This window comes from Bos javanicus, chromosome 8 (assembly GCF_032452875.1).
Source record: "Bos javanicus breed banteng chromosome 8, ARS-OSU_banteng_1.0, whole genome shotgun sequence".
NCBI lineage: Eukaryota > Metazoa > Chordata > Mammalia > Artiodactyla > Bovidae > Bos > Bos javanicus.
Window position 1 is genome coordinate 101642343 of NC_083875.1, and position 247059 is coordinate 101889401.

The window sequence follows — 247059 nt, forward strand, 5'->3', positions numbered from 1 at the left end:
GTATTCCCATCACTTTCAGAATTTTCCACAGTTGATTGTGATCCACACAGTTAAAGGCTTTGGCATAGTCAATAAAGCAGAAATAGATGTTTTTCTGGAACTCTCTTGCTTTTTCCATGATCCAGTGGATGTTGGCAATTTGATCTCTGGTTCCTCTGCCTTTTCTAAAACCAGCTTGAACATCAGGAAGTTCATGGTTTACGTATTGCTGAAGGCTTGGAGAATTTTGAGCATTACTTTACTAGCGTGTGAGATGAGTGCAATTGTGTGGTAGTTTGAGCATTCTTTGGCATTGCCTTTCTTTGGGATTGGAATGAAAACTGACCTTTTCCAGTCCTGTGGCCACTGCTGAGTTTTCCAAATTTGCTGACATATTGAGTGCAGCACTTTCACAGCATCATCTTTCAGGATTTGGAATAGCTCAACTGGAACTCCATCACCTCCACTAGCTTTGTTCGTAGTGGTCCTCTCCAAGGCCCACTTGACTTCACATTCCAGGATGTCTGGCTCTAGGTCAGTGATAACAACCATCATGATTATCTGAGTCATGAAGATCTTTTTTGTACAGTTCTTCTGTGTATTCTTGCCATCTCTTCTTAATATATTCTGCTTCTGTTAGGTCCATACCATTTCTGTCCTTTATCGAGCTCATCTTTGCATGAAATGTTCCTTTGGTATCTCTGATTTTCTTGAAGAGATCCCTAGTCTTTCCCATTCTGTTGTTTTCCTCTATTTTTTTGCACTGATCACTGAAGAAGGCTTTCTTATCTCTTCTTGCTATTCTTTGGAACTCTGCATTCAGATGTTTATATCTTTCCTTTTCTCCTTTGCTTTTCTCTTCTCTTCTTCTCACAGCTATTTGTAAGGCCTCCCCAGACAGCCATTTTGCTTTTTTGCATTTCTTTTCTATGGGAATGGTCTTGACCCCTGTCTCCTGTGCAATGTCACGAACCTCATTCCATAGTTCATCAGGCACTCTATCTATCAGATCTAGGCCCTTAAATCTATTTCTCACTTCCACTGTATAATCATAAGGGATTTGATTTAGGTCATACCTGAATGGTCTAGTGGTTTTCCCCACTTTCTTCAATTTAAGTCTGAATTTGGCAATAAGGAGTTCATGGTCTGAGCCACAGTCAGCTCCTGGTCTTGTTTTTGCTGACTGTATAGAGCTTCTCCATCTTTGGCTGCAAAGAATATAATCAATCTGATTTCAGTGTTGACTATCTGGTGATGTCCATGTGTAGAGTCTTCTCTTGTGTTCTGGAAGAGGGTGTTTGTTATGACCAGTGCATTTTCTTGGCAAAACTCTATTAGTCTTTGCCCTGCTTCATTCCGTATTCCAAAGCCAAATTTGCCTGTAACTCCAGGTGTTTCTTGACTTCCTACTTTTGCATTCCAGTCCCCTATAATGAAAAGGACATCTTTTTTGGGTGTTAGTTCTAAAAGGTCTTGTAAGTCTTCATAGAACTGTTCAACTTCAGCTTCTTCAGCATTACTGGTTGGGGTATAGACTTGGATTACTGTGATATTGAATGGTTTGCCTTGGAAACGAACAGAGATCATTCTGTTGTTTTTGAGATTGCATCCAAGCACTGCATTTCGGACTCTTTTGTTGACCATGATGGCCATTCCATTTCTTCTGAGGGATTCCTGCCCGCAGTAGTAGATATAATGGTCATCTGAGTTAAATTCACCCATTCCAGTCCATTTCAGTTAGCTGATTCCTAGAATGTTGACATTCACTCTTGCCATCTCTTGTTTGACCACTTCCAATTTGCCTTGATTCATGGACCTGACATTCCAGGTTCCTATGCAATATTGCTCTTTATAGCATCGGACCTTGCTTCTATCACCAGTCATATCCACAGCTGGGTATTGTTTTTGCTTTGGCTCCATCCCTTCATTCTTTCTGGAGTTATTTCTCCACTGATCTCCAGTAGCATATTGGGCACCTACTGACCTGGGGAGTTTCTCTTTCAGTATCCTATCATTTTTCCATGAACAGTATGAACAGTATGAAAAGACAGTGTAAGGAAGACTCAGAATCAAAAAATTACATATATATATATATATACACAAATTGTTTGTAATAAAAATGTTTAAAGAAAGTAGAAGCTTTGAAAGCACTGGCTTATTAAATTTAAAATGCAACATGTATTTAAATGAAAAGAAAGTCATAATATAAGGAATAGTCCTAAGTTTAGCCTCAGGATGTTCTTAGTGGAAAAATGTATTTTGTCACATGATTGTGATAGCCATGAATGCTGCAAATTTGCAAAAGGCAAGGATAGAATCACATCAAGGAGTAAGTAATTACAGGAAAATTTCAATGTTCATTCATTTTGGCACTAAGAATAGCTGGGCTAAAAAAAAAAGTTTGCAGGGTGATGGCCCTGGGTTTTTGTTTTTGTTTGCCTTCAGTACAGAGTTCAAAGCATTCTTTACTAAACTGAGAAATGTGGTATGCACTTGATGATCTGTTAAGGAGGATGACTCATGAAATGAGAAGCTAGGGCAGACTTGAAATGCCTCTGAATCTTGCCTCCGCACCTTCCAAAACTGGGGTGATTTCTTCTTTCCTTCCTTTTTTGACGTCTTTCCTCCTTTTCTCTCTCTTTGCTTCCCCCTTTCTCCCTTCCTTCTTTTCATCCTTCCTTATACTTACTCCGGGACACAAGTTTTCCTATATGAGTAGGTTCATACATCAAAAGTTCTCTTGAAAGGCGGTCTATAGTAATCCATATAATAATAACAGGCTATAATCTGCATCTTCTAGTTATCTGAATGGAAATTTGAAATGAGTTTGGTGTTGTCCTGTTGCTCTCACACTTTCCTCTTGAATCGCTTTATCCATTTGCCTGTGTCTTCTTTTGGAGAGTCTCCTAATCCTTGGCAGTCATGACTGCCTTAAAGGAACCTTCCTACCCTGTTGGTGGGAATGTAAATTGGTGCAGCCAGTGTAGAGAGCAGTATGGAGATCCCTTAAAATAACTAAAAATACAGCTACTATATGATTCAGCAATCCCACTCCTGGGCATTTATCCAGAGAATACCATAATTCCAAAGATATAAGCTCCCCAATGTTCATTTCAGCAAGACATAAATGCAACCTAAATGTCCATTGACAAATGAATGGATAAAGAAGATGTGGTACATATATACAATGGAATACCACTCAGACATTTTTTTAAAAGAGTGAAATAAGGCCATTTGCAGCAACATGGATGGACCTAGAGATTATCATACTAAGTGAAGTCAGACAGAGAAAGACAAATATCATATTATATCAATTTATCACTTCAGTTCAGTTGCTCGGTCATGTTCGACTGTTTGCGACTCCATGGACTGTAGCATGCCAGGCTTCTCTGTCTATCACCAACTCCCTGAGCTTGCTCAAACTCATGTCCATCGAGTCAGTGATGTCATCCAACCATCTCACCCTCTGTCGTCCCCTTCTCCTCCTGCCTTCAAACTTTCCCATCATCAGGGTCTTTTCTAATAAGCCATTTCTTCACATCAGGTGGCCAAAGTATTGGCGTTTCAGCTTCAGCATCAGTCCTTCCAATGAACACTCAGGACTGATTTCCTTAGGATGCACTGGTTGGATCTCCTTGCAGTCCAAGGGACTCTCAAGAGTCTTCTCTGGCGCTCACCTTTCTTTACAATCCAACTCTCACATCCATACAGGACTACTGGAAAGACCACAACTTTGACTAGACGGACTTTGCTGGCCAAGTAATGTCTCTGCTTTTTAATATGCTGTCTAGGTTGGTCCTAACTTTTCTTCCAAGGAGCAAGCGTCTTTTAATTTCATGGCTGCAGTCACCATCTGCAGTGATTTTGGAGCCCCCCAAAATAAAGTCTCTCACTGTTTCCATTGCTTTCCCCATCTATTTACTATGAAGTGATGGGATCGGATGCCATGATCTTAGTTTTCTGAATGTTGAGTTTGAAGCCAACTTTTTCACTCTCTTCTTTCATGTTCATCTGGAGGCTCTTTGGTTCATCTTCACTTTCTGCCATAAGAGTGGTGTCATCTGTGTATCTGAGGTTATCGATATTTCTCCCAGCAATCTTGATTCCAGCTTGTGCTTCATCCAGCCCAACACTTCGCAAGATGTACTCTTCAGAGAAGTTAAATAAGCAGGGTGACAATATACAGCCTTGATGTACTCCTTTCCTAATTTGGAGCCAGTCTATTGTTCCATGTCCAGTTCCAACTGTTGCTTCTTGACTTGCATACAGATTTCTCAGGAGACAGGTCAGGTGGTCTGGTATTCCCATTTTCTTTCAGATTGTGCAAAGTTTGTTGTGATCCACACCATCAAAGGCTTTGACATAGTCCATAAAGCAGAAATAGATGTTTTTCTGGAACTCTATTGCTTTTTTGATGATCCAGTGGATGTTGGCAATTTGATCTCTGGTTCCTCTGCCTTTTCTACAACCAGCTTGAACATCTGGAAGTTCTCAGGTCATGTACTGTTGAAGCCTGGCTTGGAGAATTTTGAGAATTACTTTACTAGCATGTGAGATGAGTGCAATTGTGTAGTAGTTTGAGCATTTTTTGGCATTATCTTTCTTTGGGATTGGAATGAAAACTGACCTTTTCCAGTCCTGTGGCCACTGCTGAGTTTTCCAAATTTGCTGGCATATTGAGTGTAGCACTTTCACAACATTATCTTTTATGATTACTTGACTTCACATTCCAGGACGTCTGTAGATGAGTGATCACAGCATTGTGATTATCTGGGTCATGAAGATCTGTTTTGTACAGTTCTTCTGTGTATTCTTGCCACCTTGTCTTAATATATTCTGCTTCTCTTAGGTCCATACCATTTCTGTCCTTTATCGAGCCCATATTTGCATGAAAAGTTACCTTGGTATCTCTAATTTTCTTGAAGAGATCTCTAGTCCTTCCCATTCTAATTTTCCTCTATTTCTTTGCAGTGATCACTGAGGAAGGCTTTCTTATCTCTCCTTGCTATTCTTTGGAACTCTGCATTCAAATGGGTATATCTTTCCTTTTCTCCTTTGCCTTTCACTTCTCTTCTTTTCTCAGCTATTTGTAAGGCCTCGTCAGACAGCCATTTGCCTTTTTGCATTTCTTTTTCTTGGGGATTGTGTTGATTCCTGCCTCTTGTACAATGTCACAAACCTCCATCCATAGTTCTTCAGGCACTCTGTCTATCAGATCTAATCCCTTGAATCTATTTGTCACTTCCACTGTATAATCATAAAGGATTTGATTTAGATCATACCTGAATGGTCTTTTGGTTTTTGCTTCTTTCTTCAATTTAAGTCTGAATTTGACAATAAGGAGTTCATGATATGATCCACAGTCAGCTCCTGGTTTTGTTTTTGCTGACTGTATAGAGCTTCTTCATCTTTGGCTGTAAAGAGTATAATCAATCTGATTTCGGTATTGATCATCTGGTGATGTCCATGTGTAGAATCTTCTCTTGTGTTGCTGGAAGAGGGTGTTTGCTATGAGCAGTGTGTTCTCTTGGCAAAACTCTGTTAGTCTTTGCCCTGCTTCATTTTGTAATTCAAGGCCAAAATTTCCTGTTACTCTGGGTATCTTTTCCTACTTTTGCATTCCCTATATTTATATAGGGAATATATATATTTCATTATAGTTCCCTATAATGAAAAAGACATGTTTTTTGGGTGTTAGTTCTAGAAGGTCTTGTAGGTCTTCATAAGACCGTTCAACCTCAGCTTCTTTAGCATTACTGGTTGGGCATAGATTTGGATTATGGTGCTATTGAATGGTTTGCCTTGGAAACGAACAGAGATCATTCTGTCATTTTTGAGATGGCACCCAAGTACTGCATTTCAGACTCTTGTTGACTATGATGCTTGGCCAGCTTCTATACTGCCACCCTGGCACTCCAGTGCTGGCTTCTTGCCCTCCTGCCTCAAGTGTCCCTGACGAGCACCTGTTTTCCTTCAGTTCAGTTCAGTTCAGTTCAGTCGCTCAGTCATGTCCGACTCTTTGTGACCCCATGAATCGCAGCATGCCAAGCCTCCCTGTCCATCACCAACTCCCGGAGTTCACTCTGTTTTCCTTACAAGAGCCAAAAGGTCACCTCCTCTGTGTCTTTCTCAAACTCTCCCAGGCACTTGTCACTGAGGCGCCCCACCCCACTGCAGCCCTACAATATCCAGCCCTTGGTAGGGTCTTTTCTCCCCCGGCCTCAGGGAGCAGAGTTGTCCAAGGGAGAGACTGTGCAGCAAGGTTGTTCCAGAAAGCGTTCCAGGGCTCTGGTTTCAGGCCTATGCCCACCACACCCACCACTTCATCAAGACACATCTCTGAATGAGCTACTTAACCTCTTCCTGGATAATTCACTCATCTGCAAAATGTGGATAGTACTTTATGAAAATTAAATCTTTTTAAGACTGAAATATAAGACATACTCGTCATCAGTCATGTCTGACTCTTTGCAACCCAAAGGGATTTACCTGGCAGGAATACTGGAATGGGTTGCCATTTTTTCCTCCAGTGGATCTTCCCTGGCCCCCATGTCCTGCATTGCAGGTGGATTATTTACTGCTGAGCCACTGGGGAAGCTTTAAACATAAGATATAACACCATATAACTCCTAAAAGCATAGGCAAAACCTGCTCTGACTTAAGTACCAATGTTTTCTTAGGTCAAGGGACACAGGCTTGGGACTGCCTTTCTCCCAAAGCAATATAACTAAAAACAAATCAGACTTGTAAGCTTTTGCACAGCAAAGGAAAACATAAAAACAAACAAAAAAATGAAAAGACAATCTATGGAATGGGAGAAAATATTTGCAAATGATGTGACAGACAAGGGCTTGATTTCCAAAAGAGTCAAGCAGCTCATACAACTCAACAACAATAATAAAAATAACCCAATTGAAAAATGGAAAGAAGACCTCAATAGACATTTCTCCAAAGACACACACATGGTCAGTGGGTACATGAAAAGATGCTCAACATCACTAATTATTAGAGAAATGCAAATCAAAACTAAAATGAGGTAACATCTCATACCACTCAGAATGGTCATCATTAAAAAGTCTACAAATAACAAATGTGGGAGAGGGTGTGGAGAAAAAAGAACACTCCTGCACAGTTGGTGAGAATATAAGTTGGTACAGCTATTATGGAAAACAGTGTGGAAGTTTCTCAGAAAATTAAAAATAGAATTACCATATGATCCAGCATGTACAGTCCTGGGAAGATATCCTGCCAGGAGCCACCACGGGAGATCCCACCCATGACAAGGTCATGTGGAAGAGCCATGATGAGCAAGGTGGATCAGGGCTCAAGGGACCCCCTGAATCTGCTTGAGCATCCACCCCAAAACCAAAATCTGTCTGTCTTACTATTTTGTGCCTTTCACCAACTCTTCTGACATTAACGGGGGCTGTCCCTGACCACCTTTCTCTGGAAAAAATCAACTTAGGGCTTTAGTTAATAAGTCTCCTGAGCATGAAAGGAATATTTCTATTTTAACCCCTCTGATGGCTTTCTAGCTTGCTTGACAGGTTTATCCATACTCTTGCAATTAACACACATGATTGTTCACAACTCCCCAACCCTGAAAGGCACGGGAAGCCAAAACATTCTAAAAGTCCTAATGAGCATAGGGTCCTTTAAGGGATGAAAAATTATTAGAATAGATAGTACTGGTAAAGGGCTTCATTATTGGGCCAATGCTTGCTGCCAAGTGCCCACATCCCTTATCCACTGTGCACCTTGGAGTGCATTGGTTAACACAGTTGGAATGTAAGAAAAACAAGTAGCAGCCTTGGAATTAACCACATCAGACCTTTGAGCTGATTGGTTCTTTCTTTGTTGTGACCCACTGCACCTTTGCTCCATGAGAATGTAACTCTGTTTAGCACTTTCTGAGGCTTAGAGAAATAAAGAAGAAACACTTTAAGGGAAAATAAGTTTTCTGGCTGATCAGCCTTTATCAAAAAAGGGTCATAAAATGTCCACAGGCCTCCAAGGCCAGAAGATAATGTACACAACATTGTTTATGGGAAAGGTATGCAGAAAAAATCCTGGTTTTGATAAAGACAAAACAGATGTAATGTTTGGGCTGACTCTGTATGACTTTGCATCTTTCATTTCCCTCTATGTACAAGTCAAGGTATAAAAGTTCCTTTTGAAAATAAAGTTATGGGCCTCACTCACTGAAGCTTGGTCTCCCCGTGTCATTCTTTTTTCCTTTTCTCTCCTTTTCTCTCTCTGTTCTTCTTTCAGGATGGCTCCTTGGAACACAGGAGCTTTATTGGCTTTCTGTGCAAACCAAGGAAGATCAAGCCTCTCTCTCTCTCTCTTTTTCCTTTCCTTATCGCCTATGCCGTCATCCTGAGGGTACCCCTGGATCCTGCTGGGGCTGGACCCCAGCAATATCCAGACAAGACTATAGTTCAAAAAGATGCATGTACTCCTGTGTTCATAGCAGCACTGTTCACAATAGCTAGAACATGGAAACAACCTAAATGTCCATCAACAAATGAATGAATAAAGAAGATGTGGTACTTATATGCAATGGAATACTACTCAGCCATAGAAAAGAAGAAAATAATGCCATTTGCAGCAGTATGGGTGCAATTAGAGATTATCACACTAAGTGAAGTAAGTCAGAAAAAAAAAGACAAATACCATATGATATCACTTATATGTGTAATCTAAAAAAAACAAATGAACCTGAAAAAAGATACAGACTCCTAGACATAGAGAATAAACTTATGGTTGCCAAGGGGGAGTAGAGGAGGGAGAAGGATGGACTGGGAGTTTGGAGTTGTTATATGCAAATCATTACATTTAGAATGGATTAACAAGGTCCTAATGTATATCACAGATAACTATATTCAGTATCCTATGATAAACCATAATGGAAAAGAATACAAAAAAGAATGTATATATGTGTATAATTGAGTCTCTTTGTGGTACAGCAGAGATTAGCTCAAAACTATAAATCAACTATAACTTCAAGTAAAAGAAGAAAATTGTCTTTTTGAAGAATAAAATGAGTTAACACCAAATACTTAGGCAAGTACAGGTGCATGGTAAGCTCAATAAGTGCTGGATCTTGAAAAATCTTTTCACCTCCTGCTGGCCTGGAGTCAGTCCCAGGCACCCCATACTGTCTCATTCAATTGCACTCCCCCAGCTCTGAACCCAATCCTGGTCAGTCATACAAACAGGGAAATAATGCAGAGATGTTTAAAGAAGTCTGCCCCTTTCCTGCATTGCCCTCTCTGAAAGGTAACAAATGTTACTTGTCCACTGTTTACCCTTTCCCTCCCTTCTCCACAGTCTTTCAGAAAATTTCCCCTCCATTTTTACAAACATGGGATCATTCTAAAGAGGGCACCATGCATGTTTTTTTCTTTTTAATTCCCAGATGAAATATCTTAGGCCTGGTTTATCTAACCCTGGGTTGTCTGGGTTATCCCAGACATCTGGGATGCAGTTTGTTTTTCTCCTTGCTTGACTTTCAGTTAACAAGGCACTGAGTGAGCAATTTAGAACTCCAAGAGACAGACTTCTAAGTTTTCTATATAAGACAGCATTAAGTAATAATCAGATGTTAGCTACAGAGTATTGCCATTTTTGCAGTAAAGACTGTTGACTTCAAAAGCTTTCCACAGGGACTTCCCTGGTGGTCCCGTGGTTAAGACTCAAAGCAGGGAGCACAGGTGTGATTCCTGGTTGGGAAACTCAAATCCCACATGCCTCTCTTTGAGGCCCCAAAATTAAAGTAAAATAAGACAAAATTCAAAAATCTTTCCTTGAAAGAGTTGAAAGAAATCTGAGTGTCTCTGAGAGTGTGTATATTGGATTGCTAGGGCTGCCATAATGAAATACCATAGACTGTGTGGCCTAAACATTTATTTTCTTGTGGTTATGGAGGCTGGAAGGCTAAGATCAAAGTGTTGGCAGGTTTGGTTTCTCCTGAGCCCTTGCTTCTTGGCTTGCAGATGGTGGCCTTCTTATTGTGCCTTCTCATGGCCTTTTCTCAGTGCACCCACATCCCAAGTATCTCTCTTCTTTAAGGACAGCAATCATATTGGATTAGGACCCCACCTAACAGTCTCAGTTGGATTTCATCATCTCTTTGAAGGCCCTGTCTCCAAACATGTGAACTAGAGCCCACTTATAGGATCTTGCTTACTCTTATTACCTCATTAAAGCTCTGTCTCCAGAAGTGATTAGTCAGGGCCTGGGGTTGGGGCTTCAACATATGAATTTTGGGAGAACACAATTCAGCTCAAAACAGAGTGTAAGGATAAAGTGTGGTGGACACACACAAGGAGGTATTAAGCAGCCATCAGAAACACTGGGTTAGATGGAAATAATGCAACCTGAATGGAACAATGCAACCATAATGCAACGATGCATGCATGCTAAGTTGCTTTAGTCATGTCCAATTCTTTTCTGCCCTATGGACTGTAGCCTGCCAGACTCCTCGATCCATGGGATTCTCTAGGCAAGAAAACTGGAGTGGGTGGCCATGCCCTCCTCCAGGGGATCTTCCCGACCCAGGGATCTAAGCCATGTCTCTTATGTCTTCTGCATTGGCAGATGAGTTCTTTACCACTAGCACCAACCGGAAAGCCCCAAAACACAATGCTGTATGAGAAACGTGAGGAACAGAAAGACAAGTGTGACCCAATATCATTCCTATAAATTAAAAGCAGGTACCCTTAGTGCACATTATGCAAGAACATTTACCAAAAAAAAAAAAAAAATACAAACTACTCATTAAATACAGCACAGTAGTTGCCTATGGTATCAGGAGGACAAGAGTAGGGGATGGGGACTTTTTTTTAAGGCACAGAAATTAATGAGAGACAGAGGAGAGAGAATTTGGCAGACTAGCGGTAACATTATACTGTAAACTCTGATGAGTATGAAGAACTCAAAACCCTCTGGCTCTCAGGTCCAAAATGAAATACCAACAGTGAAGAAACCAGGACACCCCTCCTCCATCTTCTTAGCATGGTGTAGAGAGAGACATTGTTTCAGTCCAGCTCCATGGACATAAGACAGCCTACTTTTCTCTTTTACCATCTGAGACATTTGGTCCAAATGGTGACATCCAATTGCAAAATATTGTAACATTTCCTTTTCCATCTAGGGCACAGAGATCTTTTGGTTTCCTCAGTTCTCTAACAGAAATATTGCAAGGTAATATTGAAAAGTAGCAGAAACTTTGTGAAGTGTAACAGGTATGTATACTTAATGGTAAAGAGCCAGAAATAAAGACTCTGAAAAACATCTGATGCCTGGTATATCCCGCGGCAGACCATGTTGGATGCCTGTCCTATATCCAATATGCTAACCCCAACACCCTGATTTATCCCTCCTCCTCACCTTTCCCCTTTAGAAACCATAAGTTTGTTTTCTAAGTCCATGAGTCTATTTCTCTTTTGTAAATAAGTTCATTTGTATCATTTTTTTTGATACCACATATCTTAGAGGTTGCCATTATCTTCATTACCTCCACCATAGTTTGGTCTCAGGTCAAACAACAGGGAGGGAACACAGCCCTGCCCATCAAAAGAAAATTGGATTAAAAATTTACTGAGCATGGCCCTGCCCAACAGAACAAAACCCAGTTTCCCCCAGTCAGTCTCTCCCATCAAGAAGCTTCCATAAGCTTCTTATCCTTATCCAACAGAGGGCAGACAGAATGAAAACCACAGTCATAGAAAACTAATCAAACTGATCACATGGACCACAGACTTGTCTAACTCAATGAAACTATGTGCCTTGCCATGTAGGGCCACCCAAGATGGGTGGGTCATGGGGGAGAGTTCTGACGAAACGTGGTCCACTAGAGAAGGGAATGGCAAACCACTACAAAATTCTTGTCTTGAGAATCCCATGAACAGTTCAGTTCAGTTCAATCACTTGATTGTGTCCGACACTTTGTGACCCCATGGACTGCAGCACGCCAGGCCTCCCTCTCCATCACCAACTCCTGGAGCTTGCTCAAACTCATGTCCATCGAGTCAGTGATGCCATCCAACCATCTCATCCTCTGTTGTCCCCTTCTCTTCCCGCCTTCAAACTTTCCCAGCATCAGGGTCTTTTCTAATGAGTCAGTTCTTTGCATCAGGTGGCCAGAATATTGGAGTTTCAGCTTCAGCATCAGTTCTTCCAATGAATATTCAGGACTGATCCTCTTTAGGATGCACAGGTTGGATCTCCTTGCAGTCCAAGGAACTCTCAAGGGTCTTCTCAAACACCACGGTTCAAAAGCATCAATTCTTCAGTGCTCAGTTTTCCTTATAGTCCAACTCTCACATCCATACTTGACTTCTGGAAAAAGCATAACTTTGACTAGACGGACCTTTGTTGGCAAAGTAATGTCTTTGCTTTTTAATATGCTGTATAGGTTTCTCATAGCTTTTCTCCCAAGGAGCAAGTGTCTTTTAATTTCATGGCTGAAGTCACCATCTGCAGTGATTTTGGAGTCCCCCAAATAAAGTTATCTCACTGTTTCAGTTGGTTCCACATCTATTTGCCATGAAGTCATGGGACCAGATGTCATGATCTTAGTTTTCTGAACAGTATGAAAAGGCAAAAAAGTAGGACACTGAAGGATGAACTTCCCAGATCAGTAGGTGCCCAAAATGCTACTGGAGAAGAGTGGAAAAATAACTCCAGAAAGATTGAAGAGACGGAGCCAAAGTAAAAACAATACCCAGTTGTGGATGTGACTGGTGATGGAGGTTAAGTCCAATGCTGTGACAATATTGCATGTGTACCTGGAATGTTAGGTCCATGAATCAGAGTAAAATGGAAGTGGTCAAACAGGAGATGGCAAGAGTGAGCATCAACATTTTTGGAATCAGTGAACTAAAATGGATTGGAATGGGTGAATTTAACTCAGATGACCATTATATCTACTGCTGTGGGCAAGAATCCCTTAGAAGAAATGGAGTAGCCCTCATAGTCAACAAAAGAGTTAAGTATTTACTTACATGATATCAAATAGAAGGTATGGATAAATTCTGGCCACACTGAGTCAAACAGGACCCTAGGCATTGTGATTCTGTCAGACTTAATCAATGAGATTTGTCAAGTCATGGTGATTAGGTCAATGTTGTTATCACACACAGAGAGTTAGAAAGTGAGGTAAAAGGTCAAGGGAAAAGATTTTCCCTTTCTTTACAAAGATAAAACTTTAACCCAGGCTTACATTTCAGAGAGCTCTGATCTAGCTAGCTGAGGGTACAGTTCACTTAAAACAATAAATCACACAAATACTAAGAGAATGCCTCGTGTCAAAAAATTCAGACAATATGAACGTGCACATTGTAAGAAGAAAAAGCCCTTGTTATCTGTTTGGGGAGATTCCTTCCATTGTTTTTCTTTGGCCATGCACTTTCAAAGTAGGCACTCATTTCCTTGTCCTTCTCTACCACTTCCATTGCATTGGCCTGGTAAGATAATGCTTGGGAAACAATTATAAAACTGGGTAGGATTATTGTTCTCATAATTGAAAGAACCCCTGAAAACACAAAGGAAACAGTATTTGGGAAGAGAACATTTATGCCTCTCCCCACGGTCTAGGAGATGTGCTGGTGGAGGACTGACTATGAGCCTCACCCTAGACCAGCTCTTGAAACCTAGTATTTCTAGTCCTCAAAAAAGTCCATGGCAGCCCGTGTTCTTATTATCTTCCTCACAACCTAAGGAAACTGCAATTCCAAGCAGTAAAATAACTTAGACTCCTCATGTAAGTAGTCAGTCACAGGGTTGAGATTTGAATCTGAGTTAACAAGCTCCCAGGCCCTATACTTTTCAGCATTCTATTTTACCTTTCAATACAGGTGAGATGGATTCCTCTTATAGGTAAAAGCAAATTTAGGAAAATTCATACTCATGAGATATCTGAAAACTACTACTAGTGATGTTATTTTAGACAGGAAAAGATGTTACTGAATTCAGGTTCGCTGGCATGCCACTTATAAACCAATGGGCTTTCCTAGTGTCTCAGTTGGTAAAGAATCTGCCTGCAATGCAGGAGACCTGGGCTCAGTCCCCAGGTCGGGAAGATCCCCTGGAGAAGGAAATGGCAACCCACTCCAGTACTCTTGCCTGGAGAATTCCATGGACAGAGGAGCTGGGCAGGCCACAGTCCACTGGATCAAAAAGAGTTGGACATGACTTTGTGACTAATTTTAGCTTTAGTAACCAATACTCAAGACGCAGGTGTTAGCAGAAAGGAAAGGAAAGTTGCTTTCATCAGAAGAGTGGGCAATCTGGGGGAAAGGTGGGCTCATGTCTCAAAAGCAACTCTGATGGGTCTGTCTACTCGTGAAAGTTTTTAAAGGGAAAGGGGAAGTAATCCCAGTTATCACTGAGATAGGGAATTAGGCACTTAGCCATCTCCCTCTGCATCCAGGTTGTTGATTCCTTGTGATCTTTCTTTAGATGGATATTGTTCACACAGTTTATACACGAAATTTCTAAAATATTCTATTTATTTATTTATTTTTGGCTGTGCTAGGTATTCATTGCTGAGCAGACTTTTCTCTAGTTGTGGCAAGCGGGGGCTACTGCGTAGATGCAATGCATGGGCTTTTCATTGTGGTGGCTTCTCTTGTGAGGAGCAATGGCTCTGTGCTCATGGGCTTCAGCAGTTGCAGGTCCTGGGCTCTAGAGCACAGGCTCAGTAGCTATGGCACACAGGCTTAGCTGCTCTGCTGCATGTGAGATCTTCCTGGATCAGGGATGTCTCCTGCATTAGCAGGTGGATTCTTTACCACTGAGCCACCAGGGAAGCCCTACAATTATTTTTTTAATATTTATTTTTATTTATTCACTTATTAGGTCATGCCAGGTCTTAGCTGCAACACACTGGATCTTTGGTCTTCATGTGGCTTGAGGAATATTTAGCTGTGCCATGCAAACTATCAGTTGTGGCATGTGGGATCTACTTTTGCAAACAGGAATTGAACCCAGGCCCCTGCACTGAGAGTGCAGAGTCTTAGTAACTGAACCACCAAGGGAGTTCCCAGGTCCAATTATTCTGAGGACACAGAGATATAGACTATTGTGAGCAATAGTGTTAGTTCCGTTCTTGCAAGGTCAGTTCTTGGAATTGCAGTAGCCATAGATTCAGAACTGCTCAAGCTGGAGCAGCTTATATCATGGCTGTAGTCTGGTCATCATGCAGTTAGCTTTTTCCCTCTGGTAGGCAGTTACAGTGTCTATAAAATGACTCAGGGATGTGCATCTAGCCCTGAAGAATTGTGTGATTCTATTGTCCCAATCATTAACTGTCGGAGCCTGCTTATTTGGGACTCAGGGAAGGCTGAGAGATTGCAGTTTTTCTACAAACAAGAGGCAGGGAACATGGAGATCCTTTTTACCTGGGGGATGGGTCCCCACAGGTTTCTTCGGGGTTCCAAAAATACTATCACCCATTGAATAAGTTACCAAGCGTTCATAAATGAAGAGCTAAGGAAAAGATCTTCCTTACAGAGACTTCGCTAGTGGTCCACTGGCTAAGACTCTGTGCTCCCAGTGCAGGGGGCACAAGGTTCAACCCCTGCTTAGGGAACTAGATCCCACATGCCGCAACTAAGAGTTTGCAAGTTATGGCTAAAAAAGATTCAGCATGCTTCAACAAACATTGAAAATCCCATGGGCCACAATAAAGACCCAACACAGCCAAATAATAAATACATAGATATTAAAAGAGAAGATTTTCCTTAGAGTAGAATACAAACTAATAAATGTGAGTGAAATGATGAAATTAGAATGTCACTACTTTGTAATCAGTGTATTAATAATTCTTTCAGGCAAAAATCATGGACGCTAGAAAAGCAGGTGAAACTTGAGGTGGAATAGAGTAAGTCTAAAATAACTTCACAAATTACTTGTTAAAGGAGAAAAGGTAGGTTTACAGTGGAATAACCACACAGACAACTGGTCAACATCAAACTGGGTTTTGAGACAAACAGATATTATCTTATGCTTTCTGATACTGTACATTGAGAACAGAACATCAATTCTGTGATTGTTGCTGTTCAGTTGCTAAGTCGAGTCTGACTCTTTGTGATCTCCTGGACTGCAACACGCCAGGCTTGTCTGTCCTTCACTGTCTCACAGAATCTGCTCAGAATTATGTCCATTCACGGAGAAGGCAATGGCAACCCACTCCAGCATTCTTGCCTAGAAAATCCCATAGATGGAGGAGTGTGGTAGGCTGCAGTCCATGGGGTCGCTAAGAGTCGGACACGACTGAACGACTTCACTTTCACTCTTCACTTTCATGCATTTGAGAAGGAAATGGCAACCCACTCCAGTGTTCTTACCTTGAGAATCCCAGGGATGGGGGAGCCTGGTGGGCTGCCGTCCATGGGGTCGCACAGAGTCGGACACGACTGAAGCAACTTTGCAGTAGCAGCAGCATGTCCCTTCAGTTGGTGATGCTATCTAACCATCTCATCCTCTGTTGCCCTCTTCTCCTTTTGCCTTCAATCTTTCCCAGCATCAGGTCTTTTCCAATGAGAAGGCTCTTTGCATCAGGTGGCCAAAGTATTGGAAATTCAGCTTCTGTATCAGTCTTTCCAATTCTGTGGTCTCCTGATTGAAATGCATAACATGGATTTCATTATGAGGAAATAAATACCAGACAAATACCAATTGTAGGACCCTCTACAAAATAACTAACTGGTAATCTTCAAAAGTGTTTAAGTTCATAGAAGTCAAGGGCAGGTTGAAGAACTGATTTTTAGATTAGAGGAGACTAAAGAGACATGAAACTAAAAGCAGTTCAGGAACCTGGGCTGGATTGGGGCAAAAGGATAGTTATGAAGGGCATGATTGAAACCACTGTGAAATCAAAGTGCCCATAGATTAGATCAGGCATCGGCAAACTATGCGTGCTCCTCAGGTCAAATCCAGCCCACTAATTTTGTATGGCTTGCAAACTAAGAATGGTTTTCACAAGAAAAAGAAAAATTTGTGGTGGAGAATGTAATATAAAATTTACCATTCTGAACATTTTTAAGTGTATTTTTTTTTTCTCAGTTTCTTGGTTTGAGACCCCATGGACTGTAGCCCTTCAGGCTCCTCTGTCCATGGAATTTTCCAGGCAAGAATACTAGAATGAGTCTCCATTTCCTACTCCAGGAGATCCTCCCAACCCACGGATTGAACCTGCATCTCTTAAACCTCCTGCATTCTTTACCACTGTGCCACCTGGGAAGTGATTTTAAGTATATGGTTCACATTGTTATGTAATAGATCTCTAGAACTTTTTCATCTTGGAAAACTGAACCTCTGTGCCCACTGAACAACTCCCTATTCCCCTCTCCCCCCAGACACTGGCAACCACAATTCTGTTTTTTATTTCTATGCGTTTGACAGTTTTAGATGGCTTATATAAGTGACATCATACAATATTTGTCCTTTTCTGAGTAGCTTATTTCACTTCATGTTCTCAAGGTTTATCCATGTTGTAGCATGTAATAGGATTTCTTTTTTTAGGTTGTATAATATTTCATTGTATGTATTTATCACTTTTTCTTAGATTGTGATTAATTTTATTTTTTAAGAAATTTACATTGGAGTATAGTTGATTTACAGTGTTGCATTAGTTTCAGATGATCAAGCTATACATGATCAAGCTATACATATTTATATATCTGTTCTTTTCCAGATTCTTTTCCCATATAGCTTATTAGAGAGTACTGAGTAGAGTTCCCTGTGCTATACATAGGTCCTTGTTGATTATCTATTTTATATATAGTAGTGTATATATGCGGAGAAGGCAGTGGCACCTCACTCCAGTACTCTTGCCTGAAAATCCCATGGGCGGAGGAGCCTGGTAGGCTGCAGTCCATGGGGTCGCTAAGAGTTGGACACGACTGAGCGACTTCACTTTCACTCTTCACTTTCATGCATTTGAGAAGGAAATGGCAACCCACTCCAGTGTTCTTGCCTTGAGAATCCCAGGGACTCGGGAGCCTGGTGGGCTGCCGTCTACGGGATCGCACAGAGTCAGACACGACTGAAGCGACTTAGCAGCAGCAGCAGCAGTGTATATATGGGAGCTTCCCAGGTGGCTCAGTGGTAAAGAATCCACCTGCCACTGCAAGAGATGCAGGAAACTTGGGTTCGACCCTTGAGTCAGGAAGATCCCCTGGAGGAGGAAATGGCAACCCATTCCAGTATTCTTGCCTGAAAAATCCCATGGACAGAGTAGCTGGTCTGTGAGTCCATGGGGTCGCAAAAAGATGGACATGACTGAGTGACTGAGCACACACAAAGTGTATATATGTTAATCCCAACCTCCTAATTTATCCCCCACAACAGTTTTCCCCTTTGGTAACATAAATTTGTTTTCCAAGTCTGTTTTGTAAATGAGTTCATTTGTATCATTTTATTAGATACCACATGTAAGTGATATCATGTTCGTGTGTCTCTGTCTGACATTCACATAGTTGGTAATCTCTAGGTCCATCCATGCAAATGGCATTATTTCATTCTTCCTTATGGTTGAGTAGTATTCCACTGTATATATGTACCGCAGCTTTATCCAGTCATCTGTCAATGGACATTTAGGTTGTTTTCTAAATCTCTTGGCTATTGCAAATAGTGCTGCAAAGAACACTGGGATGCCTGTATCTTTTCGCATTATGGTATTCTCTGGATATACGCCCAGGAGTGCGATTGCTGGATCATACGGTAGCACTATTTTCAGTTTTTTAAGGAACCTCCATACTGTTCTCTATAGTGGTTGCACCAATTTACATTCCCACCAACAGTGTAGGAGGGCTCTTTTAAGGCATTTTTCACTGTCAAGGATTAGAAGACTCCCCAAAAGAAAACACAGACAAATGAGTAAACAGATTCAAGAGGGAAATGTGACAGCAACAGGACAACAGCAAACTTGTTTCAAATTTTCATTCGGATAACTAGAAAATACAGATTGTAGCCTGTTACTATTATATAGATTATTATAGATCACCTTTCAGTGAGAACCTTTGATGTATACACTTGACTCATAGGAAAACTTGTGTCCCAGAGTAAGTATAAGGAAGGAAGAAAGGAATGAAGGGAGAAAGGGGGAAGAGAGTGATGGAAAGAACGAGAAACAGAGGAAAGGAGTCAAAAAGAGGAAAGAAAAGAGAAATTACCCCAAATTTTGGAAGGCAAGGAGGCAAGATTCAGAGGCATTTCAAAACTGCCTTAACTTCTTGTGTCATAGAAGGAAATCTGTCCCAAAGCCCTTTTAGTTTGTTTTAAAGCAAAAACTTTGGGTGAAGGCAAATTATTATTTTTATTTATTTATTTCTTGACTGCAGAGCATGGCATGTGGGCTCTTTGGTCCATGGATCAGACCCACACCCCCTGCACTGGAAGACAGACTCTTAACCACTGGACCACCAGGGGAATCCCAAAGGCAAATTCTTCTCAGAATGCTCATGCTGTTGAGATTGAAGCGACCAGTGATACAGAGTTCATACATTATACAGTAACACTTTGTTAACATAAATTGCTACAGTATTTTTGTGTCTAGGTATTTGCTGAATGAAAAAAAAAAACACATAATTTAAATTGGGAGCCTCTCTGCAGTTCTAGTCAAGTTCAGGCAGAAGCTCTTTGAATCAGCCTCTGACGTGGCAAGACATTAAAGAATCAATTAAGAATTCATTGTTATTTGGTTAACCTTAACCAAAGACTTTTTTAAAAATCACCCTTGACTTCTTCATTTGTTTATTTTAAATTGTAAGTATATGAAAAAAAATGTTTATTTTTCTCATTGAAAACTATGGATGTGAAGGCTGGTTTGGCCTCTTACCTGCTTGCACCACTAGGTAAATCACATCTTTTCTCCAGATCATACAAATCTGTTCCTGTACCTGACAGAGTCGTGACACAATGTACACAGAGACAGTCTCCAACCTCAAAGCGAAAGTGTATGTGAAAGTGTTAGTTGCTCAGTCGTGTCTGACTCTTTGCAACCCCAGGAACTGTGGCTCACCAGGCTCCTCTGTCTGTGGGATTCTCCAGGCAAGAACACTGGAGTGGGTAGCCATTTCCTTCTCCAGGGGAATCTTCCCCACCCTAGTCTCCTGCACTGCAGGCAGATTCTTTATTGTCTGAGCCACAGGGAAGCCTTCCAACCTCAAAGGGCTGTACAAGTAATTGTTTATAACATAGGCCCAAAGCGATCTGTGATAAAAACAGTCAAAACATGCCCGCTTTCTGGGAGAGGCAGGAACGGCTGATCCTGTTCACATTTCTTCCATTTTCCCCTCCAGATCCACTCTCCAGCCGGTTCCTCACGAGTTCAGCTCCTTTCTCAAGCTTCTGCTTGGTTTGGGTGGGCCTGCTGCTTATTCTCCCTGTATTACTTAGGGGTGGCCGTGTCCTTCTAACAAAAACCCACAGCTCTTTCAGACAGCTGCTAGGCAACACCACCCCCCTTCCCCCTGCTCCCCTGACCCCTTTGGGCCCAAGAGGTCTTCCCAGGCCCCAGTTGGTTCCCCTTTTCCCTGCATGTTGCCCTTTGGGTGGGTAAGTTGTCTGACTCCTGCTTAGGAGGCTGTGAGCATGCATAGTCACTCAGCTGTGCTCAGTCCCTCAGTTGTATCTGACTCTTTGTGAGCTCAGGACTGTAAACTGCCAGGCTCCTCTGTCCATGGGATTTCCCAGGCAAGAATACTGGAGTAGGTTGCCATTTCCTTCTCCAGGAGATCTTCCCGATCCAGGAATTGAACTTGTGTCTCCTGCATCTCCTACATTTGCAGGCAGATTCTTTACCACTGAGCCACCTGGGAAGCCCAAGGTGGATAGAAAAAAAAAACACCTTTTTTTAAAGGTATTTTAGACAAATGGTTTAAATTAACAAAATCAGGAAAAGGAACCATTCCAAAGATATATGGATGCAAATGACATCTTGCCATGTCACCATTGTGGAGAAATATGTACACCGCATTTCTCAACCCACTTTGCACTCTGAACTGTGAACAAGGAAACAGACAGAAACCCAAGGTCCTCACCCCACATACTTCTTTTATTTACCCTGAACACTCTTACTGCCAAAATGAATGAATGCTGAATTTTTCCTGTAAGTTACCTACTCTTTGACATAACTCCATCCTTAGCATTTTTCAATGTTGAATTTTTTGCAAATTTGCAACATTCATGACTATCACAATCATAGTGACAAAATATATTTTTCCATTAAGAACATACCGAGTTGTAAACCTGGGAATGTTGGCAATCTTGTAATTTTCTTTTCATTTAAATGCCCAGTGTGTTTTTTAATGAGCCAGTCCTTTCAAAGTTTGTACTTTTTAAAAACAGTTTTATTGCAAACAATCTATGCTTTTTTCCTTTTTGATTCCAAATCATCCTTACACAGTAAGAACTCAAAATCCCATGTTTTAAATAAAAAGAGATAAAATTCTTGACTTTATTACGTAGGCATAAATATAGAGAAAAATTAAAATTTGGCTGAATAATTAAGGAATTAAAGAGATGATGCTTATCTTTTAAATTAGTCATTCTTAAGGTTTGACGTCTATCAGAATCACCTGTGAAGCTTGTTAAAAATAAACACCAAGCCCCTTCCAAACCTGAAGGGTCAGAGTCTGCAGTGATCTAAATCATTACAGACTCTCCACCATTCTATATCATTATAGGATCTAATGTTCTCATCTAATCCCCATCTGAAATGGGGATAACCTTATAGAATTGTGAGGATTAATTGGGATAAGGTATATAAAGCACTTAGAGCTGTTCTTAATGCACGGTAAGTTCTATAGGAGTATAGCTATTCTTATTTTTGTTCTGAGACAATTCGTGTTTCCGCTCGTCTTGCGAGCAGGGGCACTGACCACTTTTGTTCTGGCCCATTTTCTCCAGGATGTTTTTGTAGCAAATGGCCTTGGAAGATATAGGTTTAAATATATCTTCTGATCTGGTTTAAATATATCTGCTCTGGTCTCCCTCCAGAGCAGGGGGCAGGTTGCTTTTCTATCTAGTGGAATGATGTCTCCTTTTGGTATAAATGTCTTTTATAAAAGATTTGGGATCCCTAAGTTCAGAGCTTCTCAGCTGAGATGCAGATCCTCTGCAAGCATGGCATTCACACGGGCCCATCTGTCTTGTCTCTGTGAACTTGGGGTTGCAAAAGGAAATCAACATGGACGTGAACTGCATGCTGCTTGCTGTGCCATGAGTAATAAAGTTCTTCATCTCTGACCCAAGAATTTTGTGTTTTCTACCACCATCTGTGTGGCAGGCTAACCAGCTTGCAAAGGGAGGTAAAAATCTCAGGCCCCTCACAGTTCTGGATAATTCTACAGTACAGAACATGCAATTGTGTTTAAAGAAGTGCAATATGGCAAGCAAAAGTAATTTAATTAAAGTAATTTAAAAATAATTTCATGGAATTCCTTGGTGGTCCAATGGCTGGGACTCCATGCTTTCACTGCTGAAAAGAAGTAATTTTATTTTTCATTCCCATTTCTAGATGAATATTTGAAAGGATTCAATTCATAATTTTCTTATTAAACAACCACAGTACCATCCAATCTCTCCCACATGCAACTACAGTCCCCATCTTATCTTCTGGCTTGAAGGGTACTGTTAATGACTCTTGGAATCTAAATCCACCCGGCCATTATTCAAAACCACTTATCAGTGACCAAAGGGTATAGCCGCACAAGGTTTGAAGAGAATTTGCATTTCTGAACTTCCTCTGGGATATCAGTTGACTCCTTGTTCACTGTTCCAGCATGCAATGCACAGTTTGCAGCACCTTCCTCCAAAGCATCTCATTTCATAGCAAGTAAAGTTTTGTTCTGTTATTTCCTCAACCCACTCAATACCACTGACATCTTGATGGCTGACTCGTTCCTAAGAGAATATAGGCCACCCAGGAGAACATCTAGGAAAGTCTCCAGAGAAGCAAACACTACAAGAATTATGACTGGTACCAGCTCCAGAGGGCTTCCCTGGTGGTGCCAGTGGTAAAGAACCTGCTTGCCAATGCAGGAGACATAGAGACATGGGTTCCATCCCTGGGTTGGGAAAAGTCCCTGAAGAAGGGCACGGCAATCTACTCGAGTATTGTTGCCTGGAGAATCCCTTGGACAGAGGAACGTGGCCGGCTACAGTCCATAGCGTCGCAAAGAGTCAGACATGACTAAAGTGACTTAGCTCGCACGCACTAGCTCCAGAGGGAAATCCAAGTGGTGTACACTGCCAGTTCTCTACCACAGTTTACACAAAGTGGCCATGTCCAAAGCTGGAGGACAGTCACTTGGGTTATTTCAAAGGATGCAAATCCTCAGGCTGATGCCCTTTGAACCCATGGTATCTACTCTGTCTCTGACTATTCTTTGGCATGCCAAATTCAATGAAGGCATGTTAGATAAGAAGAGAATGTTATTCGGGAGAAGATGGACTCACCATAAATCCCAGGACAGAGAGGAATGGTCGTGGGGATGGGACACTGTGAAGAGTCCTGGAGCATTGCTGTTCCAAGTGTGGTCCCCGGATCAGCAGCATCGGCATCAGCTGCAAGCTTGTTAAAGATTCAAAATCTCAAGTCTCACTTGAGACCTACTGATTCAGAAAAAAGATTTTAAACAAGATCCATGGGTGATTCAAATGAACACTGTACAGTTTGAGAGGTATAGTGTTAAATCTTTCAATGTGGGGAAACCAGGGAAATCTAGTTCTGCTTTGTTAATGGTGATCCGGGTGGGAGGCTGTATGTGAGTGGGCACAAGGTCATCTAAATGGCCTCTGATACTCTCCTCATTCCACATCACTGTGGACTTGACTCAAGCATCCCAGGAAATGTCTCCCAGCTCCTGCCTAGCTTTTTTTTTTTTTTTTAAACATTTATGTATTTATTTTGGGGTGCACTGGGTCTTCACTGCTGCACATGGAATTTTCTTTAGTTGAGGTGAGTGAGGGCTGCTCTCTAGTTGCAGTGTGCAGGCTTCTCACTGCATGGCTTCTCTAGTGAGGAGCATGGCTCTAGGGCACATGGGCTCAGAAATTGTAGCTCATGGGCTTAGTTGCTCTGAAGCATGTGGAATCTTCCTGGATCAGGCATCAAACCTGTGTCCCCTGCGTTAGCAGGCAGATTCTTAACTACTGGACCACCAGGGAAGCCCGTTGCCCAGCATTCTGCAGTCATGAAATCCGGGGTCTCTGCTTGCCATCTCCTTATCTTCACCTGATGCTTATTACTGCACACAATTCCACCTTTGCATCTCCTTACCTCCACATGGCCACGGGACAACCTCATTCTGCCTGTGTCCCACAAGCTCCAGGCTGGCCCTCCCTAATTCTGCATACGTGGGTGTGGGGTTTAATAGCAAGTTCCTGTTTCTCTTGTTGGATGCCATCTGACAGAGGATCAAGTGGTTGAATGGCATCACCAACTCGACGGACATAACTTTGAACAAGCTCCAGGATGTTGGTGATGGACATGGAAGCCTGGCTGCTGCAGTCCATGGGGTTGCAAAAAGTTGGATGTGACTGAGTGACTGAACTGAACTTAACTGAACCAACCTGTTTCTCTGCTCAATTACTGCATGCTCAGCTAGAAGCTTTGGCCAGGAAAAAATTATTCAGTAAGAAAGTGATCTATATTCTATGATCTTTCTGAAAGACTTGGGAGAAGAAACATCTCTTCATTGGATCCTCATAGCAGAGGTTGAACGTTCTACCTGGACACATTTGGGAGTGCCTGTTTTGGGCGAGGCTGAAATGCAATGTTGGTATTTTTTACTAATGCTCTCAACCACACTTGTCAGGGTTGTTGAAAACTCTCTTACCAAGAAAGGAATAAGCAATAGGGAGTTGGCAGAGCACAAAGCTTTTAATATCCTTATTAAAGATTCTTTATGGGATTTTTATTTATGTGCTTTTTTTGGGGGGGGGGGTCATGCTGCATGGCTTGACGGATCTTATTTCCCCAGCCAGGGGCTAAACGGACCCCCAGCAATGCAAGTGCAGGATCCTAACCACCGGACTGAGAAGGAACTCCTTTATGTGCTCATCTTTCCCTGGTTTTGACATTTGGGCCTTTTATTACTATAATCACAGTGGACATTAATTTTTAGTCCACTTCAGTTAAGATTCCAACATGCCCCATAATAATTATTTCCTGGCAAATTCCTTCAGCTTCTTTGTTCATGAATTACCTTGGCATAAATTCCTGAATAAAAGCAACTACTGACTTTTGCATTTCTTCCCATGAACAGCTGAACATTGTGATGAACCACACAACTAGACTAGCTGGTTTTACTTTCATTATCACAGACAATGTGTATGCACACTCAACCCTGCCCAGAAACTCCAGGATTCTCCATTAAGCTTGATTTCTCACACATTGTGGCTACAACTTTATATTTTCATTTCTATTCTCACACCTCAGCCTTCAAGAGATACTCTTACCTTATGCTTCATTGAGAAAATAGAAGCCATTAGACTGGAGACCTTGTCTTTTCAAGGTCAAAGCTACCAACTTCTCTGCATCTACACCCACTTTTTCTTTTCTTCCTGCTGCTGCTGCTGCTGCTAAGTTGCTTCAGTCATGTCCGACTCTGTGTGACCCCATAGACGGCAGCCCACCAGGCACCCCTGTCCCTGGGATTCTCCAGGCAAGAACACTGGAGGGGGTTGCCATTTCCTTCTCCAATGCCTGAAAGTGAAAAGTGAAAGTGAAGTCACTCAGTCGTGTCCGACTCTTAGGGACACCATGGACTGTAGCCCACCAGGCTCCTCCGTCCATGGGATTTTCCAGGCACCAGTACTGGAGTGGGGTGCCTTTGCCTTCTCTGTTTCTTCCTGCAATGATAGAGAAAGTGTCTCTCCTCATACAAAAGGTTAATGTAATACTTGGATCTCAAATCTTCTAATGTTCTTAGACTTATTTGGATTGTTTCTTTTCTCCTGCATAGCCAACCACTTCTGAATCAACTTGAAGCTTTTCACTGCAAACAAAGAGACAGAAACTACCTGTAGACTAAAAGCTCCTCTGCCTGAGGTCTGGAGCCAGACACCTGAGTGGAGCTTATGCTAATCTCATGTCCTTAAGCTTCCCATGTAAAACCTTACTATGAAGAATCCTTATGAAATGGCTGTCTGCCTAACTCAGAGATTATTTAAATTCAAAGTAAATTTGTTAGCCTGCACATTGGAGATATTTTTTTGCAAATCTTTCTCCTCCCTTTAAAAATGAAGCCAAACACCAGTGTTCAGATTGTATGTTTGGCTCAAAATCCTCTTAACCGCCATCCCATTTCATGTATGCCAGGGGAATGGGCATTGGGACCACGTTTAGTTTCTCCTTTTGTCTGGCTTACCAATAAGAGAGTTTTATCTTCTCTTTGTAGATGTTTGGTTTTAAAAGTGATTCATTCAGGGACTTCCCTAGTGGCCCAGCGGCTAAGACTTTGCACTCCCAATGAAGGGGGCCTGGGTTCGATCCCTGATCAGGGAACTACATCCCACATGCCTCAACTAAGTGTTCACATGCTGGAACTAGAGATCCCGTTGCCACAACTGAGACCCGGCACAGACAAAAAAATACATAAAAATAAATGTATATTTTTAAAAACTATGTCATTCATAAACCCTGAGGCTAAGAAGAATTGGAACCATTATAAATTGCAGAGTTTAGCCATTAGACACCTATACCAGACTGTGCAGGGGTGGGTAGCATTCTTTATGGATGATTTTGCAACTGATGTAACCTCTGATGGATCCACTGGAACCAACTGGAATGATGTGGAATCAGGATGGGTTCTCTCTAGACTCTCCGCTCAACCAGATTCTATCTTTGGCTCTCTAGTGGTCAGCAAGTAAGCAGCTGGCTTCTGTCTCCCTGATGACCTAGTGGGTCAAAGATATAAACCCACTAGGAGTGGACTGTGTGAGTTGTGTGATTTTTTCATTTGCTCCAAATAACAATGCTGGAGGAGTGGGAGAATTGTAAATGAGTTTCTCCATAGAAGTGACTGAGTGGGCTGAACAGCAAAGGGCAAGTGAGTACAAAAAAAGAAAAGCAAATATTTTCAGAATCTCCTCCCCACTCCATTCTTCAAGTGGATACCTGATAGAAGAGAAAGAAACAGATATTAACTCTTTTTAAAAAGGAAGCATATATCAAGGGAGCAGAAGAGAGGTTATACTCATACCAATCTGACAAAATTTATAAACAGGATTGGCAACAAAACTCATGATGCTCCTACAACATAAACCAACTCATTCACACTAGTAGACCTCTGTGCTAGAGACAAAACCAAAAGAAAGTTGAAGAGCAATGCTTGCTTTTAGTTAGCCACCCTCACTCTAGTTTAAAGTTTTAAAAATTAATCTTGTAGTATCAATTCCATGCCTTATAAATACAGTGAACTTTAAAACACTGCAATATCCCAAAGTCATGTGTAGAATGCTTGTTTTTCACCTATTGATTTGTGAGTAGGTTGTGACTCTTGCTCACTCAATACAGTCAACTTTTAGGCCAAGCAGGTCAATGGAAGTATGAAAAAAGTATACTCAGTTTGAATGGAAAGACCTTTCAAAAGTCTTATACCCAGAAATTATAATAAGAGGTCTTCTCTCATTTCAGGTAAGTGGAGATTATAGCTACATGTGCACAGGTCTGTGAGTTTTGGTCAGCCAATCCGTAGTCACCCAGCACAGGTGTACAAGTGTCGGGTTCTCTAGGTGTATGAATTATGACAGTGAAGATCCATTAGGCTAAAATTTATGATTAGAGCAGTTTTTATCTTTATTGTTTGCCATTGAATATGTAGCCAAAGCCATTTCACTCCAAATTATTCTACCCAGATTATTTGCCTTGTAGGTTAATCAATTTAGTCATCATTCAGGAAGTACCCACTGAATGCTAATTACGTACAAGTCATTACGGAAATATAAAGAATTACAAGTCATGGCCTTAATACTTATTTACAGACATTTTTAGAGCAGCTTAGTTCACAACAAAATTGAGGGGAAGGTATGGAGATTTTCCATATGCTTTTTCCCCCACATACGCATAGTCTCCCCCATTATCAACTTCCCCCTATCAGAGTGGGACATTTGCTACAAATGATGAATCTACATTGACCCATCACAATACCCAAAGTGCTTAGTTAACATTAGGGCTCATTCACTCCTCTAAAGCATTCTATTTGTTTGGATCAACATGTAATGACATGTATCCATCATTATTATATCATACACAGTATTTTCATTGCCCTAAAAATCCTCTGTGCTTTGCCTAATCATCCTTCTCTCCCCCAACCCCTCTCAATCACTGATTATTTTTACTGTCTCCATAGTTTGCCTTTTCCAGAATGTCATATAATTGGAATCATATAGTATGCAGCCTTTTCAAACTGGTTTATTTCACTTAGTAATATGCATTTAAGCTTCCTCTATGTCTTGATAGCTCATTTCTTTTTAACCTTGAATTATATTCCATTGCCTGGATGTACCTCAATTATCTATTCACTGCAGGACAAACTTGGTGCTTCTAAGTTTGGGTAAGTATGAATAAAGCTCCATAAATGACCATATGCAGCTTTTTGTGTAGACACATTTGAACCCTTTGGGTAAATACCAGGGAGTTCAACTGCTGGACTGTATGATAAGAATATGTTTAGTTTTTTAAGAAATGCCAAACTACCTTCCTAAGTGACTGTACCTTTTTTGCATTTCCACCAGCAATGAATGAGAACTCCCACTGCTGAATTTGAGCACGGATGGATACATATCCATATGTATGGCTGGGTCCCTTTACTGTTCACCTGAAACTGTCACAACATTGTTACTTGGCTATACCCCAAGCTTAAAAAATAAAAAAAATAATTCTCACTAGAAAAAAAAAAAAAACAAACAAACCATTGTTTCATATCCTCCTCAGTATTCAGTGTTGTCAGTGTTCCGGATTTTAGCCTTCCCAATAGATGTGTAGTGATATCTCATTTTTGTTGCTTTTTGTTTGGTTGGTTGTTTTCGTTGCGGCATGTGGGATCTAGTTCCCTGACCAAGGATGAACCTGGGCCCCACGCGTTGGGAGCATGGAGTCTTAGCCACTGGACCACCAGGGAAGTCTCCTCGTTGTCATTTCAATCTGCATTTCCCTGATTACATATGATTTCATATACTTACTTGCCATCTGGGTATGTTCTTTGGTAACGCTGGTCAAGGACAGGGAGGCCTGGGGTGCCGCGGTTCATGGGGTCGCAAAGAGGCAGACACAACTGGGCGACTGAACTGAACTGAACTGAATGAGTCTCTTAAGATTTTTGGCCCATCTTTTAATCAGGCCTTTCCTTCCCTCATTGCTGAGTTTTAAGAGTTCTCCGTATATTCCAACAGTTCCTTATCAAGTGCATCTTTGGCAAATATTTTCTCCCCATCTGTGGCTTGTATTCTCATCCTCTGGACACTGTCTTTCACAAAGCAGAAGTTTTTAAATTTTAATGAAGTCCAGCTTCTCAATTATTTCTTTCATGAATTGTGCTTTTGATGTTGTGTTGTTAAATTCGCCAACATACTCAATTGAGTCAGCTTTTTGATCTGTGATTTTAGTTTAAAAACGTACATGCATTGCTGCATTTTTTTAATTTCATTTGGAAAAGAAAGATTTTGAGACTTCTTGCATGTGCATGAATTAATCGTGCATGTACTTACACATTTGCAAATGTTGCTATAAATAAAGACTTTTCTTTTGGAGGGCTTCCCTGGTGGCTCAGCTGGTAAAGAATCTTCCTGCAATGCAGGAGACCTGGGTTTGATCCCTGGGTTGGGAAGGTCCCCTGGAGAAGGGAACGGCTACCCACTCCAGTATTCTGGCCTGGAGAATTCCATGGACTATATAGTCCATGGGTTTTCACAAAGAGTCAGGCATGACTGAACAACTTTCACTTTCTCTTTTGGAACAAGTATGTGTGTTTGGTCTGTGGCAAGTTAACATCAAATGGAATAAAGTTAAATTTATGGAAGTTTCAAGTCCATATTGATACTAGAAAATTAATTATATTCCATATGACTTCCCAATACTGTTTGTTGAAACTTAGAAATGCTGTAGAGATCAATCTCATTTACTAGAATCCAAAGATCATCTGTGATTGAGTTGCTACTCATGAACTCTGTTTTAGGCTATATGTCTATTAACTCATGGAGGTCATTTAACTGAAGATTTTCTGTGAAGAAATCACTGTTTACTATGTTTATTGTTTCTTCTTTTATAGAACTCATAAAGAGATACAAGATTTTAAACCCTGGGCACACATAAATAATAAAATAGAATGGACTGGAATGGGTGAATTTAACTCAGATGACCATTATGTCTACTACTGTGGGCAAGAACTCCTTAGAAGAAATGGAGTAGCCATCATAGTCAACGAAAGAGTCTGAAATGCAGTACTTGGATGCAATCTCAAAAAAGACAGAATGATCTCTGTTCATTTCCAAGGCAAACCATTCATTATCACTCTAATCCAAGTCTATGCCTCGAGCAGTAATGCTGAAGAAGCTGAAGTTGAACAGTTCTATGAAGACTTACAAGACCTTCTGGAACTAACACCCCAAAAAGATGTCCTTTTCATTATAGGGGACTAGAATGCAAAAGCAGGAAGTCAAGAGATACCTGGAGTAACAGGCAAATTTGGCCTTGGAATATAAAATTAAGCAGGGCAAAGGCTAACAGAGTTTTGCCAAGAGAACACACAGGTCATAGCAAACAACCTCTTCCAACAACACAAGAGATGACTCTACACATGGACATCACCAGATGGTCAATATCAAAATCCGATTGATTATATTCTTTGCAGCCAAAGATGGAGAAGCTCTATACAGTCAGCAAAAACAAGACTGGGAGCTGACTGTGGCTCAGATCATGAACACCTTATTGCCAAATTCAGACTTAAATTGAAGAAAGTAGGGAAAACCACTAGGCCATTCAGGTATGACCTAAATCAAATCCCTTACGATTATACAGTGGAAGTGACAAATAGATTCAAGGGATTAGATCTTATAGAGTGCCTGAAGAATTATGGATGGAGGTTCATGACATTGTACAGGGGGCAGGGATCCATTTGATCCACAAGAAAAAGAAATGAAAAAGACAAAGTGGTTGTCTGAGGAGGCCTTACAAATAGCTGAGAAAACAAGAGAAGTGAAAGGCAAAGGAGAAAAGGAAAGATATACCTATTTGAATGCAGAGTTCCAAAGAATAGCAAGGAGAGATAAGAAAGCCTGCCTCAGTGATGAATGCAAAGAAAGAGGAAAACAATAGAATGGGAAAGACTAGAGATCTCTTCAAGAAAATTAGAGATACCAAGGGAACATTTCATGCAAAGATGGGCTCAATAAAGGACAGAAATGACATGGACCTAACAGAAGCAGAAGATATTAAGAAGAGGTGGCAAGAACACACAGAACTATATAAAAAAGATCTTCATGACCCAGATAACCATGATAGTGTGATCATTCACCTAGAGCCAGACATCCTGGAATACAAAGTCAAGTGGACCTTAGGAAGTATCACTATGAACAAAGCTAGTTTAGGGGATGGAATTCCAGCTGAGCTATTTCAAATCCTAAAAGATGATGCTGTGAAAGTGCTGCACTCAATATGCCAGCAAATTTGGAAAACTCAGCAGTCACCACAGGACAGGAAAAGGTCAGTCTTCATTCCAATCGCAAAGAAAGGCAATGCCAAAGAAAGTTCAAACTACTGCACAATTGCACTCATCTCATGTGTAGCAAAGTAATGCTCAAAATCCTCCAACCCAGGCTTCAGCAATATGTGAACCATGAACTTCCAGATGTTCAAGCTGGTTTTAGAAAAGGCAGAGGAACCAGGGATCAAATTGCCAACATCCATTGGATCGTTGAAAAAGCAAGGGAGTTCCAGAAAAACATCTACTTCTGCTTTATTGACTCCTCCAAAGCCTTTGACTGTGTGGATCACAACAAACTGTACAATTCTGAAAGAGATGGGAATACTAGACCACCTTACCTGCCTCCTGAAAAATCTGTATTCAGATCAAGAAGCAACAGTTAAAACTGGATGTGGAACAACAGACTGGTTCCAATCAGGAAAGGAGTATGTCAAGGCTGGATATTGTCACTCTGCTTATTTTATATGCAGAGTACATCAAATGAAATGCTGGGCTGGATGAAGCAGAAGCTGGAATCAAGATTGCTGGGAGAAATATCAATAACCTCAGATACGCAGATGACACCAGCTTTATGGCAGAAAGTGAAGAAGAACTAAAGAGCCTCTTGATGAAATTGAAAGAGGAGAGTGAAATTGTTGGCTTAAAACTCAATATTCCGAAAACTAAAATCACGGCATCTGGTCCTGTCACTTCACGGCGAATAGGTAGGGAAAGAATGGAAACAGTGACAGACTTATTTTTTTGACTCCAAAATCACTGGAGATGTTTGCTCCTTGGAATAAAACCTACGACCAACCTAGACAGCATATTAAAAAACAGAGACATTACTTTGCCAATAAAGGTCCTTTTAGTCAAGGCTATGATTTTTCCAGTAGTCATGTATGGATGTGAGATTTGGACTACAAAGAAAGCTGAGCACCGAAGAATTGATGTTTTTGAACTGTAGTGCTGGAGAAGACTCTTGAGAGTCCCTTGGACTGCAAGGAAATCCAACCAGTCCATCTAAAGGAAGTGAGTCCTGAATATTCATTGGAAGGACTGATGCTGAAGCTGAAACTCCGATACTTTGGCCACCTGATGCAAAGAATTGACTCTTTTGAAGAGACTCTGATGGTGGGAAAGATTGAAGGCGGGAGGAAAAGAGGATGACAGAGGATGAGATGGTTGAATGGCATCACCAACTCGATTGACATGGGTTTGAGCAGGCTCCAGGAGTTGGTGATGGACAGGGAGGCCTGGCGTGCTGCAGTCCATGGGGTCACAAAGAGTCAGACAGGACTGAGTGAGTGAACTGAACCGAATTGATAGGCTACATCTCAAATCTCCATGTTCAGTTATTTAATTTTGAACTTTGGACTAAAATAAATAGAGTCAAGGCCAGAGATTAGATAAAAAGGATGTTTTGGCTTCGGGGGTAATTGCTTAAGTTATTTAATATTTGTTGACACAATCCACCCAGAAGATTGTTCTGATTTATTGAACATGTTTTCACCTAAGCAGTTTAGCCACAGGAGGTAATAGATCTTAAACCTCATTCCTTGCCTGGGCTCTATTATAGTATGAAGTGAACCAATGAGTGATAAGTCTCCCTGCTTCTTCTGTTACAGTCTTGGGAAAGAAAGGAAGGAAGGAAGGAGTTCTGCTCTGTGGACAGGAGCTGTGGGGAAAAGTTACCAATGGGATACCCCCTGAGGCTGCAGTCAGTGGTCCGTCCATTCCTAGTGGATCAAGATGCAGGGCTTTTCACAATCACTGGTGGATTCAATTAGCTGTTATTGTTTTCTTGTACTGCCCTTATCTGGTTTTGGAATCTATATTATACTAATCTCATAGAATGAGTAGGCAAATTTTGAAAATCTTCTTCTTTTTTTTTTTTTTGTAATCACTTGTTCTTTTCAGGAGAGACAATGTGATGACTTTCAGTTTCCTTAATATTTATACAAGCACCACTTTTGGCATTTTATATATTTCTAGGAACTTTTGCATCCCATCTAACTTTTCAATGTACTATCTATTTGGTGGCCTTTAATATTTTATTCCAGATTCTATTTTATGGAGCTTTCTACAATGAGAGACAAGAGCATCGTCTACCTCTCTGAGTAGGGTGATTCTGTCCAGGATGTAGCATCCTTATGACTGGTCTTACCTGACCCTGACCTAGCCCTTCTGTTGTCCTCCCAGGCTGCCATCTAATTCTTCTTACCTTGCCTCAGACTTCCAACCCCAGCTTAGGCACCCTCCTTGAGGGCGCTGGCCATGGTTAATAACCAAAAGGAATAAAAAAGAACTCAAAGAGGTACACAGCAAAATAACTAGTAGATGCATGCCTAATAGGACAGGACTTCCTTCTGGGGTGATGAGAGGTCTAAGAACTAGATTATGGTGATGATTGTACAACACTGTGGAGCCACTTCATGCCATTGAAGCATGCACTTTAAAATGGCATTCCGGAAACTAATATAATTTTGCACGTCAATTATTCATCAATATTAAGTACATACATACATATATACATTGGGCTTCCCTGATAGTTCAGATGGTAAAGAATCCACTTGAAATGTAGGAGACCAGAGTTCAATCTCTTGGGTTGGGTAGATCCTCTGGAGAAGGAACTGGCTACCCACTCCATTATTCTTGCCTGGAGAATTGCATGGACAGAGGAGCCTAGTGGGCTACAGTCCATGGGGTCGCAAAGAGTCAGACACAACTGAGCGACTAACACTTCACTTCAAAATATACATAATAAAATTTACTGTCTGAATCAGTGTATGTATATAAGTAGTGGGGAAACAGTGGAAACAGCATCAGACTTTATTTTTTTGGGCTCCAAAATCACTGCAGATGGTGACTGCAGCCATGAAATTAAAAGACACTTACTCCTTGGAAGGAAAGTTATGACCAACCTAGATAGCATATTGAAAAGCAGAGACATTACTTTGCCAACAAAGGTCCGTCTAGTCAAGGCTATGGTTTTTCCCATGGTCATGTATGGATGTGACAGTTGGACTGTGAAGAAGGCTGAGCACCGAAGAATTGACGCTTTTGAACTGTGGTGTTGAAGAAGACTCTTGAGAGTCCCTTGGACTGCAAAAAGATCCAACCAGTCCATTCTGAAGGAGATCAGCCCTGGGATTTCTTTGGAAAGAATGATGCTAAAGCTGAAACTCCAGTACTTTGGCCACCTCATGCGAAGAGTTGACTCATTGGAAAAGACTCTGATGCTGGGAGGGATTGGGGGCAGGAGGAGAAGGGGACGACAGAGGATGAGATGGCTGGATGGCATCACTGACTCGATGGACGTGAGTCTGAGTGAACTCCGGGAGTTGGTGATGGACAGGGAGGCCTGGCATGCTGAAATTCATGGGGTCACAAAGAGTCGTACACGACTGAGCGACTGAAATGAATGAATGAATCAATGAGTGTGTGTGTTAGTTGCTCAGTCATGTCCGACTCTTTGTGACCCTATGGACTGTAACCTGCCAGGCTCTCTGTTTATGGGATTCTCCAGGCAAGAATACTGGAGTGGGGAGCTAGTCCCTTCTCCAGGGGATCTTTCTGACCCAGGGATCGAACCCAAGTCTCCCACACTGCAGGCAGATTCTTTACCACAATAAAAAAAAATTAATCTCAGACTTGGGGCAAGAGCCTCCTTTGAGTGTCTAAGGTCCTTATTTATTTACTTTCCCCTCAGGTGCAAGGGTAGTAGCTACCTTTTGCATTTACTATTTCTTTAAATTTTTTTCTTGTATATAAATGTAATATAAAATCTACCACTTTACCCGTTTTGAAGAGTGCACACACTTCTAGAGGTTATGAGCTGAAACTAAATTGTTGGCAGGGTTGGTTCCTTCTGGGCTTCCCAGGTGGCTCAGTGGTAAAGGCTCTGCCTGCCAATGCAGTAAATGCAAGAGACGTGACTTCAGCCCCTGGGTGGGGAAGATCCCCTGGCAACTAACTCCAGCATTCTTGCCTGGAAAATTCCATGGACAGGGAAGACAGTCCATAGGATCACAAAGAGTTGGATACGACTGAACGACTGAGTGACCGACTTGGTTCCTTCTGGGGCTTCTGAGGGAGGGTCTCTTCCATGGCTTTCTCCCAGCTCTTGCTGGTTGCTGGTGATCCTCAAGGTTCCCTGCCTTGAGGCAGCGTAACTCCAGTTTCTGCTTCTGCCTTCACATGATTGTCTTCCCTGTGTGTGCGCCTCTGTTTTCTCCTCTTATAAGATCACTTCTTTTTCAATGACTTCATTTTCATTGATTACATCTGCAAAGACCCTATTTCCAGTTAAAGTCATATTCCCTGGTATCAGAGGTTGGGACATGAACATGTCTTTTGGGGGAGGACACAATTCAATGTGCGACAGGAGCCGTCACTAAGGTGGTGACAAAGAGAATTGGGCCACACAGTTTGCACATAGATCTGTTTACTTTCAGAAAAAAGAAAGCCTTCTTTTCCTTTCCCAGTCTTGCAGTGTGCTTCAAGCACCCTCTGTTGGCAGAGTTTAATATCCAGCCAGCTGGGAACAGGGCAATGCAGTTTGCAGAGTACTGTATTTTAGGGCAGAGGCAACACATTCGTAACAGCCACCAGCTAAAGTTCTGCTTGCTTTGAAGGAAGCCTTCCCTATGTTAGTTTTATCTTGACCATAGAGTTCAAAATCAGCTATGGGACTATAAACTGGGAATGGAAGAGTCCAAATAGAGGAGATGCTTAGGCTAGATCTGGTAGGATACAGGGGGTGGGAAGGTCCTGAAGTGGGAGAGGGATGATATTTTAGGCAGAAGGACCAGTATGAACAGAAGCAGAGTGTGTGATGGAATAGATTGTTACAGAATCCTGAAGGCCGTGCTAAGGTATTTGAATGCTAATCTGAGGATGAAGTTGGGAAATAGCAATATGAACAAATTTGTAATTAGAAAATATCCCTTATCTCCAGGCAGCAGGGGAAGTCCTTCCATTTGGAAGGAGACCCTGAGCAGGTAGCAACGAGCTTCTACAGGAGGAATGCGCATAAAGTAGACGGGGAAACCTGCATAGCTGAAGAGTCTGATGGGAGACAAAGTTCAGTAAGAATCATCACATGTTTCAAGTATGGAAACATGATTTGATGTGCATGTGGCTGGCATCTCAAACACAGTATGTCTCAAATGAATCCACCATCTTACACTGCAAGTTTACATTCCTTCTGTGTTCCTAATTTCAGGAATGGCACCTGGTTTCCTAAACCTGAGTGTTATCAGGACTCATTCCCCTTCTTCAGTCTTCCAGAATTAAAAAAAAAAAAAAAACCTGCCCATTTTTCCTTCATAAATGGATCTCCACTTTTCTCCATTCTTTGTCCATCCTTGGTGCTACCACTTTGAAATATCCCTGTAGCATCACTTGCTTGGACTGATAACTATCTCATTACAGTCTACCTAACATCTCCCAGCTCATTTTCTCAGGCAGAATAATTGTTCTGAAATGCAAATTTGAAGGTACCACTTTGTTATGTAAAAATTCTACACTGGCTCTACATTGCTCTTAGGATAAAGAACAACTTCTTTATCCTGAAATAAAATGACCCCTCATAATCTGTCTTTTTCCAGTTTCATCCCCTCCACTCCTCATTCCCTACACCTCTAATCCAGCCATATTGACTTTTATTTCTTGAAAAGCTTCATGTTTTTTTCTTGACTCTCTTTTTTCTGCTTGGTACTTAACATCCCAACTCCCTTATCCCAAAACTTCTCCCTTTCTCCCACCCCTCAAATTATCCTCTATTTGTCCTTTATTTATTTATCTTGAATGAGTACTGAATTTTATTTAAAAATTTCCTGCATCTATTAAGATGATTATATGTGTGTCTTTTCCCCCTCTTTTAGTATGGTAAATTCCACTGATTGAGTGCTGTATTGCTTAATTAAACGTTAATTAAGGATATAAAGAGTAATAGAATAGCTCAGTAAAATTCTTGAAATAAGGATAGCTCAGTAGGAAAATTCACTGAGACTGAATAAAATTCCAAATTAATGTTCCTCCCGTTCTCCCGAAGGAAAGGAGACACTAATAGAAGCCCAGGCAAAATTAGTATTCCCTGCCTCAGAGGAAAAATTCAGCTAGAAGGTGAAAGAAAGAACGACATGGGGACACCAAATTCCGGTCTTTATTTTTCAAAGTAGTTTTTATACCTTAAGTTATGCACAGAGGATAATAGGGGTAGAGTCTTGCAGCAAACCAGGCTTTCTTCCTGCAAACTTATCATATGCTTAGGTGATTTGCATCATCTTCTGGCCCAGAGGCCTGTTAACATTTTAAGACCTTTTCTTCAGAAAACTTATTTTTCTCTAAAGGTGATTGGTCACATTAGATAAAGTTGCATTCCTGCAGAGCAAAGGTGTGGTGGGCTTCAAGGGTCCCAGGTTACAAACATTAAAGCTACTATTTACACCAATTATATTAACCAATACACTGCCAGGGACACAGCAGGTAAGGGATATGGAAACTTAGCAGCAAACATTGGCCCAACAAGTGAAAATCCCTTCACCAATACAATTTCTAATCAATCTTTTAACTACTCAAAAGAATCTGTGTTTAGACAGTTTAGGACATCTCCTGCCTCTCACAGTTGGGAGGCTCCGAACAATCACACGAGGCCGGAAAAACCTATTCAGGCAGGCTAGAGGATTTCCTTAAACACTGTCACACCCAGGAATTATTAACTGGAGCTGTAAGCTAACTTTTTCAGAGAGGTAGTGACAGCCCCCGTAAAGTCAGATGAAAGCACAAAGCAGAAAGTAGGCAGACTCTGAGACTCCTGAAGCTCGATCCCGCCTTTGCGTATGCCGAGCCTCCTTCCTCATGACCTTTGTCATGGGCGGAGTTCCTCACGCTGGCTACCGGCAGTGATAGAATTCCAGTTGAGCTATTCCAGATCCTGAAAAGTGCTGCACTCAATATGCAATATGCACTCAATATGCAATATGCCGGCTCCCGGCAATTGAGTTTTCAAATTTTAAGCCAGATTTGTATTTCTGAAAATAACTCCATTCAGTCGTGATATACTAGCTTTTTCATATGTTGCCAACTTTTACTTGGGAAAATATCATGGAGTAACTTTGTGGTACACAACGTATGAAGGCTGTGAATATCTTTCTCTCTCTCTCTTTTTTTTTTTTGGACTGAGTGGCATGTGGCATCTTACTTCCCTGACTACGGATTGAATCTGCACCCCCAGCAGTGGAAGTGAGGAGTCTTAACCACTGGACCGCCAGGGAAAGTTCCTATTTGTCCTTTAGAGTCAGTTTTGATGTTAATTCCTTCTGGAATAATTGACTCTAACTGACATAGGTATATCTATGGCTGATTCACGTTGATGTTTGGCAGAAACCAACACAATACTGTAAAGCAATTATCCTTCAATTAAAAAGAAATAAATTTAATTTTTTAAAAATAGAGTCAGTTTAGATGTTAATTCCTCCTGGAATAATTAACCTGAACTAGCCCTTGTCTTGATTCTAATAATTTTAAGGCAGGGAGTTTTCGTATGTGTTTCCATTACTCCTCTCTCTCTTTCGTATGTGTATGTATATATATATATATATAGTACATATATGGAGAAGGCAATGGCACCCCACTCCAGTACTCTTGCCTGGAAAATCCCATGGATGAAGGAGCTTGGAAGGCTGCAGTCCATGGGGTCACTGAGGGTCAGACACGACTGAGAGACTTCACTTTCACTTTTCACTTTCATGCATTGGAGAAGGAAATGGCAACCCACTCCAGTGTTCTTGCCTGGAGAATCCCAGGGACAGGGGAGCCTGGTGGGCTGCCATCTATGGAGTCGCACAGAGTCGGACACGACTGAAGCGACTTAGCAGCAGCAGTACATATATATGAATATAATATACATATATACATATATAGTATATGTTCTATGTTAGAGGATATATCTATCTTTACCTTGTTTCATTTTCTTAAAAGAATCTATTGTATCTTAAAGTGTATTTATTTGCTTGTTTATTGTCTGTTATCCTCCACCAGAATATATGCTTCATAAGATCAAGAACCTTGTCTTCTTTTCTCACCACTATGTCCCCAGAGCTTACAACAGTACCTAGTTCATAGTAAAGACTCAAGGGATATTTACTGAATGAATGATACAAACAACTTTGTTGAGATAAAGTTCTTCATGTTGCTATACAGTCTCATGTAATATTTGGGACATAATTATGCTAAAAATGTTTATCTGAAATTCAAATTTAACTGAACAACCTGTACTTTTTCTTGCACCTGTAACTCCAGAACACATTAGAGAATACGTGGATACATTTCCGGGGCTTCCCAGGTGGTGCTAGTGGTAAAAAGAACTCGCTTGCTAATGCAAGAGACTTAAATGAGGCGGGTTCGATCCCTGGGTTGGGAAGATCCCCTGGAGGAGGGCCTGGAGAATCCCATGGACAGAGGAATCTGGAGAGCTAAAGTCCATGGGGTCCCAGAGTCGGACATGACTGAAGCGATTTAGCACCCACACGCGGATACATTTTTGATTGTCAGGATTAGGGTGGTGGTACTGGGCTGGAAGAAGAACAAGCTGGAATCAAGATTGCTGGGAGAAATATTAATAACCTCAGATATGCAGATGACACCACCCTTATGGCAGAAAGTGAAGAGGAACTAAAAAGCCTCTTGATGAAAGTGAAAGAGGAGAGTGAAAAAGTTGGCTTAAAGCTCAACATTCAGAAAACGAAGATCATGGCATCTGGTCCCATCACTTCATGGGAAATAGATGGGGAAACAGTGGAAACAGTGTCAGACTTTATTTTTTCGGGCTTCAAAATCACTGCAGATGGTGACTGCAGCCATGAAATTAAAAGACACTTACTCCTTGGAAGGAAAGTTATGACCAACCTAGATAGTATATTGAAAAACAGAGATATTACTTTGCCAACAAAGGTCTGTCTAGTCAAGGCTATGGTTTGTGAAGAAGGCTGAGTGCCGAAGAATTGATGCTTTTGAACTATGGTGTTGAAGAAGACTCTGGAGAGTCCCTTGGACTGCAAGGAGATCCAACCAGTCCATTCTGAAGGAGATCAGCCCTAGGATTTCTTTGGAAGGAATGATGCTAAAGCTGAAACTCCAGTACTTTGGCCACCTCATGCGAAGAGTTGACTCATTGGAAAAGACCCTGATGCTGGGAGGAATTGGGGGCAGGAGGAGAAGGGGACGACAGAGGATGAGATGGCTGGATGGCATCACCGACTCGATGGACATGAGTTTGAGTGAAGTCTGGGAGTTGGTGATGGACAGGGAGGCCTGGCGTGCTGCGATTCATGGGGTCGCAAAGAGTCGGACACGACTGAGCGACTGAACTGAACTGCTGTCATCTAGTGTGTAGAGACCAGAGACGCTGCTAAACATCTTACAACGGGTAGGACAGCCCCTAAAAGGCAAAGAATTATCCAGTTCAAATGTCAATAGTGTGGAGGCTAAGAAACCTAGAACAAGATGGCCATGCACTTTAAGTCAGATAACGTCTAGAATCTCTAAAAGTTTAGTTTATTTTTGGAAAGGCAGAATGGGGTTATCGAGATTCGGCTTTAAAACCCTGGGCACACATCTTGACGCTGAAAACCAGACCGCATGAGAGCTAGATTACCAACCGCAGCCGGTGAGGTCGTGATGCCTTAAAGACTGCGTGGAAAGGGGACAGTAGAGCGCTATGCACACACTGGTTAAGTGCACCTCAGAGACAGAGACATCCTTTAGGTCTGTCAGACTGAGAACAAACCCAGTTCTCTGGGACTAGGAACAAGTTTTCAAAGCTACCGGAAGCGGCCGGGCTGCTGAAGCATCCTGTTCCCCTAGCAACGGTCGTGAAGGAAGTGGTCGCGGCCGCCGCGCCCGGTGCGCCTGCGCCGAGGCGCCGCGTGCTGACGTGGAGCTGAGCCCGGGCCGCCGAGCGGGGCGCAACGAGTGCCGGGGTGCGGCTGGGCTCTCGGAGCCGTGGCCCAGCCGGGATGGCGATCCCGTTCGCTCCGAGCCGGGGAGCTGGGGCTGCTAACCGGCGCTGGTTAGTGCTGCTGCCGCCCCTGCTGCTCGCGCTGCTGCTCTCGCGGCCCGCGGCGGCCCTGGTGGAGGGACTCTACTGCGGCACGCGGGACTGCTACGAGGTGCTGGGCGTGAGCCGCATGGCCAGCAAGGCGGAGATCGCGCGGGCCTACCGCCAGCTGGCCCGGCGCTACCACCCCGACCGCTACCGGCCCGAGCCTGGCGAGGAGGGCCCGGGACTGACGCCGCAGAGCGCCGAGGAGGCCTTCCTGCTGGTGGCCACCGCCTACGAGACTCTCAAGGTAAGCCTGGGGGCTGCGAGGACCTGCCAGGGAAGCGCGCGGCGCGACCCCGTTGTCACCTGGCCGGTGGAGCGAGGCTCCCTGTGATTCCGGCGCCAAGCTTGACCAGCTCTACCATCATTAGGATGCTCGGGCTTTCCCAAGTGAGGGAGCCCACATGGCCCATTGATGGGAACCCCCTCAGTCTTGGGGAGTAGCTAGCCCCCTACTTTTTGTGGCTGTCTTCGGTATGCAAAGGTTTGGGCTTATGATTTGGTGAAGGCATTTTAATAAGATGCAGCTCACACTTGGAAAGCAGGGTGATTGTTATTACCGAGGTCTGTGATAGAACACTGGAAAGATCTCCAATGACAGTGCGACTGCCCCAATTTGACATGACAGAAACTTGGTTTCGGGGGATGGTATTAATTGTGACATTCAGCTTGGACATAAGCTTCTAGAAAAACACTAAGAACACCAGATGTTTGACTTTTGGCTCTGACACCCCCATGTGACCTTGGATAGTGACGTAGTATGTCAGAGTACCTGTTTCTTCATATGCAGGATTATGGCCATGAAACCTACTCAGTAGGTTGTTATGAGGATTAAGTGATCAATGAGAAACCTCCTATATAGGAGCTGCAAATTTGTGCTTAATGACTTGAGTTTCAAGACTCTGAGAATTTCTAGTAGGAAATATTTTGTGAATATATGTATAGTTATTTAACGAAGGATTTATTGAGTCCTACGGAAATCGGGAGGGCTTCCCTCCTAGCTCAGTCAGTCAAGAATCTGCCTGCAATGCAGGAGACCCAGGTTCAGTCCCTGGGTTGGGGAAGATCCCCTGGAGAAGGAAATGACAACCCACTCCAGTATCCTTGCCTGGAAAATCCCATGGACAGAGGAGCCTGGTGGGCTGCAGTCCATGGGGTTGCAGAGTCGGGCACAACTGAGCGACTAACGTACTTATGGGGATGGGGAGATTTAGTCTGATCCTGTTTTCTACTGCAGCTAAAAGCAAACTATAAGAAATCACAAAGTACGAATAATATTTGGTGTGTTACTGTTTCAGGGGTCTCTTCATGCTAATACAACAGCAGTTGCAGTTATAGTGTATTTTTTTCTATTTTTTTCTTTCTTTTTGAGGCACAGTTTTTCATGTTGTATGGTCTGCTTTTAACGACTACTTTGAGTGGGGATAGTATAACTCAACCGTGGATTATTTTTCCAGATAAGATTTCTAGGGCTGAAAATACTGGGTCGAGGAGTTAATGGCTTGCTTTCCAGAGCAGTTCAGATAATATAGAGCCATAAAATCCACCAAATTCGTACCAGCATTGGTGACATTGCAGTTTTCATTGTCAATTACCTGAGGAATGCGGGGTGTGGTGGAGGGGTGGTTTGAGAAAGTGCTGTGGCCACAGGCAACCAAGAGGGCTTGGTTGTCTGTTATTTAGGATGAAGAGTGACTAAGGAAAGACTGCCGAAAGATGGGGAAGTTTTTCATAAAAGGCAGCCTGGCACCTGAAGCTCCAGTCTGTTTTCTGCAGTGAGGAAAGAGAGCGGTCCAACAAGCAGCCAGAGCACCTGCCACTGTGCCTCCAAAGCCCCCTTAGCAGAGAAGCGAGCACTGGGCAGTGAAGAAAGTCCAGAAGAGAGGCAGCAGAAACACTGGCAACTCTCGCCTTCTGCTGGGGTTGGAGATGGGTAGATTTGGTGTGAAAAGGGTGAGCGTAATATTAACAACTTTGAAAACAAACGCCAAGAGAGAGAGACAGTACAGAAAATCTGGCTGGGGGGTGGGAGTGGGGGAACTTGCAGGACTCTTAACTGTTCTTGCTGTTTTCTTGAAGAGACAAATGCAGAGGCTGATCTGGTGGCTCTGTCACGGCTGCCTCTCAGTGTTTCTGCAAGTTTAGGACTGATTCGTCAGCTAATAAAGAGCTCAAGGAAATAATTTGTCCACTCAAGAACAAGGAATTTTGAGGCAGTTAAAAAGGAGTAATGTCTGGAGAAAGGCGCTGTTCCTCTTGATTGGGACAGGTTTGTGGTAGCTGCAGATGCCTCCAAACAGGGAACTAGAATTGGAATTGCGGTGACGGAGGGAGTGAGTGAGTGTTCTGCAGTTTCCCCAACCCTACTCATTATTATTCAGGAGAACGGAAATTACTGTGAGAGAAAAGGGGTGTCTGGACTTAGTTCGGACCCTTGCTGAGCTCTGTGAAACCTTCCATGTTAATTTTATAGAGATAGATATGGATTCCACTTGCAATTGGAACACCTCCAGAAACTTTTTTTTTTTTAAAAAAACTTGATTGCAGATGCCCTCTCCTGTAATAAGGAAGAGGACTTTGTCTTGCTGTGTGTGCAGGCAGGTATTAAAAACAAATAGGGTGGTCTGATTTTATTGCTTTCATAACAGAGAATTGTGAGAAAGTTGTCAGAAGATATAATTTCTGGAGAAGGCAGTGATCTGACAACTGGGGTCATCCCCTCCAGGCAGCAGTGTGTGTACGACGTGCATATTCAGTCGTGTCCGACTCTTTGTGACCCCTGGACTGTAGCCCACCAGGCTCCTCTGTCCATGGGATTTTCCAGGCAAGAATACTGGAGTGGGTTGCCATTTCCTAGTCAAGCGGATCTTCCGGACCCAGGGATTGAATCTGCTTCTCCTGCATTGGCAGGCAGATTCTTGACCACTGCACTGCCTGGGAAGCCCAAGGCAAGAGATGTAACCACTGTTACGTCTGTTATATCTGATATCTGTTATGTATCAACCACTGTTACATGTGTTATATGTTGCACTTGGATTATATTCACAGCCTGGAAGGAGGGCTGCTGCTGCTGCTAAGTTGCTTCAGTCGTGTCCGACTCTGTGCAACCCCATAGATGGCAGCCCACCAGGCTCCCCCATCCCTGGGATTCTCCAGGCAAGAGCACTGGAATGGGTTGCCATTTCCTTCTCCAATGCATGAAAGTGAAAAGTGAAAGTGAAGTTGCTAGTGAGGCCTAAGAGGTCCATCTGGCTTTTACTTCGAGCAGGTCAGACAAAATAGTGGGAGAAGTTGATGAGTTCAGAGGCTCTGGAATAAAGATAACCACAGACACCTGCCTGGAATTCCATATATCACCTCATGGGGGCAGCACTGCTGACTTGGGACCACTTTTCCTTTCTATTTGCTCTTTCTGATACACATTATTTCTCCATAAACCCTGTGAGTGGAAAAGGAGGGAGGGTCTTGGTAGGGCCTTGGGAAGACTGTGTTCTCCTTCACAGCCATGTTAAGTTATTGCCGGCATATGGCGGGAAAAGTTGATTCTGTATTTCCTTTGTAGGATGCTCAGGTGGATTCCATCTCTGGAATAGTGTATGTGACAGAAATTGTTTCTTTTGTGAAATCTGAAATAACTCAGTTTTAAATTCACTGGAGCCAGGAGCCTTTTTTTTTTCTCTCCCCCATAATTTTTTGATAACCTCCCTAATTTCCTATTCTTGGTGTGTTCAAGCCTCTTAATTTTTTTTAACATAAATTAGAAGCTATATTATATCCTCATTGTAACCTTAGAGTGGTGTTCCATCAAAACTTGTAACAACCAAGCATCTCTGACTCACCAAAATGAGAATTATATTTGTGTAAGGTATGGTGGGTTTATGACTCTGAAGTTAGTCTTGGTTGAATAAACACCTCTTTGAGAGAATTTTTTTAGATGGAGATTGTTTAAAAATATGATACTAATGTGATTTAAATGTAGTTGGTCAGACAAGGAGATATTATCACCGTTGGTCATTGTTTTTATAGCAACAGAGATTCTTCCTGTGAATAGAGAGAATGGAAAAAAAAAAAAACAGAAAAAGGATGGTAATAATGGAGGGCAAAGGGAACTTGCCAGTTGCTTTTACCAAGTCATGCTGAGTTCATGTTCTCAAATAACTTAAACTTCCAGATCTCAGCAGGGCTTGAAACCATTATGGTTTCACACGCTGCTTTATATTTGTTTCATAACATGAGTTAGGATGATGAAATAACTATTTATTTAGTGTATTTGACTACTGGGGATTCAGGGGGACTCATGGACTTTGGAAGTTAAGTAAACAGACTCTCACTGGGTCAACGTTGGCTCTTTTTCTGTGGGTATAGCACTTATCACACTGCCCTGTACATACTGAGTAGCCCATCCCCCCTCTCCACTAAACCTTATTTTTGCATATGTATCTATGGCAACTAGCACAGTGTCTGGCACATAGATAATGAAAGTTTGTTAAATACATACTCCTATCTGGAGACAGATTCAGATAGGATGACAATTGAAAGTGGATTTCTGGTGTTTTGACATGGGTATATGAAGCCTACTTTGACATTTTACCCCAAATTAACTGTAGTTTGAAAGAGTGGTACAGATAAAATAAATTGGATAGATATGAATGAAAAATTCCTACGTGAGAGAAAAATCACATTTCTCTTTTTAAGGAGAAATTATTTTCTCAGGGTTTTAAAGTGAGGACATTAATTCTGAATATACATAAGAATTGGATGAACTAGATAAAATGAGAAGGCTGGCATAGAAGTAAGCAGGTGAGGAAATGGGTGGTAAGGAAGGATGCACTTATAAAACCTGTAACTGGTAGACAGTGGTAGTTTGATAGCATTTTGCAAGATCACCAGAGAAGAACACATAAAAGGTCTTGGAGGTATTACTGGCGTGCAGTTTATCTGATACTTTGAAGGGATGTGTAGAGAGTACCTTCTGCTTCAGCCTTGTCTTGGCAGGGAAGTCACAGGAACACTTCAGTTTCTCTTTATCGGTCTGGTTGATATGGCAGGACTTTCACAGTTAAGAATGATTTGGCAAAAGGGGGATTCTGAACTTCCTGCCTTGTTATGTTACTGTTTATTGTTCTCCTTTTGTATATTCTCTTAATCAACCCTGTCTCCTAACTGGTACTGACGTAAGTTCCAAAGGAGGAGACCGTAGCAATGAAAAAGGCACAGTTCCTGCCTTTAAGCTTTTAGTGTAATAAGGAGACACATACCTATTGTTCAGTTATTATTTATTTAAGTTATATAATTAAATTGTGTAGATTATATTGCAACACTGAGAGGGCACAATTATTTCTTCTTGGAGGACTGGAGAAGAATGTACTCTTTGATCTGGATCTAGAACAGTCACCACGGTTGACTGTGAAGGGACATTTCTGGTAGAGAAAATTCTCGGTCAATGAAAACATGGAGTTGTGGGTGTGCAGGGCTTGTTCCAACAGTGAGATGTACAATCACTTTTATGCTTTTCCCAAGGACTCTGTTTTGGAGGAAGAAAATTAGCTGCATTTATTGGTATTACTATCCTATTGGTGTCATTATTTTTTCTTTTTCAGCATCGAACTGCATTTTAATCAGTCATTCATAATAAATGTGTATCCATAAAAATAATAGAAATGATGTGAACTTGTATTACAGTTGTGATGCTGATAAACAGCCAAGTTAAGTAAGCTTGATAGCAGATAGTTTTCATTCATATTGGTCACAACTCCATGTAACACTTATAAATTTGGGGGGCCTTTTCTGGGTTTAGTGGGAAAGATGACATGTTGAACAGCTCTGCCACTGGCCCAGAAGGGTGTGGTACCTTTTGTGCCACATTTGCTATTTCTACTGTAAACCCATAAGTGTTGTTTACTTTTCACTCATCCCTTAATGTCACCTGTTCAGTTCAGTTCAGTTCAGTCGCTCAGTCATGTCCGCTTTTTGCGACCCCATGAATTGCAGCACGCCAGGCCTCTCTGTCCATCACCAACTCCCAGAGTTCACTCAGACTCACGTCCATCGAGTCAGTGATGCCATCCAGCCATCTCATCCTCTGTCGTCCCCTTCTCCTGCCCCCAATCCCTCCCAGCTATTACTCCCTACTTATGGCCAAGGTTGATTAAACACCAGATGTGTTTAATTCTAGTGCTGTGACTCTCTGACACATGATGTCATCAACAACCCATCAGAGCTTTTGAATAACACAAAAACTACTGAGTTGATGTAATTCTAGGCAGAAACTAAGCACTTGACATGTTAATTTTGCTTGTGTAGGTTTATCATAGGTAAACGGAATATTTTGAGATATTCACAGCACGAAGACCCATAGTGTACTTTTAGAGATTGTAGGGGATCTACTGTTCCTAGGCTAGAAGCCTCTCAGGTGCGTAGTAGGGAGAATGTTTCAGGAGACTGGAAGTAGTTTGGGATGTCCCCTTTAAACTATGTTCAGGTGTGTTGAGCTTTATGTATTGGTGAGTTACTGGATGTTTGAAAGTGGATAAGTAACACAAGTCTGATGTTTGTTTCAGAAAGAAAGTTCTGGGAACAAGATTGAGGATGGATTGGGGAAGGCAGGAAGCTTTTCTTGACTGAACTCATTTTACTTCCACCTTAGTCTTCTGGAATCTCACCATTCCTCTTTCATAACTTGGGAATCTCTTAACTGGTTCATCTCTCATTCCTTAATTTTGAAACTATGGTCACATTTTTCTTCCTTCTTCACCATTGGCTGTCCTTACTTCCTTATACCCCATCATTTAAACTGTCACAGACTGACGTGTGCGGCAGCACACATCCTGGAACTGTTCTTCCCAAGGTGAACAGTGATGGCTAAGCCTCAGATCAGAGGGCTGCTCTCCCTTTTGGAACTGTTTGTGGCATCGGATGGCCATCAAGTAGTTCTTTAAGCTGCTCTCCTTTGACTGCCTTGATGTAATTCTCTCCCTTTGCTCTGAGCTTTCTAGCCATTTCTTTCAGTCTGTATGGTCTTCTTTTTCCTCTGCCTTCACCTTAAACATTGCATTTCCTTAGAGTCTTATCCTTTGGGTACTCTTTCCTTTTTGTTTTCTAAGCTCTTCCTGATGAAACTCAACAGCATCCTTGACAGTCCTGAAATTTGTGCATTCTCTGGGTTCATATTTTTAAATTGTCTCTCATTTGTAGCACAGGTACCCAAAATTAAACATGAAACCAATTCTGTTATCTTTGTTAAAAGCATAAACTTTAAAAGAGGATGACTCTCATACAAAATGAACATGTGTCAAAGATTTTATTTAGCTCATTAATTAATGCAGGAACCAATAAGATATTAAAGTGAAAGTCTCTCAGTCGTATGCAGCTCTTTTCGACCCCATGGAATAGTCCGTGGAATTCTCCAAGCTGGAATACTGGGGTGGGTAGCCGTTCCCTTCTCCAGGGGATCTTCCCAACCCAGGGATGGAACCCAGGTCTCCTGCATTGCAGGTGGTTTCTTTACCAGATGAGCCGCCAGGGAAGCCCAAGAGAAAAAATGTCACACCTTTTACAGTCAAGACAAGGAGTGCTGAAATGCCTGTAATACTGGTCAGTATGACAAGGCAGTCATCATTTCCCTTAATTCTACTGGACGCAGTTTGTCTTTGTGTGAATAAGAATTATTTGCATTACTCCCCAGTTTTCCGCAAGTTACTTTTTTTCCTAAAAGTGAAAGTAGGCTTTTCAAAGATAAATAAAAGCATGCCCCTCCTACAGGAATAGGTAATCCCTGGAGGCTCCAGGCATTGGAAAGCTGTCCAGTAATTTTTTTCCTCCCCATTTCAAAATCTTCCACAGTTTCCCCCTGCACCTTATCCACACGTGATGCCCTCTTCCTTTATTCTTAAAATAACATGGTTCACAGAGTGACTATAATTAGAAACATCACTGTTCTCAACGTCATTGATTCCTGTACCCCTTTAATCACTAGAAGTCTTATTTTTTTCTACTTCTTAGTCTCTGAAATCTGTTTCTCCTTCATTCCATTCTTTATAATACTGTCAGAGTTATCTTCCAAAAATACACACTTTCTACTCCTACTTGAAAACCATTTTATGTTTGAATAGCGCAGACAGTTCACACTCTAACACTTGAGCATGGCGTGTACGATGGCGTGTACGAGCCCCTACTCCTTTCTTCCCTAAACCTCCGCAGTGCCTCAGCGTCACCGAATCTGTTCTATTCACTATGCTTCTGAACCTTAGCACTTGCTGCTCCCTTTGCCTGGAACAAATTTTGCTGCATCTTATTTACTTTTCAAGATTGAGCACTCATTTCATGCCTTATGTGAATCCTGTTACCAGTGGTCTCAGGCAGAGAAGTCGGTGCTTAGTCCACAGCTTTTCTTGCTTGCTAGGTTCTTCCTGTACATGGGGGAGCTCTTGAGGCCAGGACTTTTGTTTGTCTTTTTATCCCCCTTTGTGTTCAGCACATGGCTTAAATGCCTTGCATAACTATTTGCTGAGCTGAAAATAACTAAGGTTTTTTAAAGCTCAGGTACCCAAATAGATGGTTAATAAACTGAAACACAGGAACAGATCTGGATTGTGACCATGCTGAACTTGAGATATTTCTGTTATATTTAGGAAATGTTCAGGAGATACCTCAAAAGAAGAGGAGCAGGAAAACCAGATCAGAGTGTCACTCTTAGGCGGTGTAGAGGTGATACTGCAAATGGTGGGTGTTGCTGTGAGCGCGTGCAGACTGAGAAAGGAGAGGTTTAAGAGGGTAGTTGCCTGAGTGGCTGCTGGGCAGGGAACAGGAAGAGAAATGGAACTCGGAGCAGTTAACTTTCTTCCTCTTTAGTAGTCTAAAGAGGTAGTGTAATAATAGTCTGGAAGGAAAATCAGGTGTTATTTTTTTTTTTAAAGGATCATTTGTGTGTGAATTTCTTTCAAAAATAGGATGAATATATATATTTTAAGAACAAACTATTACTGTATTTTCATATATTATTGATTCTTGGCCTTTACCATCCTAAATGGCTTCTATTATTTATATAATCGAAAATTTTTAATATGAAACTGGTTGCAATATCAAATTATTGCAGTTTACATCTGTTGAGATCAAACAATTCATTATTTCTTTCAAGGACAAGAACATAATATATTTTGCCTCTGGGGAGGGGGAATGATCATTTTCACAAGAGAAGGAAGGATTCAGTATTTTCTTTGCTTGTGGGTTTCCTCTTATTCACTTTTGATCTAGATATTGGTGGTTATGTTCCAGTCCTCCTGCATATGCCCAAGAGGATTGGGAGTGGAGTGAACACCAGCAGAAGCACCATTTTTTCCTGTAGAGATTAGAGACAAGGAGCTTATTGCCCTGCTTGTCAAGGCTCAGGACAGAGAGGAGGAAGAAACAAGTATAAAGGTTTTGGCTTTGGAAAGAAGCTGGAATCTCCTGACCCTGGGACCTTAAGATCCACAAAATTGCTGAAAGAAAAAGTACTACCTTATTGAAAGGTAAGACATTACACTGTTTTAAGGTTTAAGCTCTTATAGCCACATTAGCATATCTTTATAAGCTATGAAATCAAGCAGTCATTTCTGCCAAGCCCAGGATTTTGTGGTAAGCCATCCCACCTTCATGGTGAGGTGGAAACCTGGGTGGCTGGGGAGATGTCTGCAGTGAGGAGAGCCTTTACAAAATTTCATTCAGTTTTGAAATGTTATTTATTGAATGCCAGGCACTGTGCTAGGCCTTGGATATACAGAGATTAATGGATGACCCTACCTGCCTTCTAGAAGTTCTCATTCAAGGCAAAGATAAAAACTCTGATGATTACAATGTGATAAGTGCTATAATAAATGGGTAATAAGTGTAGTAAGAGTGGTCTGAATCTGTCTACTATTGTTTATGTCCTAAGGGTTAATAGAAGCTCATGAGGTTGGATAAAAGGAAAGAGAAAGAGCATTTGAGTTAAAGTGAATTATCTCTTCAGACATAGATATAAAAGAGCATGTTATACTTAAGAAGAACACACCAAATTCCAGAAGTTGCTATCTAATGTTTGCTGTGGGCAAAAGGAGAGAGAGTGATGAGATGTTGCTAAGTAGGTAAATGCAGGCCAGTTGTGGAGGCCCTGTTGCATGCCGAGGAAAACTGAACTCCCCTTACTAGCCACTGGGAAGCGCTGGAGATGACAGACAGACAGACAAACTGTGAGGCTACTTAGGTCCCAAGATGGGCAGGAGGAAAAATAGATATATGATATTAAAATAAGAATGTACATGAAACTCTTTAACTGGGTCCCAGTCTGTCTTTTCTTTTCTCCTAATATTCCTGGTGTCCTGTGTTCTTATTAGGTTGATTCTAAACTCAGTAGGTTCCTGAAGAGTAGGACTTGATGACTTAGATTGTTGAGACTCCCTAACCCCTCAATTTGTGCCAAACTTGAAGCAACCTTGTAAAGTGTATTATGCATGGCTCAGCTTAAAATCCATTTTCTTCATTCTGGACAGAAAGCTATAAACCCAGTAAAGAAAGAAGATTGTGACTGAAGAAATGCTATAACAAGGGAAACGCAGGCCTTCTTGTCTCTAATCATGACCAAAACAGGGTCATGAAGTTATGGGCCCCAGGGAAAAGAAAACCATTCTAAGAGAAGTCAGGCTTGACCCTGAAACCGTTTAGGGATGAGGCAGTTTGAGGACTCATTATAGAGGGACCTCAATAGACCCTACAGGCTCTGGTGACAGTAAAGAGCCCAGACATAAGGTATAAATTTTGAAGTTGCTGGTGCTGGAGCATTAGCTGACCATCCTGTTAATGAAGCTCTGGGCTGGATGGAGTCACAGATCTAGGGGCCAGGGAGAAGATGGTGACTCGGGGTAAGACATGGGTGAGATGCTTGAAGAAGGATATCTGCATTCCATGGATTATGACCTTTACTAAGATAAGAGAACAAAGAAGAGAGCATAGCCACCAGACGCGTGGTATCCACAGAGCGCATTTCAGGGGCACTCAGATCTCGCTGGATGCTGCAGCCAGGAGTGCAGACAGTCAGACCCGGCTGAGGGCTCTGCGGGGATAAGGATGCTGGAGGACTGGAGGAGCCTCACCCTGGGGGCAGTTAGTTTCAAAACTTGTCATCTAGTTGGAGCAAGGAGAAGAATCGTGTTTGAACAAATACATTTCAAAAAGCATCTGCCAAGGCTGGGAGGCTGAGTTTAAAAGGCAATAATTTCAGGCCAGAAACAGCATATCTATAAAATTAGTCCAAAAAGCAAAAAAAAGGAGGGAGGATGGAAAAATTCTCAAAAAGTGTCCTGAAGTACTCAAAATGAGGTACATCAGATAGGCTTTAGTCTTCAGAGCTATCTGTATGACCTGTAACGTTTTACCCTCTTTAGGTTAGAAGCTCTAGAATATGATGATGGCTTATAGAGGAGAAATGGACTGACAGCTGAGGCGTGTGGCGTGCGGCTTGCAGGCTCTCAGTTCCCTGACAAGGGACTGAACCTGGGCCGTCGCAGTGAAAGCCTGGCATAGGATCACTAGGCCACCAGGGAACTCCTGAGAAAATCTTTTCTGATGAAAGAGAATGTACAAGAAGTGAATTTGAAAATACCAGCCTGAGCTCAGCTTCCCTTATATAACAGATGATTCTCATATCGGCTCTCCATATAGTGCCATGGAATATACTTTAAATATATTTACATCTAATTATACTAGATACTACTTCATCTAGCTTCAAATTCTAGTCAGAGGTAAAAAAATATTTTGAATGTAATGAATGTAAGAACCGTTACTGAGAATGTGCTCATTCAAATTCAGAATTCTTTTTTTTTTTCCAAATTCAGAATTCTTCATAGGAAATATATAGTGATTTTAATGGGTACAGGAAAGATTTTGTCATTAGCAAACTTTTTATTTTAAATCTAAGAAACTGCATATTGGAGGACTCAGGAGGAGGCCCTGAACAGATCCAAGCGCCTCTGTGGTTACAAAACACTAAACGTAGATTTTGAAATGGTTTTGCTAATAATCTGCAGCTTTATGAATGTTGAATAATTAATCATAGAAAGAAATCCTCTAGGTTTAAAAAAGAGTTTTGTTTTCATAATGGTTTCTGTTGTACTCACTTACAGATAAAAGAATTTGCTGTGGTTTTAGTGTTTAACATTTTTTCTGGAAACAAGACAAGCTGAAAAACAGGTTTTTGTGGGATTAAAAAAAAAGCAAATCATAATTTAATAGCTTTTTAACCTATGTAACTCAGTAAAAGATTGGCATTTGTACCCGTTACAAATTGATTAAAATTACAGAAGGTTTTAAAAAATGTTTTATTTGTAAACATTTGAGCAGCATTTCAGAAGGCTATAATTTTTTCATCATGTTTACACAGTTAAGAAAGAGCTATATACTACTTTTTTATGAACTGGGCTGTGAAAACGTGTTATAATAGTAAAGGAGTACATATTTTTAACATGTTTTTGTATGATATATGTCATTTGATATTCAAAACAGCCCTGTAAAATTAGTACGGGAGCTATTAATATCTCTGTTTTATAAGTGGAGAAGAGTGAGGCTCAGAGAGGCTAAAATTTTTGCCTAAAGTCACAGAGGTAGATTTTGACCATTCTACTCCATCAATGTTTCAGTGTTTCCTTGAGGTGAACATAATTTAGTTTTGAGGGCATAGACTGGTTTTGTCTATTTTGTTGTTATCTTCATCTTTGCTTTCAGAAGAAAACCTCCTATACAAGGCTGGGAAATGATTGTGAATATATACAACAGAAATAAACATTCTTTTTTCTGTCAACAGTTACTGAGTGTAGGTGTCAGCATGCTCTTAAAGTTTAAGAACAAATCTATATCCTTGTTAGCACCACAGCACTGGCTAAATAAGCATAGTTCATTGCTATTGAAGTGTTTTTATTTTTTCCAGGAGGCCTAATAGTACTCAAGAATTTGAGGAAAAATTTAAATTCTGCTTTATACCTAACATTAAAGTTCTGGAAACAAATTTGTGTGTGCCTTTGAAGAATTACGGGAAATTTTTTTGACAATTTGTTCTTTTACTCAGATTGACTATATAATTATAAAATTCTAGGTTTGACGTCAACAGATTATTAACTAAGGCCATTTTATGAGCTGTCATATGAAACTGGGCATCTTGTTATTTTTATTTTATAGGATGAAGAAACTCGAAAAGATTATGACTACATGCTGGATCACCCAGAGGAGTACTACAGCCATTACTACCACTACTACAGCAGGCGCCTGGCCCCTAAGGTGGATGTGAGGGTTGTGATTCTGGTCAGCGTGTGCGCTATTTCAGTGTTTCAGGTGGGTATTGTGGGTATGTTCATCTACGTGCATGTGAAGGAGTGCACGTTGCCTAGTGCTAGTCATTAAAACTGAACTAGAAGTATGTTTTTGTGCAGTTTTACTTCCAGTTCAGATTAATTTTTTATGTTAGAAAAATATTTAATCAGTTGATAGTATTGGAATCTTTGACGGCAGGAATCGTGCATGTCATTATATAACGACTAAAACTAATTACCAAACAACAAACCCAGATCTCTTCCTCATTGCCCGCTCTATATTTCCCATATAACAGCCAGAGTGAATGTCAACTAGATCCCTGTGGTTTACTGGTGGCCCTTGAGCAGCACGGGTTTGAATTATGCTGGGTCCCCTTATACTCGGCTTCTCTGCACCAGTTGCGGTCCTCGTTACAGAAGCACACAGTGGAGGCTGTTGACTTGGAGGACAGGGAGGAACCGTGTATGCGTACAGTCGGCACCTGTGGAGGGCCAACTATGAGTCACACGCAGAATTTCAGAGGATGGGCCCCTCGTGTTGTTCAAGGACCAAACTACTTTCATAGGACTTTTCAATGATTTCCCTTTAAACTTGGGAAAAATCCAAATTCCTTAATATGGTCTAACAAGTCCTGGCATCTGCCTACCAAATGCCAGGAGTGTAGTGCTTGCCACCATTGCAACAAACAAAACCCTCACACATCTCCACATGACAGCTTAAGGGCACTACTGCTCCAGTTTCAAACCCCCTGAAACAGAGTGAAAGTGCTACAGTAACTTTATGTTGTTTTACTATATCACAGAAATACCAGTTCAGCCTGAAATGAGTTTTCCCTACTGTAATTCCTAAACTAACCGTACCTATCCTATCCTCCTCTAGAGGGGAAGAAAACAAAAAAAAGTGACTGGAATGAAGCAATTTGCTAGTTTCAAAATTACTTCTCCAGTTTAATTCCCAGAAATGAAATTCAATTTCTATGACAAGAGAATTCCTATTGAAAACTAAGATTGTATATTTTAAATGTTTCAGCTTTTTTAGTATTGCCTTTTCAACAGGAAGAGGAAGGGCAATTTTACTTTTCTGTTTTAGATAACATAATACTCTAGTCATTTTTTTTTTTTTGCGATTAATAGATTGCTTCTATAATATTTTAGGATACTGGTATAATTGCTGTATTTATTCAGTAAAATAGCTGAAAGGTGTGGTGAGGTACTGTATGAGGAGTAGGACTCTTTCTGATAATAAAACCCTTTGTGGTTGAATATATTTAAGAAATAATTGAATGTTTTCCTGCCCAAATAAGTAAAGATTCAAACATACTTGAATCTTTCAGTTCATAATATGGTGAACATTACTGTGGTATGTGCAGATGGTTTAGGAAATAGATAAATATCGTTGCCTGAGTCTATACCCTGTGATTGTTTGAAAGAAACTCCTTACCACCTAGTTTTGCCATTTGACTCCTCCAGTAAGTAGATTGCAACTTTAAAGAGAGAAGAGAGATTTCTTAACTGTGATCTAAGGAGGCATCGGATGGTAAAGATGTGGGATCAGCAGGTACGGTGTGATTCCCCTGAGCCATCCTCTGATCCTGGGTGTCTCCTGTGGAGAATCACCGGCTTTTTGGCTCAGCTGATGACTTATCTGACTTGTCAGTCCTGAAGATTCCTATGTCCACACAGCTATTATTCAACTGTATCTTTAACCTACAGAGTAAGATCTTTGATGTCTCTATTTTTAATCAGAATGGATTTTTTGCAGGCAGGGTTGTGTTCACCAAGATGAATTTTGGTAATAAAAGTGACCCGTTTTTCTTTGTTCAATATTCTAGTTTTTCAGCTGGTGGAATAGCTATGACAAGACGATCAGCTACCTGGCCACGGTGCCCAAGTACCGTATCCAGGCCATGGAGATTGCCAAGCAGCAGGGGTTACTGAGAAAAGCCAAAGAGAAGGGTAGAAACAAAAAGTCCAAAGAGGAAGTTCGTGACGAGGAGGAGAACATCATAAAGAACATTATAAAAAGTAAAATAGATATAAAAGGAGGCTATCAGAAGCCCCAGATACGTGACCTTCTCCTGTTTCAGATTCTCTTAGCTCCTTTTCACCTGTGCTCGTATATAGTGTGGTATTGCCGATGGATCTATAATTTTAACATCAAAGGCAAAGAATACGGGGAAGAAGAAAGACTGTATATCATACGTAAATCTATGAAGATGTCAAAGTCTCAGTTTGATAGTCTAGAAGATCATCAGAAAGAAACTTTTCTTAAACGGGAGCTTTGGATAAAAGAGAATTATGAGGTGAGTAATGACTCTGCTGTGATTTTTACTGTTATCTTCCTTACCAACTTAAAACTAAAAGATCACAGAAGTGTGCTCTAATTTCTGAAATCGAAGAGTTCAATGTGGATAAAGATCTTTTGTTGACAATATAACTAGTAATTATAACAATATAACTAGACAATAAAACTAGCGAGTTTTTAACCTGTAAATTTGTCCTTTTAAAAGATGAACTTCAAATACTTTAATTTACTAATGCTAAACATTTAAAGAATGGTCTAATTTGTTATGTTAAATTGCACTGGGATAGAATGTATGTTTGCAAGGATGTCACCATTTTCTGTTAATTGCACTAAGTAAACTTTGACCGTAACATCATATGGAAACCTGAACTAATTTTATGGCTGACCCAACCAATGTATGAAAAGCTTTCACTTTTAAGTAGTTTAAGCAGCCCACTATACAATAAACTGTCTGTCACGGGTGCTATTCTGGGCTGAATTATGGTATTATGTGAAATTATCTTAGGCATTACTTCCTGAAATTTGGAAGGAATGTCATTTCTTTCTAAAATTTGATATGGCTGTGAGATTGGTTATGAAAACTTGTCCATTTAACTTCAACTGACATCCACTAAAGATTATAGAAATGAAAGATATTCTTTGTTTTTAACCTCTGTGGTTTATTTAACCTTCTTTGGGAACTTTAAAAATATTTTGAAAAACCAATAATTATCTTTGAAGATAAAAGAAGTTGTAAGTTCAGTTTGGAGACAGAAGTATTTATAAGGTCATTTTGTTCCTTGGTTAGGATCAACATATACTTAAAGTCAACTGTTAAATTTACTGAGTACCATGTTAAGAAAATTTATGTTGATTCTTTAATATTGGATGTTAGTTGTAGAGAAGAAATGTTTAAACCCTTTAAACTCACATATAATTTCAAGGAAGAAAAGAATGTATTTCCAGGTTATAGAAATCAGTGGGAAAAAACACTAGTTCTTACATGAGTTGTTTTTTTATTTTTTAATTTAACACTGAATGTTAAAGTGCTTAACTGCTTAGTATTTTTTGGTGCATGGTCTTCAGAAGACAAACCAATACATTCATTGGAAACTTTTACCTAAAATTATATTTGAAACATATAAACATGCTGTTGTTGTTCTGTTGTTGTGTCCAACTCTTTGCACCCCGTGGACTGCAGCACACCAGGCCTCCCTGTCCCCCTGCATCTCCCGGAGTTTGCCCAAGTTCACGTCCATTGAGTCAGTGATGCTATCCTGCCTTCTCATCCCCTGCCGCCCTCTTCTCCTTTTGCCCTCAGTTGTTCCCAGCATCAGGGAAACATGCCGTAAAGCTAATGAAAACGTTTCTCTTTGGATTGTCGGGTCAGTTCGTGTTATTTATACTTATAGGTCTACAAACAAGAGCAAGAAGAGGAACTAAAGAAAAGACTGGCAAATGACCCTAGATGGAAAAGATACAGGAGATGGATGAAGAATGAAGGGCCTGGACGGTTGACATTTGTGGATGACTGAAGACCGCTGGAATGCTGCTGTGCCAAACCTTAACTGTGATACTATTTTCATACCTGAATTATTTTAGCAGTGTATCGACTGCACCTCAGCAGCAACTAAAATTCCTCAAGAATTAAACAGAATAATGTAGACATTTAAACTTTCCCTTCAAACTTTATACATAAAACATTTATGATTGTTCAATTTTTATAATCGATTTGTGGATTTTGTTAAAAGACTTGACATGAAGATTTATTAGTTGCCATTTAAAAGTTTTATATCTTTAGTTAAAAATTTGACATGAAAATTTATTAGATACCATTTAAAAATACTACGTGTTAAGTGTTTATTCTTCAAAAGTGTTTCCTTATTCTTTGTTATAGTGCTACATTTTTTCTGCTTTTGTGACCTCTGATAGTTTCACAGAACGTAATTATAACAGCATTTAATAACGTTATTGAGCGTGTCTTTCTAGACACAAACTTCTTCAGCAAAACGAATTCAACTATCATGTCATCTTCATGACAGTCATTATAGGATTGAAATAAGTTCAAAATATCTCTCTGGGAGAGTCTTCTGCTGGGCTGTCTCTATACTATCTCCCCCAGTCATAATATTGTTAATAAGATCAGAAACTCTCCAGGAGAGTGAATGTACCTTCCTGTCCTTGTGGGATGGTCTTGATTACAGTCATTATAAGACTATAACTGTGTTCGCAAACATTTCTCCAGAAGAGGACCTTGTAAGAAGGTCTTTTTGTACCACAGCATTGCTTTCTTAATCCTCCCTTCAATTAAAAAAAAAAGAAAACAGACAGAGTGGAAGTAGTGTAATGAGAAATTCATATATTATGAAGTCCTTGATGAAAAATCCATTTTATGTGAGCGTCTTTACATGAATTTAAACCAGAAAGAAGAGGTGCATGGGTGTGTGCTGTTCTATCAGACAATGAGATGTAAATGTTTTATACGTGTGGAAGTGAAAGTAATTCACACGTATTTGAATCGAGTGTGATACTGGAGCAGAGTATCAAAACACATTCATGGTAGTTGGTCAGTACTCCTGTTAAAAGATACACCCCAGCCCATCATAGTAATAAAATGGTTGCAATATATCCCAAGTTTGTTGATATCCCATTTTAAGTCAAAGATTAACATATTGCTTTTGTATTATTTTAAAAGATGTAGCATAAAAGTATAGCATAGTAGATAGGCAGAATCAGTTTCTCCTCAAAGGAAACTAGTCCTTTCAAGAGCTCAGCCCAAATATCTGACACATACAAAGATGCAGGAGGGAAAAATTCACCATACTTGTTAATATAGCAAAAGATCTGAGGTGGATTATTTATTTCTGTGAGTGAGGGCCTGTTACCTCATTAGAAAATTAGGGGAGCAGCCTGGCTAGATTATCACTAAGGTCCTTTTGCAGCTCTAAAATTATATAATATTTATATTTTTGTAGACTTCAGATGAAAGTGTTTTATGCATCCACTCTTTTTTGGGAGGGTGGAGAAGTCACAGCCCTAAATTATAGGAAGCTGTGTTTCAAACCCCAAATGCCCAACTCTTAACCATAGATAAATGCCTTTTAAAGGTGCTGCAGTTGTCTGTAGAGTCAGTCATCCCTCTCAGTGAATGTGTTATCGTACATTTGACACACAACAGTATTATCTAAGAATGAGAGTGTGTACCGTGTGTTACGAAGACAGAAAGAAACGTAGGTACTTGCCCTTCTGTTAAAATTTCAAATAACTTAATGATTAATTGTATTTTTTTTTTAAACCTAGTGGTAAGGAAAAATAAAAGGACTGAATGTGTTAGCATTCATAAAGGTTGACTGATGAAAACAGTGTATCTTTGGATATTATTTTGCATATATATGTTAGATTGCTGTATTTCTTTTGGTCTTTATATAGGACTCTCATTTCTGGAATTGTTCCTGGCAACCTGCTTACCTGGTAAAAGTTTGGTCTGTCTTTTGGAATCATGGCCATTGCATGGGTAAGAGGAATGGACTCTCCTTCACAGGACTGTGATTCTTCTCTCCCCTTTCCTCAGCAAAATGGCTCTATGCTTCAAAATCCTGGAGGAAAGGAAGGGCAATTAGTTGTATCACAAATGTCATTCAAGTATCCTGGGTATCTTTACTGTCTCCTTACACTGCCCATCCCCACCAAAAACCCAACAGCTTCTCCATTTTAGAAACATCTGGAGAAGAATCTTGAGTAGGGGATCCCAGAATCCCACTATAGTTAGAAAACCTTTCTTGAGCTTCATTTTAGAGCTATCACCATTTCCTTTTTACTTGGAATTCAGGAGTTTACAGAGCATAGTTGTTTATTGGTTTCTGTTCATCACTTCATGTAATTGAGGTCTGTGCTAAAACTACCCTTAGCGTTACATTCACATCAAATATCCTCATAGCAGATTCCAAAACTGATCCTTCCTACATTGGTCTAATTTCTTTATGAATTCTCCAAGTTCTACAAATTGTAGGTTGCAGTTTCATAACACATCTATCAAGTAGGGGCCATGCCTAGAATTTTAAACACTACAAGTGGTATATGGAAATTTAAAATATTACATGAAAAAATAGTTCAGTTTACAGAATTGACAACTATTTTAGTACTATTGAATGTATGTTTAGAAAATTGTAGTTTATTTCCTTTGAGATTATTTTTTGGACTGAAAGGGCAGTAAACTTTTAACACCCATGCCTTGGAAATATTTTCCTTGAGTGGAAGTCAACTGCTAAGCTTACGTTCTGCTAATGTTATAAACCAGTGAGTTAGCCCCAAACTGAAAGTTCTGTGGAAATTAAAGGCAAATGGCTTTTATTAGACAAGTATGAATAGGTCTAGCTACTTAAAGACTTTATATCGGACGTGGTCTCTGGAGTTATAATTGTGCCCTTGAGGCAGATAAATGTTGATACCTATACAAAATTGTTGTGTATGGATGAATTATAATTTTATTTACAAAATGTGATATTCTTCACATTTAAATATGTACTAAGGCCAAATCTGAACCCTAATAACTAAATAAAATTTGCTAAAGAAATTAACTTTTCTGGTTTCCTCATCTGTGAAATGAGGGGATCTTTTTGGAGAATCAGGACTTAATCTATAAGCCTGAAAATTTATATAGGTTTAGGGTCTTAAGTAGATTAGATGGCTTGCAATTGAGAAATGTTACACATTATTTAGGTAAAAAGCCTACATAATTCGTCATAAACTTAATCAGCTTCTTAAAAGATCAGAGTATCCTTGACAGTTTATATAATGGGTCACATGACTTTAGTTCAGAGACATACGGGATTTCTTACAGACTCCTCCCCAACTTCATTAGGGGATGAAGAAACTTCCTCCCATTTCACTGTGTCTTCTTTTGTGACCTCAAGACGAATGAGCAGAATTCAGTCGCATGGTTCAGGCTTTGCCGCCAGATCAAAGTTTTGCTTCTCGGCCTTTTGGCTAAGATCGTTTAGGATGGGGACTTCCGAGGTGGCACAGTGGTGAAGAGTCCACCTGCCAATGCAGGGGATGCAAGAGATGCAGGTTCGATCCCTGGGTCGGGAAGATCCCCTGGAGTAGGAAGTGGCAGCCTGCTCCTGTATTCTTGCCTGGAAAATTCCGTGGATGGAGGATCCTGGTGGGCCACAGTCCATGGAGCTGCAAAGAGTCGGAATCGACCGAGCACAGACCAAAGTTTAGTTCCTGGCCCTACAAATGATTAACAGCTTGACTTTGGATGAGTTAACCTCTGAACCACATTTTTCTCATCTCCGATAGTGATACTAACTTCATAGGATGATTATGAGAATTAAACAAGATGGGGTAAAATGCCTGGCCTATATTAAATGTTCAATAAGTGAGTTCCTCTGCCTTTCAGAGAGAACAAGACAGTCATTTTTGTTAAAAATCCATGGTAATACTGTTGAGTGATTACAAACCTGTTGTTTCTTTGCTATTTTAATAGGTATTTGAATTCCTTACTTTGTGTAGAGTACTGTGCTAGAGTGAAAAGTCACACTCCTTAGCGTTGGGATTTGTGTCTTAAATCAGCTGCCTGCCCCTTGTTGCCCTGGGGTACAAGGTGAAACAGCTGAGATTACAGCTCAGAAAAGAATGAACTTTGAGAGCAAATAATCTGCTCACTAGTTCAAGGCAAACATTTATGGAAAGGATATTTCCAGCAAAATACAGAGGCATGCCTGGAATGGTTGCTCAAAAAGACATCAAGTAGCCCTAAGTTACACTGCCTCCCAAAGTCTTAAGCAGCCTGTAAAAATCTCTGCCGAGAAGCTGAATCTATAAACCTGTTGGTGAATCGTTCACTCCTGATTCATTATTCTAAGTTCTAAAAATAATGCAGTGGGTATAAGGAAGTAACATGGATTTTTATGGTACATTATATTGTGTCACATTAAATATAGTTGTTAATGTTTTCCTGTTTTTAGAAAACTGAAGGTAGCAAAAGAAAACACATCATTTTATCATTTATTAGAGAAGAGTGATTTAAAGCCTCTTTTCTGGAAAAAATAACCCACTGTTAAAAGGTGACAAAATACATATTAGGAGTATTAGGAGATCGTAACAGGGAAACAAATGAAATATTTGTCTTTAGAAGGACACTGACATTTCTAAAAGTACTGAGGTTCTTAGAAACAGTGGAAATTTTTATCTTAACCAAGGGGAAAAAAATGTGTAACAGTCTCTAACACACTGGTGACCTTTTTACTGAAGTCTTATCTCCCCAGCTTCAGTTCGTTTTATGTCTTCATCCCAGATTAATATTCCTAAAATATCTTACCATGTGGCTACCCCACTGCCACAGACTTCTGTTTCTTTTGAGGTCTCCCGTGACTTGTAGTCTTAACAGCTTTGTATCCTCTATTACTCACTAGAGCCTTCTTCATTCGTTAACTGATTCCCTGGCCTCCCGTTCTCCATCTTGGAATGCGTTCCCCTTTTGGCTTTCCGTCCGTCACACACACATATCCAAAGTCTAGGTCTCACCATCTAAGGTGAGCTTTTCCTAGTCCTTCCAGTCTCTATCTTTGAATTCTTTGCCACATCTTTTTAAACACAACTTTTCTGTCAACAATTTAGTCCTGTTTCCAACATGTACTTTCATTTTTTGACTAGAATGTATGTTAAGTTCCTTGTGAGAGAACTTGCCCCTAGAGGGCTTTAAAATTTGTCAGGAGACAGGAAAAGTTCTTTTTAACACCCCGAAGACTGAACACATAGCTCATAAGATGAATAGAAAAAAATGTTCAGCCTCAACAGTTAAGACATCTAAAAGACTTAAGGCACCATTTTCCATCTATTAGGTCAGTAGACAAAAAGAACCACAATACAGATTTGTGGGTACAAAGAAATAGCCTTCTGGTGGGAATAACTATTGCTATCACCTTCTGGAGGATAAAGTGGAGAAAACTTTTAAAAACTATTTATCTTTGATCCTGTAATTCCACTTTTAGGAATGCATCCTGAGGAAATAAAAGACATGCACAAAGCTGTTTGTTTAAGGCGGCCACCACAGTGTTAAAGAATAGGGCAGTAGCTGAGTAAATTCTGATCCAGTTGCATAATGGAATACCACACAGTCATTAAAAATAATAAATGAAGAGTGTATCTTTTTATGACTGCCCCTGGATCGTTTCTAGTATCAGCATTCTGGTTTTCCTTTGGGAAACTGATCTTCCCCTTTCAGTCTACAGTCTGAGTGGACTGAGAAACCAGCAGTTTGGGTTCCCCAGAGAAACAGACTCAGATGGAGATTTTCATGCAGAAAGTTTGTTGTTTAGTCACTAAGTCGTGTCTAACTCTTGGGACCGCATAGACTGTAGCCCGCCAGGCTCCTCTGTCCATGGGATTTTCCCCACAAGAATACAGGAGTGCATTGCCATTTCCTTCTCCAGGGGATCTTCTCGACCCAGGGATCAAACCTGCATCTCCTACATTGACAGATTCTTTACCACTGAGCCACCTGGGAAACTTTGTTGTTGCTGCTGCTGCTAAGTTGCTTCAGTCGTGTCCGACTCTGTGCGACCCCACAGATGGCAGCCCACCAGGCTACCCTGTCCCTGGGATTCTCCAGGCAAGAACACTAGAGTGGGTTGCCATTTCCTTCTCCAATGCATGAAGGTGAAAAGTGAAAGTGAAGTCACTCAGTCGTCTCCAACTCTTAGCGACCCCATGGACTGCAGCCCACCAGGCTCCTCCGTCCATGGGATTTTCCAGGCAAGAGTACTGGAGTGGGGTGCTATTGCCTTCTCCAGGGAAACTTTGCTGGGGATTGTCAAAATCAACAGCTGTGGCGGGGCAAGGGGAGTGGGGGGCGGTCCAGGGACTGGAAATTAAGCAGAGAGAAGAGCTGAACTGTGAAGCAGCTGTCATTAAGGCCTCGGATGACCCCAACCAGGAGCCTGGACTCATCCTTCAGGTGAAAGAAAGTGAAAGTGTCAGCTGCTCAGTCGTGTCCAATTCTCTGTGATTCCATGGACTGTAGCCGGCCAGGATCCTCTGTTCATGGAATTCCCCATGCAAGAATACTGGAGTGGGTTGCCATTTCCTTTTCCAGGGGATCTTTCCGACCTAGGGATAGAACCTGGGTCTTCCATATTGCAGGCAGACTCTTTACCATCTGAGCCACGAGGGAAGCTGCAGCCTCGACTGCTAACTCCAGCTGAGGGGGCTGGAGTTCAGATCTTTTACATCCCACATCAGTCATTGGATGAGAGCTAACAAGGGGAGCAGTGACTCTGGTTAAGGGCAGTTTCCAGAGTGACTCAGCTGAGAGGCGTCAGCTGCTACTACTCCCAGCAGATGGGGGAACCAGTGCCTTAGTCTTAAATGGGAAGTTGGGTGGTACCCCACAGCACCCATTAGAGGTGGGGCTGACCCCACCCCACATCCTGCTCTTGGCCAGGTGCAGCTAATCTGAGCATTCCAATACCACACAACCCTTGCCTTCAAATAGTGACTGGTTCTGGGGTGGACCCATGACTCAAAAAGGTCAGTGAGATCCATTATGGGGATTTTTGCTGGAGCAATTAGAAAAGATGCTTTATTGCCCTTGGGTTTCCTAGGCTGGGACAATGAAAGCATGGAACTTTCTTCACAGCACTACAGGGAGTCTATTTACCATTGAAGAAAACAAGGCCAACAGTCAGAAAAAGAGTGAAGAGATGGGAGAATGAGAGCCTTACAGCTATTGTTTGGGCAATTCAACCCATTTAAAGTGCCTGAGCTTTTCAGTTACTCAAACTAGCATACTATCTTTTTGGATTCCTGTTTAAGTGGCTTCTGACAAATACAATGGCACACAAGAATAATAAGGAAATATTCATAATGCTAAGTGAAAAAAATCAACAAAACATTTTACATGTAAGTAATGATGCTGGTTTTGTAAAACTAATTACTATAAAACAGGAAAATGCAGTACAACAGAAACAATGGTTACAGTTAAAGGAGGAGATGGGAATGAGGCCAGCTGAACTGTGTGTTCCGCAAAGAAGTCAGGGTCTTGGATTTTATACTACTTACCCTACTGACCCTACCAAGTCAACTGGTTGGATTCCCGTCAAAAACAGCTAAAGGGTATTGTAGAAACCTGTTTCGAGGACTTCCCTGGGGATCCAGTGATTAAGACTCCACGCTTCCAATGTAGGGGGTGCAGGTTCAATTCCTAGTGGGGAGACTAGGATCCCACATATGAAGTGGCCTTGGCCAAAAAATAAAAATCGAATCTTGTTTCCGTTCCATCGAATCCCATCCACCGACCCTCATCTCCCGAGGATGACACCTTCTGAGGCTTAGAAGCCTTCACACCGGGGCCCTTGTTTCTCCCACTCACTGCACACCTCGATACAGCCACGCACAGTCCCGGTTCCGACTCTCCAGGAACGCGTCCTCGCCTTCTTCATCCCCCACGCCCCACGCCCACTCCTGCTCCTCCTAGAAGGAAGCCCTAGGCATCGACGTGGAAGTGGGAGCCCCTGTGTGGGCCCCGCTGCGCGGCTCTGGGAAACAGGTGGGGACGCAGGTACCCCCTCGGCTTAGAAGGAGGGTTAGGTGTCAGTCAACTCGGGACCCCGAGGTGTCGCGTACCCGTGGTTCTGTCATCTCTGAGAGCGGCCGCGTGGCGAGGCCGGGCGCCGGGGGCGGGCGGCAGGGCGGGCACAGCAGCTTCCCCGCCCCGGGGCGGTGCCGCGCCTCCCGGCCTCGCGTCTCCCTGCCGGCCGCCCGCCGGTTCTCTCGTAGCCCAGGCCGCCGCCATGTCTTCCGGGGCCAGCGTGAGCGCCTTGCAGCGCCTGGTGGAGCAGCTCAAGCTGGAGGCCGGCGTGGAGAGGATCAAGGTGAGGCTGGCGCCTGGCCTCGGGCGCGGAGACCGCCCGCTCCCGCCCCGTCCCGCCCCGTGCCGCCGTCCGCGGGCCTGAGAGGAGCAGGCCGCTCCCGGGCGGAGGGTTGCGGAGCCGACCCCGGCGCTGGCCGGGGAGCCTGACGCGGTGGGCGGCCCTCAGGACGGCGCCCGGCCTGGCTCGCGCGGCCCGGCCTCTGTGGGTGGGAGTCCGCGCAAGGCCGGGGCCGGACTCCAGCGCCCGGGAGAGGCGGCGGCGCGGGGACCCGAGAGGGAGGCCTGGTCTGGGGGCTCCGGGGAGAAGCTCCTGTCTCCGCGAGCGCTGTCCGGGACCGAGCGCCCCGGGGCGGTCAAGTTTCAGTGATGCGGACAATGACTCGGGGTGCGGGGCAGAGGCGAGGACCCCAGGAATGGAGGCGACTCTCTGGTGGCCTCCCCTCCCCGAACTCGGCGGGTGCGGGAGAAGGGGGTCCTGAGCTGCGGAGGCGACTGAATGGACGGGCCTCGGTGATGGGTTGATAGGATGCGAGGGGAGGAGGGCATTGCCCGGCTTTCCGGCCTGGTAACGGGATGGATGGCGTGGCCATTCGCTACGGTAGGGGCGAGAGATGGTGCGTTCAGTTTCGGCTACGTGGACTTTGAAGAGATGCCCGGGAGGTGTTTGACTGCTTTGGCCGAAGCTCAGAGAACAAAGCTGAAAGACCGCAGGGGAGTGAAAACTGAAGTTACCGGAGCGTGGAAGCCAGGGACCCGCTGAAAGAGATGGCTGTGAGAAGAGAAGCGAGAGAAAGCCGGGATACTGGAGCGCCGAAGGAGAGGTTATCAAAAACTGGGGCCTTTGTTTAGTGTTTAGTCACTTGATAAAAAGCCTCTGGTGTGTAATTGTGTTTACCAACTAGCATATAGCATTATTTGTAGAATGTGTGTGTGAATGAATGAACACTACTGTGATACTTGTGGACCGGATAGTGCCTTTACTCTGGACCACGCCCTATTCTGTGCACTGAAAATACGGTGATTCCTTGGGGGAAGGTAAATAATAAACATATTAACCAATAAATAAAATAATTTCAGAAAGTGATGTGAAGATTATATACAAGGTAAAGAGAGAGTTGTGGAATACAAAGGAGGCTTCAGTGACATAGTTGTAGAAGCCAAATATAAATTAAAATAGGATAGGCAGACACTTTTTGAAAAAAAAAAAATCTGGTTTTAAAGAAGAAACTTTTTTTTTTTTAATTTAGGAAATGAAAAGCTGTATTTTGAGGTTGAGAGGAAGGAACACTGTATTTCTAGGTCAAGGGGGAGAAACAAAGGGAGGAGAACTGGAGGTAGAGACAGGGAGTCTGAGGGTGCCTGGGATTGGAGGGGGCACCTTCTGAGATAAGAAAGGAAGAAAGATATGTGTAAACATATATATTTCCAGATAGAGACCTAAGAACTTGTATGATGACAAATGTCTTTGTGGAATAGGAGGCCGAGTTTTCTTTTAGGGCAGAAAAAAGGGGAACTAATGGAGTCACAAGAGCTGAGGATGGGGGAGAGAGCGCTGTGGGGATTGCCAAAGAACCCCCAGCAGACACATTCGGAGACACCTTGCGATTCCGAAGACCTAGCTACTGTGAGACTGATTGTCTTATTTTCCTTCTTCTTTTTCTTCTTTTGTCTCTAGCAGCATTTTGGCCACCCAGGCATCTGTGGTGAATGGTGGTTGATCCAAGTAGTGAGTTAGCAGGGGAGATTTGCCAGAAAGATAGAAATGGGAGTAGGGAGCAAGGAGTCCGAGGGTCTGGCTAGAAGGAGGCTGAACCGAGAAGGAACAGAGCCAGCCTCCCTGTGATGGGCCAGATGAAAAAGGAAGAGATGTTCCCCTTGAGGTCAAAGAGCAGGTGTAGTGAGAAGGCAGGAAGCAGCAGGAGAGATTGTGATCAGAAGGTAGGATGTTGGAGTGTGCAATTTCAGACGCGGAGCAGTGTTGGCTATAACTGTTGGTGTTGAGGAGGTTGTTTGAGGAGAAGAGCTCAGGAAATGGAAATTAGGATTGCTGGAAATGTTGAGGATGATGTTGGGGCCTGAGATGGAAAGAAAAACCATAAGCCGGATGTCTGCCTATCCTGGGAAGTAGCAGGGGGAGGTATTCTTATCTGCATTTTAAAAATAGTTACAGGTGATGAAACTAAGGCCAGGAGAAGTCAAGTGACTTGCTCAAAGTCACGCAGCTTCTTTGTGGGGTGTCCTCATGGGAGTATGGTTTAGGGTGCTTGGCAGGATTTTTCTCAGGCAGCACCTTAGGGAGTCACAGCCATCCAGGGTCTCTGGTCTGCCTCATTTCAGGGCTCAGTGACAGACGGATGTTCTCAGCACATCCAGAGATGTCTTCTCTTTTGCAGACTTGCTAACTGGTAAATAAAGCAGAATACTGGTTTCAAAGCATTTGATGGAAGGCACCCCTTTCCATTGATTGGAATGCTCACTATCGTTACAAGGACCCTTACTTGCTTTGGAGAAGTCTCTCAGAAGTTGATTGGTCAGCCTGGGCTCCAACCAAGGAAAGGAATATGATTTCAGTGGGGTTTAGCCCACTTCCATTGAGAGGATACAACTTCTAAGGGTTGGGCTTACACTCTCCCAGGCCAGAGTCTCTGCCCCTTGAAAGTGCAAGAGAAATATTGACCACTTAATTCTTCTCCTATTTTTCTCTGCATATCTTCCACCTTAACTTTTTGACCATATTATTTAGGCTAGCGTCTAGTTAGTCCCACTTTCCTGGGGGTCCTAGGAGATAGTCTCTTTCTACCCATCATGTGTGGAGTTCCCCTGTTCCCTCTGAAGGAGACATAATTAGCATGAGCATAATTGGTTCCAGATTTCTTTTGAATTAATAACTTATGAGAGTCCCTTGGACAGCAAGGAAATCAAACCAGTCAGTCCTAAAGGAAATCTACCCTGAATATTCATTGGAAGGATTGATACTGAAATTCCATTATTTTGGCCACCTGATACAAAGCGCTGACTCATTGGAAAGTGCTTTATGTGCATTAACTCATTTAATTATTACATCAACTCACTGAGGTAGGCACTATTACAAATACATTTCCCAGATGAGAAGTAATGTGCCCAGAGGCTGCACTCTTGACCAGTAAGCTATTCTGCTTCAAAAGCATGATGGAGGAACCTCATCACTTGCTTTGAGCAGACTGGATAAGGCTCCACCAAGCCTTGTAAATATTAAAACAGTCTGTTCACATGGCAAATCTGGATATATCAATGCATGGTTTATAAGTGAAAATTTGTAAAGGGCACATTAGTATAAGCTACTTCTTTACACTTTGTCTCAAAACCAGGATTCTATATGGGTGAAAAATATGTTTTCTCTTTCCTTGGTCGAATAAGCCACTAAAACAAAAAGGCCCTAAATCAGAGTTCGTAGAAGTTGTAACTTTCCCTTTTTGGAGTTCAGTTATTAGAACTTGCAGCAAAAAGAGACTCTTGGAGGTTGTAGAAAGTGTGACCTTTATCAGGTTGTATGATCATTTTTCAGAGTTTCAAGTGACTGCTGGATGGATCTGGCTGTGAGCAGCATGTCAGGAGCTCATGTCCCTTTGTTCCAGGTCTCTCAGGCGGCCGCGGAGCTTCAGCAATACTGCATGCAGAATGCCTGCAAGGATGCCTTGCTGGTGGGCGTTCCAGCTGGAAGCAATCCCTTTCGGGAGCCCAGGTCCTGTGCTTTACTCTGAAGACTGGTGAGTAATGATACCCCAGGCCATCTTGGGGCCATGGGATTATCCTGGGGCTTCTTACATTTCTACTGTTCTTGAGGAAATTAAAATAAATCTCAGCAAAATGCACAACTTTACCTGAAGGGTGACTCTAATCTGCTGGCTTGTGAAATACATCTAATTAGGAGAGCCTCAATCCCCTTGTACTAACTCACCAGATGATAATATCCTTATGTACTTGAGCTTTTGAGCTGACTTGGCCAACAGTAATTTCTTGTCCTTAATACCATCTTCTCTGTCCTTACACCATCCTGGAGTTGTGATGTTGCTTGGTGCTGTCAACTGACTGGTTACTCTTGGGACTAAGCACTCTGCAGAGGAGACTCGTTCCTGCCACCAGCTGTGATTTCTTTCCTAGAGGCTTTCAGAATGTATTTCTGTGTATTAATGGAGGAACAAATGTAGTAACTGGGGAAAGTGTAAGTAGGATTAAAAGAGCCTTAAAAATGTATTCTTGAAATGAAAACACCTCTTTAAAGGGTAGCCTACATTTCCTGGGTTCTAATGTGTTATATGGGGTCTTAATTCATATTTTCACTTTTTTTTTTTTAAGAGGTCAGGGCATAAATTATTAGTCTTTTGGGGCCAGTATATTTCAAGTTACATATTCTCAGGAGTGTTTATGGGTTCTCCAGGTGGCGCAGTGGTAAAGAATCCGTCTGTCAATGCAGGAGATGCAGTTTCGATCCCTGATCTGGGAAGACCCCCTGGAGTAGGAAATGGCAATCGCTCCAGTATTCTTGCCTGGAAAATTCCATGAACAGACAGAGGAGCCTGGCAGGCTACAGTCCATGGACTCGCAAAGAGTCAGATACAACTGAGTGAGCACACACACATACACAAGGGGTGTTTATACAGGAAGTAATCCTCTTAGGTCTTTTTTCATATACTTGAAAAGGAAATTATTCACGTTAACAAGAAGGAAGTAATAATACTATTAGGTGCTATTGTATCTTTTAATGGAAAATGTCTACATTTATGATATTAAAATAATAGTCTTATGTTGGCATAGCATTTGTCTTTTTACAAAGCACTTTCATGGGTGTTACTCATTCAATGGTGTGGTTTGGATTTTCTGATATTAACCTATTACTTTCTACTTTGAGAACCCTAAACTGACCTATGAAATAATGACTAGTTAATTTTATGTATAAATCTTACTAAGTGAAAACCTACCAAATTTTCTTTACAGTAGAGAAGAAGTTGGCTGAAGAATGCTTTCAAGCACAAACTGATGAATGCCTGCCTCCAAATTTCAAGAAAACACTTCTCTAACCACGTGACTTCTAGATATTTCACAGGACCGTTCCTGTGACCTGGTCCTTTAGCCAACATTCTACAGAAATTGATGTTTCTACTCAATAAGGAAACTGGGTGAAGGTGGAGATTTTAAATAATAATGGCCTGATTCTTTGTTGAAGTGCTTTATACTTAAACAAAAACCTTACCGCCAAATATACCAAAATACACTTCTTTCATTAAGTGAATTACTAGCGTTTCTATGCCTGGAATGTTATGTATGTTTTATTTACTAGATGTTTACATTTTGGGAAGGAAAACAGTGTTCTTTGTTAAAAAATTGAATATTTGTAATTTGCTGTTCCCAACTAAGATCTTTATACCATAACAAAATTTGTTCTTTTCTCATGAATTTATAATTTCTAAATGAAGACAGGCAAGTATAAAATTGGGGGAAGAATGGGCTTTGTTAATCAAATGATGTCTTGATTTTTCTAAATGAGGAGATTGTTTTATTTTCAAGACTAAGCATGGGATCTGTTTCTTAGCAACCTTGTTTGAAAAGATGAATGTTGTTTTCTGTATGAGACTGCCCCATCCTGTGTATGAAGCAGATTTGATCTTCATCTTAAGTTCCTCTACTTAATAGGGGTGGTTTTACTTAAAAAAAAAAATACTAAATTATTTCATATTTAAATGTGATCTACAGAGCATTGCAAATGATTTTTTAAAAGTAATGTGGAAATATGACAACCTAAATGAATTTTTAATGTCACAGGTGTATTATTTTGATGATGTGCCTTTGATTTAATTTGGGACACTTAAAAGAATACTTTATTTGTGTTTGTTTTAATCTTTGAAGAACTTGGAAATAAAATTTCTGCTTAATTTCTACTAATGACAGCAACATTTTATGTCTGATTTTGTTTTAAGGCTTCATAGATTTTGTTTGCTTGGGTGATTGAGTGCTGAAAGTGGGAAGTGAAATTTTTGTTTACAAGTCCTTGTAGAATTTTGTGAAAAATAGGTATAATATGCAGACATATCTCAATTACTGGCAACATTTGCTCTTTGAGATAGCTATCTATTCTTGTTGTTCACTCGCTAAGTCGTGTCCAACTCTGGAACCCCGTGGACTGCAGCATGGCCTGGCTTCCCTGTCCTTCACTGTCTCCTAAGTTTGCTCAGATTCATGTCCATTGAGTCAGTGATGCCATCCAACCCTCTCATCCTCTGTCACCCCCTTCTCCTCCTGCCTTCAGTCTTTCCCAGCATCAGGGTCTTTTCCAATGAGTCGGCTCTTTGAATCAGGTAGCTAAAGTATTGGAGCTTCAGCTTCAGCATCAGTCCTTCCAGTGAATATTCAACATTGATTTCCTTTAGGATTGACTGGTTTAATCTCCTTGCTGTCCAAGGGACTTTCAAGAGTCTTCTCTAGCACCACAATTCAAAGGCATCAATTTTTCAGCACTTAGCCTTCTTTATGGTCCAGCTCTCACATCCATACTGGAAAAACCATAGCTTTGACTATATGGACCTTTGTCAGCAAAGTGATGTCTTTGCTTTTTAATACACTGTCTAGCTATGGATAAATCCATAGATAAATGGGGATATCTTTGAACATAAGTAGTGTTACAGTAGAGAATGTAGAAGTCATTACTTGGAACTTCTTTAACTTCCAGCCACTAAACTTCTAAATCTAAGTGATCTAAATCCTTTCCATGGGATCAAAATTCAGATGTCCCTTTTCTAACCCATTTATTCATTCTGTGGATCTGTTTCATCTTCTCTGAAGTGTCATATTATCAATTGTCCTTTCTGTCCTTTATCTTCAGCTTCTCTCTTGGATTCTTTTTATTAGCACTTAAACATTTTCTATTCTCCATCTTAACAACAAGAAGCATTTAGAAAAGTCTCCATTAAAAGACACATTTTCAGTTATAAAAGACTAGTAAGCCTTAGAGATCTACTGTTCAGCATAGTGCCTATGGTTAAGAGAGCTGTACTGTTTACTTTAAAATTTGCTAAGAGTAAATTTTATGTTAATTGTTCTTATCACAAAAATAATAAGGCAGGAAGAAACTTTTGGAAGTAATGGGTAAGTTTATGGCATAGATTGTGTTGTGGTTTCATAGGTATATACTTATCTCCAAACTCATTAAGTTGTATACATTAATTATGTACAGCTTTTGATGTGTCAGGAAAAAAAAAACACCTCTTGATTTCACTTTCCCTTTGGCAAAAACTTGGTAAGATAGTACAAGAAAAATATAGACATCTCACATATGAATATAGTTGCGTCTTAAATATAAGCAAATCAGGTTCAGTAGTTTATCAAGAGAGAAGATACAAGCTGACAAAGCTAGTTCAACATAAGCAAAGCATTGTTATTCTTTATATGAAGGGTTTAAAGAAGAAAATTTATGCCAGCAAGTCATTTGATAAAATTCAGTAGTTGTTCTGAATAAAAACAAAGTGAATTCGTGAAATGAGAAAGAAATTAAAGATGATAAAGGCAGTTTATTAAAACCAACAGTAAATTTAATATTACACGGTGAAATGTGGGAACATTCAGTATATTAGAAACAATCAAGATACTTTTTTTTATCACCACTATTCAGCATTACTTTGGAAGTTTTAGCTAATGCAGTAAGATGAAAAAAATGAAATGGTGTAAACATTTAAGAAGTAATATCTGTATTTATGGGTTATATAATTTTACACTTTGAAAACTCAAGAGTGTAGTAAAAAGAATACTTGAATTTGTAATACAATTTAGGAGGGTGGCTAAATGTAAAGTAGATATAAAAAAATAAAAAGTATTTTCTACACAGACAATAGTTCAAAATGGAAATGGACACATCTTTGTAAACCAACTATAATTTTAAAAGTAGAAATGGAAACTGTATCCCATTTCTACTTTAATGACAAAGCTATAAAAAATACTCAGAATACATTTAACAAAAGTGCAAGAATCAAAGAAAAATTTTACCAATGTTTATAGAACAGAATCTAAAATTTCAGGATTATAGGATGATGTCATTAAAATGCAATCTTACTAAAATTTATGTAGATTATTGGAATTCCTTTTTTATTTTTTAAGAGAAGTTAGTTAAAATAACTGAAAATTTATATGGAAAATCAAGAGTCCAAGAATAGCTTTTAAAACTCTGTGTGTGTGAGTGTGTATAAAACATGGGAGGGTAAAACTTGCCTTACCAGGTACTAACTTACTTTGAAACTGCTGAATCAAAATGATATGTTTTAAAAAAACAAATTCAAAATAAACAATATTATTGTGGTCCTAGGAATAGCCAAATAGATGATTGAATTGATCATAATAGTACAGAAGTAGGCCTGATTTTTTTTTTTTTTTTTTTTTCCTATTCAAGGGAAACAAATGGTGTTGGCATTACTGGCTATCCATTTAGAAGGAAATAAAATTGGGCCTGTATTATACTCTGTAAAAAAATTCCACATAGGTTAAAGAAAGGTGATACACAGGCATCAGAAGGAAAGTTAGAATAGTTGTGTAACTTCAGGGTAAAAGAGGGATTCCTAAAAAAAGCAGGAAACCCAGAAATCAAAAAAGAAAAGAGGTGTATACTTGATCAAATTAAATGTAATAAATAAATAAGCAATTTAAATAGATAAATATGAAATTTAAAATTCTTGTACAGTAAAAACAATAAAGCAAATAAAAAAGCAAAAGCAGAAGACATGTTTTCTTCAGCTTTCATTTTGGATTGCTACAGTTTGCACTCCCCATCCCCGCAAACCCAGGCTACTCCCACTTATTACAATTGTTGGATTGTTTGCTTTAGGGCAGGCTTATTATTTGGGGAGAAAAACCAGACTCTTACTGTGAGAGGCAAAGAGTGGGACACCCTGGTGTTTGTGCCCAGTTGTATGCTGAGTCTCAGTGACAAGGGAAGGAGTATCACCTCCCCCTACAATTGCAAGGGGCAGCTGATATTCTGATGAGTCTGACAAAGTTTGGGCTGGGCCTAGGAACTTGAGGGTAAAGCCACTCAAAGGTCCTCAGAGGAGAGCATCACAACTACCAGTCATAGATCTAAGTTTGGGCAAGTAACTCCCCTTCAAACATAAAAAAAACGTAACGGGGAAATGCTCTGAGAGAAAGAATGGAAGTTTCCATGGCAAGAAACTGGGAAGTTGGGACTATTCTAAGTATCTTCTTGTGATGTGGTGTTTGGGAGAGGATCTTGGAGGCTGGACTGACACTTGTAAGCCCCTAATAAAGGCCTTTCCAGATCCTTCAGGCTTCTATGGACCAACCCAACTGCTTCAGTCGGTGCTGAAGCAGAGCTCATTTACTCATATTCTCTGTTCCTAGGGTACCAACACAGACCTGCCTCTCAATAATACCTCTGATAATGGGCTTCCCAGGTGGCGCAGTGGTGAAGAATCCACCTGCCGATGCTGGAGACTTGGGTTAGATCCCTGGGTCAGGAAGATTCCCTGAAGAAGGAAATGGCTACCTGCTCCAGTATTCTTGCCACTGTTGGGCAACAGCACAAGAGGCTGCTCCAGGCCCAGGTAAAATGAATGTGTCCTTAAACACCAAGCATCACTGAGAAATGCAGGCAGAAGGGCTCAGGTGCTTTCACTGCGTTTGGTGAGGAGGCAGAGGGGTGTGTGTTGATAGCTTGGCCTAAGCTTGCCTCAGTCTAGGGCGTTGAAGAAACTCGTCTCCTCTGCAAGCTGATTAAAGATGGGATCAAGGAGATCTGCAAGCTGGGAAGACAGCCTTCCCTTGGTTTAGGAGCAAACCTGCTGAAACTTTAAGAAAGTACAATAGAAATTCTAATAAAATTTCCAGAAATAATTTCTCTTTGAAGTCTCCACCCTCCACATACTCAAGCAAAACCAAACATCCTATATATAAATAAAAGAGAGTTGATGTAAAGTCGAGCCTGTTTCCAAAGGGAGGACGTGTATCAAACACTGAAGAGAAACCAAGTGAGGTGATGTCTGAATGTCCATTGGATCTCAGAAGGTAGAAATCAGTTTTAGTAGTAACAGGATGACCATTTCAGAAACCAGGAAAGAGACAGGAAGAATATGCCTATGGTCTTCAACCATTTTTGCCAAAATAATGTTCAAAATCCATGTACCTCCATTTTGCTGGTGGTGGTGGCTTAGTTGCTAAGTCATGTCCAACTCTTGGTGACCCCATAGACTGTAGCCTGCCAGGCTCCTCTATCCATAGGATTTCCCAGGCAAGAAAACGGGAGCAGGTTGTCGTTTCCTCTGTTTCCAGAGGATCTACCCGACCCAGGGATCGAACCTACATTGCTTGTATAGCTGGTGGATTCTTTACCACTGAGCCACCAGAGATTCCCATACCTCCATTTTAGAGACATATAAAAGTTTCATTATAACTCTGAGTAGCTGCAAAGAATAAAATTTTATTAGAAATATTGACATTTTAAAATTAAAACATCTTTTAAATGTATTCAATGGAATACAATTACTATAGGAATTAGAAACCTACAATCATCTATTTAAAAATATACCAACTATAAGACTGATCTATACATCAGTGTCTCTTTTGCTGTCTTGTACACAGGGTTATTGTTACCGTCTTTCTAAATTCCATATATATGCGTTAGTATACTATATTGGTGTTTTTCTTTCTGGCTTATTTCTTTGTATAATAGGTTCCAGTTTCATCCACCTCATTAGAACTGATTCAAATGTATTCTTTTTAATGGCTGAGTAATACTCCATTGTGTATATGTACCATAGCTTTCTTATCCATTCATCTGCTGATGGGCATCTAGGTTGCTTCCATGTCCTGGCTATTATAAACAGTGCTGCGATGATATGGAATTTAGAAAGATGGTAACAATAACCCTGTGTACGAGACAGCAAAAGAGACACTGATATATAGATCAGTCTTATGGACTCTGTGGGAGAGGGAGAGGGTGGGGAGATTTGGGAGAATGGCATTGAAACATGTATAATATCATGTATGAAACGAGTCACCAGTCCAGGTTCAATGCACGATACTGGATGCTTGGGGCTGGTGCACTGGAACGACCCAGAGGGAGGGTATGGGGAGGGAGGAGGGAGGAGGGTTCGGGATGGGGAACACAGGTATACCTGTGGCGGATTCATTTCGATATTTGGCAAAACTAATACAATATTGTAAAGTTTAAAAATAAAATAAAATTTAAAAAAAAAAAAGGAAAAAAAAAATACCAACTATCCTCTCCAACCGTACAGGAAAGCATTCTTTCTCCCATATACTGACAGTTGATATTATGAATTCTCAAAAATTTTGCTGATCTGATAGGTGAAAAAATAGTAACTTATTGTTTTAATAGGTATTTGCCTGATAAATAATGAAGCTACATACGGTTTTAAATAAGTTCGCAGCTATTTTTGTTTCTTCCGTGAGAAATATCTATTCAAATTTTGCCCAGTTTTCTATTACGTTGTATTTTGCCTATCAATTTGTAGGAATTCGTTGTATATTAGGAATGTAAGCCCTTTTGCTATCATGTGGGTAGCAAATGTTTTCTCTTAGTGATTTGTTTGAATATTTCGTTTGTGAAGACAACATTTTGATTGGAAGTTCTCTAACTTCAGTTTTGCCCTAGGTTTTAAGTTGGTGGTGGAGGGTGGACTGTGGTGATCTTCACTTCTGAACTCAGAGGGTCAGACTGAGATGGAAGCTCCTTTCAAAGACTTGCTTGAGGCAGCGGGCCTTTGAGGAGACAGCAAAATAACCCTTAGATTATACACTCAGTAAGGTTTTCTGCCTCTCTTTAAAAAAAGGGCTCAATATATTTAGGTGAACTGGGGAGATATTTGGATCTTATAACAATATTTTGCTGATTAGAATACTTACAAAGATAAACTATAAAGTAGAATGTATATTATGAAATTTAATATAGGAACATCAAGAACATCTAAGAACAATAGCATTTTCTTTGATACGTGATCAAATCTAAATAATTTTATTACTAGTTTATCATTAAAAAAACAGTGAAATGTGGCATGCAGCACTACTCTTTCTTTCAGAAAAACCTCAGACGAGTCTGCCCGTCAAGCCTACCAGGGACTTTTTCATACACAAGACGTTGTTTTTTGAATTGCGCGGGTTGTAAGCAGGTGAAATCTGTTAAAAGGAAGAAAAAAGAAAGCTGTTTTATTTCTGATAATAGTAAGTGTAGCTATTTTTTTTTCTCAAATGCTCAGGTGGATCTTGTCTCTTTATCATGTATTTACAGTGTTGAAACGTCCAAACTGAGATAAAAGAGTAACTATTAAAAATTAAATTTTTAGCACAAATGTGCCTATTCTTACAGGCCTGATACTAATTAGTGTAACACACATGTATGTGTATGTTCTTGCCTTGCACAAACAATTAAATCTCCCTGGATTTAAGACTCTTGCTTTTAAGTTTTCCTTAAGTCCATTTCTTAGTGCATATCTGTAATGTTGCAGAATTTATCCTGAGCTCTGATCATGGATGGACTCACCTTTCATGACTGTGTTAGATATGACACAGTTTGAAATATTCTAGATTTGTATACTTACAGAGGTTGATTGATTAAAGTAATAAAAAGAGAGGCTAAAATATTTAGAATGGTAGTAATTATTCCCAGCAATATAGTCTCATAATTGCAAGTTCTGGATACATTTTGAGGAAATTTAAAAGGCAATGCAGTAGATAATTTTTATCACAGAGACCACAAATATACATTCAAGACAAATGGAAAATTATCTTGATGTTATACCAATAGTTCTGGACAAATTTATGTCAGGACTTGACAGAGTACAAATAAAGAACACAATAAATTAATTTCATTTGAATGTAGATACGAAAAGCAAATAATAAATAGTAACCATATTCAATAGCATATATAAAAAAATCATTTCTTAAAAGCCACTTAGGTTCATCACATAAATGATTATAAGTATACCTGTAAATGTTGACTGATATTAATGTCAAGAGAGAAAACATTTTGACTTTCCCCAATAGGAACCAAAAAGAGTTTGAAATAAAATTCAGCATTTATTTCTTGCAAAAGTTCTTACAAAACTAGGGAAAGAATGCTGCTGCTGCTGCTGCTAAGTCACTTCAGTCGTGTCCGACTCTGTGCGACCCCATAGACAGCCCACCAGGCTTCTCCGTCCATGGGATTCTCCAGGCAAGAACACTGGAGTGGGTTGCCATTTCCTTCTCCAATGCATGAAAGTGGAAAGTGAAAGTGAAGTCGCTCAGTCGTGTCCGACTCTTAGCGACCCCATGGACTGCAGCCTACCAGGCTCCTCCATCCATGGGATTTTCCAGGCAAGAGTACTGGAGTGGGGTGCCATTGCCTTCTCCCAGGGAAAGAATATTTCCCCTTAAAATCAGGAAAAAACAAATTATGACTATTTATGGGACCAAATCTAAATTTTGGGAATCCTAGAACTTACATGGTTTGGGGATTCTGTTTTAATAAAACAAAGAATTTAAGATTCTTTGGCACCCTTTGGCCTCACAAAATTGTCTGTGTAAAAGAGGAGTTTTGAAACTTCCAGCTTCTCCTTTCTTTTTATTTTATTTTTTCCCATCATAGTAAGGCCATCTTTGTATAGCCATCAGAGCTTAATATTTTGTTTTAAATGCTCAGACCAATGCAATAAGAAATACACAAAAGGTATAATAACCGAAAATGGGAAAATAAAGTCCTTTTAAAAACTGATATGATTAAATGTTCAAAAACATCCTTTGTAAAATAGAGAGCCAATAATAGTATCTATTTAATAGGACTAACAATCAAATAATCCACATAAAGGGAATATAATAAGTTTTTAATAAATATTAGCTCATTAAATATCCCAGCTTGACAAAGAGGCTACTTTTCTAATTGGCTAATTTCTTTACTTACTTTTTGTTACTTTTAGCCTTCTGCTTGACTTAGATTTGTTCTGTGTTTTTATTTTAACTAATTTATTTTTTATTGAGGGGTAATTGCTTTACAGAATTTTGCTGTTTTCTGTCAGACATCAGTATGAATCAGCCATAACTTCTTCAGTTAAATGCTTAGTTCATCTAAAGTTACAAGATTTTGACATAAATTTTTTGCATTTATTTTCTTAAAAGTCTATAATTAGAATTTTGATTTATTTGATGTCAAAGTTATTGAAGATTCTTAAGTGTAGTAATTAGAACAAAATTTTGTTTTAATTTGGAGATAATTCTATCTTTTAAAATTACTTTAGAGAGTAGTTTTATCAACTATTGAATCATGTTACCTGTTAATGAGTTGTTGTCTCCTGAGTTAGATGAAGACTCAGAGTGCCTTTTCTGTCCTAAACATTTTCCAGCTCTTTGGTAGAAATAAAGACTGTTGAATTCTTTTTGATTTACATTAGAATCAGAAGCACAGGATAAATCCAAACTGGGGACAGATGGTAATTCTTTCCAGAAAGTCTTTTTAGTCCCAGCATTTGAACTTTCACAGATGAAGCCTTCTAACTCATCTGACTGATATTTTCGCTGATTAATGAATAAATTATCTTTCTGAGAGTACCATTTGTCACATGTACTCTGCTCTGCACCACTCTGTAAGTTGAATGAATGATTCTGTTGTTCCCATACATTTCTCTTAAAGTTCCAATGAAGAGGAGGTTGAGAACCCTCAAGTAAAAAGACAGGAGCTGACAATTCTTTTTTTATAGGTCCTTTTTTTTCATGTGTTCCCTTTTTCTGATAATTTATAAAGTGAGGGGTGACTCTCTTCTGAGTGTTGATTGGTGATATTATAGTTTCATAATTCATTTCTGTTAGACCCAAAGAAAAGACATCTGACTCTGAATCATTCTGGTTCAGAAAGGAATTACCAGACACATTCCTTGCTTCCATATTAGTCAGAACAGAATTATTCTGTACCATGTTAGGGTTACAACTAGACTCTTTCCAATGGCTTGTCTGATTGTAAGAACTCACAGATGGTAAAATGCCTGGCATTTCTTTTAATTCCATAAGGGAAGAGGTATAATTTGAAGTGCTGTTGGTGTCTTCATGTACTGTCTCTCCTAAGTCTGAATACTGATAATTGATATGTTCTTGAATGACAGAATCTGAAGAGCCAGAAGCTGAACTCTGAGAAGTAAAGTTTCTAGTCTGATCCCTGTTTTCCTGAGGTGATGAAATTTGAGGTGATTCTGTTATGGAAGGACTAATCTTGAATAAGGAAGTGATGCCACAAAAATGCTAAAAAATTTATAAAGTTAATTAATATAATAAATATGCAACATAAAAATCCATCAAGTAAATATAAATAATGATGCTTAACTATATGGAAATAAGGAAAACTATAAATAAGTAGTCCATTCAAAGATATTATATTGATCTATGAGAAGAGAACATAATTTGGCTCCCATTAAAAGAAAAACTTATTGTAATTTGCATCTATTTCCTAATCACTTAAAATAGAATTTTTAGTTACACAAGTTATCCATGAATACCATTTCCTTCATAAAAATTAAAGAGACTTACGGATAAGTCTAAAGTTCTCTTTAACTACTATCATGAAGGCATCAGAACTGTTTGGAAGAGATGATGTAAACACGTAAGAATAGAGTGTGTAATTGAATATCTGTGGGCATAATAACACTTCAAAATGATCTGCAATGTGATAAATGATTTGTGCAGAATTATAACTTTAAAATGTATAATGTGTTTGACAACTAGTGAGAATTCTATATGAAATTTAGCTGAAGTAAATTATTTCTTCACCCTTTGAAGTCCAAAACAAACTTGGATACCTTCATTTTGAAAACCATTATGATGAAAATACATACTCAAATGCAAAGGAAATAGACTCATAGAAGAATATGGATTTCAAATAACTAACCTTTAACACTTTTTCTGGAACTTCAGGTAGGAGTTCCTGAAGTTGACAAAGAGTTGCTAACAATATCCAGTTCAGTGAAGGTCCTTTATTTAACATGAGCTGAGCCACCAATGGAGTAACACTTGGAAAATCAAGTAAGTACATTTCTTCCTAGAAAAACGTTTAAGGAATAATCAGAAGTGGTCTTTTTACTCTGCTCACTCTAGCAGATTAAAATTGATGTCATTGCACCTACCACTCAATTTGAGATGCTTGGTGGAAAAAGTATGGCCATGAGGGAAATAAATTTGTCTGTCAGTAAAGAGTCTAACACCCAGAATTGGGAAGGATCTTAAAGTTCATTGAGTCTAACCACTCATCCAATGTGATTCATTATAGTTCATATCCTTCAAATGACAATTGTTATCTAATGATAGCTCTTCTAATGAGAAACCTTTTAGGAGACTTCATTATATAGCTCAAGATTTTTTCAGCTCTCTCTTTGTAGACCGTGTGCCATCATAGTTTGGTTAAAATAAACCATGTGCATGATGTCTAACAGATGTTACCATTTCGAAAAGGCCTATTATGAAGAGTATAGGAAGAACTTCTATCTAAGTCTAGAAGTATATGTTTTCAGAAAGATCTCATAAATGTCTAAAAATGTAGCCGCCACATTTATTACTAAATTCCTTTTTTTTTTCTGGGTTACATTGACTTTTTACACCTTCTTTGATTTTATCAAATGACAGACATGTTAGTAGATTGGACATGGCTTGGTAGGAAGGAAATTGCATATACATACACACAAAAATGTTCTGATCATGCCCATACTTGCTGATAGTACTATATTCTGTTTATGCAAATAAAAGTCCTATGATTTAATATATATGAATATTTTATTTGTTTTATAATTTTATTTTTTGAGTAGGTAAAATAGTCACACAGTTCAAAATGCAAAAGGACTAAAAGGTATATGGTAAAAAGTCCCATTCCCACTTCACAACCTCAGTTTTCTCTAGAGATAATCAATGATATCACTTTGTGGTATCTTTCCAGAGATATTTTATTCATTTGTAAATGAATACATATAAATATTAATTTCCCCCTTTCTTACACAAATGGTAGTGTACTGGCTGCTCTGCACTGCAACTTTTACATTTCATTTACTATATTTTGAAAGTCATTCCATGTTAGCATATAATGATCTCCATCCTCTTTCCATGATTTTAGGATTTGAATATATTTAAAAATAAGGTAACAGAAATACTAGGTTGGTATGAGAACCTGGAAATATTTATGCTTAAGCAAAAGGAATTTATAAAAATTAACTACCTAATCTTATAACTATTTCATAACTCTACTTTCACTTTGAATTATATAATTGAATTACTGATGAATCATGGAATGATAGAATTGTGCAATTCTCATATCTACTATTCTTGAAGTTTAAATGTAGAAATTAGAAAAATTATTATATTCTTAAAATATTAGACATTGAAGCCATTAGGTCATCCTAAAACAAGTTCATTTTGAAAGTTCATGAAAGAAGATCCCATTAAAATAGCTCTATGAAGTTGAAAAATACTCATAGTTCTGGAAAATTGTCTAAATAAATGTTGCGCTTTATGGCATTATGGCATATTGTTACATATGCTAATTCAAGCATGATAGAACAAGAAAATGGCTACCAGAAAGAGAATTCAAGTACATATATTTATATTTGCTCTGCAAATCTTTAATTTCTATGTTAGGAAATAAACCTTAGACGGTGCAACTTTAAGCCAGGACTTATCCAACCATTCATGAGGATCTCTTTTCGAGGTCATTAAATTGTGGTCAGCAATTTGTCGAATCATCAGTGCAGTCTCTTCCACTCCTGGGGCAATTATAAGCTAAAATATATTTTTTATGTTAGATTACAGGGAATACTAGGAAGCAAAATATATCATTCAAAAATTGTTTACAATTTGAAGAAATAAAACCCCAGTAGATTCTAATCTTTGAACACTGTTTTGGACTATAAACAAAGCTGAGCACCGAAGAATTGATGCTTTTGAACTGTGGTATTGGAGAAGACTCTTGAGAGTCCCTTGGACTGCAAGGAGATCCAACCAGTCCATCCTTAAGGAGATCAGTCCTGAGTGTTCATTGGAAGGACTGATGTTGAAGCTGAAACTCTAATACTTTGGCCACCTGATGCGAAGAGCTGACTCATTGGAAAAGACCCTGATGCTGGGAAAGATTGAGGGCAGGAGGAGAAGGGGACGACAGAGGATGAGATGGTTGGATGGCATCACCGACTCAATGGACATGAGTTTGAGTAAACTCCGGGAGTTGGTGATGGACAGGGAAGCCTGGCATGCTGCAGTCCATGGGGGTCTCAGAGTCAGACATGACTGAGCAACTAAACTCAACTGAACTTAGATACAATTTGCTAATTTATCTATGTAAAATTCAGGATGTTTCATTTGTGAGGATAAACAATTTACTTTTCTTCTTTAAATATTATATCCTTATAGTTTCTAATTTTTAGAATTAAACTGTTTTTCTTAATTTCCATTTGGCATTTATTAGTATAGTTTTAGAGCAATATTGCATAGGAACCTGGAATGTCAGGTCCATGAATCAAGGCAAATTGGAAGTGGTCAAACAAGAGATGGCAAGAGTGAATGTCAACATTCTAGGAATTAGCGAACTGAAATGGACTGGAATGGGTGAATTTAACTCAGATGACCATTATATCTACTACTGTAGGAAGGAATCCCTCAGAAGAAATGGAGTGGCCATCATAGTCAACAAAAGAGTCCGAAATGCAGTACTTGGATGCAATCTCAAAAACGACAGGATGATCTCTGTTCGTTTCCAAGGCAAACCATTCAATATCACAGTAATCCAAGTCTGTGCCCCAACCAGTAACGCTGAAGAAGCTGAAGTTGAACGGTTCTATGAAGACTTACAAGACCTTTTAGAACTAACACCCAAAAAAGATGTCCTTTTCATTATAGGGGACTGGAATGCAAAAGTAGGAAGTCAAGAAACACCTGAAGTAACAGGCAAATTTGGCCTTGGAATACGGAATGAAGCAGGGCAAAGACTAATAGAGTTTTGCCAAGAAAATGCACTGGTCATAACAAACACCCTCTTCCAACAACACAAGAGAAGACTCTACACATGGACATCACCAGATGGTCAACACCGAAATCAGATTGATTATATTCTTTGCAGCCAAAGATGGAGAAGCTCTATACAGTCAGCAAAAACAAGACCAGGAGCTGACTGTGGCTCAGACCATGAACTCCTTATTGCAAATTCAGACTTAAATTGAAGAAAGTAGGGTAAACCACTAGACCATTCAGGTATGACCTAAATCAAATCCCTTATGATTATACAGTGGAAGTAAGAAATAGATTTAAGGGCCTAGATCTGATAGATAGAGTGTCTGATGAACTATGGAATGAGGTTCGTGACATTGCACAGGAGACAGGGGTCAAGACCATCCCCATGGAAAAGAAATGCAAAAAAGCAAAATGGCTGTCTGGGGAGGCCTTACAAATAGATGTGAAAAGAAGAGAAGCGAAAAGCAAAGGAGAAAAGGAAAAATATAAGCATCTGAATGCAGAGTTCCAAAGAATAGCAAGAAGAGATAAGAAAGCCTTCCTCAGCGATCAGTGCAAAGAAATAGAGGAAAACAACAGAATGGGAAAGACTAGGGATCTCTTCAAGAAAATCAGAGATACCAAAGGAACATTTCATGCAAAGATGGGCTCGATAAAGGACAGAAATGGTATGGACCTAACAGAAGCAGAAGATATTAAGAAGAGATGGCAAGAATACACAGAAGAACTGTACAAAAAAGATCTTCACAACCCAGATAATCACAATGGTGTGATCACTGACCTAGAGCCAGACATCCTGGAATGTGAAGTCAAGTGGGCCTTAGAAAGCATCACTACAAACAAAGCTAGTGGAGGTGATGGAATTCCAGTTGAGCTATTCCAAATCCTGAAGATGATGCTGTGAAAGTGCTGCACTCAATATGCCAGCAAATTTGGAAAACTCAGCAGTGGCCACAGGACTGGAAAAGGTCAGTTTTCATTCCAATCCCAAAGAAAGGCAATGCCAAAGAATGCTCAAACTACCGCACAATTGCACTCATCTCACATGCTAGTAAAGTAATGCTCACAACTCTCTAAGCCAGGCTTCAGCAATATGTGAACCGTGAACTTCCTGATGTTCAAGCTGGTTTTAGAAAAGGCAGAGGAACCAGAGATCAAATTGCCAACATCCGCTGGATCATGGAAAAAGCAAGAGAGTTCCAGAAAAGCATCTATTTCTGCTTTATTGACTAGGCCAAAGCCTTTGACTGTGTGGATCACAGTAAACTGTGGAAAATTCTTCAAGAGTTGGGAATACCAGACCACCTGATCTGCCTCTTGAGAAATTTGTATGCAGGTCAGGAAGCAACAGTTAGAACTGGACATGGAACAACAGACTGGTTCCAAATAGGAAAAGGAGTACGTCAAGGCTGTATATTGTCACCCTGTTTATTTAACATCTATGCAGAGTACATCATGAGAAACGCTGGACTGGAAGAAGCACAAGCTGGAATCAAGATTGCCGGGAGAAATATCGATAACCTCAGATATGCAGATGACACCACCCTCATGGTAGAAAGTGAAGAGGAACTCAAAAGCCTCTTGATGAAGGTGAAAGAGGAGAATGAAAAAGTTGGCTTAAAGCTCAACATTCAGAAAACAAAGATCATGGCATCTGGTCCCATCACTTCATGGGAAATAGATGGGGAAACAGTGGAAACAGTGTCAGACTTTATTTTTCTGGGCTCCAAAATCACTGCAGATGGTGACTGCAGCCATGAAATTAAAAGACACTTACTCCTTGGAAGGAAAGTTATGACCAACCTAGATAGCATATTCAAAAGCAGAGACATTACTTTGCCAACAAAGGTTCGTCTAGTCAAGGCTATGGTTTTTCCTGTGGTCATGTATGGATGTGAGAGTTGGACTGTGAAGAAGGCTGAGCGCTGAAGAATTGGTGCTTTTGAACTGTAGTGTTGGGGAAGACTCTTGAGAGTCCCTTGGACTGCAAGGAGATCCAACCAGTCCATTCTGAAGGAGATCAGCCCTGGGATTTCTTTGGAAGGAATGATGCTAAAGCTGAAATTCCAGTACTTTGGCCACCGCATGCGAAGAGTTGACTCATTGGAAAAGACTCTGATGCTGGGAGGGATTGGGGGCAGGAGGAGAAGGGGCCGACAGAGGATGAGATGGCTGGATGGCATCACTGACTTGATGGACGTGAGTCTGAGTGAACTCTGGGAGTTGGTGATGGACAGGGAGGCCTGGCGTACTGCGATTCATGGGGTCGCAAAGAGTCGGACACGACTGAGGGACTGATCTGATCTGATCTGATCTGAGTATAGTCTTTTTGGAGAAGGCAATGGCACCCCACTCCAGTACTCTTGCCTGGAAAATCCCATGGACGGAGGAGCCTGGAAGGCTGCATCCATGGGGTCACTAAGAATCAGACACGACTGAGCGACTTCACTTTCACTTTTCACTTTCATGCATTGGAGAAGGAAATGGCAACCCACTCCAGTGTTCTTGCCTGGAGAATTCCAGGGACGAGGGAGCCTGGTGGGCTGCCGTCTATGGGGTCCCACAGAGTTGGACGTGACTGAAGCAACTTAGCAGCAGTATAGTCTTTTAAACATATTTGGTGTTTTATTTCATCTGTGTTAGAAGAAAAGAAATTTGGATGTCACTAGTAATATTTAATATTTTCTTTTTTGTAGGTTAAACCTAATAGTTCTCAAGTAAAAATAAGAATGAAAGATATAGTGCAATATTTTTTAAAAACAAAGTTGAAAAATAAGGATGTTTATAGATTAATTTGATGCTGTATTAAAAAAGAAAAACATATTTTGGTTTAATATGTTTTTTGGAATTGTTCATCCAATCATGGCTTACTTGATGGTAAGATACCCCTGCCAATATGTATGTGTTAAAACTGCATGCTCAGTCACTCAGTCATGTCTGACTCTGTGACACCGTGAACTGTAGCCCTCCAGGCTCCTCCGTCTATGGGACTGCCCAGGCAAAAATGCTGGAGTGGGTTGCCATTTCCTCCTCCAGGGGATCTTCTGACCCAGAGATCGAACCTGCATCTCCTGCATTGGCAGGTGGATTCTTCACCACTGAGCCACCTGAGAAGTGTTAAACTTAACTCTAAAAGGAGTTTTTAATACCCCCTACTTCCTATCTGTCACTTATGTTTTCCTCCATGCCCTTCTCTCTTCTGAAATGCCAGCCTTTTCCTTCCGCTTTCATTTCTATTTTTATCTTCTTCATCTTTTGAATTTTGTTTACAGAAAGATAATTAATTCATGGGTTAGCAGTCTAAAGTGGATGGAGAATACTGCCCTAAACAATCATATCTTAATAATATAAATATTCTCTCCAGTGGTAGAAACTTAAGAAACAAAGACTGTACAAACTTCACAAAAATAATTATGACATTTTCTTTTCTTTCAAAAGAATAACAAATACAAAGCAATGGACATGAGTTCGAGCAAATTTCTGGAAATCGTGAAGGACAGGGAAGCCTGGAATGCTGTAGTCCCTGGGTTCACAAAGAGTTAGATATGACTTAGTGACTGAACAATAACATATGCATACTAAAGAAGGACTTTCTTTATATTAAATATACAGAATACACAGAAATACACGGTTTGATTCCAGATTTATTTTATTAAAAGTTTTGGATGTTTTGAGAAGATCTGAGACATTTAAATATAAATTTTATTTTAAAGGGCATAATTTTATAATGGTAATGACTATTATCTATACTCTAGGGTGGGGATTCTGGAGCTCCTAGCTAGACTTTGGGAGATTCAAGAACCCCTGCCTAACATTGTTTTCAAAAATTTGCATATGTGTATCTATACATTTTTCTACAAAGAGAGTTCGTAAGAAATTGATAGAACTTTTTTTGAATTTTAGAGTAAAATATGGGATGAAATACTAACAGTAAAATATTAGCAGTATTTTCTTTTAATTTAAGAAAATATATTTAAATTTTGCAATACTCTTTTTATGGCTAGGCTTTCCAAATGCTTGGCAATAAAAAAGTAATCCAACCTGATGGATTTTTTTCGGCCCTAAAGGCCAAAAATGCAAAAGGCCAAGAAATGCAAAAAAGGAAAATGGCTGTCTGAGGAGGCCTTACAAATAACTTGAAAACAAGAGAAGTGAAAAGCAAAGAAGAGCAAAGATATACCCATTTGAATTCAGGGTTCCAAAGAATAGCAAGGAGAGATAAGAAAGCCTTCCTCAGAGATCAGTGCAAAGAAATAGAGGAAAACAATAGAATGGGAAAGACTAGAGATCTCTTCAAGAAAATTAGAGATACCAAGGGAACATTTCATGCAAAGATGGGCTTGATAAAGGACAGAAATGGTATGGACCTAACAGAAGCAGAAGATATTAAGAAGAGGTGGCAAGAATACATAGAACTATACCAAAAAAATCTTCATGACCCAGATAATCACATTGGTGTGATCACTGACCTAGAGCCAAACATCCTGGAATGCAAAGTCAAGTGGGCCTTAGAAAGCATCACTGCAAACAAAGCTAGTAGAGGAGATGGAATTCCAGTTGAGCTATTTCAAATCCTGAAAGATGATGCTATGAAAGTGCTGCACTCAATATGTCAGCAAATTTGGAAAATTCAGCAGTGTCCACAGGACTGGGAAAGGTCAGTTTTCATTCCAATCCCTAAGAAAGACAATGCCAAAGAATGCTCAAACTACCATACAATTGCACTCATCTTACAGGCTAGTAAAGTAATTCTCAAAATTCTCCAAGCCAGACTTCAACAATACATGAACTGTGAACTTCCAGATGTTCAAGCTGGATTTAGAAAAGGCAGAGGAACCAGAGATCAAATTGCCAACATCCACTGGATCATGGAAAAAGGAAGAGAGTTCCAGAAAAACATCTATTTCTGCTTTATTGACTATGCCAAAGCCTTTGACTGTGTGGATCACAATAAACTGTGGAAAATTCTGAAAGAGATGGGAATACCAGACCACCTGACCTGCCTCTTGAGAAACCTGTATGCAGGTCAGGAAGCAACAGTTAGAACTGGACATGAAACAACAGACTGGTTTCAAATAGAAAAAGGAGTACGTCAAGGCTGTATATTGTCACCCTGTTTATTTAACTTCTATGCAGAGTACATCATGAGAAATGCTGGGCTGGAAGAAGCACAAGCTGGAATCAAGATTGCTGGGAGAAATATCAATAACCTCAGATATGCAGATGACACCACCCTTATGGCAAAAAGTGAAGAAGAACTAAAGAGCCTCTTGTTGAATGTGAAAGAAGAGAATGAAAAAGTTGGCTTAAAGCTCAACATTCAGAAAACGAAGATCATGGCATCTGGTCCCATCACTTCATGGGAAATAGATGGGGAAACAGTGGAAACAGTGGTAGACTTTATTTTTTGGGGCTCCAAAATCACTGCAGATGGCGACTGCAGCCATGAACTTAAAAGATGCTTACTCCTTTGAAGAGAAGTTATGACCAACCTAGACAGCATATTAAAAAGCAAAGACATTACTTTGCCAACAAAGGTCTGTCTAGTCAAGGCTATGGTTTTTCCAGTAGTCATGCATGGATGTGAGAGTTGGACTATAAAGAAAGCTGAGTGCCAAAGAATTGATGCTTTTGAACTGTGGTGTTGGAGAAGACTCTTGAGAGTCCCTTGGACTGCAGAAGATCCAACCAGTCCATCCTAAAGGAAATCAATCCTGAGTGTTGAGTGGAAGGACTGATGTTGAAGCTGAAACTCCAATACTTTGGCCATCTGATGTGAAGAACTGACTCATTTGAAAAGACACTGATGCTGGGAAAGTTTGAAGGCAGGAGGAGGAGGGGATGACAGAGGATGAGATAGATGGTTGGATGGCATCACCGACTAAATGGACATAAGTTTGAGTAAGCTCCGGGAGTTGGTGATGGACAGGGAGGCCTGGCCTGCTGCCATCCATGGGGTTGCAAAGAGTTGGACATGACTCGGCGACTGAACTGAACTGAAAAGCCAAAAGCCGTATTACCAAATTATTCTAAAATAATATGTCTAGGTAACCCCCTTTAATGTAACAATGTCTTCAAGTAGGAGAATGGGAGGCTTGAGTATTGGTGATATATTAATAACAAAATTAGAGCAATTTGATCATATTTGTTTCTCAACTTTCATGGAAAAATGGACCTACTTTTAAGAGCATTAGGAAAACTTGAAAAGCTTTTGGAATAGTTGGAGTCAGGTAGGAAGAGACTTTCATTTGGAATGGATTGTGCCTGGGCAGTAATTCCTATTTCATCCCCAAATGCCTTCCTTGGAACATATACTTTGTAGGCCATGTCACTGTACCTGAATACTGTCACTTATTGGTATCAGATACCCCATGTAGAGAAGAATAAAATGATTCTCTAAATCATGTTTTGCACTGCTCACTATTAAGTGAAGAGAAAAGAGGCTGATTAAGTGGTGAAACCTCCCTTGAGTGAATAATTGAGAAATTTACATTTATTTAGGTAACTTTTCTGAGAATTGTATTTCTTTGTTAAAAATGCATCATAGGATCAAAATTATCTGGATTTTATTTCAAATAGATTATTTGATGATTTTCTTAACAGGTTCCGCTTTCCCTGAATTCTATTCAGTGGATGTTTGTGGAGTATTTTTACTGTGTACAAAACACTGTGCTAGAATGCTATAGGTTTTACAAGGAAAAGGGCCTAGTTCTCATGGTTCAGAGTGGATGATACATGAATAAATACCTTATATTATAATAAAGATATGAAATATTATTTGGAGGATGGGAGGAGAAATTTATCTTGAGTATAATTGGGGAAAAATTTTTTAAAGGCAATAATGTTTAAAGGAATAGTATTTCTGGGGAAAGACAGGACAGAATCACATGGCTGAGAGGTGATAGTGTGGAGACATATTCAGGAAATGGTGAGTAGAATAATATCTTTAAGGATTCTAGGATTACTAGGGCTTCCCTGGTGACTCAGATGGTAAAGAACCTGCCTGCAATGCAGGAGACAGGATTTGATCCTTGGGTCAGGAAGATGCCCTGGAGAAGGAAATGGCAACCCACTCCAATATTCCTGACTAGAGAATTCCATAGACGGAAGAGCCTGGTGATGGGCTACAGTCCATGGGGTCCCAGAGAGTCAGACACAGCTAAGCTGTGGGTCAAATTGTGGAGGAGTTTGAATCAGCTGTGGTCAACTCTATTTTGATGATGTAGGAGGCTGTAGAAGATCTTTTGAGCAAGACAATTCAACTCAACAACATATTTTTCAAGAGCTTGCTATGTAGGCTCTGCTTAGTGCTAGGAAGACAAAAACAAAAAAACATGTTCCCTTTCCTTTAGGAGCTTGCAGTCTCGGTAGTGAAGTATCACATCTGTATTTCAGAAATGTAATTGGTGTCAATATACATGATGCATGGGAGTGGGAAAAGAGTAGAAATAAGGAGAGTAATTAGGAAAAAACTCCAAATACGAGGTGAAGGCCTTTATTTAGGGAAATAGCAATGGGAGTAGCAAGGAGAGGCATAATCTAGAGACGCTGCAGAGTTAAAGGGAGGATTTTGCTACTGATTAGCTTAGAATAGTAATGCCATAAACTAGGTGTAAAAATGAACAAAAATGTTAATTAAAATAGAGTTAGGAGACCAGAAGAAGGAGCTCTCATGTCCTACCATGACAGCAGAGTCCAGTAAGAAGAAAGACTTCCTCTTCTTTCCTGGCAAGAGTTCAGCCAATGAGAGACTGTCACAACTCCACTGATGAAAAGTCACTATACTTTGAACTCTGAACTCCTCCAATGGACTCTTTGTTTATTATAACTTTCCAACTTTCTTTTTCCCTCTTTAAAAGAGTTCCCCTCTCCTTTCTGGGCCTGGACTTGCACATGGTTTCCCATATTTCCCATGGTTTCTAATGTTGCAGACCCTAAATTGCAATTATTTGTTGATCCCATACAAACCCATTTTTACTGCACAAATAACTGGCCATGTATTTGTTTTGCTGCTGCTGCTGCTAAGTCATGTCCGACTCTGTGCGACCCCATAGACGGCCTCCTACCAGGCTCCTCTGTCCCTGGGATTCTCCAGGCAAGAACACTGGAGTGGGTTGCCATTTCCTTCTCCAATGCATGAAAGTGAAAAGTGAAAGTGAAGTCGCTCAGTCGTGTCCAACTCTTAGCGACCCCATGGACTGCAGCCTACCACGCTCCTCCATCCATGGGATTTTCCAGGCAAGAGTACTGGAGTGGGGTGCCATTGCCTTGGGGGAGGATACAAATTGTGTTTTGGATATGCAGAGTTTGAGGTACCGGTGGGATATTCATGTAGGCATTTCCAGTAGAATTCTAGAATATTGGTGCAGACTTTAAGAAAAGTTAGAAAAATGTTAAGGATTTTCTTAGACATGAAAGCTAAATTTGTGGGAAATGTCTGAGTTTATCAAAGAAAGAATATAAAGTGATAACAGTAGAGAACTGAGCCCTCCATTTGGAGAAACTATCTAAACGTCAGAGTGGGACATTGAACAAAGCCAAGAAAGAAGATTGATTAGAGATCACCAAGGTATTCCTCTATTCATATGTCATAAAATTTCTATTTTATAGTAGATATAAACAGTATATCTTCCATAAGTGAATATTTTTGATCAAGGGATATTTATTTTTATTCATATTCTGACATGTTTCCAAAAAATCTCAGAGGTAGAGACAAATTATGAATTTAAATTCATTAAAGGCTTTTAGAGTAGAAATTTAAGTTTAAAGAATATATGTTAATTTGAAAACTGTTCTTTATATGGCTTTCAATATTTTTTTAGTTTACCCATTTAATGTTTCTTCTCACAGGGCAGTTGAGTTTCGTTATAATTTTGGTTTATGAAAAATACTCATGAACAAACATAGAAAAAGAATACCTTTACATCCAGTTCTTCTGATTTTAGCCCAGATGAAACCAAAGCTGCATAAATCAGTGTTAGGTGATGAAGAGTCTTTTCTGTAAGATGGTACCTAAAATATATATATATATATATATATATATATATGTTATTATATTCTACTCATTTGATGTCTGATTGTACTTATTAAAATTTATTTTATTTTCCACATGTCATAATGTCATATTTTTTGTCCACTCAGCACTCTTTTGTAAAAACAATTCCACCTCCTTTCTTCAATAGTACTGTTAAATCTAGAGAATGCTCTGTGTGGGGGGTGGGGGCGGGGTGGGGAGAAGTTTAACTTATCCTCTTACTGGCCCCAGGGATGGCTATGTGATTGAAACCTAGCCAAATAGAATACTTTATCTTCCTGGCCAAAGTATCAGGTTCAGATATGAACACATGACCAAAGTAAGAATAACTCGATTTCTCCCTGAGGCTTTTCCCTGAACTGTTGGGGGAAAAAAAACACTCTTTAAAATGATCATTATGTGACGTGATAGAAGTGTTAACTAACACCAAGGTGATAATTATAATTATATTGCAGTATATAAATACAGGGGCTTCTCCAGTGGCTCAGATGGCAAGGAATCTGCCTGCAGTGTGGGAGACCTGGGTTTGATCTCTGGGTTGGGAAGATACCCTGGAGAAGGGAATGGCTACCCACTGCGGTATTCTTGCCTGGAGAATCCCACTGACAGAGGAGCCTGTGAGGCTACAGTTCATTGGGTCGCAAAAAGTCAGACACGACTCAACGACTAAACGACAGCAACAAAACAACATATAAATATATCAAATCAACAGATTGTACTCCTTAAACTTACACAATCTTATAAATCAGTTATATCTCAATAATTCTTAAAAACACCCCTTTTTTCCTTCTATAGTTATTAAGCAGGTCAGATGTGACTCTTGAGCTGTGAGTGAATATTTCTATTACCTTTATCCACTTTAAGTACTCCAAGCAACAAAAAAGAAATTTATTGGTTCATAACACTATGGGTCCAGGAGAAGACATTGTTGGACCCAGGAATTCAAACCACGTCACTGAGGCAATGGCTTTCTTAATTTCCTGCCTCTTCCTTCATCTGCTGGCTTCTTTTCCAGGCAAGCTGTTTTCATAAGAGTGGCTGATAAGAGAGCCTGGCTCACTGTGCCTAAACTGTTTGTATGAACAATGTGGTTTCTATTGAACACTTGCTTTCTTTTTGGAGTCTAGAGTTTGTATTTGTGACTAGCTCTTAATAAATGCCCTGGGCACTCAGTGTCTGGTGAGATTCCTGATAGACAACATTTCACAAGTGTGGGCACAACTCGTTGCTGGGAAAATTAAGCATGTTCTGTGTGACTCTGCTAGGAGAGGACTCTTGGAAGCTTCCTCCTAGTTTACCCTGGAATTTGCTCCATGCCCTTTCCCCCTTTGCTGAATTTGCTTTGTAACTGTTCACTGTAATAAATCATAGCCATGAGCACAAGAATATGCTCAGTGCTATGAATACTCCTAACAAAGCACCAAACTTGGGAGTTGTCTTGGGGATTCCTAGCACTTTTTCTCAAGCAAGAACTAATGGCATGAATGACTAAGGTAGTGATAACTGGAACAATTTATTTTGTAGTTTCAATTTTCCTCATTTGGTCAGTTAATTAAAATACTTTTAAAATGTTCCAATCTTCTAGAAATATGGAACTGAGATACCTAGAAGTCTGGAAAGAACTACATTTTAGAATAATATATTACTGTGAATAAGTGATAATTCTTCACATCCTGAACATAAATCTATCTCAGACTATACTTAATTAATTTTTTCATGAAAATCTGGATAAAAATAAGTGGAAATCTCCTCTTATCATCTCTTGTACTACATTTGCATCTCTAGGTGGATACCAATCTAAAAACAACTTAAAAAAATTTCAAATCAATTGTTTATCCAGAATACCTCCAAGTTCTTGATAAAACTTAAAATGCATTATAGCCTTTATTAATCTTCAAAGTGAAGATTTGAGACCTGAATAATTATTTTAATTTTTCAGTTCTGGTAGAAAGGAAAAACTAGGTTAAATGAGTGCTAGAGATTATTGTTAATAGAAGAAGGAATAAGAACCAAGTTGTTCATATTCTTACATTCTGACTTACACTTCTCCCCACATGATAATAGCTGTATATGAAGAGCTTGGTACAGTAAGATAAGCAAAAATGGAGTCAAACAAGAATGTTAAATACGATATCTGTGCCTTATCTAATAACTAAAGAATATTTTTGAAACTTCTACTATGACTGATGTGGTATTGGTTACGTAGTATTGTAGGGATTAGAAAAGTGAATGACTAGTGTGCAGTTTAATTGGAAAGATTCATTCATTCAATCAAGAAGTATTTACCAAGAATCTATCATGTGAATGCAACGTGGTCAGTGCTATAGGGCAAGGGCTCCAAAATGATAATATAAAACTAAAGATGATAAATATCAAAGATGAGGAAAAAACAGGGAGCTAAGGAGTTTGAAGGATGGAAAGTTTACAACTAAATATTGATCTGTATGCATGAGTGGAGGATACTGAAGAAAGGTCGAATAGAAAAAGTAGATTAGTCTTTAAAAAACGGGCCCAGTTTCACCAGATGAAATAGTTGGAGGAAGTAGGGACGATGGTGGGAGTTTCCCCAGTGACTAACCTGGTAAAGAACCCATCTGCCAAGCAGGAGTTGCAAGACACACGGGTTTGATCCCTGGGCTGAGAAGATCCCCTGGAGAAGGAAATGTCAACCTGCTCCAGTATTCTTGTCTGGAAAATTCCATGGAGAGAGGAGCCTGGTGGGTTACAGTCCATGGGGTCACAAAGAGTTGGACAGGATGGCGTGTGCATGCATATACAGGGAATATTGTAGAAAGATAGAACTGTATGAATAAAATTAGAAGTAGGAAAGCAAGGACCCTGTTTGCAAGCCAATGAGCAGAACTTCTGATTGAAATAGAAAGCAGTGAAAAGTACGCCTGAAAATATAGGTTGGGATTATATTCTGAAGATTTTGAATATTGGGGTGAATGGTCTATGTATTCAGTAAATAATGGGGAAATCATTGAAGGTATTTTATCAGGGTGAAATAATATGAGCCTGGTTGTGGGAATATTAATTGTGTGTATGACGGCTTATGGAGAGTAACACTGAGAGCCATCTGGAGGTGGGGAAACCATTGGTAGTTTGTTATAATTGTCCACATAAAATAATGAGAATCTGAATCAAAATGTTTGTAATACAGATAGAGTGAGGGGACAGATGAAAGAGAAAGTACTCTGGTTGAATCTATAGCATTTGTTTTCCAGTCTTGGTGACTAAAAGGGAGGCAATGGTCATAAATAGCTAAAGGAAAGAAAAGAGCAGATACTTTTTGGGCAGGAATAGAGAATATAGTGAATTCATACTATGTAAAATTTGACAGCCTGTGGAATATCAGAATGGAAATATAATATGTAAAGTTAGAGACACATGTCAGAGATTTCAAAGAGAGACTGCAGCTGCAGATACAAATACAGTAATTATATGCAGAAAGATGTTGACTGAAGCTATCGAGAGGATAAGATTTCTAATGGACAAAATAGAAGGAAAAAAAGAGATTTCAGATCTATTTCGAGACCAGGACAAGGAAGCAGAAGAGGTAAAGTCAGAGAAGAAATGGTGAGATAGAAGATCAGAAACATGCAAGTGCCATGGAACCGAAGAGTTTTGAGACAGAAGGCACTGACAATAGTCTTAAATACTTCAGGGCAGTGAAGTGGAAATATTTTTGGAGCTGATCATCAAAAAGCCACAAATGATGAGTGACCTCTGAGAGAGAGAGATCAGTATAGAGGTAGAGACAAAAGCTAGATTTCAAAGAGTAAAAGGAGAAAGTGAAAGCAGTACATTCATAAAACTCAGAATGAGGGAAAGGAGAGACACATGATGGTAACTAGAGCCAGTGTCTTGGCATGGGTTTTGGGGGTAATTTTTCAGTTAAGAGCATCAGTGGAAGAAAGTATAGTAAGATGCTAGTTAGTGTATTTTCACACGATTTTTAGGGAGGAGTGATTTAAGAATGACTTGTTAGATTGGTGCAAAAGTAATTGCTGTTGGTGCAGAAGAATTGAGGTTAAGCAGTTGGTGCAAAAGTAATTGTGGTTCAAAAGTAATTGCGGTTGGTGCAAAAGTGATAATAATTGCGTCTGGAACAAAAGTAACAGGTTGGTGCAAAAGTCAACTGCAATTATTTTTGGACCTCAATTACTGTTGCACCAACTGCAATTTTACTTTTGTACCAACCTAATAACAGATGGGAGAAGGCAATGGCACCCCACTCCAGTACTGTGGCCTGGAAAATCCCATGGATGGAGGAGCCTGGTAGGCTGCAGTCCATGGGGTCGATAAGAGTCGGACGTGACTGAGCGACTTCACTTTCACTTTCCACTTTCATGCATTGGAGAAGGAAATGGCAACCCACTCCAGTGTTCTTGCCTGGAGAATCCCAGGGACGGAGAAGCCTGGTAGGCTGCAGTCCATGGGAGTCACACAGAGTTGGACACAACTGAAGCGACTTAGCAACAATAACAGATGAGTCCAGAATTAAAAATGAACAAAAAGTGAAACACTTAAGACAACAATTCTTAGTGAGGAAAAGGAGGGGAAGATGATTTGTTCTATTTCCAGGGGAAATAGATCATCTCCAAAATTCTGATTTGTCTTCCTATGGACTTGCTTCCACCTTGAGAATCCCTTACTTAAAGCAAACTAGGTGAACAAGAGGAAAATTGACATAGCTACTTTTGTTCAAAGAAGAAGACTGAATAACTTAACAGATATATATGTGACTTTGGATGGAGAAGTGTTACTTACTCTGAGTTTAATGGCTTTTTGGCATATAAAATTATCCAACAATAGCTGTACTGGAATGATAATGCCATCAGTCTCATAATGATATTGTCTGATGCCTTCTCACAGTTTAATTCTTCTAGGTCCTACCAGAAAATAAATAAAAATATTCACTAGGTTGACCAGTTGTTATAAAATTATTGTTATTATATTTCAAGAACCTATAATATATAAATTATAACTTGAGAAGAAGCATGGGTATGGGCTTTTTATGGAAAAATGAAAGTCATACTGAAAGCAGTAGGGGAAAAGCTACAATAGATGTAAAACCGTTAATGACGGCCTCAGCTAGGAAGGTTCATGAACCTCCCAAAGTCCTAGACAGGAAGAAAGCAGCCTACAGAGTGCTCCTATTTGGGCAAAATCCTCTGTAGACTGGGATCTGACTACTCTTAAGGACAAAACCCTGTGGGATGATCTGTACTGAATACTTATTTAAGGAAGATGAAAATGCAGCTAAATAGATTTATTGGAATTTTCGCTGATGATCTAGAATCCCTTATCTCCTTTAACAAAATTAATTTTTGATAGAACAAATAATTCAGAAAGTGTTTTATTCTAACAGTAAATTATGTAATGTAAACGAGGATTAAAATTTTTCCCAAACAGGATATCCCTCCCACAAATAATTGTTATTTAAGAAATTTAAATATGTAAGACACAATATCCTATAAGAACTCTTCTAACAGTTTTTTGTTTCTGTCATATAATTCTTACATTATTATATTTGCTTGTCATCAGACTTCTACCTTAATGTATACTCCATACCATCAAACTGGTTTCTGCTCTCCAATCCCACACTATTAAATTAATTGTAATTTGCATTCCAATCAAGCAAACATATCAGGGAGATTCATATACCTTAAATTTAAAAATATATGAATTTTTAAAGAAATCTTCTCTCTCTTTTAAAAAACTGCCTTATTTATAGTCAATCCCCACTTTAGAGGAAATCTCATATTATCAGTTACAGACTAGTATGTTACTTCCTTTTAAGAAACAGTGGCTAGAATTTGATTTTTAAAAGTTTTAACACTATAATTATTCTATAAATGTATTTTAAAATAGGTCAGTACATAATATTAAAGATTTTATATTTGCTCTATCTTAAAGTATGTTAAAAAAGCTGAAATCAAGATTGCAGGGAGAAATATCAATAACCTCAGATATGCAGATGACACCATCCTTATGGCAGAAAGCAAAGAACTAAAGAGCCTCTTGATGAAAGTGAAAGAGGAGAGTGAAAAATCTGGCTTAAAACTTAACATTCAAAAAACTAAGATCATGGCATCAGGTCCCATCACTTCATGGCAAACAGATGGGGAAACAATGGAAACAATCACGACTTTATTTTCTTGGGCTCCAAAATCACTGCAGATGCTGTCTGCAACCATGCAATTAAAAGGTGCTTGCTCCTTGAAAGAAAGGCTATGACAAACTTAGACAGCATATTAAAAAGCAGAGACATTACTTTGCCGACAACAGTCCATCTAGTCAAAGCTGTGGTTTTTCCCATAGTCAGGTATGGATGTGAGAGTTGGACCATAAAGAAAGCTGAGTGCCGAAGAATTGATGCTTTTGAACTGTGGTGCTGGAGAAGACTCTAGAGAGTCCCCTGGACTGCAAGGAGATCAAACTAATCAATCCTAAAGGAAATCAGTCCTGAATATTCATTGGAAGGACTGATGCTGAAGCTGAAGCTCTAATACTTTGGCCACCTGATTCGAAGAACTGACTCATTAGAAAAGACTGGTGCTGGGAAAGATTGAAGGCAGGAGGAGAAGGGGACAACAGAGGATAAAATGGTTGAATGGCATCACTAGCTGGACACGAGTTTAAGCAAACTCCGGGAGTTGGTGATAGACAGGGAAGCCTGGCGTGCTGCAGTCCATGGGGTTACAAATAGTCAGACATGACTGAGCAACTGAACTGAACTGACATAATATTAAAGAGTTTCTATTTGCTCTGCCTTCTTAAAGTATGTTAAAAATTATAAGGTATTGAAAAAGGCTGGTAATAGCCATTTCCCACAGTGATGATTTTAGCACTTATGGCCCTTTTGCAAAGTTTTGGAAGAAATCATGAATAGAGTGTAGTTAAAACGAAGATCATGGCATCTGGTCCCACTGGAGTGGGTTGCCATTTCCTCCTCCAATGCTGAAAGGGAAAAGTGAAAGTGAAGTCGCTCAGTCGTGTCCGACTCTTAGCGACCTCATGGACTGAAGCCCACCAGGCTCCTCCGTCCATGGGATTTTCCAGGCGAGAGTACTGGAGTGGGGTGCCATTGCCTTCTCCCATGCTGCAATTCATGGGGTCGCAAAGAGTCGGACACTACTGAGCGACTGAACTGAACTGAACTGAAGCTCTTCCAACTATAGTCTCTGATAATGTTTACATGGTTACACATACATTTTAATACATTTGATTTACATTTTTTTACTGTATAGTTTTACCTGCAAAATTACAGCAGAGTGCTCATCAATTGTCATCACCACATAATGCTCTGTACCTCCAAAGAGTTTCAGTGACTCGCTGCAGCATCTCTCCACTAGTGTGATGTTATAGCTGTAAAATACAGTATTTTGGGGTGACATATGGCTAAGAAAAATTCTTTAAGAAAAACTAGATTGTCCTCTGGCATATCAGACTATTTGAATGACTTTGCAAATTTCATACATCAATTTATTCTACTTTATAAACTTGAGTTTATGAATAATTCAGACTATGAATTATATAGACTATGAATTATTCAGTCTATGACAGATTAGTTGAGATATGTGCTGCCTTATGTATTTTGCCAAATATTACTGTATATGATACTATTATAAATGTCTTTTGTGTTTGCTTGGTTTTGGGGTTTTGGGGGGCTGTGCCTTTGTCAGTGCCTGCACAGCTTGTGGGATTTTAGTTCTCCCACTAAGGACTGAACCCAGCCCTAGGTAGTGAGAGCAGGGAGTCCTAACCACTGGACGACCAGGGAATCCCCCTATTATAAACATCTTGATCAATTTATTCTGTCTCCATAAGTAATAATTCATTAAATCAAAACATCTACATTTATCAGAATTTTATTTTCTTTCTCCTAAAAAGTGATCTAGATTTTAATTAACTTTTATAAGCTCATAGTTTTCTTGAATGCCCCACAGTCTTAAGATACAAAAACAAAAGCATGGAAAATAGATCTGCATTTTAACTAAGGTCACAGCATATTTATCCTTCCTTGATATAGAGAGCCCAATGTCTAATCTTTCTGTGACAACTTATATGCTATGATAAAGTTTTTATATCAGTTGAAAGGCCTAAAAACTCGAGAATTCATTCAGAACTTCATAATCTTGATTCCAAGGCAGTATTTTTTTTATAGTCTTTATTGAATTGGTTACAGTTATACTTCTGTTTTATGCTTTGCTTTTTTTGGCAGTGAGGCATGAGGGATCTTAGCTCCCCAGCTAGGGATTGAACCAGCACCTCCTGCATTGGAAAGCAAAGTCCTAACCACTAGACCACCAGGGGAGTCCCTAAGCAGTATTTAAAGTCCTCTAAATCAGAATACTCATTCTCAATATCAGTGACCCAAAGATATGACCATGCAGTTCGCAGAAACCACCCCCAACATAAAATATTCATATTTGTTGGTAACAGTAGAAATACAATTAAAATATGAATTGAAATAAATATTATTTCTCTACAAAATTGATATATACCAAAAAAGACAATATTCAATATGTATGATGGTATGCTATAGGGAGAGAAGTATAAATTGACATAAACTCTATGGAAAACTGTCTTGTGTGATGTAATTCCAGGCTTGAATCAGAAAGAAATAGTGCCACATTATAACATAATATTTAGTCCATTAGGGTATATATATATATCTTCGTAAAGTTATGGAATCAATAACTTACTTGGATTCTAACAACTGTAGTATTTCTGGAGTATTAAGAAGTCCTTCAGATGCAAAAAACATATATGGAATCTGAATTTCCAAGAGAAAACCACCAAAACTATCAAGCAAGCTGCTTCCTAAATATGAAAAACATGATCAATATGTCTCTTTTTTCTCCTCCCTCTGTTCTTCCTCTTTTTACTAAACATGAGAATAACAGATGTATATTCAAGGAGTAGTATAAAAATAAAACATGTTCATTGAAAAAATATGAATTCAGAATAAAGGCCTGAAGAATAAAATAAAAACCACATGTTATTCTACTGCTGGTGCCGCTGCTAAGTCGCTTCAGTCGGGTCCAACTCTGTGCGACCCCATAGACGGGAGCCCACCAGGCTTCTCTGTCCCTGGGATTCTCCAGGCAAGAATACTGGAGTGGGTTGCCATTTCCTTCTCCAATGCATGCATGCTTGCTAATTCGCCTCAGTCGTGTCCGACTCTGTGTGACCCCATGGACAGCAGCTTACCAGGCTCCTCTGTCCACGGGATTCTCTAGGCAAGAATACTGGAGTGGGTTGCCATTTCCTTCTCCATGTTATTCTACTATCCAGAAATAAAACATTTATTATTTATTAAAACTACTATATACTAAGAACAGAGTTCAATATATACTTCCAAACTATTTTCATATATTTTACTTGTCTATACTTATACATGTACATGCACTTGAAAAAATAAAGGAAAAAATAGGATCATACTCTACCTGAATATTAGTATCTGCCTTATTCAATTAGTATTTATTGGACATTTCCTGTATAAATATATATACTGATTTATATCAAAATTTAAAGTATGTACAATAATCCATAAGGAGTGGTATAGATGAATAGGACAAAAATTATATGCCTCAATAGATAAGTGGATGAAGGACATAAACAGGCAGTTTACAGAAGAATGGCTATGCAAGATCAATTCACTTATGAAATGATACAGATAATCAAAGAAATGCAAATTAACACAACTGTAAAACATTATCCATCTCTAATCCTCTCAGAAATTTAAAAGATTAATAATACCTACTCAAAGTAAAAACATGAGGGAAAAGATCCTCTCATACTTTCTGCATAGATATAAACTGGGATAGAATTTCTGCAAAGATATTAGCAATATATAAACGTGTGCACACCTTTGACCCAGAAACTCATTTTACCTTAGAGTTTTTACTTCTGAGAACAAATACATAAAGATATATAAGATACATAAATTCCTATAAATCTTATGGTATAATAGTAGAAAATCAAAGCATTGTAAATGACCCAAATAAGGAATTGTTTGAATAATTTAAGTTCAAAGGTGAATGCTTATGTATTATCCTTTCTTGGACCCATGTTTTAATCATTTAATGATGTTCACAAATTCTAAAAGAGTAGGACATGACTTAGCAACTGAACAGCAACACTTAATTCTGTATATCAAGGATTCCAAAGTAATAATTACGGTGACTGTATTTTTAGAATTGAGTTGCAATGTCTCAGAATTAAAATTTCCTACTCGAGGTGGGTGGAAAGTAACTTACGGCAAGTTTTGAAAGAGAGGAGCACTGTGACTAAACACATATAGGGTTTTTCATGTAGTGGATCTGAGAATTCACAACCTTAATCATGTGAAGCACTACTGAGAAACACAAAGAAACCTAATGCTATGTAAAGTGTTTAGACTCTTTTCCAAGCATTTGTGCACAGTTTTTGTTGCATATTAAAAGTTCTCTGTGTCAGTCAACATACTATTACATATTTTCCCTGAAATTCAGTAAAAATACTGTTGCATAAAAGTCAGATTAAGATTCAGTTCAGTTCGGTCACTCAGTCGTGTTAAGATTAGACATAATTAAATTGTGTTATTATAAGTAAAATTTAGAAGTTAAAGCAATGAAGACAAATGGAATCAGTAAAGGTTAGTTTCAAAAGAGGAATATGAGGTCAGAGATAGTTAAAGTCTTTGTTCAAGGTCACACAGATGATGGTGAAGTTAGAGCTTGAACTCTAGTCTTCTAATGCTATAGCTTATTCTCTTTCCATAAATAAGAAATTAAAAAAAACAGAAAATTTTTATGGTCATGGAGCAAAAAAAAAGAATTTAAATTATATTCTTACTCTTTAAAACTGTGTCTGGAAGAATCACTTTAAAGGCCATGTAAGGAATATTCAATTTTTCACAATGTTCAGTCCAACAAGAGTTTTCTACAAAATTATATTCCACCACAAATGAGAAATTACTCCAGGGGAAATCTGCTCCAATGTACTGATTGGGTGCAACTACACAGAAACTTGTACTAAAGACAAAAGAAAGCCGAGAAAAGAGAATTAGACTTGTATCATTATACCCTTGGAATGCGAAAAGACGACTGCTTTGGCTATTTTATAGAAATTCTTCTCTAATCTATGCCCACTTATCTTGGAAAGACACATGTATTTCCTGTTGATTTGTTCTCCAATTGTGCTAATGTCTTTTCATCTTTCTTTTTGATGGTCATACTTTAAAAAAAATATAAAAAATATTTATATATAAAATATATAAAAAGAATATAAAAAAGCCGTGGACTTGTTTCACATCCTCAAATGCAAAGGACCCTATTTTATTATCTGATTCTTATCAATAATACACAAATCACCATGAGAAATCAATCTCATTTTCTTACAGATGGGAGATTTTAATCTTTGATAATCTATATATTAACAGTTGAATATTACCTGACAACTTTGAAATGTTTTTTTTTTCCTCAATGGGCTTCATAAATAGTTTAACAACCAAATGATGGATACTTAAATATCTTGAGTTTATCTTTCCCATCTTCAAATTTCATACAACATAGCATTTACTATAATTAAAATTCTCTACCGCTGCTTTCTATCTAGAAATAATTTCTACATAAAGTAAGGCAAAGTAAAAACATTTTTAGACAAGCAACACTAAATTTATTATTAGTAGGCTCTCACTGAAAGAATTTCTAAAAGATGTACTACAGGAGAAGGAAACTCAAAAAGAAGGAAGAAAATGTAAGAAGTAATGCTGAACAAAAACACTGGTTAAAAATAAGGGTAGGTCTAAAGAGGTACTCCTTGTACCGACACTACCAATAGAAATGATAATCTGGAGATATTAAAAAAAGATTAAGCAAAAATTCTGACAACAATAATACATAAGGCAATGAACTTAGTTAAGGAATTTTTCAGGAAGAGGGCAAAGGCATACATTAATTCCAGGTGTTATTAAACTTTTTTTTTTAAGTTCTAGGAGAAATTGTGCTTTTCCTATGGATCTGGTATGTCTGTTACCCATAGATGAACAAGTACATTTTCACCTGTTTAAAACACCTTCGGATTCCAGAAAGTCTTTTCTTTTGTTTGAATGTAAGACAATCAGTGTCAAACCTGTTGGGGGAAGAAAAGAGAAATACGAAAAGTTTTTTTTTCAGTATATTTTCATATCTATTTTTAGGTCATATATTTTACTACCATAAAAATAAATTAAAGGCCCGTGAACAAGGATTATTTTTCTAAGTCTAGGAAATCAGAAAGTTTGAGCCATGGGCACTATTTCTGGTGTGTGTGTATGCTGTGTGATTATAAGCAGGGAAATTCTGAATTTATTATATAAAATAATAAAATGGATTAAAAACCTAATGCTAAAGTAATGAAACACACCAGTTCTGTGTAGTTCATTTTACTTTGCGAAAAATTATGGTAGATTTTACCTTTCCTTTAGCCAAAAATTTTGTATATAACTAGACAGCAAGAGATGATATTTCACTATGATAGGAATTTTTTTCCTTTCTACTTGCTGTGTAAGAAAAAGAGGTCTTATTGTATACTACCTGTTTCGTAGATTCACTCATGCTTCTCAATTATATTTAAATTACTTACATTATTTGTTATATTTTGAAAAAATATATTAAAATTTATTATACCTACATGTACCGTTTATTTTTGGTAGACATAGTTGGTTTAAGAATAGCTAATTCCAGTTCATATAAATTCTACACTCTATTCATGAACTTTTGTCAACTGTAGAGTTCTCAAAGGTGTGATATAGTAATGTTTAATAAGTTCATGTTTTTGTTTGCTTGACTTTATATGACAGTAGTTTTGGTGATAATAAGAAGGAAGTTAGTACTATTTCTCTTTTATAATTTGTTCAGTTCAGTCCAGTTGCTCAGTCGTGTCCGACTCTTTGCGACCCTATGAATCGCAGCACGCCAGGCCTCCCTGTCCATCACCAACTCCCGGAGTTTACCCAAACTCATGTTCATCGAGTTGGTGATGCGGTCCAAACATCTCATCCTCTGTCATCCTCTTCTCCTTCTGCCCCCAATCCCTCCCAGCATCAGGGTCTTTTCCAATGAGTCAACTCTTCGCATAAGGTGGCCAAAATGTTGGAGTTTCAGATTCAGCATCAGTCCTTCCAATGAACACCCAGGACTGATCTCCTTTAGAATGGACTGGTTGGATCTCCTTGCAGTCGAAGAGACTCTCAAGAGTCTTCTCCAACACCACAGTTCAAAAGCATCAATTCTTCGGCGCTCAGCTTTCTTCACAGTCCAACTCTCATATCCATGCATGACTACTGGAAAAACCATAGCCTTGACTAGACAGACCTTTGTTGGCAAAGTAATGTCTCTGCTTTGTAAAATGCTATCTAGGTTGGTCATAACTTTCCTTCCAAGGAGTAGACATCTTTTAATTTCATGGCTGCAATCACCATCTGCAGTGATTTTGGAGCCCCCCAAAATAAAGTCAGCCACTGTTTCCACTGTTTCCCCACCTATTTCCCATGAAGTGATGGGACCAGATGCCATGATCTTAATTTTCTGAATGTTGAGCTTTAAGCCAACTTTTTCACTCTCCTCTTTCACTTTCATCAAGAGGCTTTTGAGTTCCTCTTCACTTTCTGCCATAAGGGTGGTGTCATCTGCATATCTGAGGTTATTGATATTTCTCCTGGCAATCTTGATTCCAGCTTGTGCTTCTTCCAGCCCAGCATTTCTCATGATGTACTCTGCATATAAGTTAAATAAGCAGGGTGACAATATACAGCCTTGACGTACTCCTTTTCTTATTTGGAACCAGTCTGTTGTTCCATGTCCAGTTCTAACTGTTGCTTCCTGACCTGCATATAGGTTTCTCAAGAAGTAGGTCAGGTGGTCTGGTCAGGTCATCTCTTTCAGAATTGTCCACAGTTTATTGTGATCCACACAGTCAAAGGCTTTGGCATAGTCAATAAAGCAGAAATAGATGTTTCTCTGGAACTCTCTTGCTTTTTCGATGATCCAGTGGATGTTGGCAATTTGATCTCTGGTTCCTCTGCCTTTTCTAAAACCAGCTTGAACATCTGGAAGTTTACAGTTCACATATTGCTGAAGCTTGGCTTGGAGAATTTTGAGCATTACTTTAGTAGTGGGGGAATTTTGAGCATTACTTTACTAGCGTGTGAGATGAGTGCAATTGTGCGGTAGTTTGAGCATTCTTTGGCATTGCCTTTCTTTGGGATTGGAATGAAAACTGACCTTTTCCAGTCCTGTGGCCATTGCTGAGTTTTCCAAATTTGCTGGCATATTGAGTGCAGCACTTTCATAGCATCATCTTTCAGGTTTTGAAGTAGCTCAACTGGAATTCCATCACCTCCACTAGCTTTGTTTGTAGTAATGCTTTCTAAGGCCCACTTGACTTCACATTCCAGGATGTCTGGCTCTAGGTCAGTGATCACACCATCGTGATTATCTGGGTTGTGAAGATCTTTTTTGTACAGTTCTTCTGTGTATTCTTGCCATCTCTTCTTAATATCTTCTGCTTCTGTTAGGTCCATACCATTTCTGTCCTTTATCGAGCCCATCTTTGCATGAAATGTTCCCTTGGTATCTCTAATTTTCTTGAAGAGATCTCTAGTCTTTCCCATTCTGTTGTTTTCCTCTATTTCTTTGCATTGATCGCTGAGGAAGGCTTTCTTATCTCTTCTTGCTATTCTTTGGAACTCTGCATTCATATGCTTATATCTTTCCTTTTCTCCTTTGCTTTTCACTTCTCTTCTTTTCACAGCTATTTGTAAGGCCTCCCCAGACAGCCATTTTGCTTTTTTGCATTTCTTTTCCATGGGGATGGTCTTGATCCCTGTCTCCTGTACAATGTCACGAACCTCATTCCATAGTTCATCAGGCACTCTGTCTATCAGATCTAGTCCCTTAAATCTATTTCTCACTTCCACTGTATAATCATAAAGGATTTGATTTAGGTCATACCTGAATGGTCTAGTGGTTTTCCCTACTTTCTTCAATTTCAGTCTGAATTTAGCAATAAGGAGTTCATGATCTGAGCCACAGTCAGCTCCTGGTCTTGTTTTTGTTGACTGTATAGAGCTTCTCCATCTTTGGCTGCAAAGAATATAATCAATCTGATTTCGGTGTTGACCATCTGGTGGTGTCCATGTATAGAGTCTTCTCTTGTGTTGTTGGAAAAGGGTATTTGTTATGACCAGTGCGTTTTCTTGGCAAAACTCTATTAGTCTTTGCCCTGCTTCATTCCGTATTCCAAGGCCAAATTTGCCTGTTACTCCAGGTGTTTCTTGACTTCCTACTTTTGCATTCCAGTCCCCTATAATGAAAAGGACATCTTTTTTGGGTGTTAGTTCTAAAAGGTCTTGTAGGTCTTCATAGAACCGTTCAACTTCAGCTTCTTCAGTTTTACTGGTTGGGGCATAGACTTGGATTACTCTGATATTGAATGGTTTGCCTTGGAAATGAACAGAGATCATTCTGTTGTTTTTGAGATTGCATCCAAGTAGAAGGCATAATTCCCTTCTCAAAATGAGGGGATGAGTGGCATGGTAGGGCTGTATGGTATAGCCATTAGTATGGTAGGTATGGAAGCTAAGAACATATACAAAGATTACTGAAAAGTATTAAAAGCCCATATAAGTTCAGGGAGCCTGATTTTGTAGTGGTACCAATGTACTTGATTTTCTCCAATAATGCACAACATCTTGGGTGTAGGGATAGAGATATGAAATCTTGACTGATTCAGAGCTGAAGTTTAAATGGAAGGTACAATAGAAGGACAAGACTGCTTAAACTGATGGCCATCACCAAATATGGAAGAAGAAATGAAAAAAGGAGTTGAAAGTTTATCATCTTTAGAATGCTGAAGATCATGAAAGAGCCCGAGGTACCTATAGACAGAGAGTTTCAAGTTAGAGGCAGGATAGTTCTGCATTATCAAAAGTTTGATAGCAAAGCCAAGGAATGAGTATATTTGTTACGAAGACCAATGAAACTATAAGGTCAGGGTGTCGAATGAATCATTCACATTAAAGACATCTAGTTCAATGGCAGGACCAGGCAGGAATAAAGAGAGTACCATGAGCCAGGTGCAAAACTGTTCATGGATGATTGTGGGGTAATAGAGAATGACACGGCAATATGGCATAGCCTCAAAGGATGAGGAATAAAGTTTTGGAAAGGATAATGGAAAACACAAAATGGCCTTCTCATTCTTATATACATACAGAGAGAAAGTTATCAGCTTCTATATGAAAGGCATACAGGGGAAGCATTATCATCTAGGGAAAGTTGAGTTTCACTTAAAACAAGGAGGTGAAGAAGGAGCAGAGTTTCTATTTTAGCAATGGGTTCCACAGCACAAGATGGAAAGGGTTGACAGAGGGGGCAGTAGTTGGTGTAGAAGAGTTGAAAAATGACCCTGGAGCAAGAGAGATCAGATCAGATCAGATCAGATCAGTCGCTCAGTCGTGTCCAACTCTTTGCGACCCCATGAATCGCAGCATGCCAGGCCTCCTGGAGAAGGGAATGGCAAACCACTTCAGTATTCTTGCCTTGAGAACCCCATGGAACAAGAGAGACCTAGGTTCAAATCCTGATTCCTTCACTTAACTTGTGATTTTGGCATGATACATCAACTTTATGAATTTTAGTTTCTTCATTTGTAAAAGCTGCCTTAATGAAACCTACTCATAGGTTTGTAAATAGTCTGTATTATTAGTAACTTTAACAATAAAAGGTATCAACTGGTAATAATAATCATAATATATATATAAGTACATTATAGTATATTTACATTTCAGATTTACAGTCCACATTGATTTAAACACTGATTAGATCCCACCAAACTATATATTTTAAAGTATGAATTTTATAGTATGTTACTAATATCTTAATTAAAAACTTGGCTAGATCAATACATTTTTATATGTTCAAGCATTTGTTATTAAATTAAGCAAAATTTAAAACTCCCTACCTTCTATTTTGTTAAGGATTTTAATGAGTAAATGTTTTTCTCCATCTGAATCCATTCTTATTATAACCAGCACCTGATCAAAAATAAGAATTTCATATATATCTGAATGATTATGCTTTGTAATATTCTTTTGCTACAGTGACAAAAATAACAAGCAACTGGTTACATGAAACTAATGACAATAAGTTGGCAAAGTAAATATTTGCATTGTAAAAGATAGCATTGCTTAAACACAAAGGAATACACTCTGGGAAGATCAAATGGATGTGAGAGTTGGACTATAAAGAAAGCTGAGCGCCGAAGAATTGATGCTTTTGAACTGCGGTGTTGGAGAAGACTCTTGAGGGTCCCTTGGATGGCGAGATCCAACCAGTCCATCCTAAAGGAGATCAGTCCTGGGTATTCATTGGAAGGACTGATGCTGAAGCTGAAACTCCAGTACTTGGCCACCTGATGCGAAGAACTGACTCATTTGAAAAGACCGTGATGCTGGGAAAGTTTGAAGGTGGAAGGAGAAGGGGACGACAGAGGATGAGATGGTTGGATGGCATCACCGACTCAATGGACATGAGTTTGAGTAAACCCTAAGAGTTGGTGATGGACAGGGAGGCCTGGCGTGCTGCAGTCCATGGGGTCGCAAAGAGTCGGACACGACTGAGCAACTGAACTGAACTGAACTGAAGATAAAATGTCAATGAGGAAAACATTTGGGGGCAGGGCATTCTTAGCATTCTTCAAGAATTCTAATATAGATGACTATATAAGTAGCCTCTGCCCATATTGTAAGTGCTAAATTTAACCCACACAGGTTTGAATTGCTCTTGTTTTTAAACGCATCCAGCCACTTTGTGTCTTTAGACTGGTGAACTCACTCCATTTACACGTAGGGTGATTACTGATACATGGGGACTTAGTACTGCCATTCTAGCTTTTGTTTTCTGGTTGTTTTATGTTTCCATTGTTTCTTCATGTTTCATTTTGGTTTGGTGGTTTTCTATAATGTTTTCTTCAGTTTCCTCTTCCTTATGTTTTGTGTCTCCATTCTAGATTTATGCTTGGTGATTACCATGATGTTTGTGTAAGATATGTCATGGGTACTATTTTACATAGTACTTTTTCTGCTGATAGCATCTTATCTTCATTTGCCTATATGGATTCTGTTCTTCTTCCCCTTTTGCTTTTGTTTTCTCAAATTCATTCCTTTTTATATTCTGTTTGTTACCAAATTGAAGTAGCTATTGTTTTTTTCTGATATTTTCCCTTTTAACCATTATGTTATATAAAGTATTTAAAAACCTATTCTGATATACAGTTGCAATTTTCTAATTGTTTGTCTGTTTATCACCTTACTCAAAGTTTTGTGTACTTCTGCCTTTTGTTTCTGATAGAAGAGGTCCTTTCAATATTTCTTGTAAGGCAGGCCAGGTGTTGATGAAATCCCTCAGCTTTTGTTTGTATGCTGCTAAGTCGCTTCAGTCGTGTCCTACTCTGTGCAACCCCACAGACGGCTGCCCACCAGGCTCCTGTGTCCCTGGGATTCTCCAGGCAAGAATATTGGAGTGGGTTGCCATTTCCTTCTCCAATGCATTCGTGCATGCTACGTCACTTCAGTCGTATCCGACTCTGTGCGACCCTATGGACAGCAGCCCTCCAGGCTCCACTGTCCATAGGATTCTCCAGGCAAGAATATTGAAGTAGGTTGCCATTTCCTTCTCCCTTATGGGAAAGCCCTTATTTATCCTTTATATCTGAATGATAAATTTGTTGGATAAAGTATTCTTGGAGGCCAGTTTTTATCTTTCAGTATTTTGAGGCTGTTATTCTACTTCTTCCTGGTCTGTGGAGTTTCTGCTAAGAAATCTGCTGATAGCTAATAGGGATTCCTTTGTGGGTTGCCATTCTTTTCTCACTGCTGCATTTAAAATTCCTTTTCATTGACTTTTGACAGTATCTTGGAGAAGATCCTTTTGCATTGAGGTAATTAGGTATTCTCTTGGCTTCATGGACTTGTATACCCAGTTCCTTCCCCAAGTTTGGGAAGTCTTCAGCTGTTATTCTTTTAAATAAACACTCTGCTACCTTCTGTATTTCTTCTTCTTCTTCTCAGATAATTGTTTGTTTTTTTAAAAAATACTCAGCTGCATAAGTTGTTTATATATTTTGGAGATTAATCCCTTGTCAGTCACTTCATTTGCAAATATTTTCTCCCATTCTGTGGAATTTCTTTTTATTTTTAGTTTCCTTAGGTGTGTAAAAGCATCTAAGTTTAATTAGATTCCATTTATTTTTGTTTTTATTTTCATCACTCTGGGAGGTGGCTCAGAAAAGATCTTGCTGTGATTTATGTCAGAATGTTCCGCCTATGTTTTCCTCTAAGATTTTTATAGTTTCCAGCCTTACGTTTAGGTGTTTAATCCATTTTCAGTTTATTTTTGTATATGGTGTTCAGTTCAGTTCAGTTTAGTCATTCAGTCGTGTCTGACTCTTTGCGACCCCATGGACTGCAGCACGCCAGGCTTCCCTGTCCATCACCAATTCCCAGAGCTTACTCAAACTCATGTCCATTGAGTTGGTGATGCAATCCAACCATCTCTTTCTCTATACAGTGTTAGGAGTGTTCTAATTTCATTCTTTTACATGTAGCTGTCCAGTTTTTCTAGCTCCACTTATTGAAGAGGCTGTCATTTCTCTATTGTATATAGAAGTCTTTCTCTTATTTTCCAGCAGGTGGCACTACAGCACAAGTTTTTTCGTTTCCCTTAGCGACTGAAGCAACTTGGCAGCAGCAGCAGCAGAGAGGGAAAGTTATGACCAAGCTAGACATATTGTGCACTGGGATGACCTGGAGGGATGATACCGGGAGGGAGGTGGGAGGGGGGTTCAGGATGGGGAACACGTGTACGCCCATGGTGGATTCATGTTCATGTGTGGCAGAACCATTACAATATTGTAAAGTAAAAAAATAATAAATAAAAATTTTAAAGCAGAGACATTACTTTGCTCTGTCTAGTCAAGGCTATGGTTTTTCCAGTGGTCATGTATGCATGTGAGAGTTGGACTGTGAAGAAAGCTGAGCGCCGAAGAATTGATGCTTTTGAACTGTGGTGTTGGAGAAGGCTCTTGACAGTCCCTTGGACTGCAAGGAGATCCAACCAGTCCATTCTAAAGGAGATCAGTCCTGGGTGTTCTTTGGAAGGACTGATGCTGAAGCTGAAACTCCAATACTTTGGCCACCTCATGCGAAGAATTGACTCATTGGAAAAGACTCTGATGCTGGTTGGCATTGGGGACAGGAGGAGATGGCTGGATGGCATCACCAACTCGATGGACATGAGTTTGAGTAAACTCCAGGAGTTGGTGATGGACAGGGAGGTCTGGCGTGATGCGATTCATGGGGTTGCAAAGAGTCGGACACACCTGAGCGACTGAACTGAGCTGACCCTGCAATGTCTATGTCAGAGCTGTCACCCAGTGCGTTTGTTATCACTGCTTGTGCCTCTAGGGTTGTTGATGCCTTGCTGTTTCTGGTGTTACTGCTGTCACTGCCTGCGGTACTAGGATGGTGGTCTCTCTGGTATCCCCTGAGTCACACGCTCTGCCACTGCAGGAGGAGGGGGAAGACCAGGAGGAGGAACCGGGGTCATGTGCGCCTCTGCCTTGTCTGATATTCGCAGGTTTCTGGGCTCACCCACTGCAGGTGGAGGACGGGGCGTCAGAGTTGTGGGTGGCTCTGCAGCTAGCTGGAGGTACAGGGCCACAGGCCTCACTGCCCCTGCTGCCCAGTTATCTGAGGCTGTGGGTGCCACCGCAAGTCTAGGCTGGAGTCAGGTGCGGTGCCTCCCTTGCTGCTGCAGTCTTCTTGGGGCCTGTGGGCTCGGCTGCCATGGTTCAGGGACTACAATTGCAGGCACTGCCTATGCTGATCCTCCAGTTCTACCCCTTCCATGTGTTCCATTGCGCCCACCTTAGATGTGCAGGTGTGTGGAACTCTTTAGTGTCCTGGTGTGTTGGGCAGAGGCCCAGTTGTTGAGTTGTGGATGTTTTCCTGGTTGTAGATTGAAGGGGAGAGACAAAGAGAGCATCTTGTCCTGCCATGATGCTATCACTCCCAATTTTAAATTTCTGGTTGTTGTTCAGTGGCTAGGTCGTGTCTGACTCTTTGTGACTGCGTGGACTGCCACACTCCCAGTTTCCCTGTCCTTCACTGTCTCCCAGTTTGCACAAATTCATGTCCACTGAGTTGGTTATGCTATCCAATAACCACAGGTTTGGGGATATAGAGATACAGTAGTGATGTACAGGAAAATGAAGGAAAAGGCCAAATTTGTTTTCAGATTTAGTGTAAAGTTTTTTTTTTAATATTTATTTTTTAATTGAAGGATGATTGCTTTACAGAATTTTGGCGTTTTCTGTCAAATATCAACATGAATCAGCCATATGTAGATGTTTTACTGCTTGAAAAGATTTTTTAAGGTATTTTTTCTTAAATCTTTATTTATGCAAAGTTTTTGTCCAATGCTTGAGGCAGAGTGGGCAAAAACTCCCAATATAATCCAAGAAATAAACAAAGTGCTTTAAAGAAGAATTATGGAAGATTATGGCTCAATATCTAAAAATTAATTATCAGGGGTCTGTGTTAGGTATATGTTCATGAACTTACAAGCAGAAAACAAAATTTTTGAGATTTGAAGGACTAATCAATCCATAGAAAGCTATGTATAATAAAAATGAAAGTATTTTTTAAATTCAAGACATATGAATAGTGACACAAATGATCCTTTTTCTGGGTTTGATTCTGTCTGACGAACTTACTTAGGGAGAAAACTGTCAAGGGACCAAATTGTATATACTACATTATTTCATAATTTCAAATTAAATGCAACATTTTATCTTACATACAATTCTTATATGAGCTGATTGTTGTAATCTGCTTTATTTCAATACTTACCTTGATTTGCTGTTCATTTTGCATCCAATGTAGTATCTGGCATTGCAATTCTCTTATCTTATAGTTGATTTCAGGCTTTTTCCCCCTTATAAACTGTACTATCTCCAGTTGTCGCCAAATGTCATACAAACAGGAACCAAAAACACTTTTGTAGATATCTTTTGCATTTGACAAATATCCTGTTAAAAACAAAAGTAGGAAAAAAAGCATGTCTTTTTGTTCTTTTAGAAACTCCATGGTAAAAATCTAAAAGGGAAGTAAGGGTCATAGCAGAGACAGTTACATTTTCCTTTACTGGGCTTCCCTGGTGGCTTGGATGGTAAAGAATCTGAACACATTGCAGGAGACCCAGGTTCAATCTCTGGGTCGGAATGATCCCCTTAAAATTAAGCAAAGCTGAGAAATGCATACCAAATGTCTGTTTTTAAGCTATGTAATACCAATATCACTGGATACACTCTACGAATTCTTTGAATATTCCCCATCCTTTTCTGCTTTTTAACTTATTAAATGCTACTGCCTTCTTCTTAAACCCTAGAATCTACACTTACTTGCCAAGAAGTCCTGTGGTAATACATTTCACTGAGAGTTTCTTGTTATGGCATCGACACAGCTTTTGCACTTGATTTCTGGTTATTTGTGTATATGGCTTAACAACCTCATTAGTCTATAAGCTCTCATAATCCATATTTATAGATGATAATTAATTTATGTAGCTGCTAAAACAGCAGTGCCTAAATTCAAACTCTCTAAAAGCAACTGTAAACACAGAGTCTTGAGACCTATCCTTGAAAGTTCATATTCAAGAAATCTAGATTAAGTCTCAGGGGTTCCTATGTCTAAAGACTTCTCCTAGCAATTCTGCTACACAATGAATTTTGTGAATTACTGGAGTAGAGACCTGGCAGAGTAACTTATGTAGATCAGCTATTCAGTGAATATTTGGGCAATAAATATAATAATAAATAAAAAGTATAATGCTCATGTTCTCATTTTTATATTGTGTACATATTCTAATTTTATATTAATACAGCTAGAATAATGGGCAATTTAGAGGTTGACTTATGTTCTTTCTGCTTCCTAATCTCAAAGCTTCCCACTGATTCTCCGTACTGCCAGTAGATGTAACCTGAAAGAAAAACTTAGTCCAGTCGCTTCCCTGTTCCAGTGGTTCCCTATCATTTACAGAATAGTGACTGAAGTCTTTTTTGTAGCTAAAAAGGCTTTTCATGATTTGGCTCTTTCTTATTTCTTGTGGCTTAGCTCTCATGGTTTTCCACCTTGTACTCTTCAATTTAGCCACATGGAACTGTTTGTCACACACTCACTGAATCATTTTTCTGGGCTCTTAATTCTGCCAACAATACCTTTTCATACTTTATTTACTTGGCAAACTCTTACTCATTTACAGAAAATGTTCCCCTTGAAAGCGTAACAGTCACCACCATCCTTTGTGCTGTTACTATGTATCTCTATTACAGTACCCATTACACAATACCACATTTATTTCTGGGTTAAAGCCCAGAAGTGAAACGTTAAACCTTTAACCCTAAAACTCATTACTTTGCTAGCTTGGGAGAGACACACAAACTGGAAGTTGAGGGAAAATACAGAATCTGGGTCCAGGGTAGGCAGCCAGACCATATGGACCTTTCTTCTGCTGCCACTATTCACAGAAGAAGAAAGGAGGTCAACCTAACTTGCTCTTTGATTTTGAGAGGTTTAGAAGAGTGAGAAAGCCTTCCACTAAAAATATCCAAGCCAGCAAGGTTATTCATCATGGCTTGGTAGCTAGGGTTTAAGAAGTTACATTTTTCCAACAAAGATTTTACTTTTATGAGTATTCCTCAAGGTAGCCAAATAGTAATGTCAAAGTTTGATTTAGTAAATGCATTTCTTTGAGTAACAAAAAAAATTCAAGAGTATATAGCTCTCAATGGTCTCATATAATCTTAAGGCAAAATGTAGAGTACTTAAAGGTGAATACACTTTAATCAACCCTCCATAAATCTTATTTCTCTAATTCAAGATTTTGCTAAGTATTGAGCAGGTTCCAAAATCACTGCAGATGGTGACTGCAGCCATGAAATTAAAAGACACTTGCTCCTTGGAAGGAAAGTTACGACCAACCTAGATAGCATGTTAAAAAGCAGAGACATTACTTTTTCAACAAAGGTCTGTCTAGTCAAGGCTATGGTTTTTCCAGTAGTCATGTGTGGATGTGAGAGTTGGACTATAAAGAAAGCTGAGTGCCGAAGAATTGATGCTTTTGAACTGTAGCGTTGGAGAAGACTCTTGAGAGTCCCTTGGACTGCAAGGAGATCCAACCAGTCCATCCTAAAGGAGATAGGTCCTGGGGGTTCATTGGAAGGACTGATGTTGAAGCTGAAACTACAATACTTTGGCCACCTCATGCAAAGAGCTGACTCATTGGAAAAGACCCTGATGCTGGGAAAGATTGAGGGCAGGAAGAGAAGGGGACGACAGAGGATGAGATGGTTGGATGGCATCACCAACTCAATGGTCATGGGTTTGGGTAAACTCTGGGTGTTGGTGATGGACAGGGAGGCCTGGCATGCTGCAGTTCATGGAGTTGCAAAGAGTCGGATGCGACTGAGCGACTGAACTGTACTGAGCAGGAGTGAGCCACAACTGTACTCTCCCTGTGTGCTGGCATGCTAAGTCGCTTCAGTTGTGTCTGACTCTTTGCTACCCTATAGACTGTAGCCCACCAGGCTCCTCTGTCTGTGGGGATTCTCCAAGCAAGAATACTGGAATGGGTTGCCATGCCTTTCCCTGTACTCTCCCTGGGAGCCCAGATATTCTAGATTCTGATATTCTGTCTTACTATTTTGCTTTAACAGTTAGCCTAGTTGTTGGTAAGACTGACAATCTTTTATGGAAGCTGAAAAGTATAACGAAGACAGGAGACTAAACAGAACAGCATGTGACACTATGCCATTATATTAGTTTCAGGTCCTGTAAACTAGGGCTATCGTTGTCTGATAATAGAGACAAGACAACTTGACCCAGCATCAACATTCAAATGCTTTACCTGGAGAAGAAAGGGAGAGTGTCATGTTGGGCTTTCTAAAGGTTATTGTTGTTCAGTCACTAAGTTACATCTGACTTTGCAACTCCATGGACTGCAGTATGCCAGGCTCCTCTGTCCTCCACTATCTTCCAAAGTTTGCTCAAATTCATGTCTGTTGATTTAGTGATGTTATCTAACCATCTCATACTCTCCCTTCTCCTCCTGCCCTCAATCTTTCCCAGCACTAGGGTCTTTTCCAATGAGTCAGCTCTTTGCATCAGTTGGCTAAAGTATTGGAGCTTCGGCTTCAGTATCAGTCCTTCCAATGAACATTCAAGGTTGATTCTCTTTAGGATTGACTGGTTTGATCTCCTTGCAGTCCAAGGAACTCTTAAGAGTCTTCTCCAGCACCGCAATTCAAAAACATCGCTTCTTCAGCACTCAACCTTCTTTATGGACCAACTCTCACATCCATACATGACTACTAGAAAAACCATAGCTTTGACTATGCAGAATTTTGTTGGCAAAGTGATGTCTCTGTTTTTTAATATGCTGTTTAGGTTTGTCATAGCTTTCCTTCCAAGGAGCAAGCACTTTTTAATTTCATGGCTGCAGTCACCATGTGCAGTGATTTTGGAACCCAAGAAAGTAAAATCTGTCACTGCTTCCACTTTTTCCCCTTTTATTTCCTATGAAGTGATGGGACCCGTTGTCATGGTCTTAGTTTTTTTAATGTTGAATTTCAAGCCAGCTTTTTCACTCTCCTCTATTACCCTCATCAAGAGGTTCTTTAGTTCCTGCTCACTTTCTGCCATTAAAATGGTATCATCTGCATATCTGAGGTTGTGGATATTTCTCCCAGCAATCTTGACTCCAGCTTGTGATTCATCCAGCCTAGCAATTTGCATGATGTACTCTGGATAAAAGTTAAATAATCAGGGTGACAATACACAGCCTTGTCGTACTCTTTTCTCAGTTTTGAACCTGTCAGTTGTTCCATGTAAGGCTCTAACTCTTTTTTTACATTAATTAATTAATTTTAATTGGAGGCTAATTACGTTGCAATATTGTAGTGATTTGCCATACATTGACATGAATCAGCCACGGGTGTACATGTGTTCCCCATCCTGAACCCCTCTCCCCCGTCCCTCCCCATCCCATCCCTCAGGGTCATCCCAGTGCACCGGCCCTGAGCACCCTGTTTCTTGACTCGCATACAGGTTTCTCAGAAGACAGGTAAGATGGTCTGGTACTCCCATCTCTTTAAGAATTTTCCACAGTTTGTTGTACTAATATAATATTTGGGCAAGTATTATAACTCCCAGTATTGTAGAGGGAGTACAATTATAACTTGCTGCTGCCCAATACTTAACAAAACCTTGGTTTAAAGAATACTATTTGTCTGGGTCATATATAAGAGAAAATGTCTGGGTTACAGATCAGAGAAAAATTATTTTCACGTTATGTATAATGGTTTTTTGGGGGGGTACAGAGGGCCATACTGCAGGGCATGTGCATGTAGGATTCTAGCTCCCCCAACTAGGTATTGAACCTGTGCCCCCTTGCAGCTGAAGCACAGAGTCTCAACCATTGCACCGCCAAATGGATTCTAGAAACTTAAGTTATAAAACATAATCCTATAAATACATCATTACTAAACAAGTCCAAACAGCTTGCAGTAAGGGGTCTAGAGAGCAGTAATGTAGTTAGATAGATACTTTAAGGATTTTAATAGTTTAGAAAAATTTTCCAAAATCTTTAAAATTTTCAATACATTCAAAATAGGTTGATTTTTAATATTGAAGTAATTCATATCCTAATTTACATGCACAAGTGAAAATAATTGCAAAAGATCTTAGTATTAATAATTTAGCTATATTTCATCTAGCAAAGATTCAAAGTCACAAACATTCAATGAAGATCTAAAATGAATATGGCAAAGTGTCATCGTACATTAAAAAGCAAGGGTATGATAATAATTACACAATCAAATCTATTAAGAGTCTATAATTCAGGCCTAGAATAGAGAATCCTAAACCTATTTTTCTAGGTGATGGTAGTTGTTATAAGAAAATTTCTTTTAAAGAACATAAAGAGAATTAAATATATAATCCATTATATTTTGTCAAGATGTATATAATGTTTAATGTAGAATAAAGAAGCTACATAATTTCTTACAAAGCATATTTTTCAGAAAAGTAAACATTTTAATAAGAAGAAAAGAGGAAATAAAAAATTTTCACACCAACCCAATGCTGTGTCCAAGTTACAGGTTAAAAGGACATCTCTAATTGTTACCAAAAGATGTAAGAGAGCAGCATACTTGAATGTCATTTCTCTTTCCTCATTTTTACCTAGGTAAGCAAAAACATATTTAAAATAGGATATCCATTAGAATTCTAGGCTATATATCAGAATGCTTAATAATAATAAATGCTATTTATTATTGTGTGCTTATTAGGTGCCAAGCTGTATATAATCTGTTTATTTCATTGAACTTATAACAATAACCCTATTAGACAAGTTCATTATGATTTTCATTTTATGGATGAGAAAACAGTCTTAACATATTTAAGTAGCTGCCCAAGGTCAATAAGAACAGTTATGGGTAGTATATCCTAGATACCAGTTTCCCCCACTATCTGAAAACAGAGCATTCCTATGAAAACTTTCATAAGCTGAAATGGAGTAAAGAAGCAAATACCGTTTTTCATACAAATGAAAATCCCCTTTGATTTCTTTCAGTTAGTGAAAACATATACTTATGCAGGTCTTTCATAAAATCAAAGTGGCATAGTGCAAACATGAAAATCAGGGAATATTTGTATTTTTTTACCTTTTTATCCTTGCTTAGCTGATATTCCAGCATTGGATTGTGGGTGCCATATGCTGGACTATAGTTATGCCTCCATCTGTGACTAATTTCTGCATTTTCTAATAATCCATAAATTCATATTCTTTTAAATTGTGTGACTTTTATTTGCACTCACCTTGATAAATAGCATCACTTATTATTTTTTCTTGTTCTTTCAAGAGGAACCTTGTTTGGTCAAAACTGACAGTGGCAAATTTCCAGTTAGCAGCAGGAAGAGTACAGAGGCACACAAGTTTTTCTAAGATAGGAGAAGCTGCTGCTTCCAGGAGACTATATGCTTGGCACTGGCTATCTGCAAAAATGAAAACATTAAAGGTAGTGTTTTTGTAAGGATGGTATGTTCTTTTTGACAAACCAATTATTCATGGTACTTCATGGAAACCTGAACTCCATCCAAATTCCCATGAGTTAAAAATCATGAGATTGTATAATAGCTTATTTTAGGGTATTTATTCTAAATAAACTAGCAACAACAAAACAAAACACCTCTGTAGAATAAGTATAATGTTATGGCTATCCTGTTATTTAAATTAATTTGGCAGGGAAGGTATGAGGAGCCATATAAAGAGAATCACATACTATTTTTTATTTTCCCTCCACTATTAGCTTATAAACTTAAGCTGAACACATTTATAACAGTGACAAATTATTTTTAGTTTTCACTAGATCAGTATTTAAAGATTTGTATTATCATATAAAGGTCATAAATGAAATTTAACTAAAAGACGAAATGATACTAAAGAACTAGCATCTATTTCCTTATTGATTTTCACAGTGAGCATGGTGTTCTTAAGCAGGCTGTTCTTTGGGAGTCAGTGTAAAGAACAGTTTTCTTTACAGCAGAACAAATCATTTTAATCAGTATAGGAATCAATAAAACCACCCTGATGGTGGGTAAGAGAACAGAGAGAGCAACCATTAATGGTTTATTTTTCCAGAGTGGGCAGAAGAGTCAGAGTTTGAGGAGCTGCAGTTTGCTCCTCTCTGGTGAATGCAGGAAATCAGCAAGTTAAATGAAAGAAGAAATAATACTTAGTGGACCAGAGTAGGGCAAGTTAGGGAGGGCAGAGGCAGTAAATAAGGCATTCTGAGTTTGGAAATAACTTGAAAGTAAGACTCGAACGAAGAAATATCTGAAACAAGTGAAGAAAATTACATGGAAAACAAGGTATATTCCAGACACCTAAATTTTAGAAACACATTACCATCTTGAAACATTTTAATATATGAGCTTTCAAATTTACTTAATTTGAGGGCATTTAAAAAAGCATAATATATACCTGATGCTGGAATTTCGATGACATTATCTGCTCTCCTTTCCTGATTTGTTTTCTCTAGGGTTTTATTATTACAAACAATAGGGCTTTCTTCTTGAAGAGTCAAAGAAACTTCTTCGTTTTGAAGTTCTAATGAAAACATTAATTTGCATTGTTCAGGGCAACTTAATGTTGATTAAAATGCTTTCTTGTAATACGATCTTAACTGTTAAAGTTCTTTGAAATGTATCAGTATTAAACTGAACCACTATCCTGGTCAATGGCCTTAACATGGTGCTGGGTAGGAAGCTGAATGGTAATAAAGGAAAGAACTTTGGCATCAAATCAGAGTTTCAATCCCAATTCTGATGAGGCCTCAGTTTTCTCATGTGTAAAATATGGATTAATATATCTACTACGAATATTGTTATAAGGTGTTATAAACACCAAGGACAGTTCCTGACATCTAAGAGGCACATTCCATTCTACTTCATTTCTCTGTGACTGTCCACATACCCCTCCTCTGCTACTAATCCTCTCCTAGGCCCCCAAACCCTACCTGTCTCCATCCTTTCTTAATAAGATCACTTCTTACTTTGTTGTTGTTCAGTTGCTAAGTCAACACTCAACTCATTTCTTAGTACTTACCTTTTAGTTCTCAGGCATTTTCTATAACAGGCCTTATGTAACTGCGCACTCTACTTCCAAGCCAGCAAAGTGCCTCTCCTTTTTGTTTCCTCAGCACTCGGCATACTCTCCTGGCACTGACAACGTTGTACTGAAATTATCTGCAAGTCTAGTACACTCTATTATACTGGAAGCTTCTCAAGGTCAGTGACAGTATCATATTTTTCTCTAAAAAGTGATTTAGTGCCTGGCACACAATGTTCAGTAACTCTACTTTTCTTCTATGAGCTTTAAATACACAGTAGAAAAAAAAAATAGAGTAAAATATCCTAAACTAGATTGTTATTATTTGCAAGTATAAATAATGTAAGTAGCTTGATTATTAATAATGATTAAATAATCATTATTAGAGTTTTTGAGGGGGCCTAATAAATTCTAATGTTCTTCTCTGCCCTGGTAAAATAAGAAATAAAAACACATACCAAAACATTACCTCTGATATTGAAACTAAGTTGGAGAAAGAAGCTTGGTCTGAGAGTCAGGTGAGCTTGTTAAATAAACACCTGAATTCGGCAGAGTACCTTCCCTGCCCCAGATTATACTGGACGGGCCAGGGTTCTGCACGGCTGTGGACCTGCTTGGAAAAGATGCATGACACAGAGAAGCAGACGAGAAGGCCTGCTACTCGTGGGGCAGCTCATTCCTGCAGGCTTATGCCAACTTACTCTTTTTCAAATTTACAATACACAGAATTCATTCCAGGTCCTCTGGGGAGAACACATTAAAGGACAAGGAGGCCAGGAACATAAAACTAACTGAGGAAGCATCAGGAGTGCAGCATTCCCACCTAACATGAATGTTCTTCTATGTGTTTGATTAATGGCTAACTTTTAATAAGAAAACATTCTCTTTATCTTTTTCTCCTTTCTTATTGCTTCCTCTCTCTGTTGCCAACATCCCTTATTACAAGATATCATCACAAGTATGACAACCAGAAAAGGATGTCAGTGCTAATTTTGGATTGAGCTTTTTTTTTTGCCTCAAATATGAATAGAAACTGAAAACATTCATGAACCTGAAAACAACAAATCTTATAAAAATTCCTATTTATGTATTATATTCATAAGATAATTCTTTCTATTTTGCTCATTCTTTCAATGTATAGAAATTATGCTCTGAATTATGGTGCAAATTGGTTAGAAAGATCTGTTACATATAGAGTTGTCTCCTAGCAAGGGAGGTTATAGGTGGTCAAATTATTACATAAAAAGAAACTTCAGGGCGAATATATATCAACATAAAGGGTCATAAAATTCTGGGATTTTAAATACTTTCCTGCAATTTCATTGAATTTTTCATTGTGAAAATGCACTGACTGACAAAGTACTGTAACTTTAAATAGATCTATAAAAGGCTTTCATATCATGCTGCACACAAGGAACAAGCATTCTTTTCTGCTTTTCTGTCTTGAATCCCACGCAGTTCCCCAATCATGGGGAATCTTGGCCCAGTCCAGCATAGTCTGGGGCTCTCCGCAATTCTGGTATTTAGTTAGCAAGCTCACTGGACCCTCAAACTAATTTTTGGTATATATTTTACTTCCGCTTTATTTAGGGGTAAGACCTTGTGTACATTAATAGTACATAGGACAGTTATACCTATGTATACTCTAACTCTCATAAGTAGTTTTGTATTTATTTCACTTGGGTAACCTCTGTCAAACATATTCTAGAGTATTAGAATTCTAGGATAATTTTTTTACCAGGAATGAAATGATATGACATATACTACTTGGATATGTTTATAAGCAATTAATGTAAAACAGTTATAAGTCAAACAGAAACTCTTTGGTAAAGTTAAAAGGAGTAATAAGCAATCAAGTGGATGAAAGATTCTTAAGTACATATTAAAATATAAGTTAAAACATTGATGTAGAACTGTGAGCTAAAAGAGAAAAAAGAATGGCAGAAAGATTAGCAAAAGTTAGAAATACTAAGAATCTGTATGACTAAGCTGTAGAAAGTGTTTTTACAAATAGTGGCTTTTCTTACAAGTTCAAATGTGCTTTTAAATTTTTTGGAAAATACATATCTACATTTATACCTGTTTATCTCATATCCATCTCTTTATATAATGTGTCATGAATCAATGATACTTTCTTTGAAGAATAACATGTTTTATCTGAAGAACTTTATTTCTTTACTTTCTATAATAAATTATCTGTTTAGTCCTTGAAACTATCATACTTACACCAAATTACTACTAAGTTACCCACCAACTTTTCCATCGTCTGTGACTTCAGTCTTTGAGGTACAAGTCGGATACTTATTTCGCAGCATAATAAAGTCGCTCAAGAGGTCCAAATTATTCTCCCATTTTTTACCATGTTTAAAAGATGCTTTTTCAATTTTTGAAGAGGAAGATGATTCAGTAGATGGTACTGTGCTGTCAAGTTCCAAGTGATCTTTATTTTCTTTATTTTGGATTATTCCATAACCTAGTTCTAGGTCATTCTTTGGTTTTTCTTCTTTTCTTGGTCTTTCAACAGAGACATATTCATCAGAAAGATGCAAATCTGATACTTCTTTAGTTGGAGATGGAGTCTTTTGTGGAGGTGATAAATGATCATTTGTAGATTGCTCATTAATAAGTATAAGAGGAGAGGAACAATCTTCATGTTCTAACCATGCTGAAAATGGAAGATAAAAATATCCAATGATTTTCATGCCCAAATGGGTGTTTTACTAGGGTATTAAGATAACCTTTAGTTCTAGGTTTTTATTAATATAATGTGATCCTTAGGAGGACTTTGTTTACTGCTTTTAAAATCAATGTTTTCTCTGAATAAAATAATTTTTTAAAGGATAAAAATTCAGCACCTCTTTTCCTATTACTGAAGCTAAGGTTACTGGGCAAAGAAATAATTCCAGCCTGTTGCCAATAGGCTTACAGCTACTCATAGTCCTAGAGTTAACAGTTATTCTAAGGTAAGAGTCAAAAAAGTATGTACCAAGCAAGCCACAGACCAGAAGAAAATACTTGCAATACATACACTTTAAAAAAGACGATATCCAATATATATAAAGAACTCTTATAACTTAACATTTTAAAAGAACCCCAATTAAAAATTTGACAAGATACATGATCAATACTTTGTATTAAGGTATGCACATGCTATAATATGGACATATCTTGAAAACATGCTAAATGAAGTAAGTTAATCACAAAAGACCACATATTTCATGATTCCATTTCTACAGAACATCCAGAATAGACAAATCTATAAAGACACAGAATGTGAGTGACTGTTAACAGGTACAAGATTCCTTTTAGGGGATGAACCAGAATTTCATTTGCAGAGCCCCACTTCTGGCTTCCATAGTTGGGGTCATGCACCAGGAAGGCGAGTCCCCAGAATAGTTGACATTGAAGGCTTCTAGGGCTTTCTTTCAGGAGAGCTGTAGGAAACAGTCTCTACTCTCAAAAGAGGCACACAAAATCTCACTCACCCTGAGACCCAGGGCAGAGGCAATACTTTGAAAGGAGCCTGAGTCAGACCTACCAGCTGATCTTGGAGCGATTTCCAAGAAGGCAGGGACAATTGGAGCTCACCCTCGGGACACAGATGTTAGCAGTAGCTGTCTTTTGGACACTTGTTCTGCCATGAGGATTCTAGTGCTGATAAGTGCCATTTTGAAATCCTCCCTCTAGCTTTTTAGCACTGGGTCAGGCCCCACCCACCAGCCTTTTGGGCATTAGCACTGAGATTCCTCAGGCCCAGGAGCTAGCTGTGTGGGGATACAGTACCACCTACTAGAAGGACCCCCAAGCCCCCAGCCACCCTGGGATGTGGTCCTGCCCACCAGAAGGCCAAGGAACCATACCTGCCCAGCAGTGGCTGGACAACAGCCCAGGATCTCTTAGGCCTCAACCTTGCCCACCAGCAGGCCAGTATCAGCTATGAGACCCCAGGACCTGGCTCCATCTGCCAGTGGGTGGGCATCTGGATCATCTGAGCCCTACCACAGCCCATCAGTAGGCTAACATCAGCTCTGGGACACTTTGGGCTCCTAAGCCAGCCACCTGAGGGTATAAAACCCACCCACTATTTGGCTAATCCCAGCCTCAAAACCCTCCAGCTAGCCCTGTCAAAAACCAGTTCCACTTACCAGCAGGCTGACACTAGATCCAGGACTCCTAGCTTTGCAACCAGCCATTATGGGACCTGGTTCCACCCCTGAGTAAGTCAACAGTAATCCTGGGGTCCCCAGCTCCACAGCCAGCCACTTTGTGACCCAGCCCCACCCACTAGTGGCCAGTGGCCTCCACACAAGAACAGGGTTTGGCAACCAACTAGACAAGGGATCAGCCACACCTATCAGACCACTCACATTAGTCAACCTGCCACAACAGAAGTGCCTACACAGCCCACATAGGGCTGTGCATAGTAGCTCTAGTGCATATAGCTAGCGCATACAGCTCTAGTGACCAGAAGGGAGTGCACTGCCGGGACATATACAACTGCTCCAAAAGACCACTTTTCCAAAACTAGGAAACATAACCAACCTACCCCACACATAGAAATAAAAACTGTGAATTAGGCAAAATGAAGAGACAGAAGGATATATTCCCAATGAAGGGACAAGATAAAACCCCAGAAAGAACTAAATGAAGATAAGCAATCTACTCAATAAAGAGTTCAAGATAATGATCATAAATATGCTCAAGGAATTTGGGAGAACATAGACATAAAGTTCCTAAATAAAATACTAGAAAAAGTTCCTGAATAAAATCTTTTAAAAAATCCACAGATATAAAATTCTAAATAAAATACTTAAATTGTATCAAGTTTAAAAATGCCTAATGACTAAACCTTTTGGTATCAAAGGATAATTTCTATTGTTGAAAAGAGATTACTAGACACTGCTACTGCTAAGTCACTTCAGTCATGTCCGACTCTGTGCAACCCCATAGACGGCAGCCTACCAGGCTCCCCGTCCCTGGGATTCTCCAGGCAAGAACACTGGAGTGGGTTGCCATTTCCTTCTCCAATGCCTGAAAGTGAAAATTGAAAGGGAAGTAGCTCAGTCGTGTCCGACTCTTAGCAACCCCATCCATGGACTGCAGCCTACCAGGCTCCTCCATCCATGGGATTTTCCAGGCAAGAGTACGGGAGTGGGGTGCCATTGCCTTCTCTAATTACTAGACATTACTGAACACTTAAAACTCAGCTGTCAGGTCAAAAAATAATGGTGCTGGTTTACACCTAGGCTGATGTAAACAGAAAATGAACTAGAAATTATCATTTGTAAAAGGAAATAAGGTCTCTTTAACTGAGAATGTCTAGAGATTTAAAGCTGAGACTACAGAATTTTAGAACAGCAAGAGACTTAAGGATTAGTTTGTCAAACTTCCTCATTTTTTCAAGGAAGAAAATGGGGCTTAGTGAAGGTCAAAGTTATAAATTCTGGCAGAGCCAAAGTTATATTAAATGCTGGAATTTAGTTGTATTTTCCCAATTACCTCCTGGAAAGCCAATATCTAACATTTTCTCATCCTGAAAATATTTACAGAAGTGATATTTACTATTATACTTACGTTCTAATTGAGGCACATTTGTAGGTAAAAATGTCTCCAATTTAGTATCATCAGAAGATAAATTATTATGACACAAATATGTACTTAGAGGTTCCAAAGTTTCTGTCAGATTTAGTCTTGCTTCTTTCCACCATTCTGCATTTACAGGATTAACCACAAGTTTTTCTTCTTCAACAGAAAATATCTTTTTCAAATCTGTAAGTGAATATTGATTGTTGGGCTCTTCAATTCTTGGCACTTAAAAAATCAAAACAAACCAAACAACAAATACGAGAAACAATCCACAGGGCAAAAAAAATGAAAAGAAAAAAAATAGAGCCACACTAGAAATCTCTTATAAAGTAGATTTTTACAAATTAAAATAAAAATAAAACAAATGTATCTACTATTTCATTTTCAAGATGCTAATATTTGTAAAAGTCTAAAATATTATAGCAACAAAAGTCACATAAAGGTTTATTTCAATCTATGGAAATATCATGAAGTTAAAATGATTCTACTATTTAGCAGGAAATAAGACTTTATTTTGTTTGACCATTTTAGTAATTACTAAATTAGTACATTCAATGATATTTTGAAGAATTAATGTAAGATTTATTAAATCAGAAATTTTCTCATTATAATGAGCCAAAATAAGAAGATATGTTTTATCAGATTTTACAATAATTATCATTTTAGATACTGTGGCACAGAGCTTTCCATTACTTTTTAGCTTAAGTAAGGAAAGAGATGGAGAAGGAAATGGCAACCCACTCCAGTGTTCTTGCCTGGAGAATCCCATGGACAGAGCACCACGTCCAACAACAACAATACATTTCTACTGATTGTACCTTTTTATCTATACTTTTTATTTAGCATTCAAAATCAATTTTTACCTCTGATCAAAAATGAGTTCAGAGAGCTTCGGCAGCTTTCTGATTGCCATAGCATATGGTATTTGTTAGCTGATTCTTCAGCAGTAAGCAAATTACTGAAAAAGAAGAATTAAAGTTTAATATTAGATAATATATATAATACAATATAACAGTGGACCCAAGTCCATTCTAAATAGAATTTCTGGAGCTTCTACTGGCTGAGGATCAGAACTATAAAAAATTTCAGTCTCCTCTACCTTTTCAGGAAGTAAAAGATCCTGAAGTTTAGTTCAGGTCCTTCAGTTTTGTGGGTAAGTGAGTGATGTGTTTTTGGTATTTAAGAGAGAAGAAAGTATGTATGACAAGCAGTGTAAATCAGTAAATACAGCTCATTAGTAGGTATGAGGTCAAAAATTAGTACGTAGCAGGAACAATGGACTGGTTCAAAATTGGGAAAGGAGTACGTCAAGGCTGTATATTGTCACCCTTCTTATTTAACTTATATGAAGAGTACATCACGCAAAATACCTGGATGAAGCACAGGCTGGATGAAGCACAAGCTGGAATCAAGACTGCCAGGAGAAATATCAATGACCTCAGATATGCAGATGACACCACCCTTATGGCAGAAACTGAAGAGGAACTAAAGAGCTTCTTGTGAAGGTGAAAGCACAGAGTTGAAAAGCTGGCTTAAAATTCAACATTCAAAAATGAAGATCATGGCATCCAGTCCCATCACTTCATGGCAAATAGATGGGGAAACAATGAAAACAGTGACAGACTTTATTTTCTTGGGCTCCAAAATCACTGTTCACAGTGACTGCAGCTATGAAATTAAAAGACACTTGCTTGCTCCTTGGAAGAAGAGCTAGGACAAACCTAGACAGTGTATTAAAAAGCAGAGCAAAAAGTAAAATTTAAAAAAGCAAAAAACTGCTGACAAAGGTCCATCTGGTCAAAGTTATAGTTTTTCCCGTAGTCATGTACAGATGTGAGAGTTGGACCATAAAGAAGGCTGAGCACTGAAGAATTGATGCTTTTGAACTGTGATGCTGGAGATGACTCTTGAGAGTCTCTTAGATTGCAAGGAGATCAAATTAGCCACCAGGGAAGCCCAAAGATCAGTCCTGAATATTCATTGCAAGGACTGATGCTGAAGCTGAAGCTCCAATACTCTAGCCACCTGATGCAAAGAGCTGACTCATTGGAAAAGACCCTGATGCTGGGAAAGATTAAGTCAGGAGGAGAAGGGGATAACAGAGGACAAGATGGTTGGATGGCATCAACAACTCAATGGACATGAGTTTGAGCAAACTCTGGAAGATGACGAAGGACAGGGAAGCCTGGCATGCTACAGTCTAGAGATATTTTCTTTGGTCACATATAAAAATATATTCACAAGTCAGCAATTAGTTAGTATAGAAATAAAAGGGTCGCAAAGAGTCAGGCACAACTAAACGACTGAATAAGAACAACAACAGGGAAGAGACCATTAATTCACAAACCCTTTAATCTATGCCCCAAACCTCCCACACCCTCCTAAGTGAAAAGTGATTGTATTCTGTTTCTCTGTTCATATTGTGACCCCATGGACTGTAGCCCATTAGGCTCCTTTGTCCATGGGATTTCCCAGGCAAGAATACTGGAGCAGGTTGCCATTTCCTTCTCCAGGGGATCTTCATGACCCAGGGATTGAACCCAGGTCTCCTGTGTTGCAAGCAGATTCTTTACCATCTGAGCCACCAGGGAAACCCCATAGAACATACATGAAGATGCTAACTATAAGCACTGCTGGTTCAGTTGACAATTCTGGGTAGTAGCAGACAACTAGATCTTTTGTCTAAATCACCCAATTTACTCACATAACCCAAAAATCTTGCATGTGGTGGTAATATTTGAAAAGCTAGACAGTTCTTAAACCTTGCCAAGGTCTCTTTGACAACCTGATACCTCAGATTGTAGGTGATTATCTTAAACTAAAAGGAAGGATAAATATTTAGGCAAACCAAGTCCAGTAGAAGATCACAATATAGACAAATGACCTCCTTCTTAATCGAACTTTCTGAAGATATGTCTGAATTTGATATTTTCTTTGGTCATATATAAAAATATATTCACAATTCAGCAATCAGTTAATGTAGAAAAAAGGCTTCACACCACACAGATATTTTTTTAGCACCATAAAATCTAGCATAGAGTTTTACATGTAGTAGGAACTAAAAATATTTGTTAACTGGTTATATCATTCCCTGGTGGCTCAGACGGTAAAGTGTCTGTCTACAATGTGGGAGACCCGGGTTCAATCCCTGGTTTGGGAAGATCTCCTGGAGAAGGAAATGGCAACCCGCTCCAGTATTCTTGCCTGGAAAATCCCATGGATGGAGGAGCCTGGTAGGCTACAGTCCACGGGGTCACAAAGAGTCGGACACGACTGAGCGACTTCACTTTATATCTCTAGCCAAAATGTTGTGTTTTGAAACAAAAGTAATTAGGGCCATAAAAGCAAGTTAAAAGTACAATAATATTACATATTATTTTTCCTTTCTGTTTTTTAAAAATTATTTGTTCTCTTTGTTTTCCGTTTCACAGTTGATGTATAAGTTTATTTTTAAATAGGGATTTTTAAGTTTTTATGTTCATGAACCAATGGAAACGATTTCCAGTGATGAGACAGTTTCTTAAAGTTGTTTCAAAAGGCCCTAAAACCTTTGGCTAGTTGGAAAGTCTTTTTGTTCTAACTGGCAAATCATAAATACAGATAAGACTTAATTTCATAAATTCTCATTAGATGTTTGAATTATAACAATAAGTAGGTATAAAACATGCAATTTAGTTGGCAAGCTAATTTCATTTGTGTTGAGATGCATCTATGAACAATAAGTAGGTATAAAACATGTGTGATTAAAATGAGTTTACCACAGTTTAAATAAATACTTTCAATATGAGAAATTCAAGATTATATTAATTCCAGCTAGTCTTTGTTTCTAATTGAGAATCTGCCTTAACAGATGCAAACCAGTCAATCCTAAAGGATATCAACCCTGAATATTCAATGGAAGGACTGATGCTTAAGCTCCAATACTTTGGCCACCTGATGTGAAGAGCTGACTCACTGAAAAAGACCCTGATGCTGGGAAAGATTGAGGGCAGGGGGACAGAGGATGAGATGGTTGGATGGCATTACTGACTCAATGGACATGAGTTTGAGCAAACTGTGGGAGATAGTGAAGGACAGGGAAGACTGGTAAGCTAAAGTTCATAGGGTTGCAAAAAATTGGACATGACTTAGAGTTAACAACAACAAGAAGGGTATATGGAGTAAGTAAAAGAGTAAAAGAACATGCACACAAAAAGAAATACAGGCCCTGCAAATAAAAGATAAAAAATCTTGCACCTTAACAAAGGGATTAAAATATTTAAACAAATTATAGGGAGTTTCCGTACTTGTCCAATGTTATTTTGTTAGAGCTTATATCTGATATGGACAGTTCTAGTTCATGGTAGAGTTCTGCATAGCTCTAAAACAAATTTACTCCTCCTAAAGGAAATCCCTCTTTGCCAGAAGATGAAGATAATTGGTGCCCTCAGCGTCAGCTTTCTTTATTTTATGCTGTGACATTCTACTGAAACCATTAGTAGAAGCCTGAGCAGCTAGTGATGAGATGCTCCAGTTGCTTCCAGTAATCCAATAGCATTCTCTTCTGGCAGATTAGCCAATCACAACTAAGAACTCAGAGTATGTACTATTATTACCCCAATATTATAGATACGGAAGCTGAGGCACAGGGCAATTAAGATCACAGAGCTAGTAAATGACAGAGCCAGACAATCTGGCTGTACTTCAGGGCTATTAACTACTCACTATGAGCTGAATTGTGTCTCTGTTCAAATTCATATGTTGAAGCCCTAACACTCAGTACCTTAGAATGACTATATTTGGAGGTAAGGCCTTTAAAGAGGTAATTAAGTTAAATGGGGCAATTAGGGTGGGTCCTAATCCAGTATAACTGGTGTCCTTTTAAGAAGAAGAGATCAGGACATAGACATGCATGGAGGAAAGACCACATGAAGACAGAGGGAGAAGACAGCTTTCTACAAGCGAAAGAGAGAGGCCTCAGGAAGAGTCCAACCCTGGTGACATCCAGATCTCAGATTTCTAGCCTCTTCTAGACTATGAAGAAATAAATTTCTATTGTTTAAGTCACTCAGTCTATGATATTTGTATACTACTACACTGTATAGTATACTCATTACCATATTCATGGTAATAAGGGCCAGTAGAGGCAGTGTCATTGGTAAGCATCCACTGGCAATTTTCTAAGCAGATAGTTTAAGTTTAAAATGAAAATTTTTGAGTTGTTTATATTTGATGGTGATATATTCACATTCAAAATACTAAAAGTATAAAAGAGCCTAGCTCTATCACTTAGTAGCTCCTATAAATTGCATTTACCCAGTTCCTTTCTGGGCTCAACCAACATTAGTTGATTTTCACGTGTCCTTCTAGAGATATTCTGTGCATATAAAAACAGTTATGTACATATATGTTCATATATTCCCATCAGTTTCTTATTATAAACACCATTTAATCTCCTACATTTTTTTCACAGAAATATCTTGGAAACTGACTTTATATGGAGAGATTTAATTAAAGATTGCTTCTTTTGAATTGCAATCTGAGTTCTAGATATAATCTTTACTTACATTTTACAAACAGGAGAAGATGGAAATGTCTGAAGTTCTGCACATAATGAATTCACCAAAGAATGGTGGTTTGTTGGGTCTAGACGAGTTAATGGCATTTCTAACTCTTCTGGAATATATAAAAATCAATAAAAATCATGTTATATAAACATTGAATAAATATGTATAATTCGTGACTTTTGTAAGCAACTATTATGTTCAATCATTCTGTTACAACAAAAATTTTCAATCGAAATAAATTTGGGTTATTTGAAATACAAAATAACAGTTTTAAATTTCCATCTATATAAAGGACTACACATATATCACATGGTATCTCAACTATGATAATGGTGATTTTTAAAAAAATACAATGATAACTGAACTTTATTAAATTTACCATTTAAGATAAATTCTAAGACTTTATGTGTAATAATGTTTTAAATTCTGACAACTAATACTGTCAGGACTTAGGACACAGTGCTATTTTTATCTCTGTACTAAATACTGATGATGTTAAGCAAACAGTATTAATAGAGAGTAATTCTTCACCTTAAAATGTCTGGAGACTAGGTGGGCTAGCACAAAATTATATTTTTATAGAATGGGTTTGAAAAAATAATAATCATTTATGATACAAAGCCAATGTGTTTCTATCACTCTCATAAATAAAACAGCATACTTCCAAATAGATGATTAATTTGATCCAGATAAAAATGTAACTAACAGTATTGTCAGCACAGTTCAAAAGCAACATAGTCTGGCATTACAGTGGAATAAAACATGATTCTGACCTTCCAAATTTGGTAAGATAGTAATATTAACAATAATGATAGGATTGCTTTGGGTATTAAAAAGTTAAATTTATAAAACTGTAATAACGGTCAGCAAGATTGTTAATATTGAGGTAAAATTTTATTCAGTTCAGTTCAGTTCAGTCGCTCAGTCATGTCCGATTCTTTGCAACTCCATGAACTGCAGCATGCCAGGCCTCCTTGTCCATCACCATCTCCCAGAGTTCACTCAAACTCACGTCCATCGACTCGGTGATGCCATCCAGCCATCTCATCCTCTGTCGTCCCCTTCTCCTCCTGCCCCCAATCCCTCCCAGCATCAGAGTCTTTTCCAATGAGTCAACTCTTCGCATGAGGTGGCCAAAGTACTGGAGTTTCAGCTTTAGCATCATTCCTTCCAAAGAACACCCAGGGCTGATCTCCTTTAGAATGGACTGGTTGGATCTCCTTGCAGTCCAAGGGACTCTCAAGAGTCTTCTCCAACACCACAGTTCAAAAGCATCAATTCTTCAGTGCTCAGCTTTCTTTATAGTCCAACTCTCACATCCATACATGACCACTGGAAAAACCATAGCCTTGACTAGATGGACCTTTGTTGACAAAGTAATGTCTCTGCTTTTCAATATGCTATCTAGGTTGGTCATAACTTTTCTTCCAAGGAGTAAGCGTCTTTTAATTTCATGGCTGCAGTCACCATCTGCAGTGATTCTGGAGCCCAGAAAAATAAAGTCTGACACTGTTTCCACTCTTTTCCCATCTATTTCCCATGAAGTGATGGGACCGGATGCCATGGTCTTTGTTTTCTGAATGTTGAGCTTTAAGCCAACTTTTTCACTCTCCTCTTTCACTTTCATCAAGAGGCTTTTGAGTTCCTCTTCACTTTCTGCCATAAGGGTGGTGTCATCTGCATATCTGAGGTTATTGATATTTCTCCCGGCAGTCTTGATTCCAGCTTGTGTTTCTTCCAGCCCATCGTTTCTCATGATGTACTCTGCATATAAGTTAAATAAGCAGGGTGACAATATACAGCCTTGACGTACTCCTTTTCCTATTTGGAACCAGTCTGTTGTTCCATGTCCAGTTCTAACTGTTGCTTCCTGACCTGCATATAGGTTTCTTAAGAGGCAGGTCAGGTGGTCTGGTATTCCCATCTCTTTCAGAATTTTATTACTGAACTATAAAATTATAAGATTTCTGCTTTTAATATTAATGCTATTTCCTTCACTCCTCTTCTTCAATCTTTGTAACTCCCCTCTATATATTATTCAATTTTGATGCTAGAAGGATGTTAATGATAGGAACAAATGTAAGGGATAGATAAAAGAACTTGGTTTGCAATAATCAAGTTTTAAACATGAAAACTGTCTTTTAGTAGACTTTATAAGTGAATGTATTGTACTTTTACATCATATATAGATATCCCCTGATAAACTCAGTGGTTTATTCAAAATTTCTACCTGGTTGCCTGTACTCTGTTTCATATTGATTTTGAATGGCCATAATTTCTATGGAGCTGCATTTTATATCCTCAAGGTCAACTCCATGCTTGATAGTAAGATCTGAAAAGACAAAAAAAAGGAAGTCTATTATCAGCAAAAGTACTATGATATTCAGTCAGTTTAGTCGCTCATTGGTGTCAACTCTTTGGGACCCCATGAATCGCAGCACGCCGGGCCTCCCTGTCCATCACCAACTCCCGGAGTTCACCCAGACTCACGTCCATCGAGTCAGTGATGCCATCCAGCCATCTCATCCTCTGTCTTCCCCTTCTCCTCCTGCCTCCAATCCCTCCCAGCATCAGAGTCTTTTCCAATGAGTCAACTCTTCGCATGAGGTGGCCAAAGTACTGGAGTTTCAGCTTTAGCATCATTCCTTCCAGTTTTCTGTAATCTTGTTCATTCCTTAGTGAACTGTTCATTCCTCAGTTCATTCCTCAATGACTCCTCTGAGGAGTCATTTAGTCACCATTAGAGCTAAGTAAGAAGGCAACGGTACCCTACTCCAGTACTCTTGCCTGGAAAATCCCATGGACGGAGGAGCCTGGTAGGCTGCAGTTCATGGGGTCACTAAGAGTCGGACACGACTGAGCGACTTCACTTTCACTCTTCACTTTCATGCATTGGAGAAGGAAATGGCAACCCACTCCAGTGTTCTTGCCTGGAGAATCCCAGGGATGGGGAAGCCTGGTGGGCTGCCGTCTCTGGGGTCGCACAGAGTCGCACACGACTGAAGCGACTTAGCAGCAGCAGCAGAGCCAAGTAAGAAGCTTCCCTAGTGGCTCAGTTGGTAAAGAATCTGCCTGCAATGCAGGAAACTGCCTGCAATACAGGATACCCGGGTTTGATCCCTGGATTGGGAAGTCTCCCTGAAGAAGGAAGCGGCAACCCACACTCCACTATTCTTGCCTTGAAAACCCCATGGACAGTGGAACCTGGCAGACTACAGTCCATAGGGTTGCAAAGAGCCAGACACAACTGAACGACTAAACTATCACCATCAGGGCCAAGTAAAGGCTGAGAGTGTAACACCACAGTCATTCAATAAAGTCACTTGTGCTTTCCATTAGCATTCATAGATTTGTATCCTTCTAAAAAGCCCATGGGCTACCTGTGGTTTTGAGCTTTGCTAGATGTTCAAGTTCTAGTATAAATTTGATCCATTTACTCAGGTTGCCTTTTCGTAACCTTGCTTGACTTACACGCTGAGCAGTAATCCCCTTGATTTAGTCTTGTCTGCAAGAATGCTTTCAAGTATGTTGATGGCAAGCATCCCTATTTTCAATGGAATCACAAATCCCCCTTCACTCTTTCCTAGTATTATATATCTTTGATTATTTCAATTGGAATTTATAAGAGGAGCATTAAATATGTGGGCTCAAATTATATTAGAAGACTTCAACAATATTTACTATGTTTAACTAGGAAGAAACCATCTAAATTCCAGGTTATGACTCTCCCAGTCATCTGATCCATGAATCATAACCTTACTGTGAGTCTCTAAAGTCAGCATACAAGTTGTTAACATTTTGTCACTGTTAAATAACTCAAAAAATTAATATAGCCATATGTGCTTTAGCTCTATTTGTATAATTACCTTGAAATAGATTAATTTGAGACATTTTAAGCATGTAAGTATACAAAGAGAAGACAATGAGAAAAGAGTTTTATCAATAATAATTTTGAGATTTTTTGTTGTCTAAACTTACAGGAAACTTTTTAAAAATCTGAAGGTTCAGAAAAGGTTTAATGAACAAGAACTTTTGTAACAAACATTATTAAGAAGTTCTAACAAGTAATAGATTTTTGGGAGGCCTTTTGAAATTATATTTTAATTTTGACATAATTATAGATTCATGTGGAATTATAAAAATAATATACAGAGATTTCATGTAAAAGGGTAACATCTTGCAAAACTTTGTACAACATCACAATCAGTATACTAACACTGAAGTTGGACATAGAACATCTCTATCACCATGATTCCAAATGTTGCCCTTTTATATTCAAACACACCCATTTAATTCTCACCTGTTTTGGAAAGGTTTTCATTTTCATCTGCATAATTTATTATTTCTGGCATTAAGTTTAATGACTCTTTCAGTTCTGAGAGTGATGGAATATCAACTTCTTGTTTGTGGCTTATAGGTACTAACAATTCACATTCAAGCAAAGTTGATGACTAAAATAATATATAGGTAAGACAAGTTTTTAGTGAGACTTTCCAAATAAATATTTATGAGTTCACAAAAAGATACATTTGCTTAATTGGTGTAATTTAAAAACTAAATCCACACTCAAAAATTTTAATGCTCAGCAGACATTTTATTTTAAAAGGAAGTCTAGCAGCCAAAAAAAATATATTACAAGCAATTTTCTGTCTGAATAAAATCCTTCATGGCCACTGTTTCCATTAGTGATGTACAATATCCCTAGATACAGAAATATTTTCTTTTGTGTTAGTAACATTTCAAAATTCTAAGTTAAAGCAGTCACTGCAGCAAATGAGAGTTGGTGAATGGAGTAAAAAGAGTAGGTGAAATGGAATGGATTTTTACTGCATTTCATAGAGTTTGTTTCTCTCTCATTCCAACAGAACTGGATTCTTCAACACGTGAGACTATATATGCATAGCTCTCAGAATTAACAGGGGAAGAAGAAGGAGACTGGAGAAAAGGAGCTAACAGGTGAATTAATATTTTTACCATGTGTGTTAAAGTTTTTGTTTGTAAAAAATAGAAACCTTTAAATGCCTTAAGACCAATGTACATATAACCTCTTAGTGTCCTATACCAGGTATATTGATTAAAATTTTGGGGAGAGGTTTTAAAATTCCCTATACCTGGGATGCACACCAGACCAATTAGATCAGAATACATCTGAATAGGACCCAGGCTTCAGAATTTTATTAAAATTTATCAAGTAATTTCAATGCATAGCTAAGGTTTAGACTGCTATCTCTGAAGTATATTTGACTCTTTAATTGATACATGTTCAACCCATTATCGAGTTTTTTAACTTGACAACAGTAGATGGCCAATTGTATTACTACAACTTATAAAAGTATGATTTACTAACTTTAGTTTAAAAATTACTGAAAGCAAATACTACAGCTTCATTTAAACCTACTGTATCTTTCAGTTTCTCCTGACAAAAGTCCTCTTTATCCATGTAAAAATCTTCTTCCACCAAACATTTTACATCTCCTTGAAGAGAGAAACACTCCCTTAACAAAAAATAAAACATTAAATTAGTGTTTACTTTTTAGTAAGGTACATACCAAATGTAGTTAGTCAAAATATATAGTGATTAAAATTAGACTTGAGGTAATAATAAAATACCATGATTGATAGCATCTAGACTTGTGAACATACAAAGAATATTTTCTCCTCTTAAAAATATTTACGACACTGGGCAATTAAGTACCTGAAAAATTTAGCTTCTGTGGGGATCTGTGCTTTGAAATCCGGCAAGGGATCCTTTACTAAAAATAGTTTTAGCCTACTCAACAGAGTGTGCAAAGTTGGTAGCTGACTTTTATAGGCCGTCAAATAATTTACAAAAATTATTTCTTCATCAATGGACAAATCTGAAAATAAACAAGAAATATAACAGAATAAGAACAAATCTAAAAGTTATACAAAAGGATCTAGGTAATTACTGTAGTCAGCCATTGATACAGTTGGGGTTGACAAACACATTTTATTTATTTAGTTATTTAAGGAATGGTCGATGTACAATATTATGTAAGTTACAGGTATATAATACACTGATTCACAATTTTTAAAGGTTATACTCTACCTATAGTTTGGAGAAGGAAATGGCAACCCACTCCAGTATTCTTGCGTAGAGAATCCCGTGGACAGAGGAGCCTAGTGGGCTGCTGTCCATAGGGTCGCACAAAGTTGGACATGACTAAAGCGACTTAGCATGCGTGCATGCATTGGAGGAGGAAATGGCAACCCACTCCAGTGTTCTTGCCTGGAGAATCCCAGGGACAGAGGAGCCTGGTGGGCTGCCATCTATGGAGTCGCACAGAGTCGGACACGACTGAAGCGACTTAGCAGCAGCAGCAGCTACCTATAGTTATTATAAAATATTGGCTCTATTCCCCCCTGTTGTACAATGTATCGTTGTAGCTTATTTTATCCATAATAGTCAAACATATTTTAAAGTCTTTAGTTCTTCATTGTACTCTGCAAATAAATCATGTAGCATGGGACTGGTATAGACGTAGCAGCTCAGTAAAATTTAACATGGTTTAGTACAGGGCATGGCACCTCACTCCAGTATTCTTGCCTGGAGAATTCCATGGACAGAGAAAGCTGGTGAGCCACAGTCCATGGGGTCGCAGAGTCGGACACAACTGAGTGACTAACACTTTCACACTCAGTACACTGAGTAGGGCTTCCCTGTAGCTCAAATGGTAAAGAATCTGCCTGCAATGCAAGAGACCCAGGTTCCATCCCTGGGTTGGAAAGATCCCTTGGAGAAAGAAATGGCTATACACTCCAGTATTCTTGTCTGGAGAATCCCCTGAACAGAGGAGCCTGGTGGGCTTCAGTCCATGGTGTCACAAAGAGTCAGACATGACTCAGCAATCAATTAAGCACAGTACAGTACACTGAGTAGTAACCAAATATCCTGAAAGAGTTGTAAGGGCTCATATTTTTTTCCCCCAATAAAATTAATGTAATCAATGGAGGAAGCTATCTTGTGGTCTTATGCCTCAAACTAGTTAGTTAGCCTTAGCAAGACTGTAAAGAGATAAAAGCATTTGACTTTTGCTGATCCCAGTCTTTCCTTCTCTATATTATTTTATCTCGTAAGGTCTCCAATTCATCTCCAGAGACACACTAGGGACTGGAGATGGTCTAAAAAGCCTACAAATGAGACCAACTCTGATTCTAGCACTCTAAAGTTGTTCAAACACATTTGTTATAAAATTAACTACAATGAAAGCTATATAGCAAAGTATCTACTAGAGAAGCGTGATATAGCTTACATGTTAGAAAACACGACTGCTTCGTGTTGTGTTTGAAACACAGGTTTGAAACAGGTTTCGTGTTCAAAACCTGAAACACAGGCTTCTCCTCTCCTCACTCTATCTATTATGTTTGAATCACTTTAGAATCTTAGCTAACATAGCATCAGTGCTTTAGCAGTTTCTAGGCCCAGGGATGGAAGGGGGAGCAATGGTCTTTTTTTCTGGGCAGTGGCCTTTCAGTTAAGTAATTTTAAATGGTATGAGAGAAGGGTAGTATGAAGTGAGGTCTCCCCTGACCAACTATTTGATACATCCTTGGTACACATGTACTTAATAAATACATGGTGTAGAGTAGGCAGGCCAAGACCATGCCTTTGCCTGGTGCTAACTTAAAATACCAAAAGAGAAATTGTTATGTAAATTATCCTCCTAAGAGATTGTTTATCAGAACTTGTTAAGTTCCCGACAATCCTGTGGCTGAGAACATCCCATGATACACCAGAGAAAGTTGGTCAATCAGCACCATGTCTAAGCAAGCTTTAGCTGAGATAATTAAAGAAGGTTCATTAGTACATCCATTCTTTAAATATTAATGAAGTCATATTAATTGTAAAGACTCAAAAATCATTCATTTATATCCCCATCTCCACTTCCATTTTGAAACACTGACCCTCTAGCTGTCTTTCCTTCCTAAAGGCTCATCCTAGTACTTCTGGGAGTAAGTACCATGGGGACACCTCATTAGTTTTGAGGTCTTTTTTTCCTAACCATTCTGTTTTGTTGAGCCACCTGAGGGCAGCATCACACCACAACCGATGTTCTTTTTACCTGTACAAAGGTTTTAACAGAGGTGCCACTTCCTTATATTCTTATGGCTATACGCATACCCTGGATTTCTTACCTTGTTACACTAGTATACGTACCAATACAGATATGAGGAGACTGCTTTCCTCTACTGTAGAGGAGTGTTAGGTTGTCGTGAGGAAACAAAATTTTGGCTAGTTAGCTATGAAAAAAAAGCAAAAAGGAGATCTACTGACAGGAGAGGATGGGGTTATTCTTGGCAGAAAACCCAATACAATGAAATGAAAACAATTGAGTTCACTAAACTGATAAAAACTATAAAACCAATGGTTTTCAAATTCATATACATACATACATATATATATATATATATATATATATGAACCTAGTCAAAAATTACTGGAAAAACGTGTTCATTATGGCCACAAACATACAAATATTGAGAAATAAACACCAGAAGTGTGTCGAATGTCTATGGAAGATACCGTAAAACGTTACCGAGGATCATTACCAATAAACAGAAGCAAAAACAACGAAACTTGAAGAAAAGGCAAAATAAACCATTTTCCTGGCTAAAAAAGGTTAACTACGGTAAAATTAAAAAGTTTCAATTTCTCAAGAAGTCTGTCTTGGAATTTGGAAAACTGATTACAAAGTAAATCTGGAAGAATACAGATGTGAGAGTAGGGGGGAAAAGACTATTAATACATGTTATATTTGTATATTAAATAGTTAAAACTGTATGATATTGACACAATAATAGGCAAGTCAGTAAAACATACTAGAATATCCAGAAACAAAGTATAATTTGGATAAGGATTTGGCATATAATGTAAGTGACATTTCTAATCAATGGGGAAAGCAAAGAGGATTCCCCAAATAATATTGGGACCACTGCCAAAACATTTGGGATTTTTAAAAAATTTTACTTTTAATCATATTCTAAAATCTTAAAGGAAACTTTAAGTAAAAATATAAATAAATATTTATTTACTACAAGGAAGAATTTTCTAAGTATAAAAACAAGTATGATAGAAATCATAAAGGGAATGGTTAGGTTCAGGTTAAATATATTTGGGGTTATTAATACCATTGATATATAAAGATAAAATACAAGAATAAAAAAAGAGACAAAAAGAATCATTTCACAAAATAAAAATATGCAAATGAACACTGAATACCAATAATTTTAAAAATGCAAGTAAAAATATGATTTTTTGCCAGTCACAATTGGATAAACATTTTACAACATCAGATTTAGAATATAATTTGGATTAAATATATTTTTAAGTATTACTTACTGTAAATTCATAAAAACTGAGTGAACTTCCTGACCTAACACTGCAACTATTTTATCTCCACGTTGAATTATGGTTTCACATAAATTAGATAAGATTGAAAATCTTCAGAATAAATGGGAAAATAAAATATAACTATCACTTAATAATCTAATAATTTAATGTTATACCAGATTGTCATGTCATCAGATTGCTAAAGAGATGCTAATATCACTATAGCAATATGTTGTGAGCAACCTTTGATGAAACCTCTGAGGCTATTTTGAAGCCCAGCACACTTGAACTCCAAAAACAACTAAATTACAAAAAGGAGATTAATATGAAAGAAAATATTTTGCTAATGTGGCAAAGCTTTGAATTTCAATTTTGCAGGTGGATATCCTTAGCAAAATAAAAAAAGTAAAAAATCCAGTAAAACAAAAAAAATCACTGAAATTAAAATTTATGTATTAGTAAGAAATGTTTTATAACAATGAAAATAATAAATGTTTTACCTTGTGCATGAAGTGATGGACGTTTTTCTAAGCAGCTGACAAGAGTAAAGAATTCATTGTATTCCTTATGGGTATACAAGCTGGCTTCCTCTACTTCGGTTTGGGAGTTTGGGTTTGAACTTGGAACAATTTCATCAAATTCACAGTTAAGCTGGGTCACCATTCCTGTAACTGTTTTTCTACGATATATTAAAATTACTGATTTTGTGTATGTCTTATTTTAAAACATCTTTATTAACGAATAATACATGTTCACTGTAGAAAGTTACCAAATTCCAACAGATATAGAGAAACATTACCCATAGATCCATCATTCAAGAGATGAACTTAAAAAGTATGTATTTTATCAATTATTTTTGAATATTTTTAAACAAAAGTGGATTCATATACATAGTATTTTGTAACCTGTTCTTTTCTACTAAGCAATGAAGCATGAGCACATTTACATGTCAGTCAATGTACATTCACTTCATTTTTTGAGTGGATGAACAAGATCCTGTACAGTTAAACAATTTTTTCAACTAGTTCCATGTTACTGGAAATTTAAATTTGTTATAATTGTTTGCTATTATGAGCAACAATGCAAGGAATATCTCTGTGTACTTATCTGTTTTCTCAAAATGCAATTTCTAAAAATGGAAATGATGAGGTTAAAGATATATAGATTTTTAGACTTGGCCACACACGCATTGCCAAAATGTCCTTGTACTGGATAGTCAATGTCTGCTTTTCCATGTCATTATTCAACCTTTTATATCCTGTTCTACATCCTAGGAGACTGATCTCAATGAACTAACTAAACTCCCTTGCCTAGTCTTCTGGTTGGATTTAGCCAATGGAAGCATTGGCAGGAGATCAAAGGTGGGAAAATAAATAGGTTGAAATATTATTCTTCCCTTTGGGGCCACAGTTTGGAGAGATAGTTACATTCTTCAACCAATAGTTACATCTTTAATCACACAGCATCTCTCTTGTAGCTACAGTTCTTACTGTGTTGGTTACTTCAGTCCCCTTTCTTCTTCAAGCTTAGGGTGGTAATAACTTTCAGGCATTGCGAGTCTTGGAAACTTTTTTTTTTGGTTCCCTTGACCCTACCTGTACCTTGCTTGTTTCCTGACTGACCCAGATATATCCATCATTGTTTATATCATCAGGATATTTGAACTTAAAAGAGACCTTTCTACTGAATTTTCCAATAAATAAATATACTATTGGCAATTCGGGTACATATTCTAATATATATTTTTATGATATCCTAAAATACTGAGCCTTAATACACAGACCGAAAGAACCAAAATCAAGATAATTTCCATGTGGATCTTTAGAGACTTCTAAATTTAGTGCTTAGATAGCTACTTTAAAATAAATATGACTGACAGAGACAATAATTAATAGTAATCGTTGGTACTGTAGATTTTTTTATTTTTTAAATATAATGTTATTTATTTATTTTTGGCTGTGCTGGGTGTTTGCTGTTGCACGGGCATTTCTCTAGTTGCTGCCAGCAGGGGCTACTCTGTAGTTGTGGCGCACGGACTTCTTTTGTGGGGGCTTCTCTTGTTGCGGAGCACAGGCTCTAGGGAGTGCAAGCTTCAGCGGTTGTGGCACGTGGGCTCAGTAGTTGTGGCACAGGGGCTTAGTTGCTCCCCAGCATGCAGGATCTTCCTGGATTAGGGACTGAACCCAAGTCTTCTGCACTGGCAGGCAGATTCTTTACCATTGAGCCACCACAGAAGCCTGGTACTATAGTTTTGAGAAAACCCTGTCAATTCTCTTTCCCTCACCATAAGTGATCTTTAAAGACCAGTATTTCCATGTCTTCTTTCTCCCTCCTTGTCCAATATTATCTATTTTTTGTTCACTGGTACCTCCTCCTCTGCCTAACTTGAAGATCCTGATGTTTCCTGGGCTTTCAGTCTGCATTGTCTTTGCTTTCTTTCTATATCATTCTTTTTTGGGTAAATTCATCCACTCTTGTTCACTAATTCCTTAACTGCAAAGAAATATTTATTGAGTGTCCACAATGTGCTGGAACCATTTTAGGCATTGAGTGTGGAGAGGTGAACAAACCAGTGCCTTGCCCTCATAAAGTTTTACATGATAATGGGATGATAGACAAATAAATAGGTAAATGACGTAATGTCAGGTGGTGAAAAACTCTTATGAGTGAAATAAAATGAGATATTAGGACATCAAGTAATAGCCAGAGGGATAACATAAGGTATGTTTTAGAGAGAGTAGTTAGTGAACGGCCTTCTGAGGAGCTACAGTTACCTGAATCATGGTAAAGAGCAAGCCATACAGAGGCTCAGAGTAGAGGACCAAGTGTCATAGTCAAAGAAAAGCAGAAAGGTCAGGTTGACTGGAACTGAGTAAGGTTAGACAGGTGGGCAAGGACAAGATCATGCTGGATCTTAGAGGACTTGATAAGAACACTGGATTTTATTCTACGTGAAATGGGATACCAATGATGAAATGCATAACCCACCAATAACTGAAACATTTCATGAACTGCTGTGTGTCTTAAAAAAATAAATCACAGGCAAACTCGTATAAGAAAATAAAGGAGTAAATTCTTGTGACTTTAGTTTAGGTAAAGCCTTCTTAGATTTGACACCAAAAGCACAAATAACAAAAGAAAAATTAGATAAATTGAACTTCATCAAAATCCAAAACATTTTCTGCTTGAAAGGATACCATCAAGGGAGTGAAAAGGCAATCCACAGGAGAAAATATTAGCAAATCAAATATCTAATAAGAGACTTGGATCTGGAATACATAAGGAACTCTTAAACCTCAATAATAAAAAGGCATATAACATAATTTAAAAATGGCAAAGAACTTAAATTGTCATTTATCCAAGGAAGATATACTAACAGCCAATAATTAAAGGAAAAGAAGTTCAACATCATTAGCCATCAGGGAAATGAAAATCAAAACTACAGTGACATGCAATGAGCCATTCACTAGGATGGTTATAATTAAAAAGACAGATAACAAGTGTTGGCAGGATATAAATTGTAACGTTCATAAAGAAAGCTGAGTGCCGAAGAATTGATGCTTTTGAACTGTGGTGTTGGAGAAGACTCTTGAGAATCCCTTGGACTGCAAGGAGATCCAACCAGTTCATCCTAAAGGAGATGAGTCCTGGGTGTTCATTGGAAGGACTAATGCTGAAGCTGAAACTCCAATACTTTGGCCACCTCATACGAAGAGTTGACTCATTGGAAAAGATCCTGATGCTGGGAGGGATTGGGGGCAGGAGGAGAAGGGGACGACAGAGGATGAGATGGCTGGATGGCGTCACCGACTCGATGGACATGAGTTTGAGTGAATTCCGGGAGCTAGTGATGGACAGGGAGGCCTGGCATGCTTTGATTCATGGGGTTGCAAAGAGTCGGACATGACTGAGCGACTGAACTGAACTGAGTGGGAATATAAAATGGTACATCTGCATGGAAAAGAAGTATTTACAAAGTTACCATCAGTTCCATAAGATCTAGCAATTTAACTACTGGAGAGATAAAATCCTATATCTGCATAAAAACTTGTCCACAACTGTTTATGGGGCTTCCCTGGTGACTCAGACAGTAAAGAATCTGCTTGCAAAGCTATGGTTTTTCCAGTAATCATGTACGGATGAGAGTTGGACCATAAAGAAGGCTGAGCGCCAAAGAAGTGATGCTTTTGAATTGTGGTGCTGGAGAAGATTTTTGAGAGCTTATTGGACAGGAAGGAGATTGTCAATCCTAAAGGAAATCAACTCTGAATATTCATTGAAAAGGCTGATGCTGAAGCTGAAGCTCCAATATTTTGGCCACCTAATGCAAAGAGCCAACTCACTGGAAAAGACCCTGATGCTGGGAAAGAGTGAGAGCAAGAGAAGGAAGCAACAGAGGATGAGATGATTGGATGGCATCACAGACTCAGTAGACATGAGTTTGAGCAAACTCTGGGAGATAGTGAAGGACAGGAAAGCCTGGCATGTTGCAGTTCACGGGGTTGCAGAGTTGGACATACTTACCAAAAAACAACAATTGTTTATAGCAGCATTACTCATAAGAGCCAAAAAGTGGAAACAAATGTCCATCGACTGATGAATGGATAAATAAAATGTGGTATATTCATACAATGGAGTGCTACAAAATAAAAAAGTGTTAGTCACTCAGTCATGTCTCTTTGAAACCCCATAGACTGTAGCCCTCCAGGCTCCTTTGTTCATGGAATTCTCCAAGTAAGAATACTGAAGTGGATAGCCATTTCTTTCTCCAGGGGATCTTCCTGACCCAGGGATGAATCTTAAAAACATTATGCCAAGTAAAAGAGGCTGGTCACAAAGGATTACATATATATGTGTGATATTGTGATTTATAATAAGAGATATATGTTTGGTCTTCATATCCATTTCTTGCACAAAGCTCTTAAGGTCATTGGACTTTCTTAAGTGCTAAAGTTGACTTTTGTTATGTTAATACGGTAACTTTTGGGGAGCACGTAAGGCTGGTGATTGGTTGCCAGGAGAACCAACCATGTGATTAGAAGATTGCATCTTTCAGTTCCACTCCTCTGACCTCCAGGAAGGGGAGAGGGACTGGAAGTTGAATCAACTGCCAGTAACCAACCATGTAATCAATCCTGCCCATGTAATGAAGCCTTCGTAAAAACACAGAAGGACTGGGTTAAGAAAACGTCCAGGTTGGTGAACATATGGAGGTTCTGGGAAAGTAGGGTGATGGGAGAGAACACAGAAGTTCCATGACCTTTCCCCATATCTTGCCCTATCTGTCTCTTCCGTCTGACTGTTTCTGAATTATACCCTTCTATAGTAAACCAGTAATTCAGTAAGTAAAATATTCCTGTGAATTCTATAAGTCTAGAATTCACAGTTGCTGGAGTCTATGAATCCAGCAAGTTGATTGAACACAAAGAGGGGGTTGTTGGAATCTCTGATCTATAGCTGGTCAGTCAGAAGCACAGGTGATAACCTTGCAAATGGCCTCTGAAGTGTAGGGTGCAGGGGCAGTTTCATAGGACTAAACTCTTAACCTATGAGATCTTAATTTCCATTAGATAACAAAGCTCCTGAATTTAAAATTAAATTTCAATTTGGGAAAGCCTGCTAAACCTTCTGCTCAGTTTTGCTCTGAACCAAAAACTGCTCTAAAAAATAAAGTTCATTAAAAGTTAAATTTTTGCTTCATGAGACAAACTTGAAACTAATGATGGCTAACACACACACAAGGATGGTGGAAGGTCATGGCTAGTAAGGTGGTTTCACAATTCATGAGGGATTGAGACTCCTTTTGTTCGACTCTGCCATTCCTAGACTTAGTCCTTGTCATGTATACTCCAAGGTGGTTACTGCAGCCAACATCTGCATTCTAACATCAGGATGGAGAAAATGTGAAGGAGAAAAACACGCTGCTTTCTTTTAAGCCATTCTCCAGAAACTGCGTAAGTCCCTTTTGCTTATATGCTTTGGGAAGAGCTTAGTCATATGGCTATTTGGCTATAGGGAGGCAGAGAAATGTGGATTTTATCCTAGGTGGTGCCACAGATTCCATCTTCTTTGCCACGGGTTCTATCTTGAAGGTACTATAAAATGAATGGAGGGTCAGACATGACAGGGCACCCATTCCTTCAGGGCCTCAAATTTCTCTCATACAAGAATCTTTTGTGTGTGCCAAAGTAGCCTGATCATTACTTATTGCACGTTCTTGCCTCTGTATCTTCAGATGTACTGTTTCCTTTGAAATGCTTTCTTTCAAGTTAGTTTCTCCTTTGTCCAACACAAGCTCAATTCCCACTTCTTTATGAAGTTGATCTCTCCTGCTTATAAATGCACAGCTCTACCAATCTAACTCATAGGGAGAAGAGAGATTTTAGAGATTATCTTGTGTCTTGTGACTCAAACTAGGTTCTTGGACCAGTAGCATCAGCACACTTAGGAGCGTATTAGACATGTAGAATCTCAGGCCCCAACACAGACCGACTGAATCAGAATCTTCATTTTTAACAGGATCCTCAGATGATTCATATGTAAATTAAAGCTTGAGAAGCACTGACCCCTTCATCTTTATACTGAACCAGAAAGTGAGGGTCAGGGAGTTCCCTGGTGGTCTAGCAGTTAAGAATCCACCTGCCAGTGCAGGCGACTTAGGTTCCATCCCTGGTCCATGAAGATTCCACGTGCCACAGAGCAACTAAGCCTATGTGCCACACTACTGAGCCAAGGCTCTAGAACCTGTGCTTTGCAAGAAGAAAAGTCACGGTAAGGAGAAGCCCAAGAAACTCAACAAAGAGTGGCACCTGCTCTCAGTAACTAGAGAATGCTTACTGGTAACAAAGACCCAGTACAGCCAAAAATAAATAAAAAGTGAGGGTCAGAGAGAGAAAATGGCTCATTGACTAGTTAGTACTTAACTTTTCAAATGAAGAGTTACAATCCACATCTTTTAGTTTGTACTGCAAAGCTCTTTCCACTACACCTTTTTGCATCTTCCCTGCTCTAGAGTATAGTCCTGTGATAGATACTTTGCATTGACCTTATACCTTGTGATAGACCTTTTGAGGGTCATTTTATATTATCATTTAGTTCTTAACATTGTCAATTTTTTCTGTTCATATATTATCTTCCTAATCTGATTTTAAATTCCTAGATGACAGAAATAGTATATTGGGCTTCTCTTAGTGCCTAGACACATTTAAGTTGGTCATTTGTTTCTTTCAAATGTAACTAAGGAAAACAAATTACTAAAACCCTTTGGGTCTGATCAGAACTCTTTGCATGAAGTGATGCAACAGAGTAAATTATTTACATTTGCACTAAAATCTCTATTTTGTGTCTACCTGAACAACATAGAATGGGTTAGATGTTCTTCCTCATATTATGCTCTGCGTACCTATCTCTGTCATTGTACCTCCCACATTCTATTGTATTATTTATTTATAAATTTCTTATTCTCTATTTTCTTACGTTCTTTGAGAGTAGAGACTGTATCTAATTTTTTTTATCCTGTATCCAGTACACAACATGGTATCTGATAAATATTTGATGAATGACTAGACTACTAATAAATAACATTTTGACAAAGTATGTTAGAAAATAGCCTTAAGTCTGCATTTATACTACAAGGATAAAAAGACTGATTTTAATATAAAGGATTTTCTATAGATACTTTCTACCAAAATTTCACTTACTGTTAAAAGCATAATAGCATCTTGGTTTTATTTCTGTCTCTTGCAAAACAAATGCACAGAAAACTGTTAATATGTGATAAATGAGGGAAAGGTTAAAAAAAGAGGTTGTAAATAACTTTGATTAAACTCTTCTTTGTGGTTCAGACTAGGACTTGTTTTTTGGATAAAAGAAGAAAACCTGTGAGGATACAAATGAAAGGATCTTTTCTCTTAGATAACTGAGGAACTTACTATTCATCTTCTAGATGTAAAGGGGAAATTTGGGGTTAAGGACACATACTTCTCAAGGAAATCGTCCACAGTGAGACTTGCTTTCCATTGATCCAAGACTGAGATATCTGTCTCTCCCCAAATTGAAACAGCTGAAACTAGAAAGGAGAATGGTAAACATTAGTTTCTGGAATTTTCTTTTATACAACACAGGGAAGCCAAACATTCACCTTTTACATTATGGTATTATCTTTATTTGTTCACAAATGTAATTTTTTCAAAGTTATCAGTTCAGTTCAGTTGCTCTGTCATGTCTGACTTTATGTGGCCCCATGGACTGCAGCACACCAGGCCTCCCTGTCCATCATCAACTCCCAGAGTGTGCTCAAACTCAAGTCCATCGAGCTGGTGATGCCATCCAACCATCTCATCCTCTGTCATCCCCTTCTCCTCTTGCCTTCAATCTTTCCCAGCATCAGGGTCTTTTCAAATGAGTCAGTTCTTTGCATCAGGTGGCCAAAGTATTAGAGCTTCAGCTTCAGTATCAGTTCTTCCAATGAATATTCAGGACTGATTTTCTTTAGGATGGACTGGTTGGATCTCCTTGCAGTCCAAGGGACTCTCAAGAGTCTTCTCCAACACCACAGTTCAAAAGCATCAATTCTTTGGCACTCAGCTTTCTTTATGGTCCAACTCTCACATCCATACATGACCACGGAAAAACCATAGCTTTGACCTGATGGACCATTGTCAGCAAAGCAATGTCTCTGCTGTTTAATATGCTGTCTAGGTTTGTCTTAGCTTTCTTCCAAGGAGCAAGCATCTTTTGATTTCATGGCTGCAGTCACCATCTGCAGTGATTTTGGAGCCCAAGAAAGTAAAGTCTGTCACTATTTCCATTGTTTCCCCATCTATTTGCCATGAAATGATGGGACCAGATACCATGATCTTCCTTTTTTGAATGTTGAGTTTTAAGCCAGCTTTTTCACTCTCCTCTTTCACTTTCATCAATAAGCTCTTTAATTCTTCTTCACTTTCTGCCATAAAGATGGTGTCATCTGCATATCTGAGGTTATTGATATTTCTCCCAGCAATCTTGATTCCAGCTTGTGCTTCATTCAACCCAGCATTTCACATAATGTACTTTGCATATAAGTTAAATAAACAGGATGACAATATACAGCCTTGACATACTCATTTCCCAATATGGAACCAGTCTGTTGTTGCATGTCCAGTTCTAATTGTTGCTTCTTCACCTGCATACAGATTTCTCAGAAGGCAGGTAAAGTGGTCTGTTATTCCCTTCTCTTTAAGAATTTTCCACAGTTTGTTGTGATCCACACAGTCAAAGGCTTTGGCATAGTCAATAAAGCAGAAGTAGATGTTTTTCTGAAACTCTCTTGCTTTTGCAATGATCCAACGAATGTTTGCAATTTGATCCCTGGTTCCTCTGCCCTTTCTACATCCAGCTTGAACATCTGGAAGTTCATGGTTCACATATTGCTAAAGCCTGGCTTGGAGAATTTTGAACAATTACTTTGCTAGAGTGTGAGATGAATGCAATTGTGTGGTAGTTGGAACATTCTTTGGCATTTCCTTTCTTTGGGATTGGAATAAAAACTGACATTTTCCAGTCCTGTGGCCACTGCTGAGTTTTCCAAATTTGCTGGCACATTGAGTGCAGCACTTTCACAGCATCATCATTTAGGTTTGAAATAGCTCAACTGGAATTCCATCACCTCCACTAGCTTTGCTTGTAGTGATGCTTCCTAAGGCCCACTTGACTTTTCACTCCAGGATGTCTGGCTGTAGGTAGGTGATCACAGCATCATGATTATCTGGGTCGGTAAGATATTTTTGTATAGTTCTTCTGTGTATTCTTGTCATCTCTTCTTAATAGCTGTATATAGTCAGCAAAAACAAGACAGGGAACTGACTATGGCTCAGATCATGAACTCCTTATTGCAAAATTCAGACTTGAATTGAAGAAAGTAGGGAAAACCACTAGACCATTCAGGTATGACCTAAATCAAACCCCTTACAATTATACAGTGGAAGTGACAAATAGATTCAAGGGATTAGATTTGATAGACAGAGTCAAAGTGCCGGAAGAACTATGGACGGAGGTTTGTGACATTGTACGGAAGGCAGTGATCAAGACCAGTCCCAAGAAAAAGAAATGCAAAAAGGCAAAATGATTGTCTTGAGGAGGCCTTACAAAGAGCTGAGAAAAGAACAGAAGCTAAAGACAAAGAAGAAAAGGAAAGATATACCCATCTGAATGCAGAGTTCCAAAGAATAGCAAGGAGAGATAAGAAAGCCTTCTTCAGTGATCAATGCAAAGAAATAGAGGAAAACAACAGAATGGGAAAGACTAGAGATTAATTCAAAGTTATACCAGATTCCAAATACTTAAATAATCATTCAGATTTTTATAGCCCCCACCAAAAAAAAACACAAAAAAACAACCAAACAACCCTGTCAATCATGGAACAATATTACCTGAACATAGTATCTTCATTTTTATAGCCTTTCTTTTGCTTATACAGCACTACCATCCCAGACAATCCTGTTCCACAGCTCATGTGACTCCTCATAAAACCAGCTCACTTTGATACACTCCCCTTGAAGGGCCATAATATTGTCAGTAGCACACACTTCAGTACTTAATCATATACAGTCATATTTTAAATTTTTATGTGTATTATAGCTTGTCTCCCAAAATATACCCTCAGTTCCTTAAGGAGAGGGACCATGTCAGATGCTTGTATCAGCAAAAGCAACTCAGTGAAGAGGCAAAGGACTTGTATTCTACCTAAGCGTTGGTTCTTACTAGTTTTGTTACCTTGAACAAATCACTGAACATTTGAGTCTGTGCTTCACTGAAAAATATAAAAGTTTAGTGGTTAAGAATACAGGTCTGAAAAAAAATAAAAGAATACAGGTCTGGAATCACCCTAACTAGATTTTAATACATACACTGCTACTTACTAACTGTATGATCTTGTGTAAATCTCTTAACCTCTTTCTAACTCAGTTTCTTTATCTGCAAATTAGGAATAATAATGACGTTTTCATAGTGTTGTAAAGATTAAATGTGCTAAGACATGTAAATTGTTTAGAATGGTGCCTGATATGGTATAACTGCCCAATAAATCTTGGCTGTTATTATGATTTTTAAAAAGAAGAAAAGGAAAAGAAATAAGAGAAATAATTAATCATTTTCCCTTCTGTACTTTAAGAGAAGCAGTTTGATGAAAACTACTACTCTTGATGAGGTTCCCAGGTGGTGCTGGTGGTAAAAATCTGCCCACTGTTGAAGGAGACATAAGAGATGCGAGTTCGGTCCCTGGGTCAGGAAGATCCCTTGGAGAGGGCATGGCAACCCACTCCAGTATTCTTATCTGGAAAATTCCATGGACAGAAGAGCCAGGCAGGCTACAGTATATAGGATTGCAAAGAGTCAGACACGACCGAAGCAACTTAGCACGCACCCAAGCACGCCCTACTGGTGATCTTGTTTCCAACCTGATCGAGACCTTCGGTCCACTGACCCTATCATTTTTACAATATTCATCCGCCCTCATATCCTCATTTCCTTTCTTGTACAGTTTAGTTTCCACAGCCTCATAATCACTCTCTTACAAAGAGTCAAGTCCCTTGCCTCTCTTTCCCTTATACCAACTTAGAAAACCCCTAGTCTTCACTTTGTATAGGTACACTAAAAGTGAAAATGTTAGTCGTTCTGTCGTGTCTGGCTCTTTGTGACCCCATGGAGGGTAGCCCGCCAGGCTGTCCATTAAATTCTCTAGGCAAGAATACTGGAGTGGGTGGCCATTCCCTTCTCCAGGGGGTCTTCCCAACACAGGGATCCAACCTGGGTCTCCTGCATTGCAGAAGGATTCTTTACCATCTGCTCCACCAGGAACTCATAGGCATAGATGTACACTAGAACAATTAAAGGTTATTTGGAAAAAAAATTCACCCAGCCATTCTGAATGAGCTCACTTCAAATTATGACCATAAATTTTACATGGGCATCCAACTTTGACAGATGATAATAGTAATTCATCTTAATATCCTTTTACTAAAAAGGATTTCCTCATTCTTCAAGACATTTGACACCTCCCTTCAAATTTTTGATACTCATCCCCCTACCCGCTGTCAGAAAATTAATATAAATAGAGAAGAAAAACCCTCATCTTCCACCACCAATTCTAACATCTAACTGGCATCAGTTCAGTTCAGTTCAGTCGCTCAGTCATGTCCGACTCTTTGCGACCCCATGAATCACAGCACGCCAGGCCTCCCTGTCTGTCACCAACTCCCGGAGTTCACCCAGACTCACGTCCATTGAGTCAGTGATGCCATCCAGCCATCTCATCCTCTGTCGTCCCCTTCTCCTCCTGCCCCCAATCCCTCCCAGCATCAGAGTCTTTTCCAATGAGTCAACTCTTCGCATGAGGTGGCCAAAGTACTGGAGTTTCAGCTTTAGCATCATTCCCTCCAAAGAAATCCCAGGGCTGATCTCCTTCAGAATGGACTGGTTGGATCTCCTTACAGTCCAAGGGACTCTCAAGAGTCTTTTCCAACACCACAGTTCAAAGGCATCAATTCTTCAGCGCTCAGCCTTCTTCACAGTCCAACTCTCACATCCGTACATGACCACTGGAAAAACCATAGCCTTGACTAGACGGACTTTTGTTGGCAAAGTAATGTCTCTGCTTTTGAATATGCTAACTGGCATAAGTACCTACAAACTTTGCCTTCCTCTCTATCGCAGTAGAGGAACCATCCTGGCTTCTAACACCAACTCCTCCAATTGTGCTCTTGGTTCTATTCTCTTTTACTGAGTTATCTTTTTTCTTTCCTGCATCATCATTTTCTCTCTTTTTACCAAGATTATTTCCTTTGGCAAACAAACATTTCATAGTCTCTTTCCTTATCATTCATATATATATTTTTAATGTCACATCTTAAAAAAAATTCTCTTTAACTCATTTCTCCCTTCAGCTAGTGCACCTCCATTTTTCTATGTACTGTCATAGCAAAAATCTTCAAAAGAGCTCACTATGTCCACCATCTCACATCCCACTGGGCATTCTCTTCTCAAAATACTCTGATCAGGTTTTCATACATAATATTCCAGGGAAACCACTTCTATCGAGGTTATCGATCTACATTTAATTAAGCTAATGGTCAATTCTATTCTCATCTTACTTGACACTTTCCAAAGCAAAAGATGATACTTAGTACATATTCATTTAAAAAATAGTTTTATAGTCAGTGTATCGTTACAACTTAGAGTAGCCTTCATACAGTTGGGAAAGATCCTACTGTAATACAAATAGTAGAATGTCAGAATATTTTAAGACTTCATTATTTACATATCTTTTGTTTTATTAATATCTAGTATAAGCTTTCCAATTCCTTACTCTGTCACCTAAACTCTGTCACGTAAAAATATTAACTTTGTCACCTAAATACTTTGTCACATAAAAATATTAATTTATAAACTTCTTGGAAGTCTGATATGAATATATTTTTATATAATGAGAAAACAGTGAATTTTCTTAATAATTTATTATGCTAAACTCTGAAATACTTTTAAAAATAAATTTTTAAAAAATACAAATAAAATATACCTCTTGTCCATGGCCTCCTAAACTTATTATCAATAACATTTGCAGGATAATTGTCATCTTGATATAAACATGAAGGGATCCGAAGCAATAAAGTATTTTTCCACAACTTCTTTCTAACTACACTCTGTGTAAGAAAGATTATGAAATCTTTTAGTATATATTGAATTTAAAATATTTATCTGTCATATTCCAGAATATTAAAATTCTCTATTGTTTCAAATTTATATTATTTTCATTTAAAGGTAATACATGTTCACTATAAAATATCTAACACATAACCACATAACTGAAAAAGTCATGGTCCCTGCTGCTGCTGCTGCTGCTAAGTCACTTCAGTCGTGTCCGACTCTGTGCGACCCCATAGACGGCAGCCCACCAGGCTCCCCTATCCCTGGGATTCTCCAGGCAAGAACACTGGAGTGGGTTGCCATTTCCTTCTCCAATGCATGAAAGTGAAAAGTGAAAGTGAAGTCACTCAGTCGTGTCCGACTCTTAGCGACCCCTTGGACTGCAGCCTACCAGGCTCCTCTGTCCATGGGATTTTCCAGGCAAGAGTACTGGAGTGGGGTGCCATTGCCTTCTCCGCATGGTCCCTAGTGATATCAATAAGTCTGGTATATTTTCCTACATACTTCATTTTCTAGATTAGGCTAAATTGTCTATGTGTGTTTGATTAAAAAAAATGGGATCATATCATTTATACACCATTTAGCAAAGTGCTGTGTTTCACTTTTAATATAATATGGCTATCTTTTGTTTTCTACATCTTTGCACTGTTTCACTTGTGACATCCAGCAAACATGTTACTAAATTTTAAAAAATCTAATAATTAAAATTTAAAAGGATGTTAAATCAGTTAAGTAAGCATGTAAATAAAAATTCTCTGCGCTTGGTTCTGCCTTTACTTTCCAGCTTTATTTCCCACTACTCTTTAATACTAAGTGTAGTCTTTAAATAGAGCAATCACTACCCTCTTAACATTTAGTGGTCACTTCCTCATCAACAAGATGCCTCTGAAAAATGCCCTGCTACTCTTCTCTAGCTGTCAAAATTCTATTCACCTTTCAAGGCTCATCTTAAGCAAATTTCCTCAGTGACTCCCAACCTGTCACAGAATTCATTATCTATGTATTTGGACAAATGATAGTTTCTTTCATTATTTCCCAAGAGTTTTATGTTTGCTGAAGGCTTAATAACATATTAAATAAGAGGCCCTCATTATCTAAGAATAAATAGTATAAAGAAAAGATGAGTTAAGTAATTCATAAAAAATGAGGACAAAAGTTTCATAGTCAAAAGTCAAAGGTTCATAGTCAAATGGAATATTACCTAAAAAACAAAATAAAGTCATAAAAATTAAAATTTATTTTAATTAAATTTTGTTTGTATTTAGCTTATAACTACTTTGTGATAATTTCCCTCAAAACTGCATTATACGATGATATGCGTGATACTAGTCATTACTTCACCTGTGATCATAAAGAAGATATTTCTAGAAAATATTTGAGGATTTAATTAAAATTTCCCAAGGCATCTCTGACTCCTTGGATATTCAAACCTTTCTCTTTGTCTTACCTGTTATCTGATCTAATTTTGTCATATTTTCATCTGATAATAGCTTTACCTGTTATTTGAGTGATTCTTCAACACTGTTTTCACGAACTTTACAAAACCCTGTATCTTTTGCAAGATTTGCCATTGATTAGTATATTTGTACTGTATCATGGGGGTGTGGTACACCAGTGGGAAACTAAGATATCATGGGCAAGGATAAAAGTCTGAGGAAGTTTGAGTATAGACTAATTTTTCAAGTGGATAATACATTCATAAATATATCTGTGTAACAATGACCTCTGATTCCCTACCACATATGTGGTACATATGCCTCCCTTGCAATGATACATTTGCCTCCCTGTTATGATGGAATAATAAGATGGTAAGACCTATGAACTGGTGTGTGACAATTATTCTAATTAGTTTCTTAACAATGTACCTGGTTTGAATTTTAGCTTTGTACAAGGTATTTAACTTCTCTAGACATCATTTTTCTAACCTGTAAAACTGTAAAACCTGTGTAATAATAGTATCTTCCTCATGGAGTAGTTATGATCATCAAAATGACATAATCCATCAAAAGAGTAAGTGATCAAATGATGTAATTAATCAAAATAGTAAGGGACTAATAAATACTGTTACAGTCATTTCATCATAGAGATAACTTGAATTGTTTTTTCCCCATTCCTGCTGAGAAAAATCACTCAAGGTCATCCATAAAAGCAGCCCAAACTTGCTAACAGTTTCCACTTTTTTCCCATTGACAGCCTCAATTTCACATTAAATTGGCAACAATTTCCTCCCCAAATAGTTTTTTTAAGGTATATTAAAACTGGAAAGTAGTTTTTAGTGCATTTCAAAGTAAGACTAAGGATTACTCTAAGGGCTACTAAAAAGTGATCATAATATATAGTGCATGTAGATAACACTTTCATATCATAATTCTTAGTAATCAGGTCATGATCTAATAACACTCTACCTCATTCAAATAATCTATTGCACAATATTTGAATGCTGGAAACATATCTTCTTTCTTTGGAAGCAGTAGAAATTTCACATCTGGAAATATAAAAATTAAAAATAAATATTTGGTAGAATAGCAAAGCTAGGAGCAGAAAACCATTCTTAGTCACAAAACATTGGCTCATTCATTTTTTAAAAAGGCTTTGAATGATAAAAATTTAACTATGAAAATAACATTACTATGATTTAAATCTAATATGAAAATAATATATACATTGGTATAAAATTATTCATATATTTTTCATATTATTTTATCCATACAATCCTAGTTGGTGGATTGAAATATATTTAATACCATCATTTTGTTGCAAAAGAGGCTGAGGTTCACAAGACTAATAGAGTGGTTTTCTCATGATAATCATATTTCTTAAGTGAACCAAGGGCAAAACTGTGCTGAAGCAGTGGAGCAGAATTTGGAAAATTCCACTCTCTAAGAAAATATAAAGTGAAATCATTCAGTTGTGTCCAACTCTTTGTGACCCCATGGACTGTAGCCTACCAGGCTCTCATCTCATCCATGGGATTTTCCAGGCAAGAATACTGGAGTGGGTTGCCATTTCCTTTTTCAGGGGATCTTCCCGACCCAGGGATCGACCCCAGGTCTCCCGCATTGTAGGCAGATGCTTTACCATCTGAACCACCAGGGAAGTCCCAAGAAAATAAAAAGCCTTAAGTTAAGTTCCCTTTTAGTTAGTTCATATGGAATAAAGCAACTATAGTATATTATTTTTAGGTCATTGGGTCATTATTAGTAAATCAAAAAATTCACCTAATGAAGTAAAATTTTTTTCTTTTCTTTTCCAGTATGGTTTATCCCAGGATATTGAATATAGTGCTCTGTTCTATATAGTAAGACCTTGTTGTTTATCCATCATATACATAATAGTTTAGGATGGATAAACTATTTAATAGCTTAGAATGGATAAACCAGTTAATAGTTAAACTATTAAACTATCTAATAGTTCGGGATGGATACACCAGTCAATTGTAAAAAAAGGAAATCACTCTTGAATATTCATTGGAAGGACTGATGCTGAAGCTCCAATACTTTGGCCACCTGATGTGAAAAACTGACTCATTTGAAAAGACCCTGATACTGGGAAAGATTGAAGGCGGGAGGAGAAGGGGATGACAGAGGATGAGATGGTTGGATGGCATCACTGACTCGATGGACATGAGTTTGAGCAAGCTCTGGGAGTTGGTAATGGACAGAGAAACCTGGCATGCTACAGTCCATGGGGCCACAAAGAGTTGGACACAACCGAGCGACTGAACTGAATTGATACATAATAGTAATAGTAATAGTACATCCATTAGTCCTAGATAGTCCCAATAAGTAAACTTTTGAAAGCTGAATAAGTCCAAGAAGTTTCAAGAATCAGAAGAATTAGAGCTTAGAAAGTTTACTCTAAGACATAGTCCAGTTTATCAGAAAGTTCTTAGCATTTTGATCAATCATTTAAAATATTGTAGGGAATTGAGATATAAACTAGTTTTCATACACTAGTATTTTGTCAATAAGCTTTCAGTGAATGAAACATATATTTTAATTCAAATGGTCTTGCCTTGGTTTCATTATCATTCTGTTTGATATCTTTTTATCAATATAAAATTATTAATTTAATATAATAAATTATATAATTATAATTATATTATCAATATAATAAATTATCATTATCAATTTGTCTGAGGTTTACCTATTTCCAAATGGTAAAAGTGCTCACCAGGACTCATCTATATTAATTGGTTATAAACTATTCCTATTTTCAGTTATTATCAAGTGAACATCCTTAACTACTTAACTACTGGGTTAAAAACCTAAGAGCACACTTCTTAACAGAGAGTAAAATCATTTCATTTCACTAATGAGTCAGAAGACATTTTGGATATTAGAGTAAGTGCTCCAATGAAAACAAACCCCATAAGCTATCTGAATATTTTAAATATTGTTAGATCCTGATATCAACAAATGTGAGGAATACAGAGTGTCAGGGCCCTCTCTCGCACTTAGCTAAACAATGCCAACATAGCATCTTCTAACTGGTGATTACTTCTCTGGAAATATTTCCAACCATTGTACTTTTGTACCTTTTCCATACACTGTATCACTGATAGCTGAAGCAAATATGGATTCTAGAATTTATACTTCCTGATACTGCACTTTCAGAAAAAATTATCTGATTATGCCTGATACCAGAAAAAGTTAAGAATCACAATTCTACCTAATTTATCCATTCAAGTTATTGTCGGCATTTTTCTTAAATGTTCCTTTCTTAGGAAGCCTATATTCCATCAACTTCAAATTCATCACTCCTATCAACTACCTTAAATAATAATTACTTTTGTATTGAAGCTAACCATTTAAGTCCATGCTAGACACATAGTAATTAAAAAAACCTTTGCCAATTACATTTATAAAATTTCTTTCATCTATCAACTGTGTTTTACTGCATTACAGATATCTGTATCCATCTCATAGTGGTGGGTGGATAGGGAGAGAGAAACTGGCTTACTTCTAAAATCCAAGACAAGGGGGAAAACAAGCAAATCATGGTTAGAGAGAAAGTATTTTAAAAACTCAGAGTTTGAATTGCAGTAATTACTGAAGTAGTTTTCCTTACCTGTTTCTAAAAATTTTATCTCTCCTGTCCTTCCTCCTGTCAAGAGGCCAAAATGAAAATGCTTCCTCCTGTCACTGGGCCAAAATGAAAATACATGCAAATCATTAGGTCAGGGTCTTACGCACAATGTTAGAGAAGTTAGGTTTTTCAACATTTTTTCCACCCAGCTTTACTGAGCAGAATTGACAAGTAACAACTATATATTTATAGTGTACAAATATACAGTGGAATATTATTCTCAAGACTACTTAAGATCACACACTGCTGAGTAATCTCCCACAGCCTCAGGCATCGGGAGACTTCTCCCCTTACTTCCTTGCACAAAGACCACACTTTCACCATGTCAAATGGTAGAGGAGGTAAGGTTCACGTATATTCTCAAGTTGTTTAATTTACTCAGCCTAATTAGGGCTAGAAATCCTATTGGCCTTTCTGTTCCATTCTCATCCTCTGTTCTCGCCCAGTCAGGTTCAGTGGACTCTTGTTCTGGGGTCTTATACCCACAGGGCCACGTGAGCCGGACCTCACAGATCTGTTTTCCAGAGAGCTGCCATACACTAGCCCCATCCAGCTCTTGTCTTCCCCTCAGCTCAAGAATACCTTGCGTAACGCCTCTCTCCAGCTTCTCAGGAAATTGCCTACTACCCGTCTTCGCAAGAGAAAATTCCCGCCCACTGGACACGTGACCTCTGACCTTGGACTCAGTGCTTCCATTGGCTAGCCAAGCCAGGCCACGCCCTACTTCGTCCTGTCATCCTGTCCCTCGGGCAGCGGGGCCTTCTGCAGTCCTGGCCTCACAAGGTGAGGGCCGAAGCAGGGACATGGTTAACGCAGAGGTCCTCACGGGTGAGCAGACTTTCTCCACACACGCTGAACGGTGACAGTGAAGATGGTGGCGGGAACCCCGATGGAGCCTGTGTGAAAAGTTGCGACGACCAAAGTCTGTGATTCTTTGGTGTGGCTGCTCCTGAGGTGGCAGGGCCTGATGAGGACGACGGCAGAAGCGTCCCAGAGGGCAGACTGAGAGGATTTAGCAACCACATTCAGGGAAAGAGGAAAGCAAATGGGAGGAGGCAAACATGACTTTAAACATGCCTGACTAGGTGTTGGTCGTGCCTCAATGGACGAAGAACATTCGGGGAAGGGCAGGAAGATGATGAGTTATAATTGGGAAACGCAAAGTGTATGCCTTGATTCCCGGGTGGCTCAGTGGTAAAGAATCCTCCTCCGATGCAGGAGACACCACGGATTCGATCCCTGGGTCTGCAAGATCCCCTGGAGGAGAGCATGGCAACCCACTCCAGCATTCTTGCCTGGAGAACCCCATGGACAGAGAAGCCTGGCGGGCTACAGTTGCACAGAGTCTGACACAACTGAAGCGACTGAGCATGCATAGTTATACCTTGATTAGCAGCCACCTTTTCACCAACAGACTCTTAGAAGTTTCTAGACCCACCCCAGAGGAAGAAGACTTGTCACTTTCTCTCTGTTTCTTAACTTCTGAGTTCCTTCCTGTGACATAGCTTGGCATTAGATTCCTTCCCAGAAGATTGCAAGCACTTACATTTATTTATTTTCCTAACACATGGGTTCTTTTAAAGTTATTATTGAAATACTAATGAAAGGTGAGTGATTAAGCCACATTAAGTTGCCTTCATTCTATTTTGTACAGGTTGGTGCAGTTTGCTACAGTGTTATGTTTTAATCTTTAACAAGAATCAGGTTGAAGATGTTCATCTGGCATGGAGATACATTAATTATTTGCATTCTTGGCTATATACCTTTTATTAGAACCAATTTTAATTTGAGTAATTTTTCAAAAATTACAAAAGTAACACATAATTATACTCAGTGTAGCCAGTAAAACTATCCAAAGATTGATACAGAAAAAGTAGTCTTTATTACCACCCCCAACTCCCAGGTAGATGATGTTAACATCTGGGGTGTATCTTTTCACACTTTCCTGCATGTTCATACCAATTTATACAGACATGCATACACAAAATAGGTTGGCCAATTATATAAAAATGGGTAACTTATTTTCCTTCTTAAGCAATACATCTTGAACAACCTTCCAGATCAAGATAAACAGATTCAACTCATTTTTAAATAGTCACGTATTTCATAGGAAGGCTGTACCATAATTTATCCAAACATTCTACTACTAATGGATTTTAACAGATTGTTTCCAGTTTTTTACCTTGAAAATAATGCTGCAGTAAGAATTCTTGGACATATGATATTGAATATTATTACTGCTATTTCTATGGTATAGATTTGTATTATTTTTCTGACTCACATAATGACAGCATTTCAAACTTAATAGATGTTGCCAATTTACTTTACAAAAATTTGTGGCATTTTGTTAGCAGTGCCTGAGAGAAACCATTTTCCTAAATATGCAACAGAAATGAATATATTGCTCTTTAAATATATTTGCTGGACTTCCCTCATAGCTCAGTTGGTAAAGAATTAACCTGCAATGCAGGAGACCCCCGATCAGTTCCTGCGTGGGGAAGATCCACTGGAGAAGGGATAGGCTACCCATTCTAGTATTCTTGGGCTTCCCTTGTGACTCAGTTGGTAAAGAATTAACCTGAAATGCATGAGACCCCCGTTCAATTCCTGGGTGGGGAAGATCCACTGGAGAAGGGATAGGCTACCCACTCTAGTATTCTTGGGCTTCCCTTGTGGCTCAGCTGGTAAACAATCTCCGGCAATGCAGGAGACCTGGGTTTGATCCCTGGGTTGGGAAGATCCCCTGGAGAAGGGAAATGCTACCCACTCCATTATTCTGGCCTGGAGAATTCCATGGACTGTATAGTCCATGGGGTCACAAAGAGTTGGACACAACTGAGTGACTTTCCCTTTCAAATATATTTGCTGATCTGATGCATGAAAAATACTATCTTGTTTAATTTGCATTTCTCTGATTGCTGCTGAGATTAAGTACTTTTTAGAAGTTTATGAAACCTTTTGGATTTCTTCTTCCAGGAACTAATTGCCTAAGTATTATGTGTGTGTATGTGATCTGGCAACTTTAAAAGTTCATTTTCATTGGAGTATAGTTGTTGTACAGTGTTGTGTTAGTTTCTGCTGTACAGCAAAGTGAATCAACTGTTCAGTTCAGTCGCTCAGTCGTGTCTCACTCCTTGCAACCCGTGAACTGCAGCACACCAGGCCTCCCTGTGCATCACCAACTCCCAAGTCCACCCAAACCCATGTCCATTGAGTCGGTGATGCCATCCAACCATCTCATCCTCTGTTGTCCCCTTCTCCTCCTGCCCTCAGTCTTTCCCAGCATCAGGGTCTTTTCCAATGAAGTCAGCTCTTCACATCAGATGGCCAAAGTATTGGAGTTTCAGCTTCAACAACAACTATAGGTATATACGTATATATATCTCCCCCCTTTTTTGGATTTCCTTCCCATTTAGATCATCACAAAGCGTTGAGTAGAGTTCCTTGTGTCATGCAGTAGGTTCAAGCCATTTTTCTATTGAGTAGGTTGTCTTTTATAAGATCTATAATATAGGTATATTAGTTAATATCAAATCTAGCTAAGTAAAAAACAGAAAATTCCAAAATAATATAAAACTTACTTCTCTTTCATGTAAATGAAATATAGAAGCAAAAGTTTCAAAACTGATATGGCAGCTGTTCCCACAAAGTCTTCAGGGACTTACCTTCCAGCTCATTACACTGAACTTCCTAGGTTGTGACCCTTGTTTTCCTGGTCTCAGGTGACAATATCTGCCTTTTCAGGCAGCAAGATTGAGGAAGGAATGAAAAAGAGGAGAGACGAAGGGCACAATGTTTCCTTATATAATCTGTAATTCAAATCGTGAAATATTGTTTATGTAGAAAAGTCCATAAGACAATGTATAGTTTAAAAATTATTTTAAAGAAACAGCCATGCAAACTCCACTCAGAAACAGAGCATTACAAGAATTTCAGGAGCTCTCTGTTTTCTTTTCTAATCACAATTCTCCCTACAGGAAACATCCTCCTAGATCTAGAGATTACTATAATCCTGACTTTATGATAATCATTGCCTTGCTTTTCTTTAGAGTTTCACCCAAGTACATACTTCTAAATGATCCAGTTTTGCCTATTTTTCAAATCTTACTGTTTGTGTTAGCTTGGTTCTTGCTTCTTCTATTCAGTGGGTGTTGTTGTATGTATATATATTAATTCAATTTCATTGTTGAATTACTACCATCATATAAATATACCTCACTTGTTTATCCATTCTACTATTGATGGACCTTTGGATTGTTAGTTTTGGGAAATTACAAATAATGCTGCTATCAACATCCTTGTATGTTTATCTTAGTACATATATACCTTTCTCTAGGATATAAATTTAGGAATGAATTTCTTGATTATTGAGAAATGTGTATATCTTCATTTTTATTAAATAATGCCAAACTGCTTTTCAAAATGATTGTACCAATTTATGTTCCGACCAGTAGCATTTGAAAGTTCCTGTTGCCCTGTATTCTCACTGACCCTTATCAATTTCATTCTGTTTGAGAATCTGGTACATATCTAGCTGTCTCTTCAGGAAGATTTCCATAAGCTGCCATGTGACATCTCTGTTTACACCTCATTGACCATGCCCTAGTCACGTGGTAAGTCCTATCTGTAATAAAGGTTAGAAAATTCAGGTTTTACTCTGGACTGTCATCTGCACAGTCACAACTTGGAGATTTTTTTATTAAAATAAGGAGAGAACAAATTTGGGGACATACATAGTAGTCTCTGCCACATTAATAATTATTTAAAAATAGCTAACTTTTATTGAGCACTCACTGTGTGACAAACACTATTATAAACAATTTGCCACTCTTTATAAACTAGATACCATATTACAAACTCCAATTTACAGATAAGAAAACTGGGACACTGAGAACTTAAGTATCTAATTAATTTATTAATGAGTAGTGTTAAGCTAAAAAGTATGAGACAGAATTGCAAACCCAGGTAGTCTGGTTCAGAATCCAGACTTTTAGCTAGGCCATACATTCTTTAGAAGGAATATTTGTTCTTGGTCTGCTATATGTTTTGCAAGGATTCTCTCCCTGCTTATCTTTGGGAAATTTATAGAAGTTTTCTTTTATATCTACATTGGATTTTACCACATCTGAATCATCTATATTTTATCTCAGTTGTTAATGTTTCTGCATCATTTCTAAAATTATGCATATAAGAGAATCTTAGGAAAATTAGTTTTCCCTCTAAGTTTTAATTCACCATTATTTGCACCACTACTATTTTGAATCTAGGTGGAAATAAATGCTTAGACACACTTGAATATAAACTAAGTTGATAAGCTATAAAGGAAGGCGGGGGAACTCCCCTTCTATCTAGATTAATTCCACACTTCTGTGGAAATCTCCTGTGATGATGTTAAGCTTCATTGTTGCAGTCATGCTGTGCTGTTGAGGCCATAGCAATAATGTTTAATGTTTTTCAGAACATACTTTATATGCCAGGCCCAGTATGGAAGCACTGAAAAGGCAAAAACTAAGGAAAAAATCTTTAATAAGCTCACAAATCCTTGTCTGAAGTTACTTTTCATCTCTTCGGATAATTCTGTACACTGTTGCCAGGATGATGTTTCTAAAACAACTTACTGAGAATATAATTCTGTTATATACTCTTTCATCTTTCTTTTATTTTTTTTAAATTTTATTTTATTTTTTAACTTTACAATATTGTATTGGTTTTGCCATATATCGAAATGAATCCGCCACAGGTATACATGTGTTCCCCATCCTGAACCCTCCTCCCTCCTCCCTCCCCATACCATCCCTCTGGGTCGTCCCAGTGCACCAGCCCCAAGCATCCAGTATCGTGCATCGAACCTGGACTGGTGACTCGTTTCATATATGATATTATACATATTTCAATGCCATTCTCCCAAATCTTCCCACCCTCTCCCTCTCCCACAGAGTCCAAAAGACTGTTCTATACATCAGTGTCTCTTTTGCTGTCTCGTATACAGGGTTATTGTTACCATCTTTCTAAATTCCATACATATGCGTTAGTATACTGTATTGGTGTTTTTCTTTCTGGCTTACTTCACTCTGTATAATAGGCTCCAGTTTCATCCACCTCATTAGAACTGATTCAAATGTATTCTTTTTAATGGCTGAGTAATACTCCATTGTGTATATGTACCACAGCTTTCTTATCCATTCATCTGCTGATGGACATCTAGGTTGCTTCCATGTCCTGGCTATTATAAACAGTGCTGCGATGAACATTGGGGTACACGTGTCTCTTTCCCTTCTGGTTTCCTCAGTGTGTATGCCCAGCAGTGGGATTGCTGGATCATAAGGCAGTTCTATTTCCAGTTTTTTAAGGAATCTCCACACTGTTCTCCATAGTGGCTGTACTAGTTTGCATTCCCACCAACAGTGTAAGAGAGTTCTCTTTTCTCCACACCCTCTCCAGCATTTATTGCTTGTAGACTTTTGGATCACAGCCATTCTGACTGGCGTGAAATGGTAAAATCTGAAATCCTTAACATGGAACAGCTATTCACTCAACCCCATTTACATTGGAACCTCGAACCACTTGCCATTCTCTGAACATCCCGCACATCCTCCCGCTCCCAAGTCATTGTTCCTGCTGTTTTATTTTGTTTTCTAATCACAGGTTGAAGCAAAGCAAAGTGAAGTCGCTCAGTTGTATCCAACTCTTTGTGACCCCATGGACTGTAGCCTACCATGCTCCTCCATCCATGGGATTTTCCAGGCAAGAGTACTGGAGTGGGTTGCCATTTCCTTCTCTAGAGGATCTTCCCTACCCAGGGATTGAACCTGGGTCTTCCGCATTGTAGGCAGACGCTTTACCTTCTGAGCCACCAGGGAAGTCTGTTTTATCTTGTTTTCTAATCACACATTGAACCCTATTTATTCTATAAGGTTCAGTTTAGATGTTTCCACCTCCCATTGATAATATTGGAATTGCTATGACTAAAGTCACTGAGTCATGTCTGTCTCTTTTGTGAACCCATGGACTGTAGCCTGCCAGGTTCCTCTGTCCATGGAATCTCCCAGGCAAGAATACTAGAGTGGGTTGCCATTTTTTTCTCCAGGGTATTTTCCCAACCCAGGGATCGAACCTGCATCTCCTGAACTGGCAGGAGGATTCTTTACCACTGAGCCAAAAGGGAAGCACAATCTTGGAACTGGTTGTTACCTTTTCCACACTTAGAGTTGTCGTCAACATCCCGCTTTAGGAAATTTTCATGCTTTGCATTAAATTTGTTTTGTGTCTGCTTCCCCAACAGACCACAGGCTTCTTGAGATGATAGACCATGGACCTTGTCTTAATTATATACTTTGTAACTAGTACAGTGCTCCATCTGGAGTAAGGTCTGAAATGAATATTTAATTCAGTTAAAATCTGGCACTAGGTTATTTTGAAATAATAGCTATCAAGATTTTGTTTGTTATTCATTTTTAGGTTTTCTATGTTTTTGTAAGAGCACTAATGTGTATGAAATATTACAGCTACACACACACCAGCCAAAGTGAGCATGGTATGACTATGGCAGATAATCATCTTGAAACAGAATTGCAGATTAGTCTGAAACTGATCATGGAGAAAATCTGGATATACGGAATGAATTAACATTGCATAAATGTGTTGCATAAGTAGCTTATTGTCTTGCATTTGCAAATTTATGGGTGTAGCCTCACATACTATCTTTTGATCAGCAAGGAACTACTTCACATAAATAGATTGAGTCCAAACATTTTAGCACAACATATGTCATCTAATTAAACTAGTAATAGTGCTAGAAGAGAGCTGCGGTAGTATCGGCATGTAAAGAGATTTTCACAAGTATGGAAGAGAAATCTAACCTTTCATATTCATGTAGTTTACTCTGTTTTCACATAAAGAAGCCAAATGTTATTGTAGCTTATATTTGCAACATTTGTCTCTGGAGACACTCTTAGTATTTTTCTGTTCCACATATCCAACTTCTGAACGTTTTTCTAAGTATGAGCTGTCTCATATCACACAAGCTCCCTGGCTCTTTCACACACTGAAAATTCACAAAAGCTGTGTTTCTGGCCAAGGTGAAAACTTTATCCATGCTTATACTTGACTCCATACCCTCCAAAGGAGACACAGGCGGGTGTAAACAGTTATGCTGTTGTCCTTTTCCTTGGGGAAAATGAAAAAGCTAACTCTATACTTTAACATAAGCCTGGGTAACGTTTACCCTAACACCTTTCATATTGTTACCAAACCAAACTTGGATCCTTACTTACTTGCCTTAGTGCAGTAAAGCCTATCTACGGACACCAGGTTGTGGTGAAGAAAAGTGCAGCATTTATTGCAGGGTGGCCAAGCAAGTTGTTCAGGACAGCTAGTGCTCAAAAAAGCCAGAACTCCTCCCGCCTCCCCCTGCCCCCAGGGGTTTCAGCAAGGCATTTAAAAAGGCAAGGTGAGGAAGGGACATCCCAAGGTATGTGATCAGCTTGTGCACAGTTCTCTGATTGGTTGATGGTAACAGGGTGATGTCACATGGGTTAACATTATTGATTCTTAGGCACCAGTAGGTTGGGGGCTACATGCTTATGATCATCAAGTAATTAATTTCTTCCATTTGGGGGTGATTTTAGCATCTATACAACAGCTCAGGAAATGTGCATCAGCTACTGTTATCTAAGTACTTCAGAGAGGATATGGGGGAGAAATCTGCCTGGGAAAGCCTCGAAAGGTTCTACTTAGTTACAGTATCTTATGGTCCAGTGAGTTTAAAATTTGCCCAAAATTACACAGGTAGGTCCAGAACACAAGTCTTCTGACTTCCACCCAGTGAGGTGTAATTGTTCAGTCACAGATTTGTCCATCATCTATTTTGAAGCACATATTATGTGGAGGAACCATGCTAGTTGGAGAGAGCAAATGATGCTACTCTATCAACGTGGCAGGGAAAATAAGACATTCACATCGATAATTAGTTATTCCCTGAGAAAATTAATGTCCTGAGAGGTATGGGAATATAAAAAGGAGATAATGCTGTATTATTTTAACAAATAAAAATTGATTAGATAACATTTAGATATTTCACCAGATTAACCACAACTGTGGAAATCTAGCTGTTTGAACCACAAAAGCCATCACAGTATTACTATGTACCTAATGAAAAATGAACCAACTTATAAAATAAATAACTTCCTAAGGGCTAAATTTGCAAATTCAAGCTATAATTAGTTACAAGAAATGTCACAGATATCTATGGTAGTGTCATCCTTATAAAAGGTGGGAAAACCATTGCTTCTCTTATTCTCTCCAAAAGAAGTCTTAAAGTGGTCACGTATGGATGTGAGAGTTGGACTATAAAGCAGGCTGAGTGCTGAAGAATTGATGCTTTTGAACTGTGGTGTTGGAGAAGACTCTTGAGAGTCCCTTGGACTGCAAGGAGATCCAAGCAGTCTATCCTAAAGGAAATCAGTCCTGAATATTCATTGGAAGGACTGATGCTAAAGCTGTAAGTCCAATACTTTGGCCACCTCATGCAAAGAACTGACTCATTGGAAAAGACCCTGTTACTGGGAAAAATTGAAGGCGGGTGGAGAAGGAGACGACAGGATGAGATGGTTGTATGGCATCACCAACTCGATGGACATGAATTTGAGCAACCTCTGAGAATTGGTGATGGACAGGGAAGCCTTTTGTGCTGCAGTCAATGGGGTTGCAAAGAGTTGGACACGACTTAGTGAACTGAACTGAACTGAATGTTGTTTGGGGTATCCTTGATTGTGTTTATACTGTATATTTTAAAAATAGAGAAGATAGGGCATTTAACTAAATTTGATAAAAAGGATATTACATTAATAGTTACATTTCCACATGTAGGAAAAATAATTTTATGGAAAACTGAAGGTAAGCTTTTCCCATAAGTCAAAAGATTTTATAAACAGCAATTCTCACCATTTCATATTTTATTTTCCTTATTTTTCTATTTATTTGAATATCTAATATTCATAGATATTCCCACCATCCAGAACTAGCAAATAATAAATTTTTGTATCAGTTATTTCAATGAGGTTTTCTTTTGTTTTTTAGTAACAAGAGATGTAGTTAAAGTCTACTTTTTTAACCTATCTCTATCCTATTCCTCAACTTCACTTTCACACCACTTCATATTTTAACTTTAGACCCAGTCTTGTGCTTTAGGATATAAATTAACTTAACAAATAAATTTTTTAACACCTACTTTGTGCTCAGTATGTACAAAGTTAATGGGCATTTAATAAACTTGTATTACCTTTTATAGGAATAACAAAAAGAAAAATAGCTGGAAGCAAAAACAACTAACACTATTTGACCAGCTTCTCCTTTAAATAATTTCCTCTTTTGGCTTCTGTCTCACCTGTTCTGTACTTGGTCTCTCCATGATTTGAGGAAAAAATAAGAAAACTACAAAATAATCTCATTGGTTCCAGTATAAATATATGCTATGCAACTTCATCTAGTCTTTCAATGCCAATTATCAGTTACTATTTCCTATCATTTTCTTTCTATCTATGTATCTATCTACCTACCTATCTATCTAGAGAGTCAATATGTGCCAGCAATGTTCTAGATGTGAGAAATAGCCTCAAACAAGACACTGTCCATATCTTTAGGCCCCTAATCATATTCCAACAACACCTAGACCAGAGGTATTTTTGTCTCCCAGGGGGCATTTAAGCATGTCTGGAGACATTTGTGGTTGTCCCAACGTGGGGAAAGTGTGCCACAGCCATCTAATAGGTAGGGGCCAAGATGCTGCTAAATATTCTAAAAAGGAAAATTAAGTCCCACACTTCCCTAAAAGAGAATAAATTATCCAGTCCAAAATATCAATAGTGCCCAGATTGAGAAATCTTGATCTAAACTAACTAAACTATTTCTACACTTTTATAGTCATATATATAAAACCTACTGCGTTCCTTGCAGATGATGTCACATTCTTCTTGAATTAGAAGCTGCGTTCCTTCACTTTTGTCTTTTTGTCTCAAAATGTCTTTGTAGCCTCATTTGGCATTTTCTTATTCTCTTCTTTCTATGGACAAATATTTCTCTTTTAAGACTGTTTTCATTCAATATTTATGCCCTACCTTATTCCCCAAATAATGCTACATACAAAAATGCATTCTGTATCACGGAATAAAGACAGATAAGAAATCAGGCAAAGAATACTATTCCCCTTGGATTCTTTTTCTCATCCCCACTCACCTCCTCCAGAATTTAGTTTGTAGCTTATTTCCTGTCATGTACATCTTCATTCTATCAGCCATACTGTATTTTCATTCTGTGTCCAAAATCTGCCTAATTATATTCTATCCTAAGATATTCTCTGAAACTGATTTCGATCTTCTTTTCAACTTTTCTGTATCCCCTAGGACTCCTAGACTGCAGTAGTTTTCTCCTGACTGTTCTCCTAGCCTCTGATCTAGGCTGCACAGTGCTTTAGAATTTAGATTATGTCTACGATTTCCATCAGAGCCCTTCAGTAGTCAGCCAGTGCTTATACATTATGACTATGCCATATCAATCATCTTTAATTTACAGGATGCTGTGCTTGGAACTTGACTTAAGTTAGTAGTATCTCCATCATACAGATGAAAAACTGAGGCTTAGAAAGATTTGTTTGTTGTTTAGGCACTAAGTCATGTCCGACTGTTTGTGACCCTTTGGATTATACCCCATCAGGCTCCTCTGTCCATGGGATTTTTCAGGCAAGAATACTGGAGTGGATATTGCCATATCCAGGGGATCTTTCTGACCCAGGGATTGAACCCACGTCTCCTGCATTGGCAGGCAGATTCTTTACTGCTGAGGCACCCAGGAAGCCTCTTAGAGAAGTTAGGTGATGTCAGAATTATATAGCTAGGGAACACAGGGCCAGGATTCAAATCCATGGCAGCATTTTGTCAAAATTATACGTTTTACTGAACTTTTCCTTCCCTAAGGAATCACGTCCGAACTCCTTAGTTCAGCCTTCAGGATTCTGTGTGATCTGACTCCACACTTTTTCCAGTCACTGCTGACCTTCGTCTGTCCCATACTCTTGTTAAAGTACTGTTGTCTTCTTCATATTCTCATTGCTTTTCTTTCCTCTATTTGCTTTTACTCATATCCTAGCCTCTGTCTATGTAATCCTTCTCATACAACTATAAAGGCCCAAATACCCACCCACCTTTCAAGTCCAGCTCAAGCTTCCCAGATTAATTACCTAATCTTCTCTGATCCTTTCTTTTTTTCTCCCTGGTAGAGCTTTCCTCACTTTCAAATTTTGCTATTACTAATCATATATATGCTATTTCCCACCTCCCCCCCCCGTCCCCCACCTTACTCTTATGTCCACTAGAGCAGGGAACTTGTTATGATAGCAATATAGTTTTGTGTAGAATTTCACAGAAACTGTATTATATATGCTAAGAACATCAATAAATGTTTGTTTGTTTGACTCTAATCTGCATAGTAGTTCTCCAAGTTTTGATTTTACTTTACAAAAGATAAGGGAACAGAGGATCGGAGAGATCAAAAGGACAAAACTGTCCTAAGCACTAGCCCAAGAGTTATGTCTCCAGTTAAGTGTTCTTTTTATTACACTACCAATGGCTTCTGAGTTTGGTTCCCCCCATATAGTCTAGCACTGTATGTTGGTCTGAGTAGTTATTAAATATGTGCTGAATGAATGAGTAAGTGTCTATTAAGAACATATTCTTTCAGTTTGAGAATCATGAAAGATTTATTGGCCACCAGGAATAAGAGCACTTCAGGATGTCAATCATCCCCATACATGGTATTTATTGTTCATTTAGGCAGAAGGAAAACAAACCCTCCCATTCTGATAAAATATCTTAGGTAACATTATGTTGAAGTCTGTGTCATCCTCTCAGAAACACCAGTGCCACACACCTTTAACAAACAAATTTTTAAATGTTATTTAAAATCAGCAGGTAGGAAGAAACTGGGAGAATAATTTTTCAGTTTTTGCTTTTCATTTTTATGTAGCCTAATTTATCATTTTCTTTCTGTTTCTGGTTTTAGGGTCATGTTTAGAAAGGTAATCTCCATTCCAAAGATTCAAGTGTGTTTTCTTCTACTGTTTTAATCATGTCATCCTTTACATTTAGAATCTCTGGTAAGTTCCCCTGGAGAAGGAAATGGCAACCCACTACAGTATTCTTGCCTGGGAAATCCCCTGGTGGGCTACAGTCCATGGGTTCGCAAAGAGTCGGACAGGACTGAGCAGTTAAGCACTAATTTAATGTTTTTCTTATATAGTTTAGTGAGTTATTTATTCATCTTCCTTTCTGATTTTAAATTATATACTCCCATATGCCAAGTTCTTATATATGTATAAATATATAGACTTTCTACATTTGCCATTTGTTCTATTGATGGTTTACTCCTGAGCTGTTTTTATTTATTTATTTATATTGTCTTAATTATTAAAGTTTTAGTTTCTGGCTGGCAATCTCATTTACTACTCTTCTTTAAAAGAAATATTCATGGATACTCTAAGGTTTATTCTTAAAAATGAGCATATGAAATATTTTGTCAAGATCCCACATTTTAAAAAAAACTGGGCTTGTGATTGAGATAGAATAAAAACTTATAGATTAGTTTGGGGAATTACATATTTTAAAACAGAATCTTCAAAATCAGAAACCCTGATATGGTTTCTCATTTATTCAAGTTTTCTCTTATTTCTCCCAGTACTTTTACGACTCTCCAATTTCTGTGTATTTGTATGCACGCACCCTTTAGTAAAGCATAGTGCTCTAGAGTACGGATGCAGGAGTCAGATGGCCTGGGTACCAAACTTAGCTGTCCCATTAACTAATCACGTAACCTATTCACCTTTGCCGCATTTTTCCCTCCTGTAATATGGAGACAATAATAATAGTGCCTCCTAGGGTTATTATGAAGATGAAATGGGTTAATATATTAAAAGTGCTTAAAACAGTACATAGCACACAGTAAGTACCATCTAAGTACTGCCTAGTATTTTATGTGTTTATATACTGTATGCATTTCATGTTACATACTAAATTAGTGCTTTATACATTGTTATCACAAATGAGATCTTTTTTCCCTATTATCTTCCTTTGGTTTCTACTTTATTAGTTTTGATTATAGAGAACAATCTCAATAAAACACTACACTGAAATTTTAGCCTCCAGAGGGCCCTGCTTTCCTGTAAATTACTGTCATTTTTCTTCCTTCCTCTTCCTCTCTCCCTTTTTCTTTCTCTCTCTCTTTTTAAACTTTAAGTTGTATATCATAATGATTTGACTTACATACATCAAGAAACTATTATCGCAATAACTTTAGTGAATATCCATCATCTCATATAAACATAAAATTAAATAGAAAAAGATATTTTTCCTTATGATGAGCACTCTTAGGATTTACTCCTTAACAATGTTCGTATATAACACACACCAGTGTTAATATATTTATCATGTTGTATGTTATATCCCTAGAACTTAATCATCTTACATACAAAAGATGGTGTCTTTTGATCGCCTTCATCCATTTCTCTTTCCACCTGCCCCCTGCTGCTCACTGGTAAACACAAATTTGTTCTCTTTTTGTATGTGATTGTTTATTTGTTCATTTTTGAAGTGTAATTGACCTACAATACTGTGTTAGTTCCTCTTAATCTGTCTGGTCCTAGACGTTTGTTTGTTGGGGGTTTTTGATTACTGATTCAGTTTCATTACTGGTAATTGGTCAGTTCATATTTCTATTTTTTTCTGGCTTAGTCCTGGGAGATTGTACATTCCAAGGAATTTATCCATTTGTTCTGGCCCTCATGAGGCCAGGTTTTGGGGCTAGTGCTGTCGCTGTCTTGGGTGATGCTAGGTTAAGGATCTCCAGTTGCAGGGCCCTATGGCCCTGGGGCTAGTGCCTGTGCGCTGGTATGTGGGGCTGTGTCCTGGGTCCTTTGGTGGATGGGACTAGGTACTGGGGAGACTGTGAGTTCAGGAAGTCTTAAGCCAGCCAGCCTCCTGGTAGGTGGGGCTGTGTTAGTTGCATGGCCTAAGTTGTCCCATACATACTGACAGGCTGGTAGGCTGAGCCAGGTGTCAGCCCTAAGAAGCCAGACAAAGGATTCTAAAATGGTGCTTGCCAGCACCAGTGCCTTTGTGGTAGAACAAGCTCCCTAAAATGGCTGTTGCAAGAGTCTATATCCCCATGGTGAGCTCCAGTTGCTTCACCATGGTCAGCACATGGGTCTAATCCAGGCTTCTTTCAGATTACTCCTCTGCCCTGGATCCCAGAGCTTATGAGATTTTGTGTGTGTCCTTTAAGAGTGGAGACTCTATTTTCCACAGCCCTCTGGCTCTCCCAAAAGAAAGCCCAACTGGCCTGCAAAACCAGATGTTCTGGGGGCTTGCCTTCCTGGTATAGAACCCGCAGCCTGGGGAGTTCAATGTGGGGCTTGGACCCCTGTCCCTTTGGGGGAACCTCTGCCGTTGTTATTATCTTCCTGTCTGTGGATATAGATCTTGACTCTGTCTCCACCCCTCCCACCCATCTCATTATGGTTTCTTCTTTATATCTTTAGTTGTAGATCTTTTCTGCTAGCTTTCTGATCTTTCTCGTCAATAATTGCTCTGTGGTGGTGGTTTACTCACTAAGTCGTGTCTGACTCTTGTGACCCCTGTAGCCCTCCAGGCTCCTCAGTCCATGGAATTTTCCTGGCAAGAATACTGGAGTGGGTTGCCATTTCCTTCTCCAGGGGATCTTCCTGACCCAGGGATTGAACCTACATCTCCTGGATTGCAGGCAGATTCTTCACCACTGAGCCACCAGGGAAACTGCAGTTGTAACTTTCACATGCCACTGAGAGGAGGTAAGCTCAGGGTGCACCATATTGGCCACTCATCTCTCCCAGAGTTTCTTTTTTAAGAATTTTTGTGTCATTTAGAGCTAAGTGATGAAACAGAAAATGTATGTCTAATGCTTCTGAAAGATCAAGTAAAATAGATTAAAAATCAATAGCTGGTCCATTACATGCATGCTCGTGCTCAGTCGTGTCCAACTCTTTGTGACCCTTTGGACTGTAGTCCACCAAAGTCCTCTGTCCATGGGATTCTCCAGGCAAGAATCCTGGAGTGAGTTGCTATTTCCTCCTCCATGGGATCTTCCCCACTCAGGGATCGAACAAATTCTTTACCACTGAGCCATCAGGGAAGTCTCAGTCCGTTAAAAACTAACAAATCAAACAGTCATCTTGCAAAACTGATGAAAGAGAAAATAGCAGAAAATGCAAACAAACAAAAAAAACTCCTGGAATTAACATAAAAATGTGAACATCCTAAAACTTTAAAATTGTGAGACTACTCAAGGTTTACTCTGTCCATAAAGAGAAATTTTTGACAAAATAAGGTATTATCTAAGAAAAGTATATCATGAAAATACATGAAGAGGCAGAAATTGAACTCATTAATAACTGAAGAAATGAGAAACACTACCAAAGTTCTACCTCTGAAAAAGGCATCAGGTCACAATCCTTTTAAACCTGGATTCTATGAAAACTTTTAAGACAGTGTTTTTTACAGAAAATTGAAAAAGGTGGAAAACTTGATAACTCATTCTATGAGGCTAATGTAACTAAGAAACCAAATTAGTGAGGAATAGCAGAAGAAAGGAAAAAACTATAGTCCAATCTTACTAATGAAATAAATGTAAAAATTCTAAATAAAATACTGGCAAACTTAATTAGGGCTTCCCTGGTGGCTTAGAAGGTAAAGTGTCTGCCTGCAATGTGGGAGCCCTGGGTTCAATCCCTGTGTTGGGAAGATTCCCTGGAGAAGGAAATGGCAACCCACTCCAGTACTCTTGCCTGGTAAATCTCATGGACAGAGGAGCATGGTAGGCTACAGTCTGTGGGGTCGCAAAGAGTTGGACATGACTGAGCAACTTCACTTTACTTTTCACCAAACTTAATATAACAGCATTTTAAAAGTTGAATGTACCATAACCAAACAGATTTTATTCAAGGAAAGCCAATCTGTAGTTGACAATAGAATAAATGGTAAATAAATAAAGGATGAAAAACTCCATTTATAAAATACCTACAGTGGTTCAATCCCTATGTTAAACCCTTTGCTGCATTTTTATTTAAGTCTTATGTTACCTTTTGAGACATGTCTTAATGTAAAGTGCATTAACATGAGTCATTTATGAATTATAGATAAATAAGTATATCTTTAAATATATTAAAGCATTTCCAACTACCCCAATTTGCTACTTTGCTCAATCATCTCTGCCTAGAACATTTTCTTCTCCATCCAGGAAATTCCTACTCTTTTTTAAAGACTCAACTCATGTCCCTTCTTGGTCTCCTTTTCTGACTGCTCCCTACCTGAAGCTAAGAAGCTGCTTCTCCCATATACTTTTACAACACCCTGTATTCACCTCTATTACAACACTTATCACAGCTGTTTTGTAATTACTAGTTAACTTGTTTGTCTTTCTCACCGAACTATGAGCTCTTGAAATAGAGTCAATTTATTTGTTTTCTGAAAGACTTGCACATTAAAAATCTGGCAGAATCAACTGAGAAATAAACACAGAATCACTGGAAATTAAAATGTTAGCTAATTAAGATTAAAGCTGTATTGGAGGACATGATTTTGATGTGTGTGTAAACTGGACTTCCCAAATACTTCACCTGATAATTAAACTTCCTTTTCCTATTACCTGCAAAGCTGGGCAACTTCAGGCCTCTCTGGAAGATATAAGCTTCTTACCAGAGAACAAAGTGGTGTTAACCTTCTCTGTAGAGCCCAGGAGATGCTAAGCCATGCATGTCCCATTTCCCAAGTGTTTTAAATTCAGGCACTCTTCTCATGGGTAAGTGAGGGGTGAAGAGAAAGCCAGGAGTGTTATTCTGAAGTTCTACATGGAAACATCAAGCCAGGAAAATAGATGATACCTCCTAGTAATGGCTACCTAACTTAATATTTTCCCTTAGTACTTAGCTGTCTACAGTTTTGAGAGAAATTTCAGTTGCAGCAACTATGTTTCGCTTAAGTGCTGTAACTTAATTAGCAGGCTTCTGTTTTTAATTTATGATTTTATTTTCTTGCTTCTTCAAATTTCTGTTAGAAAGGTTGTGCTCAGTCACTTCAGTCATGTCCAACTCTTTGCAACCCTATGGTCTGTGGCCCCAGGCTCCTCTGTCCATGGGATTCTCCAGGCAAGAATACCAGAGAACGTTGCCAGGCCCTCCTCTAGAGGATCTTCCTGACCCAGGGATCGAACCCACATCTCCTGCGTTTCCCATATAGCAAGCAGATTTTTTGCCATTGAGCTACTGGGGAGGTGGAGTAGAATAAATAAAAATACATAAAATTTCCTCACACATTTATTTGCATTCTTTTCTCTGTATTTTTTCCTAGTTAAAGTACTGAAGAGGCACTCTTAACAAAGTGAACTGTTTCTTGTGTAGCCTCATGAGATTGAATAATAAGGAACTGTCATCTCCATGTATCCTGGATCTATTCAACCTAATGTTGAATATTTAAAAATGTCTTTTTTTTATAATAGGCATTCTGATATGTTTTGTTAACACTGGCAGAGAGGGAGAGGGCTGGCAAAAGCCAGAGAGTAGGGACACTCTTGGAATATGCATTCATTCACTTACCATTTACTTCAGTAGCTTTTTTCTTTGCTACTGATTCAACTGGGAGATAAATTCTGCATATCTAATATACAGCATAGTGATTACAGTCAAAACTGTATTATATACTTTAAAGTTACTAAAAGACTAGATTCTAAATGTTCTTAACGAAAAATGAAGTAGTTATTATGTGAATGATGTTGTAATATATAAAGTATCAAATCAACATATTGTACACCATAAACTTAGACAATGTTATACGTCAATTGCATCTCAATAAAAATAAAATGAAGATATATATCATTATTTGTTTTTATCTGTTGGTGGACATTTAAGTTATTTCTAGTTTTTGGCTATTCTGAATAAAGCTGCTATTCTTGTTTGTGTGCTAGTCTTTGTATGGCTGTGTTTACATTTCTTCTGGGTAATAATCTAGGAGTGAAATCTTGATGTTATGGTTTGTGTATGTATAAATTTTCTGTTGTTGAGAAACAGTTGACATATAATATTGTATTAGTTTCAAATATATAGCATAGTGATTCAATATTTGTGTTTATTGCAAACTAATCACCTAAGTAAGTCTAGTTAACATCCATTGCCACACATAGTTACAAATTTTTTTCATTATAAGAACTTTTAAGATTTATTCTCTTAGCACATTTCAAATATACAATATTTCAAATATATTTTATATATATAATGCTTGTATTGCTTGCTTATCCAAGAACATTGTATTGCTAATACAATATTATATGTACAATGTACACATGCTGTATATTATATCCCCAGGACTTATTTATCTTATTTTTTGTAACTGTTGACCAACATAACCCATTTTGCCCACCCTCTAGCTCCTGCCTCTGCTGCTGCTGCTGCTGCTGAGTCGCTTCAGTCGTGTCCGACTCTGTGCGACCCCATAGACAGCAGCCCACCAGGCTCCCCTGTCCCTGGGATTCTCCAGGCAAGAACACTGGGGTGGGTTGCCTGTTCCTCTGGTTTTATAAGTTCAGTTTCTGTTTGTTTTGTTTTTTAGATTCTACATGTGAGATTGCATGGCATTTGTCTTTCTCTAACTTATTTCACTTAGCATAATGCCCTCAAGGTCCATACATGGTGTTGTTGATGGCAAGATTTCCTTATATAATGCCTGAATAAATATTCCATTGCATGTATGTACCACATTTCTTTATCCACTCATCCATCAATAAACACTTTGGTTGGTTCCATGTCTTGGTTATTATCAATAATGCTAAAATGAACATGGGTGCATATATCTTTTTGAATTAGTGTTTTGTTTCATTTGGATAAATAAGAGTGGATGATATGGTAGTTTTATTTTTTGAGAAGCCTCCATTCTGTATTGTGTAGTGACTGCACAAATTTACAACCCCGCCAACAGGGCATGAAGGATTCCTTTTTCTCCACACACTCACCACCATTTGTTATTTGTTGCCTTTTTGATAATAGTCATTCTAATAAGTGTGAGGTTATATCTCATTGTGGTTTTGATTTGATTTCCTTGTTGATTAGTGATGTTGAGCATCTTTTCATGTGCCTATTGGCCATCTGTATGTCTTCTTTGGAAAAATGTCTATTCAGATATTTGTCCACTTTTTAACTGGCTTGCTTGTTTGTTTCAATGTTGAGTTGTACAAATTCTTTGCATGTTTTGATATTAACCCCTTTTGGATATACACTTGCAAACATCTCCCTTCAAATGTGTGGACTTTTTGCTTTGTTGATAGTTTCCTTCACCACACAAAAGCTTTTTAGTTTGATGTAGTGCCATTTATTTGATTTTGCCTCTGTTTTCCATGCCTGATGAAACATATCCAAAAAAATATTACCAAGACCACTGTCAAAGAGCTTACTGGCTTTGTTTGCATCTAGAAGTTTTGTGGCTTCAGGGTCTTTAATACATTTTGAATTTATTTTTGTCCATGATGTGAGAGGACAGTCCAGTGACTCTTTTGCATGTAGCTTTCCACCTCTCCCAAAATCATTTATTGAAGAAGTTGTCTTTCCTCTGTTGTATAGTCTTGCCTCTCTTGCCATAGATTAACTGCCCACATAAATGTGGGTTCGTTTCTGGGCTCTCTATTCTGTTCCGTTGATCTATGATTCTGTTTTCATGCAAGTACTATACTGTTTTGATTATTAAAGGTTTGTAATATAGTTTGAAATCAGAAGTGTGATAATTCCAGCTTTGTTCTTCCTCAAGACTGCTTTGACTTTGGCTTTTGAGAGCAACTTTCATAAAACCTTAAATTTTATTGAGGTTCTTATTGCCCATCTTCTCTTCTTGCATCTTTTCCCCCTATATTTTTGTCTCTTAATCCTTTTTTTCTTAGAATATTTTCTTTTTACTTCTATTTCTCATCTTTTTCTTGACTTTTTCTCTTTATAGTTATGCCATTTCTTCTTTTTTATGTTTATGTAACAAATGATAGGTTGTTTCTAACATAAACATAAAAGGGAGAATATTGACAAATACAGACTCAGAGAAACTATCTGTGATACCAGCTAGAGATGTCTAAGAAGTCTGGAGAGAGTACTGAAAAATGCAATGAAAAAGTTAATTGAATTGCCAACATATGTAATGATGCCTGAGATAAGAGGAAATTGGAAAGAATATAGCTCTTCCAAAAGGAAATATATGACAAATATCCCTGGAAAATATCCCAAAAGGAATATGGCTGTGATATTGTAATTTATTGTAAGAGATCTTTGTCTTGGTTCCTGGCACAGAGATCCTAAAGTCCTTGGGATTTCCAGTGATCAAAGAGATAAAAAGTATCTTTTGTTATGTTAATGATGTAATTTTTAAAAAACACATTGGAGCCAACCATGGGCTTTGAGGACTGAAACTTTCAGTTCCATCTACCCACTCCACCTTCTCCTACCCATCCCACCTCTCTCCCCCTACCCCACCGCCTCCTGGGAGAGAAGAGGGACTGGATATTGAATTCAGTCACCAAAAGTCAATTGGTTGATTTAATCAACCATGCCCATGTAATGAGGCCTCCATACAAACTCCAAAGGATAGAGTTTGGAGAGATTTTGCATTGGTGAACACATGGAGATTCTGAAAAAGTAATGCACTCTAAAAGGGCATCCTTTTCCCCGAATCCTGCCCTATGCATTCTTCTATCTGGCTGTTCCTAAGTTATACCCTTTTAAAATAAACTGGTAGTCCAGTAAGTAAATGTTGCTGTGACTTCTCTGAGTCCATCGAGCAAACTGATCAAACCCAAGGAGAAGGTCATTGGACCCTCCCTCCAATCTACACCTAGTTGGTCAGAAGCACTGGTGACAACCTGGACTTGCAATTGGCATCTGAAGTGGTGGCAGTAAGAGGCAGTCTTTAGGGACTGAGCCCTTAGCTTGTGAGATCTGATGTTCTTTCTGAGTAGTTTCAGAATTGAATTGAATTGTAGTACACCCATCTTGGTGTCAGAAAATTGCTTGGTGTGGGAGGAAAAAAACCCATACATCTGAATTGGAGATAGAATCTTAAGGGTACATTCATCCTTTGAGAAATTTCTAAGTAAATAGTCAAAAATTCTGGTTAGAAAACTAAGAAAAACTTGCTTATTCAAGCTTCAGGTGGCCTGTTTATGATTTCCTATGATGATAGAGTTGTCGTTGTTTAGTTGCTCAGTCATGTCCAGCTCTTTTGTGACCCTATGGACTGTGGCCCTTCAGGGTCCTCTGTTCATGAAATTTCCCAGGCAAGAATACTGGAGTGGGTTGAGCCATTTCCTTCTCCAAGGGATCTTCCCTACCCATGGATCAAACCTGCATCTCCTGCATTGGCAGGTGGATTCTTTACCACTGAATCACCAGGGAAACCCATGATTATAGAGATTTCCACTAAATTCAGAATTTAGGGAACTTAATAAGCATCACAATATAATCATTCCATGAGTTTTGATATGTGCAGAGGTTCCTCTTAGTCAAAAGTAATTTTATCTGAATGTTTGGTAAAAGTCAGTTCAGTTCAGTTCAGTTCAGTTGCTCAGTTGTGTCCAACTCTTTGCGAACTCATGGACCACAGCACGCCAGGCCTCCTTGTCCATCACCAACTCCCAGAGTCTACTCAAACTCATCTCCATTGAGTCAATGATGCCATCCAACCCTCTCATCCTCTGTTGTCCCTTCTCCTCCTGCCTTCAATCTTTCCCAGCATCAGGGTCTTTTCAAATGAGTCAGCTCTTCACATCAGGTGGCCAAAATATTGGAGTTTCAGCTTCAACATCAGTCCTTCCAATGAACTACCAAGACTGATCTCCTTTAGGATGAACTGGTTGGATCTCCTTGCAGTCCAAGGGACTCTAAAGAGTCTTCTCCAACACCACAGTTCAAAAGCATCAATTCTTCGGCACTCAGTTTTCTTCACAGTCCAACTCTCACATCCATACATGACTACTGGAAAATCATAGCCTTGACTAGACGGACTTTTGTTGGCAAAGTAATGTTTCTGTTTTTTAATATGCTGTCTAGGTTGGTCATAACTTTCCCCCAAGGAGCAAGCGTTTTTTAATTTCATGGCTGCAGTCACCATCTGCAGTGATTTTGGAGCCCCCAAAAAGTAAAGTCTGCCACTGTTTCCACTGTTTCCCCATTTATTTGCCATGAAGTGATGGGACCAGATGCCATGATCTTAGTTTTCTGAATGTTGAGCTTTAAGACAACTTTTTCACTCTCCTCTTTCACTTTCATCAAGAGGTTCTTTAGTTCTTTTTCTGCTATAAGGATAGTGTCATCTGCATATCTGAGGTTATTGCTATTTCTCCCCACAATCTTGATTCCAGCTTGTGTTTCATCCAGCCCAGCATTTCTCATGATGTACTATGCATAGAAGTTAAATAAGCAGGGTGACAATATACAGCCTTGATGTACTCCTTTTCCTATTTGGAATCAGTCTGTTGTTCCATGTCCAGTTCTAACTGTTGCTTCCTGACGTGCATACAGATTTCTCAGGAGGCAGGTCAGGTGGTCTGGTGTTCCCATCTCTTTCAGAATTTTCCACAATTTATTGTGATCTTCCCAGTCAAAGGCTTTGGCATAGCCAATAAAGCAGAAATCGATGTTTTTCTGGAACTCTCTTGCTTTTTCCATGATCCAGCGGATGTTGGCAATTTGATCTCTAGTTCCTCTGCCTTGTCTAAAACCGGCTTGAACATCAGGAAGTTCGCGGTTCACGTATTGCTGAAGCCTGGCTTGGAGAATTTTGAGCATTACTTTGCTAGTTTGTGAGATGAGTGCAATCGTGCAGTAGTTTGAGCATTCATTGGCATTGCCTTTCTTTGGGATTGGAATGAAAACTGACCTTTTCCAGTCCTGTGGCCATTGCTGAGTTTTCCAAATTTGCTGGCATATTGAGTGCAGCACTTTCACAGCATCATCTTTTAGAATTTGAAATAGCTCAACTGGAATTCCATCACCTCCACTAGCTTTGTTCGTAGTGATGCTTCCTAAGGCCTACTTCACTTCACATTCCAGGATGTCTGGCTCTGGGTGAGTGACCACATCATTGTGATTATCTGGGTCATGAAGATCTTTTTTGTACAGTTCTGTGTATTCTTGCCACCTCTTCTTAATATCTTCTGCTTCTGTTAGGTCTATACAACTTCTGTCCTTTATTGAGCCCCTCTTTGCATGAAATGTTCCCTTGGTATCTCTAATTTTCTTGAAGAGATCTCTAGTCTTGCCCATTCTATCGTTTTCCTCTATTTCTTTGCACTGATCATGGAGGAAGACTTTCTTATTATCTCTCCTTGCTATTCTTTGGAACTCTGCATTCAAATGGGTGTATCTTTCCTTTTCTCCTTTGCTTTTCACTTCTCTTCTTTTCACAGCTATTTGTAAGGCCTCCTCAGACACTCATTTTGCTTTTTTGTATTTCTTTTTCTCAGGGATGGTCTTGATCCCTGTCTCCTGTACAATGTCCCTTAGGTTAAAGTGTGAATGCTGAACGATTTACTGCTTTGTGAGGACTGCCTAACAATAACAGGTTGATGCCAGGCAGGTAAGTCTGGTCTAATAAGGATGTTGAAGCCAACTGTCTACTGCTTACTTTTTTGTTGTTGTTGTTGCTGATCTATGGTGTCTGGCTGGGCTTCAATCCAATACCATTCTATGCCAGTAGACATATCTATCTTACAGAACAGGACTATTCTCAACTCATATATCATCCTACCTCAACCAATTAGGTGTGAAGGCATGACCAAAAAAAAAAAAAAAAGACAGTTCTACATAGCCCTGTACAGAATCTGACTTTAGATTTCATCTGACAATCTAATAAAACAGAACATTTTGTATGAAAGGACAGTACATGATCTCAAAAGTGTTGCTAAAGCTATTGACCTTCTGTTAGTTCAACTAATTCTAGAATGTTTGTCAGATCTTCTTAGAATGGTGCCAACATTTCTATAAACACCTATGTGTGAGGAAGGTTAGACGTAAATAAAAATTTTGACTTGCTGAACTCTAATCCTTGATAGTTGAAAAATACTATGTAGGCATGAAACCAGAATTTTGAAGATTAGATTATAAATAAAGTGACCATACAGTTTATTCTCTAAACCTGACACTTCAAAGAATTTAAGTGAAAGTTAATAATCATGCCAGGGCAACAAGAATAAACAGAGGTTGTCCCAGGCAAGTCAGGGAGCATTGTCACCCTAACCATATTACATTATAATAAACTACATTTTTGTGTCAATATATTTGGGATTTCACAAGGGGAGGAAAAGAGAGTTTCTGAAGGGTTTCTTTCTCTGCATCTACTTTCTCATTTTTCTTCCTCACATCCTTAGAGTTTCCTAATGTCTCCTCTAATAACCCCAGCTACTTTTTTTTTCATTCTTATCCACTAGAACATAAGCCAAATTCAACATAAAAGTAAAATTAGTTTCACACGTAACTGAACCTCAGTGGCTAGCTACCTATAGCAGCAAAACAAGTATAGGTTTAGGGGGAACTCCAGAGTGGTTATCACTATGGCTTCTGTAGAGGCACACGATTTATGCAGAAGATATGTCCATATTTCATGTTTTTCCTTTAGAGAAAACTCTATGCCTCTTTCCAGTGTGTAAAAAATCAACAGTGCTATGGATAACCAACAAAGTCCTACTGTATAGCCCTGAGAACTCTGTCAACATTATGCGGCAGCTCGGATAGGAGGGGAGTTTGGGATAGAAGGGATACAGGTATATGTATGGCTGAGACCCTTTGCTGTTCACCTGAAACTATCACAACATTGTTAATCAGCTATTCTCAAATATAAAATAAAAAGTTAAAAAAAAATAAAATCTTTTTAAAAGTCAACAATGTTAGAATGTTAATAAGAAATTAAAGTTTTGTGCAGAGAAGCTTATAGATCAATAAAATCCTCTTGATTCTTCTTTTAATTGAGATGTAATTGACATCTAACATTGCATATGTTTAAAGTGTATAGCATGCTGATTTAGTATACTTATACACTGTAATGTGATTATCACTGGGGCTGTAGCTAATATGTCTACCATGTCCTGTAATTATCATGTCTTTTTTGTGTGGTGAAAATACTCTTGAGTCTTTCCTATGTGGCACTCACATGACTTTTCATATCTCCCCCAAGCAAGGACAGAACAAGTCTGCCTCATTCATTAATTTGTGTACTTGTGCTCAGTGCTTTAGAGGAACAACCCACATAAGTCACAAGACGTTATCACGTCTTCATAAGGTTAAAGAAAGAGGTGAACCCATGGTAGCTGGCCCAGTGCCCTCTGGGGACTTCAAGAAAATGTCAGCAACTTCACATCTACTGGAAAGGTCAGAGGGAGGGCAAAATATGGAAGGAAGATATTATGTCAAACAACTTTTAACAACTGGCTTTTAAAGTGGAAAATAGGGTGTCCTTAAGAGCCTCTTGGTGAAAGTGAAAGAGGAGAGTGAAAAAGTTGGCTTAAAGCTCAACATTCAGAAAACTAATATCATGGCATTCGGTCCCATCACTTCATGGGAAATAGATGGGGAAACAGTGGAAACAGTGGCAGACTTTATTTTGGGGGGCGCTCCAAAATCACTGCAGATGGTGACTGCAGCCATGAAATTAAAAGACACTTTCTCCTTGGAGGAAAAGTTATGACCAACCTAGACAGCATATTAAAAAGCAGAAACATTACTTTGTCAACAAAGGTCCGTCTAGTCAAGGCTATGGTTTTTCCAGTAGTCGTGTATGGATGTGAGAGTTGGACTGTAAAGAAAGCTGAGCCCCAGTGAATTGATGCTTTTGAACTGTGGAGAAGACTCTTGAGAGTTCCTTGGACTGCAAGGTGATCCAATCAGTCCATCCCAAAGGAGATCGGTCTTGGTAGTTCATTGGAAGGACTGACGTTGAAGCTGAAACTCCAATATTTTGGCCACCCAATGTGAAGAGCTGACTCGCTTGAAAAGACCCTGATGCTGGGAAAGATTGAGGGCAGGAGGAGTAGGGGACAACAGAGGATGAGTGGGTTGGATGGCATCACTGACTCAATGGACATGAGTTTGAGCAAACTCCAGGAGTTAGTGATGGACAGGGAGGCCTGGCATGCTGTGGTCCATGGGGTCACAAAGAGTTGGACACGACTGAGCGACTGAACTTAACTGAACTTATAAATTGGGCAAATGTCTGTTCTCAAGTTCGTGGTATGATTGAGATGTGAGAAGAAAGTCATCTTCAAGCACTGTCTCCACATTTGTCCTGGCCACATGGGAATCATTCTCAGAAGAGGAAATGCTCTTTTGAGAAACCCTGGAGTGCCTCACAATGACTTAAAGAATAGCCAATATTAAATGGAACTTGCTATGAATCAGAGACTGTTCTGAATACTTTTCATATATCATTTCAGGAAAATTCTGGGCTAGGCATCATAGAGATCTGAGTCAGAGTCCTGGTTCTGTTACTTTATAGCTGTGTGGTTATAGGAAGAAGATTCTTAAACTCTAACATTAAGTTTATTCAAGTATAAAACACTGTTAGGGTGGTTGTGGAAATAGGTGAGATCAGGTGTGCATAAGCACTAGCAGGTTGCTGGCACATAATGTTCCTACTGTGTTGAATACCCCGTGAGCCTTCAGATGCAACAAGCTTGTGCTAGGAGAACATTGTCTGAAGGCCACTGAGCAATTAGCCATTCTGATATCACACGATATGGGATAGTCCCATTAACTTTAAGAAGATTTGTGTGCCTCTTTCTGCTTGGGAAAAATATCCCCATTTCTATGACCTGTGTTCTACAAACATGGAGAAGTTTGGCAACAAAGAACATGATAAGATTTACCAAAGCCAAAGGAGATGTTACAAGAATGACAAAGACCTAATATTTATTATGAAAATGATGAAGCTAATTTGCATTTCCTTCCAGCATCCTGAGATTTAAGATTTTATTTTCCCAGAAGGGCATTCATGGAGAGGTATCTTAATGTCTGCACAATATCAGAAACATTTATTTCTTGCGAATGGGTACTTGTTGAAAGAGACTGACGCTTATGTGGTTTTTGTTTTTGTTCAGTCGCTAAGTTTTGTTGTCAAAAACTTCTGAAATGTGATATTTACATCTCTACCCATACAGTTACCAGTAAAGAGTGTAGATGGTTTGTGTTGATAATTCTTGGTACTAAAAGACTTGCTAATTAAAATAGTCAACAACCACAAACCACTTTGGGAGTGAGGCTGATACCTATAATTAACCTCATTTTTCAAGTGAAGGAAGAAACAAGAGCACAGAAAGAGACAACGTGATCTAGCCAAAGCCACAGCTACTCAAGGGCAAACCTAAAGACTAGAATTCAACAAAACTTGAATCTCAAATCACAAAGCCTGGTTCAATCAACCTTTGTTAACCTTCAGCAATTTTATGGTTCTTTTCTGTGGTTGTGCTTGTGGGATTCAGAAGTGGGCTTTGTTATCATTGTTCCTTGGTATATATAATAAGCAAAACAAATTGCATTTAAAATCTCTCACACGTACACACACATACACACATCTACTGAGAAAATTCCTTCCCAAATAATGACCTACTAAGAGCTTCTAGATAATCAAAGGATAACTGCATCAAAACTACATGGTCCTGTTGAATCTCTTTGAGGGGTTTTATAGGCTGAACACAGGGGTACCAGGAACACTTTAGGGTGTAAGTGGGTCACTTCCATGCCATGTATGTTACCCTGCTCCTGGTCCTTTAAATTTAGTCAGCCCCATAGAGAGTATGTCAAAGTCACCAGTACCAGCTCTCTGGTATTTGCCTAGGATCCCAGTCCCAGCGTGCATGAGAATACTCTTATTCTGTGTTACCAGCTCCCTGAACTCTCTGATCTTCTCTTATGCTGTGGTTTTTAGAAACTATTTCAGGCTTTTCTCTGGGACTGGTTTCATACCCCCAGAAGCTCTTTTTTTTTTTAATAATTTTTTTGCTGTTCAATTTTTATTTATTTATTTATTTATTTTTGGCTGCCCTGGGTCTTCGTTGCTCTGTGCAGGCTTTCTCTAGTTGAGGCAACCAGGTGCGACTCTCTAGTTACCAGGTGCAGGCTTCTTACTTCAGTGGCTTCTCTTGTGGAGCAGAGGCTCTAGGGAAGCACTTTCAGTAATTAAGGCCCACAGGCTTGGTTGTCCCTCGGCATGTAGACTCTTCCCAGACCAGGGATCGAACTTAGGTCTCCCTGCACTAATGGGCAGATTCTTAACCACTGTACCACCAGGAAAGTCCACTTTAAGTAACAGACTTTGTGTCCATGAACTTGTACTATAGCTAATAAGCTAACAGGTATAAAATATTTTAAGGTACTGAAGGTTTTTCTACTTTTGACCCTTGTGCTTTTTTGAGAAGCTACCCTCTTTCGATCAGTTGGGTAGCAGCAATAGTTTCTAAAGGTATTGCCCTAGAGGGGAGGGGAGGGCCTATATAACCAAGAACAAAAAGTTAAATTCTTGGCTTTGAATTCTAAGTTAGCTCTTGAAATTGATGGCAGAGACCGTGAGTGCAAGTAGACACTTTTAAATTGCAAGAGTTGGGCTATTTGAAAGTGCAAGTATTTTTAAGTTTAGAAGCTTGGTTTTGAAAGTAAAAAGCCAAAATCCAAATATAAAGTTTATACCATAATTATCAACTTTGGAACAATATAGGATGATGTAAGAGCAGTCTTCCTAGCCAAAAGGAAGTAAAATTTCCAGGACTTGGCAGGAGAAAGAAAATCAGAGGGGACATGAAAGAAACTTGGCTTCATGAGTGTAGTTTCTGCCCTTTTCACTCTTCAGACTGAGTCTCAAGAAGAATATTGGTGAAACACATCAGCTATTCTGCTAAGGTTTAGGGGGCTCTCAGAGCAGGAGAACCACGCTCAAGCTCCCCAGGGTGGCATCTGGTGAGATCTCTCAGCTTGTGGTGAAGCCTTAGTTTTTAAGAAGACATTTGAGCTGAAGAGTAGCATTGGCTAATGAGATCACTAGGTAAAGGGGCCTTAGGCAGCTTCTCAGAGTCCTGCACACCCCTGCATGGTGTGGAAGAACCTTCAAAAGTTCCTATGCTACAATGTGACAGTTCCTCCAAAAATTAAACATAGAATTACCTTATGATCCACCAGTCTCACTTCTAGCTAAATCCAGAAAAGAATTAAAAGTAAGAACTCAAACATATATTTCCATAACAGTGATCTATCAGCAGGGCTTCCCTGGTGGCTCAGATGGCAAAGAATCTGCCTGCAAGGCGGGAGACCAAGGTTCAATCAATGGGTAGGGAAGATCCCCCTGGAGAAGGAAATGGCAACCCACTCCAGTATTCTTGCCTGGAGAATCCCATAGACAGAGGAGCCTGGTGGGCCACAGTCTATTGGGTTGCAGAGTTAGACAGGACTGAGCGAGTAACACTTGTTCTATCAGCATTATTCACAGTGGCCAAAAGGTGGAAACAACCCAAATATCCAGAGATGAATGAATAGATAAATAAACCGTGGTATACACATACAATGGAATATTATTATGCATCCTATGAAATATTATTCAACCTTAAAAAGGAATGAAATCTGACACTTGTTGCAATAAGAATGAACCTATAAAACATGCTAAGTGAAATAAGCCAAAGGCAAATGACAAAAACTGTATGATTCCATTTATACAAGGTGCCTAGAATAGTCAAATTCAAAGACAGAAAGTAGAATGGTGGTTTTCAGCTATGGGGAGGGGAGAATGGAGAGTAATTATTTAATAGGTACTGGGTTTCAGTTTGGGATGATGAAAAAGTCATGATGATGGATAGTGGTGATAGTTGTACATCACCAGTGTGAAGAGGAACAATAATACCACTGAACTGTACACATAAAAATGGTTGAAATTGAAAAATTTATGTTTATTTTGTTGTTTCATCGCTCAGTTGTGTCTGACCCTTTTGCAACCCCATGGATTGTAGCCCGCCAGGCTCCTCTGTCCATGGGATTTCCCAGGCAGGAATACTGGAGTAGGTTGCCATTTCCATCTCCAGGGGATCTTCCTGATCCAGGGATCAAACCCACATCTCCTGCATTGGCAAGTGAATTCTGTACAACTGAGTTACCAGGGAAGCTGTATATATTTTACCATAATTTTAAAAAATCAAAGTGAAAATGTTCTCATGCCTACATTAGAAATACAAAATTGAAAGTGAGACCAGTGGGCCTAGGGAGGTCAGGATAAGGTGGCTATAGAGTGACCTGCAATGTCCTTGTGACTGGGGAGCCGAGGGGACACAGATGACTCAGCATGGTCATAGTAGACAAAGGCAACTGATACAAGGGAAATAGGGACTGTTCCTCTCAGCAGAAACCACCTAGGCAGTTTGTCAATCACCGTGAACCTTCAAAGTCAGGATGATAGATCACCCAGAACTTGGATTACTGCTCAGGAACAGAAAGAGGTGAATGGAGAAAACACTAACTTGATCTTTATCCAAAAAAGATTGAGATTACATTGGATTACAGGGTTAGGTTTTCCATCATCAGTGAAATAAAAACTTCAGAGCTAAAGTAGATTGAATGATAAGGAAACCATTTCCATTTTGCACACATGAAAGTGTATGACTGTGAAATATATTCCCGTTACATTGCTATATGCCTTTTTTGCAAACTTGGACACTCCTCAAATCTATGGCAATTGTAGAGCTCTTTTGTGAGGAATGGGGAATTCTGATTGGCTCAGGATTACTGCAGCTTCTTTGGGCTCACCATCTGAGACAGTTACACAGTTTCACTGATGACCAACCTTTGGACCAATCCCAGGACATGGATGTTCATGAAGCTGGATCTTTGGGGCACCTACAAACCAGGACATGGATGTTCATGAAGCTGAGTCTTTGGGTCCCATGTTACACCTCGACCTTTGAAAGCATCTTTATGCTGCTTGGACTGTTGAATAACCCTCCCACCATCATCTTCCAATAGCTAATGGTAAGAATCTAGAAGGCCTCCTGAACTAATAGCTATTAATAATGGCTAACTATTACACACTTATTCTATGCTGGCACTGTGCTGAGTACTTTCTAGGATATCTCATTTAGGCCTCACAGCAAATCCGAGGTAAGGACCACTATTAACCACATTTTGCAGAAGAAAAAACCGAAGGTTAGTGAAGACAGGTAACTTGCTCCAGGTCACACAGCCAGTAAGCAACAGAGCCAGGAAGACCCTGGAAACCTGACTTCACAGCTCAAGGGCTCATGATGACACCACATCACTTACTGTTATTGGGACATTCTCTTGATGTACGCCTAAATTCTAGCTTCACAGGAATCACTGACATGGATATTCCCAGAGGCAACAGAGTTAAGAACTGGCTTAATCGTTAACTGTGTTTGAGGCCTCACTGGTTGATTATATGTCCACATAAACCAACAAGGCTTCCACATGATGCCTAATAAGTTAAAAATGATTTTGAAATGGGATTTTCTTTAAATTATGAAAAGTATTCAGCATATCTTTGGCTTTAGTAGTCTTATGGGCAGCTCATCTCCCAATTCTATCCAAATCACGACTTAGCGACTGAATAACAACAACATTGTTAACAACCTGGGAAATTTGAGGGAACTATAAATACAGATAAATCAAGAAGAAAAAAGCTACTAGAAATTCCAGGAAAAGAATTAAGAAATAAAGAAAACAGAGTCATGACCCAAATATGAAGCAAATAGACTTTCAAGGTGGTGCAGTGGCTTTATACCATGAAAACTCACTTTGCTCCATCCACAGCAAAAATAAAAATAAAATGTAAAGAAAAAAAAGCAAACGGTATAACTGGGCTCAAATACCAGGTAAATATATTCAAAATTCCCAAAGGATTAGAAACTCAAAACAGTGAAAAGAACTGAAGCTGGGGCAGCGAGGAGTTTGGCTTTTGTAAAGTGAAAAGAATTAAAATGCTCAAATGAGACAGGAGCGTGAATCCAGAGACATAGCTCAAAGCTCTCCTAAGTGATAGTGGGCACCCTCAACACTGTGAAAAGAGAATGGAAATGAACTACGGCTAACTGTTGCCTGAGACCATAACTTCTAGTGAACTGCAGGCCAAAGGAAGTGTCAAGATCATTGCCTTGTAACCAGGAGGTAAGCCAAGACACCCAGTGAACAGTATATGATGAAATCTGCCCTATCCTTAATATCATCTCTGATCCACTGTTATGAGACCAGGTTCTGAATTAGGGACACAGAAGCCTGAGTGAAGTTAATTTAAAAACTGATAGGCAAAGAAAGATGAGTAGAGAGGTTGAGAGAGAGAAAAAGCCATAAGATAAAAAACAAATTCTCACTTAAAATGAAGCAAAATCTCAAGACACAAATTTATTGCTAACAAAGATAAGCCAATAAAATCTACAATTAGAACAGGAATTCAATACAGATAAATGCTTTATAGAATGGTCTGATAAGGTATTAACCACAAATATATTGAGGACATTAAAATATATAAGTTGAGACATAATCTCCCTTTAAAAGGCCATAAGATTATAAACAGAATAGGTAGAAATGAAACTAGAACATTGGATAACTAAAAGAACCAAATCAAAATCTTGAAAATAAAACATATAATCATTTGGAAAAGGTATGGGCTGATACATATAACAACAGAATTGAACTTTAAAACAATACATTAAATGAAAGCCAGATGCAAAAGACTGTATGTTGTACAATTACATTTATTTGAAATGTCAAAATTTTTTGTAAAAAGCAAATCTATAGAGGCACATATTAGATTAGTGATGGCCAGAGACTGAGAATGGAAATAAGGATTGAGTACAAATGAGTAAAAAGGATTTTTTTGGAATGATGGAAATGTTCTAAAACTGGATTATGGGGAGGGATCTACAACTCTATAAATTTACCAAAAATCTTCAAATTGTACACTTAAAATGGGTGAATTTTATGATATGTAAGTTATACCTCAATGAGGCTGTTAAAGATATAATCACTGGAATAAAAAAAGTGTTTATAGTCAAGCATATTTTCAAAACTGGACACAGTTGAAAACTTAGGAATGAAGACATAAGTGAGGAACTTGGTATGTCGTGCAGAGACAAATTAAAACTGAGAGAGCATTAAAAAACATGGAGGATAGATATTGAGGTTCCAACAGTTGCCTAATAAAAGTTCCAGAAACAGGATGGAACTAAGTTAGGAAAGAAATCTTTGAAGCAAGAACAGCTAAGAATTTCTAAAAACTGAAGAAAGACACTGATTTATTTCAAAATACTCATCGGTTACCTGTTTTGTGCCAGGCACTCGGAATATAACAGCGAACAAAATAAAATCTATGCCCTCACTCAGATTAGATGTGTATTTTCAGTAGCAAGCAAGATAAATAAAAATGCCAAACTACATCACAATAAAACTGGAGAACATCAAGGATAAAGACATAATCTTAAAATCTTCTAGGAAAAAATGAATTATTATATACAGAGTAGTGACATATCAGCAGCAGATTTAATATCAGCAGTAGCAGAAGTCAGAAAACAGTAATAATGGGGTTGATGAAAAATGTGCATCTGCAAGTAATTTTTTATATAGACAAACTGTGATTCATTACTGAGAGGCGAAAAGGTATGTTTAATTATATGAAACCAAAAGAATTTATCATCCATAGAACCCTATTAAATTAAGAACAGTTAAAGATGTAATTTAGTAAGGAAAAATACAGAAATAGAGAAGACATGGGATATGGAATAAAATATGTCAGTAAGTTTAACAATTTTGTGTAAAAAACGCAACCCTAATTTCTGTGTAATTTTAAATACACTTAAAACCATGACTCTAAGTAACAATAATATGATGGGAATGATATTCAATGTTTAGCATCCTAAGACCTGTGTTTGGGTTAGGAATATAATAGAAATACTGAATTATTATAAACCTTACAAGAAAAAATGAATAGCTCATAGTGTAAATAAATTTTAAATTTAATAATAGAAATATTATCTATAATAATGCTTAATTAATTAATAGAAGGAAAAAAGAGAAGTGAATCCCGGAAATTGTATGAGGGCATGAAAGTAGACCAAAAAAAAAGAAAATGATAGTAAAAAGAAAACACAAATTAAGATGGTGAAATTAATTTAAAATACATTTTCAATCACAAAACATAGTAACGAATTCAACTCATCTAAATAAAGACCAAAATTGTGTGTTAAAAAATCTAACCCTGCGTGTCTGGAAAACATATCTAAAACAAAATATCCAAAAAGAATGAAAATAGGTGAATGGAAATAGATCATTTAACTACTAACTGTGTAGGAGCTGGGATAGCAATATTAATATAAGAAAAATATGACATAAGGCAAATAAGAAACAAATGAAAATGTAGCATAATTTTAATTGATTGATAGCTAAGAAAATAGATGCCTTGATTTGACCTTGATGTTAGGACTGGTTTGTTTTATACAGCTGAGGGATCCTGACACTGGAGAGAAAATGTAATCTTAGTGTGATACCTGAACCAGCACTGGACGATGTTTACATTGTCATACTAATGTAAGTGTTGTTGATTGGTTTGCACCTTTTAAATTCATCTTCGAAAAACCAAGGAAGACTTGGTTTTCATTGCAGGCAGGATGCATATGTTAACAATGTAATGAAATAAAGATAAAAATGTGCTGACAGTAGTGGCACATGGAAGGGGGGAAAGTGTATGGAAATTAACATCCTCACATAAAACAGGGAGTCAAGAGGCCCTGTCGAAAGTTGATGGAATAAGCAATGAAATTTGAAGCATATTATTTAATTAGACATATAATCCATAAAACATACAATCACTAGAAGAACTAAAAGTATTAATATAAAATTATTCAAGGGACAACTGAAACAAATCTTCAACTTCCAGAAATGGGAGTCAACAGTTAATGCTTAAAATTGATTAATCAAGAAGTAGAGGTATAAGAATGTGTGCATAACCTGCTTTGTTGTTCAGTCGCTAAGTTGTGTCCAACACTTTGTGACATCATGGACTGCAGCATGCCAGGCTTCCCTGTCTTTCACCATCTCCCAGAGTTTGCTCAAACTCATCCACTGAGTCAGTGATGCCATCCAACCATCTCAACCTGTCACCGCCTTTTCCTCCTGCCTTCAATCTTTCCCAGCAATAGGATCTTTTCCAGTGAGTCAGCTCTTTGCATCAGGTGGCCAAAGTGTTGGATCTTCAGCTTCAGCATCAGTCCTACCAATGAATATTCAGGATTGATTTCCTTTAGGATTAACTGGTTTGATCTCCTTACTGTCCAAGAGACTCTGAAAAGTCTTCTCCAATACCACAGTGGGCCTTAAGAAACATAATCTAATGGAGGTAACCAACAAAAGTTCTAAACTCCTGAGAACAGAACCAGGGATGGAAGTGGAGTAGTGCAGGAGACTGTTTTTCATCATAAGCAGAACTGTTTGATATGTTAAATATTCATAAATTACTTTTATAAAAGCAAAAATTAAAATGAAATTTAAATTGAAATACTACTACAAAAGGACTCTTCTTACTCTGGGCCTGTGCCAAGCTACATTTCCCATCACGAAGAACTATGCAGCCTGAACAAATTATTGGGAGTGTAAACTAGAGCCACTGGGTATGTGGCTTGAGAAGAACCATATCTCCTTGGAATTTCTGAGACTTTTTTTGATCTTACTATTGTCAGTAACAACCACAGAGTCACATCAACTAACATTGAGGTCAACAGTCCTTCCTGTCTTAAGTGACATATCTGAATTTCTCCTGCCCTGGCAGGGGACAACAGTCAACAATCATTAGGACTTTTTCCTGGTCAGAAAACACATGAGAGGCATTGCAGAGATTTTGACCAGGTTTTCATTGTCCAGCCAGAACTCTTCTCCTTGGATGAAATTTCCCACAACAGGTAAGAGGAGACTTACTTTTCTCAGTCTACACTTTGGGATCTCTCAAACCTGGGACATGGATATTCTTTTTTTGTTCAAGGAGTTTATGGAAAACCACTTGCTTTAATCTCTGAATCTTATATTGAAAACATTGCTACTTTTTAAGGCTCTCTCTGTAAGGGTTTTTAAGAAGATGAGGGCTTTCAGAAACTAAGCCCAGAAATCCCGCTGACAGTTTTATAGAGAAGGCACCCAATAACGACTTCCTGACATTCATGTTGTTATTGTGGATAATGTTTACGGTAGCGCCAATAAGGAGATGAACAAGAACTCATTTCATCACCCCACAAAACAAAACACTGGAGCTTTCTTTGTGAAGAGTCAACACTCTAATTTCTTCAGAAAGGTATGTTAACAATGCCACTGCCCATTTCCCTTGGGGATGAGCTCCTTGGCTTCTACCTGCTATAAAGGGTCTCTCTTTTGTACTCTCTTAGCATGTCATTCTGCCATCCCAAATATGTTTTCCAAATATCTCATCACCAGCTCTGATAGGCCTGACTCTAGAGATTCTCTCCATTTAGTAGTTGATGCTGTGGTTAAGAGCAACCCACGGTGTTTGGGAGGAACCTACCATTCAGGAAGCCATGTGCTTACTAGTCAAGCAAAGCGTCATACACAGAAAGCCTACTATTAAGTGATGTGTTCCTGTCTCTCAGGTGCCTAACACATCCATTCAAGTTTTGTCTGGCAGTGGCAGACCTTCAGACTGAGGGTAGGGGAGAGAGACATATAGAGATTATTACCATCCAGACATACCATTCAGCCCAATTAATCATGCATCAGCCACCTGAATATAGCATGGCCCAAGGTTGATCTGGGAACTCTATATTTTTCATCACATAGACATGATCTTTGTCTCAGAGGATTCTCCTTCCCTGCTCTTCCCACCCTCCCTCTTTTCCTTTTTCCCGTTTTCCTTCCTTCACTCACCAGACATCATTTGAGATATGTGTGCCAGATACTACTTCAAAGAGAAGGTGCTAAGAATAACATGCCAACTTCCCATTTAGGAAAGTCTGAAAGACCCCAACATCAGGAGCTGAAGTGGGTTTTTGTTAGACTCTACCTCAGGAATGAGTGGAACAAATTTCCATTAATATTGAGTAATTCCCATCAGTGTGCATCTGCTTGAGTAACACCCTGTCCTCCACCGCATTTGGTTGGTAAGGTTCATGGATGAAAAGACTCCCCTAACTTACCTAGGCTCTTTGAAGGAGGAACAGAGGGCCACTGCCACTGCCCAGTATGGCTGTGCAAGTTGGGCTGTGAATATAGAGGAGTGTCTGAAGGAGGTGAGTTGGGGTAGAAATCTAGCCCATGTTCTGCTCAATAATCCATGAGGCTAAGGCCCCAGAGAATGGGCCCTTTTTCTCATTCTCCCAAGATACTGTATGTTGTAGGAAGCAGCTTTGTGTTCTCTGATAGTAATCCTCTGGTGGAAAGGCCAGGGAGTTATAAACCAGAGTGAGAACACAGACTGCGTGAAGCACAAGCTTTACAGAGTGAGCTCCAGAGTGAACATCACTATCCACACCAGGTGCCCTGCTCTGAAACAGCCTGGGGGCAGGGTTTTCTGATGCTCCTGATACATATGTAGCTTGGGATTTAGGTCTCATAATGGAGAGTTTGGTTTCTACCCAGTCACTTCTCATGTTAGTCCTATTGATGCTTCTCTCAAATAAATATGTCTCCTGAAGTAAATACACCCTCTTCATCCTCAATGATATTTTCATACGGGAAATCCCCAGAAAGATGCAATTAAACCTGAACACAGGATTTAAGGAGATGTGGCAGAGAATTGCTAATTTTCCAGGACCAGCCTTGTTGTTACCTAAAAAACCTGTCTGGAAAAAAGATCCAGGTTCCAGTCGTGGCTCTGATCCTAATGCTTGCCTGTTCTTGAATAAATCTTTACCTTTCTCTGGGCTTCAGTCTCTTGATCTGTACAATAAGAGGACTGGGTCTTTATTTAGTTGTGCCAGGCTGTGGTTTTACCCGACTTGGCTTTCAGAGGTTGGAAGCAGAAAGGTGATTTGGCAGTAAGCCCTGTGGAGCCTGCATCCAGGACAGAAGGGAAGATACGGTTGCAAGGCACAGAGCCCTGGCTTGTCTCCCTATTCAGCTCATGCCAAGGGAATCAAGAATATGCCCTGGGCATACCAAACATTACTTACACTGACTTGAGCTCAGCTTCTCCTTTTGTTCGTTAAGCCCTCTGGAAGTTGCCATTCCTCCCACCTGTACATGAGTATGCAGGATGCTATGGTAAAAACCCAGCAGCTTTGAAGTCTCAGAGAAGAACCCGTTTGTTAGTTATATGACTGATTGCCAGTTTCCTAATCTGTAAAGTGGAGATAATGTTTATTTAATGAAGGTGCTGTGAGGATGAGATGCAATTTTGTCTACAAAGCAGGTGGCCCTGGACCTGGCTGACACATTATCACTTCCTTTCTTCTCCTTCCCCTCCACCCTCCCCGCCCCTCACCAGGCTGCACTTGTCAGTAAAGACAACTACAGTTTTGCACCCTGGAGCAGTGGGTTGGCTGGCAAATGATACAAGTTCAGGCATGAAACTCTTGGCTAATTGTGGCTTGAAATCTCACCCCTGCCATTTTTTCAGTATGAGTTTCATTGGAAGAGATGTCTCATTAGAATGATAATAACATATGTTTCACTTTGAAGTGATGGGTGTCCCCAGTTTTATTGGATAGAATAATCCTACATGTTTGTGTATGGAAGAGGTTAGCATCTAGTGGGTCCACTCAAGTGGCTCTGAAAAGTTCACCTAAGTTTCAACTCAGTGCTCTCTGTTAAATTGACTGTCTCCTACCATCCATCCTTGAGGTGAAGCCCCATTATGTCGCCCCTGATACTAAGCCACTGCTTGAGGAATTTTACGCCCTCACTTTGTGCCTCATAGGCACTCATTCTACCTATGGAGAGTCCTATTTTAGTGAAATATACAATCTGCAACAACTACACACTGCCCCATATCTCTTTTTTTTCTTGAGATAGAGTTGATTTACAATATTATATAAGTTTCAGGTGTACAACATAGTAATTCACAATTTTTTTTAAGATTGTACTCCATTTATAATTATTATTAAACATTGGCCATACTCTCTATGCTGTACAATATATCTTTTATTTTATACATAGTAGTTTGTGTCTCTTAATCTCCTGCCCCATCTTGCCCCTCTCTCCTTCCCTCTCCCAACTGGTAACCACTAGTTTTTTTTTCTGTATCTGTAAGTCCGTTTCTTTTCTGTTATACTCAATAGTTTGCTTAACTTTTTAGGTTCCACATATAAGTGATAACATTCAGTATTTGTCTTTCTCTATTTGACTCATTTCACTAAGCATGATGCCCTCCAAAGCCTGTCTGTGTTGCTACAAATGGCAAAAATCTCTCTCTTTCTATGGCTAAGTAGTACTCCATTGTGTGTGGTGTGTGTGTGTGTGTGTGTGTGTGTGTGTGTGTGTATGAATCACATCTTCTTTATCCATTCATCTGCTGCTGCTAAGTCGCTTCAGTCGTGTCCGACTCTGTGCGACCCCATAGACGGTGGCCCACCAGGCTCCCCCATCCCTGGGATTCTCCAGGCAAGAACACTGAAGTGGGTTGCCATTTCCTTCTCCAATGCATGAAAGGGAAAAGTGAAAGTGAAGTCGCTCAGTCCTGTCCAACTCTTCGAGACCCCATGGTCTGCAGCCTACCAGGCTCCTCCGTCCATGGGATTTTCCAGGCAAGAGTACTGGAGTGGGTGCCATCGCCTTCTCCAATCCATTCATCTGTTGATGGACATTTAGGTTACTTCCATATCCTTGCTATTGTAAATAATGTTGCTACAAATACTGGGGTCCATGTATCTTTTCAAATTAGTGTTTTTATTTTCTTCAGATACATACCCAGGAGTGGAATTACTAGATCATATGACAGTTCTGTTTTCAGTTGTTTCTGGAGCCTCTGTGCTGTTTTGCACAGTGGCTGCACCAATTTACATTCCCACTAACAGTGTACAAGTGTTCCCTTTTCTCCACATCCTCTCCAACATTTGTTATTTGTGGTATTTTTGATGATAGCCATTCTGACAGGTGTGAGATGATATCTCATTGTTTTTTTCATTTGCATTTCTCTAATGATTAGAGAGGTTGAACATCTTTTCATGAACCTGTTGGTCATCTATTTATTGTCTCTATCTTTATAAAATAAGCGAATTAGTATAACATACTGGTTAAGAGCAAGGCTTCCATATTCAGACTGTTTGATTTTAAAGAATGAGTCTACCACTTACTTACTAGCTTTGTGATCTTAGATATAGTAACTTCTCAGGTTCGTTATCTAAAAAGTGGGGTCAATGAGGCTGACCTGATAAGGTTATTGAGGTGATTAAATGAATCTATTTACATACATGAAGTGTCTGCTACATAATAAGTTCTCATAAGTATCTATTATTATTAATAATCATTAGATCAGATCAGATCAGATCAGTCGCTCAGTTGTGTCTGACTCTTTGCGACTCCATGAATCGCGCACGCCAAGCCTCCCTGTCCATCACCAACTCCCGGAGTTCACCCAGACTCACATCCATCGAGTCAGTGGTGCCATCCAGCCATCTCATCCTCTGTTGTCCCCTTCTCCTCTTGCCCCCAATCCCTCCCAACATGAGAGTCTTTTCCAATGAGTCAACTCTTTGCATGAGGTGGCCAAAGTACTGGAGTTTCAGCTTTAGCATCATTCCTTCCAAAGAAATCGCAGGGTTGATCTCCTTCAGAATGGACTGGCTGGATCTCCTTGCAGTCCAAGGGACTTTCAACAGTCTTCTCCAACACCACAGTTCAAAAGCATCAATTCTTCAGCCCTCAGCCTTCTTCTCAGTCCAACTCTCACATCCATACATGACCACAGGAAAAACCATAGCCTTGACTAGATGGACCTTTGTCGGCAAAGTAATGTCTCTGCTTTTGAATAAGCTATCTAGGTTGGTCATAATTTTCCTTCCAAGGAGTAAGCATCTTTTAATTTCATGGCTGCAGTCACCATCTGCAGTGATTTTGGAGCCCAGAAAAATAAAGTCTGACACTGTTTCCACTGTTTCCCCATCTATTTCTCATGAAGTGGTGGGACTGGATGCCATGATCTTCGTTTTCTGAATGTTGAGCTTTAAGCCAACTTTTTCACTCTCCACTTTCAGTTTCATCAAGAGGCTTTTTAGTTCCTCTTCACTTTCTGCCGTAAGGATGGTGTCATCTGCATGTCTGAGGTTATTGATATTTCTCCCAGCAATCTTGATTCCAGCTTGTGTTTCTTCCAGTCCAGTGTTTCTCATGATGTACTCTGCATATAAGTTAAATAAACAGGGTGACAATATACAGCCTTGACGAACTCCTTTTCCTATTTGGAACCAGTCTGTTGTTCCATGTCCAGTTCTAACTGTTGCTTCCTGACCTGCGTACAAATTTCTCAAGAGGCAGATCAGGTGGTCTGGTATTCCCATCTTTTTTAGAATTTTCCACAGTTTATTGTGATCCACACAGTCAAAGGCTTTGGCATAGTCAATAAAGCAGAAATAATTTAGAGCAAATATTATTAATATTTGCTCTTAATTATTTCTCTTAATAATTTCCCTTAATTCTCTTAATAATTTCTATTACTATTAATAATAATAATCTTTAGAATAGGGTTGGTGGGGAGAAGCCAGTACCTAGAACTTGAACCATCTGGTTTGGAGACATGCCCAGCCTCAGGTCCTAGAAACCTTATCTTGGGACAGACCATTGTAATTGAGAGGAAAGACCATAAAAGCAGGTAGAAGATATTCAACCTGAAGGGCAGTTTTCTACCCATAGATCTCCTTTCTAATCATTTAAGAGAGCTCAGTGCCCCTCTCTGCCAGGTGGGACATCTAAGCCCAGTGAGATCAGAATGGCTGTGAATTCCTGATCACCATCCATCTTGGCACTGTTAGTCTGACTGTCAAGGCCCAGCAATCTTCTGACAATGGCCTTTATTTCAATCTGCTGCTGTGAAAAGTATATGCAACTCATGTCAGTGACTGAATGGCATCACCAGGACTTGGGCTACTTGATGGCAAAGATTTTCGCAGAAGAAAAGGCACAAGAGCTATCCTTTGCTAGGACCTCATGCCTAAATCCTAAGAGTATGCTTGCGTTTGGAGCTGAAGACCTGAGTCCTCAGAAAGGATGCAGCAGAGAAATTGTTGGTAAGAGTTCCTCTGGCTTTTGACTTTTTTTTTTTGCATGTGTGCTTAGTCATGTTCAACTCTTTGCAACCCCATGGACAGTAGCCCACCAGGCTCCTCTGTCCATGGGATTTTCCAGGCAAGAAAACTGGAGCAGTTTGCCATTTCCTATTCCATGGTATCTTCCCAACCCAGGAATGGAACCCACATTTCCTGCATCTTCTGCATTGGTAGGTGGATTCTTTACCACAACCACTACCTGGGAAGCCAAAAAAAAAAAAAAAAAGGAAGTTGTGCATGACTCTTTGCAGCCCCATGGGCAGTAGGCTGCTCCTCTGTCCATGGAATTCTCCAGGCAAGAATACTGGAGTGGGTTGCCATTTCTTTCTCCAGGAGATCTTCCTGACACATGGATCGAACCTTGCTCTCCTGCACTGCAGGTGGATTCTTTACCATCTGAGCCACCAGGGAAGCCCTGGCTTTTGATTTACCTTGCCATAAAATAAGAAGGATGGCAGGAATCAGAATGTGACAGGATTACTAAGGCTTCTTGCAGTCAGAGCATGTAATAAATACCTACCCTTGATACATCTCAACTTGCTGGGCCACCCAAGGAAAACTGGGATATTCACAGAGTCTGAACTCAGGGCAGTGTGTAACTTCATCAGAATCTAGGAGGATGCTTGGAAGACAGCATTATACAATGACTCAGAAGATCTGAATGCCAAAGGATGCCCTTCAGTTTCTGTACTTGAAGACATTCATTTTTAGAGGTGCGGAGGATGAGGGATAAGGGGAATGAGGAGAAAAGTTCCCTGAAGGATGTGGTCTTTCATATTCTGTTTCCAAGACTAACTTGTCACTTTCCCCTCACTCCCACCCCTGGACCATGATAACTAAAGTCCTCTGTATCTTTGACCTTTTCCTCCTATTGTAAATGACGTATGTTCTCCCCTAAGGATGCTATTTCTCCTACTGCCCTTGCTATACTCCATCTACCACAAGACCCAGAAGAGATAGTAGCATTCTTACATCCCAGTATCATTTACAGGCCATTAACTCCTATGTGTGTGTGTGTGTGCTGAGTTGTGTCTGACTCTTTGTGACCCCGTGGACTGTAGCCTACCAGGCTCCTTGTCCATGGGATTTTTCAGGCAAGAATACTGGAGTGGGTAGCCATTCCCTTCTTCAGGGCATCTTCGTGACCAGGGATTGAACCCACATCTTTTGCATCTCCTGCATTGGCAGGCGGATTCTTTATCATTGAGCCACCTGGGAAGTAATTAACTTTTACACCCTCAAGTATATAATTGTCCTCTGTTGAATTTCAGGCTCACTGTATCACAGCTCCCTTCCATGATTCATACTGCCATCTTCCTGGTCCCTTCCCCACATTTACCTCTGATGTTTGATTCACTCCTAGCCCCACAAGCACCAGGGGTGACCGCAATGTCCACGTGCTCTCATGCTCAGTTGCTCAATCATGTTGACTCTTTGCAACCCTTGGACTGTAGCCTGCCAGGTCCTCTGTCCATGGGATTTTCCAGGCAAGAAAACTGCAGTGGGTTGCCGTTTTCTCCTCCAGGGGATCTTTCTGACCCAAGGATCAAACTCACATCTCCTGTGTCTCTTGCATTGCTGGCAGATTCTTTACCTGCTGAGTCATGGAGGGAGCCATATGACCTATCCAAAGGCTTCTTGACTTTCTCAACCCCATGACCTCCATGTAACTTTAGTTTCGCCCATTCACAGACAAGTCTTAGATCTTGTCAATTGCCCCAAACTACTCCACCTCCAGTATTTTAAACTCTAGTATCTTACTCTCTGGCTTCAGTCTTCCATTTCTCTCACTCATTGCTCCTTCTAGACCTGCTCTTTGATCTTAACAAGATCTCCAAGTATTTGATTCTTCCATTTTCTTCCAGTCTATTTGTCTTTTTCTTATTCAACCTAAATTCTTAGTCTTTCAGACAATTACTGTGTTGACAAAAGAGTCTGTTATTTTTGTCCCCTTAACAACCTTTTATCTAACATACCTGAAAAAACAGCTGGGCCTTCCACGACACATCACGGGTCAACTCTCTTTTTTCCCTATACCAGTTATTTCAGATTCTCTACTTTTTTCAAATTCTCTACTGCTTCTTTGTCTCATCTCATTTCTTCACTCTTACAAAAAGGCCTCAATTGATACCTTACAGAGAAGAGAAAATGTATTTAAGAGTAATTACCTTAAGCCTCTGTTCCTCTTCTCCAGTAGGCAAAATTACCTTCATCTGTTCATATCCTTTCCTCCTTCTTCTTGTCTAAAGCTTGTCTTCTGATGGAAAGCTAATCTGAAGCCAAAGCTGCCTTTAATTTTACCCCTCTTCACCTCTTCATGGGTCTTGCTCCGTCAGCTCTCAGTATTATCAATTGTCTCCCTCTCTACTTGTATCTCAGAAGCTTCTACACCGTGCAGATCCTTGTTCACCAGGCCTTTGCCTCACCTGGAAATTATCCTTTTTGAGCATTTCCTCAGGGGCCCCATTGATGGAAGGAAGTCAGAAAAGGGGAAATATTTTTAGGAATAGGAATTAGAATTTGAGACTTCGGTTTCTTAAATTCACAGTCTGATGGGATATTCCAGTAAAAATGTAAAGTAGGAATTTTGGAGATGCATCTTTAGGAGAGAGATCAGTCTAGGACATTTCTTCTTTACTCTGATACATTAAAGGCATATCAGTTCAGTTCAGTCACTCAGTCATGTCTGACTCTTTGCGACCCCATGGACTGCAGCATGCCAAGTCTCCCTGTCCATCACCAACTCCCAGAGTTTACCCAAACTCATGTCCATTGAGTTGGTGATGCCATCCAACCATCTCTGTCATCCCCTTCTCTTCTCACCTTCAGTCTTTCCAAGCATCAGGGTCTTTTCCAATGAGTCAGATCTTTGCATCAGGTAGCCAAAGTATTGGAGTTTCAGCCTCAGCATCAGTCCTTCCAATGAACACCCAGGACTTATCTCCTTTAGGATGGACTGGTTGGATCTCCTTGCAGTCCAAGGGACTCTCAAGAGTCTTCTCCAATACCACAGTTCAAAAGCATCAATTCATTGTCACTCAGCTTTCTTTATAGTCCAACTCTCACATCCATACATTAAAGGCATATAACTATGCATATAAGAACTTGGACAGAGGGGCTTGTCCCTGAGTATTTCTTTTCATAGTGTTTTTTCCTCCAAAGGGCCTTTAAGTTTTTGTCATATTAACACACTGATTTGAAATACTTTTTATTTACTTATTTATTTTATTTTTTGGCTGTGGTGGGTCTTTGTTGCACTTCGGCTTTCTCTAGTTGCCTAGCAGGGGCTACTCTTCATTGCGGTTCCTGGGCTTCTCATTACAGTGACTTCTCTCCTGTTGTGGAGCACGGGCTCTGAGCATGAGTGATGGCAGCAAGTAGGCTCAGTAGTTGTGGCACATAGGCTTAGCTGCTCCACAGCATGTGGGATCCTCCCCAACCAGGGATCGAACCAGTGTCCCTTGCATTGCAAGGTGGATTCTTAACCTCTGGGCCACCAGGGAAGCCCAGTATATTTATTTTAATGGTATTTCAGTGGTATTGAAAATCTACATGTTACAGCTCTGAATTTCATCTCAATCTCCAGGTGTGGAATCCATCCTATTCTTATGATGGAGCAGGAAATGACAGTGTTCCTCAGGGTCCTTGTTAGGAACTTTATATTTTTACATGGTTAAGAGGTCATTTAGAGACAATTTGCAGCCATATAAGAAAGGTTCCTAAAATTCTTGATAAAAAATGACTTTACTATTTCTCTAGGAGTCAAAGTGCACTAATCTGCAGATATGCCAACCTTCCCTGAGTACCACTTCCTAACAGAGTGTGTGCTACATTTACAGTAGCAAGAGACAGAGGCTAAGAAATCCTGGTGAGCTCTTGGGTAGCATGTCTTTGGCCTTTAGAGTAGTTTGAACTACTCCCCAGAAGTTTGCATGCGTGTGTGCTAAGTCACCTCTGCTGTGTCCAACTCTTTGCAACCCCATGGACTGTAGACCACCAGGGTCCTCTGTCCATGGGATTCTCCAGGCAAAAATATTGGAGTGGGTTGCTTTGCCCTCCTCCAGGGGATCTTCCCAATGCAGAGATCGAACATGCATCTCTTATGTCTCCTGCATTGGCAGGTGGGTTCTTTACCACTAGCACCACATGGGAAGCCCCATCAGAAGTTTATCATATTCCAAATTCCCTCTGGTAAAATTGTGCTTTATTTCTCTAATGGATAATTGTTCTATCAGTCTCCATTACTTTTCCCTTACATATGTAAATTTTATCTTATATTGCTTTGAACTAATCAACATATTCTTTTTTCATTATAACACACTGGCTATAAATATTATCACAAAGTGCACTTGAACATTCATCAGAAGCTTGAAGGTTTCTTTGAACTAACAGGATGACATTCATCAGCGTACTTGAATATCTGCAGTGCAGCTTTGCCAAATGGTCATCTGTCTTCTCTTTGAATTGCAGAATCAGATTTCAGAATTCTGATAGATGAAAACCTGTAAATAAAAAGATAGAATAGAATGATAAGACTAGAAGTCTTTTAAATGTCACCTCCTCTTTTCAGGTGCTATATACTACAAAAGTCATTCCACAGATGAGATTTTACAATCCATTCCTATCTCCTTCTCTTTCTTTCTTCTCCTGTCTTCTTTCTTGTCCTCCTCTTTATGTAAACATTTACTGAGCATCCACAATATTCTATGTCCTATATTAATTACAGAGCATTTAGTGATGAACAATAATCAGTTCCTGCCTTAATATTCTGTTTAAGAGAGGAAAGAGACTCTATTACTACATTCAGGAGCCCAGACAGGACATCTGCATTCTTCATCTGAGTGATTAGGAAATATTTCTAGGGAAATGACGCTTGAAATCCTCCTTTAAAGGATAGAAAGCAATTAGCCCAAGCAAGCAAGGGAGAAAAGGCATTCCAAGCAGAAGAGACATCACAGGTCACACCTTGGGAGACTGAGGATACATGAAGTTGTAAATGGGTGGCGTGGCTGGGCATATTGTGTGAATGTGGATAAAGGGGAGTCCTGCTCACCTATTCAGATGATGGCATTGCAGTCAAAATAAAATTAGGGCTTCCCTGATGGTCCAGTGGTTAAGAATCCACTTTCCATTGCAGGGGACACTGGTTCTATCCCTGGTCCAGGAAAATCCCACGTGCCTCGAGGCAACTAAGCCTGTGTGCCACATCTGAGCCTGCAACAATGAGCCTGCGACTACTGAGCCTGCGCTCTACAGCCCGTGCTCCACAACAAGAGAAGTCATCGCACGAGAAGCCCACGTACCACCACAAGAGAGTAGCCCCTACTCTCCACAATGAGAGAAATCCCACGCATAGCAAAGACCCTGCTGCGGCTAAGTCTCTTCAGTCGTGTCCGACTCTGTGCAACCCCAGAGATGGCAGCCCACCAGGCTCCCCCGTCCCTGGGATTCTCCAGGCAAGAACACTGGAGTGGGTTGCCATTTCCTTCTCCGGTACATGCAAGTGAAAAGTGAAAGTGAAGTCACTCAGTCATGTCCGACCCTCAGCGACCCCATGGACTGCAGCCCACCAGGCTCCTCCATCCATGGGATTTTCCAGGCGAGAGTACTGGAGTGGGGTGCCATTGCCTTCTCCAGAACAAAGACCGAGCACAGCCAAAAATAAATAAATAAATAAAATTTAAAATAAAATAAAATTAGCCCTTAATTTTAATCCTCTTCTTGAAAAGCTGACAAGAATAAAATGTAACTTTATATCAAGGAGTTGGTGATGGACAGGGAGGCCTGGTGTGCTGTGGTTCATGGGGTCGCAAAGAGTCGGACACAACTGAGCGACTGAACTGAACTGAATCAGAAGTGCCTTACTACAAAATACAGAAGAGGAAACAAAGGAAAATTTTCATCTCTTCAACTTTCTTTTAAGGTTACTCTTACTATTTGCCAAGGGCAACAGTTATTAATAAGAGCAGTCAAGGGAACAATTTATCAGTTATTCTCAGCTGATTCTCCTGGCAGTATTTCATTCAGATCAAGATGTTAATTCTATTTTTCATAAGAGAGGACTATGACCACTGTGTCAAGTAGAATCCAAACCTCAAAGAGTTTCATGTCATTTGGATTAGCCGCAGGAAATCCTGATTTTTATCTGATGTGGCCCATAAGTCCAATTATTATAATCACGAGAGAGGTTATTTGAGGACTGGCTATTAGCCTTATTTTGCATTCAGAGGCAGGAGGTGATAAATCTTAAAACAAGGACACATGACTTTTAGAACTGATATCACTGAGGTCTCTCTCCATCTCTCCCTCTTGACCTCTCTACATCCTTCCTTTTGATTCTAATCCTTCCTATTTGCCCAGTCTCTTTTTTTCCCCCTATTATTTTCCCTTCTTGATTTGTCTTGTGCTTACTGGTATCTCTTCAGTTCAGTTCAGTTCAGTCGCTCAGTCGTGTCCGACTCTTTGCAACCCCATGAACCACAGCACACCAGGCCTCCCTGTCCATCACCAACTCCCAGAGTTCACTCAGACTCACGTCCATCAAGTCAGTGATGCCATCCAGCCATCTCATCCTCTGTCGTCCCCTTCTCCTCCTGCCCCCAATCCTTCTCAGCATCAGAGTCTTTTCCAATAAGTCAGCTCTTCGCATGAGGTGGCCAAAGTACTGGAGTTTCAGCTTCAGCATCATTCTCTCCAAAGAAATTCCAGGGCTGATCTCCTTCAGAATGGACTGGCTGGATCTCCTTGCAGTCCAAGGGACTCTCAAGAGTCTTCTCCAACACCACAGTTCAAAAGCATCAATTCTTTGGCGCTCAGCTTTCTTCACAGTCCAACTCTCACATCCATACATGACCACAGGAAAAACCATAGCCTTGACTAGATGGACCTTTGTTGGCAAAGTAATGTCTCTGCTTTTGAATATGCTATCTACGTTGGTCATAACTTTCCTTCCAAAGAGTAAGCATCTATGTCAAATAAGCTCCTCTTATGATTCCTCCCCTACTTCCTCCCATCCCTGACAGACCATACCTAGAGGAATGCTATAATTATCTGTGTCACTCCAGACCAAGTCTCTGGTAGAGGATCCTGTCTGTCCTTGGCCCTGTCCTGGCATTTTAAACAGGGATGTGTATGAAGACATGGAAGGCAGAATTACCAAATCTGCAGGTGGATTAATGGAGAAGGCAATGGCACCCCACTCCAGTATTCTTGCCTGGAAAATCCCATGGACGGAAGACCCTGGTAGGCTGCAGTTCATGGGGTCTCTGGGAGTTGGACACGACTGAGCAGCTTCACTTTCACTTTTCACTTTCATGCATTGGAGAAGGAAATGGTGACCCACTCCAGTGTTCTTGCCTGGAGAATCCCAGGGACGGTGGAGCCTGATAGGCTGCCTTCTATGGGGTCACATAAAGTCAGAAACGACTGAAGCAACTTAGCAGCAGCAGGTGGATTAAAGCCAGGAAAGACAGCTAAGACCATAGATGACAGAATCCATTTCCAAAGTGATTTCAATTGGCTGGAATGCTGAATGAAACCAACCAGCTGAAATTTAAGTCAGGCAGATGAAAACTCTGACATATTAAATTTAAAGGGAATTTTCAGAAACTCAAGTCCTGACTTAGATTTTGTCATATGGACTAGATTGAAGGATTTTAATTGAATCTTAGGCTAATATAACCCCAAAGCATGACACAGCTATTGAAAAGGCTAACATATTGTTAGACTGTCATAACAAGTAGGGCCCAGATCAAAGAGAGGAATTGTCTTACTCTACTGTGTGGTGTCAGGTCATATATGAAACATGATTTTCTGTGATGAGGCAGAACAGAAGTAGATGGAAAGGAAAGGACAGTGAGAGGTAACAGAACTAAGAGGATCTGTAAGTAAATCATGTCACATGAAAATGTTAAAAAAACAAAAAAAAAAAAAAAAACTTGGAAGGAAACATGGAGAAGGAGACCTGCCAGAAGAGTTCACCCATTCAAGATCAGTCCATCCTATCTGCGTACCCTGTCTCTGCTTGGTTTATTTTATTTCTGTGAGTTCTGAAATGAGTCCACACTTCTTCTATAATAGTCCCTAGTTCTAAGTATACGGATTTTCACTATCATGATTCAGGTATGGAAAGGGTTGGTTTCACCGGTGTATGATCTGCACTTAGAGCGATCCCATGCTCAGTTGAATGTCTCCCACTTGAAATTCATAACAATTTTGAAAAAGGGGACTGGTATTACTATTTTTCACTGAGTCTCATAAATTATGTAGCCAGTCTTGGGTATAGAAAACATTCTTTTCTTCTTAGACCAATTGGGATTTTCTAAAAGGGAATTTTGTTATGAAAATGAACCAACAAACAATGTTAGTTACACTGACTCGGTGGTAAAGAATCCACCTGCCAATGCAGAAGACACAGGTTCAATCCCTGGGTTGGCAAGATCCCCTGGAGAAGAAAACAACAACCCTCTCCTGTATTCTTGCCTGGGAAATTCCATGGACAATGGAGTCTGGTGGGCACAAAAGAGTCAGACATGACTTAGTGACTGAACAACACCACCACCACTGATACCTAGAAAGGAATGAACTTTCAGACTACAGGTTAATCTTAAAGTGAACTAGAACTCAGTCAAAAATGCTATGAACACAGTTAAGAGAGTCTATAGTTTATGACTCCTTTGTGACTCATTTTTAGCTGCCTCAAATGATAACTTAAAATACACGTAGGACCTGAGGTGGTTTTGGGTTTGGAAACAAGGAATGAACGCTAGGTCATTGGTGGTCGCTTCATCATCACTTTCAGTCCTTAGTTTCTGGCCTCCTTCTTCTGTCTCTTTCACCCATTGACATCTCTGGGGCTCCTGACTTCTTCACTTTGGCTCCACTTACTTCCTATCTGCTTATTAGCCAATTAAAAAGGCTAGTTACACAAACTGCAGAACTTTGTCTTCCTAACCTATCAATGGCATCGTAGAAGGCTGCCAGATTTGGCAAATAAAAATACAGGATGTCCAGTTAAATTAGAATTTTAGATAAACAATGTATCATTTTTTGGTATATGTTCCAAATACTGCATGATCTATACTTACAATAAAAAGTTTATTATCTAAATGAAATTCAAATTTGTTTGAAAGTCCTATATTTTATCTTGGAAGCCTAGCATTGTGGGTCTGCATAAATCCTGGGTTGCCCTAGTCATTCAAGATATGACTACTATTTAACCTCCTCAGAGTCCACTGGCATCTCTTTAGTTTTATTTTCAAGAACCAAAATTAACCAAAATTTCCTCCTGGATTTGTCTAATGTCAAATTCTGGCTCCTGCAATTTCTCCCTCCTCTCTAGTCCCTGTTTCAACCAGAGAGCAGGAACCACTAGTGGATCCTGAGTTTAATTGAACAAACATCTGTCTTTCCCAATTCACATTAGTAATTCCTTATATTTATTCAGGTTCTTTTTCACAATTTCATTGCCAAGTAATCCCAGAGAAGTCACACTTATTAGATTTTGCAACAGAGATTGTAACTCATTTTCTCACCATTATTTTCCCCGTAGCCACTACAGTGCATGGCAACCAGTGGAGATCAATAAATATTTGTTGAATGAGTTAATTAAAGAATAAACTGCCTACAGCCTGTTTGCTAGATTAGATGGAACAGAGCATTCTATTTTAATCCAGAGGGAAGGACTATGGCCAATAGTGTTAAGGTTTAGGGAAATCACTATAGTTCAACACCCACCCCTAATTTCCTACTATCAGAGGTCAAAGTGGTAGTGTTGAGAAGTCAAGAACTGCCCAACTGTAGCCGTGTTCAGGAGGAGGCTGAATTTTCACCTGGCAAGGAACTAGTGCCACAGACAGAACTTCTAAACTGTGGTGAGAATTATTAGACTACTTTTAACTCTAGGATTCAAAGATGTTAATGTACTCTCTCCACCTTTTTTCTTCAGGCTTGAAAGTTGCCTCTGTTATTGAATCCTCTTCTGAGACTTAGCAGGTATACCGGTTGCAGGCAAGAATTTATGATGCTCCAACTCCTTTTAGTTTCAGATTTTGTAGGGCATAAAGAAAGTTGCTCCTATTAATGAAAGTAAGAAGCCCTTACTTTTTCAGTTTATCTTTGATTTATGTGTTTTGGTGTCTAAATGCGGCCAGGCTTTCCTTGGCCTTTTTGAAAAAGAACACAATGTAATCATTGAAAACCTGTGGTAACTGCCTACATGTCCTTGTGCTGGTGCGTGTGTATGCAGTTGCTCCGCTGTGTCTGACTCTTTGGAAATCCATGGTCTGTAGCCTGCCAGGCTCCTCTGTCCATGGGATTTCCCAGGCAAGAATACTTGGAGTGGGTTGCCATTTCCTCTGCCAGGAAACATGTCCGTGGAAGAAATGTTATATGTTACCCAAAAGTACAGGCACTGATAGAATCCTAAGCTAGTCCCTCAACCTGAGAGAAAGAATTATTTGGAGGTATAATAAGCATAACCATACCCCCCAGTAAGCCTGGAATCCTTATATATCTCCCAGTTCTTTTAATGTGGTAATGTGTGAGGGAAAGGATGACCTATTTGGGGTAGAGTTATTGTGCATATCTTGAGCGGTGCCCGTGGTGCTGGTGGGCAGGGGAGTAAGGAGAGAGGAGATAAAGGAGAGTAGGGGCAAGCTATGTGTTGTCCTCTGGGGCCAGAATAGGGAGTCTGTGATGGCTCAGGATGTGTGTCAGGTGTGAAGGCTGAGTAGAGGCTGTGTGTGTGCAAAAACAAAGATGAGTGGTGGAAGCGATATGTGATGTGGATCAGATCACAGGGCAAAGGCTGTGTGCATATATGTGGTCAAGATTTATATGAGGGTGGAGGTAAGTGTGGTGTGGGGCCCTAACTGTGGAATATAAAAGAGGAAAAAGTCTTGTGAATAGACTGATCATGAGCATGTTCAGGTGTATATGGGAAAATGGTTGGTGACAGCCAAGTGTGTGGTGTGGATAAAGTAGAAGTGTGTGACAGCATATTTAGAGGGTGGGTTAGATGTAGGTAGTGTGTGTGGCTGTGAAAGACAGAGAGAGAAGAAGCTACCTTTGGGACATCTATGCCTATTTATGCATAGAATATGTTTTTAAAGTAATTTGTGTATCGATACATTATGTGTTTATGTTTGCACAAGGGTAAGAGAAGGGCATGTGTGTGTGTGTATCAGGGCAGAGTATTTCTGTACTGGATGGAGCTCTGGTGTGTTGGCGTATAATCCAATATGCACATTTATGACACATGCATATGTATGGTTAGCAGGTATGTGCTGTGGGTCCTGTGGTAACAGTAAGACCCCACAAGAAGGAACACCAAGTCACCCTTATGCAGTTTTTCTGTCTGACCTGCTTATCCTGTTTCCATTGTCACCAGGTACCAGGAAGATGCACTAAGTGCTGGCTCAGAGCAGGTTGAATGTGAATAAAAGAAGACCTTTAGTCCCCACCCTTCGGGTTAGTCATGTCTAAGACATAAGTGGGTGGTAAGATTTCAACACAGTGCTCCCTAAGCTATACCCTGGTCATGGCCTCCAACGTATTCTCCTGGAACCCAGGTGAAAAGGGTACGCCCAGGATGTGTGCACACTGAGGGTTTCGTGTGGTCACCCTCTTAGCATCCCTGAGTCGGAGCCACATCTCTGAGGCTGACATGTCACCCTCTTTGTTTATGTGTGTGTTACTCGCTCAGTCATGTCTGACTCTTTGAGACCCCATGGACTGTAGCCCACCAGGCTCTGCTGTCCATGGAATTTCTCCAGACAAGAATACTAGAGTGAGTTGCCATGCCCTTCTCTAGGGATCTTTCCAACCCAGGGATCGAAGCCAGGTCTTCTGCATTGCAGGCAGATTCTTTATATGTAATATTAATATTTTATTCACCTTTGTCCTGAAATTTGTAGACCTGTAGATCAGAGATACATGGGCTTAGACTCTACCTTTTGTAGAGATATGAAAACTTACACCTTGATAAAAAGTGGGAATGTTCGAGTGGTTCAGTACTCTGAGCGTGGATGTACTCTTTCCTTCTCTAGCTGAGAAATACTGCTCTGGTCCAGTCCTCTCTATCTTAGACAAGAGGAATTTAAGGTCTAAAAAGGTCAGAATCCTGTTCAAGGTGAAAGCAGTGTAATCAGTAATTTTTGCCAGCCTGAGTTTCTCTGAGCTACTCATTTCAGACGTTAACATTTTGTAGGTAGGTTTATGGGCTTCCCACATGGCTCAGTTGGTAAAGAATCCCCCTGCAATACAGGAGATGTGGGTTCATTCCTTGGGTGGTACTATCCCCTAGAGGAGGGCATGGCAACCGACTCCAGTATCCTTGCCTGGAGAATTCCATGGACGGAGGAGCCTGGTGGGCTAAAATCCATAGGGTTGCAAAGAGTTGGACATGATTGAAGTGACTGAGCTGGCACGCACAGGTGGGCCTATATTTATTTAGCTCCATCTGTACAACCCTGAACATAGCATCTGAACTAAATAAGAATTCTTAATGAAATTAGTTAGAAAAAGATGAATATCTACTATAGCATAATGTGGGACTTGGGGAAATAATAAATATGCTACATGAGTTTCAGTGAAAACTGAAAGATGAGCAATTGTGACCATTATAAGACTTTTGAAATACACATTCATAATAAATAATGGGCTTAAAAACATCAGATGGTGTAGAAAGAATTTTTCTGCATCAATGTTTGTCCTAAGGAACCACTCTGGTCTTTCCAAATTAAGATCCTGTGTACCTAGGAAATCTATTTCTTAGACAAAATAGGAAATACTCCATCTTTTTGCCTTTGAAAACAGAACTTACAGAAAATAATATTCTGAACCCCTTAAATTTATCTGTTATTTACTTTCTGCTTTCTTTGATATCAAGTTTATTTGCTTACTGATCAAAAAGAAGAACAATGGGAAAGAACTCATAATTTAAAATTAAATTGATCTCTCTGAAAATCGTGGTTCCATCTTTCATTGTGTGACCCTGGGCAGATACCGTAACCTCTCTGAGTCTCAGCTTCCTCATGTATATAATAGTACAGTGATGACTACTGTGCATAGTTATAAAAATTAAGTAGTGTGCATGCACTAAATACCTGGCCCAGAGCAAGCAGCCAATGAACATGACTCCCATTTCCTTCCTCGACAGATGCTTTGACCTTTGCTTGCTATGCTGAAAAGTACCTTTGTCCAGTAGAGTCTCTAAAGGTGGGAGACACCTCACATTTCATCTGTCAGTGGAGCCTAGTAGGGCCAAGACTTGGATCAGATGAATAAGGTGTGTCCCTTGGGGACAGAAATTAAGGAGGTGTCAAAAAACTCGGTAATCAAGATAAATAATGTTTGAAGCAATATTATTAAAATTAAAACGAATGCCTTGGGTAGTGAACATATTCTGAAATTAGATAGTGATGGTGGTTGCACAAATGTAAATATACTGAAAAACCACCGAATTGTACATTTATTTTTAGATTTGCTTTTTTAAAATTGGAGTATAATTGCTCTACAGTGTTTTGTTAGTTTCTGCTGTACAACAAAGTGAATCAGCTGTATGTATACATAACCCCTCCCCCTTGTGTCTTCCTCCCATGTACCCCTCATCCCCCTCATCACCGAGCACTGACTGAGCTCCCTGTGCTCTACAGCAGCTTCCCACTCTCTGTTTAAACATGGCAATGTGAATTGTACGCTTTAAAAGGATGAGTTTTATAGTATGTGATTTATCCTTCAATAAAGCTGTTATTTAAAAATTAATATGAAAAAACTCATGATGAACAAAATATCAACATTTTAAGGAAAGCAAGGATCATGCTAGAACCCACCCAAACCTGAGGGCACCAGATTCCAGATTTCAGGACCACAAATCCTGCTTTGAGAAAAATGTGAAATGGAAAGGAAGTGGGTCACATGCAGAAGGAGGAGCACCGGACTTTCTGATTCTTTTTTTGTAGTTTTTGCTTTTTCTTTCTCAAGTCACAAGCGCTGACTTCCCCTGAATGCCTTTCTTAACAGCCCTACAGCTTCTGTTCATTCCCTTTCTTCTCTTTTCTGCATAGCGCATAAGACAGCAAGTGCAGGAGGGCTAAGCTTGAATGCAGAGAGGAAGACAAGTCTATCTAGTTTGTTCCAGGCCCACCTCTCACCTTGGGGAAGGTTTGTAACAAGGTGGGAAAAATATTCAACTCACAACTGGTACCCAGATTTCTAAGAGAGGAACTTAAAGAGAGAAAGATGCCTCAAAACTCTTGGAGTACAAAACGGGACTCAAAAGCATGCGTGTCAGTTGAAGGTCAGTCAGATGGGACCAGCATTGCTACCACAAAGAGAGGAATCTCTTAAGCTGGAGAAGATGGGAGTGGCAGTAGAACATGAGAGAACAACTGATTGTGATGGGAGAAGAAAAAGTGGGGATGTGGGGGGACTTCCCTGGTGGCCCAGTGGCTAAGACTCTCAGCTCCCAGTGCAGGAGGCCTGAGCTTGATCCCTGGGCAGGGAACTAGATCCTGCATGCTGCAGGTAAGACCTGGAGCAGCCAAATTAATTAATTAATTAAAAAAAATTTTTTAAAGAAGGGATGTAGGGAAGATATGAGATTGGATTCTGCATGGGCAGAATGGCCAAGAGAGGAGGAGACCCCTGAATTGGGGAATGGAAAGGGCCACCAGAAAGACTTTTCCAAACCAGAGTATCTAAACTTTTAAAGGTTGTTTAAAGGGTGCTATGTGATATAGTTTCTCCCCTATAACCCTGGTGCTTAAATAAAATCTACATGTATGAGATGTATGAGTAGGGGTTTGTATGCAAACCAGTGGAAAGACTGGTTTTCATGACTAGGTTGACCTGCTCAGAGTGAAAAATGGAACAAAGGAGGCAGAAGCACAGGATAAAGAAGAGACTATAAGATGTAAACTCCCTAGACTATGCATACCCCTTACAAAGGGCTCTGAGGCCTTGTAGGTCATGGACTTGAAGAGTTGAGTCAGCTTAATCTAGCTCTCAAGGGTCAGGGAAGCCACATCTGAGATTCAGGATAAGATGATATTTGTTGGGCAGGGTTAAATCCTGTTTGAAGGGTCATTTTGAGCCCAGGAGGAGTGGGGAGAATCTTGCTGGTACATTCCACTTATAACTAAAGGGAAGGAAGAATAGATGGGAGTGGCACCAAACATGGCTTCAACAGACTCAATGAAAATACCTGGGGCCCAGTTTTCTAAGACCCAAACTTAAATGTGTTACTTGGCACATTCCAAGGTGTTATAAGGTATTAGAACCTATATCAACCTCAAGATCTCAGCTAGATAGCCACATTTCTTATTTTGCTAGTTAATGTTCCAGTTGAAGAGCAGATGTTTACAACACTACCTTATATATGTATATGATTTTCTTTCTGCTAACCTTCCCTCATTAAAGGAGGTTTCCTACTGAAAATGATAGTTTAATATGAACCATGACAGACTCTATGTTTTCCTAGCACTCAAGTAGCATGAAGATAACTCCCTACTGGTTTTTCTGTACTAGTTTCTTGTCAATAAATCACTTTCCACAGGTATACATGTGTCGGATTCATTTTGATATTTGGCAAAACTAATACAATTATGTAAAGTTTAAAAATAAAATAAAATTGGAAGAATAAAATGAAAATAAATAAATAAATAAATAAAGTATTTGACAAAGCCAAAAAAAATAAAAAAAAATAAAAAAAATAAAAAAAAATAAATCACTTTCCTTCCCAGAACTTTCTGACTATAGCTCAATTCTGTTTTATGGTAGGCAAGCCTCAAAAAAACTCACTCTGGCCCAAATTAGCTCCCAGCACCAGTATTTTTTTAATGGTCCTCAGATTTATTCTAATGTTCTGCTTTAGTTACTAATTCCAGGAACCGAATCTTTGGAGGCATGTGTATTTTGAAAAATCCTCATCCTCTCCTATCACTTGAAACATTTAATAAGATGAGATTTTAAATTATTTAGTTCTATAGCTCAAGTAATTATTTAATACTCATTGTGTTTAAAATCCCAGATATGAAGGCATTATGAAGGACTCTATCCATTTAATTATGGAGCTTAGGCTTTGTCTAGGTGGGATGTCACAGAAGGATTCCTAATGCTCCAAGAGTAATTAAAATGAAAGAGATTGACAATACCCAGAGTTGACAAGGCTATGGAGTAACTGGGATTCTTGTATAGGATATCTACTAATGCTCTATGACTCAGCATTTCCACTGTAGATTATGTGCCAACAGAAATAAGTGCTTGTGTCAGCCAAAAGATCTATACGAAAATGTTTGCAACAGTTTTACTCAAAATATCTAAAAGCTACAAATGACTCAAATGTCCATCAACAGTAACAAACACATTGAGATGTATTCACATGATGAAATACTACATAGCGGTAAAGAAGAAGGACATACTTATCCATGCCACATACTGGATGAATATCACAAACACTGAGTAAAAACTCATATGCAAAAAAGAACCTGTTGTGTTATTCCATTTATATGAATGTTTAAGCAGGCAAAACTAATATGTGATGACAGAAATCGGTATATAGTGACCTTAGGGGTGGAGTATGACTCAAATGGGGGCATGAGAGAAACCTTTAGAGTGCCAGAATGTTGTATATCTTGATCTAGTATACATATTTGAAAACATGCCAAGCCATGTATTTAAGGTTTGGGCATTTTACTAGGTTAATAGTTTTATTAAGTTATACCTCTGTAAAAATTGAAAAGAGGAAGGGATACAACAAGATTTGCATTCTGGAGTGACCACTCTAATTGTGAAACAGAGTGAAGGCAAGAAGAAAATATATCAGTAATATCACTAAAACAGTGATGGCCTGAAATAGGAGATGGATTAATTTGACACATAAAAGGTAAAGAAAAGAGGACTGAGTACTTCCTGTGTGTTGGTAGACAAGGGTAGAAGGATGTGTTAAGAATTATTCAGAGGATTCTGGCTTAGGCAACAGGCTGGATGGTGGTGACATTTGCTGAGATTGAGAGCACAGAAGGTGGAGCAGACTTGGGGTCATGTTTAGTAAATGATGAAAATTCTGGGAAGAACTAGGTGTGGACTAGGTAGGCCATCCACTCTCTCCAGCTGGTGTAACGAGAGGGTCATAATCTCAGTTTGAGTCACCTGCATTTTGTTGGCACTGGAAGAACAGGCTCTAGCTAGTCAGAGTGGCTAAGGGAGATCTTAAGGAGCCGCTGTCACCTTGGGAGTAGGAATTTATGCTGTAAAAACAAGACCCATGAAAAATAAAAATGGGTTTAAAGCAATCAGCCTCAAGTTTCCAAAATGCCAAAAAATGAAAATGTAAAGGCAAATAATGCCAAAGGAAATAAATATACCTACAATCCTTAGATGTTATGAGGAACACAGAGCATGTGCTTTTGAGAGTGAGATTATGTAGCTGATTGGATGGAATGAAGATTGAGGGGAGGGGCAAGAGCTCTGGGCCAAACAGATACAGGTTCAAGTCCTGTCTCTACTACTTGCTTGTATTTTGACTGTTCTTGTTCAATTGCTCAGTTGTGTCCGACTCTGTGACTGAGGGCAAGCCAACTGAACAAACATAGCCTCAGTTTATTTGAAAGTGTAGCAAAAAGTACACACTGTCCCAGATATGATGTTTAAATAAATCCATGTATGTGGAAAAAGTCAATTCATTATGGGTTTACAAATAAATGGGTTTCCCTTTCCTCTTATTATGGACAAAGAAAGTCCCCTACTTCTTGTTGTTTGGTCACTAAGCCATGTCCAGCTCTTTTGTGACCCCATGGACTGTAGCCCGCCAGGCACCTCTGTCCATGGGATCTTCCAGGCAAGCATACTGGGGTGGGTTGCCATTTCCTTCTCCAAAGGATCTTCCTGACCTGGGGATTGAACTCATGTCTCCTGCATTGGTAAGCAGATTCTTTACCACTGAGCTGCCAAGGAAGCCCTTTTAAATTCATATAAAAAGTCCTAAAGGGTAAAATGGCTTACTCAGACCATTTAACTAGACGCCACTGTATCTTCTGTAAGGATACTGACTTTCAAAATCCTATCCTACAGCCTTTCCTGATTATGTGAAGCAATCCTCTTCTCCCTGTAATGCATGATATTAAAAAAGTAACCCTTAAGTACTGTAGGAAGTGTCTTCATTCTTATTCATTCCATCTCTGATCTTCCATCTTTCTCTTACTGTACACAATTAAAGATTATTGGACAGGATTCAGAGATTGAATAACTGGCTGTAGTTTAAAATCATCAATTTGACAAATATATTAGTTAAGATTAGTTTGACAGCATTTACCCCAAAGCTCTAAAAATGATGATTCAACAATACAGAAATGTATTTCTCATACAAAAGAAGTCTTGGAGGTAGGCGTTCCTGGGTTGGCTCGGCAGCTCTCTGATAACATAAGCGCTTCAAGCTACTATGTTTCTGTCCAATATCTCAGCACAGGGCTTCCATCCTCGAGGTGCCTTATGATTCCGGATGGCATATTGTCCTAGTTGTAAATCAGAAAGAAAACAAGGCATAAGGACAATAAAGAACCACTTCCAGATGGGGTAGTTTTCCTTTATTGTTGTTTAGTCACTCTTTTGTGACCCCATGGACCGTAGCCCACCAGGCTCCTCTGTCCATGGGATTTTCCAGCAAGATTACTGGAGTGGGTTGTCATTTCTTCCTCTAGGGGATCTTCCAGACCCAGGGATCAAACCCACATCTCCTGTGTCTCCTGCATTGCAGGTGGATACCACTGAGTCACCAAAGTTCCACAAAACATTTCAGTTTGCATTCCACTCACCAAAATTAGCTGCAAGGGAGGTTGCAAAACACAATTCCAAATGGTAATATGCCCACACAAAAATCTGGATTCTTTCACTAAGAAGGAAGGAAAGAGTTCATGTTGAAATAGGCACAGAATTTGCATTCTAGTGGAATGGTAATTGATAGCATTTATTAAGTGATTACTATATGCCAGGGACTTCCCACGTGGCTCAGTGGTAAAGAATCTGCCTGCCAATGCATTCGACTCTAATTTGATCCCTTGTCAGGAAGATACTCTGGAGAAGGAAATGGCAACCCACTCCAGTGTTCTTGCTGGAAGAATCCCACGGTCAGAGGAGCCTGGCAGGCTACAATCCATGGAGTCGCAGAGAGTTGGACACGACTTAGCAACTAAACAACAACTGTATGCCAGGCATTGTTGTAACCATCTTACTTGTACTAACTCATCTGACTTTGCAACAATCTTTTGAGGTAGGTACCATCATATCCATATTTTGTAGATAAAAGAAACAGAGGCACAGAGAAGTCAATAACTTACACAAATTGAAATGTCATAACAAGTAGATCCAGGATATGAACTCAGTCTGAATTCCAAATACATACTTAGAACCTCCATTCTGTATTACTTCTCCTCAGTGTTTTCATGTGTTAAATTTATGTGCTCTTCTGTCCATGGAATTTCCCAGGCAAGAATATTGGAGTGGGTGGCCATTCCCTTCTCCAGGGGATCTTCTTGACCCAGGGATTAAACCTGGATCACCTGAGTTGCAGGCAGATTCTTTACTCTCTGAGCCACCAGAGGAGCCCCATGTTCTCTTCTAGGCATAAATATTCTTACCTATGTTTTGGAGGTGTAACTATTTGGTTCCAGGTCTCCAGCTTTCCTTTAGTGGTGGTTAGGCCTTGGTAGCTGGATGCCTGGCTATACAGTCAATTAGGAATGAATAAGAAAAAGTTGCAATATACAGGACCTGGGAGATTATTGGGTTGCTTACTGAATTACAGTGCTTCTGTGATGCAATAGGAACTAGAAAGTATCCCCCTCTTTTTTAAGAGGGTGTCTTGAATTGGGATCAGTGATGACATCACTCATTGCTCAATTCAGACAACTGGACATAATTCCTGACTCTTCCCACTCCTTCATTCCCACATATAATCAATTAGTCCTTCTGATCAAACCTTCTAAATATTTCTAGAATTTGTCAGCGTATTGCAATCTCTATTGTCTCATCTCCAAATCCATGGCATTATGACCTTGTGTTTGTGTAATTCAGTAGTCACATATATAGTGTTTCTGCCAGCCCTCTTGCTTGGGTCCACTCTCTAGGGAACTTGATACCCACAGTTGATCACATCATCCTTTCTTAAAACCCTTCATTATCTTCTCCTTTTCCTCAAGATAATGTCGAAACTCTTAATCTGATTTACAAAATCTTTCATCCTAAAGCAGGCTGAATGGCTGTTACAGGTTGGGTTCCCCTGGAAGATCACTCAAATGGAGATTAGGAGGCAGAAGTTTTATTAGGGAGTTCTCTTGGTGCCACCTCTATGAAAGGGAAAGGTAGGAAGCAAGGCTGCACGGAAAAAGAAGTTAAACTGTGAAATAGTCTCAACGGAAGCCTCAGCTGCCAATATGTTCCCATCTGAAACTGGGATGACCCATCAGAATTGTCCTAAGGTGGAGCAAGATGGCTGGGTCTTTATATCTCCAAATTGATCAACATTGGATGTGGCTTGCCCTGGGAAGTGGACTTGACCTAGGATGGGGCCATCTACACATTCTACAGCTTCTTGTGTTAAGTCCAAGCCCTATTTGGAACGTTGACCCAAACTCAGCATTTTCATCGGAGAAGGCAATGGCACCCCACTCCAGTACTCTTGCTTGGAAAATCCCATGGACGGAGGAGCCTGGTAGGCTGCAGTCCATGGGGTCACTAAGAGTCGGACACGACTGAGTGACTTCACTTTCACCTTTCACTTTCATGCATTGGAGAAGGAAATGGCAACCCACTCCGGTGTTCTTGTCTGGAGAATCCCAGGGAAGGCGGAGCCTGGAGGGCTGCCGTCTATGGGGTCACACAGAGTCAGACACAACTGAAGCGACTTAGCAGCAGCAGCAGCATTTTCATGCACCACACCCTTGCGTACTCAGGACCTCTGACCTAATTTTCCTAGCTTACACTGGAGAGAGTAGGATGACGGTGAGGCTGGCTGACCTCAAGCCCATCTTCCTATTTCTCTAAGGCCACACATTGTACTCTTGGCTTTTTTGTGAGTCTCACATCGTCTGGATTCTGGAGTCTTTTCACCCTATCAGAGGTTTCTTTCCTTGGGCCTCCTTATCCCACCTTGAGTAGGCATTGCTTTAGAAACCTTCACAAACACTTAGGCACCTAGGGTTTGGGCACATCCTCTCTAGTCTCTTCTAGTCAGTCAAACTTTTAATTTCTTTAGGTGGAAAAGCAGCTCTTATGTTAACCTTTATTGATCCCACGTTGACTAAAAAGTTTTTAGGAATTCTATGCTCTAGCCCTCCAGTTTTCCCCTTATTTTTTAAAGTCAAAATTGCATTCCTTTCTCTCTAAAGCATCAGGCTCACAAAGTTGAAAACCGTGACTTTCAAGATTATTGTCTCCACTATAGCTTTTATAAAAGTTTACTCAAGAGTTCAAATCCAAATAATACAACCTGTGTTTGTGTGTGTGTGTGTATAAAAGTCTCTTCCCACTCCTTGAATAGTGAGGGAAAATCAAATGATCTGGGCAAAAGAAAGAGAAAATATCAGTATTGTTTAAAACCAATTGTACCTAGTATACACATAAGCCTGCTCTGTCTCACTTTACGTCTCCCTCCCTCTTGCTTCCTGGGAGCATATCCTAAATAAACTACCTGCATCAAAATCCTATTTCAAACTCAGCCTCCAGGGACACTCAGTAAAGGGAAATGTATTCCTCATTGATTTCTAAGCATTCACCAGGGTTGCCTCATGTGTGCTTAGGAACAGGCCCCACATCACCTTCCATGTGGTCCCCTCCTGAATGTGCCTTGATACAGACTCTGTTACCTACAACTCAGATAGCTGAGCCACTGACTACAGAATTCTTTCTTTGAGATTACACTTGCTATCACCAGTAGACCCTCAGGGTAAAGGCCACTTTTCCAAGTGCGTTTTACACTTTGGAAATTGTGAAATTTACCAGAGCTCAGAGATCAGCCCATAACTTTTAATGGGACATGTCTAATGGTTCAGGGATCATGGAAGAATAGTGCAATATTGAAAACAACTTATAACCATCACACAAATCCAATTCTGTCCTAAGGTTTCTTGCTGACAGGGCCAACTTCTTGCTTTGCTCATGTACCTGTCTCCATGACTGGAAGGTTAGTCCACAATTCTACTTCTAGAATTATTCCTGGTACCTCCATACCAGAGTTCAAGCCAATCTGACTCTCTAGCATCAGAAAGAAGGGTCGTTTTTCTTCCTACATTACTAAGACCCACTTATGTTCTCCATTTCTTCTAGTTTTTTCCTCAAAAATATGTCTTTTTCCTAAGATAACTATAAGTGGGATATGTGTTACCTGCAAGGAAACCAAGTCATAGACATGTGATCTGACTCTATGGACTCAACAAGATACAAACACACAATGACTTTAATACAGTTTCTAAGTCTTTTTTAAAAAGTCATTTTGGGTAGATCGATACTCAATTTGGGTTAGGTTTGGTCGTCTGACACGTTTAACATTTGGGTCATCTCTTAGTCTATGTAAAATTTAGTCCTTTTATTGACTTTTCTGTTTTTATTGAATAGTCAAAACTCTTGGGGCTCAGTCTCACTCAGAGTTATCTTGGCTCAAGTAGAAATCACAGAAGATGGAGAGTTGGACCATCTTTGGTTAACAGTGGGAGAAACCCAACTCATGCTAGCTCAAGCAGATTACAAAATCTTGAGATAGATAGGAATGGCATTTGTCTTAGGAGTCACCAGAACAAAAGATTTGAACGCTGTTAGTATGCACTCCCCTCCCATCTGTCATCTCTGCATCTATACTCTTTATTGAATTTTTTCTTGCAGACTTCTCTAATGAAGCTGAACAGAAGTTGTAGACTTATAGCCTCATAGCTTCTTTTTTTTTTACTTCTTCTTTTTTTTTTAATTTTATTTTATTTTTAAACTTTATATAATTGTATTAGTTTTGCCAAATATCAAAATGAATCCGCCACAGGTATACATGTGTTCCCCATCCTGAACCCTCCTCCCTCCTCTCTCCCCATACCATCCCTCTGGGTCGTCCCAGTGCACTAGCCCCAAGCATCCAGTATCGTGCATCGAACCTGGACTGGCAACTCATTTCTTACATGATATTTAACATGTTTCAATGTCATTCTCCCAAATCTTCCCACCCTCTTCCTCTCCCACAGAGTCCATAAGACTGTTCTATACATCAGTGTCTCTTTTGCTGTCTCGTACACCGGGTTATTGTTACCATCTTTCTAAATTCCATATATATGTGTTAGTATACTGTATTGGTGTTTTTCCTTCTGGCTTACTTCACTCTGTATAATAGGCTCCAGTTTCATCCACCTCATTAGAACTGATTCAAATGTATTCTTTTTAATGGCTGAGTAATACTCCATTGTGTATATGTACCATAGCTTCTTTTAAAGTGATTAAAAATAAGAAAAATGTCTTTCGCATGTATTCAAAATTATTCTAGTGTCTGATGTTCTTCATTTCTTTGTATAGAACTAAATTTCCATCTGGTATCATACTATGCCTGAAGAACTACTTTAACATTCCTTAATGTGCAGACTTCTGACAAAATGTTTCAGTTTTGTTTTAGTTTTTGTTCATCTGAAAAAAAACTTTTTTAATTTTTGAAAGATATTTTCATGAACTATGAAATTCTGGGCTGAAATTCTAAGTATGCAGTGATCTTTTTTCATTAAATATTATTGTAACTCTTATCTTTGACTCTCAATGTGTAACTTTTTTCCCTCTGGCTGCCTTCAAGATTTCCTCTATCACTTAAAAAAAATTAATGTATTTATTTTAATTGGAGGGTAATTACTTTACAATATTGTAGTGGTTTTTGCCATACATTGGCATGAATCAGCCATGGGTGTACATGTGTTTCCCATCCTGAACCCCCTCCCACCTCCCTTCCCCTCCCATCCCTCAGTGTCATCCCAGTGCACCAGCCCTGAGAACCCTGACTCATGCATCAAACCTAGACTGGCAATCTATTTCACTTATGGTAATATACATGTTTCAATGCTATTCTCTCAAATCATCCCACCCTCGCCTTCTCCCACAGAGTCCAAAAGACTGTTCTATACATCTGTGTCTCTTTTGCTGTCTCGCATATAGGGTCATCATTACCATCATTCTAAATTCCATATATATGTGTTAGTATACTGTATTGGTGTTTTTCTTTCTGGTTTACTTCACTCTGTATAATAGGCTCCAGTTTCATCCACCTCATTAGAACTGACTCAAATGCATTCTTTTAAATGGCTGAGCTTTCTTATCCATTCATCTGCCAGTGGACATCTAGGTTGCTTCCATGTCCTGGCTATTGTAAACAGTGCTGCAATGAACACTGGGGTACATGTGTCTCTTTCAATTCTGATTTCCTCAGTGTGGATGCCCAGCAGTGGGATTGCTGGGTCATAAGGCAGCTCTATTTTCAGTTTTTTAAGGAATCTCCACACTGTTCTCCATAGTGGCTGTACTAGTTTGTATTCCCACCAACAGTGGAAGAGGGTTCCATTTTCTCCACGCCCTCTCCAGCATTTATTGTTTGTAGACTTTGATAGCAGCCATTCTGACTGGCATGAGATGGTATCTCATTGTGGTTTTGATTTGCATTTCTCTGATAATGAGTGATGTTGAGCATCTTTTCATGTGTTTGTTAGCCATCTTATGTCTTCTTTGGAGAAATGTCTGTTTAGTTCTTTGGCCCATTTTTTGTTTGGGTCATTTATTTTTCTGGAATTGAGCTGCATGAATTGCTTGTATATTTTTGAGATTAATTCTTTGTCAGTTGCTTCATTTGCTATTATTTTCTCCCATTCTGAAGGTTGTCTTTTCATCTTGCTTATAGTTTCCTTCATTGTGCAAAAGCTTTTAAGTTTAACAAGGTCCCATTTGTTTATTTTTGCTTTTATTTCCATTACTCGGGGAAGTGGTCATAGAGGATCCTGCTGTGATTTATGTCAGAGAGTGTTCTGCCTATGTTTTCCTCTAGGAGTTTTATAGTTTCTGGTCTTACATTTAGATCTTTAATCCATTTTGAGTTTATTTTTGTGTATGGTGTTAGAAAGTGTTCTAGTTTCATTCTTTTACAGGTGGTTGACCAGTTTTCCCAGCACCACTTGTTAAAGAGAGTGTCTTTTCTCCATTGTATATTTTTGCCTCCTTTGTCAAAGATAAGGTGTCCATAGGTGCATGGATTTATCTCTGGGCTTTCAATTTTGTCCCATTGGTCTATATTTCTGTCTTTGTGCCAGTACCATACTCTCTTGATGACTGTGGCTTTGTAGTATAGTCTGAAGTCAGGCAGGTTGATGTCTCCAGCTCCATTCTTTTTTCTCAAGATTGCTTTGGCTATTTGAGGTTTTTTGTATTTACATACAAATTGTGAAATTATTTGTTCTAATTCTCTGAAAAACTGCATTTAGGGATTGCATTAAATCTATAGATTGCTTTGGGTAGTATACCCATTTTCACTATATTGATTCTTCTGATCCATGAACATGATATATTTCTCCATTTATTTGTCTCCTGTTTGATTTCTTTTATCAGTGTTTTATAGTTTTCTATACATAGGTCTTTTGTTTCTTTAGGTATATTTATTCCTAAGTATTTTATTCTTTTCATTGCAATGGTGAATGGAATTGTTTCCTTAATTTCTCTTTCTGTTTTCTCATTGTTAGTATATAGGAATGCAAGGGATTTCCGTGTGTTAATTTCATATCCTGCAACTTTACTATATTCATTGATTAGCTCTAGTAATTTTCTGGTGGAATCTTTAGGGTTTTCCATGTAGAGGATCATCTGCAAACAGTAAGAGTTTTACTTCTTTTCCAATCTGGATTCCTTTTATTTCTTTCTCTTCTCTTATTGCTGTGGCTAAAACTTCCAAAACTATGTTGAATAGTAGTGGTGAGAGTGGGCATCCTTGTCTTGTTCCTGACTTTAGGGGAAATGCTTTCAGTTTTTCATCATTGAGGATAATGTTTGCTGTGGGTTTATCATATATGGCTTTTATTATGTTGAGGTATGTTCCTTCTATGTCTGCTTTCTGGAGGGTTTTTATCATAAATGGATGTTGAATTTTGTCAAAGGTCTTCTCTGCATCTACTGAGATAATCATATGGTTTTTATCTTTCAGTTTGTTAATGTGGTGTATCACATTGATTGATTTGTGGATATTAAAGAATCATTGCATCCCTGGAATAAAGCCCACTTGGTCATGATGTATGATCTTTCTAATATGTTGTTGGATTCTGTTTGCTACAATTTTGTTAAGGATTTTTGCATCTATGTTCATCAGTGATATTGGCCTGTAGTTTTCTTTTTTTGTGGCGTCTTTGTCTGGTTTTGGTATTAGGCTGATGGTGGCCTCATAGAATGAGTTTGGAAGTTTACCTTCCTCTGCAATTTTCTGGCAGAGTTCGAGTAGGATAGGTGTTAGCTCTTCTTCTCTAAATTTTTGGTAGAATTCAGCTGTGAAGCAATCTGGTCCTGGGCTTTTGTTTTCTGGAAGATTTCTGATTACAGTTTCGATTTCCGTGCTTGTGATGGGTCTGTTAAGATTTTCTATTTCTTCCTGTCCTCTTTCACTTTTTATTCTCAGAAGTTTGACTATGAGGTGTCTGGATCCTGTTTGTGGTTTTTCTGGGCTTTATAGATCTGTATCTTCTGCTTTGTTCTCTATTCTCCTTCTGTCACTCCAATTATACATTTATCAGACTGATACCACAACTCTGGATGCTTTTTCTGTATTTTTCTTTTTTTCTCAAAATGCTTCAGTTTGGACAATTTCTACTGACCTGACTCACTAATTCTTTCCTTAGCTTTATCCAGTCTTCTGCCAAGACAATTGAAGGAATTCTTCATTTCTTTCATGTTTTTTCCTTAACACATCCAGTTGACTCTTTTTTATAGTTTCTATCTCTTAATGAGGGCTTCCCTGTGGCTTAGATGGTAAAGCATCTCCCTGCAATGTGGGAGACCCAGGTTTGATCCCTGGGTGGGGAAGATCCCCTGGAGAAGGAAATAGCAACCCATTCCAGTATTCTTGCCTGAAAAACTTCATGGACTGTCACCTGAGGAACCTAATAGGCAACAGTCCCTCAGGCAACAGTCCAAAAACTTTACCATCTATTTTTATTGTTCACCTTTTTTAAAAAAACTAGATCCTTTAACATATTAATCACAGTTGTTTTTAAAGTCCCTATCTGATATTTCAACATCTGAGTCATCTCTGCATGTTTCTATTAATCAACTTTACCTCTGGGCAGTAGGGGCATCCCAGGTGGCCCAGTGGTAAAGAATCTGCCTGCCAATGTGGGAGATGCAAGAAATGCAGGTTTGATTCCCGGGTGGGGAAGATCCCCTGGAGTAGGAAATGGCAACCCACTCCAATATTCTTGCCTTGGGAATTCCATGGACAGAGGAGTCTGGTGGGCTACAGTCTAAGGGATTGCAGAGTCAGACACGACTGAGTGACTGAACACATAGACACACTAAGTGATAGGTTATTTCTTGATTCTTTTATGATTCTTCATTTTTTAAAATTATTAGAGTGTGGGTTTCCCTGGTGGTTCATTGGTAAAGAAAGTACCTGCCAATGCAGTAAACTCAAGTTTGATCCCTGGGTCGAGAAGATCCCCTGGAGAAGGAAATGGCAACCCACTCCAGTATTCTTGCCTGGAAAACCCCATGGACAGAGAAGCCTGGTGGGCTATAGTCCATGGGGTAGCAAAGAACTGGACACGACTTAGCGACTGAACAACAACAACAACAAAAGATAGTATGTACAGCAAAGCAGAAAGAGAATGAGTTAATAGTATTTATGCCCAGAAATAAGTACATCTCTTCTTCTGCCAGACTAATATTGTGAGAGGTTAGTCAGCCTAGTCATTAATTGAGCTGTTTGGGTTTTGTTGTTTGATTACATTCACTGCTCCACCATCTTCATATTCCCCAAGCAGTTGGTTTCTATTACTTATGCTTATAGTGGGGCCTAAGGTCCTAGAACATGTGTTTTCTTGCTTCAATCTCAGCTTTCAGCAATTCCTATATATGTGTACCACAGATGGGGTCTGTCCATATTCTTGCCACCAATTACTAGACAGATATTACTTGTGTTGTTTGGTGCTAGACTGTTTTGCTTGTACTCCTATCCCACCAGCCATAGAGTTTTACCTGGCTCCGGGAGTGAAAAGATTCTTTGCTTCTGCCCAGTGGATTAAGGCTTTTATTTCCATTAAGAGAAGGGTCTGGGAAACTGAGTGGGATTTTGTGCCTGATCCCCAGTAGCAGCTGATCACCTTCTTCATACCTGTACCCTTGGGGGAGGCACTCACAAGTTTTCTGTTCTGCTCCTAGTCTTTATTCTAAGTGGCCATTGGAGGCCAAGGAATAGAATTTGCTAGTGAGTGCAAAATTTTCTTCTGTCTGGAATGGATTGCAGCAATTTCAAAATGACATTAGATCATACTTGGCCTTTAATATTTTAGCCAGTTTCTTCTTACCGGTTTTTATTTTTGTAACCTTTTCCTCCCATGATCTGTCACAGGTGAGAGTGTTATGTGTTCTGTCTCTCTTTGGAGTAGCTTGTCACTCTTTGGAATTCAATTTATTTAATTTTCTTTTTTAAAAAAATATTTGTTTATTTATTTATTTGGCTGTGCCAGGTCTTAGTTGCAGCACATGAGAATTTTTTTTTCTATAGCATACAGGATCTTTAGACGTGGTATGTGGGGTCTGGTTCCCTGACCAGGGATTGAACCCAGGCCCCCTGCATTAACAATGTAGCATCTTAGCCACTGGACTACCAGGGAAGTTCCTATTTCACTGCCTCATGATTTAAGCTTTCTGATGGGCTCAAAAAAGTTAAGTTTTTGTCAATTATCTGGCATTTTTGTATAGTTAGAGAGGGACTAATGGTGTTTTGAAACACCAAAACAAAAATTAATTTTTTGAGCCTTTCTCCCTCCTAAGTAGAAGCAGAACTCTCTTCTTATAGTTTCTTCACCAGGAAGATGCTTTCATTTGGGAAAAAAATGTTAGGAAGAACCAAATGTTTCTTGCATTGGCCTTGGTCACATGCTCTTCCTTTTACCAGTCACTGATCACAGGGCACGGAGAAGGCAATGGCACCCTACTCCAGTACTCTTGCCTGGAAAATCCCATGGATGGAGGAGCCTGGTGGGCTGCCGTCTATGGGGTCATACAGAGTTGGACATGACTGAAATGAGTTAGCAGCAGCAGCCGATCACAGGGCATGGTTCTCTAATTTGCCTCACCTGGCAAGGGAGGCAGGCTCTCGCCTAACAGACAAAAACAGTAGTCTGAAGTGTGATAAGCACAGATAATTTCTAAAACTGTTTTTAATGAAGAAAGTAATACATGCACATGGCAAAAAATTCAAATTTTACAGTGAGATGTCATTCTCTCCCAAATCTTACTCCAGTCATCTTCCACAGAGGCAACTATTGTTAGCAATTTCTTGAGTTTCCAATCACAAAATTTCTCTCTGCATAGTAACTTATACACACATAAACACATACCTCCACTCAAAATAGATGCTTTCTTAAACAAACCTCCACTTAACTGACTCATAAGATTAACCAGCACTCTTCACTTTTCCTGTGAAGCACACAATGAATACCTACAGCATCTACATGACAGCTTCTACCAGGTAAGTTACATGCTTACCAAAAGTCAGTTGTATTTATTTTAAGCCTTTTTATAGAAGCTCAAATACTTTGGCCACCTGATTTGAAGAGCTGACTCACTGGAAAAGATCCTGATGCTGGAAAAGATTGAAGGCAGGAGGAGAAGGGGGTGACAGAGGATGAGATGTTTGGATGATATCACCGACTCAATGGACATGAGTTTAAGCAACTCCCAGAGACAGTGAAGGACAGGAAACCCTGGTGTGCTGCAGTCTATGGGGTCACAAAGAGTCCGACACGACTGAGCAACTGAACTGAACTGATACCAGTTGTGACTATTATTATAGTTAACTAATTCAATTAAATATTATATAAGCTAATTAAAAACTGAGTGCAAAAGAAGCCATCATTTTATATAAATTATTCATAAAGACTTGCTAAAGGTTACCTCTATTTTTAAAAAATAGCTATGGGAGAAGCAACTAAAAATCACTGGGGGAAACTGAAAAATCAAGAAGGATTTTGTGATGAGATGCTGCAAAGTTAAGTTTGAACTTTACTTCATTTACTTAGACATAAATAATGTTTGAAAAATTACAGGCTTGCTTTAAATGAAAAGCATAAAAAATGTACTTTGGATGTAGTTTATTCAAGAAAGACAACATGAAATGCTAATTAATAAATTCATACCCAAAGAAAATATTTTAAGTTAAAATTCAATTGCTAAAATATGTTCAAAAATACATATTTTCATGATGTCCTATTGCATGTTTTTTGATTAAACATCCACTGATAGTCTTGACTTCATTGGATAAAAGGGTTTCTACTGTGCATATATGTATGTTTGAAAAAGGAACTAAAGAGTAACAGTCTGAGTATGTGTGTGTTCACGTAAGTGTACACACCATCTTAGTGAGCAGCAGTCAGAAAATGCATCTCTAACAAAATGGCATTTGACCAGAAGTCTGAAGGAAGTGAGTCAACCACACAGGTATCTGAGTGTAGAACATTTCAGGCAAAGAGAACAGCAAGAACAAAGGTCTGATATATACCCTTGATTATGGGTGACTGGTTGAAATAAATTATGGGTCACTGATATACTAAAAACTATATAGCAGTCTAAAAATTGAAGTGAATGAGATAAAAATATCTCCATTGATAAATAATAAATGTGATACATTTATTTTTATGTTCGAATGTGATGATTAGAACTTCATGTTCTATATAACTGTACAAAATGCATAAACAAAAAAACTATTAGTAATACAAAATAAAAATGGAAAGAAGCAAAAAGTATAATAGGAATTTTCACTCAACACTACCAGTTGATAACATTAAGTAGACAGAAAATAAAGGAGATTAGAAAATTTAGATAAAAATAAATGTGTTTGAACTACTAAGTATGTGATTTGTACCCTCATATGTATTTTATTTTTTTTTAATTTTATTTTTAAACTTTACAATATTGTGTTAGTTTTGCCAAATATCAAAATGAATCCGCCACAGGTATACATGTGTTCCCCATCCTGAACCCTCCTCCCTCCTCCCTCCCCATACATCCCTCTGGGTCGTCCCAGTGCACCAGCCCCAAGCATCCAGTATCGTGCATCGAACCTGGACTGGTGACTCGTTTCATACATGACATTATACATGCTTCAATGCCATTCTCCCAAATCTTCCCACCCTCTCCCTCTCCCACAGAGTCCATAAGACTGTTCTATACATCAGTGTCTCTTTTGCTGTCTCGTACACAGGATTATTGTTACCATCTTTCTAAATTCCATATATATGCGTTAGTATACTGTATTGGTGTTTTTCTTTCTGGCTTACTTCACTCTGTATAATAGGCTCCAGTTTCATCCACCTCATTATGTATTTCAAACAAATAATTTAAACTTTTTCTGATCCTTTTCTAGAATCATACCTTTATTCCTATTTTGCATGTTGCAACATTGACTAGAGCTTTCAGATCTATATTAAAATTTAGATTAGACTGAGTGACTGAACTGAACTGAAATTCTGTGAAACATTAAAAGAATGATATAAAACAATCTGAGTTGATTCTAAGGAAGATAAGGTAGGCTTAACATTTAAAATTAAAGCCATGTAATATTTCATATTAAAAAAAAATAAATAACATTTAGATTAAAAGCTATTTACACCTTAAGTGATCTGACCACTGTCTAGCACTCTGATTTTGTGTTGAATCAATCTTTCCTTTTGCCACAGAACACAGAAGTCTCATTTTTGATAAATGAAGAGGATAAAGTGTTAACCAGCCTTGGCAGTGTCATTGTATCTGGCCAAAGTAGGGAAGTTGAGGGGTAGGGATAATGGAGCAAAGATAGAAAGTGGGACAAAATTTGGCAGTGAGAATCTGTAAAAGATGCTCCCTTGTAATGTTCTATGTTTCTATCCTAATATGAAAAATTAGATCACATCTTTGTTTACTTTGATAATTTTTTTTTTAAGTAAAGTACCGAAACCTTGAGAGAAACCCTACTTGATCATGATGGTAGTTGGATTAATTTGCAGTTGTATTTGTTATTCTAGTGTTTTATTCAGATTTTTCACATCTGTCTTCACTAATTAACCTGTTCTGGCCAGTATTCTTTCTGTATGTGCTAACTCTAGTTTTCACGTGAAGATTATGTTGGGTTTACAAAATAAACTGGGAAGTTTACTCATTTTTCAATGCTCATTCTTAATGCATCCAGTCAATAAATATTTATGGTGCACTGAGCTCAATTTTAGGTTCTGAGGTTATAGCAGTAGACAGACAAGGTTCCTACATTCAGGAAATAGCGTTTTCATTCTAAAGTAGGATAGACCAGAAGTAAAAAGGTAAATTGTTATGTTTAAAAAATCAGATGTAATAAGTACTTGGTAGAAAATGAAAGCCAAGTGACTTTAGACTTGATGGTCTAAAGCAGGCCTCTCTGAAGAAGTAATATGTAAACTGAGACCTAAACAATAAGAAAAAGAAGCAAAAAAGAGAAACATAGAATTTTGAGTCAGGCTGCTGCTATAGTTAGAAAAATAATTTCACTGGTTTAAGGTCATGCATTCTGTCACATGAAACTGTTCTCTCTTCATATTGAAAGTAAACCCCTCATGTGCATACAAAGTTTCCTTTGGTTGGGGGTATAGTAGGTTTTGGGTTTTGATTATTTCGTGACTAAGAAAGCAATATACCCTATACGTCTTTCTTTTTTATCGTACGTGAAAACCAGGTGGCATAAGCGTATACATAACCGGATTTAGTATGTGTGGCCTGGTGCCCACTGTGTCACTCTGTTCCCCTTTCAGAAGTGCACATTCTTTTACCCTTCAGGATGTTCTCTCTTTCATTTCTCCTTTTGAGAGCGTAGCCTGCCACCAGTTAGATACTAGATAGACTTGCTCCAGTGAGAACCAACTTATTCTCAAATCATCACTTAAGACTGTGGAACAGCCTTTGTTACTTGTGCACTGTAAGAATGAAATGAAAGTTTGCTGGGGACTTCAGGACTTCCCTGGTGGCTCAGACGGTAAAGCGTCTGTCTACAATCCGGGAGACCTAGGTTTCATCCCCGGGTCAGGAAGATCCCCTGGAAAAGGAAATGGCAAACCACTCCAGTACTATTGCCTGGAAAATCCCATGGACAGAGGAGCCTGGTAGGCTACAGTCCATGGGGTCGCAAAGAGTCGGACACGACTGAACGACTTCACATTCACTTTCACTTTCAGAAACATAGGAGTAGAAACAGAGAATCAGTGATATCCTAGAGATAGATACTGATTAACCTTTCCTGCAGTCCTTCAAAATACACTGTTTGGTTGTAATTTTTTTTTTATGACAGTGAAAACTGCTTGAATGATTAAAAATATCAGGAATCCTGGAGACTTGGCAATAAGTTCCATTTGGAGCAGCACATTGCTTTATACTTTTCCATTTCAGGGCTCTAAAATGATGACAAAGTTGACATTGAACCAGCTTAAAGATTCTTTAGTACAATCGAGTTGGAGCTCCTTGTAAAAATTACTATTAGTTTTCACTGTCTATGGAGGATTAATATTAATGACATTAATACTGGAATCAAGATTGCCGGGAGAAATATCAATAACCTCAGATATGCAGATGACACCACCCTTATGGCAGAAAGTGAAGAGGAACTCAAAAGCCTCTTGATGAAAGTGAAAGTGGAGAGTGAAAAAGTTGGCTTAAAGCTCAACATTCAGAAAACAAAGATCGTGGCATCTGGCCCCATCACTTCATGGGAAATAGATGGGGAAACAGTGGAAACAGTGTCAGACTTTATTTTTCTGGGCTCCAAAATCACTGCAGATGGTGACTGCAGCCATGAAATTAAAAGACACTTACTCCTTGGAAGAAAAGTTATGACTAACCTAGATAGCATATTCAAAAGCAGAGACATTACTTTGCCAACAAAGGTCCGTCTAGTCAAGGCTATGGTTTTTCCAGTGGTCACGTATGGATGTGAGAGTTGGACTGTGAAGAAAGCTGAGCACCGAAGAATTGATGCTTTTGAACTGTTGTGTTGGAGAATACTCCTGAGAGTCCCTTGGACTGCAAGGAGATCCAACCAGTCCATTCTAAAGGAGATCAGCCCTTGGTGTTCTTTGGAAGGAATGATGCTAAAGCTGAAACTCCAATACTTTGGCCACCTCATGCGAAGAGTTGACTCATTGGAAAAGAGTCTGATGCTGGGAGGGATTGGGGGCAGGAGGAGAAGGGGACGACAGAGGATGAGATGGCTGGATGGCATCACCGACTCGATGGACATGAGTTTGAGTGAAGTCCGGGAGTTGGTGACAGACAGGGAGGCCTGGCATGCTGCGATTCATGGGGTCGCAGAGTCGGACATGACTGAGCACTGAACTGAACTGAACCTTAGCATAACTATATCTGGTAGCAGGTGAAAAGGTTTATATGCTTCAGAATGACCTTCAGACACTCTCAAGATGACTTTTAGCTTCTGCTTATAAGGAATTGATATCTGTTTGAGAGAAGAGCTTTGCCTGGTAAAATTTCACATGTGCATCCACAAAAGGAAAAGATCCAAATTAATTATTTCAAAATATAAATAAACATCTTGAGCCTTCTTTAACTATCCACATTCTCAAGCATAAAATTATGGTAAATTTTTCAAAATTTCCATCTTTGAACTCAATTCATTAGGCCTCTACAAGCTTATCCTTTTCTTAATATTTGCTGAAAGCATTTTTCAAACTAGGAGACAAGATGACAAATTTTACCATTTGTTGTTTCTTAGATATGGGGCAGTCAAGGCATAGAGCTATAAAGTTAAACAGGATTAAGCTTCTCCCAAAGGAGTGCCAGTAAAACTTTATTTCCAGTTTCAAAGGACGGACATGAAACTGAAAGGTGCTCATTTCACTTCAGCTTCCTAATGTCCACCCGTTATTACATTCCTGTTATCACACTTGGTCAAACTGGGCCTTCTATATCACACATGTTCTAAGAATTCTTGGTGGATGATATACCTGATTCCACATTTGGAGAGCAGAAAGATTTGCTTAAGTGAGAAATAACTTTTCAAAGTGAGAAATAATGAATCATGAATTATATTATTTCAGGAAGTCAAACAAATTCTAGGTTTTCCTTATGATGGCAATCTTGAGTTAAAAAAATATTAACATAAAAACTTTCTTAATTAATTGTTTTTGTTTTCTGATGCTCCATTTTTCTAGAGCCCTAAGCTCTTGTTAGGGCTTCCCTTGTGGCTTAGCGGTAAAGAATCTGCCTGCCAATGCAGGAGACGCAGGTTTGATCTTTGGTTCAGTAAGATCTCCTAGAGAAGGGAATGGCAACCCACTACAGTATTCTTGCCTGGGAAATCTCATGCACAGAGGCGCCTTGCAGGCTACAGTCCACGGGGTAGCAAAGAGTCAGACACGACAACAGCAAAGCACTTATTAAGGTCGATCCTGACATTTGCCACCTGGTTCCCAAACACTCACCTCCACTTCAGCATTTTCCTGTTGCTCCACTACTCTACCAGATCACTTGCACTAGTCTAAAAACTTGCTGCAGTATTTCATTTCTTGGGGGGAAAAGAATCTCAAAATCTTCCTTGACTACATGTCCCTTTTATGTAGTTCCCTGTTTTTCTGCTCTGCTTTATAGAACTCAAAGTATCATCTATGCCCTCTCCAGAAAAGGTGGCACCACTCAGTCAAGGTCACTAATGATCTAATTAGACTAATGGTCTAATTAGTCACAAATCTAATGGTCATTTCTCAGAACTTATTCTATCAAACCTCTGCAAATGTTAGTATAATTAATCAGAATTGAAAGTGAAAGTGTTAGTTGCTCAGTCGATTCAGCTCTTTGTGACCCCATGGACTGTAGCCCACCAGGCTCTTCTTGGGATTTCCCAGGCAAGAATACTGGAGTTGGTTGCCATTCCCTTCTCCAGGGGTTGTCTTGACCCAGGAATCAAACCTGGTCTCCTGCACTGAGGGTGGATTCTTTACCATCTGTGCCACCAAGGAAGTCCAATCACAATTACTCATATTCATATATCATAATTAATCATGTTCTTCCCTTTTACTCCTTTCTTTTTTTAACTTTTTTTTTTTTTTGGCTGCACCCTATCGCATGTGAAACTGTAGTTCCTCAGCCAGGGAGGGATCAAACCCACATTCCCTCCACTGGAAGGCAGATTCTTAACACTGGACCACCTGGGAAATCCCTTACCCTTTTCTTTACCTGACTTCTATAACACTAAAGTCTTCTGATTTTCCTCCTACCTCACTAGTTATTCTGTCTCAGTTTTCCTTGTTGGATTAATTTATTTTGCTAATTTCAAATGTCTGAGTCTGAGTATCTCAGAGTTCAGTCCTCAGGCCTCTTTCTAAAATCAATACTCATGACTTTATCAATCTGTTTTATCAATCCTTTTAATGTCGATGACTTTTTCATCTTTTGGGTCTGTGGATAGAATGGTATTTCAAAATAATGACTTCCTTTGTTACAATTTATATTTTGCATCTAAAAACATTTTTTTTAAAGAAAGGATTCATAGACATCTAGATTACCAAGGAGTTCTATGGCATAGAAAAGGTTAAGAACACCCTGCTCTATTTCATTCATGACTTTAATGTCTATTTACATTCAAATGACTCTCAAATTTATATTTTCAACACTTAAATTTTATTCCAGTTATTTACTGCTTTGTAACAAACTGTCAAAGAATATTGTGGCATAAAACAACAACCGTTCTATTATAACTCATAATTTTGTGTGGAAGGACTTTGATATTGACAGAGATGTTCACTGGTATTCGACTGGCAGATGGCCAGGTCCAGAGAGTCAAAGACAACTTCACCCTGGCAGTGATGGCTGAGAAAGCTGAGCTTATCTAACTGGGCCCATTAACTGAAAAACCTACTGTGGCCTCTCCAGCGTGTCTCGTCTGAAAGCAGTAAGATTTCTCACATTGAGAATTGGGGCACCCTGGAGTGTGTAACGGAGAAGGCAATGGCACCCCTCTCCAGTACTCTAGCCTGGAAAATTCCATGGATGGAGGAGTCTGGTGGGCTGCAGTCCATGACGTCACTAAGAGTCGGACACGACTGAGCGACTTCACTTTCACTTTTCACTTTCATGCCTTGGAGAAGGAAATGGCAACCCACTCCAGTGTTCTTGCCTGGAGAATCCCAGGGATGGGGGAGCCTGGTGGGCTGCTGTCTATGGGGTTGCACAGAGTGGGACACAACTGAAGTGACTTAGCAGCAGCAGAGTGTGTAACAGGCATGGGTAGAAATTGCAAGGCTTCTCATGGCCTAACCCAAGGTTTTCCAAGATGCCACTTCCTCTACCTTTTATGGATCAAACAAATCTCTAAAGCAGTCCAGATTCAAGAAGGGGGGAATTAGGATGTACCTCTTAAAGGGAAGAGAAGCAAAGAATCCATGGTCATCTTTAATCTACCACAGATGTCTAATAAATATCTTATGTGTAACACATGCAAGCAAAACTCTTAATTTCCTCTCCAAATCTCCTTCTGGTGATCACCAGCCCAGAAAACTGGACCACTATGCACCCAGTTACTCAGGCTCTGTATCTTAGAGCAGACACAACTGTCCTTCTTTTCTTCATATTCTATATCTGGTTTTATTATATTCGCCAATCCTGTTGGCACCATCTTCAAATATATCCTGAATCTGACTGCGCACTCTTTCCACCTACATTGTTCTTGTTTTCATGGATCCTATGTTCTAATGAAACAGGCAAGCAATAAAAATAAATATACCCTCACCATCCATACCATTTTCCCCCTGAACTATGTTAATAGTCTCCCAAGTAGATGATTAACTCACATCCGCATGGTTTCTTCCTTATACAATAGCCAGAGAGACCTTTTTAAACTATGAGTCAATCCTGTCATCCATGTGCTCATAATGTTCCAGTGACTTCACGACTCAAAGTAAAATCCGAAGTCCTCACTATGACCTTTGGAACCTTAGATTGCCTGGCCTCTGGCCACGACTCTGACCAGTTTCCTCCCTTTCTTCCCTCAGTCACTCTACTTAGCACCACGGGTTTAACTGGTCTTCCTCCGAGAAGTCAAATGTGCTCCTCCGAGGGCCTTCCACGTGAACTTCCATTAAATGGAACCCTCCTTCTTTACACATGTGCATGGCTTGTTCCTTCACTGTGTTTGAGTTTTGCTCAACTGTCATTTCTTCAGAGAAGCCCTCTCCTACGGCAGCACGCATATTCACTCTCTCACACTTCACTACGTGTTTATTTTTATTGTCTGCCGGCTTTGTGAGAATATAGGCTCCGAAGGGATTTTCCTGATGGCCCAGTAGTAAGACTCCATGCTCCCACTGCAGGTGGCTGGGTTCGATCCTTCATCAGAGAATTAGATTGGACATGACATAATAAAGATCAAAAATCTGGCATGCTGTGACTTAAGACCCAGTGCAGCCAAATAAATAAATAATTAAAAAAAAAAAAAAGAATATAGAACCAGAGAACGGGAACTTAGTGATGCTCACTGCTATTTCCCCATCACTCAAAACAGTGCCTATTATGTTAACAGGTGCTCAATAAACATTTGTTGAATGAAATAATAAGTAAATGTGATTAGTCTGCCAGTTGGGTGATCCAACAGAAGCCAGATTTTCACTAAAATCTTGGGGATAATTTGGCTCAAATTATCCAACATCAACTCTAATGGTAATAATGAGGAGATTCCATTGCAAATCAAAGAAAGGCATAACATTTCTGAATCTGCTTCTCATCTATTTTTCCTAAGGACCTAATAATAATAGTACCTCTTGGAAGAGCTACGAGATGCCAAATATTAATGCAATTACTTTCCTTTTGTTCCTTCTTTAGAATATTAGGTTCTCTCCTGTCTCTTTCTGGTGTATACATTTTATAATGCTCTGACAGTATTCCACTTCCACTGATAAATGTATGTACCCTAGTCAAGGTTAATTAGTGATCTAAATCATGGAGTCAATCAAGGCCCATGGACCAGATGAGTTGGTCAAGGTGAGGGATGGCATAGACATAAGAAGGATATGAGAATGGTGCTGTAACATAGGAGGTTATTAGTACTTGTGAAAACTTCCCTTTCCTAGTCAATGTTAAGTAAGGACATAGCCTGAGCCCCATTGTACCACATATTCTAACTGGTTAGTAAAATATTCCAAGCTAAC

The 247059-nt window shown here is 39.2% G+C and overlaps 3 protein-coding genes, 1 long non-coding RNA gene and 1 other non-coding gene across 6 annotated transcripts; 3 read left to right on the plus strand and 2 right to left on the minus strand.

The window, feature by feature from the left end:
• The first annotated feature begins 41608 nt into the window (after positions 1-41608).
• DNAJC25 (DnaJ heat shock protein family (Hsp40) member C25) lies at positions 41609-61964 on the plus strand. Its single transcript, XM_061426484.1, has 4 exons — positions 41609-42034; positions 54973-55125; positions 56936-57406; positions 58800-61964. The coding sequence occupies exons 1-4, from the start codon at positions 41702-41704 to the stop codon at positions 58920-58922; spliced, it is 1080 nt and encodes a 359-aa protein (XP_061282468.1). The 5' UTR covers positions 41609-41701; the 3' UTR covers positions 58923-61964.
• Positions 61965-67102: 5138 nt separating this feature from the next.
• GNG10 (G protein subunit gamma 10) lies at positions 67103-73188 on the plus strand. Of its 2 annotated transcripts, XR_009738212.1 has the most exons (4): positions 67121-67265; positions 70879-71010; positions 71682-71867; positions 72239-73188. XR_009738212.1 is itself a non-coding variant. In XM_061426485.1 (3 exons), exons 1-2 carry the CDS (start codon positions 67185-67187, stop codon positions 71002-71004), a joined length of 207 nt encoding a protein of 68 aa, XP_061282469.1. In that variant the 5' UTR covers positions 67103-67184; the 3' UTR covers positions 71005-71010; positions 72239-73188. The 2 variants fall into 2 exon arrangements, 1 of the variants encoding a protein (XP_061282469.1); XM_061426485.1 differs by lacking the exon at positions 71682-71867 and having other exon boundaries at positions 67103-67265.
• A 6135-nt stretch (positions 73189-79323) lies between these two features.
• Positions 79324-161736, minus strand: SHOC1 (shortage in chiasmata 1). The gene is given in 27 exon segments (XM_061426487.1): positions 79324-79435; positions 81565-82525; positions 83169-83318; positions 84911-85042; positions 95185-95278; positions 100074-100195; positions 102563-102674; positions 104015-104132; positions 106149-106327; positions 107357-107426; positions 112299-112371; positions 117247-117425; positions 122530-122634; positions 123271-123447; positions 124436-124561; positions 127302-127727; positions 130637-130873; positions 131512-131606; positions 136195-136303; positions 138425-138526; positions 140495-140645; positions 141593-141689; positions 141890-142052; positions 146047-146225; positions 153527-153614; positions 159102-159225; positions 161635-161736. Coding segments are annotated over 27 exon segments (4515 nt in total). The 5' UTR covers positions 161680-161736; the 3' UTR covers positions 79324-79334.
• LOC133253159 (uncharacterized) lies at positions 83215-184821 on the plus strand. The gene is made up of 4 exons (XR_009738213.1): positions 83215-83302; positions 141060-141150; positions 180003-180188; positions 183815-184821. It is a non-coding gene; the product is annotated as an uncharacterized LOC133253159 (long non-coding RNA).
• On the minus strand, positions 171106-171177 carry TRNAC-ACA (transfer RNA cysteine (anticodon ACA)). The gene has a single exon. It is a non-coding gene; the product is annotated as a tRNA-Cys (tRNA).
• Positions 184822-247059: the final 62238 nt, after the last annotated feature.

Excerpts from the sequence above, each read along its gene's own strand:
- DNAJC25 (XM_061426484.1), top strand. The coding sequence starts at position 41,702 with ATGGCGATCCCGTTCGCTCCGAGCCGGGGAGCTGGGGCTGCTAACCGG. Across the intron at positions 42,035-54,972 it reads CCGCCTACGAGACTCTCAAG|GATGAAGAAACTCGAAAAGA; the intron begins GTAAGCCTGGGG and ends TTTATTTTATAG. Across the intron at positions 57,407-58,799 it reads GGATAAAAGAGAATTATGAG|GTCTACAAACAAGAGCAAGA; the intron begins GTGAGTAATGAC and ends TTATACTTATAG.
- GNG10 (XM_061426485.1), top strand. The coding sequence starts at position 67,185 with ATGTCTTCCGGGGCCAGCGTGAGCGCCTTGCAGCGCCTGGTGGAGCAG. Across the intron at positions 67,266-70,878 it reads CCGGCGTGGAGAGGATCAAG|GTCTCTCAGGCGGCCGCGGA; the intron begins GTGAGGCTGGCG and ends CCTTTGTTCCAG.